This window comes from Mirounga angustirostris, unplaced genomic scaffold, assembly GCF_029215605.1.
Source record: "Mirounga angustirostris isolate CCGP_5_RB_7025 unplaced genomic scaffold, mMirAng1.0.hap1 SCAF_13, whole genome shotgun sequence".
Classification (NCBI taxonomy): Eukaryota; Metazoa; Chordata; class Mammalia; order Carnivora; family Phocidae; genus Mirounga; species Mirounga angustirostris.
The window spans coordinates 533,628-806,662 of record NW_026991721.1 but is presented as its reverse complement, the minus strand read 5'-3'; the positions used below and the strand labels follow the sequence as shown (position 1 = coordinate 806,662).

General features: G+C 58.8%; 14 protein-coding genes and 2 non-coding genes across 60 annotated transcripts; 7 read left to right on the top strand and 9 right to left on the bottom strand.

Annotated features, from left to right (window-relative positions):
* Positions 1-24,693: 24,693 nt before the first annotated feature.
* MUC6 (mucin 6, oligomeric mucus/gel-forming) lies at positions 24,694-43,452 on the top strand. The gene is made up of 35 exons (XM_064576417.1): positions 24,694-24,970; positions 27,838-27,900; positions 28,330-28,570; positions 28,639-28,765; positions 28,886-28,976; positions 29,059-29,168; positions 29,318-29,525; positions 29,719-29,841; positions 30,152-30,272; positions 30,400-30,538; positions 30,642-30,746; positions 30,866-30,938; positions 31,027-31,164; positions 31,376-31,537; positions 31,625-31,719; positions 31,807-31,939; positions 32,025-32,274; positions 32,361-32,413; positions 32,507-32,616; positions 33,061-33,212; positions 33,358-33,499; positions 33,583-33,693; positions 34,084-34,269; positions 34,347-34,586; positions 34,669-34,825; positions 34,925-35,065; positions 35,226-35,288; positions 35,742-35,774; positions 35,929-36,001; positions 36,622-36,849; positions 37,725-40,377; positions 40,869-41,023; positions 41,068-41,255; positions 42,834-42,936; positions 43,275-43,452. The coding sequence occupies exons 1-35, from the start codon at positions 24,694-24,696 to the stop codon at positions 43,450-43,452; spliced, it is 7,422 nt and encodes a 2,473-aa protein (XP_064432487.1).
* Positions 43,453-45,205: 1,753 nt separating this feature from the next.
* AP2A2 (adaptor related protein complex 2 subunit alpha 2) lies at positions 45,206-133,944 on the bottom strand. Of its 4 annotated transcripts, none has more exons than XM_064575974.1 (22): positions 133,735-133,944; positions 94,659-94,727; positions 79,802-79,944; positions 78,002-78,195; positions 75,527-75,656; positions 72,168-72,269; positions 67,950-68,058; positions 66,238-66,388; positions 64,768-64,936; positions 63,613-63,750; positions 60,258-60,440; positions 59,642-59,739; positions 58,911-59,142; positions 58,642-58,809; positions 53,510-53,670; positions 51,535-51,617; positions 49,381-49,470; positions 48,467-48,590; positions 46,489-46,605; positions 46,331-46,400; positions 46,066-46,200; positions 45,206-45,380 (listed from the first exon to the last, which is right to left on the bottom strand). In XM_064575974.1, the coding sequence occupies exons 1-22, from the start codon at positions 133,799-133,801 to the stop codon at positions 45,303-45,305; spliced, it is 2,811 nt and encodes a 936-aa protein (XP_064432044.1). In that variant the 5' UTR covers positions 133,802-133,944; the 3' UTR covers positions 45,206-45,302. The 4 variants fall into 4 exon arrangements, with proteins under 4 accessions (XP_064432044.1, XP_064432045.1, XP_064432047.1 ...); XM_064575975.1 differs by having other exon boundaries at positions 66,238-66,385; positions 133,735-133,943; XM_064575977.1 differs by lacking the exon at positions 133,735-133,944 and adding an exon at positions 84,677-84,836.
* On the bottom strand, positions 87,303-87,425 carry LOC123858142 (U6atac minor spliceosomal RNA). The gene has a single exon (XR_006794098.1). It is a non-coding gene; the product is annotated as a U6atac minor spliceosomal RNA (small nuclear RNA).
* Positions 133,945-142,960: 9,016 nt separating the features above from the next.
* Positions 142,961-172,167, top strand: CHID1 (chitinase domain containing 1). 9 transcript variants are annotated; one of them, XM_064575944.1, is made up of 14 exons: positions 142,961-143,065; positions 150,181-150,334; positions 150,863-151,012; positions 151,251-151,383; positions 152,044-152,088; positions 152,553-152,659; positions 153,014-153,075; positions 156,189-156,281; positions 160,756-160,857; positions 161,358-161,513; positions 168,793-168,940; positions 169,222-169,302; positions 169,564-169,606; positions 169,764-169,945. In XM_064575944.1, exons 2-14 carry the CDS (start codon positions 150,224-150,226, stop codon positions 169,892-169,894), a joined length of 1,362 nt encoding a protein of 453 aa, XP_064432014.1. In that variant the 5' UTR covers positions 142,961-143,065; positions 150,181-150,223; the 3' UTR covers positions 169,895-169,945. The 9 variants fall into 9 exon arrangements, 8 of the variants coding, with proteins under 8 accessions (XP_064432014.1, XP_064432016.1, XP_064432017.1 ...); XM_064575946.1 differs by having other exon boundaries at positions 169,222-169,327; XR_010406738.1 differs by lacking the exon at positions 168,793-168,940 and having other exon boundaries at positions 169,222-169,327.
* A 154-nt stretch (positions 172,168-172,321) lies between these two features.
* TSPAN4 (tetraspanin 4) lies at positions 172,322-194,378 on the bottom strand. 9 transcript variants are annotated; one of them, XM_064575969.1, is made up of 12 exons: positions 194,179-194,333; positions 189,599-189,722; positions 189,245-189,320; positions 188,927-189,026; positions 186,738-186,908; positions 185,678-185,757; positions 176,457-176,648; positions 175,000-175,074; positions 173,927-174,028; positions 173,687-173,818; positions 173,517-173,600; positions 172,322-172,778 (listed from the first exon to the last, which is right to left on the bottom strand). In XM_064575969.1, exons 6-12 carry the CDS (start codon positions 185,738-185,740, stop codon positions 172,710-172,712), a joined length of 717 nt encoding a protein of 238 aa, XP_064432039.1. In that variant the 5' UTR covers positions 185,741-185,757; positions 186,738-186,908; positions 188,927-189,026; positions 189,245-189,320; positions 189,599-189,722; positions 194,179-194,333; the 3' UTR covers positions 172,322-172,709. The 9 variants fall into 9 exon arrangements, with proteins under 9 accessions (XP_064432039.1, XP_064432036.1, XP_064432035.1 ...); XM_064575966.1 differs by lacking the exon at positions 186,738-186,908 and having other exon boundaries at positions 189,510-189,722; XM_064575965.1 differs by lacking the exon at positions 186,738-186,908.
* A 97-nt stretch (positions 194,379-194,475) lies between these two features.
* Positions 194,476-196,066, top strand: POLR2L (RNA polymerase II, I and III subunit L). Its single transcript, XM_045892980.3, has 2 exons — positions 194,476-194,634; positions 195,814-196,066. Exons 1-2 carry the CDS (start codon positions 194,540-194,542, stop codon positions 195,920-195,922), a joined length of 204 nt encoding a protein of 67 aa, XP_045748936.1. The 5' UTR covers positions 194,476-194,539; the 3' UTR covers positions 195,923-196,066.
* Positions 196,067-197,305: 1,239 nt separating this feature from the next.
* On the bottom strand, positions 197,306-201,460 carry CD151 (CD151 molecule (Raph blood group)). Of its 4 annotated transcripts, none has more exons than XM_064575962.1 (8): positions 201,093-201,459; positions 200,051-200,184; positions 199,715-199,906; positions 199,236-199,310; positions 198,675-198,779; positions 198,410-198,568; positions 198,172-198,258; positions 197,306-198,046 (listed from the first exon to the last, which is right to left on the bottom strand). In XM_064575962.1, the coding sequence occupies exons 2-8, from the start codon at positions 200,129-200,131 to the stop codon at positions 197,858-197,860; spliced, it is 888 nt and encodes a 295-aa protein (XP_064432032.1). In that variant the 5' UTR covers positions 200,132-200,184; positions 201,093-201,459; the 3' UTR covers positions 197,306-197,857. The 4 variants fall into 4 exon arrangements, with proteins under 4 accessions (XP_064432032.1, XP_064432031.1, XP_045748928.1 ...); XM_064575961.1 differs by having other exon boundaries at positions 200,051-200,138; positions 201,093-201,457; XM_045892972.3 differs by having other exon boundaries at positions 197,306-198,081; positions 200,051-200,138; positions 201,093-201,365.
* On the bottom strand, positions 201,164-209,736 carry CRACR2B (calcium release activated channel regulator 2B). Of its 11 annotated transcripts, XM_064575951.1 has the most exons (11): positions 206,574-207,246; positions 206,383-206,494; positions 205,773-205,947; positions 205,189-205,335; positions 204,971-205,061; positions 204,735-204,827; positions 204,354-204,520; positions 204,061-204,132; positions 202,898-203,811; positions 202,184-202,791; positions 201,164-201,371 (listed from the first exon to the last, which is right to left on the bottom strand). In XM_064575951.1, the coding sequence occupies exons 1-9, from the start codon at positions 206,925-206,927 to the stop codon at positions 203,637-203,639; spliced, it is 1,386 nt and encodes a 461-aa protein (XP_064432021.1). In that variant the 5' UTR covers positions 206,928-207,246; the 3' UTR covers positions 201,164-201,371; positions 202,184-202,791; positions 202,898-203,636. The 11 variants fall into 11 exon arrangements, with proteins under 11 accessions (XP_064432021.1, XP_064432020.1, XP_064432022.1 ...); XM_064575950.1 differs by having other exon boundaries at positions 202,184-203,811; XM_064575952.1 differs by having other exon boundaries at positions 201,164-201,329; positions 202,184-203,811.
* Positions 209,737-209,878: 142 nt separating this feature from the next.
* Positions 209,879-215,597, bottom strand: PNPLA2 (patatin like phospholipase domain containing 2). The gene is made up of 9 exons (XM_045892965.3): positions 215,287-215,597; positions 213,186-213,418; positions 213,037-213,102; positions 212,451-212,660; positions 212,192-212,252; positions 211,911-212,087; positions 211,034-211,166; positions 210,691-210,813; positions 209,879-210,599 (listed from the first exon to the last, which is right to left on the bottom strand). The coding sequence occupies exons 1-9, from the start codon at positions 215,471-215,473 to the stop codon at positions 210,329-210,331; spliced, it is 1,461 nt and encodes a 486-aa protein (XP_045748921.1). The 5' UTR covers positions 215,474-215,597; the 3' UTR covers positions 209,879-210,328.
* A 4,309-nt stretch (positions 215,598-219,906) lies between these two features.
* Positions 219,907-222,003, bottom strand: RPLP2 (ribosomal protein lateral stalk subunit P2). The gene is made up of 5 exons (XM_045892964.3): positions 221,779-222,003; positions 221,462-221,585; positions 220,959-221,007; positions 220,118-220,216; positions 219,907-220,034 (listed from the first exon to the last, which is right to left on the bottom strand). The coding sequence occupies exons 2-5, from the start codon at positions 221,582-221,584 to the stop codon at positions 219,958-219,960; spliced, it is 348 nt and encodes a 115-aa protein (XP_045748920.1). The 5' UTR covers position 221,585; positions 221,779-222,003; the 3' UTR covers positions 219,907-219,957.
* Positions 220,794-220,927, bottom strand: LOC123858126 (small nucleolar RNA SNORA52). Its single transcript, XR_006794082.1, has one exon. It is a non-coding gene; the product is annotated as a small nucleolar RNA SNORA52 (small nucleolar RNA).
* A 97-nt stretch (positions 222,004-222,100) lies between the features above and the next one.
* On the top strand, positions 222,101-234,163 carry PIDD1 (p53-induced death domain protein 1). Of its 8 annotated transcripts, XM_064575937.1 has the most exons (18): positions 222,158-224,500; positions 224,884-225,056; positions 225,144-225,486; positions 225,808-226,221; positions 226,539-226,748; positions 226,838-226,892; positions 227,061-227,262; positions 227,348-227,473; positions 227,600-227,779; positions 227,860-228,007; positions 228,126-228,261; positions 228,348-228,498; positions 228,602-228,725; positions 228,809-228,927; positions 229,006-229,119; positions 229,231-229,436; positions 229,690-229,819; positions 234,020-234,163. In XM_064575937.1, exons 3-18 carry the CDS (start codon positions 225,183-225,185, stop codon positions 234,161-234,163), a joined length of 2,763 nt encoding a protein of 920 aa, XP_064432007.1. In that variant the 5' UTR covers positions 222,158-224,500; positions 224,884-225,056; positions 225,144-225,182. The 8 variants fall into 8 exon arrangements, with proteins under 8 accessions (XP_064432009.1, XP_064432007.1, XP_054367725.2 ...); XM_064575939.1 differs by lacking the exon at positions 224,884-225,056 and having other exon boundaries at positions 222,101-222,487; XM_054511750.2 differs by lacking the exon at positions 224,884-225,056 and having other exon boundaries at positions 222,158-224,376.
* On the top strand, positions 234,043-238,655 carry SLC25A22 (solute carrier family 25 member 22). Of its 2 annotated transcripts, none has more exons than XM_054511749.2 (9): positions 234,043-234,183; positions 234,288-234,413; positions 234,625-234,680; positions 235,428-235,518; positions 236,040-236,158; positions 236,257-236,431; positions 236,516-236,670; positions 236,760-236,835; positions 236,984-238,655. In XM_054511749.2, exons 1-9 carry the CDS (start codon positions 234,164-234,166, stop codon positions 237,135-237,137), a joined length of 972 nt encoding a protein of 323 aa, XP_054367724.1. In that variant the 5' UTR covers positions 234,043-234,163; the 3' UTR covers positions 237,138-238,655. The 2 variants fall into 2 exon arrangements, with proteins under 2 accessions (XP_054367724.1, XP_064432030.1); XM_064575960.1 differs by having other exon boundaries at positions 236,236-236,431.
* A 343-nt stretch (positions 238,656-238,998) lies between these two features.
* CEND1 (cell cycle exit and neuronal differentiation 1) lies at positions 238,999-242,137 on the top strand. Of its 2 annotated transcripts, none has more exons than XM_045892524.2 (2): positions 238,999-239,121; positions 240,503-242,137. In XM_045892524.2, the coding sequence occupies exon 2, from the start codon at positions 240,601-240,603 to the stop codon at positions 241,045-241,047; it is 447 nt and encodes a 148-aa protein (XP_045748480.2). In that variant the 5' UTR covers positions 238,999-239,121; positions 240,503-240,600; the 3' UTR covers positions 241,048-242,137. The 2 variants fall into 2 exon arrangements, with proteins under 2 accessions (XP_045748480.2, XP_064432043.1); XM_064575973.1 differs by having other exon boundaries at positions 239,006-239,121; positions 240,578-242,137.
* Positions 242,138-250,207: 8,070 nt separating this feature from the next.
* Positions 250,208-257,496, top strand: GATD1 (glutamine amidotransferase class 1 domain containing 1). Of its 4 annotated transcripts, XM_045892958.3 has the most exons (8): positions 250,214-250,362; positions 252,187-252,263; positions 252,793-252,898; positions 253,483-253,590; positions 254,442-254,536; positions 255,236-255,329; positions 255,488-255,599; positions 255,691-257,496. In XM_045892958.3, exons 1-8 carry the CDS (start codon positions 250,299-250,301, stop codon positions 255,695-255,697), a joined length of 663 nt encoding a protein of 220 aa, XP_045748914.1. In that variant the 5' UTR covers positions 250,214-250,298; the 3' UTR covers positions 255,698-257,496. The 4 variants fall into 4 exon arrangements, with proteins under 4 accessions (XP_064432006.1, XP_045748914.1, XP_064432005.1 ...); XM_064575935.1 differs by lacking the exon at positions 255,236-255,329; XM_045892959.3 differs by lacking the exon at positions 255,691-257,496 and having other exon boundaries at positions 255,488-255,684.
* A 1,249-nt stretch (positions 257,497-258,745) lies between these two features.
* On the bottom strand, positions 258,746-267,963 carry TALDO1 (transaldolase 1). The gene is made up of 8 exons (XM_045892957.3): positions 267,803-267,963; positions 264,480-264,603; positions 262,979-263,086; positions 262,591-262,722; positions 259,912-260,087; positions 259,573-259,770; positions 259,188-259,333; positions 258,746-258,942 (listed from the first exon to the last, which is right to left on the bottom strand). Exons 1-8 carry the CDS (start codon positions 267,897-267,899, stop codon positions 258,910-258,912), a joined length of 1,014 nt encoding a protein of 337 aa, XP_045748913.2. The 5' UTR covers positions 267,900-267,963; the 3' UTR covers positions 258,746-258,909.
* Positions 267,964-273,035: the final 5,072 nt, after the last annotated feature.

Here is a 273,035-nt window from a genome sequence, read left to right as displayed (position 1 = left end):
CTGCTGCCTTCAGCTCAGGTCATGATCTCGGGGTCCACGTTGGGCTCCCTGCTTAGCGGGGAGCCTGCTTCTCCCTCTCCCTCTGCCCCTCCACCTGCTCGTGTCCTTCTGTCTCTCTCAAATAAATAAATAAAATCTTTAAAAAAAAAAAAAAAAACTTAAGAAGTAGAAGTGGTGGCGAGACCTGGCAGACACCCCCTCACCCAAGCGAGGGAGGTTAGCCCCTCCAGGAATCCCGCATCGCCACAGCCCGCACCCTCCGATATGGTGCACTAAGAGGGGCACCTCGCTTCTGCAAAACTTCCACTTGGTCATGAGAAAGCATCCAACAGACTGAAAGTGAGGGACATTTTACAAGATACCTGACCAGGGCTGTTCAGAAGTGTCAAGGTCAAAGACAAGGAAGGAACAAGGAGGTGCTGCCCAGCAGAGGAGAGGCGACCGGAAAAGGGCAGAGCAGGGAAGCGAGAGACGTCAGGGTGCAGCCCGCGGGTGGTCCATGGCAGAACCAATGTGAGGTGTGGGTCTGAGGGTGGTACCATTAGGGGAAGCTGGTGGAGGGCACATGCTTCTTCTCTGTGCTATTTTGGGGACTATTCTACAAGCCAAAAATTACTCCAAGATAAGGTTTGTGAAAACAAGCCTTTATTATTGCTGAGGGTCCCAGTCATCTGGCCTCAGTCCTGGTCTCACTGGATTCCATATATTTCCTCCCACTTCAGGGCCACAGTCTGACCCTCAGAAGTGAGGACCTGCTGCCCCAGCTGAGATGGCAGCTCCACGTCTCGCCTGGTGGCTCCCAGGCAGGAGAGACCACAGGGCCACTCCCAACCCGTGATTCGAACAGTCAGTCCCGTGTCCATGGGTGGGAGCGGCCCTCCCTTCGGAGCCAAGACCTCCAAGCTGGAACGAAGAGCCACATCCTAAGAGCAGGCGGCCAGGCGTAACAGTGGGCATGACCCCTGGACCCCGCGGACGTGGCTGCCCCGCACACAGCCCCCGCTGGGAGGGCGCCCACCCCCCCCAGCCAGTCCCCCAGCAGACACCATAGCTGAATCTTCATGGGCCGTCCTGCCTTGGTATCAGACCAGCGCTTACGGGCACCGTGTGGCTTGAAGTCCAGCCACCCTCACTGCTCCAAGATGAAAGCATCAGCAGGAAGCTGTGGGGGTGCGGGTCCCTGGCAGTGAAGGAGCTGCTGCTGGGTCTACGGATGCTGTGCTGACGGCAGCTCCGTGGGCAGGAAAAGCAAGTCCACGCCCAGGAAAACTGTGGGGTCCAGCTGCTGGCCCCCTGTGACCTGGCCATCTCTCTGCCAACTGCCGTGACATCCTGGGCGGGCACTCCCACGGGACACCAAGGGCTCTGTCCCCTTGCAGAGGCCCGTCCAGCCGCTCCTCCCCAGACCTCTTGGCCCCAGCCTCACGACCCTGTGTTCTAGGCCTGGGGACATTCAGCCAAATCCTCTTCAGTCACTCCGGGAATCAGTGCAGATCCAGACCTCTGGCCACGTTGCAGTCCCGCCAACTAGCCAAGCAAGGCCCATGCCAGAGCTCTGTCCTCGGGGACCAGCACCCCCAGAGTCAGCAGCCCCGACACACCCCCGCTGGCGCACTGGGCAGCCGCTCTGGGTGGGCCTCCAGGGGCTTCCCGCAGACTCACCCAGCAGAGCCTCCCCTCCGGCCCAGGGCTGCCCCAGCATCCCACACCCTGGGTGACGTTCTGACCCGTGGGGGAGGGTAACCAGAGGGCAAATCCTCCCCTCCCCCCAAACCAATGGACCATGAAGAAATGGTGCAGCGGTGGGGACAGCCCCCAGGGTGAGCGGCCCCCCACGCCCCCCGCCGACCTGCTCAGTACCACGTCTGCACTGCGCCCCCCACCCCCACCGTTTGAGCCCTGAAAGACAGCGAGCCTTCAGGTCTGTGTCTCAGACTCTGCTCTCTGGCAGCAAGCTTCCTGGGGACACATCTGACAGAGCCAACACCCCGGGGTCAGCCCGCACCCCAGCTCAGCCCCTGCGAACCAGGCCCCAGACCTCTGCCAACAGGCCACGGGTGTGGACAGAGCCGGTCTCCCCGGGCCTCCAGGAGCTGCTCCCTCGCTTCTCCTCCTCGGCCTGACCGAGCTCCACAGGGCCCCGCAGCCTGCCCGCAGCGTGGTGGGCCGCGGACCCCACTCGCAGGGCAGGAGGGCTCTGTCCCGTGCCAGGCCGCCCCACGGGGCCCGGGAGCGAGGCAGGACCTGCTCTCCAAAAGCAGAGCAGTGGTCTGCAGAAATGCCTGCCCCCGCCCCCCCAAACACCCAGGGCCCTAAGCTGTGACCCTCCCACAGAGCTGGGAGAAGCTGGCCAGAACGTCCTTGCCGGCCACGGAAACTTCCACCAAGTCGGAGAAACCTGAACCGGGACAGGTGTCTCAAATGGAGGCAAGTTCACACAGGGGATTGTTACTCGGTGTTGGAAGGCCGCGAGTACCGAGAGGGACCCCAGGTATTAGTAAAGGCAGGCTGTGAGCCCCGAGAACAGAAAGGGAGAGTGGGGTCACCAGGATCCAGGCGCTCAGACACGCAGGGCGCTTGGCCGCCGGAGCCGGTGTGTGCGGGACTGGAAGGGGCAGGAGGCCCACTGCCCCCGCCGACGACCCTCACACCCCCCCCAACGATCCCCCCCATGCTCCCCCACACCCCTCCCTCCACGCCGGCCCTTTGCCCCACTGATGCTCTCCCACGCGCCCCCCACGTCCTCCAACGCATCCCCCCCAGCCCCTCCCCCACTGCCCCAGCCAATGCCCACCCCCCACCCCAGGAAGCAGCTGGAAGCAGGTCTCCGGGGGCCCCACGGAGCGAGCGCAGAGCGGGGGCTGGGGGCTGAGCGGCAGAAAGAAGGCAGTCGCCCAGACACAGCTGTTTGGGGAAGGGGGGTCGTAGCCCCAGGTCTGTCCACCTTCCCCACACTCAGCACAGAGTCTGATCCCAGAGTCTCGGCCGCAGACCTGGGAATGCGGCTTCCCGGATCAACTCAGGAGGTACACGCTGAGGCTGCAGGTGGAGAGCGGTCGTGTCTCCTGCCACAGGTGTAGGAGAACCCGGATCAGGAGCATCCTCTGCACAGGGCACCTGGCCTCAGGACCTGGAGCGAGGCTGAGCTGCCATGGGGCCTCCACTCCGAGGGAATGGGGACGTGAGCAGGACCGTCCTCTGTCCTCCGCAGACTCCCGGGGGCACCAACCACCAGTTACAGCCCGCCCACATCAGCTGGGCAGCAGGGGACAGGCAGTGTCCCCTTCCTGCCACCTTGGCTCTCAGCCACGGTACGGACTGTCACCTTCTAGCGTGTTCGTTCCAGCAGATACTGCTGAAGACATCGGAGTCCAGAAGCTTCTCACCACCTCGCCAGCCTGGTGCCGAACAGAACTGGAGGGTGCTGCCGATCTGTGAGGGAGACGTGGGCTACTCACGCTTGTCCTAACGCCCTGCCGTGGTTCATGATGCCCCTCAAAGACATGTCCACCTGGAAACCTCGAGCGTGACTTTATTTGGAACAAGGGTCTGAAGGGCTGTGAGAGCAGACTATCCCGGATTTAGGGCGGGCCTAATGACGTGTCCTTACAAGAGACAGGAAGAGACACACAGAGACACAAGGAAGGCGGCCACGGGACCACGGCGGCAGAGGCTGGAGCCATGTGGCCACAAGCCCAGGACCACCAGAAGCTGGAGAGGCAGGACGGGTTCTCCCCGAGCCCGAACTGTGAGAGTCACTTTCTGCTGTTCCCAGCTCCGTGGTCCATGGAAACCTGCTTCCACGCGCCACTCTCTGTCTATTCAAAAAATAAAGGAAACAATTTTAAATTTTAAAATAATGTTCAGTAAGAATCTTTGATAACATGAGCAATGCTTATATGATAAAAATAAAAAGAAGACAACGCGTCAATTGTTGGGCTGACCTTTAGGGACGAGCGCTTCTCTGAGCAGGAGAGTGAAAGGGACCGTGATGAATGTCCCTGATAGAAACAAGCCCCTGGGCTGACTCCCCTGACGACTGGGGCCTGGGCTCAAGGCCCGCGGTGTGTGAGCGCAGGGGTGCGCTGCTCCCAGACGCCGCGAGCCTCTCCAGCTGACACCTGCGCTGGGCACTCAGGCCATGGGATGGCGGAGAAGGGAGCATCCAGGGGGTCAGGCCGGATTTAGGGGCGTGAATTCAGGCCCACTGAGCAGAGATTCTGCATCCCACGGTGTACGCAGGGTGGCGGGTTGGCTGAAACGCAGGCCAGGGAGACGGAAATGCCAGAGCCGCCCTGCCTTCTGCTGAGGGGAATCCAGGGGCGTAGGGAGACTAATGCCAGCGTGATCTTCCAGGGAAGGCTCTCGCCCACCCCAAGGGGCCCCGGACATGCCCATCTCACCGTGACCGAGGGGGGTCCCAGGCAGACTCTCAGGGCTCCACAGTCACTCTTCTCTGCAGGCACCTCTCGGGGAAACTGCAGCCTCTGACCTGGGAGCCCAAACCCTGTGAGAGAAATTGGATCCCGGGGGGTGGGGGCCCAGCGGCAGCACGTGGCCACCAAACGCAAGGCGGACGTGGTCCCCGGATGGACGGCAGAGTCCAGGCAGTAGGCAGCCCAGTCCAGCTCGCAGAGACCCGCAGGGACAGCTGGTGGATTGCGGCATTCCTAGCAGGGAATCGAGGGGATGCCCTGGGATCCACAGTCCATCTGTATGAGCAGACACACCCTAGGTCAAGTGAGCAAACATGCCCCCTGAACCCCGACAACAGAGACACGGCCCCCCGACCCCGGTCAACTCCGAGGCTCGAGCCAGTTCACGGACCCAGACCCTCGCTTAGAGGGAGGACCCCGGGCCCTGGGGTCACCATCTCCCCACCTTCCCCAAAGACCCGCAGCATTCAGCAGGGTGACTGCGCCTGAGCTTTCCAGCCTTCCGGCAAGGGCCGTGATGGCTCCCGCTAGTGGGGGGCTGAGCATTGTGGGGGCCTCAGGTCACAGACACAGGCGTGCCCTGTAGCCTGGCGGGTTTCTGTGTTCACCGTCAGGACGCCTCCCGCCGTCCCCCCCACGGGGCCTGGCTGAGTGCAGGCCAGTGAGGCTGAGCCATCAAACATTTCATGGCCATAAGAAAGTATGTTCTCAGCAAATGTTTCATGTTGAACTACGTCAGGAGGGCCTATGCGCCCCGGTGTCAGTGCGGGAGGACTCACAAGTCTGTTCCAGCCTCACCACACCCCAGCGAGGGCAGCATGACGGCCAGCCCGTCGTGGAGGAGCATCTCCGTGTCCAGGAGGACAGGTCCCCCCGGGCAGGGAGACCCTCGCCTGCCTCCCCCAGTCCGTGCAGCCCAGACAGTGTGCACCTCTGGTTCTGAGGAGCCCCGGGGGTCTTCAGCAAGGACACCCCCGCGGGTGGGGTGCCCGTGGGTGGCCGCTGGTCACCCCCGTCCTCCCAGCCCCTGGCCCTGCCCCTCACGTCACTTCTCGGCTCACTGCAAGGGCGAAAGCGGGTGGGCACTGCTCTCCCCGAGCCCAGGGGCCTCTGAGGGCAGACGCCGGGGAGCCCTGTGCCTCGGGACTCCGGTGCTCCCGAAGGCACATCTGTGGGATCAGGACGGGACTGCCAGGTTGCTGACAATGGGACCTCGGTGGGGGGGGTCCTTCACATTTCTGCGGTGGTCACGTCCCTCTGGCACACACGAATGCTTTATATTCAGAGAGGTTAATGTTGCTTAACAAAGAGAATCAGGTACAAGTCGTCCCTGAGAACGTCCCGAAGGGAAACCCTGTGCAGCACCACCTGGGGGCCCTCTGTCCACGTGTCCCCGCTCCCCTGATGGCGGCCTAGGACGGCGGTGGGCACCCCTCCAAACTCCTGCCACTGGGTCGGGGACTTCCAAGCGCCTCGCCAGGCAGCAGAGGGCAGGGCTGACGCAAGCACTACTCACAAAGCAAACATGGAAAGGAGCAGGCCAGCTCCGGCTTCACCCGAAGCCATAAACTCCTGCTTCCGGCCACCTTGGGCATCACCTAATACAATTAAACAGCACAATAACAAAAGAAGACCATAAAGTCGCAAATGTCAGCCCCAGGACCCACATCCGGTGTCCAGCCCACTGGGCTGGGGCCTGGGCCCCGGGTTCCGGCCACACAGGGAGACCTGGGCCCACATCCCAGCCAGATGTTCAGGCCTCAGTTCTGACTCTTAAGACACATGGACACCCTGGGCCTTCCAGGGGCAGGAGGCCGTGGGGTACCCCAATCCTGGGTCAGTGCCCCCAGGCGTGTGGCTCCTTCTGCCTCTGACCAGACAGAAGCCAGGGGTGGGGGCTCCCCAGGGAAGAGAAGGGCAGCAAGCATGTGTGCAGGAGCCGAGAAACCCAGGGTGGCCTGAAACCCACCTCTGGCTCCACGGCGTCCAGGCCAAGCCCCACGGCCTCTAAGAATGGACCTCAAGCCAGAAGACCCGTGCCTCACACCCACCAGGCTGCGCGTTACCAAAACAGAACAGAACAGAAAATGACAAGTGTTAGCAACGATGTGGGGAAACTAAACCCTCGTCCTCCATTGGTGGCAAGTAAAATGGGGAAGCTGCTCTGGAACGGGGCCGGGGGGGTGGCCTCGAACAATAAAACAGAGCTACCGTGGGATCCCGCAATCCCGCCGCTGGGTATTCACCCCGAGTGCGTGCAGCAGGGACACGAGTGGATGCATGCACACCCACGTTCACAGCCGCTGACACAGGGAAGCGGCCCAAGCGTCGTCGACGGACGAACGGATAAACGTGGTCCATCCACACACAGGACCGTCACTCAGCCTGAACACGGAGGGACACGCTGACACCTGCCAGAGCGTGGGTGGACCTGGGGGACGTGATGCTGAGTGAGATAGGCCAGACACAGAGGGCCAAGTACTGCAGGATTCCCCCCACATGAGGTCCTTAGAGTCTCCAGATTCACAGGGAACAGAGTGGACGGTGGGCGCCGGGGGAGGATGGGGTTGGTGACTCAGGGGGACAGAGAGTGGACGGTGGGCGCCGGGGGAGGACGGGGGTCAGTGACTCAGGGGGACAGAGAGTGGATGGTGGGCGCTGGGCACTGGGGTAGGGAGGGGGTCGGTGACTCGGGGACAGAGAGTGGACAGTGGGCGCCAGGGGAGGGATGGGGGTCGGTGACTCAGGGGGACAGAGTGGACAGTGGGCACCGGGGGAGGAGCTGGAGGTTAGTGTCTCAGGGGGACAGAGTCTCAGTTTGGGAAGATGGAAAGTTCTGGGGACAGGTGGTGGGGACGGCTGCACAACAGTGGGAATGTGCTTAGTGCCCCTGAGCTGTAGGCTTAGAGACGGTGAAGACGGTACATTTTATGTTCTGTGTATTTTACCAGGATTAAAAACTAAGAAGAATCTGGGAGTGGCCTCGCTGGGGGGCTCTGGCTCAGGGCCTGAGGCTGCATCATTTGCAGGCTTGGCTGGGGCTGAAGGAGTCACTCCGTACTGTCCTACCCGCGTGGCCGTGGCGGGAGGCCCCTGTGTGCAGCCGTGTGTGCCCCTCCAGGTGTGGCCTGCCCTTGTCTGCAGCCTCGGGCTGGGGCAGGTGAGACTTGCCTTAAAACCTGTTTTGCAGTTTAATTTAAACTTCCTGCCTAAAGACAGGCGCAGCGACCGTGAACAGCATTTGGGCAAATGCACACAGGTTGTAAAAGTGTAAATATGCTCATCAGAAGGATAAACTCCACGTTCAGAACAGCAATTATTTTTGGGAAGCAAGTGGAGATGTGACCGGGACGGTCACGGGACTTGATTTTATGGGTCGGAGGGCATGGATTTGGTTGTCCGCACAACTGCGCTTTACCTGTTCATTTTCCTCTCTTTTTTATTCATACATCTATTCCCACTCAGTTCCATTTCCTGCCACTGAATAACACCTCCTCGGCCTTTGTTATACGGGTTCTTGCAAAATGTGTATTGTTTCTGAATCTTGGTTTTTCCCTTTCCATCCATGTGCTTTATCCACACTCTGTGTGGCCCGTCTGGTTCTCTGTCTTCTTCACTCAGCACTTTCTCCTGCACACGCCCCCCTGCTCCCCACACCCACCAGGGGTGTCCTGCCTCCTCCCCATGGGCTCAGGGGAGGGTCCTGGGGACGAGCTCCAGAAGCAGGGCTGCGGGTGAGGGGACACGCTCCGTGGCGCCCTGTCCCCACCCGGGGCATTAGCCAGCTTCCTGCTTTTGCCATTCCAACACGCGAAACGTGGTTTCCCTCTGCCTTTCTCTGACAGCCGGGTTTGAACATCAGCTCCAGGCCTGGGTGGACCTGTGGTTCCCCTGAGACGCCCCATTTCCCACCAGGACTGGGGGCTCTGTCCTGTGTATCTGCAGGAATGCTCCTGTCCAGGCTACATCAATGGTTCTCAAACTGTGGACCCCAGGACACTCTTACACAGTTAAAAATTATGGAGGATCCCAAAGAACTTCTGTTGATGTGGGTTATGTCTCTCAATATTTACTGTATTAGAAAATACAACTATGACAAGTTAAAGACGTGAATTCATTCTCCTTTTAAAAAACTACAATGATATGGGGTGCCTGGGTGGCTCAGTCGGTTGAGCGTCTGCCTTCAGCTCAGGTCATGGTCTCAGGGTCCTGGGATCGAGCCCCGCATCGGGCTCCCTGCTCAGCAGGGAATTTGCTTCTCTTTCTCCCTCTGCCCCTCACCCTGCTTGTGCGCTCTCTCTCTCTCAAACAAATTTAAAAAATCTTCAAAATATATATAAAAATAACAATAATAGACCATGGCACAAAACCATCTACACCACACAGCTTTTCAGCTGCACACAAAGCCCAAAATGCTCTCGGACGATGAAGTGCTTCTTTAGGGAGTTTCCTGAGGCTGTTGCCCGAGACCTGTAGGTAGATCTAGCCCAACAGGTGCATGGATTCTCCAGAGTCACCTCCAACCCTCTATGTGCCCACCAATCCTGAAGGAATTTGCCCAATCCTAATCAAGCCTCCCACAACCCCACCTCAATCCAGACCCTAAAACTTCACAACAGCCCCCCCTTGCCTGCCCACCCCCTGGGACCCTGTTAAGCGTCAACATGTCACTTGGAGGCATTTTGAGGAGTCAGGAGTCAGCACAAAGAGTGTATTTTTTTCTTTTCTCTCTTTTTTTTTTAAGATTTATTTATTTGGGGCACCTGGGTGGCTCAGTCGTTAAGCGTCTGCCTTCGGCTCAGGTCGTGATCCCAGGGTCCTGGGATCGAGCCCCACATCGGGCTCCCTGCTCGGCGGGAAGCCTGCTTCTCCCTCTCCCGCTCCCCCTGCTTGTGTTCCCTCTCTCGCATTCTCTCTGTCAAATAAATAAATAAAATCTTTATTTATTTGAGAGAGAGAACGCACACAAGCGAGCATGAGCACGGGGAGGAGCAGAGGGAGAGAGAATCCCAAGCGGACTCCGAGCTGAGCACAGAGCCCGACGAGGGGCTGGACCTCACGACCCTGAGATCCTGACCTGAGCTGAAATCAAGAGTCGGTCGCTCAACCGACTGCGCCCACCCCCCAGGTGCCCCTAAATGACAGCTTCCTAAAGGCGAGCTGCCATCTGGGATGGGAATGTTCCCCACCAGCGCACACTCCGCATGGGTCACGGCAAAGCCGCTTGGTCCACCTTGCTCTATGAATGGATCCTTGGCCCGTTGTGATCTCTAAACGGCCTGCATTGGTCGTTGGGAAGACACCGGTCCAGAGAGTCCCACAGACCTTCAGCGTGAGGACACCGCATTCCCGGCATGGACTCTCACGCTGCCCGCCTTCACCGCGGCCAGCAGGAAGGCCTTCAGGCTGGGGAGCGGTCCCCCTCGCAGGGCGGGCTCCACACTCCTAGCTTGGAGGCTCGGACTCCCCATGGCAACAAAGACCCTGTTTTCCTTGAAGTGACAGGGATCCTCGCTCATTTCGGGGAGAAGGGCTGCCAAGATCCCAGGTCTGAGCACCCACAGCATGGCGGCCGGCGGGTCCCCCGAGGGGCCAGGGCGGCTCACACCGCTTCCTGGGGCGGCCTGGCCGGTCCGGCCTCCGCTCAGGCCGAGGCTGGATGAAGTGAGATTAGGGATGGTTGTTCACGGGGACTTCCGCGCCCGCCCCACGGAGTGTGTGGTGGGGAAGGGTCCTCGGCCAAGCCGCCAAGCCGGATCCTTGCAAAGGAGCCCACAGCCCCCACCCCGCCCCCTCCTCCACAGGGCAGCTTCTGCACCATGAGCCAGATGAAAAAGTCTTGTCATGAAGTGTGTCCAGAGCTCACAGGCCCCCAAAGGGCCTTAGGGGTCCTAAGGGAATCGTGGGCCGTGCTAGGGAGTGGCTGAGACAGTTTATCACATGAGACTATTATTAGAATCACCCTGGTGAATGTGGGCGCCTGGGTGGGGACGTGGACTGGGGGCAGCACTGGGGCCCAGCCCCTCCAGGGACCCCTCTCAAACCTAAAATAAATCACAGTGGTCAACTCTGCCTCAATGGGCCACCATCTTCCTCAACCCAAGAGGAGGCCAGGCCACAGAAAAGGTGAGCCACAGGCTCCGGCTCCCAGCTCGGGGCTAAGCCAGTAGCTGAGGGGACTCCACACATGCCCTGTCTTTCCTGGGCCCCAGTTTCCCTGCCTGGTCACCAGTGGCCTCTGCAGGCCTATGCCCCGCTGTTAGGAGAGGTGGGCTCCGTCTGCAGCCCCCGGGGCCAGGGGTCAGGGAGGGCCTGGCCTCCCACCGGCCCGCCTCCCGGGGGCCCAGCGAGGAGCCTGCCAGGGCTCAGGTAGGCACGCTCCTTCAAGGGCAAACAAGGTGCCAGTGGCCGGGAAGAGAGCTGACAGCTGGGGGCCAGGCTGCGGAGAGAGCTCGCCAGGGTCCGGTGTCCACACCACGGCCCCACCCTGTCCGTTTATGGCCAGGTCCTGTTGTGGGCACAGGTCCAGCGCCAACGCCCTTCCTCCTCCTGGCATCTTCCAGGAACCAGCCTCCGCTGCAAGGAGCAGGGATCTCCGGAGCCAGGAGGCCCCAGAGGAGCTTCTCATGCCCCAGACACGGAGGAAATGGGCAGCTGTCCCCTTGTCCGGATCCCAGAACCAGGCAGTGTCATGGGCAGTAGACGAGGATGAAGCGTCCCCAGCCCCCACTCAGCACAGCCCCCCCAGAGTCCAGGCCGCCCTCTGGCCCAGGGTGGACTTGCTGTGGGCATCCCCGATGTGGCCAGAGAGGGCTGGGGCTCAGAGCCTGCGTGTCTGACACTCACAATTGGGGCGCAGCCTCAGGGGGGACCCACCTGCCTCCCCTGAGCTCCCATGGACCCAACCAGCTGGGGCTGGGGGAGATAGATGTGCCGAGGGCCAGGAAAACTGGGGGGTCAGCCCGGAGCGGTCAGGGGGCTTCATGGAGAAAGGTTAGGCTAGGGCACAGGGCTGGGTCTGTGGGCCCAGGGTTTGGTCTGGGCCTTGGGGAGAAATTAGGGCAGGGGTGGGCTGGGTGAGGCATGAGAGAGGGGAGTTAGGGTCAGGGACCCGGGACCACATCAAGAGCACCGTGTCAGCCACCAGACAGGGCAGGACACGGTGCCCTGGGAGGGCCTTCCCTGGCCCTGCATCTGTCCCCCAGGCGGGGGGACACTGGCCACACCTAGCCCACCACTCCCTTCTCTGAGGGCCCAGGTGGCCCCACGTGGCCCTGCCCAGCCCCAGGTGCGCCCTGAGAGGCAGAGCCAGGGGAGCGGCCAGGCTGCCCTCTGATGGAACTCATCTCTCCAGACACAGATAAGGTTCCTAGGGTCATTTCCCCCAGGTCCAGCATGGGCTGGGGCAGTGGTCACACTCACTCAGCCCCCAACCCCACAGCAGCTCGACCAAGCGCCCTAGGAGGACACCAAACAGCTAGGGTAGCTGGAAGGGGGCAGGGGAGAAGGAGGAGCGGGGCCCAGGCATCCAGGGTTGGGGTGCCTGTTTCTGGGGTGTCTGGAGCCACAGATCCTCACTGGCCAGCCTGCTGTTTGCTCTGGGGCCTTCCACACTCGGCAGTCTCTGCATACAGCGGGTGCTCAATAAAAGCTCATAGTTGTTGATGGCGGAGGACGGTTCCTGTGTCCGTGTGGGTTGCTACTTCCTATCCCCATCTCTGCCCTGTGGTCAGCGAGAGGTCTTGGGGGGCAGGAGGGCAAGTTGCCAGGGGACAGCAGGGTCCTATGGGTGCAGGCCCCCATAGGCTGGGCTGCTAAGGACCTGGCAGTGGGCAGGGGTCACATCCCTATGGGGGCCGCTGTGGAGGGGTCTGCCCATGAGGAAACAGGCAGTGACTTCGGGGTCCCCAGACGGGCCACCTGGGAAACGGGGGCTTGGCTGGCTGGGAGTTTGGGGGCCTCGGGCCAGACATAGCCCTCAGCCACTGCCCCCAACAGCAGCCCCAACCACAGTGACTACCAAGATGACTGGGCCTGAGGGGCCAGCACGGGCCGGCTCCTGATGGGCATGACCTAATGTCACCCCCATCCCTGATGTGGCCGTGACCCCACCAGGGGCAGAGCTGGCCAGGCCACCAGGACGCCTCCCAGGACCAGGCAGGGTCTGCTGCCAGTGTTCCAAGTGGGGGCACAGAGCGGGGCGTCCCGTCCTGAGAAGCCTTGTGGGGAGAGTCTTCTCCCTGAGGCTGGGGGTGGCCGGGGGGAGCAGGCTCCATGGCCTGGGGTCAGGGGCCCACCACATTGGGCTGACGCGCCCACCAAGACCACTGACCTTGTCCTCGGCTCTGACAGCACAGAAACTGACCACTAGGGTGCTTTGGGGATACCAGGCAGTACCTCAGAATTTGGGGTCTGTGTGTAGTGACCTGGAGCCCCTAAGAAGCCAAGCGCGCTGGCTGGGGAGGCAGAGACCAGCTCCACCCCCCAAGTACCACCCCCCAAGTGCCACCCCCAGCTGAGCCACCCCCCCCCAAGACTTGCCAGGTGCTCAGTGAACAAGGCAGAGTCCCGGGCCAGACCCCAGGCCACACCTCACTCTGCAGAAACCCGGATCCCCAAGGGGCCGGCCTACGGGGTCCCAGCAGGAATGCAGGGCAGCCCCCCATGCTCTCTCTCGTGGGGGGCACAGGACGGTGGGCTTGGGGGCACCGATGCTTGTGGACATTTCCCAAGGGGCATGATCAGATCTGGGGGTAGGGGATGAGGCCCCAGGGAGGGGGAGAGGGGCAGCCTCTGGAGGTGAAGGGAAAGCAGAATTGCTTTGGGATGGTGGCGGGGAGGGTGTGTCAAGGGGGCCAGATGGTGCCCAATTTTGCAGAAAGATGCTGCGAAAGACCCCACCCCTGAGTCCTTGGGGATGGGGGTCCCCAAGGGGCTGGAGGCTAGGTGACCTTCCCTTTGACCTTCAGGAAACTGCTCCTACTTCCCAGGCCAGGGGCGTGCAAGTCACTGGGGTCCTCGTGGGCAGCAGGGGCGGGAAGTAGCTGTCCTGTGTCTGGGGCCTTGAACATTTCACAGGAGGAGAGGGCTTCGAGCCCCTCAGGTCAGGTGCAGCCACGGGCCTCCGCCCCCCGAAGCCACACCCAGGCCCTGCCAGGCCCGGAGGTCCCGGGATCCAGGTGCTCCCCTGCCCTCCCAGTGCACCTCGCTGTCTGTCCACCTGGGTTGTGCTCTGAGTGTCGGGGGCTCCGACAGCCTAACGTGCAGGGACCCGGGCCCCTGGCCACCCCCCCAGGTGCGTCCTGGGCAGTGCTGTGGCCACGGACCCCGCCTGAGCGGAGCTGGCTCCAGCCAGATCCCAGACCCAGGCCCAGCCAGTGTGGCCGCCCATGGAAGGTTCTGGAGGAGGGTGGCACACTAGGATGCTGATGTTCACCAGCAGGTGGCACCCAGCCCCCGCACTGTGGGGGGAGGTGTGTGTGTGTGTGTGTGTGTGTGTGTGTGTGTGTGTGTGTGTGACCATGTGAGCGAGCAGGCATGTGGGCCCCACATGCGTGTGTGCACATCGAGGCCAGAGTGCATGGGCACTTGGACACACGAGTGTGAGCAGCCTCGCTGCCCCTGGAGCCCCAGTCAGAGGACATCCCTCTGTGATCTGACTCCCTCTGTCTTTGTGCACTGTGGGCCCTGGGGAGCGTCTTCCACGGCTCCAGCCACCTGCAAGCCCAGCACGGGGACAGGCAGGTCTGCCACCTGCATGCAGGCTGGGTCTGTCACCTTTCTGTGCCTGGTCTGTCCCTGGGACAGTGGCCATCTTTCCCTCTGCTCAATGCACAGTGATGGTCACTTGAGCACAGGGAGGGCCACCCACCTCGAGCCCTGGGCAGCTCGGCCACAGTGAGCGAGGCTCGCGGAAATTCCTGAGATTCAGCCTGATAAGCAGCGAGAAGCGCCAGTCTGTGTCCCTCCCCAAGAGGGGGGCCCAAGCCCCACCCAGAGGCCCCGGGTCTCAACGTACCCCCCCAGGGGATGGTCAGGGCCCCTCCTGGGGAAGCCAGGGGCCGGATGAAGACAGAGGGGCCCATCCTGGCAGCGGGCCCCTGGGGCAGGGGACGCACGACCACTAGTCCTAAGGCCCATGAGGCTTGGGGCGTGCCCAGAGTTACCACCCAGCTGTGGGGTGGGAGGAGATGGGGCCCTGCCACACCATACCACCCTCAGGCAATGCAGCTGAGCAACTCGGGTTGCTCCCAGGAGGGCCCGTCCGGTGTCCGCACGCTGGGGGAGGGCATGGGGAGAGCTTCCGATGTCCCCATCGCCCTGAAGAAGGAGAAGCTGTGGCCAGGGAGGGCAGCCGGCCAGTGGTGGCCACCCCCGGGAGGGGCCGGGGCCCCACGAAGCAGGACCCAGAGCAGGGCCGGGGGCCAGGGTCCGGGACGCAGGGGTGGGGCATCCGCCTGTGGCCACGTGCACAGGCATGGAGGAAGCGGATGTGGCCTTTGACCAGCAGATTACAGAACTGGCCAGGTGGGAAGGTCAACAGAAAGCTCTCAAGGAGCAGCTGGTGGGGGCCTGCCTGTGCACGCAGCACGGGGTCGCCCGCCGGGGGTGGGGCTCGGTGGGGGTGCCGGAGGATGCCAGCCTCAGACACTCGGGGAGCAGAGCCCAGCACAGGGCGGGAAGTGCAGACTGCTGTGGTTAGTGGTCATGGCCACCCTTGTCTTGCAGAGTGTGAGGGCCCCGGTGAGGCCACGGGGGCCCGAGGGCTGGGGGCAGCAAGGCCCAGGCCCGAGGGCCCCACATTCATCTCAGCAGGAGGTGGGGGAGAGGGACTCATACCCTGGGTGGTCCCGTGGGAGGGCTGCCTGTGAGCAGCAGGCTCGGGAGGCCTGAGGTGTGGCTCAGGGCTGTCCACAGCGCAGACCCCTCCCAGGCAAGGCAGGGGCCTGCAGGTCCCCCAGCAACAGCCCACAGCGCCTCCGGAAATGGGCTTCTCCTTCTGTGACAACAGCCCACATGGAGGACGAGCACAGAGGCCCGTCCCACCCACTCCCCGAAAGATTAAAAGATGCACCACATAGCCCCAAAACAGAGTCTCCAAAGAGCAGAGGAATTCCTGCTGTGCCCCACGAGAAGACACCGAGCACAGAAATGTATGTCTGGTGTTGAGTCGTGCCCCCCAAATTCCTACGAGGAAGTCCTGACCCCCAGGACCTCAGAAAGGGACCTGATTTGGGAATAGATAGGGTCCTTGCAGGTGAGGTCATTAGGGTGGGCCCCTCATCCGATGTGACTGTGTCCTTACGAAAAGGCGAAACGAGTCGGACTGGCTCGCAGGGAGAGGCAGGGGGAGCAGGTGAGGACGGAGGTGCAGGTCGGGGGTGCAGCTAGAAGCCAGCGAGCCCCCAGAAGCCAGGACCACCAGCAGCTGGGGGAGGGATGCCGCAGCAGGAAGCAGGCCTGCCCACACCTGGATCCTGCCAGGTGCCAGGGCCGCCCCAGGGCAGTAACACGGCCCTCGAACAAGTGTGTTTATCTTCTCGAGACTTCTCTGCATTTTTCCACATTTTACTGAGTGTGTACCACGGTACAATTTTTTGTTATTTAAATTCCGTCTCATCAAGGACTCCCACCTCCGTCCCAGGAGAGGGGAGAGGCAGGGAGGGGACTGGGAGGAGCTCGGCTGCCACCCCAAAGCTGAGAACCGACGCGGGGTCAGGGAGGCCGGGGCCGTGGAGACGGCAGGAGGCCCCTCGGTCCCACTGGGCAGGGCCTGCGGTGAGGAAAGGGCTGCATGGGGGTGGGGGGCAGCAGGTGAGGGGGCGCCTGCCACCCGGCGATGCCGGAAAACCTCAGGATGGCGGCACAGTGGGTAGAGCGCTCTGCCAGGTCCCACCGGGGCTGAGCTACTCCAATCCCGCCTAACAGCTCCCGGGAGAAAGACCCAAGAGGACCAAACTGCTTCCAAGCCCCAGATTTGTAGGAAGACAAAAACCCACGGCCCCACAGGGCGAGATGGGCGCCGGCCCCTCGGACATCCAGCCAGAGGGCGGCAGGCAGGAAAGGAGCCAGACAGTTCGACCTGCGATCGGGAGAAAAGTCGGTCACTGGAGGCCAGCATGGCGGCGACGGCCGTGCAGGAGGGTTAACACGCGGGGCGTCGGCCTGGTCACTGTCCTGAACCCCGTGTGTTCAACAAGGCGCCGTGAGGATGGAACGTGCCGCACAGGGACTCAGAAGGTGTGAGGAAGTACAGACACCACGGCTGCAGAGACGGCGCGAGGGGCGTGAGCGGCAGGTCGGACCCCCGAGGACACCGGCCGGTCCACGGGGGGGCCCGCACACACGAGAGGGAGCCCGCGGGGCAGGCCGCCAACACGCCGCAGGAGCGGCGGGCAGGCTTCGCTCCGGGCCCGTGGACGCGTGAAGGAGACCAAGCCCCGACGAGTCGTCCCATCGCTCAAACGCAGGGAGAAGAGGAAATTCCGCACAGAAGCCAGGGTGGGAATGGGTTGTCTGAAGACGAACACGCACAACATGGCGGCCGACGATTTTGCCAGAAACCAGGCAAGTACGCCAAGAAAAAGCAGCTGCCATCCTGGGGAAATACCTCCAAAAACAAGGGCGGGAGGCCGCCAGGCCCCGGGGAGCTGACGCCCGACCTGGTGACGTCCGCACTCACGGACGGAGTCTTCAAGCGACAGCGGACGACCCCAGAGCAGTGCGGGCGGGGCGCGGGGTGGGGCGCGTGCGGGGAGGCTGCCCGCGGGGCGGTGGTGCCTGCCGAGGGCGGCTGGGGTACGGGGAAGACAAACGCCCCGCGCCCCACAGTGACCACCGGAGCCTCAGGACCAAGAGCGCCTTAGGCAGTGATTGCACTAAGGCCAACCGCGCGAAACCCCAGTGAGAAGGCACGGGGTCTCAGCCGGCATGCAACGGCGAGCGCCCCGCCCGCCGTCTGAACAAGCCCCCGGCAACTGGAAAGGCGCACGGGAGTCGTTCGAAGTAAAACAGAAAAAGGCGCGCAAACACATCGGAAGAAAGGCCACGTGACGACATGAACACCCACGTAGGTTTCGGAGCAAAGAATATCGCCAGGGATGAATAATGTCACTTCACAGGGATGAAGTCCAATTTCCCGGCCACAGCACTGAAGAAGCGGAGAAAAACCGGTAAATCGGACATCGTCAAGATTAGGAACATAAAGGCACGGGGCGCCCAGGTAGGGCAGTCAGTCGAGCGTCCACTCCTGGTTTCGGCTCAGGTCACGATCTTGCGGTCGTGGGATCGACCCCACGTCGGGCTCTGTGCTCAGCTTGGAGTTGGCTTCAGAGTCTCTCTCCCTCTCCTTCTCCCCTCCCACTCGTGCTCTCTCTCTCTCTCTCAAATAAATAAGTCTTTTAAAAAAGAGAGAGAGAGAGAACGTAAAGACGCGCCACACACTGGAAGAAAGATCTTTGCGAACCCTGTGTCGGGTGAAGGACCTGCATGCAGAACAGACCAAGAACTCTCAAAAGTGAATTGCAACCAAATCATCTGGTTTTAAAATGCGCAAAAGGTTTGAACCGACACTTGACACAGGATGGTAGACACGCACATGTGCGCAAGACGGCACCACACGCCTGTCAGGACGGTCCTGCCGCTCGCGCCCCGTGCTGGAGGAAGCGGAGGACGTGGGGATGCAAAGTGGCGCGGCCGCTCTGCGGGGACAGTTTGCTGGGTCCCGAAAAGTCAGCAGGACACCAGCCACACACTCCAGCCGCGCCACGCCCGGGCACCTTCCCCGGAGAAAGGGGAGCCCGCGCTCGCGGCCATGCGGTCGTGCGCACAGGACCCTGGCCGGCCCAGCCGTGGGGGAGCGCACAGGCAGCCGGGGGCACGGCCTGCCAGGAAGCGCGGCTCGGCAACGCAACGGAACAAAGTGTTGATCGGGCAGCAACATGGATGAATCCCCAACAATGTCAAAACACTGAATGAAATTTGCCAGATAAATCAGTCCATACGGCGTGATTCCACTTATGTGAAGGTCTAGAACATGCAAACAAGTCTGCGGTGACTGAGGGCAGTCTGTGTGCCACGATGCGGATGGGTCTCCAGAGGGCACGAGGCCCCTGGGGGCAGAGGAGGGGTCCTCTGGGGGCAGCTGTCCCGATGGTGGTGATGGTTTCAGGGGTATGTGTGTGGGTCAAAACCCATTAAACTGGACTCTTCAAATATGTGTGGGTTTTTGTGCATCAGTTACACCTGATAGAGCTGCTAGAAGCCAAACAAAAACAAAAATAACACCCCCCCAAAAAATCCTGCTTTTACCCACTGGGAGGAGGAGAAGAAAGACTCCACCCTGGGCCTCTGCCCCCACGCTTTCAGAAACTATTCCTAAACTCTGAGGATGCAGGACACCGGGACCCGGCTCTGAGCCCGGAAGAGGTGAAGAGCGAGGAGGGGCAGGGGCGTCAGGCCTCTGCCGTGGGGCCGGGAGCGGGGCCCACGCGAGGGGCTTGTGTCCTCCAGCTCGCCTCCAGCCACCTGTGCTCAGGTCGGGGGTAGGGCTGGGGCCCCTCAGCCCAGGAGCGGCCCACTCCTCTAAGCCCCAGCCGTGGGGGCTGCTTTAGCAGGGGGGGCCACAGGTACTTGCTTAGCAACCCCCACGGGGGGCCAGCATGACATCATGGCCACTGGGCAGCAGGTCCAGGCCCTGAGGCTCCCCTGAGCCGGCCCCTGGTGGGAGTGGCCCCAGAAATCCACCTGGTCCCATATGGCGTGTTCTGTTCTCCTTGAGCAGCCACAGAGAACCGGCCACTGTGAGCGGGGGAGCCCTGGCCCCTCCTTGTCCATCTGGAGGCCACAGCTGGTCAGTGCTGGCCTGCCCAGGACCCTGCAGACCCAGCCCTGCCCACCCTCGCCTGCTGCCTGCCAGTGCCTGAATCGCTGTCCCCCCTTTGTGCAGGGCCCCTCCCCTTCCCCCAACTCTTGGTCCTCAGTTTACCCATTTCTCCCAGCTCACTCTAGAGCCAGGCCCCCACCCTCTCACCAGCGTTCCCACACTGGTACAGTCACTCCCAGGCTTGGCGGGGCCTCTCCCTACCCTGGCCCCAGCTCCGGGCCTTGAGGGTCTGGCTGCCCCTCTTTTAGCCCACCTCCTCCAGGAAGCCTTCCTGGGCTGCTCAGGGCCCTCCCCAGTTCAGCGTGACTGACTCATGCTTCGCGGGGTCCTGCCAGGCCCCCCAAGCTGATTACCTCCCATACTGCCTGTTATGAACCACCTGTTTGTGACTCCCCCCCAAATTCATATGTTGAAGCTCTTACCCAAAGGGAGTGGAATTTGGAGGTGGGGACTTCGGGGGGCGATGGGGTCGTGAGGGTGGGGCCCCCATGATGGGATTCAGGCCCCTGTAAGAAGAGCACCGGAGCTCCTTCCTGTCCCTGTCCCCACGAGAGCGCACAGCAAGAAAGCCCCAGCTGCAGCCGGGAAGGGTTCTCACCACACCCTGCGTTGCCCCGTCTGGATACAGCCAGAACCGGACCCCCCCATGTGACCACCCCGAGGGGCTCACCTCCCATGTGCCCCTTCACCAGCATCAGGCTCCGGGGGCCGCCCCCATGGCCACCACCACCTGGCCACCTGCTCCCAGGGTCTCGCAGACGGCGGCCTGGGTCTCCCCACCCCGCAAACGCCCCTCACCGGCCACCCGCGGTGGAGAGCGAACACGACTCGGAAGACAGAGGCAGCCCAGATAACGCCCAGCCCGGCTTGTGGTGTGTTCCTCATCCTGCCTGCCATGGGAGCCCAAACCCCGAATCCTGCCTCACCAACCTTATCTGTTGGCTTTTCACTCAGCATCCGCTCCAATCAGGGCCCCAGCAGGGAGGGGCAGGGCGGCACTCAGCCAAGGCAGGGGCGCCGCAGGGGCCGAACGGGCTGGTGGCACATCACCGTAGCTGCTCCCAGCTGGCCCACAGCTGGAGGGACAGTGGATCCTGCCTCCCGGAGGGCTCAGGGGAATAAGCCAGTGGCCAACCGGGGAGAGCAGCACAGAGTCCCCAGACAGAGGGGAGGGGTGCTGGCTGGAGGTACTCTGGGGCTCAGAGGAGCCCTGGCCCCTGGAGGCATCAAGAGGCCCGGTGTGGGTGCCCCCCGCCGCTGCCTCAGCTGAACCCCCCCCAGTGGAAGGGGAGGGTTGGCCAGGCCTGTCCTGCGGGGCGTCTAGCCCCAGGCCTGCTCTCCCAGCCCTGTTGGCTCAAGCTGCCCTGGAACCACCCATGCTCCTCCTGCCAGGCCTCAGCACGGGGTCGGGCACCGAAAACGGACAGGGACAGAACGTCAGGAGACCAGGAGAGGCCACACAGTGAACACACCATCCTGTTCCACCAGGCCTGTGGCCCCCAGCCAGACGCTCAGGCTGTAGCTTCCCCTGCTGGGGGCTCCCTGACCTGCCCTCCAGGCCCAGGCACCTCCTACAGCCCAGATACGACATCTGTCCACCTGGTGGCCACACAACGGGGCCGTGGCCATCGGTCAGTGCTGGGGCTGCCCTGCAGGAGGCCAGGGCTGGGCGACACTCACCCCAAATCCAGGCCCAGGGGCAGGCAGAGGTTGAAAGTGCAGACGGAGCAGGGTCAGTTGTGGGGAGGACAGCAGGGTGGCCCCGGGACCACAGGAGAGGGGGCTAAGGGAGGAGGGGCAGGGTCTGGAGGGGTGGCCCTGGGGCCCCTTGCCTGTGGCACTGGGTCACTGGGTCTGGTGTTGCCCCCAGCAGCTCTGGGGTCTGGAAGGGCCAGCGAGAAGCAGGAACCAGCCCGGGAGGGGCCAGGAGGCCAGAGAGAAAGGCGGGTAAGGGAGGCTGGCGTGTGAGGGGAGAATCTGGAGGCCTAATAGGCCTGCTGGGGGGGTGTCGAGAACACTTGGGGGATGAGAGAAGGAGGGGCACTTGCTGGGATGGATGGTGGCCGGACTGCTGGGACCCCAGCTGCCCATGGGTCTTGGGGTGAAGGTGGGGCCGGGGTGGGCAGTGGCTCTCACGGCAGGCCTGAGGTCCTCGTCTGCGGGGCCCCTCCAGGCCCAGGGTCACCTGGTCTGCACCATCTGCCCAAGCGGCGGGTGCCCAGGGGCTGGGCCTGACCCTCAGGGGGAGCCGCAGGAGGGACTGGGCCAGGCCCCCAGCCCCTCGGTCTTGCCCCTGAGGCCAGAGGCCCGGAAGGCCCGCTCTGCGCCCGGCAGTGGGATGCCGTGTGGGCCGCACGGGCCGGTGCAGGCAGCCCTCTCAGCCTCCCGACGGCTCCGACGGGTAATGGAGGCTTGCCAGGCTGGGCACCGTTGCCCCAAAGGCAAATGCCGTCTCCCTTACTGAAATCTTTCCCTGACGCACCCCGAAGCCACCGTTTTTAGTCCTTTGATCTGACAGGGATTAGTGGGGCCAAGCCTCAGGGGGTGAAGGCCTACTGCCCCTTCCCCAAGGAGGTCACGCCTGACAGGCGGGGCCCAGAGGGGTGGGCCGACCCGTGTGCACTCTGGTGCCTCTGTACACCGGAGTCCAGCAAACCCAGGGTCTTGGGGGCTTCTGGCCTGGGACGAGCCCAGTCAGGAACTTTCTGGAAGCACCTGCCAGCAGCAAAGGCCAACGTCCTCATGCAGGCTCTCGGTCCAAGGGAAGGTCAGGTCAAGACTGCCTAGGGGCCAGCACCCACCCTCCCAGCTGAGCCCTGAAGCTGGAGCGGTGGGCCGGCCCCGTTGCCTACACACTGGGGCAGGGGCGGGGGCGGGCCCTCCTGAGCTCCCTGCATCATGGCCAGCCCGGGCCCAGCCATGCAGACAGAGGGCGAGGGCAGGGGGTCTGAGCCGGGCTTGAGGCTGGACAATCACCCATTTGTCCGGCCCGCGGTTCTGCCTCCCAGGACTAGCCAGCAGGAGGGGCCTTTATTGCCCACACGGCCGGGAACAATGGAGACACACACAGTCTTATCTCCCGCTGTTTGCTCAGCACACGCAAGGCTCCCGGGTCAGTGAAGAGAAACGCATTCTCCCTGGTTTGCTGCCAAACCTGCGTATGGAAAGGGACACGGGGCCCACCGCCCAGGAGCCCCCGCCACACCAGGAAGGAGCCGGGCCCGGGCGCAGGCAACGCTGCGAGGCCGAGGGCCGTTGGCTGAGTGCACACGCGGCGTGAACAGCCCGGAGGTGACAGGCGCTGGAATGCTCAGCAACATTTTCCAGGAAACTCAGAGTCGCACACGTACACACGTGCTCAGGCTTCTCTACTCCAGGCTGCACGGGCAGCCCTGTTCCAGTCCCCGTGACCCAACCTCTGCTGGGGCCACGCTGGAGTGCCTCAAGCTGCTGGGGGTGACACTGAGAACCCCAACATGGGGACCCCTTGTCTGCCACGAGCCCTGGCCCCTTCCCCAGGAGTGCGCACACGACCACAGTTTGGCTCCATCCGTCCCTGTCCCCTGGTCTGTCCTGAGGCACTGGCGCCCTCCAGGCCCCAGGACACATGGACACGTGGAGGACAGGAGGGGTCGAGGCACTGCTGGGAGACAGGACAGCACCCGATGTGCAGGGTGCTGAGTGGAGAGGTGGAAAGAGGGGTGGTCTGCAGGGAGTCAAGGAGGAGGCCGTGCCAAGGCCCTGTGGTCAGGTGCCTGCTGGGAGGGCAGCAGGCAGCCTTGTGGCTGGGTGGGACACCACTGGCCGGCAAAACAGTTGGGGGCCCAGCAAGGGTATGGGCAGAGAACAAGGCCTGGGGCTCCCCCAGCCCTGGCCGCAGGGGACACCAGGGGCACAGCCTCACCCACCCACCTCAGGAGGTGGCTTTAGTCGGTGGGAGAGGACCCCAGGCAGCCCAAGGACATTTTTCCAGCAGGGTCCTGGGCCTCTCTCCTCACACTGCTTGTTCCAAGGCCTGACGCGTCACCTCCCAACTGCCCCCTGCCTGGGCGCCCTCACCCACCCAGCACCCTGGCCAGGACTGAGGTTCAAGGAGGGCCTACCTCTGGCCCCTGTGGGACCCCGGCCCCCACCCATTATTCAGAGCTTCACAAGCCCCCCAGTGAGAGCGTGAGCTCTCCGAGGTCAGGAGAACCCTGCAGCGGCCCCATGGCGGAGCCTGGACAGAGACCCCCAAGCTGGGTGCACAGACTCCTTGCTGCAGTGACCCCAGCTGGGGAGGTTCCAGCGCAGGGCACCCAGGAGAGTGTCTGGGAACCACCCCCTCCCCGTCCACCTCTGCTTCTGAGTGAAGGAGGGAACAGGAGTGCCTATCACGCCCGGGGACGTCCCCTCCACATGGCGAGGGCCAGCTGCCCGCTGCGTGCAGTTCTCCGTTAAAACAATGTGGTATTAAAACTGAAGTTTATTCAAGGAAAACACAGGGCATCTACTGGTTTCTGCAGCTGGGGGTCTAGGGCAGGAGGCGGTCTGTGAGGCAGATGCAGCCCCCCAGCCCTGGGGGGTCCTCAGGGGCAGGTGGGGTTCCTGCACCCCAAGTCTCTGTGGAGCCAGAACCTCAGGAAAGGGGGAGCCCCCGGACCAGGGCCCCAGGCTCCCGCACAGGCTCCCACTTAGGACCAGCCTGCCCTGGAGAGTCACCAGACCCACACCTGTTCCCCAAATGCTAGAGGATCCCACAGGATCCGAAACACTCACACCTGCTGACCCTACCTCCCTGACCCTGACCCTCCCCGATCGTGACCCTCCTCCTGACCTTACCTTGACCATGACCTCGACCTTTGCTCTCATCCCGGGCCTCAGCCTCATGACACTGGCATGTGTCCCGCCCCACTCCCTGCTTCCGGAGATGCTGCCCCCCAGGAGCCATGTCCTTCTCCCAGGGCTGGTGCGCATGGCTCCGCTTCTCCACCGGGGAGGTCGGCACCCTGAGGCTGGCACACAGCCCCCACAGAGACGCCCTCCCAGACGGGACCCCCGCGGCCACTCCACCTCTGCTCCTGCGCCTACAAGCAGTTCGGAGCCCTGGGCGTCAGAAAACAGGCCTGGGGGCCTTTCTGGGTACAGCATGACCACTCTGGGCTGCCCCTTCCCCCCTAGCACTTTGGGCTCCCCCCACAGGGGCGGAGGGGTGCCCGGGGTCTCCCCCACATGCCCAGGACAAACGCCTCTCGGCCCCAAGCTGTGGCTGATGGTGCCCATGCAGATCCTCCAGAACCGCCCCCAGGACGGCCCCAGCCATCTCAGCCCAGAGCACACGCAGGTCACGTCTGCAGAGGGTCTGTGCCGGTCCCTGCCCGGAGGCCAGTGATAATGGGGCTGCTGTCCACCAAGGAGCTTTCCAAAGGCCAAGTCCTGATCAAACAGCGCCCAAGATCCTGTTTGGCCACCACTGCGCCCAGTGGGTGCGGCCAGGGCAGGACCTGCAGCCCCTACATAAGGCATCCAGGGCTGGCCACTCTGGGGGCGGAGCCGACACAGTCCCGAGGCGCGAGGGGCCGGGTCCAGCGGCGACCTCTCTTCTCCACCGTCATGCTCGGGCCTCAGCTGCTGCTGCTTCTCTCCTGTGGGGGGGCCCTGCTCGGCGCTGGTGAGTGGGGGCCCACTGGCCACACCGTGGGGGCAGACAGAAGCCCTCCGAGGGTCCCTTTTTGCCTCATCAACTGGCCACCAGGACACCGATGGATGAGAGGCCCCTCCCCGCCCTGTAGCCGTCCCACACTGGCCAAGGCCAGGGTCTCTGTCAGGGAGCCGGCTCGGAGCCCAGCTCAGCCCGTGCACAGGCCACCACTCACCCCTGCCCCGGGCACAGTGGCCAGGGAAGAAGGATGCCGGGCTTCATGGGACAGGGGGTCCTCAGGGACACAGGGTCTCCTCAACAATAGTGGGTACAGTGGGACACGGGCACGCTGGGCAGGACACTGCTGGGGGCTCTCCCCACTGGGCCCTGGGTCCTGGGAGGGCTGTAGGGTGTAGGGAGCAGGGCAGGGGCCTCGTGGGCTCTGGGCCTCAATTTCCCCATCTATGACAGTGGAGGAAACATCTCCCACTCATGTGGCTACCATACGGATTAAACAAAGGGGGCCAAAGGGAACACATGCTAGGGCCCAGGACCACCACCATTTTGCAGAGACTCGGAAGGGACCACCCCACCCTAGAGCCCACCCAGTCTTGCCCACCAAGCCCATGGAGCAGGGGTCCCCTCTGTCCTCCCCTTACCCCCAGCCCCCGGTCCCTTCTGCTAACCACCCCAGGCACCATGATGCCACAGGCTGAGGGCAGCCCCTGCACCCAAGCCTGGGAAGGGGCTAGCCCCAAGGGATCCCACGGTGGCCCAGAGAGAAACCCCTTCTCGCTGACGGCAGGCATCAAGCCCTCTGCATCTCCTCTATCTGCCGGAGAGCCCAGCAGGACGTGTCTCTTCTCTCTCCGTAATGCTTGGCCCACTGCCCGCTCCTCGGTGGCCCCACCCCCAGCCTTGACTCCCAAACCTGCTCCACAGCCTGGACCCAAGCACTAGGGGTGGGCTATGAACTCCTGAGCCTAGCGGGTCTCCCCTGGGCCCTCCCCACCCCTTCCCTCCCATGAAGCCTGTGGCTCTGAGCGCTCAGGACTTCTGCCCTGCTTGGGCCCATCCCCTCTGAGACCTGGACCCAGAATCAGGACAAGAAGGGAGGCACCTAGAAGCCAGCCGGGGTGGGATACGGGTATGGCGAGGGGCTGCAGCTTTGCTGAGCCGTGGGAGTGCTGCAGAGGGGGAGGGACAGGGCCTGGCCACATTTCTGCCAGCGCCCTTTGAGCACCGATTTGGTAATGGTGCAGGAGGAAGAGGCGGGCTCTGGCCTCCTGAACCAGAGGCTCAAAAAGCACAAGGTCAGACGCAGGAGCCTTGGGGTGCCTGGAACTTGAGGCAGGTGAGGGGCAGAGGCCCCTGAGCCAGGCTGGGGTGGCACCAGACGGGAAGGGGCAGGCAGGGTGCCCAAGTGTGCAGAAGGAAGAGCATGTGCCCCGGAGGCTCTCTGTCCAGTCCAGGGGCTGAGAAAGGCTGGACCCGGGGGGGACCAAGGCAAGCATCATTGCTTGTTCTGAGATTCCCAGTGGGAAGTACACACCATCCCTTGGCTGGCCCCTGAGCGCTGCCGGGGGGCGGGGGGGGGCGGCGGGCAGGGCAGGGGGGGGCGGGGCAGGGCGGGGGCCTGGCACTGTTCAGACAGCAAAGGACGGCCCCACCCGCCAGGGCTCCGTGAGGCTGGGTGACAAAGAAGAGTGGTGCAGTAGTCCCTGCAAGTGGGGACCAGGGAGTGACCCACCGGGGGCGGGCATTGGAGGCAACTGGAAGCGTCCTGGGGGCGGGTCGCGAGCTGAGGAGGGGCAGAGACAGGGACCCACATGGTAGGCACTGCGGAGGCAGGAGGCTCAGAACCAAGTGTCACTGGCCCACTGGAACAGGGGAGCAACACAGCCATCTGGGGACCCCTGGGCTGCCGGGCCACTGTCCCTGTTCCCTGGCATCACGCCGAGACCCATGAACACTGCTGAGCAGGGTGGGGGAGTGGGCAGGGTCAGGACCCCAAGAGCCACATGGGCTGCTGAACCAGGCGGGAGCCATGGCAGAATTGAGGGCTCCACAGGGTCTGGAGGATGGGAGCGCCGACCAGGGCAGGGGCCGGGAGGACTGTCTGGGAAGAAGGAAGCCGGAAAGCAACCACTTTCAGAGCCTGGTAGAGGAGAAGCCCACTGGGGAGCCTCAGACCTCACCCCTGGGAGCACAGGGGTGGGGTGCCGCCGGGACAGCTGCATGCCAACCCCAGCCCTGCGCTGTCAGGTGCCCGCACACCCTCCCCCAGGTCTCCCACCGCCTCCTGCTCAAAGCCCACCAGGCCCCTCCCAGCGCAGGGCCCCCCACCTACAATAAGCACCCCTGTGGTCCACATGAACCCCAGACCCACAGGAGCCCACCCAGGAGCCAGCACTGCCTGGATCCCGGCCTGTCAGGGTTGCCTGTTTGTCCTGCGGGGGCGGGGGGGGGTCCCCTTTTCAAACCCCAGAGAAGCCTGGAGCATGTGGGGGATGAGCAGGTACCGAGTGACGGGAGCCTGGCAGGCAGACCAGTGGGTGCTGCAGGCCCGGGGACCCCTGCCCCCACTCCGCCCAGAGGACCGGCAGACGGCCGCACACCTCTCGCCCTCCCCCCCAGGGGCCGCTCCAACCGTCCAGCATTGGCGACGGGCATCCCCTCACCCTCAGGCCCTGGCGTCCTGCCATTCCACATGCGCAGGGATCCCATGCAGACGTGACCGGCTAGTGCCCGAATGAGCAGCTGAACCGGGCTAGTCAGAGGGCCGTGAAGAGCCAGGCCCAGGCCTGACGGCCGGCGCCTCGCTCCAGGCCGACACACTGCCCACCGAGGGGGAAGGCGGGCGGCGCCATCACTGACCACAGTCCCCGTCCACACAGGTCTAAATGAAACCTCCTCTGTGCACCCAGGCCTCCGGAGGCTGCAGGACTCCCCACCCACAGGTGAGGGCCACAGGCAGCCTCCCGTCCTCCAGAGTCACCCAGAGCCCCTGTGCCACGGCCCTACCACAGAGTGGCCGTGGCCCGGGGTTTCCATGAGGGGGATCCAGCCCCGGGAAGACTTAGCCAGCCCCTCGCCCGGACGGGAAACAAGCCCGGGCTGCCAGGAGGGCTGGGGGCCCCGTGCAGGTCCTACAGACCCCAGCCGAGACAGGGGCTTGGGATGGGAGGCAGACCCAGCCCACAGCGGGGCTGGCACTGGGGGGGGGTGGGGGGCAGGGGCTCTTTCCTGCCCAACCCGGAAGCACCTGGAACCTGGGAGGCCAGCATGGGCTCCCCGGGGGCCCAGCTCATGGGGTCAGGACCCCCCAGGCCTGCCCCACCGACCAGGGCGGGCACAGGGTTCCAAGACTCTGCCCACTGCCTCCACAGCTCCAGACAAGGGTCAGTGCTCCACATGGGGGGCCGGCCACTTCTCCACTTTCGACGGCCATGTGTATGACTTCCCGGGAACCTGCAACTACGTCTTTGCAGCCATCTGCAAGGACGCACCGTCCACCTTCAGTGTCCAGCTACGGCGCGGGCCCAGCGGGAACATCTCCCGGCTCATTGTGGAGCTGGGGGCCTCTGTGGTCACCGTGCAGAAGGCAGTCATCTCCGTGAAGGATGTGGGGTAGGCCACGTGGCTGGGGTGGGAGGCTGGGGAGCCGGGGGGCGGCCCCTGACCACTCTGTCCCGCAGGGTCGTCAGCCTGCCCTACTCCAGCAACGGGCTCCAGATCACACCCTTTGGCCAGAGTGTGCAGCTGGTGGCCAAGCAGCTAGAGCTGGAGCTGGTGGTCATGTGGGGCCCGGGCAGTCACCTGCTGGTGAGGACGCTGGCGGCGGCGGCGGGCTGGGTGGTCCAAATCCAGCAGCCTGCCTGGGCTTTGTTGGTGGGCGAGGGTCCTGGGGCGCCCTGACGGCAGTGCCCACCTGCCCACCCACAGGTGCTCGTGGAGAAACGGCACATGGGCAAGCTGTGTGGTCTCTGTGGGGACTTCAATGGCAAGCAGACCGACGAGTTCCTGAGCGAGGAAGGTAGGAGGGGGCTGGGGCCCAGAGTCCCTGCAGCCCGGCCCCCACGGTGCTGACCCGACCCCACCCCACCCCACCCCCCCAGGCAAACTGCTGGAGCCGCACATGTACGCTGCCCTCCAGACGCTGGATGACCCCAGGGAGATCTGCACATACACGCCCGTCACCAGCCCCCAGGTCCCACAGGCAGAGCACGTACGTGGGGCCTTGGGAGCCCTTCAGCCACGGCGGGGGCTGGCCCCCGAGGTCTGACAGGGTCTCCGAGGCCAACAACGCCCCCAGGCTTCCGAGGCCGGTGTGGGGGGTGGCCCTGACCCCCGTGACCCGCGTGGTCCTCTGCCCAGGCCCAGACTTGCACCGAGCTGCTGACCCGGGTGGCCCCCGAGTGCAACGTGCCCAGAGAGCCATTCATGCTGAGCTGCCAGGCGGACATGGCCGAGTGTGTCCTGCCAGGCCAGTGGAACTGCAGCTGTGCCACGCTGTCCGAGTACTCGCGCCGGTGCCGTGTGGCTGGCCAGGCTGTCAGGAGCTGGCGCGGCCCTGGCCTCTGCTGTGAGTGCTGGGAAGGGCGGCAGGGAGGGCCAGGGCCCCAGGCACCGACCCCCAGGCTCCGACCCCGCCTCGTCTGTGAGCTGGAAGGGGACTGGGCGAAGGAGGGCGGGGCTGCGTCCTTGGCGGGGGCAGGGCAGGTGGCGGGGGCGCTGGAGCACCCCGGCCCCGTCACAGAGGCTGCATGTGCCTGCAGCTGTGGGCCCATGCCCGGCCAACCAGGTGTACCAGGAATGCGGCGAGCCCTGCATCAAGACCTGCTCCAACCCACAGCACACCTGCTCCAGCTTCTGCACCTTCGGCTGCTTCTGTCCCGAAGGTGAGGGCAACCGCTCCCCCCGGGGCCCCTCGAAACTCACCGGAGACCGAGGCTAGGCCACTACCTGACCCCAGCACAACAGAGCCAGGCCTGTCCCGCCCCAGGGAAGGGAAGGGCTTGCCCCCACCCCACGGGCCCTGCGGCGGGGCAGTGGGATGGTGTGGCTGCGGGTCCAAGAGATCGCTAGGAAGACGTGGGATCTGATCCAACCAGGAGCAGCACGTGGGTCTGAGCACACGGGCACAAAGGGCTGCCAGTGCGGGGGTGGTGGGGCATCTAGCCACAGGTCCAGGAAACCCGTCTCCCGCAGGGATGGTTCTTGATGATGTCTCCAAAAACCACACCTGCGTGCCCATCACCCAGTGCCCCTGTATGCTCAACGGGGTGGTCTACGCCCCCGGGGAGGTCGTGACAGCTGCCTGCCAGACCTGGTAAGTGCAGGGCAGCTTGCAAGGGCAGGTGGGCAGGATGGGGATGAGGGGGGACACAGGGGTCCTGGGGCAGCCCCAGTCTGGAGCGTCTGGGGGTGCCATCTGGGTGAGCCCTCCCCGCCTGCAGCCACTGCACCACGGGCCGCTGGACGTGCACAGAGCAGCCCTGCCCCCGGCACTGCTCCCTACAAGGCAGCTCCTTCGTCACCACGTTCGACGCCCGGCCCTACCGCTTCCATGGCGCCTGCACCTACACCCTCCTCCAGGTAGGACACGCCACTACCGGGGGGCCCGCCCCAAGGGGTGACCGCAGGGGGGGTCACAAGGACAACCCGCGGCCACCTGGGCTAAGCCTCACCCCCCTCCCAGAGCCCACAGCTCCCCGACGGGGGCTCCCTCGTGGCCTCATACGACAAGTCTGGGTACTCTCCCTCGGAGACGGCCCTAGCTGCCGTCATCTACATGTCCAGAGAGGTAAGACCACCCCGCCACGCGGATGCTGCACCCACCCCGCTGTGTCCCGCCGGGCCTGCAGGAGGGGAGGCCTCCCCCTGTTCCTGGCACCCCTGTGACTCGGGCCACCCTCCCTCTAGGACAAAATCGTGATTTCTCGGGACGAGGTCCTCACCAACAACGGGAACACCAAGTGGCTACCGTACAAGACTCGTATGTCCTCAGCCCCTGCCCGGCACCTAGGTCCTCACTGGGCCAGAGTCCCCAAGCAGGCTGCCTCCTGAGCCCCCTCTCCCCCCAGGCAACATCACAGTCTTCAGGCAGACGTCCACCCACCTCCAGATGACCACCACCTTCGGCCTGGAGCTCGTGATCCAGCTAGAGCCCGTGTTCCAGGTGTATGTCACTGTCGGGCCCCAGTTCAGAGGCCAGACCAGAGGTGAGCCCCTCCCTGTCCCTGCCCAGTGTGGCCACAGCAGAGAAAAGGCCCAAGAGAGCCCTGCACGTCCAGCACTCACGACCCCAGGCTGGCCCTCCTGGGGCTGGTGACAGCCTCGTGCCCCAGGCATGGTGACGGGAGGAGAGGGGCTTCAGAGCGCAGGGCAGGGCAGGAGCACAGGCTGGCCCCCCTCACGGCCCGGCTGGTACAGGGCTCTGTGGCACCTTCAATGGGGACACGACGGATGACTTCATGGCCAGCACGGGCATCGTGGAGGGCACCGCCTCGCTCTTCGTGGACTCCTGGCGGACGGGGAACTGCCCGGCCTCATTGGAGCGCGAGACAGACCCCTGCTCCATGAGCCAGCTCAACAGTGAGTGCCGGGCCCTGGGAGGTCTGTGGGTGGGCACGAGGCCCAGGCCGGGTGAGCGAGAGACCCATGCCTCCCCCGTCCCCCCAGAGGTGTGTGCAGAGACCCACTGCTCAGTGCTGGTGAGGGACGGCACAGTGTTCGAGAGGTGCCACGCCACGGTGAACCCCAGGCCCTTCTACAAGGTGGGCAGGGCCAGCAGGGACCCCAGGGGGCGGGCCCTGGGGGCCGGGGGGCACGGACGCCCAGCGAACAAGCCGTGTCCACCGCAGAGGTGCGTGTACCAGGCCTGCAACTATGAGGAGACCCTCCCACACGTGTGCGCCGCCCTGAGTGACTACGCCCGCACGTGCGCTGCCCACGGCATCCCGCTGAGGGGCTGGAGGAGCAGCGTGGACAACTGCAGTGCGTGCCGGCGGGCGCAAGCGGGGGGGGGGGGGGGGCAGAGGCACGCAGCATCCCCTGAGGGCCTGACCCAGTCCCCCCGCAGCCACCCCCTGCATGGGCAACCAGACGTTCGGCTATGACATCCGGGCCTGCGGCCGCACGTGCCTGTCACTGTCTGACCGCGCCGCCGAGTGCCATCCGAGTGCCGTGCCCGTGGACGGCTGCAACTGCCCCGAGGGCACCTACCTCAACCACAAGGCCCAGTGCGTGCGCAAGGCCCAGTGCCCCTGCCTCCTGGACAGCAGCAAGTACCTCCTGGCTGACCAGTCCGCCATGGTCCACGGCGTCATCTGGTGAGCACGGGGCTCCCGGGGCCGGCCCGCCCGGCCGGCAGCCCCCAGCCCGGACCCAGGGCGCTCACACAGCCTACCTCTTGCAGCCAGTGCGTCCACGGCAGGCTGCGCTGCCCGGGGCGCCCACAGATGCTCCTGGGTACGTAGCTGCACTGAGGCCGGCGGGCTGGGCTGCCCGGTGTGGCGGACCCTCCGAGCCCACCTCACCCCAGCTCTGCCCCCTTCCCTGCAGCAAACTGCTCGGCCCCCAAGACCTTCCAGGCCTGTGGCGAGTCCTCGGAGAACACATTTGGGGCGGCCTGTGCCCCCACATGTCAAATGCTGGCCACCGGCACCCCCTGCGTAAGGCTTGGAGGGGCAAGGGCACTCCGCAGAGGGCACTCGCCACCAGACAGCCACGCCCAGGGCCTCTCCCTGGACCGTGAGAGGGTTTTCACAAACCCCCCGGAGGGTAGGGCCACGCTGTCCATCTGTCCCTGTCACCTGTGATGAGGGTGGCCGGTGCCCAAAGGGGGCCGAGAGGCTCAGCAGTGGCTCTGGCGGCTGGAAGGTGGGGGTGCCTGTGGGGGGGGCCTCCCCGAGGACTGTGGGCCTGGGGGGGGGGCACAAGCTCAGGAGTGACACAGAAGCACCAGAACCTGCCTGGTGGCTTTGCTGAGGGGCCTGGAGCAGGGGCGGACACCGGGAACATACAGGGAGGAGTATCGGGTGTCTCCGAAGGGCCCGGGGCGATGGCAGCAGTAGGCGAAGCCACCCTCCCAGGGGCCACTGACCCTCTCCCTGCAGGTACCCACCAAGTGCGAGCCTGGCTGTGTCTGTGCCAAGGGGCTCTACGAGAACGCCCCCGGGCAGTGCGTACCCCCCGAGGAATGTCCGTGCGAGTTTGCGGGGGTCTCCTACCCCCGGGGCGCCCAGCTCCACACCGACTGTAAGACATGGTGAGCCACAGCCTGAGCCCGGAGCCCCGGCGGCCCACGGCTGTCCCTGGGGTGCCCCAGCAACCCCACCAAGGTCAGGGTCCAGTGGGAATGCACGTGTGGCGCGGTCCCCCTGAAGCCCCACGATGGCCCACCTCCCCCCCAGCACCTGCTCCAGGGGGAAATGGGTCTGCTGGCAGAGCACCCGCTGCTCATCCACCTGCACCCTCTACGGGGAGGGCCACGTGGTCACCTTCGACGGTCAGCGCTTCATGTTCGACGGCAGCTGTGGGTACATCCTGACCACGGTAAGGCCCCACCCTGGGCCGTGGGGCGTGGGGACCCCAGGGGCCAGCAGGCGGGCTCCTCCTCAGCGCCCGCGTCCCCACAGGACGGCTGCGGGGCCAACAACTCGCAGCCCACCTTCAAGGTCCTGACGGAGAACGTTGTGTGTGGCAAGTCAGGCGTCACCTGCTCCCGGGCCATCAAGATCTTCCTGGGGGTGAGTGGGTCGGGTAGGGTCTCCCCACACCTCAGCCCCCGGACCCCCACGTCCTGGCCTCCTGGTGCCCCCAGGCCCCCCGTCTGCATGGCGGGCAGCAGTGTCTCCTGGGGCTGGACAGCCGTGCGAAGGGAAGGGCTTCTCCCAGAAACCTGACCCTCGGCCCTTGGTGCAGTTTCCACCATGTTCTGGAACGTTCTGCCAAGGGCAGTTTCTAGAGGGCAGGCCCCCAGCGGAGAACAGCCCTGGGCAGGCACAGGCCCACACGCTCCCTTAACAGATGGGGTCCGCCCTGCCTCAGACAGCTTGGGCAGGGCACGCAGAGCCCACCGACGTCCAGCGGCTGCCAGGACGAGGGACAGGCAGCCGCGTGACAGCCCCGCCCCACAGGGCCTGTCCGTCGTGCTGGCGGACAGGAACTACACGGTCCGCGGGGAGGACCCCCATGTGCGCCTGCGGGTCAACACCGGGTCCCTGAACCTGGTGCTGGACGTCGCCATCGGCAACAGGTACAACATGACCCTCGTCTGGAACAAGCGCATGACTGTCTTCATCAGGATTACGCGTACCACCCAGGTACCGGGGCCGCCCCAAGGCCCAGGGCCATCCGCGGGGCAGGGGCAGCGCCCGGCCTGACGCCAGCCCCCCCACAGGATGCGCTGTGCGGCTTGTGTGGTAACTACAACGGGAACATGAAGGACGACTTTGAGACACGCAGCAACTACGTGGCATCCAGTGAGCTGGAATTCGTGAACTCGTGGAAGGACAGCCCGCTGTGCGGGGACACCAGCCTCGCGCTGGACCCCTGCAGCCTCAACACGTTCCGCCGCAGCTGGGCAGAGCGCAAGTGCAGCATCATCAACAGCCCCACCTTCGCCGCCTGCCACAGCCAGGTGGGCCCGCCCTCGGGGCCCGCGACCCGGCTCCCAGCGCAGCGCGGGCCGCGGGGCAGGCACTGAGGGCCCCTTCCCGCAGGTGTACCGCCTGCCCTACTACGAGGCCTGTGTGCAAGACGCGTGTGGCTGTGACACACGCGGGGACTGCGAGTGCCTCTGTGACGCGGTGGCCGCCTACGCCAAGGCCTGCCTGGACAAGGGCGTGTGCGTGGACTGGAGGACGCCGGACTTCTGCCGTGAGTGCCCGCCCAGGCCCACTCTCCGGGGCGGGCACGGGTGCGGGCTTGGGCCCCCGGCCCGCACGCCGAGGGCCTGACACGAGCCCCTTCTACCAGCCGTCTACTGTGACTTCTACAACACCCACGCGCAGGGGGACGGCGCATACCGGTACGGCCAGGAGGCCAACTGCACGTGGCACTACCAGCCGTGCCTCTGCCCTGAGCACCCACAGAGCCTCCCAGACACCAATACCGAAGGTACGGCCGAGAGAGCGCGGCCTGCAGGAGGGCGGGTCGGAGTCTGGGGGTGTGCCGGAGGGGGCCCTGCATCCAGGCTTCGGGCAGAGGCAGGGGACTGGGCGTGGACAGGCAGGGGAGAGGGGCCTCCCCGTCACCCTCTGTGCCACCCCCTCTCCAGGCTGCTACAACTGCTCCCAGCACGAGTACTTCGACCACAACACGGGGAGCTGCGTTCCTTGCGGTAAGCCCCGCACGCCGCCCAGGCCCCACGCCCCACACCCACCAGCCTCTGGCTGGAGCGGCCAGCCCCCACACAGACCTGAGGCCAGCCTCCCGGCAGACGCCCCACAGGACATGCCCTCGGGTGCGGAGACTCCCAGGGACCCAGGCAACCGGGGCCGGGGCAGCAGAAACAGGAAAGGCACCAGCCTCCCCTCTCTTCCCCTTCCCAATCATCAGCGGCCCCAGGGCAGACCCGACCCTGCCATCCCGCTGGGGTGTGTGGGCACAGAGCAGCAAGCCGCTGGGGATTCAGCACCAGCTCGCCTGGATCGCTGACTACGGTGGGATGGGACAGGGCAAGAGATGGGCACGGGGACCAGGAGCAGGCGCCCAGGCCCCTCTGTGGCGGCTCCGCCCCCCTGGGTCCTCAGCTGGGCGGGGGCAGCGCTCCTGACTGCCCCTCTCCTTGCAGTGTCGCCGCCCACCACGCCAAGGCCCACCACAGGTGACTACACACACTAGGTGCCAAGGTGAAGCAGGCCCACCGCCAGCTCTAGCCTGGCTCGGCAGGATGGCCCCTGGCCAGCCCAGGCTGTGTCTGCCGGGCACCTGGGTGCCCAGGGCCCTGGCCACCGACACTGCCGTCCCTGTGTCCCCAGCACCGGGTGTGGGCTGGGGCGGACACCGAGCCTGGGCTGCCCCTGGGGCCACTCTGCACGGAGGGAGCAGCAGGTACCGACCCCAGGAAGTCAGGGGGGAGGGGGCACACAGAGCCTGCCCCCAGCAGGCCCACCGCAACCGCCGCCCCGGGCAGCCCTGGACAACAGCAGGGCTGACAGGGAGCTCAGGGTGACGGACCGGGGCCCACACTGCCCCCGAGAGAACGTTCCACTGAGCTCCTTCGCAGACACAGAGTCCCCTGTGCTTGGGACTGGAGCTCGGTTTCCATGAAAGGCTTTTTCTGAGGATAACCTGTCACAGAATGTGACCATTCTTTGCTGCCTGATACTCCTGATAGAAAACACATAGGACGGGCCACCTCGAGGATCCCTGGGAGCCCGCCCCCCCCCCCCCACGCAGCAGAACCCCTTCCAGCTTCCCGGAAACCACGGGGGAATGAGACATTCACCCTGTTAGCAAGGGTGGGTGGACAGGGAGGCGGTGGCCCAGCAAGCATGGGGTCCCTGAAAACACCACTGTGGCCACTCAAGCCAGGGCCAGCCAGGGAGGCCAGGGGGTCGGCTGGGGGAAGGCACACGCCTCCCACGGGGTACAGCGGGGGCAGCGAGCTCAGATTCAGCGGGAAAGCGCGGAGGGCTCTGGAGGAATGTTCTGAGCACTGCTCCCTGCAGACTCACCGCGAACCCTCTCTGCCATCGCCACACGGGCCACTTCGGCACCAGCCCCAACGGCCACTCTCAAGTCCACGGCCACAGGACCCACAGCGACACAGGCCACAACGAACTCCACAGCATCCACACGCAGCTCAGCAGCACAATCCACAGCTCAGTCCACAGAGCACAGCACAGCATTACCACAGACCCCAGGAACTTCAGAAACGTATACAGGACCCCCACCAAGTAAGCACACCCCACATGACTGTCCCCAAAAAGGGGCAGAAGCACATATGCCTGGAACGCACCAAAGCTGTATGGGTCCATGTGGGGCTCCACGGGCCAAGCTGGTCCAAAAGGCAGGGGGCACCCCCAAAACCCAACCCCAAGCACACCGCACTAACTACACTCCATTCCACTTCTCCATGGCCATAGCAGGAGAGCACCCACCCACCACAAGCACCCCCGCCCCAAGTGACCACAGACCCAAGGACACGGCAACGCTCACAAGTACACCTACAGCACAGTCCCCACACCCTCGGAGCAGGCAACACGGCCCCCTTCTTCCCAGAGCAATCAGAAGAAACACACCTGAAGGCCAAAGGCAGGACCCACCAAACACAGAGCAAACACCTGACACTGGGGAGGGGAAAGGAGCCACAAAGAATCACAGGAAACTCCCCCGTAATCACTTCACGAGGCTAAGCTACAAAGGGGTAACAAGCACAGGGAAAGACAGCGGGGGGCAAAACAGACTACAGGGACAGGACACTCAGAAAACACTGGGACGTCCCCAGCAGGGACACTAAGAGGCCAGGGACGGGCAGGACACAGCACAGACAGAGCAGACAGGACGGGTTGTCCAGTGAGGATAATCACAAGCAAAAACATTGATTGGCACACACTGTTTCCACAGCGCCCACCACTCACCAAAGGACCCGCAACACCGATGTGACCGCAGACAATAAGCACACAGAACACGCTACACTCCCGGACACCAACATCAGCTACAAGACCGAGCCAACGACGACCACACGAGAGGCACCGACATCAAGCAACTCCCAAGGGCAACTACCCTCTCACTCCACGCCCACGGCAGCTGTCTCCACCACCGCCCACAGGACAGGTCCCGCCACGGGGACCTCCTTCCGCACGACCACCGCCTTGCCCAACCCATCGAGCCCCGAGTCCACCGTCTCCATGCACGTTGCCCCCTCTACCACGTCCTCCGTGACCCCCACTACCCACCGAGTCATCACCCCATCACAACCGGAGACCCCTTCTTCCCCCTCCACTGCCAGGCAAACGGGCCCCTCCTCTCCTCCTCCACATGGCCCCACCACAGGGACACAGCCCACGCACACGACCCCGCCACTCACTCGGACCACGCACACCCCTAGCTCGCTCAGCACAGCCAAAACCTCCACCTCCAGACAGTCTTACACTTCTGAACCCATCCATCACGAAACCTCAAGCGCCCCCACACCCTCCGTCTCCCACGAGCCACCTGCTACGGGGACCCTGACCTCCGTGACGCACACCGCCACGGCCACGGCCACCAGCAGCGAGCGACACACGCCGCTCACCTCTCACTCCACGTCCACGCCAGCTGTCTCCAGCACGGCCCACACGACAGGTCCCCCCATGGGGACCTCCTTCCGGACGACCACCGCCTTGCCCAACCCATCGCGCCCCGAGACCACCGTCTCCATGCACGTTGCCCCCTCTACCACGTCCTCCGTGACTCCTACCACCCACCGAGTCATCAGCCCATCACAACCAGAGACCCCTTCTTCCCCCTCCACTGCCAGGCAAACGGGCCCCTCCTCTCCTTCTCCACACGGCCCCACCACAGGGACACAGCCCAAGCACACGACCCCGCCACTCACTCGGACCACGCACACCCCTAGCTCGCTCAGCACAGCCAAAACCTCCACCTCCAGACAGTCTTACACTTCTGAACCCATCCATCACGAAACCTCAAGCGCCCCCACACCCTCCATCTCCCACGAGCCACCTGCTACGGGGACCCTGACCTCCGTGACGCACACCGCCACGGCCACGGCCACCAGCAGCGAGCGACACACGCCGCTCACCTCTCACTCCACGTCCACGCCAGCTGTCTCCAGCACGGCCCACACGACAGGTCCCCCCACGGGGACCTCCTTCCGCACGACCACTGCCTTGCCCAACCCATCGCGCCCCGAGTCCACCGTCTCCATGCACGTTGCCCCCTCAACCACGTCCTCCGTGACTCCCACTACCCACCGACTCATCACCCCATCACACCTGGGAACCCCTTCTTCCCCCTCCACTGCCAGGCACACAGGCCCCTCCTCTCCTTTTCCACACGGCCCCACCACAGGGACACAGCCCACGCACACGACCCCGCCACTCACTCGGACCACGCACACCCCTAGCTCGCTCAGCACAGCCAAAACCTCCACCTCCAGACAGTCTTACACTTCTGAACCCATCCATCACGAAAGCTCAAGCGCCCCCACACCCTCCATCTCCCCCGAGCCACCTGCTACGGGGACCCTGACCTCCAAGATGCACACCGCCACGGCCACCAGCAGCGAGCGACACACGCCGCTCACCTCTCACTCCACGTCCACGCCAGCTGTCTCCAGCACGGCCCACACGACAGGTCCCCCCACGGGGACCTCCTTCCGCACGACCACCGCCTTTCCCATTCCATCGCGCCCCGAGACCACTGTCTCCATGCACGTTGCCCCCTCGACCACGTCCTCCGTGACTCCCACTACCCACCGAGTCATCACCCCACCACAACCGGAGACCCCTTCTTCCCCCTCCACTGCCAGGCAAACGGGCCCCTCCTCTCCTCCTCCACATGGCCCCACCACAGGGACACAGCCCACGCACACGACCCCGCCACTCACTCGGACCACGCACACCCCTAGCTCGCTCAGCACAGCCAAAACCTCCACCTCCAGACAGTCTTACACTTCTGAACCCATCCATCACGAAACCTCAAGCGCCCCCACACCCTCCGTCTCCCACGAGCCACCTGCTACGGGGACCCTGACCTCCGTGACGCACACCGCCACGGCCACGGCCACCAGCAGCGAGCGACACACGCCGCTCACCTCTCACTCCACGTCCACGCCAGCTGTCTCCAGCACGGCCCACACGACAGGTCCCCCCATGGGGACCTCCTTCCGGACGACCACCGCCTTGCCCAACCCATCGCGCCCCGAGACCACCGTCTCCATGCACGTTGCCCCCTCTACCACGTCCTCCGTGACTCCTACCACCCACCGAGTCATCAGCCCATCACAACCAGAGACCCCTTCTTCCCCCTCCACTGCCAGGCAAACGGGCCCCTCCTCTCCTTCTCCACACGGCCCCACCACAGGGACAGAGCCCACGCACACGACCCCGCCACTCACTTGGACCACGCACACCCCTAGCTCGCTCAGCACAGCCAAAACCTCCACCTCCAGACAGTCTTACACTTCTGAACCCATCCATCACGAAACCTCAAGCGCCCCCACACCCTCCGTCTCCCACGAGCCACCTGCTACGGGGACCCTGACCTCCGTGACGCACACCGCCACGGCCACGGCCACCAGCAGCGAGCGACACACGCCGCTCACCTCTCACTCCACGTCCACGCCAGCTGTCTCCAGCACGGCCCACACGACAGGTCCCCCCACGGAGACCTCCTTCCGCACGACCACTGCCTTGCCCAACCCATCGCGCCCCGAGTCCACCGTCTCCATGCACGTTGCCCCCTCTACCACGTCCTCCGTGACTCCCACTACCAACCGACTCATCACCCCATCACACCTGGGAACCCCTTCTTCCCTCTCCACTGCCAGGCACACAGGCCCCTCCTCTCCTTCTCCACAGGTCACGAGCTCAAGTTCTGGCATTCACACCCTGACCTCCCTTGGCTTCCCAAGTACATCAAGTACAGCCTCCATTTCTTCCTTTGTTTCTTTCCCAGGCACCTCCACCTCCACCTTGTCCTCAGCCTCTTCTCTGCCCACCCAAAACTTTCCCCCCTCTAATTTGCCCACCAGGCCTCCTCTTCCTGGGACACCTGTCTCCCTGCCCAGCACCAGCATTCTTCCTTCTTTGCCCAGGACCACACCCAGCACCCCGATGTCCCACACTCTCTCTTCCCACTCTACCACCTCACAGTCTACGACTCTCACCACCCGAAACCCTACTTCCAGTCTCTTTTCCTCCACTGTGGGTGTGACAGCCATCCTGACTTCTCCAGTCACTAACCTCAGCACTGGACAATCTATTACCACTGGAGTGCCAACCACCGTGATCCTGGCCAGCTCGACCTCTGTCCATGGAAGCTCATCCCTTCGTGCCACAGGGACCTTGTCTACTGGGGCACCATCCATCTCCTCTCTGGTGACACCTTCGCCCAGCTCTCCAGGTAAGGGATATATCTCTAGCCCACCTTGCCGCCTTCGTGCACAGCATCCTTCAGCTGTGCATCTTTCTGGAGAGCCCGTGGCCTACTCCCACAGAGTCCCTGCCTTTCATTGTCCTCACACCGCCCGATGACTTCTGCGCTGTGCTGTTGCCTCTCAGCGCGTTCCCCACTCTGCCGGCCTCCCAGCCCAACATGCACACTGCTGACGGGGGCTCACTGGTCGTCATGCAGTGTGACCTGCTCTCTCCCCCATAAAGCCTTCGCTTCTCCTGAGGTCAGCAGGCAGCACGGCACGCTGTGCTCAGTCTTGAGGTCACACCCATCCCTCCGACCATCCCCATGTCCTTCTGGCATCTGAGAACGCCAACATTCCCAGCAGCAGGAAGGGACTGAGTCATGCCTCCCTCTTCTGTGTGTACCCCAAGTCCTTAGGACAGTTCTCTCAGCTTTCCTTGAGCTGCCTCCAGCCCCTCTCCCCACTCCTCTCTAAACACCTCTCTAATACACTCCAGTCTGGCCAAAAGGGGTGCCTGGCCTCCCCTGGGAGGCCCCCTTTTCCTCATCTGGGCCTGCATGCCTGCCCTGTACCTGGTTCACTCATGCCCTACCCCCACCTCACACCCCCTGCTATGGTCCCGGCCTCCTGTGGAGGCAACTCCCTCAGAAGCCCTCCAGGGCTGCCCCCTCACGAGCTCACAGGAGTTTAGGAGCGGCAGGGGTCCTGGGACTCAAGTATTCCCACCCTCCCTAAGGAAACAGAGAGAAAAGTGAAAGGCCAATAGGTACATGCCTCACCCCAGGAGACCACGGGTGGCAGGCAGGACTAGCAGCCAAGGCCCCCCCTATCCTCCAGAGACACCCCTCCCCGCCCTTCCAGGTGTTTGCTGCACAGTACCCCCAGGGTACTGTGGGTTCCCCTCACATGTCCCCTGCCATCCCCCAGGCAGGCCTGTCCACAGTAATGGATTTCCTCCGTGAGACAAGGACTGGGTGCAGGCTGTCCATGAGGAGGGGATGAGGGGTGAGGGGTGAGGGAGCAGAAGCAGGAGATGGGGTCGGAGGACAGCTGAGGGCAATGGGAGCCCCCACCTCCAGCAGACACATAGGGCAGGCAGGGCAGAAAGGTCAGACTGGGCGGTCTCTGCCCAGGAACATCTTAGCTTTTTCATTTAAGCTCCACATGGGCAGGTCCTAAGGCCAGTGCCGCTCTGCCTGTTGCCAGGGTGCCCAAGGCAGCTTGCCAGCAGGCCAGCATCTATGGCTGGGTCCACACCCTGCCCGTTGAAGAGCACAGACCCCTGCAGGGAGCTCCTGGGGTGCCTTCCGTCTCCTCCAGGGATATGCAGACCTTCCCCCATCCCTCTGGCAGGCTCTGGTCCCAGCAGACCAGAGACGCCCATGCCCATGGTGGGAGGGGCCTGAGAGTGGCCCACCAGGGCTCAGAATACCCTTGACCTGGGGGGACTCCCAGGGTATCCAGCTCTCAGGAGGAATACCCAAAATGAGAGCCCATCAGCCTTTGTTCCCATGCAGAGCTGTGAGGTCTGAGGTCAGCAGGGCTGGGACAAGGGGAGACCACCCGGGGCCGGGGCCCGAGTGCAGGGGTGGGAGCCCAGGGGAGACCCCACCACGAACAGGAAGGGATACTTGTCTCATATTAGCAATTGTGCAGCTTGCAACCTGCCCCTCCTTACTCAGCTGAACTGCATTCATCCCCACTTTATGTGTCCTGTCCCCAGGGTCAGGTCTGTGTCAGCCCTCCAACCATGCCCCGGAGCTGGCACCTAACCACACCTCTCTCATCTCCCAGGGGTCTGCGACGTGAAGGAGCTTGAGGAGGAGGTCACGTACCGAGGGTGCACTGCCAACGTGACAGTGACCCGCTGCGAGGGCTTCTGTCCCTCCTCGGCCAGGTGAGTGCTGGTCCCAAGCAGCCTCTAAACAGGGCTGGGCCCGGAGCTTGGAGCCTGCCCCATCCAAGAGCAGGTTCCTGGCCCCAGGCAGCATCCTACCCAGTCAGGTAGCCTTAGCCAGCACCCCACCTCCATCATGTCTGCAAAGGCAAAGGCAGACACTCCGCTGACTGCCTGAGAGCTGGGGAGGTCAGCAAGGGCCTGGAGGGGTGGGGCACGCCCCTGAGGGCCGGCCTGGGACTCAGTACCCACCCTTCGCTCTGGAGTGGTCCAGGAGACACAGGAGCACCCCTGGGCGGTGGCCCTGACCCACACTCCTGGCTCCGGCTTCTTTGCAGCTTCAACACCCACACGAATCAGGTGGACACCCACTGCAGCTGCTGCCACCCACTCAGCTCCTACCAGAAGCAGTTTGTGCTACCCTGCTCAGACCCTGAAGCGCAGGGCCAGCAGCTGGTGCTCACGCTACAGATGCTCAGCAGCTGTGCATGCAGCCCACAGCGCTGTGGGGACTAGGGGACACAGCCCCCCAGGTGTGAGGACAAAGCACCGTTCCCACACTACCCCCACCACTCCTCCCAACGCTGGCTTGCTGTGCCTGGCAGCCCCTCTCCTTCCATAAGGCACAGCCTCAAAGAGCCCTCGCACGTGGCTTACCAGGGCACCTGAAGGAAAGGGGGCTGCCAGGCAGGGACTGCAGGCCCTGGCCAAGCCCAGCAGGCTGGGGGGCGCCTGGGTGGCTCAGTCGTTAAGCGTCTGCCTTCGGCTCAGGTCATGATCCCAGGGTCCCGGGATCGAGTCCCGCGATCGAGTCCCGCATCGGGCTCCCTGCTCGGCGGGGAGTCTGCTTCTCCCTCTGACCTTCCCCCTTCTCATGCTCTCTCTCATTCTTTCTCTCAAATAAAAAAAATTAAAAAAAAAACCAGCATTGCTCAACGCACAGAGGCTGGCCCGTGAGCTCTGCCTGTGTTGTCTCCCACACACCTGGGGCATTTGTGAGCCCCCAAACCCACACCCACAGAGTGACAGGTACAGGACCCTGCGTGCTGGCCTCTGCAGTAACACCAGCACCCAGACTGTGACTCCCTCCAGTTACCTCCCCGAGACCCACACTGCAGCAAAGGGCTCCCTGTGCCCCTGGCCACTCCACAGGGCTCCCCCATGGCATGCCTCTGAGGAACCCAATTCCTCCTGATAAGCCAGGAGAACCCAGAGTAGACCCTGGCTCCCCCTGGGGCCACCCACCAACAGAACAGAGGCCCTGGCTCAGCTCTGCTCCTGCCCCGGCCACCTCAGGGTGCAGACGGGCGGCCAGGCAAGCAGCTCACAGTGACGGCACATGAGAGCCGAGGCCAAGACTAGCACACGGAGGCTGGGCTCCAGCTCACCCTCAGCATGGCTCTCGGCTCCCTGACCACACACAGAGCCCCTCCTCCACCCACACAAGGTCTCACACGTCCCTTCCAGAATCTGCTTTGCCGCCCACACGTAACCCTCTGGTCAAAAACAGGAACGAGTCCAAGGTGACTACGGTTACGGCGCACTTCTTGGAAGCCCAAAGATGAGTGAGGCTGGCCACACAGCCTCGAGGGCCAGCAGCAACCGCCCACCGCCGTGCCACAAACCCAAGGCCTCAGACACTCCAACGCTCAGCACTACCCATATGCCATTAACACCACAGTGCAGGGAAAAGGAATACAGAATTCAACCCAGTCAATACACATGGTCTTGTTGGTAGTCATGAAAAATGTTTCCAACTTCTAGATTTCAAACCGTGCCCCCGAGACTCCTCCAGTGGACGCTACAGCAAGCCGACGTGCATGGTGCTCCCGCACCCAGGGCCCTGCAGATGGCACCCAGGCCGCACACGCACACATCGCACCAGCCCAAGGGCCTTGTCACACATCTCCTGCACCTGGTGTCATCCACCACAGGAGCCAAATGGCCTAGTGAAGATCTCACCCACTACAGACAAGCTGCTCCTGCTTCTCTCAGAGAAGCAAAGATGAACTATCAGCAACAGAGCAGAAGCGTTTTGGTACCATTTCAAAAAAATCTGCCTTTTCAATCAAACTTGTCGTTTCCCTTTACTTGGGAGATCATGCACAGAACTGTCCTGACCTCTGTGAACACTGACCCGGGGCCCACACTCCCTTCTTCTGACCCGACTGCAGTGCAGGCTCAGCCTGTTGTTCTTAAACACAAACTGGTATCCCCATGCCGACCCAAAAGGGATCTGGTTTGGAGAAGCAAGGCTGAGAGACGCCTGTAGACAGGGCTGTTTATTTGCAGCACGGCAGTGAAGACAAATGACAGAGATGAAGAAAAATGCAACACACAGGAGCCTGATCCTCCATCCTCGTTGATCAAAACTGTTCTGACAGCAATTCACACAACCTCTGAGAGACGGTCTCTTTACTTGTGCGCAGCGTGAGTCGGTACATCTGCAACAGAACACGGCAGGTCAGTGGCCGCACGCAGGCTCAGGAGCCCTCAGCCGGCGGCCCCTCGAGCTCCCCTGCTCAGAGCTTCCCTGGAGGCACCGAGCCCCAGCATTTTACAAAGACTTACGCAAACACACTCTCAAGCAGCTAAAATACAGAAAATTTGACAGTAACTAGTGGCAGCCCGCGAGTGGAGTCGCTGGAACACTCGCGCACCACGGGCAGGGCACAGAGCTGGGGGCCACTCTGCAGCACGAGCAGGGCGCAGAGCCCGGGAGCCTGCACTTCCATCCCGGACGCTTCCCAAGTGAAGGGAAGACAGACGGCCGCACGAAGGTGAGCAGTGGCTCCACTCAACGGGCCGGGCACAGGGGTGCGTCCACAGGACTAGGTAAGCCAATCGTGCACGCGCACAACCACAAGGGTGAGGGCTGGAGCGCAGGGCCGGGCCGGACGGACGGCAGCCCCGTGGTGGCGGTCTCTACAGGAGGTCAAGACAGCCGGAGGGAGAGTGGACCCCAGGGAGCTTTCTGGAGTGACAGAAATGTTCTATGTATCAGCAGAATGGTGGAGGTTACACAGGGGACACGTCAGAACTCCTCAGACGACTCCACTTAGGACCCACATCACACCACAACCGGAACACAGCTCGGGCGTATACAGCTATCTCCTCAAGAAGTCTGACCTGGGCTTGTAGATTTGGCTCCAAACGCAGTAGGCATCCAATCTGGGTGGTTTTGGTGTGTATGATGCCAGCCCCCACGAAATTTGCAGGATTAGGATCAACGTCTTCAAGGAGCGCAGAACCAAACCCAATGATCTGTGTCACAGAGAGACAGGTGCAGAGGGCAGTGAGACCGGGGATGATGGAGGGAGAGCAACACAACTTGCCTCCCTCCAGAGCCCCGGGCAGCGTCCCAACCCTGGGAACACCCATCAACAGGCCTTACCTTGGCTTTGGTGATTTCTGTGTCCATTGGATGCTTTGCTTTGAAAATGTTCTGCACTTCCTGTTGGGGACTGGGAGGTAAAACCAACAGTCACCACACTGAGCCAGGTCAGCGTGGGAGGACCCGGCCCTGCCCCCACTCCACGTCCCATCACTCACCTGCTCAGCTGCTTCCAACGCTGAAAGAAATCCTGAGAAGCCATTTCTGTGGGCTGGAAAAATTTGTTGAGTGTGATAGGCAGCTTAACAGACACATTCTGAAAGGTTCCCCCATACCTACGAGCAACACAGAGACAGAGTGAGCAGAGCACATGAGCAGCCAAAAATTCAGAATCTCAACTACAGAACCAAATTCCTAGTTTGCAAATCAACGGGGCACAGGGAATGCCTGCTGCTGCGGAGGGTGGGAGGGGCGTGGGGAACAGAATGTTCTGGAAGGGTGGCAGACGAGGACCAACGAGCCAGGCGCTGCACCAGCCTGTGTGTGTGTCTGGGGGGCGCAGCTCCAGCCAGGCACTGCCAGGCCTGTTAGACCAACCTCGGGCTTCTACATCTCCTCATTTTTCCCCATAGCCCATTTCCTACAACTCTAAGTTGGTTTAAATTGTATGGGATTTTTCTTTTTTCTATGAAAAGAGACTAAAACAAGTGTTTGCCTACAGAATGCAACAAATATTTGCCTATTTCCCTATTCTACAAAGCACAAGATCTTCAGTTATCTGTGTTTTTAATGTTTGAAAACATCCTTTTCCAAAACTTTAACCTACAGAAGCCAGTTGTTCACATACACTCTCTCCCACTCACTGAAAAAGGACAGCCAGGAACCCAGTAGCAACACAAAACATATTTTAAAAAAAAATAAATAATCAGGGCACCTGGGTGGCTCAGTTGGTTAAACAACTGCCTTCAGCTCAGGTCATGATCCTGGAGTCCCGGGATCGAGTCCCGCATCGGACTCCCTGCTCAGCGGGGGTCTGCTTCTCCCTCTGATCCTCCCCCTCTCATGCTCTCTGTCTCCCATTCTCCCTCTCAGATAAATAAATTTAAAAAAAAAATCTTTAAAAAAAAATAATCAAGGTGGGGCGCCTGGGTGGCTCAGTCGGTTAAGCGTCTGCCTTCGGCTCAGGTCATGATCCCAGGGTCCTGGGATCGAGCCCCGCATCGGGCTCCCTGCTCGGCGGGAAGCCTGCTTCTACCTCTCCCACTCCCCCTGCTTGTGTTCCCTCTCTCGCTGTGTCTCTCTCTGTCGAATAAATAAAATCTTTAAAAAAATAATAAACAAATAAAAAATAAAACGCGGGGCACCTGGGGGACTCAGTGGGTTAAGAGTCCGACTTGATTTCACTCAGGTCCTGATCTCAGGGTCCGGGATGGAACCCCGTGTCGGGCTCTGGCTCATCGGGGAGTCTGCTTGAGATTCTCTCTCTGCCCCTCCCCCCACTCTCCCTCTCTCTCTAAAATAAATTAGTCTTAAAAAAGATAATGACCGGGTGCCTGGGTGGCTCAGTTGGTTGGGCAACTGCCTTCGGCTCAGGTCATGATCCTGAAGTCCCTGGATCGAGTCCCGCATCGGGCTCCCTGCTCAGCAGGGGGGTCTGCTTCCCCCTCTGCCCTCCCCCCTCTCATGTACTCGCTCTCTCTCATTCTCTCTCTCTCAAATAAATGGAATCTTTAAAAAAAAAAAAAAAGATAATGACCAAGCAGTATGTACGCTTGGAGGACACTGGGCAACAATGCACCCCCGGATGGGAGGGCCTGGGTGCCATCCACACAACGGCCCACACAGGGGCACACAGGACCCAGCTGGTCCCAGCCCCACAGCGCGGGCCCCCTAGTTCCCGTCTCTCAGCTAGAGAGCACAGGGCCTGAGCAACACAGCTCTGGCTCGCAGTGGCCTCCCGCAACCCTGCGCACACTGCCTCTCCCTCGTTTCCCAAACACCACGCACCTGACGTTGTAGCGCGCGCGGTGGGTGCCGCCACTCACCTGGACCACCCCTTCCGCCCTCACAACAGCCTCCGAAGGAAGCAGCGGAGGCTCATCGAGGACGAAGGCCTCACAGGGACCCGGCTGTGTGCGGGCACGACCCCGCAGCCCCAGGCCCCAGGCAAGAGCAGGCTGGTTAAGAGCTCCTCACCTGAACTGGATGTTGAGGACTGGCGCCTCCGTGAAGTCAGACGCACACTCTATGTTCACAACCTGTTGCACCTGGGCACCACCGTCCACGGTTGGGTCCACGGGCTTGGTCTGCAAGCTCAGATGTGCATGCGTCAAGGAGGCCGTGTCAACACTGGGGAACTGTGCCCAAGCCGAGCAAGCCCCAGAACGTTCTAGAATGGGGTCTGTGAGTCAGAGCTCACGCTGCTGATCTTGGAAGAGACCTCCAATACAGTTGATCCTATATACGTGTTATTTTTAATTACTGATTAGAAACGCCTGCCTTTAACAATCTATGTTCAACATTTACCTTAAAATTAAACAGGCCTGGCCTGTGGCAAGCAGGTTGCTGCTCTGCACGCCTCCTTCAGGGGAGGCGGCATCCTGGTCAGACGCACTGGGGTGTTCCCAAGCCTCCCTCGTTTGGTTGGCCCATCCTTGGGAGGAAGAGATCTGGATACCACAGCTGGCATCAGCTGGTCACGTTCTAACCACGTTCCTGGCACTTACTAGGGACCACGCTCCAGTGTGGACACAGCCGCTAGAGACGAGCACCGTGCGGCCCGAGCCCGCGCTCGCTCTGTCGGCAGCTGCTCGCTCAGGGAGACTCCCAGAGGAGACCAGAGCTCAGAGGGGCTTACACATCACGTGACAGAACAAAACAAGGGAAAACAAAAGGGAGTCCGAGGAACCAAACGGCTCAGCAGCGGATGCCTGCGTGCCAGTCTCCCGCGCGCCACCAGGAGCTCCCTCTAGACGCGAGACAGCAGCTCGAGGGCGCCGCAGCACCTGGAGCATCTGGCCCTTACGATAAAGAACAACTTCCTCAAAACCCTCCTCTAAACCCCAAATGCCTGTCTGCTGGGGACACAGAAGACACGAGACCAAGGATATTCGTCTGAAGGTCATCTGAACAGATCAGTGTTGGAGTGAAATTTAAGAACTGCGTGGACGTCTTATTTCCATAAAATATAAACATCCGACCTAGAAGGAAAAACACAATTTGTTTCATACACACCCTGAACCGGAATGTTAACAGTGAAAAATACAAGAGTCCCTGTCATCAGCTGAACTCCAGAGAGGGGCCGGGGCGGAACTCTGGCCGCGGGCAGACATGGGGTCACGGCTCCCCCTGCTGGGGGAGCTCCAGCTCTCCATCTAAGGCGCAGCCTTTCTTGGGACGGCGCCCTGCCGGAGACCTGGGACCAAGGACCTGGCCACCACCTCCAGGGAGGCCTGGCCAGACCTTCCTCACACACAGTGATGCCCCAGCAGCTCACGAGCTGGACGCTGGAGGCAAGGACGCCCCGATATCGTCACTTAACATCGCAACAGAAATCTTTATCTTTCTGAACATTTTTATTCCCTCTGAACTCAGAATGGAAAGTGAATTTCAAATACTCCGATGAGGACAAACTGCACCACCACCCCACTGACCCCCGAATGTGGGGGGACAGTCACGGCCCAGAGGACAAGGGATGCTGCACCACCCGCTCTCAGTACAGAGTCCCCTGGAGAAGGTTTCTGTTAATCCTCACAACATCCCTAAAACATCCCTGGAGGGCTGATGCGCTATTTCTCTCTGGCTGTCCACACGTGCACTTGTTGCCACACAAAAAACTCGGTCCTCACAAGGCTCAGAGATGACACCCAAGAGGGAGGTGGGCAGTCGTCCATCCACCAGCGCCCCCAGCAGCACCCCAACAGCCAGTGGACGGTTTTCTTTGGGCAGAGACTTAAAAGTCTATAAAAGTCACGGTAAAATACACAGAACATAAAATGTACCATCTTCACCGTCTCTAAGCCCACAGCTCAGGGGCACTAAGCACATTCCCACTGTTGTGCAGCCATCCCCACCATCCTTCTCCAAAAGTTTCCACCATCCCAAAGGGAAACTCTGTCCCCCTGAGATACCAACCCCATCCCTCCCCCACACCTATCGTTCACTCTCTGTCCCTTAGTCACCGACCCCCATCCCTCCCCCGGCCCCAGAGCCCACCGTCCACTCTCTGTCCCCCCGAGGCACCAACCCCCATCCCTCCCCCGGCCCCAGCACCCACCGTCCACTCTCTGTCCCCCTGAGTCACCGACCCCCACCCCTCCCCTGGCGCCCACTGTCCACTCTCTGTCCCCCTGAGTCACTGACCCCCATCCCTCTCCTGGTGCCCACCATCCACTCTCTGTCCCCGAGTCACCGACCCCCATCTCTCCCCCGGCCCCAGTGCCCACCGTCCACTCTCTGTCCCCCTGAGTCACCGACCCCTGCCCCTCCCCCGGCGCCCACCATCCACTCTGTTCCCTGTGAATCTGGAGACTCTAAGGACCTCATGTGGGGGGAATCCTGCAGTACTTGTCCCTCTGTGTCTGGCCTATCTCACTCAGCATCACGTCCCCCAGGTCCACCCACGCTCTGGCAGGTGTCAGCGTGTCCCTCCGTGTTCAGGCTGAGTGATGTGGTTTGGTGTGTGGATGGACCACGTTTATCCGCTCGTCCGTCGACGACGCTTGGGCTGCTTCCCTGTGTCGGCGGCTGTGAACGTGGGTGTGCAAGCATCCACTCGCGTCCCTGCTTTCGGTTCTCTGGGTCAATACCTAGAAGAGGAATCGCTGGAACACACGGTCACTCCATTTTCAGCTGTTTGAGAACCGCCACGCCGTTTTCCACGGCTGCTGCACCGGCTTCCTTTCCCGCCGAGTGTGCGGGAGGGTCCACCCTGCACGCGCTCCCACTCGCGGGGTTTCTGCCGTCGGTGGACAATAGCCGTCTTCAGGGCCGCAGGCGGGCCCTCGCCGTGGCTCTGATGTGCGTGTCCCTGACGAGCAAGGACGTGGGCATCTCCCCTGCTGGCTGGCCAGTTGTAGGTCTTCCCTGGGCAGACGTCGGCTCCAGTCCCCCGCCCACCTTTGAATCAGGTTGTTGTTTTACTGTTGAGATTAGGAGTTCTCTGTGTGTTCTGGAAACTAAGCCCTTACCAGATGCGCGACTTGCAAATATTTCCTGCCCCGAGTTTCTAAGTGAAGGCTCCGTTAAGTAACTGAAGCACATACCCAAATTCTGCCGGAAGTCGGACTTCAGCCCAATTTGAAGCAGCTGGTTCTCAAAGAGCACACCATTATTTTTACAGACGAACCTGGGGGAAGGGACAGCGTGTGAGTCCCTCAGAGCCACCCCATGAAAACATGAAGATTCACTTCGAAAAAGAGTCTAACAAACAAAAAGGCCAGAAAAACCTCTAACGGACTCAAAGTAAAGTTAAAGTAGAAAAGTACTGTAGAAACATCAGTAAAACGTGCCCACCAGAGACCCGGGGTGTGACCACACAGGACAGGGCGGGACGGTGCTCTGCCCTCCACGAAAGCGCTGATCCACGACTCAAACACGCACACGCCGGGGCCCACACACGCTCTCAGGCCGGACCTGACGCCGGGCGCTGGCCACAGCTCTGGGGGTGACCACCAGCATGGCAGCCGGGCCGCTGCAGGCGATGCCCAGCCCTCAGTGCAGGGTTAGTGTCTGCACCCCACGTGGGCCCAGGATGCGGCTCACTACATGGTGTCTACACTACACAGAATCGGAAGAAAATAAAATAACGTGTATTCAGTTTTGCTTGTACTCCTCTCTGAGAAGCTAAGTGTCCTGGCCTCCTCTACCACAAATCACCATTATGCGGTGAACTGGGACCAAAAGAAGGAGCGAGGGGCAGGGCAGGTGCGGCACAGTCACTGAGGAACACGAGCCGCCCCGCTCACTGGCCCCCTACTCTGGGGGCTCCCCATCTGCACAGGGAGGAGGAGGCACAGTCCAGAGTGGGCGGTGGGGCGGGCGGGCAGGAAGGGCACCGCCACGTGGAGCCCTCCATGACATCGGGGGGCAGCGAGAGACAGACGCTCCCTGGCAGCGCCCCTCTACCCCAGAATCTCCGAGTCCAGCTGTGCTGCCGGCCCGGAGAAGCTCAGAGCCAGCAGCAGCCCTGCCCCACCCGTTTGGTACGAAGGTGCCCCCGGGCGCCCCACGGAGGTTCAGGTGCTGCCGACGACGTGTGCACACGACCCCCAGCCCGCAGCACCGCCACAGCCGCCCTCACATGGAAGCAGCAGTGGCAGACAGAGCAGGAGGCACGGTTCGTCCACGGATGGCCAGGCCGTCCACCACGGGGCCCACTCCACGGAGCTGTGCTCCTCTCGGGCCCCAGGCTGCCCTCCCGCCTCGTCCAGCACCCCCATCTCAACACAACAGGCTCTCTGCCCAGTTCAAGCTGCTCACGCTGCACAGGAAGCCTCAGAAGGCAAAATGCAGCCCATCTGGTATGCACAACCTTCTTCCACAACACAACTGAGTGTGTGGTGCTTTTCAATCTCCAACTCAGCACTTCTAGAAGCCACAGACCATAACTCGCACCCGTCCAAACCCACCTCTCCTTATCACCTTCAACAAGCAACAGGAAGCAAGAATTCACACACAGTACGAACACCAAGAGACAGGAAAACTGCAAAACCGTAAGAATCCTGCTGCTGTCGTCACAACACCCAAGGACAAGGGGCCACTCTGTGAAGATGCTCCTCTCCGTCTGGCCGGCCTGCCCCCACACCCAGGCCAAGCCCTCCCACACCTCCCGGCCGGATTTAAGACCAGCAGAGACACGAGGGACAGAGAGCAGACAGAAAAAAGGTACGGAACAGTACAGCAAAAAAAGCAGGAAAGAAAACATGCTGGGAAGGGCAGTGTGACGTCCGCGTCCTGGAGACGGGGAAGAGGGGCCACGTGAAGGCTCACGGGAAGCAGGGCTCCATGCACAGCGGGGGTGGGGCAGTCCTGATGAGGTGACACAGGAAGCAGGGAAGATGGGGCTGGCGGAGGGGAGGATGGCACGCACCTCGGGACAGATAGACTGGGATAAAGCAGGAGGGTGCAACTGAGGAATGTGTCTTAACAGAAAGGGCAGGCTGGGCACCTGCCAGGCACATGCAGAGAGGGGATGATGCCGAGAGAGTCCCTGTCCTGAGGACACGAGAGACCAACTACCTGGCAAAGTTGTCTTCGGAGCCGGGAGCCAGTGGTGCGACCGCGGAGGGTGAGTCTGAGAACACATCCACGAGGAGCCCGCCGGAGGAGGGTGGGGGGCCCGCGGGGGCAGGGGGTGCAGCCCCCAGACCCAAGAGGTCTGCTGATGGAGAAGGCGTGGACTGGAAAACAGGGAAGGAGAGGGTCAGCGGGGAACCTTCAGGCACACCAAGGCCAAGCAAGTACCAGCACCTGCGCCACCTGCCCCCCACCCCCCCTCCCACGGCTCCTGCCAGGCTGTGCCCAGCAAGCATCCAGCACATGATGGGCGACTGCACCCCAGGGTCAGGCCTGAAGCCCACAGCTGGAGGATCAGTCACAATCTCACACGACTGGAAAAAGAGTTAACCTTTTTTTCATGAAGATTATCTGAATGGGAAAAAAAACTTCTGAAAACACTTTTGCCACAAAGGAGGCCAAAAAGAACTAAGACCTCACACGCCACGGTCAACCTTCCGAAGTGGGAGTGAGCCTGAGAGGTGAAGTCAGCAAGCAACTCAGGGCGCACTCTTGGTTTAACCATGTGTAAGCCTTACTGAGTCACAGAGGGAAAAAACAGATAAAAAACGTATACAACAGACATCTTTTTTTTAAATGATTTTTTGATCCTAGTAGGGCAAAAGACAAAGAATAAAGCCACGGGGGGACCACTCCCCCCCACAAAGCACACACCCAGCTGACATGCACACTCTGGCCCTGCACCTCGGGAGGCGAGCGGGCTCTGGTTACCCCTAGGGCGGTGCCGCCACAAGGGCAGAGATGAGACGCTCGGCCTTGAGGCTGGTCTTGAATGACTTTGAGTGTCCCACTGAACATTCGTGAAGGTACAAGTCAGTCTGGAATTATCTGAGACTACATCCTGATGCCATTTTACATTGCTGCATTCATATTTTGCTGGGTTTTAACATACACTCATCTTTTCAGGAACACAACTACCCTGTGAGCTGAAGGAGGCCAAGTACTTTCTTCCCCCAGCACGTGGGCATCCACCCTGGGCACTGGCCAGTCATACCGCTGGCAAGGCCTCTGACTGCCATAGGAATTCCATTCTGAGATAAAGGAGGCATCACAAAACATGTGCTCTGCAAGAGGGCGTGGGTCTGACGGGGCCAAGAACCCTGCTCTGCTGACGGCCCCTCCTTCCTCAAGGCTGGGGGGGCGGTGGTATACAGCGCATGGAGACCAACCCTGCAGGGCCCCCAGAGAAAGGATGGGGACCACAGAGGAGGTGTCAAGAGAAGGAATACCAGAAATTCCTGCAACATGAGCGAGGGTGTGGATGTGACCTCTCAAGGTGGCTCCTGGCCCTCACTGCACGGGACAGGGCTCCTGGGAGCACAACTCCTCGAAACTCTGCTTCCCTGTCACTGCAGGAGTCTGACCATCTGAGCACGGAATCAGGCAAGCAAGGTGTCTCCTGTAGCTGACACACCTACGGCCTAAGTGGGGATTGTCGCCCCCTGCCACCTATTGCAAGATCTTTACCACTGGCTCCTGAATAATGGTTCAAATGTTTGTTTGTTTGAAGATTTCTTTATCGGAAAGACAGAGAGGAACAGCGAGAAGGAGTCCCAAGCAGACTCCATGCCAAGGACAGAGCCCGACATGGAGCTCAATCCCAGGACCCTGAGATCATGACCTGAGCCAAAACCAAGTCAGACGCTTAACTGACTGAGCCACCCAGATGCCCCAATTCAAAAGTTTTTGTTTGTTTTTTAAGATTTTGCTTATTTATTTGAGAGAGAGAGCACAAGGCAGGGCAGTGGGACAGGGAGAAGCAGATTCCCCACCGAGCAGGGAGCCCAACCGACACAGGGCTCGATCCCAGGACCCTGACATCATGACCTGAGCTGAAGGCAGACACTTAACCGACCGAGCCACCCAGGCGCCCCCTTTATTTCTTAAAGAAAATCTTTTGTCCAGGGGCGCCTGGGTGGCTCGGTCGGTTAAGTGTCTGACTCTTCAATTTGGCTCAGGTCATGACCTCAGGGTTGTGAGATCGAGCCCCACGTCAGGCTCTGTGCTGGATGAGGAGCCTGATTGAGATTCTCTCTCTCCCTCTGCCCTACCCCACCCCCCACCAAGCACGTGAAGGCACATGCTCTCGCTCTCTCTCAAAAAAAATTTTTTTAAAGAAAACCTTTTGTCCAATTAAGTCAAATATGCACCCCCAAAATTACAACAGACAGAAGCAAGGCTGTTCTGTTGGGAGGACCCACCTGGACAACTGCTCACTCCCCAGATCCGCGGGGCAGGTCCCCAGACCCACTGCCTCTCTGCTGACTCCTCTTCCTTTCAGGACTCAAGGAGACCATCCCTGGGGAGTCTGCCCAACACCCATCAGACACGTTCCTTCTCCTCACCTTGACGGCAACAACAGCAGGAAGGAGAACAGCAAGAAGAGTCCCGCACGCCTACAGAGTGCATGTTGGCTCCAAACTCCGCTACTAGCCTAAAAGCCCCAGGAGCACTGGGATGTCTCCAAACACCCACCAAAGATGGCCCTGGCGCCACAAGAGATGCTTGCCATGCACGTGCACCATGCACAGACAAGCAGCCAGGAGGCACAGGGGCCGAGGCCCCAGGCCCACGGAAGGTGGACCCAAGGAGAGCAGCCTGTTACAAAGAAAACATTCTTCCAGCATCGTCTGTGACCCTGAGTAAGACATTCTGACCGATAGCACACCACAGTAAAACACACTGCTGTTTTTTGGGGCGCCTGGGTGGCTCCGTTGGTTAGGCGACTGCCTTCGGCTCAGGTCATGATCCTGGAGTCCCGGGATCGAGTCCCGCATCGGGCTCCCTGCTCGGCAGGGAGTCTGCTTCTCCCTCTGACCCTCCCCCCTCTCATGCTCTCTCATTCTCTCTCTCTCAAATAAATAAATAAAATCTTTAAAAAAAAAAAAAAACACACTGCTGTTTTCCACGTAAAATCCAGATATCTCAATGCCATTCTGAGGCAGGGCCTCCCCTCTGAGGTGGGAAGGAAGACTAGAGGAGACTTTCAACCCAGAGGGGCCCCTCCCCCCTTTTCTGCCCTGCTTCTCCCGCCCCCTTTGGAGGGGTCTCTGATCAGACCCCCGGCCGTCTGAGCACTGAGAGCAGATCACCACTCAAGTGATCATGATGCTATATCCGCAGCACTGCCAGTTCTCAGCTCAGAAGGGCCATCTGCTCACAACCACAAACATCTCCTCGCCAGGCACTTACAGTCAAGAAAAAACTCATAGCCTAAAGTTAAAACATTTGCCGAGTTAACCTGGAAGAGAGCCTCCCTCCTCCCCACCCCTGAGAACATGCCTTATCAACAACTTGTTAAATCTTATCACACCTGCCTTCTCAAAGTGGGGCTCACTGCTCACAACCGGCGTCAGAAAGGGGCCAACGGAGTCCCAAGGGCCACAGCCTGGATGTGGCTGGGCAAACCACACGTGGCCGGGCAAACCACACGTGGCCCAAGGCCTGGTACACATACATTTCTCAAGAAAAATCAAGAACCAAATAAGAAGAGACCAATGACAACCATCAGCAAAGATATTAATGCCCATTTCCGCTGCTCACGTCAGGGTACTCGGCAGGGGCTGCCCCCCGAGGCACAGACAGGCCATCCCAGTTTCTCCTGGAAGACAGCCCCCCGCTGCGTCACGCGAGTCCGAGTCCAGACGATGCCACAGGCAGACGAGCCACCACCCCCAGCACCATGGGAAGAACCTGGTGTAGCACAAAAACCAGTTCACGCACAAGCCTGCAGGCCCACTACCTCCTGGAATCAGGCCACTTCACAAATCCAATCAACAAAACCCTGGCACTAAGATGACCTTCGGGACCTCCTCACCAACAAGTGTCCGCGCTCCTGGGGTGGGGCAAGCCAGTCACTGCCTTCAAGACTCAAGTCCACTCTGTGCCCAGGGGATGGGTTCAGAGGCACGGAGCTTGAAAAGCCAGCCCTGCTAAATTACTCAGGGACAAAGGGATGATGACCACCTGGAGAAAAAGCATGTATTTATCATTCACTGCAAAATCAATTCATGAAATTTAGCTGCCAAAAACCACGGAGCAGGCATCAAAAGGAAACATGCCAGAAGGTCCAGACTAAAGAAGGCACCTCCAAATCAGGACTCAGGTGACACCTGTCGCAGTGGGGACCCCTAGTCAGGGGCCTGGGGAGGCCTGAATATAGGGCTCGTGGTAGGCCCGGCATCCTCGGTTCAGGGGCCAGACACACGGTCAGTGGGGACACACAAGCAGATCCCGCCGAGGAGCACCAGGGCTCAGACATAAGCACACTCTTGACAAGCAAAGGCCCTGGTCTCTGCATAGGGGCACACATCTGCTCTGACACTCCTCCTCACAAAGGCCAGCTGGTATTGCTAGTAGGTATTATTCATGTCACTGGATCAAGACCCCAGCGAAGAAAGAAAGCTCTCCAGGATCCCTCCCATAATGGACAAGCTGAAAGCCCACACTTCTGGGGAGCCAGTCCCAGCGCCCAGGTGGCAGCTACGTGGCAGGGCTGGTGTGCATGCTCTCACGAAAGTCCTACTCCAGTCAGGAAGAGACAAGAAACAAATACAACTCTCAGAACAACATCTCCCACCTGATAAACATCAAAGGACATGTTTTTGTTTATATGTGAATGTTCTCACCACGTCACACAAAAAAGGGAAGTTGATTCTGAACCAAGTCACTACCGAAAACCTCTAAGAACAGCATGAGGTACGTCGGTCTGCTCTAAACCAACAAGGAATAGCTGGACAGGCCTCCTACACAAGGCAGTCCCGCAAATGAAGTGAGTGACCGTGTCGTCTGAACCACAGGACAGAGAGGAACTGGGAGCGGACTCTGGACCCGAGACAGCAACCTGAAGGACGTTCTAGAAGACAGGGCCCAGGCGTCTGAAAACAGCTTCTGGAGGTCATAGGCAAAAGAAAGGTGAAGACCTGGACTTGGTCCCACTGCTACGTTCCTGGCACACACGGTCATACTTAACACAGAACTCTCCCGAACAGGCAAATGCTCTGCTGGCCCCGAATCTCAGAGACCAGGCAAGCCAGGAGCTTCTGCCAGCACACTGCCATCGGGAAGGGACCCACCGCGGCGCTGGCCGGGGCAGGCTCAGGGCCCCCGTTGACATCGGCGCTCCTCTCTCGCTTGGCCTCCTCCAGGTCTGTCACTGTATTTGGGCCCTTCTTCTTCTTGAGCTTGGCCAGGATGGAAGACTCACGCTCTGGAAATGGCGGCATCTCCTCCAGGACAGTTGCCTGGAGAAAGAGGCCCCGGGTCACCACAGCTCAAAGCCCCGTGGCTTCCAACCCCAAGACATGTGACAGCGCGGCAGGGGGACAGAGCCGCCAGGGCCTACCAGGATGTCAGTGCTGGCCACTGTGCTGAGCCTCAGGTACTCCACAGCCCGCTGCTGCAGCTCCACGTCCGCATTCTTCAGCTGGCTGTCACTGCGCAGCACGTCCTGAATGGTGGTCTTCACCTCCGGAAAGAGGTTCACAAACTTGATGTAGGTGGACAAGAGCAGCGCCCTGGTGGGGACGCTGCACAGATGGAACTTGGAGTGCAACAGGTTGAACTGGATCAGGGGGCTGCAGGGCACAGACAGGGCACTGGATCAGGGAGCCGCAGGGCACAGACAGGGCACTGGATCGGGGGGCCACAGGGCGCAGACAGGGCGCAGACAGGGCGCAGACAGGGTGGGGGCACGTCACCCCTCGTCCCCAACGCCCTGTGCGCGCCACCAGCCACCTATGCCTCTCACCGGCTCAGTGAGCAAGGGGCGGCTCTGGGAAAAGGACCCACACTAAGCCACAACCACTCCTGTAAAGCAGAAGAGTGTGCCGTCAGGCACGCACCTCCATCTCCGACTGAGCACAAACCTCCCCTCCAGTCAGCTAGAACCCCTGTTCTTGTACAGCTTGAAGGAAAATAAAAACAGTGACCCAGAGTGGAAGTGCTCTTGCTGTGGCCGTCCCAACGAGCCGTGAGGACACCTGCCACCCTACCCTCCCCCGACAGCTGAGAAGGGGGAGACCCAGAGCCAGCACCATGGTGCAGCGCTCACCCGACTCCCATGGGCTCTCTCACCTGGATCTCGGGTCCCCGGCTATCAAGTTTCCAAACTCCCCCAGGATGTAGCCACCCACTTTGACCAGGTTCTCATGGCACGCCGGGGCCTGAAGAGCCTGTAAGACAGTGAGCACCATGAGCCCGATGCACAGGGCCCCCAGCACAGGTCGAAGAGCTAAGACACATCTGCCGTCAGGGTAAAGTCGCTACATCGTGGTGATTCACCAAAACTAAGCACAACTCAGGAAGCTCTCCTGTGAGCTTCCAGCAGCTTCCGAGAGACCGTCCTGGCTTTCGAACCCACCCCTCCCTGCCCTTCCCGCCACTTCTGCAGGTATGTCAGTTGCAGGGGAGCCCCAGAGGCAGGGATGTGGCCAATCCCAGCCCTGGAACGAGAGCTGTGCTCTACTCGGGCTCCAGGTGGGGGCAGGTGCACATCAGCAACCTCCTGGGCGCACATGACCCTCGCCAACGGAGCCCGAGAACCGCACTACGGAGACCCTGCACATACTGGAGATTAGGCTCCACAGCGTGAGCTGGAACCTCCCAGACCAGCAGGTGGGGGACACAAGGGAGACCAGGAACACCCATCAGAGCCCCACGCTTTATCCAGAGGGGGGCATCTGGACCATACCTCGAACACCGTCTTGGCAGCATAGCCCTGCACGTCGTCCCGGTTGATGACAATCTGAATGACACGGTACCACACCTCTTCGCTCACATAGTCACCGGCAATCCGGATCAGGTTCAGGATGGTGTCCACGTACCACGTGTAGTCCACAGCATACTTCTCCGCCAAGATGGCGACCTTCAGCACCTGCAGGGGTGGATGCTCAGCGCAGGTGCTCCGGGCCCCACGGCACCAGCAGCAGCACCATGTGCTGCCCCGCATCAATTCCAGGGCTTCGGAAGGATCTACGCACGTGCCAAAGCTTGGGTGTGCAAGAAGCTTCCACCGAATTCTCAATGGAGCCCAGAAAGTTGAAGATTTGCAGACTTCACTGAGGAAAGCCAGACCTCCCTCCAGGAATAGACTCGGAGGGACACAGTCTAGGAAGACACACCGGAGGGCCGGGTCACGGCTGCAGGGGGGCACAGCAAGCCTCGTCCTGCACTGCCATCCGACTGCGGCCCAGGCAGCCCTGGCATGGGTCCTCCTCCCAGCAGCCCCATCCTCAGAGCGGCAGGGCTCCCTGGGTCTCCTCCTGATCTGGCCAGTCTTTCTCAACACTCTCCCCTCTACTCTTCATGGGAGACCCTACCCACTCATTTACCCCCACGCATTCCAGAGGGCTCTGTGGACCACACGCACTGCCCAGGGGCAACAGCACTGGGCTGTCCAAAAGCAGACCCTCGCTCCCTCCCCTCGTCACCTTCTTGGGGCACTGAGCCCCCTGAACAGCATCAGCTGTCGACACTAGACCCTGTTCTTTACGCAGCTGCCCACCCTCACAGCCCACCTTCCCACTCCTTCACCCTCCTGACTGTGCCCCCAGAGCCCCTGCTGTAGCCTGGACCACCACCCATCTGCTCTGCCCACCCTCCAGCATCCACAGCGACTCTCCATAGAGATCCCAGAGTGTCATTCCAAAACTCAGTGTCACTGCCCTTGGCTTAAAAACCTTTGAGCACAGAGCCTGCCCCAAAGCTGAGCACTCAGGGCCTCCCCCACCACCACGACACGGGCCAGCATCTTCACTGCCCCGCCACACACGCCCTGCTCCCACCATGCTAACCCGTCCCCCTGCACCCCATGACAATGCCTCCCAAGCTGCACCCAGCCCCTGCCAGGGTCCGGAGCTCTGCCTCCACCAATTCTCAGCCACACTATAAGCAAGTCTGCCATCCTGCCTAGGACCTGCCTTCCCTGCGGACAGAAAGGCCCCCTGTGAGCAGGGCACCCAGCACATCCAGGTGTGGATGCCAGGCAGCTAGCACAACCCCAGGGCACATCCTCGGACATGCCACACTGCCCAGACGGACGCACAGAGCACTGACCCGGAAACTCAGGTCAGTCGGTCTTACTCCTCGCTCAACTAAAGCTGACCGAGGAACTCATCATCTCCAAAGGGGTAAGCCAACATGGAGCTGGCTAACGTTCAAGACCTTAAAAGCCTGAACACGCCCCTTCCCTCTCTGCTCAGAACGCACCCGGCGGGGGGCGCCTGGGTGGCTCAGTCGGTTAAGCGTCTGCCTTTGGCTCAGGTCATGATCCCAGGGTCCTGGGATCGAGCCCCGCATCGGGCTCCCTGCTCAGCGGGAAGCCTGCTTCTCCCTCTCCCACTCCCCCTGCTTGTGTTCCTGCTCTCGCTGTGTCTCTCTCTGTCAAATACATAAAATCTTTAAAAAAAAAAAAAAAAAAAGAACGCACCCGGCAGTGATGAGAACCATGCCCCGGTGACTACGGTCCCCAGAGCGAGCCAGCCCCACCCACACAGGCGCCAAGCCCTAGCCCTGCCGCCTGACCGCACTCCAAACATGACCCCCACCCACCCCACGCTCCCCTGCACGTCTGTTTGTGGATCTTCCTCCCCACACTCTCCCGCACGTCTGTTCTTGGATCTCCACCCCACGCTCCCCTGCACGTCTGTTTGCGGATCTCCTCCCCATGCTCCCCTGCACGTCTGTTCTCGGATCTTCCTCCCCACGCTCCCCTGCACGTCTGTTCTCGTATCTTCCTCCCCACGCTCCCCTGCACATCTGTTCTCGGATCTCCTCCCCACGCTCCCCTGCATGTCTGTTCTCGGATCTTCCTCCCCACGCTCCCCTGCACGTCTGTTCTCGGATCTTCCTCCCCACGCTCCCCTGCACGTCTGTTCTCGGATCTCCTCCCCACGCTCCCCTGCACGTCTGTTCTCGGATCTTCCTCCCCACGCTCCCCTGCACGTCTGTTCTTGGATCTTCCTCCCCACGCTCCCTTGCACGTCCGTTCTCGGATCTTCCTCCCCACGCTCCCCTGAACGTCTGTTCTTGGATCTTCCTCCCTGTCCCTCCTGGCTCCCTGGATGCACCTGAGCCCTCTTTCCTGGCTGGGCATCAGTTCAGCTCCAGAAGCCTTCCTTGACCTTCTTCTTCAGGGGAGCCCTGCTCCTCACTAAAGCATGACCACACGGTAATTAAGACATGCCACTTAGCACTGAAGAGCCAGGACCTGCCCTAGCCCAGCCACGGGGGCCACAGCCATTCAATAAATGATCCCCTATAAATCTGAGTGTCCAACTGTATGCAGAGCCACCTATACCCAGAAGCTCCAAGCCTGTCATTTCCAAACCAAACGGCAGCCTAGGAGCAATCCTGAGAGTCACTCGTGGTGAGCTCTGATGCTGGACACCTGCTCCCCAGAGCTCCCCAGGAGGCCTCAGCCATACTTTGCTCCCCAGAACAACAAATAAGAAACACTTTTTCATAGGAGGGAGAGGCTGCAGGGTCACTGACCTTGGCAACTGACCTCTCCACACAGACTCACACTGAGCCCTCTGTGAATCACAACACACACTCGGGCCCCCCTATGTGCTGGCCTCGGGCTACCTGGAACCTGGTGCACCCCAATTCTGCATCACGATCAGCCTTTCCCCAGGTCAGTATGTGCAGGACTCTGACCAGGTGTTTGGTGTGTGCACCCACTTTGCTGATGACCTAACGTGAGGGCTGCCAGATGGGAAACGGTGGCCACGCTCAACGTTATCAGAGAGGAAGGAGTGCGTGCCCGGCACATAAGCAGTAATTCCAAGGTTCAAACTTGCAGACTTTTGCCCACAGGAATCTGAACTCGTGCTCACCTGAGTTGCAGAAGTATCTCACCGTGAGGGTCCCTATTCACACAGGCTGTTTAAAGTCATTCCCGAAAGACTGAAAGGCTCCACTGATGGGAAGCTAAGGTGAAGGAATCTCCCACCCAGAACTGAGCAGATTCCCAGGAAAGCACTGGAAAGAACCACACACACGAAGGAAAGGAAGACTGCTGGCGGCACAGCAGCCATCAGACTTACAATCTCTTCTCGGATGGAGTAGTCGGCCGTCTCCAGGTAGCTCAGCATCTCAGCCACAATCTGCTGGGCATTGCTGCGGTCACACATGGCATAGAGGAGGTCCACGGCCCGCTGCCGCACGCTCACGTCCCGCTCCGTCTGGGGGCACGAGGAACAGCTTGAAAAGCCATTCAAGCAGACCGTGGGCAGGGTGGCCGGGCCCCTGCGGCTCAGGCCCCCTACTCCGTCCCAACGCTCACTGAGAGCTCTCCCCACTCCCCATCTTGATCCAGGGACCCCTGACACACTCTGCTCATGCAGAGCCCCTCACTCCTACACTTGGGCCAGCAGCTCTGGACCACCCGGAATCAAGGTGAGTCCCTGGGGGTAGGTCAGAGGCCTCTCTACTGTGTGGTCACAGACTGGCACCTTCCACCTCACCTGGGAGCTTATCACAGTGCTGCTCTCAGGCCCCACCCCAGACCTGCTCCGTCAGCTTCTGCAATGCAATAAGACCCCAGCTGCTCCTCGACACAGGACAGCCTGGGAGGCACAGCTGAACCACCACACAACGGACAAAGGCAAGGGCAAGTCTTTATGACTTCTGGCAGTAACTGATAACAAACACCAAAACCAAGACCAGGAGAATCCAGAACACCAAAAAACTAAGCTGCCAGCCCTTGTGTGGCCTCTTATTCAAAACACACACCAAAAATGCTAAAACACAAAGGGACAGAGTCAGACCTGTTCTTAACTGTAAGCCTGGGCAGACCAAAGGGCTCTGTAGCGTCCCCACCCGCCTTCCGTTCTCTAGAGCACTTCATCTAGCAACCAGTAACACGGGGGATGCCGTGGTGTCCCACTGTGGGCGACCAGCCTGTTCTGGAGACTCACAAAGGCAGGTAACGGGAGCAAGTAACCTCAACTTGGCTCTTGCAACTCTGAAACTTTCTTTAAGAAAGGTGTATTTTCTTTTGCAAAGGGCTGGTTTTCTCAGAGACAAGGACAAAATATTGTATCTTTCTACCAAAAAAACTGTTTGCATTGATTCAAACATCTACCGTGACTCGGCTCTTGCAAAACAGGATGCTCAATACTGTGTGCTCTAAGCTGACCTCAGAGGCAGAGAGAAAACAGTCGCCCGGGGGTGCAAGCCCCAGAGGACAGAGCACTTGCCTTCAGAGCGTTGATGACTGTCTCGATGTGCGTCTTGACCGCCTCATGGGAGAACTCGGAGCTGGCCAGTGTGCACATGCTCTCCAGGGCCAGATAGCGCAGGTTGGTCTCCCGGTGCTGCAGGAACTGGCCCAGCTGGTTACAGGCGCGGACGAGGAGGTTTGGCTCACTGCACGGACAGGAGAGGCAGGGTAGGTGGGGGCTCCTCAGCACGCGCCTCACAGGTCAGCATGGCAGGTGGCCAGCACACTACTGAAGGGAGACCTTGGGGGCCCCCACAACAAAAGTCTTGAACCTAAACCCTGAGGCCAGTTTTGCATTTGCTCTGCTCGTTGCCACCTCATATGCAGAATTCCACCAACTCCAAAGAGCTGGTAACAACAGAGGCACCACCCCGAATGGAGCGCCTCCTGAGCCTCTGTGCCAAGCTCATAGAGGGAACACTCAGGACTCTCGCCAAGAGGCCAGAGAGGTCATCTCAGCCAGAGGCAGCAAGCCTTGGTGAATGGCTGAACAGCGGCCTCACCCAGGAGAAGACTCCTGAGAGCCATGCGCACGGACTCAGAGGCACAAGGTCAGTGAGTCCCAAAGCACCGCTTCCCAGAGAGTTCTGGCTACTCTGCTACTTACTCTTGACTTTGCCCTCATGATGCTGCTGCTCTTTAAATATCTTCTATAAAGACCACAGGGCTTCCTCTAACATCAAAACTTTTGTTTTTAACAGTTCCAACCCTGCTAACGTAGGACTCCCAGTAGGACTTTCTGTCCCAAGAAACTACGTTTGTGCAGAAACAATGAGGTGGAAGGCGGCTGGGAGAGGGTCCGCCACGCCTCCTGAGCCCCACACCACCTTGCATGGCGTGCAGCAGTCTGCAGTCATGGGGACCCAGGTGGCATTGCCCACAGCCCTGCCCGGGAGCCACACCATCGTGCTAATGGGAACTCTAAAGCAAGGCACCAGCTGCAAGGCCACAGGCAGGAAGTCAGACTACAGAAGCTGAGGAGAAAAGGCAAGGAAGCAAACCATTTGGCTGTCCACCATCTCCCTGTGCTCAACTCCCCATAAAGGCTTCAGACCAACACTGAGTGTGGCTTTGTGTCACAGGAAAGCTAACAGGCACCCACCCTCGTCCTTCCTGTAAGGTTATGGGAGAAGCCAGGCAGGATCGGGGTGCCCAGGAGGAACAGGAGAGGCCTTCAGGGAAAGGTAGGACCGCAGCGAACAAGTTCTGAGGCCAGAGAGAGCACAAAGTGCTGGAGGGGAGCCAAGAAAAGGGACCACACAGGGAGCCCACACCCATCTGAGGAGGGCAGAGGCACCGTGTCAGCATCGGGAACCGGGTAAGCACTCAACGACACCCAGCAGGCCTCACATCACAAGAAAGGGCACACGCACAGGTTTCAGAGGGGCGCGTCTTCCCTAAGGGGGAAAGGTCAAGGGAAGGAGAGCACCACCCACTGCTGACCCACCTATCGTGGTGAATGATCAGGCTGATTGCCTCAAAGAGCACGGCGTTCTTGGCGTTGGAATGCTGCACTTTTTTTGACTTTGGTGGTTCCTGGGCTTTGTTCAGAATGGTCTCCAGGCACTCGGTCAGGCGACCTCGCACTGCAGGGTCTTCTGGGCAAGACACACCACTGTCAGGCCGGGCTCCCCACACCCAGCTGCCCCTCCCAGCCGTACAGCCTCACAACCAGGGTTCCTGGTCTAACCGTGGAGCTACTTAAAATGAGAAGTTTTAATAGCTAGGGTAACTACCCATACATTTTAATGCAAGTAAGATGTACAACACTTTCGCTGCATTACAGATTACACAAATCAAGAGAAAATAAAATCTCAGAGACACAGACAAAAAACATAATATAAAAGTTTGAAAGACGGGGCAAAAGATCTTTTTCTCCACCTTCATTCCCAACAAATACAGAAAATGTTACCAAAACCAATAAAAAGAGAAGGAAGTTTTTAAAGTTCTAATCAAACCAGAAAAAAGAAATAATAGACAAAAAAGGAATAAGAAAGCAGTAAAAATATCAGAATATCATAAACAACTTGTCCACCAAAACCTCCAGCACCTCCGGGGCGTTGCAAACCCGGCCATTGGAGAGAGGAGCAGAACCCTGCTGACGAGTTCGGGAGGGGCACCAGCAGGGCCCCCGAGGAGCAGCCACCCAGGGCTTGAGCACAGAGGCCTGAGGTGAGGGGCCGGCCACAAGAAAACTGGAGCCTATGGCCTGAAAGGAGGGTCAGATGAGGAAACTCACACCCACAGGCGACCTCAGAGCGAAGAAGTGGGATGGCTGCCAGGCAGGGCCGGGCAGCCAGGGGCAGCAGAGGTGAGACAGTAAGGAACGAGGCCATCAGGGAGGCTGGGCCACTCCAGCTCAAGAGAAGGCTCTGCCACAGGTGTGCAGTTCATATTTTGGTACGAAAGATATTTAGTAGGAGAAAATTACTTGAACCGAACAAAGAAATACCTTGTACAAAATCCAGTTAGATTAAAATGTAAAGGCTACAACAACAAGCAATCTTTGCAGAGGGCAATTTGGAAGTTATCTATAAAAATCTTCATCTACAGGGCACCTGGGAGGCTCAGTCGTTAAGCATCTGCCTTCGGCTCAGGTCATGATCCCAGGGTCCTGGGATCGAGCCCCGTGTTGGGCTCCCTGCTCCCCAGGAAGCCTGCTTCTCCCTCTCCCAGCTGCTCGTGCTCTATCTCTCACTCTCTCTCTTTCTAATAAATAAATAAAACCTTTAAAAAAAATTTCATCTACATTCTTCAACTGACAAGTTCTATCTGGAGATACTTACCATATTAGTCAAATGTAACGTTTTGCAATAAAACATAAACAGAAAAATATCCCCAATGTGTACACTGTTACACAAATTATTAACAACTTAAGATACAAAGTTTATAAATGTTTCAAGTTTTCCTGAAAAAGATCGTTTCAAAAACCTGCACAGATCTGATACTATATAAAAGCAGAGATAATCCCAACTTGTAACAAAACTGTGAGTTCTGTACCAGCAGCTCTGGGAAAGCCAAGATGTGTGGCAGCATCATAAAGGATCCACAGAACAAGAACCAGCTCCAGGAAAGGACTTACAAAGATAACAAACAAACAACACAACCCTAAGACACTGAAGTAACCCGCTCAGAGAGGTCTCCGCTGCGCAACTGTACCTGGGGGTGGGTAGCACTGTAGCAGCCTCAGAAGTTTTACAGACAGCCAGGGAGCCGGGACAAAATAGTAGGTATAATCCTGAAGGTCTGTGGACGCAGACGTCACAATCTGTAAGACAACACAGATGCGGGCAGGTGTCCCTAAGAGAGGTCCTCAGTGTGGTCATCGGATCACACACTGAGAAACGGTTCTGTTCGATGAGCTAAGGATATTTAACAGGCTTCTCTCTAGTCTAGAGGTAAAGGAGTGCAGCGACGCCACGCTCACGGGCAAGCAGCCGCCCACTGTCACTGTCGGGAGCGGCCCCACATGCTCTTGCTCTGCAATGGCCACCCCATCCGGCAGGCACAAACCAGCCGATACCACTGACCTGAAACCGCTATGGAATTTGACAGCACCTGCACTGGGAACCCAATCTTTCCTTAGTGGACCAGGACGCAAATAAAACACAAAAGGGTGAGAACTCTGGTCCCCTCAGAAGGGAGAAGCTGGTGTTCTAGAAGAACCCAGCCCCGTATCCCCACAGCCCTCCAATGCCAACCCCTGCCATGAGCTCGCCGAGGCCAGAGAGCAAGCTTCCTTCATTCATGGTTCCATCTCCTTGGCCGTCAGGGTCCTCGGCAGGGCAGACCCTCCCTCCACCTTCCGAATACGTGACTGCCCCCTAAGACATTTCATTTCCACTAACACACAGCCCAGTGCCTTCCTCACCCCTTGTCAGGGAAGTCAGAGGAGCACCACCCTACAAAGCTTACAGGTATGACACTTCAGGTCATATGTAAGCATGTTTGGGAAGGTTTCACCCTGACCCCCGCCCTCGGCTGCAAGACAACAGCCCAGACCCAGGACATGGCCCCTCCTGCAGGAAGGTGAGCTCTGCGCTGGGGAAGGCACAGGCAGGATGAGCAGAGCAAACAGAGCCTACAGGCACATGGAGGAGGAAGCCAGGGAGCACTCTGCTTCGCAGGGCAGAATGCCCCAACGCAGGCTGTCGCATGCAGCTAAAGCCCCACTCAGAAACTCACAACTAAAAAAATGCACACATCTGAAACAAATACAAAAACAAAAGCAATGAAGAATTCACCCCAAAGATTTACAAAGGGACTAGCAAATTAACCCAAGAAAGTAAAGGAAATAAAACAAGGATAGGAACAGAAAGCAGCCAGGGAGAAAAAACACAACAGAGAGAGCCACCAAGTCAGAAGTTATCACGCTCGACAGGCTCATCAGGAAAGTGAAAAGGCACAAACACCCCACAGCAAGACCGAGAATGGGGGCAGCCCTACAGCCCGCACCCCCGCACCCCCACACCCCCCGCACACAGAGACATGTGAACATTCAGACAAATTAGCAAACGTCAGGAAAATGCAACTTAACCAAAACTGATGAAAGGACAGAAAATATAAAGACCCATAACTTATTAAATAAGTTGAACCCAAAATAAGAAACTGTTCCACAAAGAAACCCTACCTTCAAATAGCTTCACCAGTTAATTCATGATAAAAATGTTGGCCAAGATACAGAAAGGAATTTCCTTCATGTGACAAAGCAAACCAATGGCAACAAAACCAGCAAACTCTACTCGTCATGGTGAGACACTGAAGACTCCCCTCTGGGACGAAGAAGAAAACCCTCTCTCATAGTCCACACTGAGTGGAGGTCCGAGTGGGAGCCAGAAAGCAGGAAACACAGACAAATATGGGCTGGGAAAGAAAACTCATTGTCCACAGACATAATGGAGTACAAAGAAGATCTAACACAATCTACACATAAATTACTAAGATTAGTAAGTGAGGGGCGCCTGGGGGGCTCAGTCGGTGAAGCGTCTGCTTTCAGCTCAGGTCATGATCCCAGGGTCCTGAGGTCAAGTCCCGCATCGGGTTTTCTGCTCTGCGGGGAGCCTGCTTCTCCCTCTGCCGCTCCCCCTGCTTATGTGCTCTCTCCGACAAATAAATAAAATCTTTAAAAAAAATAGTATCAGTAAGTCAGTTTGTCAGAGTTGCCAACTCCAATATCAATGTACAAAATTCACTTGCACAAACCAATACATAGCGGTTATATTTTAAGACATCACTGATGGGACGCCTGGTGGCTCAGTCGGTTAAGTATCTGCCTTTGGCTCAGGTCATGATCTCAGGGTCCTGGGATGGAGTCCTGCATCAGGCTCCCTGCTCCGTGGGGAGCCTGCTTCTCTGTCTCCCTCAACCGCCCCCCATGCTTGCTCTCTCTCTAATAAATAAATAAAATCTTTTTTTAAAAAGATATAATTGAGAATAGCATTTTAAAAATAAACTGTATAAAAATAAATCTAACAACAAATAAAGGAACCTCTACTCAAAAAGTTACAAAACATGAGTGAGAAAAATTAAAGTAACTCTCCAAATAAATGGAGAGGGATACCATGGTCATGGATTCAAAGACTCAATACTGTCAAGATTTTAATTCTCTCAAAACTAACCTACAGTCCCAACAGGATTTTGGGGGTGGGGGAACAAGATCGAGGGCATGCTCCACTGGACTTCAAGTTCTAGTAACTAAGACAGTATACCAGGGTGCAAGATGAACAGCGACAGCGAGGAAGGGGGGCACAGACGCAGCTCAGTGGTTTATGGCCAAGGTGGCACTGTTGGTTGGGGAGGGAGGGGGGGGCAGGGAGGCTTTTTAGCAATGACACTGGGACAACTGGTATACACAGAAACCAGTCCCAGGGCGGCTTGTCAGCCTAAATGTGAAACCACAGAACAGGGAAAGACTCCACACACAGAGCACAAAAAGCTCTAGCCATAAAGGAAAGGTTTAGGGCACTAAAAGGGGGAATTTGTGATCACAGAAGACTTCACAAAGAGAGTGAAACGGCAAGTTACAAAGGAAGACAAGATTTTTTTAAACAGAGCAGACTGAAGCATACAAAGACGCCATTTTTGAAGACCAATAATGGTTAAGTGTGGGCAGTTTGGTTCAACCTACCATAACCAACAAAATGCTCATATCTAAAATAAAGAAATTTCTTCTACAAAACAACAAAAAGGTAACCATAGAAAAACAAGCAAAAGGCTTAACAGGCACTTCACAAAAGACATTCAAAAAAGCCACAAACATGCAAAGCTGCTCAACCTGGATGATAATCAAGAAAATGCAGATTTAAATCACAATGAGACACTACCATGCCCCCAGAATTGTTAACATCTAAAAGGCGAGGATGCGGGGCGCCTGGGTGGCTGTTGTTAAGCATCTGCCTTCGGCTCAGGTCATGATCCCAGGAAGCCCAATGCGGGGCTCGATCCCAGGGTCCTGGGATCGAGCCCCACATCGGGCTCCCTGCTCCGCGGGAAGCCTGCTTCTCCCCCTCCAACTTCCCCTGCTTGTGTTCCCTCTCTCGCTGTGTCTCTCTCTGTCAAGTAAATAAATAAAATCTTTAAAAACAATAAAAAATAAAAGGCCAAGATGCAGAGCAGCAGGGACTGCACGTGCTGGAGGGAAGGTCAGTCGGCTCAGCTGCCTGGAAGCGGCTCTGCACTGTCCCCTCAAGGTGAACCGCTGCCACCCCACGACCCAGTGACGCTGCCTCCAGGGACAGGCCCCCCAGCCATGCGCGTGCACACGCACGCCCACGCCCAAGCCAACAGACAGCCGAGCTGTTCACCGCCTCAGCGTTGGACAAGACTAGGGGGAAGTATGCTGTAGTGTATTCGTATAAGCTCTACACAGCGTCAAACACGAAGGAAAGGCACACAAAACAAATCCGCCACCTCCGCAACGTGGAGCACTACCAGTCAAACACAGAAGAACACACGCCGCCTGCAGGGTGCCCGTGCACGATGCAGGACGCAGCCAGAGCTAGCCGTCCGCTAGGACACGTGCTCAAGCAGCAAAGGAAAGTGAAGAGTGAGGCCACCCAAATGAGAACAGGGCTCCCTGCGGTGGGGGGCCCCGCCGGCACCCCCGTGCCCGACCTGCTGCGGTAGCTGAGCAGCTCTTAGGCGACACGACCTGGGCTGGGCTGCTTTACTCTGGGCACTTTCCCACACAGACAGGACGTCTCTCAACGGACAAAAACGTTGAAAGAAAACCCAACGAACTCCTAACCAAGACAAGTTCTCACTCCTGAATTTACAAACTGAGCCAAATATCTTGCATTCTAATAGCTAATATATTAATTAAATAAAATAACTAAGACGAAACGCACCCTGAGACCCGTTCCCCAACAACAGACTTACCCTGCTTAATCTGGAGACAGCCAGAGAGACGGAGGTCTTGAACTCCTCAGGGTTCTTCTGTGCCAAGGTGGTGATGAGGCTGGTGGCGGCGGTCACCACACCCTGAAGCAAACACACAATACACGCTGTGACTACAGCCAACATGCCTGATGCTGACTTCTCACCGTAAACTCATTTTCCAGATAAAATTCTCAACCGAGAGCAACAACCTGGAGCCCCTGGGCCATATTCACAACTACTGTGACTGGCCCATAGTGTCTTTAAAAGTTGAGACAGCACACATCTGTCGCTTCTCTTTGGAACTTCTCTCTGAGAACCTTCTCTCTGAGAACCAATGCTGGCACCCCAGATCATGCCTCCATGGAGGCCTGCACTGGGCAGCAGCAGCTCTGGCCGAGTCCCTACCTGCCCTACTGCCTTCCTCTGGGTCTGGCCCCCCGTCTGGCCCTGGGGTCAGCTGCAGTCCCTGCAGCACCTAATTTAAATCACTCCGTGTAGGGGCACCCAGCTGGCTTAGCCAGTAAAGCACGCAACTCTTGATCTCAGAGTTGTGAGTTTGTGCCCCATGCTGGGTATAGACATTACTTAAAAATAAAATCTTTAAAAAAAAAAGAAAAACATTCTGTATGGACCAGGGAGGGAGACATTACCTTTGGACTCACTTGAATCTTTACAATCCAAAAACGGGACCGTGGAAAACAGCAACTGAAAGAGCCCATTCTTTCCCTTCTTAAAAAAAGGTCCAAGCTCTATCTCTGCCACGCTGGTCCCTAAAGCACCCCAGGCCCTGGTGACACCCCTTCCCTGCAGAGCAGCCCCCATGCAGCGCCTCAGTGCACAGGGATCCCCCACGCAGCATGGGGACATCTTTGCTGTTGTCCCAGGACAACTAGGAGTCACTCCCACCAATTCCTGTCTCTTGAAGGAAGATACTGCTTAAGTAAAGTTCTCTCATAAATATGGAAGAGATAAAACAAAGGAACGATATTTATTGACAATGAAGATGCAAACAAAACTCAGGAAGCGACTTGGACCATTGTTTAACCCCTCTGGTCCTCTTCCACTTCGCTCCTGAGCAGATGGGAGAGGGGGGACCGTTTCTGCAGCTGCAAAGGTGCGATGAGAGTGAGCTCCCAGCCACAACTAGGCGGCTCCTTCAGCTTTCTAATGACAACCTGAAAGCTGCCTTCAACAAACGGATCTAACTGGCCTCGATGTCCGCTTCTCGGTGAACAAAACAAGTACCAACGTGTTTCCCTCCCAAGAGAGCTCTAACACACTCAGCATTTATAAACATGCAAATTCCACCTGGGTAGAGTCATTCAGCACGGCTCCTAAGCGTTTGGGGCTCGTCCTGGCCCACCGGGAGGATAGAACAAGCCTCCATATTCTGACGACAGTTGGCTGGGACTCTCGCTGGCTCCTGAGCACAGCTTCTCCCATCCTCTGCGTCCCTGCAGGAGTCTTCGTAGAAGGGCAGTGTGAGAAAACCACAGGAGAGCCCAAATGGCCCCGGTGCTGTCCCTCTGGCCACAGCTTACTGCCCTGCCCCACGCAGACCCCCAGGCTCTTCCCCTGCTCTCAGAACACAGTGCAAACAGGGGCTTGCTTGCTCTTCATGGCCAGCTGACACTCCTCCTGGGCATTCCTAACCCTGAGACAAAGAAAGCCAAATCTCAGGCCGTATAAAGGACAGCCGCCCAGAGAACAGAGAACACGCACCGAGAAGAGGAGAGATGGAAAAAGACAGGGTGACGGGCCTGGCGTTCCTGCGGTCCACCTGGGCCAGCCCCTCCTCCTTCTCCCCTCCGAGCTGCTGCGGCGGCCTCTGCAGCCAAGCAGGTGCCAGGCAGTGCGGCTGGCAAGGCACAGTCGTGCGCATCCAACTGTAAAAGCGAACCGCACCCCGGCCCACAGAACCCCTCGGTGTCAGAGGAGAGGCGCCCTCGCGCTACCACTCTGAGAAGTGCTGACTGTGAACACCTGTCAGCCACGCAGCTCGGGCCCCCTCGGCTGCCCCCGCTCTGAGCCTTCAGCACCTCCTGGCCCAAGTCTGGGTCTGCGAGAAGCCACTGAGTCCCTCTGAGCCCCGGTTTCCATAGGCGTAAAACTGAAAAGAGCCCTCCTGCCTCCCTGGGTCTGCCTGGTGGGCAACTCGTGGCCTCAAGCCTCACACCCTCCTGCACGGCTTCCTGATTCCACCGGCGGAGTCTGGGTTGCACTGAGCGGGACCCGAAAACGCGGCGTGCACTCCCAACACCGCCGCCCAGATGCGTCCCCCTCTCCCTACAACACGGCTGCACAGACCGGGCTCCACTCTGAGGAAGGGCTGCCCTACTTGGACACAAACATCCCAGGAAGCGTGGGCCACGACAACGTGGGAACAGACCAGGGGCTGCCACGGCACAGCAAGCGTGCCAACACAGCCACCAGCTCTCTCCTCTGAATCTGCATGCCACGATCATTTATTTTTAATTCATTGTTTTTTTGGAGAGGGAGAAGGAATGAGGGACAGAGGGAGAGAATCTCAAGCAGGCTCCCCACTGAGCATGAAGCCCGCTGCAGGGCTCAACCCCACAACCCTGAGATCATAACCTGAGCCAAAATCAAGAGTTGGACGCTCCACCGGCTGAAGGCACCCCTATTTTTAATTTAATTTTTAAGGTAGATTCCTCTCTAGGAAAAAACACAGCAACCAGCTGACATACTCATACCTAGATCTACTGAGCAGGAAAAATCTGTGTTGAATTTCAATTCTCTCATTTATACAATAGAATTCACGCAACCCAAAGCCACCGTGCCCAGCATCCGCTCCTACTTGACCCCACCTCTTGGTGTCACGTCCCTGCATGCCCCTTCCAATGTGGACAGCACCTGTGTCCCAGGTCTAACCACAACCACCAAGTCGCCTTACACCTCCTGTCCTTTTCTAGGACACAGGGAGGACAGTCAGGCCTGGCCTGTGCAGTGGCCACGCTGGAGCTTAGGTCAGGGTCACAGGATGCCCTCCTCAACACCCCAGGCAGACAAGCATACCATGTGGCGTGCCCTCCCTGGACAGGGTATTTCCAGAAGACACTGGTCTCTGTCTTATTTATCTGCGCAGCATGCAGAAGGCCCTTCCAATGACGAGTTCTGCAGTGGGCCAGAGGCCACGTCTGTGTTGTCCCGTCCCCAGGAAGGGGGGAGCTCCTCCCCCAGCCACAGAGGCCCCCAAGTGCTCACACGCTCAATGGGCTGAGCTGTGGAAGTCTCCCCACAGCCTCATAAGAAGCCACACTGAGCTGCTTTCACAATGGCGATTTCAGAAAATGGTTACTTGGTGTGGCGAGGGGGGACGCTAATCCAAAGGCATTTACCAAATGCTGGTCGTTGAGAAGGTGCACCACTCGGGACGTCCAGTCACCCATGGGGACAAGATCAGGAGACGTTCTGTACAAACGCAGCAAACACAGGGCGGCGCTCTGCTTCACACTGTCCATGGTGTCTCTGAAAGACAGACATTGGTGGTCACGCAAGAACTCAGCCGGCGCCCCACGTGGCCCCAACAAGCTGAGCATGGCCCCGGGCCTCACAGAGAATACCCCAGAGTAACCTGGAGACCAGGTGGCATGCCCACCTCCTGTGAGAGGTCTTGGTGTGGACCATGTCTGGACACTGATGGCTGGCTGCCCTAAAGACTTGCTTCGGACTCCACCTCAAAGACGATCGACAGCACAGAGTCCTGCTGGTAAGCCTCTCACCTCCAGAAGTGTCAGTTCTGGTGTTTTTCCCAACTGCTGAATATGACCTTGGCTATGCAAGATGGAGCATAGTCAACCAATGTTCCTCTCTGTTTGGATTACAGTGATTTTTTTTTCTTACAATTCACTTAATAACCACAGTCAAAACAGACAGTGTCAGAGCCTTGCAGTACCACAAAACTGCCCTGGTGATTCCCTCCCGCCCCCAAAGCGTGGCTGATTAGGAAAAGCAGGGCTCCTACACTGTGGAGCCCAGCGCCCCAGGAACGCAGCGAACACTGAGAAGCTAGGTCAGAACAATTGCAGGCACCCCAGGAGAGGGGCATTTGGAGAGTTTCCTGTTCAGGCTTGAGGGCAGACAATGTTCCCAATGCTCTGTTTATCCCTCCTCCCCCAGCCCCAGCTAAACTCTGCGGAGCAACCAAGAAACAACAGGCCCACCAAGGAGCAGGCCGGTGCAGGTCGTCTGAAAAGGAACAAGTCGGCGTTCTTAAAGCCGGGTCAGAACAGCAGGGGCTCTTGTTCCACACAGAGGGGAAGAGAGGAGTTTGGGGACTAGCTTTCCCATCTACCTCCCTGGTAGCTCTCGTATGCCTAAAGGAGTCCACCCAGCACGAGAAATCCCCAAGCCGCTCCAAAGAGAAATTACCTTAGTAAAAAATTCTGTTGGATGCTAATACCCCTGGGGAGCCACAGATAGCGTGCCCCTCTCTGGCAGCACACCCCGCAGGCCTCCTGGCACAACCGCGAGGGCTTCAACTAGCCAATGTGTTTCATGCTTGCGACGGCGCATCCCAACTAGCCCGGGGGAGCCTTCCCACCCCGCTGTTCCCACGGGCCTCCGACGCCCACCCGGGAAGAACATTCAAGGAGAGGGGAGACCAACATCCAGCATCCCTGAGGAGGCCAGGGAGGGCGCTGCCCACTCTGTTCCCGCTCTGTCTCGGGCCCAGGGCAGGCAGTACACAGACGTGTTCACTGGTGTGTGCCAGGAACGGGGAAGGGGCCAGGCAGCGGCCAGAGGGAGCAAAGAGGACCAGGGAAGGCCTTGCCAAACCTGCAGCAGCCCTAACGGAGGAGGAAAAGAGAGCGCCATCAGGCCCTGAGCCCACACCCTCCCGAGCCATCTTCCGGACGGACCCGAAGCCTCTTCCACCTTGGTGGCTTTGTTCTCAGGGTGCCCGCCGTGCCCTGCAGCCCCCATCGGCACACACGGAATGGCATCATCTCGGCCCCCCACTTGGTTCCTCAGCTCTGCAGCCCCTTCCAGTGCACGACCTGCTCCTGGCGCGCTGTCTGTGAGCCTTCCCCACTCACAGTCCTCTGGGGCCTCGCCTCCAGCCTGGCCTGTTTGCCCCCTGGCAGCACACGCCCCGGACACTCCTCTGGAGCTTGTGGGACCACAGCCCTTCTCATCACTCGTCTAGGCCAGGGCTCGCCCCCGAGGCACAGCCGACCCCTGGGGGGGGGGGGGGGGGCGCCCCATGCACTGCAGCATGTGGAGCAGCATCCCTGGCATCCACTCTCAGAGCACTGTGGCCTCGGTCTGCTCACTGCCGGTCCTGACAAAGTGCCCGGGACTAGCGCCCTTGTTGAGCCAGACATGTCACCAAGGTGTGGGCCTTGGGTTAGTTTCTCAACTTAGCAGAGTCCCAGAACACAAAGCAGGGCCCTGCCTCTGCCACACCCCATGGCACTGGACGGCCCAGCATGGTTTCAAACTCCTCAGAGCTGCCTGCTCAGCCCTGTGTCGCCTCTCTCCAAATTCAAGGGGCCGCTGGAGGTGGGTTTCTAAGAATCCTCAGGATTTGGGTGCTTGACCTTTTCCTCAGTAATGCTCCTGAGAAAGGGCAAGAAGGAGCCCTATGCCACACCACAGGACGACTGTGTCCCTTCTTCCACAGCCCTTCTTGGTTGGTTGTGGTTGGCAGGGTTCTTCCTTCATCTACTTTAAACCCCGGTGTTCCTGGGGGAGCAACGGTATGAGTGGACGTCCCCAGGCACCTAGACATACCGGTCTCCCACCACCTAAGACAGGCAGATGAACTCATCCGATAAATTCTCTACGCAAACTTCACACGAGAGACCTACCCAGCTACGAGGATTTTTGGAATCTCCCCAGCGAAGGCCTCGGCCATCTCGCGGCTGCCCACATTTGCAATGCAATGCAGGGCAAGACCCATGAAGGTGGGGTTCCGACTGGCCAGGTCGTTCTTGATGGCGTTGTTGATGAGTCGGATCAGCTCGCTGTTGGAGTTCACCAGCACAGAGATGAAGAGGTAGCCCTGGGTTCCAGAGAGACAAGAGGACAGACAGCTCACAACCACTGCAGCCAACATGGGACAGCAACGCACACACGTCCAGCCTTTGAGAAGCCTCCCGAGGCCTCCGGTCTGCCTGTGTCCTGCAGGACAAGTGAGGCCACTCTGATGAAAACACCAGTTCGGTGAAAGAAGCCAAGTGTCTGATTCCGGCTCCACCACGACACAGCCCTGTGGGACACACCTGAGAGGCACTTAGCCAGACGTCCCCCTGGTCCCCACCCCTGCCACCCGTCCCACCCACCTATCTGTGCTACCATGTGTGAGCATGCTGGACTCACTGCTGTCCCAAACAGGGTGAACCCTGACTGGAAGGCCCCAAGAAAGTGCGGTGAGTTCCAGAAACCCTGCGGACTGCAGCTTTACCCCTCTCTCCATCTGCCTCTGTGCCCTCAGCTTCCCCTCACCACTGGCTAAACTGCAGCCCTGCGACACCCCCCATCTGCACCCTCCCCAGGCAGGGGGACACAGTGGCCTTCCTGAGACTCATCTGATCCCTGGCCATGCAGGTGAACTCCTGTGTAGCTTCCTGTTGGTCTTGGGAGAAAGGCCCTGCCACACACCCACGCGCTCACCTCCATTCCAGACACTGCTGCCCCTTCAGCTCTGCACTCCCTGCACGTGCCCCTGGCGAGGTGCTACCTGCTCAGTCTGCCCTCATCCCCCAGTTAACTCCTCCTCATTCTGTGCCCACTCAGGATGCCCTCCCCAGGGGACCTTCCCTACTGGCCACAGTCTCCACTGGGTCCCAGAGGGCGCCATACACCTCCTTCCCTGGGCACCGGCCGCAGCTATAATTCTCTCTCTGTGGGGTGGACGATGCCATCTCCTCACTAGAAAAGAGCAGGGCCCACGTCTGCTTCTGGTCACTATGTCCCCAGGGGCCTCCCAGTGCACTGCTTGGTCCATGGCAGACACCCAAATTCTTACTGGGTAAATACCAATACTTTACAAAATTCCTGGGGGATCTAGGGTTTTTTGTTGTTTTTTTTTACTTGCTATAAGTTAAGTTTTTGGACAGAGAAAACTGTTACTTCACAACACTGCAGAAAACAGAAGTAACATTACTCCCAAGAGGCTACAGGGCTCAAGTTACAAAGCCTGAGAGGGCTCCAGGTGCCCAGGTACTAGCACCGTCTAGAAGGCGCCAGAAGCTGACAGCAAGGCCAGGGCACAGCCATCTGCAGCTCCAGCTCTTAAGCCATGAAGCTGTGGTGTCCTTGTCAGAAACAGAAAGTGGTACCAGAGGCCACCAAGGCAAGGGGTCTGGGCCAGTGCATTAGCCCAGGGCTGCAGGGAAGGAAACAGGCGTGTCCAAGACACCCATCACATCCAACCCGGGCTTCATGCAGCATCTGGCTAGACCCACAGCAAATTCCCAGCTGCGGGGAAGTTGTAAAGAAAGAGCAAGAAAAGAAATGGCCACCTTATCCGAAGAACCTTGCACAGGAAAAGAGCCCCTTCCATCGGCAGGACTGCTTCCCGGAGGAGAGGGAGGCCCTGGGGCCACCTCAGTTGTCTTCCATGCCAGCCCCGCCCTGAGCCCTCGACCCCCCTCGGTGACACTCACGATCTGCTTCTCTGTGTATCTGTTGGAGCTCAGCAGGTTCACGGCCTCCATGTGCCCAAAGTCAATGTCATGACCCAGGAGAAAGATGAAGAGCAACTTGCAGACGTATTTTTTTTTACTATAGCCATCAAGAGCCTTGTCACCTACAGAAAAGGTGGGTGAGGCGGGGAGAGCAGAGAAGTCATCAGCAGGAGTCAGACAACAGAAAGCGCGGGCTAGCCTGCCACAGAGAGGCAACCGCCCACCAGACACGTGGCACAGCTGTGCTGAGTGCAAGTGATGTTTCTAGACTGGGTGGTGCACATCAGAATCCAAAGGTTTGGCTTCCCTTCAAAAACAGAAACCAGAATCCCTGGCAGCAAGAGTTCTGCCCTCCCAAGACCGCCCTGCCAGGGCCCGGGAGCCAGCCCCAACTTACACCAGCAAGTCAATCTTTTTTTTCTTTTTTTTTTTTTAAGATTCTATTTATTTATTTGACACAGAGACAGAGATAGTGAGAGCAGGAACACAAGCAGGGGGAGTGGGAGAGGGAGAAGCAGGCTTCCCACCGAGCAGGGAGCCCGATGTGGGGCTCGGTCCCAGGACCCCGGGATCATGACCTGAGCCGAAGGCAGACGCCCACGGACTGAGCCCCCCAGTGCCCTCCACAGTCAGTCTTTTAAATAAGTTTATTAACAAAAGCAGATAAGTGGGCTCTAAACGATTCCCCTTTCACTTCAGTTTTAGGACAAATCACCCCCCACCCACAGAAATCACACACAAGAAGACAGGGGCGGGGCGCTTGGGTGGCTCAGTCAGTTGAGCGTCTGACTGTTGGTTTCGGCTCGGGTCGGGAACTCAGGAGGTTGTGATGGCAGGGTTGTGGGATCGAGCCTCGTGTCAGGCTCTGCACTCAGCGCAGTCTGCCTGTCCCTCTCCCTCTGCTGCTCCCCCCAACGCCCATGCTCGCTCTTACTCTCTCTCTAAAACAAATAAAATCTTAAAAAAAAAAAAAGGCCAGAGGGGCCCATGTCTTCAACCTAATCACAGCACGACCGAGCCCCTCACTAGAGATTGTGACAAGGTGGGTTCAAGACACATCACCGGCAGAATACAAAATGCTATTTTAAAAACGACCACCCTGCACCACCTAAGTAGAAGTTCTTACCTCACCTGACAAGGGTACAATATTCCTTCGAGTCAACCATTAGCAGACTACAGAGGTAACAACCAGAAAGACTGGTCATCTTACTGCGCTGGGTCTTCCAGTGACATTGCTGCCCCGTGTGGGACACAGGTGGGCCAAATGGGACTCAGGGGAAATGGGAAGGTAAGGACAGCAGTGGTCATCACTGGTGAGGGGTCGGGAGACTTGTACTCCCTGGATGAGCACTGGCTGACCCCAAAGGGTGGTCTAGAAGAAAGACCCCCGCCTAAGATTTCCTAGGATGACAATCCAATGTCAGCCAGCCAGCTGGTCACCTCGCCTGGAGAAGTTCTGAGAAACCCTCCCTCCTTTTCACCAACAAACTGACATATGACATATAATTTAATGACCAAACAACATAAAAAGAGGGGAGGCCTGGCTCCCTCCCCACCACCCCCCACTCACTCATCTGCTCCCTGCACCTGGGGAGCCCAGCTCTGTCACTTCCTGGTTGGAACACATCCCATCTGCGTGGGAGAGCGTATGTAGGCACGGGGCACGCAGCCCAGGGCAAACAGCAATGATCTCCATCTCCTCCCCACCCAGTCGTCCTTTAAGAACCAGCCTGGATTCCATCGCCTTCAGGAAGCCTCCTTTGACAACCAAGCCTGAAATACCACCCAGCCTCCTCTCACCTCCTGGAGACTGGTCCCTGCTACTCAGAGCACATCTTAAAGGAAAACTCAGCAGTGTCGGAAAAGGGAACACTAACAGCTCAGTCAGACTGAGCTCCGTGGAGACAGCCACGGAAGCACCTGGGGGCTCCTTCCCTGAAGCAGCCTGACCCCAGGACACTGGGTCCCTCTGCCAGCCCTCTGTGATGCTGGGAGACTTCCAGCAGGCACACATTTCAAGGCTGAGCCTATAAGAGAGTAAGGGCCATCACTAAGGCAAGAACAATCAGGCATCTCTCAGCCCTAAGGCAGCTGTGAGAGACGGTGATTGCCAATACCCAGAACGCGGTTTGGGGGACTCACAAGGTACTGCAGAGAACTGCAGACTAACCTGGGTCCCAGCCCAGAGGGGAGTCAATAGGCCACCCTGCCGGAAGCCAGGGCACCCAAAGGGGCTACATCTTGAGTGAGAGGATAGCAGAGGGAACCTGCGCCCCCGAAGGGCACCAGCAGGGAGACTTGTCTATTTGTGCCAACAGCTCAGTGCAATTGGGAAAGAAATGTCAGCCCCGAGGATACGGGGCCCACACTCTGCCTACACGCCTCCCCCAGGTGCCTTCCTCGTGCAGCCCCACCTGCTCCTAGGGGCTCCTCACCTGCTCAAGAGTGACCTGTGGGGAAGCCTTTCACTGATCGCCCCAGCCTTGGGGCCTGCCAGGGGGAGCCCGTGGAGGTTTGGCAGGCTTCCCCAAGCCTGGCTGCTGTGGGAAGCACTGTCACTTCCAGGATGCGTGCTGGAGTCTGGCTGCGGGGGTTCCTGCGGAGCTTCACATGGTCTGGGGTTAGGGCTGCGGAGTTCACAGTGACTCCACTGCTTTCTCTGGCAAGTTTCAAGCCACCAGCCTTCCCAGCAGCAGCCAGCTATAAGGGCTGCAGACTATGGGACCAGGTCACCTCCAGGCTCAAGAATGACCTCAGAGCACCCCCTGCCTCAGCTGACCCGGGGAAGGAGGGAGACGCCAGGGGTCCGAGTGTAGGAACCTACACCTTGGCCTCAGTGAGAGGCCTCGAAAACAAAAAGCTCTGCTTGTTCCACAGCCCAGATGCTTGTTTCTGTCAACAAAGTGTGCTTGCTGGCTCCGTGTGCATTCACACGGCCCCCTCACAAGTCAGACCCAAGCACAGACCCAAGCACGGAGTGTGCCAGAAACCCCCTCCATGTGTGTGAGAAGCCTCGCATCCTGACGGCCCTCCACAGAGCACTGCTGGGCCCGGCTCCTCGTTCTTCTCCCAAGTACAGAACTCGCTGGCGGAACACAGTGTCCTCGTGACAACGGTCAGTTCCCATGGCTCTTCCACGAATGGCCCCAGGCAGAACCCCTCTGCATACCTCTCCCTCATGGCTATCTCAGTAGAAAGCCATGAGAGGGACACGGCCACCAAAGGGGCCCTCCTGCAGTTTGGGGTGAGGACCCACGACAACCTCTAAGCCCCACCCTGCCCATAACCTGCACACAGCCCTCTCAGTATGACCCCAGTGCCCACGCCAGCATCCAGATTCCCTCTGCAGCCCCAGGCCACTCGCCTGCATGAGGAGAGTCACCACCCTCTGCGCTCCCGATAGCCTGTGCCTTGGCCGGGCCAAACCAGCTACCTTCTCTGCTCTCCAGGGAGTTGAGCTAGCCCCTTGTTCCAAGGAGGGGGCCTCCAAATCTGTTCTCCTGGGGGCTCGCCTTCACCCCAAGGGGCCACACTACCTCCCTGGGCCTTGCAGTCACCCTTAGCAGAGCTCAGGAGTTCCCCCACAGTGACCATCCGTCTAATCCACTGTGGTTCCACTCTCCTGACCAGACTGGACTGAGATGGTCCTCAAAATGTTGGTTTCAGCATGGGCTAGAATTGTGTTTTCATTCCAGTAATTTCAAAATGTGAAATCACACCTCTCCTGCCTGAAAGGGGGTGGCTCATGTCCCTCCCTTGCTGTGAAGATCAGAGTAGAGAGGAGGCAGGAAAGCAGGCCACACACACCACATCCTGACTGAGGATCAGGATCCAGTCTGCACCCCTGGGGCCCCCAAACTTCTCTACGGCCCCCTCTTCAGTGGGCTGATACAGAAATAAAGCAGGCCACCACACCTGGGGCTGAGCAGCACCTGAGACAAAGTGAGAGCACAACAGAGGCTCATGAGGACCATGTATCAATGGCTCTTAAGACACATGCCGATTCAAAGGTCATGATCCCAGGGTCCTGGGATCGAGTCCCACATCAGGCTCCCTCCTCGGGGGGGAAGCCTGCTTCCCCCTCTCCCACTCCCGCTGCTTGTGTTCCTGCTCTCGCTGTCTCTGTCTCTGTCAAATAAATAAATAAAATCTTTAAAAAAAAAAAAAAAAAAAGACATGCCGATTTCAGAACACAAACTGTGAAAAAAGCTCCAAGCTCCGCAGCAGAATGACTAAAACCTAGTATTTCTGTAACAATGTATTAAGCAGTAAGACACAAGACTGGAGAGTGAGTCAGTCGCCACTGCATCCAGGTGCACGGACAAACAACTCCCTCCTTCTCAAGTGCTGGGGCTGGAGGGAAGGAGGCAGGTGCCCCTGAGAGTCGCCTGCCATCGGGGTCAGAGCCAGGTCAGCCTGTGGACCTGCTGCTCCCTGGCACTTGCCCCTCCCGCCACACCCCAGCAGCGATTAACCTGGTAACACCCACTCAGTCACTCATGCTTCTCAAGGCCCATCCATCCTGTCTCTTTCAAAAGTGGTGATGGCCAAAATTCGTCCAAGATAAGCCCTCTTTAGGGACAGGGGAGACGCAGCCAGCCCAATGTCGGCAAGCTTTACTCACGACCCCAGCAGACCTCAGACTGACATGAATTTGTCATTTGTGCCTTAAGGACTGGACCCTTGTGCTGAACACAGACGTGGCGTGGGACACAGAAGATTCCAAACCCTCAGCCTCTATGGGGGGTCACGTGGGCAATCACATAAAGTAGGGATAGGGCACCTAGCCCACTAGGAGGTCTGAACATGGCCAGCCCGAGTCAGACCCTATCTTGCCCAGAAAGATGTCCTCACCTGACGAAGAAGATGCCAGCAAGAACCGGCAGAGTGCGGGCACAACCTTCTGTCACTAGGGCAACGCATCCAAGTCCCAGTAACCAGGTCCTTCCAGATGTTTCTGAGCTGTGATCCTTTTCCACCCTTTTTCTCACAGAGACTGGTGCTCAACAAGTATCTTGTTATGTTCAAAGAGGTAAAAAGAATAAGATACCAAGGATGGACATGGAATTTCCTCGCTTCTGCACCCTGACGATACACTTCCCTCGCCCCTCATGCCATCTGCCCACCTCCTCCGTAAACTGTCTTAGAAAGGCTCACACCAGAGAATCCACTCCTCCTCCCCCCGTCCCCGCAGACCCGAGGCGTTTTCTCTACTCTGTATGATGCTTACTGATTTTAGGGGCAAAAAAAAAGGGAGACGCAAATTAAAACCACAATGAGGTACCACCGCACACGCACCACAGTAACTAACCCTTACGAGATTAAGCATGCCAGGTGCGGGCGAGACTGGGGGGGAACCGGGACTGCTCACACACGGCAGGCAGGAGCACAACACGCACAGCCACTCTGGGAAGTGGCGTGGCGGCTTCCCGCAGGGTGAGTGCCAGGCGTGTGTGCCCGGGGAGTGCTCACCGCAGCTCCGCCCCTCACCGTCAAGCACTGGGCACCAGCAGAACGTCTGTCCCCGGGCCAGTACACGTGCCGTGCGGGAAGCCCGCCCGGAGGCCTGAGCACAGGCCTCGCAAGTACACCCTGGCTGCACCACGCTCAAGTGGAGTCCACAGCCGCGAGAGACCTCATACCCAGTTCCCTCCACGTGACTTCTCCAGAAACAGCAAAGCGACAGTGACAGAAAGCAGGCCTGTGGCTGCTGGGGACTGCGGAAGGTGGCTGAGAGCCAAGGGACACGAGAGAACATTTGTGGTGCTGGAAATGTTCTGTTCCGTCTGTGCTGACGGCTGCAAAAATGCATCTGCCAAAATTCAAAGTACACACTTAAGACGAGCAAATTTTACTGTGAGTGAATATCTCAGAAAGCCCATTTTTAATTTTTTTTTTTTAAGATTTTATTTATTTATTTGAGACAGAGAGAATGAGAGACAGAGAGCATGAGAGGGAGGAGGGTCAGAGGGAGAAGCAGACGCCCCGCCGAGCAGGGAGCCCGACGCGGGACTCGATCCCGGGACTCGATCCCGGGACTCCAGGATCATGACCTGAGCCGAAGGCAGTCGCTCAACCGACTGAGCCACCCAGGCGCCCAGAAAGCCCATTTTTAAAACATTACCATCAAATACACCAAGAAGAAAAGCACCGAAGGTGACAGCCTGGGCAAAGCACGGGCCGCTGGTGTGGCCAGCCCTGTCGGGAGCCGGCATTTGCCACACTCCTCACAGTGGGCTTTCACGCTTGCCCCGTAAAAACCTGTGGTTATTCAAGTCTTTCTACACCTACAATAACCCAAGTTCTTCATGGGAACTTCTTTGTTCACGTGTGCACCCCTAGAACTTAGGGGACACCCAGCGGTCATTCAAGTTAGCGTATACCGTCTGGTAAACTGCAGACAAGCAGAGATAAGCAATCATCGTGTCCTTGTAAACTCTAACACAGCAGCTGTTTTCCAACGGTTTCAAGACAGAGTGTGCGGGTTAATGTCATAAAAACCACCCCATTCCACCCCAAAACTCAGTGGCTTACATGACAAGCACCGACATCTTGCTAATGAGTCTCGGCAAGGCTGGCCTCCAGCCAGGAGCGGGATCAAGGCCTGCACAGGGTGCCTCTCCTTCTCTCTGCACAGCAGCACCCAAAGCATGTTCTTCTCATAGAGGTGATGGGAAGACCCCCAAGGGGCAAGTGGAAACGAGCTAGGTTTTAAAGGGCATGCAGACACTGTCTACATCCCACAGGCCACGTCACACGACCAAGCCCCGCACCTCTCCTCCAATGACAGGGCTCACCAGTGAAGCCATCGGCCTCCAGCTCTCTTGAAGACAAGGTCTGGGATTATAGATGCAACTTTCTAATGTTCTAGGACTGTAACATTTTATCACCTCTTGTCTGTTTGGTGTCAAGTATTTTACTTCCACGTGTATTTATAACTCCCCAAGACCATTTCCTGCACAACGATCGTGCACAGTTCTCTACATATCTACCACTCCTTCCCTTTTCTTCCGCACCTCTCACCTCTCCTCTGGGATTATTTGTTTCTGGCCTGAAGTACATCCTTTAGGATTCTGTGGGAAACTCGTAGGAAACTCCATTTTTGTCTGAAAAGTTCCATTTCAGCTTCATTCTTAGAAGACAGTCCTGCTGGGCACAGTTTCCAGCGGGTTGTTCAGCACGCTGCCCCCCCGCAGTCCACCGTGTGCCCTGCCAGGCTGCACCACAGCACACCCCCCGCCTGGCTACTCCCAGCACCGCCTGTCTCTGGACTTCTGTGTTCCCATGGTAACGTGTCTACGCGCACATTTCACTGCAGTTCAGTAAGTTTCATACATTTTTTTTTTTACGATACACAAATTTATTAAAATTTTGAAAATATTTAACCATTTACTGAGGTCAGAAAAATAAATTCCCAATATATAAAATCTAGAAAGGTAGAATTAGGCATTAGATTTCAAAGGATTTAGGAAAGAAAAAAAAAAAACCATGGTTAGATGCCACGAAGTAGGCGGCAATGCCTCACCCGTGTGCATGCTGTCAGGCCCGAGGGCCTCTTCCATCCTTGTCAAGGGGAGCACGGACCTTCTTCCCTTCCGCACACATGATTTCATGCGGTCTTCAAGCTGTCACATCCTCCCTCCTTTCCTCTGGGACACCAATTACACCTTTCAGACTTTTTCACCACACCCCTCTGTCTCACCCACTGCTGTGTCCTTTACCTGTCCCCCATCTGTGCTGTGTCCAGGACAGGTTTGGTTCTTACCTATCATTCAGAGCGCTGACCTCCCTGCAATTACGTGTGCTATCTGAAACCCAGAGTCCTGCATTCTGGTTACTGCAGGTCTCGGTTCTGGAATGTCCATCGGGTCCTATCTCACGATCTGCCATGTCACCTTTCACACCACAAGTCTCCTGCTCAAAATTTCAAAATTTCTTTAAAAATGGTAGACTTACTTCTTTCCTGCGACCTGATCTGTGATCTAGTCTCAGATTCTCTGCTGGTTCTGGCTCATGCCGTCCTGATGTGCATGGTCACTGTGACTGTATGCTGGACGCTGAGCGTGAGAAACCAGTTGTAGGAATCATGTGTACCTCCAATGATAGCGCCCGCATCCGGAGGGCTGTTCTCTTACCTGAAGCCAGGTGGGGCTTCTGTGGAGCACCCAGGTGTCCAAAGCCCCGCTGCACATCTGTGACAGTCCACTCCTGCCCTTAGGGCCTTGCCTTTGAAAGTCTCAGTGTAACGTGGAAGGGTCTCCACTTCTGGTGGGCTCTGGGCTTTGATCTTTCTCTAGGCCAGGGTTGCCCACCCTCGGCACTTTGACATCTGTTCTGTGCGTGGTAGGACGGTTAGTAGCCTCCCTGACCTCCACCCGCTAGATGGCAGCAGTGCACACCCCCCGGCTGTGACAAAGAGCATGGTCTCCAGATGTGGCCAATGTCCCCTGGACGGCAAAATCACACTGACAGGTAACCAGCCCTCTTGACTCTCACGGAGACCAAAATGTCTATGCTTCACAGCCCCTTCTTTGGGATTAGCAGATGCTCTTGAGGCACCAACAGCCCAGTGCTGTACTTGCTTATGTGGACACATACCTCCTCCTAGGGAGTCTCAGGAATCCTTTTTTCTTGTCACTCGATGAGACTTCCAAGATTTTTTTTGATATTGTGTCTCTTTCGGTTTTCAGTGGAAGGTGTGGCTGACGTCTGCACAGTCCAACATGGCAGCTTCTAGCCACACACGGCGGCTGAGCACCTGAAGTGTGGCTAGTCTGAACCGAGCGGGCTCTACATGTACAACCAGATTTCAAAGACTTGCATGGAAAAGATGTTAAGATACCTCTTTATAGAAAGAGGTATCTTTTTCTACTCACTACATGGTGCAGCATACTAGATTAAATAAAAATAGGTTTTTTAAAGTTTTGTTTTTTGTTTTTTGTTTTTTTAGTAATCTCTACACCCAACATGGGGCTCAAACACAACACCAAGATCAAGAGTCGCATGCTCTTGGTGACTAAGCCAGCCAGGCGCCCCTAAAATTAGTTTCATGTGCTTTTTACTTTTTTTAAATGTGGCTACTGGAAAACTTAGAATTATACACATTTCTGCATTAGTGACTTGCATTCTATTTCTCCCGGATGACACAGACCTGCACTATCTAATCTGCTGTAACTGAAGCAGCAGTCCCCCAGGGCGCACATTTCTGAGGACAAAGGGTAGGTCTTCTCTTCTCTGTTACTAGTCAGGGCATATACATACTCAATAATGCCACCTGGTTAACAGAGAAGAGGGAACCTCCTTCCCTATCCAGGACAGCTTAGCTTAGGCAGGCACGAAGACAGAAGAAACAAGAGAAGTCTTATTTGCCCTAAAACATTTACACAGAGAATCTGAAGATTTACCATCCGGAGGGCTATGAACTCTTTTTTTTTTAATTTATTATTTTTTTATTTTATTATGTTATGTTAATCACTATACATTATATCATTAGTTTTGTTTTGTTTTGTTTTTTAAGATTTTATTTATTTATTTGACAGAGAGAGACACAGCGAAAGAGGAAACACAAGCAGGGGGAGTGGGAGAGGGAGAAGCAGACTTCCCGCGGAGCAGGGAGCCGGATGCGGGGCTCAATCCCAGCACCCTGGGATCATGGTCTGAGCCAAAGGCAGATGCTTAACAACTGAGCCACCCAGGCGCCCCCATTAGTTTTTTATGTAGTGTTCCATGATTCATTGTTTGCATATAATAACACCCAGTGCTCCATTCAATACATGCCCTCTTTAATACCCATCACCAGGCTAACCCATCCCCCCATTCCCCTCCCCTCTAGAACCCTGTTTGTTTCTCAGAATCCATAGTCTCTCATGGTTCGTCTCCCCCTCCGATTCCCCCCGCTTCATTTTTCCCTTCCTACTTTTTTTTTTTTAACACCTAATGTATTATTTGTCTCAGAGGTACAGGTCTGTGATTCATCAGTCTTACACAATTCACAGCACTCACCATAGCACATACCCTCCCCAATGTCCATCACCCAGCCACCCCATCCCTCCCACCCCCCACCACTCCAGCAACCCTCAGTTTGTTTCCTGAGATTAAGAGTCTCTTATGGTTTGTCTCCCTCTCTGGTTTCATCTGGTTTCATTTTTTCCTCCCTTCCCCTATGATCCTCTGTCTTGTTTCTAAAATTCCTCATATCAGTGAGATCATAGATACTTGTCTTTCTCTGATTGACTTATTTCGCTTAGCGTAATGCCCTCTAGTTCCATCCACATTGTTGCAAATGGCAAGATGTTAATTTTTTTATGGCTGCATAATATTCCATTGTATATACATATACCACATCTTCTTTATCCATTCATCTGTTGATGGACATCTAGGCTCTTTCCATCGTTTGGCTATTGTGGACATTGCTGCTATAAACACTGGGGTGCATGTACCCCTTCGGATCACTACGTTTGTATCCTTGGGGTAAATACCCAGTAGTGCAATTGCTGGGTCGTAGGGTAGCTCTATTTTCAACTTTTTGAGGAATCTCCATACTGTTTTCCAGAGTGGCTACACCAGCTTGCATTCCCACCAACAGTGTAGGAGGGTTCCCCTTTCTCCGCATCCCCGCCAACATCTGTGGTTTCCTGACTTGTTAATTTTAGCCATTCTGACTGGTGTGAGGTGGTATCTCATTGAGGTTTTGACTTGGATTTCCCTGATGCCCAAAGCATGTTTTCGTAAGTCTGGTAGCCATTTGTATGTCTTCCTTGAAGAAATATCTTTTCATGCCTTCTGCCCATTTCTTGATTGGATTATTTGAGTATTGTTGTATTGTATTGTATTATTTGGGTATTGAGTTTGATAAGTTCTTTATAGATTTTGGATACTAGCCCTTTATCTGATATGTCATTTGCAAATATCTTCTCCCATTCTGTCGGTTGTCTTTTGGTTTTGTTGACTGTTTCCTTTGCTGTGCAAAAGCTTTTTATCTTGATGAAGTCCCCATAGTTCATTTTTGCCCTTGCTTCCATTGCCTTTGGCGATGTTTCTAGGAAGAAGTTGCTGTGGCCGAGGTCGAAGAGGTTGCTGCCTGTGTTCTCCCCAAGGATTTTGATGGATTCTTGTCTCACATTTAGGTCTTTCATCCATTTTGAGTCTATTTTTATGTGTGGTGTAAGGAAATGGTCCAGTTTCATTCTTCTGCATGTGGCTGTCCAATTTTCCCAACACCATTTATTGAAGAGACTTTTTTCCACTGGACATTCTTTCACACTTTATTGAAGATGAGTTGACCATAGAGTTGAGGGTCCATTTCTGGGCTCTCTATTCTGTTCCATTGATCTATGTGTCTGTTTTTGGCCAGTACCATACTGTCTTTTTTTTTTTTTTTTTTTTTTTTTGCAAGAGAGAGAATGAGAGACAGAGAGCATGAGAGGGAGGAGGGTCAGAGGGAGAAGCAGACTCCCTGCCGAGCAGGGAGCCCGATGTGGGACTCGATCCTGGGACTCCAGGATCATGACCTGAGCCGAAGGCAGTCGCCCAACCAACTGAGCCACCCAGGCGCCCAGTACCATACTGTCTTGATGATGACAGCTTTGTAATAGAGCTGGAAGTCCGGAACTGTGATGCCACCAGCTTTGCTTTTCTTTTTCAACATTCCTCTGGCTATTCGGGGTCTTCTCTGGTTCCATACAAATTTTAGGATTATTTGCTATGAACTCTTTTTTTTTTTTTTAAGATTTTATTTATTTATTCATGAGAGATAGAGAGAGAGAGAGAGAGAGGCAGAGGCAGAGGGAGAAGCAGGCTCCCCACGGAGCAGGGAGCCCGATGCGGAACTCGATCCCAGGACCCTGGGATCATGACCTGAGCTGAAGGCAGACGCTTAACCGACTGAGCCACCCAGGCGTCCCTGAACTCTTTTTTAATAACAACACAATTAACGCATATTAGGCACTCATTTTCTATGAAGCAATTTATACGCATTTCCATACATAAATATAATTAGTGTAGCAGACATGGACCGTCCCTTCAATTAAGGACTGGTGCTGCCGAGAGCATGGTTAGCTGGCAGGGTTAGCTTTGTCAGGGACTGCCTTCCTTGGCTTTGAGCCACAGGTGAGCAAGGGGTGGTACAAGGGCCCAGCCATTCCCACCCAACGCCAGATGCCTCTAACAGGCAATCTTCACCCCAAAGCTCCCTAAGGGCCAGCTTCTCCATGTGGCACCTCCTCTGCCTGCCTCTAGCCCTCTCCCTCCCTTCACTTCTCACTGGTGCTCCTCATAAATCCTCTATCCTCCAAGCCCATCTCAGGGTCTGCTTCACAGAGAACCCAGCCTGAGATGATCATCAACACCCCACTTCGCAGCTGAGCAAAGACCCACAGTAAGTAACTTGACAACGTAGCACAGCTAGTAAGCATCAGAGCAGGAATGCGTCTGCAGGTAGTCAGGGCAACCTTACTCTTAACCACCACATGATATTCCCTTTAAGAAACAATGAAAGTTATAAACCCCTCACCAGAGAAGATATACAGATGGCAAGTGAGCCACGAAAAGATGCTCCACATCACATGTCATCAGGGAAATGCACATTAAAACAACAGTAAGATCCCCCTCCTCTAAATAAATAAAATCTTTAAACCAGCAGTAAGCTCCCTCTGTGCACCTGCTGGAACGGCCCAAATCCAGAACACTGGCAGCACCAGATGCTGGTGAGCACGCGGAGCCGCAGGAACGCTCATTTTTGTGGCTGGAGGGGACACACGGGGGGCAGCCACTCTGGGCGACAAAACGCCACATACCGTCACCACACGATCCAGCAGTCATGCTCCCTGGTCTTTACCAAAGGAGCTGAAAGCTTATGTCCACCCAAAACCCGCCCCCCGGATGTTCACAGCAGCTTTTATTTATAGCTCTAGCCGCAACATTCATAACTGACCCAACTTGGAAGCAGCCAGGATGTCCTTCAGTAGGTGGATGGATAAACACACTGTGGCCCATCCAAACCCTGGCCTATGCATCTGTGACAAAAGAGAAAGGAGCCATGAAGCCATGGAAAGATAGGGAGGAACCTTAAAGGCATCTGACTGAGTGGAGGAAGTCGGTCTGAAAGGCTGCATCCTGTAGGATTCCAACTCTGTGACCTTCTGGAAAAGGCAAAACTACGGAGACTGTAAAAAAATGAGGGGCGGCCAGGGTTTGGGGGGAAGGAACGGATGAACAGGCAGAGCACAAAAGATTTTTAAGGCAGTGAAACTACTCTGCATGATATTATGACAGCGGATACATATCATCACACATTTGTCCAAAATCACAGAATGCACACCACCAAGAGTGACCCCTAATGTCAACTGTGGGCTTTGAGTGATAAAGACATGTCTAGGGGCGCCTGGGTGGCTCAGGTCCTGATCCCAGAGTCCTGGGATCAGGTTTCCTGCTCAGTGGAGAGTCTGCTTCTCCCTCTCCCTCTGCAGCTCACCCTGCTTCTGCTCGCTCTCTCTCTAATAAATAAATAAAATCTAAAAAAAAAGAAGACGACGTGTCCATGTAGGTTCATCAACTGTAACAAATGTACCACCCTGATGGGGATGTCAGTAATGAGGAGGCTGTGCATGTGTGGAGGCAGGGGTATATGGGAAATTTCTTTGTTTTCTCAATTTTGCTGTGAACCAAAAACTGCTCTAAAAAATAAAATCATAACAAAAACAAATTAAAAAAATCTAAGCAGTGAAAGTTATAGACCCCCCACAAAAAAAAATATATATATACATATATATATTCATATGTGTGTTTGTATATATATGAAAAAGCAAACCTTTTCACATATAATTTCAGAAGTTTCACAGACCTTCTAAACGATCCTTAGGTCTAGTTAAAAATATGAAAACATAATACTTTCCCTAGGGCTCAACAGAGAAATACCCAAATTCCACTAGTTTTTACATCACTTGATAACATAGGATATCCATTCTCAAGTCCTGAAAAACCATCCATTCCTAGAAATTCTGCCCTCCAGCCATCCCTACAGCTCCCTGGATTCAGTCCTAGCCCTTTCCTCCATTCACTGATTCCAGGCAACTTGAGCCACCTCGGGCTGCGCAGAGGCTTGAACCAGATCTCAAACCTGGAAAAAGTAAAGGCTTAAAACAAAGGCTCAAGACTGAAAACCTAAACTTGACAGTTCTTCAAAATGGGGGTGGTCAAGGAAAGTGGTGGTCTACCTGAGGCAGTCTACCTGAGTGGATTAGGTCATGTGGTACATTTCATTCACAAAGCCAAACACACTTCATCACGGGAAGTGCTTAATTACTTTGTGATACCTGAAACAAATAACAAGCAACCTCAGGCAGAGCATTTCTTTGAAATTCATACTTTGAACCAGCTCAGGGAAAAGGCCGGGTCCAGGGAGGGGCCACCCTACCTGGTTAATTCTACATGAGTTGTCAAAGTCAAGAGCAACCAATGGCTTGACTTTAAACACATTTTAGTTCTAGGGGCATCTGGGTGGCACAGTCAGTTGACCGTCTGACTCTTGATTTCGGCTCAGGTCATGATATCAGGGTCGTGGGACTGAGCCCTGCGTCAGGCTCCACACTTAGCAGGGAGTCTGCTTGAGATTCTCTCTCTCCCTCTCCTTCTGCCCCTCACACTTGCTCGCTCTCTCTCTCTCTCTCATAAATAAATAAAATCTTTAAACACATTTTAATTCTAACAGAGCCATGAGAGTAATTGTGCTCAGAACTCTGGTTTGAAGTGGAAAGAATTAAAATGGCATCAGAAGACTAGTCCCCGCTGTATAAAATTTACAAAAGCCCATTTCATGAAAAAGATGGAACACACTTACCTTTAAATTTTGATCTAATGTTTGCCAGTTCTTTGTTTATTCTCTTTATTTCTGCTTCTTTACTTTTGCCTAAAAAAGGAGAACACAAATGCATTCTTACTTTAACTGATTTCTGAGCAGACGCCTGTCCCCTCACAAGACCAACACATCAGAATCAAAGGCAGAACCACTGCTTTTAGGAGTCAAGGAAAGAAGCAATCTGCCAGCAGCCAAAACCAGTAGGGAGGTGGCTGGGACAGAAGCTGGGCCCTCACACAGGCCCCCCCAGGTCAAAACAGGTCAAGTCTGTAATCACCACACAGAAAAGCAGCCACTCTTAGAAAGGGAGGGGTCTACAATGCCATATTTAATCCTCTTTTGCCACAGTTTTGGAACTAAAAGCACTCAAAATACCTGCTAAACACTTTCCACAATAAATCATTATCAACTAACAGTTTACTCCTAAAATTGACTGTTACTGCCATGGATAATTTTTTAAAGTATAAAATTTTAACTATAATAGGCTTCTAATCTTCTTTCTCTATGAAATCACCGACCTACAAAATCTGATAAATCCACCTTTACCAAATGCGATGAGGTCTAGGAAGTTTTCTCCTTTACACGTAAAAGAGATGGAAGGTACATTATATACATGACAGTCAAACTTTCGCCACATGCTAGATTGCTAAATTAGACTTAATCCAACAAATATTTGTGTGCTAGAGCATGTCAGACGTGGAATGGGGATCGGACCATATTCAGTTTTACCCCACCTTGGCCAAGTGTGGAAACGAAGGCCTAGAGAGCATGGGAGACTTTCTAAGAGCTACACACCTTGACAAGTACAGTAAAAATATAAGAAATGATTCATCACACAGGGCACAGTGAGCTGTATATGAACACACATCTCTGTAAATTCCCATCACTTTGTGAAAGCAGGAACCAAGTTTACTATTAAGTGCCCTCTCCAGGCGAGCCCTTGCATTAGTGACTGTATTTGCAGTGGGAGGAAAGCCCCCCGCCCCCAGAACAGATGCCCAGACACAGGGCGCACCTATGTCCTCCTCCAGAAATGCTGCCCACATGCTCTGCCCTCCTTCGCCTCCCCTTGTAGAACTTATGTCACCTCCTCCAGCAAAGCAACCTCCCTCTCTCCAGGACTCTCCCAGAACATCATTTATCTTTTACTACTAACTTGCTAAAAAAATAGGGCCCTAGAAAGCCCCTGACAGAGCAGCTGGTGAGGACAGGGCCACGCAGCCTCACTCACCAGGCAACATTTAAGGTACCAAGACGTAGGTTAAAACAACACTTCCTGCCCTTAGGGAGTCACTGTTCCAGGCAGGGGTGGGGGCTGGAGACCTTTAACAGAACAAGCACAGCACAGTCAGCTCTGGGGAACGAGGGGTGCAGGCAGGCTGGGAGGGAGCATCCAAGCACCCTCACCAGCCCTGATGTCATGCAGGCCAGAGCCAGTCACAGTAGCTAAGATAAGGAGCAGCCAAAGGCTCCCTGAAGGGTAGGGAAAGGGAGGGGAAGGGGGCACTAGGTACTGCAGTGGGTTTTAATGGCCCAGGGTGGCAGGTCAAGGGCAAACTGTTTCTTAAGAAGTGTTATCTTTGCTCAAGTAGGCTTTTTGGACCTGGCTCAAGTGGCAAATGATATCTCGGTGGCCTTCTGCTTCACACCGACAAGGACTACAGGCAGCTTCACAACACAGCCCGGACTGAGTGCAGAAGACACAGCACTGCACACGTGCCCACGTGTGCCTGTGTTTGAGTGTGCACCCGTGTATGCGTGTGTGAGCATGGACGTGTACGTGTGTGCTCCTCACCAGGTGTACAGGAATCCATTTCTGTGCTGCTCTCTCTGCTATGGGCACTCGACTCCACCTACTCAAACCTTACAGGAAAAGAGACCCCGAGTGGCAGAAACCTACGCTGTGCAGTCAAAAGGGGTCAGATCTACAGCAGAGATAAGGAAAAGATTGGGAGGCAGTGGAAAGAAGCAGTAATGCTAAATGAGCTAAATCAGCTTTCATAAAACCCGCAGATATTACCCAAGATTGGAAAATCGCTAAATAAAACTAAAAGCACATAACGTTATAAAGTTATAAAGTAACCACCAGGAGAAACAGAAACAAATGCTGAAACCAATGCTCCATCTGTGCAACAAGACCAAGGGTGAGGCAAGAAGCTGTGGCCTTGTATCCAAAGTTTTTTTAAAGAGGCCAATTTACAACAAACACACAAAGACACATTTTTTTTTCAATCAGGGCAGGTGAGGGTTCTCCTGGAGGAGAGGCACGAGCATATGCAGAGAGTAGGCTTTGGAGGCTGTGAGGCTGGAATCCCAGAGCAGCCTCTGTTCCCTCTGCAACTAAGGGGAAGTTACTTTTCATCTCTGAGCACACTCCTTCAAAAGGAAAACCACCAAAAGCCATGGGACTTCATGCAATTCATCTGCATGAGAGAAGGTAGAGAGGAAAGTGGTATATCGGCCAGACCGGAGGACAGGAGAGCCCAAAGCAGACCCGGGTGAGCTCAGAAGGCTGAGTGTGAGGACCTGGGGGCTAGAGCAGCCTCCCACCAAGCAAAGCCCGTGGGCCTGCTCTGAGTCACACTGAGCAGGAGAGGAACAGTGGGACAGGGAAGGTCCACAGAAGCAGGACAGAGCCTGGGAACCTCTGGAAACAGTCACCAGGTAAAGACGGCAAAGGGAGGGGAGCGCTGTGCGACAGAAAAGCCACCCTGGACCGTGCCTCCACCAACAGCTCAGAAAACTAATTTCACATAAAAATAAGTAACAGGCAAGTACTGAAGTCAAATCCCACATAAGGAGACTACAAGAACAAAGGGAAACAGGAGCAGAACAATATCCCCACGAACAAAGTAAGTGCCTCAGGAAGACACCCCAACAGAAGAGATCAAAATCAGAGCCCTCTATCTCAAAATAAGTGGAGAGACATTAAGAAAAATACAGAAGACATCTAAAATTCAACTAGAAAAATTCAGATATTAGGTAACAGAAGTCAAGTAAATTAGAAATTTAAAAAAATCATTCCAGGGCGCCTGGGTGGCTCAGTTGGTTAAGCGACTGCCTCCGGCTCAGGTCATGATCCTGGAGTCCCGGGATCAAGTCCTGCATCGGGCTCCCTGCTCGGCGGGGAGTCTGCTTCGTCCTCTGACCCTATCCCCTCTCAGGTGTTCTCTCTCTCTCAAATAAATAAATAAAATTTAAAAAAATAATAATAATTCCAGAAATGAAGAATAACCTAGAAGGAATACAAGAACAAATAAACACAACAGAGGTCTTGACAGAAGCAGAAGATACAAGGAACATTATTTAAACCAAACAGAAACGAAGAATGAAATAAAGGATTCAAGAAAAATTAGCAAATATTGAAAACAGACAAAGATGGCCAGTAGGAGGAAGACCGCCAACTAAGCAGCAGAACAGACTGCAATGCGTCATTTGAAAAGACTTTTCCTGAAATTACCACACTTGTACCTGGGAATATTGACCCCAAATAACACAAACCAACACCTATTCTAATAAAAGTACTGGACTTCAAAGGAAAAAAAAAAATCCTTTGGACATCTAAGAAGAAAAGAGCAAGCAGCTTATACAAGAAGGAGAATCAGAAGATACCCTCAAATTCTGGCGTCGCTTCACAACAGAAGAAAAGGATGTGACATCTGAGCTCTGTGCAGAAAGGAAACGTGAGACCAGGACTTTCCATCCAGCACAATCAGCCCCTTGTGTGCCCGGCACAAACTTGAGCAACATGAGAACCCAAAGCGCCGTAAGCGTGCCCTAGGCCGCTTGTGGCACTCCACGTGAGTGAGCGGACAGCCCAAGTTTCTGGGGACATCAAAGGAACAGCACCCAAGTGCGGGTGAAGGAGAGCATGCAGGTATTGGCACACAGGCAGACAAAACCCAGGTGCGGCCAGGCGGGGCAGGAGAGGAGGCCGGGCCAGGTGTCCCCATTCACCACACTGACAGTGGCAGGCTCAGAGCCTGTCATGGGGTGCAACAGGGTAAAGGTCACAAGGGCTCGGGAGATAGCCTACCCAGTCACCCCCAGCGCCCCTGAGATTCCTGGTGTGGAGGAGGTTCAAGAGAAAACCCTGGCTGTCCCGAACTGAGCTGGAGTCCACAATGACCTCGTGAGACATTTTACGTGTATGGGTATCTCCTAGAGCTGTCCTCTGAGGAGGCTTAGAACAACGGCGTCTGGTAGCCATGAGCACCCCCACCCCCAGATCATGCTCTGGGAGCACCATTTCCCACCACAAGAAACCAGGCTTCCTGGTAAAACTGCTGGCTCCACGACTGGGCGAGGCCCATGACAAGCCTGGACTTCACAAGGACTATCAAAGACCACATACCACCAGGGCCATGTCAGGAACACTCAGCACCCAAATGAAGAGAGTCCATTAGCTAAAGGGGGGACAGCCTGAGCTTCAAAAAGGATAAAAAGTGCAGTGGTAAAAAATCACAAAAACATTTAAATCCGTGAGTTCAAATTGCACTTAAAAAAAAAAACAAAGCACCTAATTAGCCACCTTGAGAGGATATTAAGGAACAAGTTAAGTTGAAAACTGGGAAATAAAAGGAAAGAACCAAGCAGCTCTCCTGCCTCTTGCACATGAAGCATCCCCCTGGGTAGTCGCACAGGAAGGGAAGGGTCTCTTGACAAAAGCATCCCAACGCAGCGATGAGAAGGACTGAGGAGATCACCCTTGGGCGTCCTCCTGAAGGACTGGCTGGAATGGAGCCGGGAGGCGGGCAGCTGCTAGCACCACAAGCCCCCAGGGAACAGCACGGTGTCAGCTCTGTGGGATCTGGCCTCCGTCCCCAGCGGCCAGACAGCCAAGAACACAGCGGAACGCACCAGGACTTCCACAACTTACTGTCCCTTACATGTCCTGGGTCTTCAGCAGACTGTTGTGAGGAAAAGAAAGGAACACTGATTAAAAGATTAAAGCACAGGACATGTTTAGAAATGGGCAAGACCAAACCACAGCATTCAGGATGTGTCCTTGGGTGAGAAACCTGTAAAGGACGCAGAGCTCAACGATGGCAGTAGGTTTGGGGGAGGTGAAGGGGACAGGGCTGCCTGGCGACCAACACAGATGAAGGGGTCTGGACAGGATGAGTGGGGCTCCCTCTCGAGGGGAGGGACCGGTTAGGCCACGCAGGAACTCCTAGCAAGAGGGGAACTCACGAGACGGTGAGCAGACACACCTCAGTGGAAGGCCTGCTGCGGGAGCCTACAGGGGCTTAGGTTTAGGCTGGACTGCCAGAGTCACAAACTGGACTACAGCCCCAGGGCCCCATCTCATGGCAGAGATGCCACCATGGGGGCCAAGGAGCACCTGCCCTTACAACCTAAACCCACAGATGGAGCCCTTAATTTGACACGCTGCTTTGACTCTACTGAACAAGGCTATCCCTCAGCATTAACCCTGAAAATGTCAAAGGGGAATTCCACCTGCTGCACTGATAATCCATATACAGATTAACACATCCAAACCAACACGTATGTCCTAAATTTACCAAAATGCCCTGGTAGGAGGCCTCTTCCACAGTGCGCCATCAATTCACCATTCTCCATGAGGTGAGGATAATGCAGAGCAACCTGTCCACCGGGGTCTGTCAAGGGCTTTCCTGGCAAAGGCTAGTTCATGCTCACTCATAATATACTTCTCTCCAGGCAGAGGACCCCAGCAGCAACCAAGCCACCCCACACTGCTGGGAGCAAATCTAGCAAAAATCTTATCTTCTTATATGAAGCATTAGCTTTCAGGACAGGGAGAGGTTTACTGCCCACTCTGACTTCAGAAACCCATTTTGAAAGGGAAAATTTGTCAACAAGAGTAACTGGACTACAGTGATAAGCTTGACAGGGCTTGATCTTTGTTCCACAGGGAAGAGATCCTGGTCTTCGCCACCCTGTATTGTCTCTATCTAAAATGCAGCAGGCCGGTCAGCCACTGAGGATACTGAGCTTATAATAGGCAATCCCCACAGTGGACTTAGGAGCTCTGCTAGCTAATGAATAACCTGGACTAGCCCAAAACCATTGCCCAAAAACGAGCTACAATTTGTGCCCAGTAAGTAGCAAAGAATGCACTCTGTGCGGATAGGCTTTGATAAAAGCTCTTGGATTTTTAGAATTACCGACCCTGGTCATTCTTCCGGAATAACATGCTGGTTAATGATTTCTTCTTGTTTGCATGCTGAACTAATCAACTGACAGTATTAGTGTTCTGTGACCCTAAGTTTGGAAACAAACAGTACAGGAGCCTATCACAACTTATTATAAGATACTAAACCACTAAAATCTGAAGGTAGTAAGTATGAAATTTACAATAAAATTTGGTCTAAATAAGGAATTTTAGTCTGTGTATAAAATGATTTCACTAAGTAAACCTAAAGCCCAAAATTTACCAAACAAAAACCTATTTTTTTAAAGTTTATTTATTTTTAGTAATCTCTACAGCCAATGTGGGGCTCGAACTCACAACCCCAAGATCAAGAGTTACATGCTCTTCTGACTGAGCCAGCCAGGCATCCCCAAAAGCCCATTTTTGAAGGAAGATACTGCTGCTAAAATTCCACTGAAGGTGTCAGCACAGTGGTCCACAAAGTCTGCAATCAAGCCTGGACTGGAATGCTGTTCCATGTCTCAACAGCTATGTGACCTGAGGCCATCAACTTAACCTCTCTGTGCCTCAGTTTCTCCTTCATTAAATGGGAATACCATCCATCAAAGGGCTGTGATGAGGACCACACAAGATAACAAGCAAAAAGTGCACACAAAGCAGTGTGGCCACAGAAGGCTATAAGGATCGTCATCAGGGATATTCTCTACATTTTCTCTTTACTAATACATTGGAAGGGTGGGTCTCAGAACAGAAACCCTCAAAAACAACAAATTAGAAGAAAAGACGTCAAAGATCAAAAGTTGTTACGCCATAGAAGATAAAGTCACTCTTAACTCTGACAAATGTTAACTGGATTATCTTTTTTTTATTGAAGTGTAATTGACATACAATATTATGTTAGTTCCAGGTATACAACATAGTGATTCCACATTTATATACATTCAAATGTATACAGGTGGTGAGATCAAGCCCCACATCAGGCTCCACACTCCGTGGGGAGTCTGCTTGAGATTCTCTCCCTCTGTACCTCCCCCCCTCATGTGCTCTCTCTCTGTAAATCATTTTTCAAGAAGTTTTTTTTTTTTTAATCTATAAATCTAGCTGCCATCTGTCATCATACAAAGTGGTTACATATTATTAACAATGCATTACATCCCCATGTCTTATTTATTTTATAACTGCTACTCTGTACCTTTTAATCCCCTTCCCCTTTTTTGATCAAGCCCCAACCCCCTCCATGGCATCATTATGTTCTTGGTATTTTTCTTTTTTAAGATTTATTTGGGGGGCGCCTGGGTGGCTCAGTCGTTAAGCGTCTGCCTTCAGCTCAGGTCATGATCCCAGGGTCCTGGGATCGAGTCCCACATCGGGCTCCCTGCTCGGCGGGAAGCCCACTTCTCCCTCTCCCGCTCCCCCTGCTTGTGTTCCTGCTCTCGCTGTCTCTCTCTGTCAAATAAATAAATAAAATCTTTAAAAAAAAAGATTTATTTGGGAGCGAGAAAGCGCGCATGTGACCAGGGAGGAGGGGCAGAGGGAAAGGGAGAGAGAGACTCCCAAGCAGACTCCACGCTGAGAGCAGAGCCCAACTCGGGCTCAATCTTCGACCCTGAGATCAAGACCTGAGCTGAAATCAAGAGTCAGACGCTCAACCAACTGAGCAAACCAGGCACCTGACCAGTATGTTCTTGTATCTTTGAGTCTGTTTCTGTTTTGTCTTGTTTGTTTATTTGCCTGGTTTTTTAGATTCCACATTTAAGTGAAATCATATGGTATTTGTTTTCCTCTGACTTATTTCACTTAGCATAATACTCTCTAGGTCCATCCATGTTGATGAAGATGGTATGATTACATTTTTTTTTTTTTTTAGAGAGGGAGAGAGAGAATCTCAAGCAGACTCCCCACTGAGTGCAAAGCCCAACATGGGGCTCAATCTCAGGACCCTGAGGTCACGACTCAAACCAAAATCAAGTCAGATGTTTAACTGCCCCTTGTTCTTTTTTATAGTTGAATAATATTCCTGTGTGTATGTGTGTACATGTACATGACAAGTACATGTCAGTCATATCTTCTTTACCCATTCATCTATCAATAGACACTTAAGTTGCTTCCGTATCTTAGCTATTGTCAATAATGCTGCAATGAACAAAGGGGTGGAGGGATCTTTCGGAGTTAGTATTTTTGTTTTCTTCAGATAAATACCCAGAAGTGGAACTACAGAATCCTACGGTATATTAATTTTTTTTAAAGATTCGTCTATTTATTTTAGAGAGAGAGTGCATGTGCATGAGCGGGGAAAGGGACAGAGGCAGAGGGAGAGAGTCTTAAGAAGACCCTGCGCTGAGCACAGATCCCGACACAGGGCTCAATCTCAAGACCTGGACATCACAACCCAAGCCACAACCAAGAGTCAGATGCCCAATTGACTGTGCCACTCAGGCACCCCAGTATTTTAATTTTTTGAGGAACCACCACACTATTTCCATAGTGGTTACACCAACTTTCATTCCTACCAAACGAGCACGAGAGTTCCCTTTTCTCCACATCCTCACCAACACTTGTGATTTCTTATCTTTTTGATAGTAGCCATTCTGACAAGTGTGAGGTGATATCTCATTGTGGCTTTGATTTGTATTTCCCTGATGATGAGCGAACTTGAGCATCTTCTCATGCGTCTGTTGGCCATGGTATATCTTACAACTTTATTGTGACATAATTCATATATTGTACAATTCACTCATTTAAAGTATATAATTCAATGGCTTTTAATATAACACAGTTGTATATTAATCACCACAATCTAATTTTAGAGAATTTTCATCTCTCCAAAAAGAAACCCTATGCCCTTTAGCAGTCACTCACCAATGCCTCCCTCCTCCAGCCCCTGGCAATCACTAATCTACTACCTCTATACATTTCCCTCCTCTAAACATTTCAGAGAAATAAAATCTTTATGTCACCTTTTGTGATTGGCTTCTTTCGCTTAGTATGTTTTCAAGGTAGCATGAATCAGTATTCCAACTCTTTTTATTGCTGAATAATACTGCAATACAGTTGATCCTTGAAAAACATGGGTTTAAACTGTGCAGGTCCACTTATAAGTGAATTTTTTCAATAAATACAGTACAGTACTATAAATGTATTTTCCTTATGACTTTCTGAATAACACATTCTTTTCTCTAGCTTACTTTATCATAAGACTATTGTATATAGTGATAGTGGTGCCTGGGTGGCTCAGTCAGCTAAGCATCCAACTATTGATTTCAGCTCAGGTCATGATCTCCAGGTGGTAAGACGGAGCCCCACGGCAGGCTCCTCACTCAGCAGAGGGTCTGCTTGGGATTCTCTCTCTTTCCCCCTGCCCCTCCCCCTGCTCACACACATGCATGCACTCTAAAATAAATAATCTTAAAAAAAAAAAAAGAATATAGTATATAGCACATACAACACACAAAATATGTATTGACTGTTTATGTTACTGGTAAGGTTTCTAGTCAACAGTAGGCTATTAGTAAAAGTTTTTTTTCTTGGGAGGGGGGAGCAAAAGTTCCATGCAGCTTTTTGAATGCACAGCGGTCAGTGCACCTAACACCATGTTGTTCAAGGATCAACTGCATATGGATATACCATATTTTGCTGTTTATCACTTGATGGATTTTTGGGTTGTTTCTACTTTTGGCTACTATGAATAATGTTGCTATGAACACTGGTGTAATAGTTTTTGTGTGAACATGTTTTCATTTCTCTTGAGTGGACACCTAGGAGTAGAATTGCTAGATCATATAATTCTGTTTAACATTTTGAGGAACTAACAAGATGTTCTCCCAAAGGGCAGCACCATTTTATATCCCCACTAGAAAAGAATGAGGGTTCCAATTTCTCCATAACTTTGCCAACACTTGCTATGGTCCACCGTTTTTCCCCCCTATTTTTATTGTAACCCATCTTAATGAGTGTGAAGTGATATCTCACTGTGATTTTTGCATTTGCCTGATGGCTTTTAGTGTGCTTATTGGACATTCATATGACCTCTTTGGAAAAATGTATATTCAAATACTTTATCCATTTTTAATTGAACTGTCTTCTACTCAGCTCTTTATGTATTCTGGATACAAGCCTTTTATCAAATAAATGACTTTCAAATATTTTCTCTCATTCTTTGGTTGTCTTTTCACTTTTTTTTTTTTTTGGTTAAAGTTTATTTTTTTAGTATTTTATTTATTTATTTGAGAGAGAGAGAGAGCACAAGCAGGGGGAGAGGCAGGCAGAGGGAGAGGGAGAAGCAGGCTCCCAGCCGAGCAGGGAGCCCGACGTGGGGCCCAATCCTGGGATCATGACCCGAGGCGAAGGCATACGTTCAACGGACTGGGCCACCCAGGTGCCCCTAAAGTTTTATTTATTGAAGTCATCTCTATACCCAACATGGGCCTCAAACTCACAACCTCAAGATTAAGAGTCTTATGCTCCACTAACTGAGCCAGCCAGACACCCCTGTCTTTTCACTTTCCTGATAGCATTTTGAAGCATGAAAGTTCTTAATTTTGATTAAGTCTAATTTTTTTTGTCACTTATACTTCTGTCAATGTATCTGAGAAACCATTTCCCAAGGTCACAAAAATTTACTCCTATGTTTTCTTATTAAGAGTTCTACAGCTTTAAAAAAAAGAAGAAGAAGGTAGCGGGAGGGGAAGAATGAAGTGGGGGAAATTGGAGGGGTGGACGAACCATCAGAGACAATGGACTCTGGAAAACAAACTGAGGGTTCTAGAGGGGAGGGGGGTGGGAGGATGGGTTAGCCTGGTGGTGGGTATTGAGGAGGGAACATTCTGCATGGAGCACTGGGTGTTATGCACAAACAATGAATCATGGAACACTTCATCTAGAACTAATGATGTAATGTATGGGGATTAACATAAGAATAAAAAATATATATATACAAACCAAAAAAAAAAAAAAAGAGTTCTACAGCTTTAGCTTTTGCATTTAGGTTTATGATCCATTTGAGTTAATTTTTGTGTATGGTGTGAGGCAGGGGTTAATTTCATTTTTTTCTACCTGTGGATGTCCAGCTCTCCCAGCACCATTTGTTTAAAAGACTATTCTTGGGGCGCCTGGGTGGCTCAGTTGGTTAAGCCACTGCCTTCGGCTCAGGTCATGATCCTGGAGTCCCAGGATCGAGTCCCACATCGGGCTCCCTGCTCGGCAGGGAGTCTGCTTCTCCCTCTGACCCTCTTCCCTCTCATGCTCTCTGTCTCTCATTCTCTCTCTCTCAGATAATAAATAAAATCTTTAAAAAATAAAATAAAATAAAATAAAAGACTATTCTTTTCCCCCACCGAATTGTCTTGGCATTCTTGTCAAAAGTCAAATGACCAAAAATGTAAAGGTTTATTTCTGTATTCTCAATATTATTCCATTAATCTATATACCCATCCTTATACCATTAACAGCACTGTCTTGATTACTTTGTATTAAGTTTTGGAATAGGAAAGTGAATCCACCAACTTTGCTCATCTTTTCCAAGACTAATTTGACTACTATGAGTCCCTTGAATTTCTATGTCAATTTTAGAATCAGTTTATCTCAGGGAGGGAAAAAAAGGCACCCAGGATTTTTTTTATTGCATCAAATCCATAGGGTAATTGGGGATTATTGATATCTTAACAATATTGTCTTCCAAACCATAAACATGGGATGTCCTTCCATTTATTTAGGACTCCTTTACTCCCTTTCAACAATTGTTTGTAGTTAAGTGTATAAGCCTTACACTTCGTTAGAACTTATTCCTATGTATTTTATTTCAGGACTCAAACTCATAACCCCGAGATCAAGAGTCACATGCTCTACCGACTGAGCCAGTCAGGTGCCCCTGTATTTTATTCATTTTGATGCTATTATAAATAGAATAGTTTTCTTCATTGTTAGTGTAGAGAAATACAATTGATTTTTCTATATTGATTTTATATACTACAACCTTGCTCAACCCATTTATAATTGTAACAGTTTTCTAGTGGATTCCTTAGTATTTTCTATATACAAAATGATGTCAGCTATACATAGGGATTATTCTATTTCTTTCCAACCTGGATGCCTTTTATTCTTTTCTCTTTCGTCATTGCCCAGGCTACAATCTGCAGTATTAAACAGAAGGAGCAAACATCCTTGTCATGTTCTTAATCTTAGAAGGAAACATTCAGTCTCTCACCATTAAATTAGACCTTAGCTGTGGACTTTTCATAGATACCCTTTATCAAATCAAGAAGTTCCCTCATATTTCTAGTTTGTTGAGTATTTTAATCATAAAAGTGTACTGGGGGGACACCTGGGTGGCTCAGTTGATTAAGCGTCTGCCTTCGGCTCAGGTCATGATCCCAGGGTTAAAAAAATAAATAAATAAACTTAAAAAAAAATATTTTAACTTCTATATTCACAATGGATATTATACTGTAGTTTTCTTTCCTATAATGTGTTTGTCTGGTTTTATCAGGGTAGTAATTAGCTCAGAATGAGTTGGAGGGTATTCCTTCCTCTTCTATTTCTTTTTTTTTTTTTTAAGATTTTTTTTTTTTAATGATTTATTTGAGATAGAGCACAAGCAGGGGGAGCAGCAGAGGGAGAAGGAGAAGCAGACTCCCAGCTGAGGTGGGAGCCCAACATGGGACTTGATCCCAGGACTGTGGGATCATGACCCGAGCTAAAGGCAGACACTTAACTGACAGAGCACTCAGGTGCCCCTTCTATTTCTTTTCAAAGAGTGTGAAGGATCAGAACTGTTTATTTGAGTTTTGGGGAGAATTCACCAGTGAAGCCATCTGGGCCAGGATTTGTTCTTGTGGGAAATGTTTAAATTACTAACACAATTTCTTTACTTGTTATAAACCTATGCAGATTTTTTGTTACTTCAGTCAATTTCAGTTATTTGTGTCTTTCTACAAATTTCTCCATCTTATTTACCTAATTTTTGGTATACAATTATTCACAGCATTCCATTGTAATACTTTTTATTTCTGTAAAGTCAGTAGTAATGTCCCTTCTTTCACTCTTGATTTTAGTAATTTTGAGTCTTTTCTTTTTTTCTTGGTCAGTCTAGCTAAAGGTTTGTCACTTTTGTTGATCTTTTCAAAGAACCAATCTTTGATCTAATCTTTGTTATCTTCTTTTCTGCTTGCTTGGGGTTTTGTTTGCTTTTTTCTGGATTCTTAAAGTAAAATATTAGGTTAATGATTTGAGATCTTCTTTCTTAAATAGGTATTTACAGCTGTAAATTGCCCCCCAAGTCTGCTTTTATTGCATCCCTTACGTTTTAGTATATTGGGTTATTTTCATTAATCTTAAAGTACTTTTTTTAACCTCCCTTTGTTGAGGGAGGTCATCAAGAAGATGTGATCCCCACTTAACCCGTGAACTAGACGCAGGCAATCGGCAGATCCTCACCCCATCCCGTCCTTGGAATATGGGTTCCACTTGCCTTCTCCTCTCCCAAAAGCTGCCCGAGTACAAGTACACAGCCTCGAGAGAGCAAAGTGGTATTGAAACCATCTGGATGGTACATGTGATTGAATCCAGTTAAGGCCTCTATATAAACTTTTAAAGACTTGGTGAGCGGGGGCCACCTGGGTGGCTCAGTCATTAAGCGTCTGCCTTCGGCTCAGGTCATGATCCCAGGGTCCTGGGATCGAGCCCCACATCGGGCTCCCTGCTCCGCGGGGAGTCTGCTTCTCCCTCTCCCACTTCCCCTGCTTGTGTCCCCTCTCTCACTGTGTCTCTCTCTGTCAAATAAATAAATAAAATCTTAAAAAAAAAAGAAGAAGAAGACGACTTGGTGAGCAGACACAAAGATCTATTAGTCTTGCAGCCACTCAAGCCAAACCTCATATAAGTTGTTTTGCTTATTAAACCGCCACCTACCAATCTGGAGTGGCCTGCCTCTTCAGTCAGTCTCTCCCTGTCCTCCAAATACAGGGCCTCGTTTCAGACTACACCCAGGAAGCTCCCAAGGAGCTTACAAACCAACACCCTGTGTTTTCTTCTTTGACCCAGTGGTTATTTAGAAGGGTGTTTAATTCTCACATATTTGTGAATTTTCCAAATTTCCTTGTTACTGATTTCTTTTTTCTTTTTTTTTCTTTCAGATTTTATTTATTTATTTGAGGGAGAGAGAGAGAGAGAGAACACAAGCAGGGGGAGTGGGAGAGGGAGAAGCAGGCTTCCCACGGAGCAGGGAGCCCGATGCAGGGCTCGATCCCAGGACCCTGGGACCATGACCTGAGCCGAAGGCAGACGCTTAATGACTGAGCCACCCAGGCGCCCGTTACCGATTTCTAATTTCATCCCATTGTGGTTAGAGAACATATTTTGTATGATTTCAATCCCTTTAAATTTATTGAGGCTTTTTTTTATGATCTAATATACACTCTATTCTGAACAATGTTCCACGTACAATGGAGAAGAATGTGTGTATTCTGCTCTCGTTGGGTGGAAACAGTCTATAAATGTCTGTTAGGTCTGGTTGGTTTAGTGTTGAGTCTCCTATTCATTGCTAATCATGTCTAATTGTATATCTATTACTGAAAGTAGTGTACTGAAGTCTCCAACTACTATAATTGTCTATTTCTCCCCTTCAGTTCATCATGTATTTTGTTCTATGTATTTTGGGGCTCTGTTATTTGGTGTAGCTATATTTATATTCAATGTATCTTGAGAAATTCACCCTTTATCATTATAAAATGTTCTTCTAGGTCTCTAAATTTTTGTCTTAACGTCTACTTTGTCTGATCTTAGTATATCTCCTTCAGCTCTCTTCTGGTTACTACTTGCAAGGCACATTATTTTTCTTCCTTTTACTTGTTATCTTTTAATCTATAGTGTCTTTTCAAGACAGTGTATAGTTGGATTTTTTTTAAATCCATTCTGCCAATCTCTGGTTTTTTTTGTTTTGTTTTGTTTTAAGTAGGCTCAACACAGGGCTTGAACTCACAACCCTGAGATCAAGACCTGAGATGAGATCAAGAATCTGATACTCAGGGGCACCTGGGTGGCTCAGTTGTTAAGCGTCTGCCTTTGGCTCAGGTCATAATCCCAGGATCCTGGGATCGAGCCCCGCATCAGGCTCCCTGCTCAGCAAGAAGCCTGCTTCTCCCTCTCCCGCTCCCTCTGCTTGTGTTCCTTCTCTTGCTGTCTCTCTGTCAAATAAATAAATAAAATCCTTAAAAAAAAGAGACACTCAACCGACCCAGGTGCCCCCAATCTCTGCCTTTTAATTCAAGTGTTTAATCCGTTTACATCTAAATAATTACCGACAAGGTAGGATTCCTATCTGCCATTTTGCTATATTTTCTGTATATCTTGTACCTCTGTTCCTATAGTCTTCCATTACTGTCTTCTTTTGTTACATATTTTTTAGTGCACCACTTTAATTCCCTTGTTTCTTATTTTAGCTGGTTAGTAGTTGTACTTATTTTAGCTAGTTAGTAGTTGCCTAGAGATTTTAATTAACACCTTAACTTAAAACAATCCAGTCTGGATTAATATGAACTTAAATGTAATAGTATAGAGAAATTTTACTCCAATATATGTCGTGTGTTCTCTTCCCCCTCCTTTGTACTATTGTCATACAAATTACATCTTTATACATTATAAGCCCATCAGTATAGTTTTATTTAAATTGTATTTAAATTAATTAAGATTGTCTTATGCAGTTGTCTTTTAAACCAGATAAAAGACAAAACGGTTTGTTTTGTTTTGTTTTTAAAGATTTTATTTATTTGACAGAGAGAGACACAGCGAGAGAGGGAACACAAGCAGGGGGTGTGAGAGAGGGAGAAGCAGGCTTCCCTCAGAGCAGGGAGCCCGATGCTGGGCTAGATCCCAGGACCCTGGGACCATGACCTGAGCCGAAGGCAGACGCTTAACAACTGAGCCACCCAGGTGCCCCAAAAAGTTATTTTTTTAAAAAATACTATGCTTTTATACTTAGCTACACAGTTGTCTTTACCATTGCTCTTTATTTCTTCAGGCATTCTATAATTTAATGCCTCTCATTTCAGCCTGAAGCACTCCCTTTAGTATTTATTGTAGGGCAGGTCTGCAAACAACAAATTCCCCTCTCTCGTTTATTTAATAATATCTTAATTTCTCCATTTTTGAAGGATGCTTTTGCTGTATACACAATTCTTGGTTGACAATCTTTTTCTTTCAGCATTTTGTAGATATCAGCCCACTGTCTTCTGAGCTCCATGGTTTTAGATGAGAAGTGAGCTGTTAATCTTGAGGATCTCTCAAAAATGATAAGTCACTTTCCTCACTGCTTTCCAAGAGTATCCCTATGTCTTTGTCTTTCAACAGTTTGACTATGATTTGTCTAGATATTGATCTCCTTAGGTTTATCCTATTTGGAGGTCATCTTGGATATGCAGATTAATGTTTGTCACCAAATTCAGGGAGTTTATGTCTTCAAATAATCTTTGTGCACCTTTCTTCTATTCCTCTCTTCATGGGACTCTAATTATATATATATCAGTATGCTAGATGATGTCCCACAGATCTCTGAGGCTCTGTTTTTTTCTTTATTTTTTTTAAGATTTATTTATTTATTTGAGAGAGAGTGAGTGAGCGAGAGAGAACAGAGCGGGGAGGGGCTGAGGGAGAGGGAGAAGCAGACTCCACTGCTGAGCAGGGAGCCCGATGCAGGGCTTGATCCCAGGACCCCAGTATCATGACCTGAGCCGAAGGCAGACGCTTAACAGACTGAGCCACCCAGGCACCCCTGTTCATTTTTCTTTATTCTTTTTTTCTTCCTCTTCCTCAGATTGGATCTATATGTACCTTGATATCGATCTTAATTATCTTAACAAACCTAATCTCACATTCACTGATTCTTTCTTCTGCCAGCTCAAATCTGCTGCTAAGCCCCTCTAGTAAATTTCTCAGTTTAGTTATTATATTTTCAACTCCAGAGTTTCTATTTGGTTTGTTTGTTGTTGTTGTTGTTGTTTTAAAGATTTTATTTATTTGACAGAGAGAGACACAGCGAGAGAGGGAACACAAGCAGGGGGAGTGGGAGAGGGAGAAGCAGGTTCCCCACAGAGCAGGGAGCCCGATGCGGGACTCGATCCCAGGACTCTGGGATCATGACCTGAGCTGAAGGCAGTCGCTTAACCAACTGAGCCACCCAGGCGCCCCTGTTGTTGTTTTTTTAATAATTTCTACAGGTGAGACATCATTTTCGTGTTTTCCTTTAATTCTTTAGACACAGTTTAAGTTCTTGGAACAGATTTATAATAGCAGATTTGAAGTCCTTGTCTAATAAGTTCAACATCTGGACCCTTTCAAGGATAGCTTCTACTGACTACTTTTTTTCCTGTGTATAAATTATATTTTCCTTTTTCTTTGTACATCTCATAATTTTTTATTGAAAACTGGGCATTTTAGGTAATATAATGTGGCAACTCTGGAAATCAAAATGCCCCCCTCCCCAGGGACTGTTGTTGCTGTATGCTGTTATTGTTATTGTTGCATTTGTGTCTTTAGTGACTTTCCTGAACTAGTTCTGTAAAGTCTGTAATTCCTTAGAGTTTACAGCTACTAAAGTCTTTGCTCAGTTAACTTAGTGGTCAGTTCATGACTGGTCAGGGATTTCCTTAAGTGCCCTGAAAAAGTGTCCCAGATATTGCCAAGGAACTCTGTGTGTTGAAGCCTTTCAATACTTGGGCAGGTTATAACTCTGCCTTTGCCTTCACTTCCTATTTGCACAGGGATTCAAGATTAGCCAGAGGTGAGAGACTGGGGCCTTCTCAAGTCTTTCCCAGGCATACATACAATCCTGCACTCGTGCAGCCTTCCAGATCCACAGAAATCTGTCAGAGCTTTTCAAAGCCCCCTGATGGCATGTCATTCTTCACATCTTCCTTTTAAGATTTTGGCCAGACTCCTGTTTGCCCCCAGCTGTGATATTAAACAATTGTCACTATTTTCCACAACACACTAGGACAGGGCTTTTCCCACTGAACAAAGTCAAATAATGTTAAGTTCTGCAAATGGGGCTTTTCCAGAAAGCTGCAAGATTGGCCAAAGAGTAACAGTGCTCTAAGAACAGGACTTTTTGAGGAGCTCCAAACCTGATCTGTCCTCTCCAGTGGCTACAAGGCTGCTGGTTGTCACAGCTACATGGTTGTGAAGCTGATTATTTTCAACACCACTACAAATCATGGGAGAGGAGAATGAGAGCAGGTCAAGTTAGAGGTTCAACAGTTTTGCTGAATAAATCCTCCTGAGATTGTTTTAGCCTTTAGTTAATTTCCAGAGCTCTGACAAAATTGATTTTGACCATTTTTACCACTGTTTCCATTGCTGGTATGGAGGGGTGGATTTATGGAGGTTCTCATTCCACCACTCTGAGTAAATGGCAATTCCGCTATAGATTCAAAGCCACTACAGATAAAAGAGTACTTTACCATTCATGTCCTGTCAGTTCTGATTTCAATATCTCCAAAATCCACCCCACCTTTCCATTCCTACTCCCTTGATTCAGACCCTCACTATCTCCCAGACCAAAGCAATTAATCTTTTCCTGACTTTCCTGCCTCTAAGCCTAGTCTAAAATCCATCCTCTGTATTCAAAATTACTGTTCTACTAATAAAAAATAAGTTGCATAGTGTCATGTTCCTGCTTAAAATACATCAGTGGATCACGTCTTACTGAGGAGGTTCCCCATGATCTGGTTTCGGACTGTCTCTCCTACTTTGTTCTGCTGCCACAACCCCACCACCCACTAGACACTACTCATACTAAAAACCACCCACAACTCTGTGTGTCCTGCTGCCACTCATGCCTCTCTTCAGTGTGATGCATGGTGTTCCCCACTTTCCTGGATCATCTCCTTATACTGTGACCTTAGCAAGACCTGACCCAAGTATTACCTCTGTATTACCATGCCTGACCACTCTCTCCTAAGCTATCATCACTCATTTTCACTATCCATCTCACACCACTTAACACTATGCATTCAAGGGCTTGAGCAACTGTGAGGACAGAGACCATGTCTTATTATTCCCAGTGTTTAGTATGTAAAAACAAACAACAACAACAAAAGCCACAAAGCTCTACAAAGGCCCTACATACCACTTGTCTCCCCACCTCCATTACCACTCTGACCTAACCTCCTACTCCCTTCCTCTTGGCTTGCTTTATTGCAGCCACATAGGCCTCCTGTTTCTTCCATACACTGGTCATCTTCCCCCCATGAAAGCCTTTGTACTTGTTGTTCCCTCTGTCCAACATGTTGTCCCCACTTAATTTCTATATGGCCCAGTGCCTTCAGGCCTTGCTCACCCGTTACCTTCATAGCAAGACCAATCCTGGTCACCCTATTTGGAGTTGAAAACCCACAGCCCCATATTCCCCACCACCGTCTCTCCTTAATTTCTCTCTATTGTACTTATTGTCTTCCAACATAAGATATAATTTTCTTATTTTCCATCTCCATCTACCAGAATGTAAGTAAGCTCCATGTGAGCAGGCAGTGTTGTATGTTTTATTCACCAGTATAGCCTCAGAACCCAGGACAGTACTTGGAATTTAGTAAGTACTCAGTAGATGTTCAGTGAGGAATGCCTAGCATATAGTATGTGTTAATAACAGCATACATCTGAGTACTTATAATGTGCTAAACTGTCCCAAGAGCTTTTACACAATTGAGCTAAGAAAAAAATAACATTGGGGGTGCCTGGGTGACACAGTCGGTTAAGCATCCAGCTCTTGGTTTCGGCTCAGGTCAAGATCTCAGGGTCGTGAGCGCAGAAGGGAGTCTGCTTGAGATTCTCTCTCCCTCTCCCTCTGCCCCTCTCGCTCACTCACATTCTGTCTCTCTCTCTCTCTAAAATAAATAAATATACAGATACATACAGGTAGAATGAATGAATGAAAGAAAGAAAGAAAAAAGGAAAAAGAAAGAAAAAGGAAGGAAGGAAGGAAGAAAAAGAAAGAAAAAAGGAAAAAAGAAAAAGGAAGGAAGGAAGAAAAAGAAAGAAAGAAAGAAAAAAGGAAAAAGAAAAAGGAAGGAAGAAAAAGAAAGAATGAAAGAAAGAAAGAAAAAAGGAAAAAGAAAGGAAAAGGAAGGAAGGAAGAAAAAGAAAGAAAGAAAGAAAGAAAGAAAGAAAGAAAGAAAGAAAGAAAGAAAGAAAGAAGGAAAAAGAAAGAAAAAAGGAAAAAGAAAGAAAAAGGAAGGAAGGAAGGAAGAACGAACGAACGAACATTGATTAAGGACTAAGACTGCCACCAACAGAGGTGATGTTTTTGTCTCCAACAGAAAACTCTCCTTCCAGGTCCTCCCTCACCTCCATCCTATCGGCAAGTCTTCTCCATTTCTCACTCTCTCCATTGCCACCATCTTGTCTGGACTCTCACAACTTTCACCTTCCTCTCCTGGCCTCCTCCAACCTGTTTTCCACACAGAAGTCAGGGTACTCTTTTAAACATCTATGGATCTTTTACGTGATTTTCTTCAGCAGCTTCCGACACGATACCCAAGAGAAACTCAAACTCAGTGCCGGGGCCTCCCAAGCCCAGTATGTTCTGGCCTCCACCAGCAGGCTTTCCTTTCTGCTATTCTGCCTCTCACTCACTCTGCTCTAGCTGCACCGGTCTTTCAGGTCCTGAAGCAGCCCTTCGGCCCTCAGGAGGCTGGTCCCAGGTCAACTTCGGGACCCAACTCACATGTTGCTTCTTCAGAGAGGCCTTCCAGGAACACTCTACCTAAGTATTCTCTCTTAGGCTCCCCCATGATGAAGTATACTCTCAAAACTATTTCTATTTTTAAAGTCTGAGTTCAGAGTTCAAAGTAACTCTTTGGAAAATTCAAGTATCCAAACTCCTCTGGATTGAGTCATCATTACCAATAAGATAATCCACTGACTTCACCACAAAGAGAAGTTTTCATTTACTATATTCCATTACCAGCAAGAAACTGCCTCATTAACACATCATGTCTATGGAACAAAATCCTATTAGATGCCTATCTCCCTTGCTTTGATTTCTGGGTCTCAGAGCACCACAAACTAAACCTGTATATACTGTATCATTCTGTTTAATGGAGAACAAGATCCTCCCTGCTTGCCTGCTTCAGGTAAGAACCAGAAAAATGCCACAGAATCACACAGTCTCTTTAAATTCCACTTAGAGGGGCGCCTAGGTGGTTCAGTCGGTTAAGCATCTGCCTTCAGCTCAGGCCATGATCCTGGAGTCCTGGGATCGGGCTCCCCACTCAGCAGGGTAGTCTGCTTCTCCCTCTGCCCCTGCTTGTGTTCTTTCTCGCTCACTCGCTCTCTCTCAAATAAAGCAATAAAAATCTTATAAATAAATAAATAAATTCCACTTAAAAACACATCCAGGGATGCCTGGATGGCTCAGTGGGTTAAGTGTCTGCCTTTGGCTCAGGTCATGATCCCAGGGTCCTGGAATTGAGCCCCCCATCAGGCTCCCTGGTCAGCAGGGAGCCTGCTTCTCCCCTCCCTCTGCTGCTCCCCCTGCTTGTGCTCTCCCACTCTTGCTCTCTCTCAAATAAATAAAATCTTTAAAAAAAAAAAAAAAAAGCACATGCCAAACAAGCTTTATAGTAAGAACTATCTTCTAAAATTAGGGTTTTTTTAAGATTTCTTATTTAATTGATAGAGAGAATGAGAGAGCGAGCACAAGTAGGCAGAGCAGCAGGCAGAGGAAAAGGAGAAGCAGGCTCCCCGCTGAGCAGAAAGCCTGATGCGGGGCTCGATCCCAGGACCCTGGGATTACCACCCGAGCCAAAGGCAGACCCTTAGCTGACTGAGCCACCCAGGTGCCCCTAAAATTAGATTTAATAATAAAAGGTATTACTACTTCATTTGAGAATTAGAAAGTAAAAATACTAAAGTCAAATTATTATTTCCCAAGCTGTGGTTAATCCAAAGTATAAAAAAACAGCCATAAAGATCATGAAGGTCCATGTGTATAATATATAAAATTAGGGGGTGCCTGGGTGGCTCAGTCAGTTAAGCATTCAACTCTTGATCTCAGCTCAGGTCTCAATCTCAGAGTCGTGAGTTCAAGCCCCACGTTGGGCTCCACGCTGGGCATGAAGCCTACTTAAAAAATATATATATACACCCTCACACACACACAGAGAGATATATAAAATTAGTCCAAAACTTACTTAAAAGAAACAGACTGTATGGTAAGAGCAGTCACCACAATTTTGGATGGTGGAAAGAGATGATCAAGGGGTAACTACCCAGGCTAACAGAGCAAGTTGGAACACAGCTGCCTGCAAGAGGGAGAACTAGTAAAAACCAAACCTTCCCAGAGAACCTGAAAAGGCTTAGGAATTGGAAACATCAGGTGCCTCAGGAGGTGGACATCAGAGGCACCTTTCGGTCTCCAGCAGACCCTGCAGCCCGGCAACCCACCCCCACCCCCAGTCCCAGCAGAAAACTAGAGGTTTCCTCCCTGGAAAAGCAGGAACACAGAAGCTCTAGCCCTGGTGACACCAAGAATACTGGATTAAGGTGCCACACTAGGAAAAGCACAACTGAGTGACAGACTGATGGCGAAACACCCCCTCCCAGAATAATGGCAGATGGGCTTACAATACCCACCTACCTCACCAAGCAAGAGATGAGACTGAAGGGTCATGCTGGAAGAGACTGAAGAGACACCTGACACATAGGTTCCCCCAATGACAGAGACCCCTCATCCATCACCATGCAGGGAGGCCTCCCACCGAAGCTCTGACCATGCTGGCCAATGCTGGTACATGTGAGTGGAGAGACCTCAACCACCAGGCATCTGGGAAGGTCTCACAGCATGAGCCAGAAGCCAAAACAAACCTACAGAAAAGGAAATCAGAGCAAAGAGGCTATACAGAAGAGGAAACTCCAAAGCAATGCATATTCTTACACAGAGAAAATACAGCTTTAAGAACCACATACCACCAAAAAAGGAGCACTCAGACAATAAGAAAGGCCTCAAATTATAAAAGTACTAGCAGAAATTTTTAAAAAGGTCCAAAAAAAGGGCTAAAGGACAAAGTTGAAAGTCTCAGAAAATAAAACACCACAATGATAAAGAAATGGAAGATGAGAGATAAAAAGGTAAAAACCGTAAGCCAAGAGGTCCAAATTTCACCTATTAGAGGACCATTCAAAAAGGAGAAAGTGAGGGCACCTGGGTGGCTCAGTTGGTTGGGCGACTGCCTTCGGCTCAGGTCATGATCCTGGAGTCCCGGGATCGAGTCCCGCATCAGGCTCCCTGCTCCGCAGGGAGCCTGCTTCTCCCTCTGACCCTCCCCCCTCTCATGTGCTCTCTGTCTCTCTCATTCTCTCTGTCTCAGATAAATAAATAAAATCTTAAAAAAAAAAAAAAGGAGAAAGTGAAAGGAAATTATCAAAGAAATAAAACAAGAACACTTCCCCAAACCGAAAGGACATGAGTTTCCAGATTGAAAAAGGTCACCACGCGCCACATCCCTGGCACAGCATCTTAAAATTGCAGACCACTAGAAACTAAGAATACAGCCATGCCTTCAAAATTGAGGAAAAGTTAGTTTCAGCTAGAATTCTACCAGAGCCAAATTCTCAATTAAGTACAAAGGTAAAAAATACAAAAGAATTTTACTTGCTATACACTCTTACCGAGCACAAACGAGCACAAGCCCAGAGCGAGGACTCCAAAGAACAGAGGTCCAGCCAGAGACAAGACCCTCAGGACTATGCTGAAGGGAAGTTCCAGGAGGGCAGCATGAGCAAAAATAACCTGTCCAGACGCCAGCAGAACTGATCACTCCACGAAGGACATGCCCAACATGGAAAGAAGGGGCTGAGAGACACCTGCTGTGTCCAACCACCTGAAGGGGGATCTTACAGTCATGTTCAGAAGCTTAGGGCTGAAAGGCAAAAGGCGCATTAAAAAGTACAAAAGTACAGGACGCTGGGCCAGCTCAGTTGGTGGAGCACGTGACTCCTGATCTCGGGGTCGTAAGTTCGAGCCCCACACGGGGGTAGAGACTACTTAAAAATAAAACCTTTTAAAAAAAGTAAAAGTACAAAAGCACAAAGGCAATCATTAACACCAAAGACATTAAAAGCTGAACTACTGAGGTTCCTGGGTGGCTCCATTGGTTAAGCGTCTGCCTTCAGCTCAGGTCACGATCTCAGGGTCCTGGAATTGAGCCCCATGTCGGGCTCCCTGCTCAGTGGGGAGCCTGGTTCTCCCTCTCCCTCTGCTCCTCCCCTCCTGCTCATGCTCACACTCTCTCTCTCTAATAAATAAAATCTTTTTTAAAAAACTATTTTTTTTAAAAAAGAACTATTATTCTCAGCTGGGAATATTTTCAGATATTCTTTCAAATATTTAGTTAAATGCTACACATTAATTAAATAAAATATCGTGGCACGTTAAGAGAATGAGAGAAGGAAAGCTCAGGTAAATTAAATCCTCATCTTCCACAGTAAAAAGTCAATAAATCATAACTAATCACCCATAAATGGTATAACATGTGATTTAGTAATTACATATTTTAAAAGTAAATATGAGAAAAAAATGGCTGTAAAATGAAAATAACTGACTGAGGTTTAGAAATGGGGAGATGAGGCAGATGTCAAGTATTTTATAATTAACTTCTTAAACTACATTCTTGATTTTAACACTTTTGTAACTTTGTGAAACATTTAGGACAAGATTAGACAAGAAAATAACAAAAATGCACACAACTGGGAAGACTTGCCCAATTACTTACTATGACACTACCTCCTTCCCTGCCATGCTAGGATCACCACCGTTGGTGATGAATGTCCATGCACATGACCCCCACACAACCCTCTGGCCTTGACCTCAGCTCCTCGCATGATCTGGTCCCCGCCACAGCCACCCCTCCAATAGTCACCCTCCTATGCATGCTCCACTGCAGGTGTCCTACCAGCCCCAACCTTTCAGCCCAATCAGGTAAGCCAACTCTTCTGACGCCCATTAGCCACCCTGACCCCAGGACCTATGATTTCTTTCTCTTTCCCTCTCTCTGCCCCCCTTCCCCATCCTCACCCCCTCTCAGCCAGCTTCAATCCCATCACTAAGTCCTGACCCTGCTTCTCCGTCTGTGCCCTTGCCTGGCAAAATCCCTCCCTGCTGAATCCAATTCTTGGCCAACTGGCACCACACACAGCCTGGAGAGCTGAGTGTGCCTGGTGAAACCACACACCCAATCGCTGGGCTAGCCTGGCACGTGGAGCCCAGGGAGGTCCTGCTCCTCTTTCCTAAACCGCCACCTCACAGCTTCCCCTCTACCCCCACTAGCCCCTCCCTCACTCCCCTCACTGGCCACCAGTAAGCCCGCTCCCCCCTGACAGCACTCAAGCAATCACTCACACCACCTCGCCCTGCTCCTCAGCTTTTCTCCACGCCTCCACCTTTTCCCTGGCCCTTCTTTCTCTTTCCCAGCAGCCTACAAACATGCTCTACTTCCCCCACCACCCAGGAGTCCTTGCCTTCCTCACCTGGTTCAGAGCATCCTGAGAGCTCTGCCTGCTTCCCTGCCCTCCTCTTCCCAACACCACAATCTGTTAATTCTTCCCAAAGGTAAGCCCCTTCTCTGCTCACCGCCAACCCACCCCCCACTGGCTCCACCCATCGCTCAGGGTGAAAGGTAGAGCTCTCGGAAGAGCCTACAAGATCCCCATCATCTCCCTTGCCCCTTGCACCCAACTCCATGTCCCAGGCTCTCTCCCCAATTCTTAGTCCAGCCACACTGTCCACGAGCACTGCAGGGTATGCCTGACCCCCAGCTGCACTATCAAAACTGCAATTCCCTGTCCCTGCTTTGTCTCTCCTTGATGTAGGATGCAACGCACTCTGTACTAGACTTCTGTCTACCTTACTAGAATGTAAGCCACAGGAGGGTATTCGTGTCTGTTCTCTCACTGTGCAAAACTGGCACTGAGTGAACTGAAGAACAAATGAATTAAACCGCCGGAAGCCTGCTTCTCCCTCTCCCACTCACCCTGCTTGTGTTCCCTCTCTCACTGTCTCTCTCTGTCAAATAAATAAATAAAATCTTTAAAAAAAAAAATGAATTAAACTTAAAAAAAATTTTTTTTGACCCCCTGTGATAAGCAGAATACCACCACCACCCCCCCACCACTCCATCTGCAAAGATGCCCACATCGTAATACTAGGACCTTGTAGGATATCTTCCATGGCAAAAGGAACTCTGCAGATGTAATTAAGATAGGGGATATATCCTGGATCATGCAGATGGGCCCAATCTAATCACATGAGCCCTTAAAAGCAGAGAACTCTTTCTGCCTAGAAGCAAGAGATGAGCTGAGAAGTCAGAGAGATCCTATTCTGAGAGGGATCCATATTTTGAGAGGGATTCGTATTTTGAGAGGGATTCGCTGAAGGGGCCTCATGGGAGACTTGAGGAGGAATGTGGGCAGGCTCTAGGAGGTGAGCCAGCAAGGAAAGAGGACCTCAGCCCCACGCTACAAGGACTGATTGGAAGCAGCTTCACCACCAGAGTCTCCAGAAGGGACACCTTGATTTCAACCTTGTGAGACTCTAGGCAGAGGACCCTGCTGAGCCAGGCCGCTGCATGGCTTCTGTCTACAAACACGAGATAGCACAGGAGTGCCAGTCTAGGCTGCTAAATCTGTGTTAACTTGTCACAGCAGCAAGAGAGAGCTAACATGCCCTCTGCATCCTGCAGTCACCATCTCCTTTACCTCCTCTTTACAGAGGGTAAAGTCCTTGAGGGTTGACACTCACGTTTCCCAATTATTCTCCCTTAAACTACCCCAAGGTTCACTTCTGCTCAGCCCACTCAAGTGACCCACCAGACTACTTTCCCCTCACTGACCTGTGCTCTTCCCACCTGGACATGTCTCTCCCTGACTACTTCAGTTCTGCATGCCTGGAGCTCCAGCTATCTTCCTAGAGAGCTGGGCCAGCACTGTGCTTGGGGGAGAAGACCTGGAGCCAGGTAGCCTGCGTCTGAATCCCTGTTTTACCACTTCATAGGCAGTCACGTGGCCTTGGGCTCAGGGCCTCAGGTTCCTCATCTCTGAAACAGGGAAGACCAGAGTACCTACTGTAAAGGATTATCATGACAATCATATATGTAAATGAAGGTAGCGGGCTTGGAAGCATATAGGAGTGAGAGCTATGCTCTGATGATTTCCACTCACTTCCTCGGTGAGCTCCCAGTGTCATGGCTTTAAACGACACCTATAAGGAATGCCCCTGTATTTTTACCTCTAGCTCAGACCTCTTCTCTGAATTCCAGTCTTGGATATCCAACTGCAGATTCAACATCTCTCCCCAAAACCTAATGGTGATAAACAGGGACATGATTTACCTTCCCACCTCAGGCAACTAAAAACCTAGACAAAACAATAGTTTTCAGAAACTGGATAACAGACTATGGACAAGAGTGATCACTGAGAGACAGAAAACAAACAAGATGAGCCTTACCACTGCTCCAGCTTACTGCTTGGGGAGCGGACCCCACACAGAGCCCTAAGGTCTCCCTAAAGTGAGGAGACAGACCAAGGAGGCTAGAACGTGCGGGGCAGAACACTGGAATAGAGCCTGCAGCAGGGAGAGCAGAGTGCCAGAGAGCTGCAGAGGAGTCCTGGCATCTTGGTCTCATTACTGATCTGCCCAAGCAAGACAGGAAGCTGCTGAGGCTGTGGAAGAGCCACTGGAAAGAAGCCAGAGGGTAAACCATGGAAGGTAGCACAGGGCCAGCAAGCCAGAGGGAAACCTCATAAAACACAGGGCATGGAGCAGAGTTCTGAGAAGGAGCACTACCCCTCAAGAGTGGGGTGAAATCAGCCCCAGACTAAAGGCTGCTCTGGGCCCTCCTTGTAAGAATCAAATGGTTTCAGCTTCATCCAGAACAAAGCTCAAGGATATTTAAAAAAACACAACAATATTCAGGACTGACAAGGTGAAATTCACGATGTCTGGCATCCAATGCCTGAACCACCCAGGCGCCCCAAGAATTTAAGTTCTGAAAGTATAGGAATTTGGTCCATTTGGTTAACCACTGAATCCCCAGTGCCTAGAACAGAAAAATGCCTGGCACATAGCAGGCCCTCAACAGATTTCTCAAATGAACGAATAAATGAATTGTACAATTACATCAGAAAACAGAATCCAGGGGTGCCTGGTGGCTCAGTCGTTAAGTGTCTGCCTTCGGCTCAGGTCATGATCTCAGGATCCTGGGATCAAGCCCCGCATCGGGCTCACAGCTCCGCGGGGAGCCTGCTTCTCCCTCTCCCACTCCCCCTGCTTGTGTTCCCTCTCTCACTGTGTCTCTCTCTGGCAAATAAATAAATAAAATCTTAAAAAAAAAGGAAACAGAATCCAGAAAATTAAATAAATCTTGAAATATATACCTTCAAAATACACTTCACTCTTGGGGTTGCACCAAAAGTAGAGCAAAATAATAAGAACACTATGAAGAACTTTGTTTTCTTAACTACTTAATACTAAACAGATTTAAATTACATCTACAGCAAATGCTGCATTAGAGAATATCCATCAGACATCAGCACCCAACAGAAGAGCATCTCCTGTCCCTCTGTGACCAGCATCTGTGCAAGAGGCCCACACCTCCATCCCATGGATGACAATCTCAAAAAGGCCAGGCCTCAGGAACTGAACAACTTGGCACAAACGGACCCTCAGACAATCACCTTCCCACCTCCCTCTTCCTCCACATTCTCAGTATTTGGGAAATCTAGATGTACTACGTTATGGAAGGACAACTCTAATTGTGGTTAAATAATAAGGCAACAAAAGTTTTAAAAAGATAATTACACGAACAGAAGCTACAAGCCAATTAACTGAGATTGTGAGGAATGTGTCCTATGGAAGAAAGGCCTACTGAAGACTTGTGGATGGAAGCATGTTTCCACCACATCCCCTGGCACAGTCCAGCATGAACTCAATCACAGAGGACTCTGATTCTCATAGGCACAACAAGATTCAAACTCAAGCTCTGATCTAGTTGTGTTGTACCTGACATAAAAAAAAAACGGGGGGGAGGATGCCTGGGTGGCTCAGTCGGTTAAGCGTCTGCCTTCAGCTCAGGTCATGATCCTGGAGTCCCGGGGTCTAGCCCTGCTTCTCCCTCTCCTTCTGCTCCTCCCCCTGCTCGTGTGTGCGCTCTCTCTCTCTCTCTCACTCACTCTCCCTCTCAAATAAGTAAATAAAATCTTAAAAAAAAAAAAAAAAAGCACAGAAATGTATTTTTCAGTAGCGATAAATGCAGTCCAAAAGTGTTCCAAAACTGGGGTGCCTGGGTGGCTCAGTTGGTTAAGCATCTGCCTTTGGCTCGGATCGTGATCTCAGGGTCCTGGGATCGAGCCCCACATCGGACTCTCTGCTCAGTGGGGAGCCTGCTTCTCCCTCTGCCTGCTGCTCCCCCTGCTTGTGCTCGCTCTCCATCTCTCTCTGTCAAATAAATGAGTAAAATCTTAAAAAAATAAGTGTTCCAAAATACTCGTTTTCCTGCTATATTTTTTCTATCGGTTGAATAGTCTTCTAAAACAGCATCAGTTGAGTATCCTTTCTCAATGCTTTTTAAACTCTACTAGAAACATGTAATTGCTCTCCCAACCACATCACGTGAAGGCAGGCGGGCCACAAAAAAAGCAAAATGCAAATCCCAATACAGCACTGCCCACCCTAAGGAGCTCCAAGTGCTTTAGGTATACTAAATAACTAATCCTCATTACACTCTTGAGTTGCCACCAGAAGGGATTTTAAAAGCAAGGAAAACACCTTAGGATGCACAACAAAAACCAGGCAACACAACCTGGATGCTTATCTCCACACTTTTAGCTGTACAGACAACAAATCCTGGGGCACATGACAAGGTAAATGGGAAACATCCAGAATACAAGGGATACACAAAAGCACCACAGCTCTCACTGGGTTCAAATTTGGGGAAAAAGGAAGACTCCGGGGTGCCTGGGTGGCTCAGTCGGTTAGGCGTCTGCCTTCTGCTCAGGTCATGATCCCAGGGTCCTGCGATCGAGCCCCACATCGGGCTCCCTGCTCCACGGGAAGCCTGCTTCTCCCTCTCCCACTCCCCCTTCTTGTGTTCCCTCTCTTGCTATCTCTCTCTATCAAATAAATAAATAAAATCTTTAAAAATAAATAAATTAAATTTTTAAAAAGGAAGACTCCAGACTCTACAGAGCCACAATTTGCAAAGGTGAGAAAGAAAAGGAAACAGTATCAGAATCTGACCCAAACCTCCAGGCAGAAATGTTTGTTTCCCTAAAGGAACATACCCAGCAGAGTCATTCACTCAAGGCCCCATTTCCTGAGGCAGCAGGAAGCTGGGGGAGCTATTTGGGGCCAGAACCTGGCAAGGGAATGGGTCTCAGCCTCATTGCAAAGACCTTCCTCTCCTTGTGGGGCACATCACTGCCCTCTCCAACCTGCTGCACCCCCACTAACACAGATACAAACTCCAAGGGCCAGACCACAGGCCCCATCCCCCCACCTGATGTGCCTCCCACCTTCCCACCTGGTGGCTCCCAACTCCCACAGAATTTTCCTAACTCCGCTTCCCACACTCTCATTATTAGATGATTGTGGGCCACAGTCCTAATCCTCTTTGCCAGTAACAGTGAAGGAAAAAGAATGAAGAGCTGGCAGGAAGTGATGTGTGAAGGCAGGCAGGAACCAGAGTGTCACCACAAGTTTAAACTGCATCTTACGAGCAGTCACAACACTTTGGGCAAGGTTCGGACTCTCCTCTCCCTTTCTGGCACTGCGTACCCCTGCATCTCACCGTCCCCACACTCTTCTTGGTCTTCTTCCCAACTCAGTCACCAGGGCACTATTTTAAAACAAGGCCACTTCCTCCTTGCCTGCTATTTATCCCATGCACCGTGGTTAAACCCTTTTGGCCCTCTCCACCACAGAGTGCAAGAGCTAATCTTATCGCTCAGCCTCAGCTCCCACCTCTCTGTGGGAACTCCCACTTGAACCTATCTGCCCTGAACTTCTCATAAGCAAACGGCACATACAACTTTTCATAAAATTTCAACCATGTCAACAAAAGTCAGTTATTTTGAAAAAGGCCAATGCCAGAATCAGTAAATGCAGTTTTATAATCTAAATCTTAGACATCGCAAGACTTAGTGAAAACTGTTCATTTCTATTTTCTTAAGAGTATCATTCATGGGGGCGCCTGGGTGGCTCAGTTGGTTAAGCCACTGCCTTCGGCTCAGGTCATGATCCTGGAGTCCCGGGATCGAGTCCCACATCGGGCTCCCTGCTCGGCAGGGAGTCTGCTTCTCCCTCTGACCCTCCTCCCTCTCATGCTCTATCTCATTCTGTCTCTCAAATAAATAAATAAAATCTTTAAAAAAAAAAAAAAAAGTATCATTCATGGGTGCCTGGGTGGCTCAGTCATTAAGCGTCTGCCTTCAGCTCAGGTCATGATCCCAGGGTCCTGGGATCGAGCCCTGCATCGGGCTCCCTGCTCGGTGGGAAGCCTGCTTCTCCCTCTCCCACTCCCCCTGCTTGTGTTCCCTCTCTGGCTGTCTCTCCATCAACTAAATAAATAAAATCTTTAAAAGAAAAAAAAAAGAGTATCTTTCATTTTGTTAAGGTGAGGGCAAAATTTTTTTTTTTTTAAAGATTTTTTTTATTTATTTGACAGAGAGAGACATAGCGAGAGCAGGAACACAAGCAGGGGGAGTGGGAGAGGGAGAAGCAGGCTTCCTGCCGAGCAGGGAGCCCGATGTGGGACTCGATCCCAGGACCCTGGGATCATGACCTGAGCCGAAGGCAGACGCTTAACGACTGAGCCACCCAGGCGCCCAAGGTGAGGGCAAAATTATTTAATCTACTTCATACTGCTCTGGAAGATGACAGAAACCATCAACTTTCTAACTCTCAAACTTGTGGTTTCTTTTTTTTTTTTGAGATTTTATTTTTTTATTTGTAAGAGAGAGAGATCGCACAAGCAGGGGGAACAGCAGAGGGAGAGGGAGAAGCAGACTCCCCGCTGAGCCAGGAGCCCAACGTGGAACTCAATCCCAGGACCCCGAGATCATGACCTGAGCCAAAGGGAGAGGCTCAACCGACTGAGCCACCCAGGCGTCCCACCAAACTCGTGGTCTCAGTATCAAACCCCTGTGCTGACCAAAATGAAAAGAAGACAGCAGGGGTGTCATTCCTATGTATCTATCCGACATTCATTTCATCACACTGGATCCAGGGAGGGAATGGACCAGACACGCTTTAACAAAAAAAGAATATTCAACAAGGTCAAGGGTAAATATGAAACATTCCAAAGTCTGACTTAGAACTACCTTTTGTAGATGCCTGAGCACCTGGTGTTCCTCTAGTATTCCGTCTGCCCTCTAGGACCTCCCCACCTTGCTTTCAGGTCAAGGACTCATCTTGTCCACCTGACGACTGCTTATTCCCCTTATTCTGCATTCAAGAGTCCTGAATACAGGTGGTGCTCAATAAAGATAAATGCACTGGCAAGAACTCATCTCCCCATTTGTCTGCAAACTCTTCAGGGGGACCGGAACCACATGTTCTATTTCTCTGAACCCCACAAATTTCACATAACAGGCGCAGATGCCATCTCTTACCCAAAACCCGAGGCCCAATGTATCCCAGAATCCAGAACTGCTCAGACTTTAGGATGAAGCACAGCACACGGTCATTGTGTCCTGGAAGCACACACTTGCGAACACTCACGCAGGAGGGAGACCACACAGAGCTTCGTGGCTGTGCTTTTGCCAAATGAGTTCACCTAAGACTTACAAAAAAGACTTTTCGTTTTGGGAGTCTTAGAAGCTTTGAAATTTGAGCTAAGGGAAGATAGCCTCAGACCTGAGAAATTCCAAGGTGCTCAGAGCCCCACCGCCCACTCAGGAGCTCACACCAGAGAGCCACCTTCTCTGGGGGCACCATCACACTGGAATCCTCCCCTCTGCTCTGACTCTATTCGATTTTTTAAAAGCCAAGGAAATGCTATTTAATCTCACAAAGACAGCCTTTCCAATAATTCTGCAACTACAAAATCCTGACACATATTGTTGCCAAAACAACAGAGTAAAAATCATCTTAAGAGGAAAGAGAAGTAATGCTAAGTATCTGGCATGAGAATATACTTATCACCAGGACATTTCAACTTGTCATAAAAGAAACAGAGGGATACCCCCCCTCTTCAGAGGAGCCAGAAGGGAAACAGGGAAGAATACATAAGTATTTCCTCGAAGCAGTAACCACCAACCTTGGCAGAAAAATTCAACCTGGATCAAAGACTTCCTTCCTCCCCCAGCATGGTGGTTCGTCCCTCCTTTTACTCTCTGTCACACACTTCCTAAATCCGTTTCTAGAGAATATAAATTATGCAGAAGAGTGCAAAAGAAAATACGCAAGAAGAGCATTCTTTTTCAAAAAGTCAGCATTTTTTAAATGTCAAGACTAAAATGAACCTTAAATTTTTTAAAGAACTTTAAAAGTTAAAAAGCAGACTGACAAACTCTGATTCTGACCTTTATTATCACTCAGGAAAATCAAGTACCAACTTTATGTTTAATTTCCCACACTGACACTTAAGCTGAATTAAAATTTTATGTTGGTTCTCCACATCCAATTTATGACTCATAACAAATGGAATTTTATGAACAAATAAGTGTTTTAAACTTTAGTCATGCTAAAATATAATTCAAAGGGATGCCCAATTTCAACAAAGTTAACAAAACAGAAAGGACAAAGTTTGGTGACCAACACAATGAAGAGAGCACTGATACTTACTCTACTAGCTTATCACCACACCTGCAGCAAAACTGCATGCTTTCTCCAAGAACATGGGAAATTTGGTTTTTGCCAAATAGCTAATTACATCTCTCCACTTGTTTCCCTACATTTGAGTGAGTGCCTGAAGGGATTAAATAAAATGCCTCCAAGCATGATGAAAGTGCCCTAACCCATCTGCACAGCCCCAGCCCCCGCCACCTCGTGCATGGAGGAATAAATGGCAATTTCCTGCCCACTGGCAACATGACTGGTCTCTTAAGAATGAAGACCTAGGGGCGCCTGGGTGGCTCAGTCGGTTAAGCGTCTGCCTTCGGCTCAGGTCATGATCCCAGGGTCCTGGGATCGAGCCCCGCATCGGGCTCCTGCTCCGCGGGAAGCCTGCTTCTCCCTCTCCCACTCTCCCTGTTTGTGTTCCCTCTCTCACTGTGTCTCTCTCTGTCAAATAAATAAATAAAAATATTAAAAAAAAAAAAAAGAATGAAGACCTAGTACTTCTCTTTCATAGCAGTCTTGATTATTTTGCAGTCAATTCCGAGTCTGACATTTTCACCAGTGTTTTATATTCTCAACACCGTTGTAGCATTGACATGTCAATGGCAATGAATAAAGACGTGCATTAAGTTATATATGACTGCCAATAAAGCACATGTGTAAAAGGAAACAAAAGTTCCAAAATAAATGAATAGCAAATAACTATTATTTTCTCAATTTCAGCAGTTCTTTCATTCTCTTTAAACTCATCACTTGAGGGGTGCCTGGGTGCCTCAGTCAGTTGAGGGTCAGACTCTTGGTTTCGGCTCAGGTCATGATCTCAGGGTGGTGAGAACGAGCCCCACGTCGGGGCAGGGCGCTGGGTGTGGAGCCTGCTTGAGATTCTCTCTCTCCCCCTCCCCTCCGCCCCTCCTGCTTGTGTGTGCACGTGCATGCACACGAGCGCGTGTGTGCACGCTCTCTCTCTCAAATAAATAAATCTTAAAAAAAAAAATCCATCACTTGGATATGATAACAATCAATGCAACAGCCTGGATGGACCTCAAGGGGATTGTGCTGAGCGAGAAAAGCCAATCTCGACATACTGTACAATCCCATTCACACAACACCCTTGAGATGTTACATAGAGACGGGGGACAGACTAGTAACTGGGGGTGGGTAGGTGGGCTATAAGGGGTAATACAAGGGGGCTTTGTGACGATGGAACAGCTCTATATCTTGATTAATGTGGGGGTTACGCGAAGCTACACGTGATAAAAGTACAAAGACCTGCACACACGCACACACACCAGTGTTAGGTAAAACTGATAAAATGTGAATACGCCCTGTGGAATGTACCAACGTCAGTTTCCTGGTGTTGAAATTGTACTGTTATGCAAGAAATCCCCCTTTGAAGAGATGTGGTGAAGGGTGCTGGGACCTCCCCGTCCATTTCTCTGCAACTTCTTACTAATCTATATATCAAAACAAAGAATTATTTAAAAATTGGGACTAAATAAAAGGATTAGGATTTTTTAAACACCAATTTAAAAAAAGAAAGAAACAGTTCATTAGCTCTCACACACTGAACTCACATTAGCCAAATTCAGTGGCCCTGAGTTGAAGTTAATCAAAAAGAATCAAGTTAATTTTATGAGGCACTGAATTAGTTTGCTACCTGAGCCACAAAAGCTACAGGCTTGAGGAAGACCGCATGTCAGGAGCACCTTTTCAAATCCTGGAGCATATTCACTGTTGCCTATGCTAAGAGGAGCAATGTTGCCAGCCAGTCATCCGAAGTGAACAACTTACATGAGGTGCAAAGAGATGCAGAGCCCACTCTTGAAGGCCTTAAAGAGGGAAATTTAAGAAACTAGTTCACAAGGTAAAAGAGAGCTGCAATTTTTTTTTTTTTTAAAGATTTTATTTATTTATTTGAGAGAGAGAATGAGACAGAGAGCATGAGAGAGGGGAGGGTCAGAGGGAGAAGCAGACTCCCCGCCGAGCAGGGAGCCCGATGCGGGACTCGATCCCGGGACTCCGGGATCATGACCTGAGCCGAAGGCAGTCGCTTAACCCACTGAGCCACCCAGGTGCCCCAAGAGCTGCAATTTTAAAGCTGAAACAGACTTTAGTGATACTCTAGCTCAAAATCCACCCCTCTCCATCAGCTGAGAAACCTGAAGCTCAGTGGCCACTGGCTTTGGGTCGTGAAACAGGTGAGAGGCAGCCAGGGTCCAGACCCTTGCCAGCTCAGTGTCCTCTCTGCACAGAGCCTAGCTACATCCATCACACTCACAAAAAGAAACTTTAGGCACACAAAATCAGAAGTCGGCAGGGAAAAGGAGACGCAGGGACCCCTCTCCCTGCCCCATAGGGGTTAAGATCAGACCGGCTCTGGCCAGGGTTAGCTTTCCAACCCCAGCTGCAGCCACCGGCCCACACGTGCTTAGAACGTTAATTCCCTGCTGCTCCATGCACATCTTGGCTCCCTACCTGCAGTGCCCTTTAGACAAAATCATCTTCTATGAAGTCCTCTCTAGCTCACTCATCTATTCATTTACTGGGCACAGGTCTCATGCCAGACGCTGTGCAAGCAGTGGAGGAGTGGAGCAGTGACATGACAAACAAGACAGATGTGGTGCCCACAGGGGCTTACAGTGCAGTGAGGGCACGGTGCCACGAACCCACGACACTGCTCTGAAGGAGAAGCAAAGCACTATGACTGACAAAGGCAAGGGCACAGCGAGGCCGGAAAGGTGTTTCTGAGGAAGGGGACATAAAAAACAGAGACCTGTCCCCAAGAAGGACGAGGCACCCCTTCCTCCTTACGCTCCTTCAGGAAGGAGACTGTCCTTTTTGTTGGTCTAGAGCAGCGGCCCTCAACCAAAGAAAACTCTGCCCCATAGGACAATGTCTGGACATATTTTTTTGGTTGTCAGAATGGAGGCATCTCGTTGTAGAGGCCAGGGATGCTACTATCAACCACCACTGGACAGCTCTGCACGACAAATGACTGGCCCCACTCTCAACAGTGTGGGGGCGGAGAAAGCCTGCTCTACAGTCAGTCAACAGGTATCTGCCGAGTCCTCGGTATGTGGCAGGCACCTACCTTCCACTTGAACGCAGACCTAGCACAGCACACATGTCTAATATGCAGGTGACTGGCTGTCCAAGAAAATGGGTTTCGATCCCGATGTCCTTCTTGCCCACTGCATTTTTTCTCCCAAAATGGAAGGACTGACATCACTCCTAATTTAAGGCTGTTAACCCTTCGGCCAAGGGCTCCCCTGCAGTGCTAGCCCACAAACACTCAGCATTACAAGATGCATTCTAATTACGAGCGCTACTGCCTTGGAAATCACATTAAATAGCAAAGGAAGGAAAAGAAAAAGAATACTGCCTACTTGTAAAAGCTCCGATCTGAGAGGGTTACCACATGGATCTCTTGGTTTCTCGCACAGGAAGGAGAGGGACAGAAGATCTAAGCTTCCACAGTCTGGGGGAGAACCAGGCTGGCATCCGGGTCCTCCAGTCTAAGGAGGTGAGGGGTTCAGGGGGAGGCTCAACACAACAGCATCTACCAGCAGGTGAAATTACATTCTTCAAAATACACATTAAACCGGGGCGCCTGGGTGGCTCAGTCGGTTGAGCAACTGCCTTCGGCTCAGGTCATGATCCCGGAGTGCCGGGATCGAGTCCCGCATTGGGCTCCCTGCCCGGCAGGGAGTCTGCTTCTCCCGCTGACCCTCCCCCCTCTCATGCTCTCTCTGTCTCATTCTTTCTTTCTCAAATAAATAAATAAAATCTTAAAAAAAAAAAAAAAGAAAAGAAATCTTCAGTGTGGGGGTGCCTGGGTGGCTCAGTTGGTTAAGCGACTGCCTTCAGCTCAGGTCATGATCCTGGAGTCCAGGGATCGAGTCCCGCGTCGGGCTCCCTGCTCGGCAGGGAGTCTGCTTCTCCCTCTGACCCTCCTCCCTCTTGTGCTCTCTGTCTCCCATTCTCTCTCTCAAATAAATAAATAAAATCTTTAAAATATATATATATATACATTAAACCTAAGGTAATAAAAATCAGTCAACTATCTGGTGGATAACAAAAAAATAAATAAAACGCACCGGATGGGAAACTGGTTTTGTGTTCCATTTCTTCAATAAAATAAAAAGGACGCTCTCTGAACACCGGAGTCTCTCTACAGACCAAGCCAGATTTACTGGTGGACCCTCGCTGCCCCACCAGCCTCCCAGCCTGATCCCCTTCCGCTGTGGATTTTCTCCACTGCGAGGGGACACACGTGTCCCTGAGAACGCACGCAGCAGCCAGAGCGGTCACCCAAAGCCATCCCACCCTCTACCGCCCCGGTGTCTGGACTCCCTCGGGGAATGAGTCATTTTAAAGAGGGCGTAATAAGCCACCAGAACCCGGGCAGAGCTGTTCCCACCCCCAAAGTGAAAATCCATGCTATTTTGGAAAACGCTGGGTTAAATGCTCCATTACTAGAAAGACGAGCAGTGTGCTCGAGATGACATCATGCTGGGGGGGGCCTTCGCCGAACCCGGTCGACGATGCCACAGCCCCCCACGCGGGTGGAGAACACCGCCCGCCCTGCACCCCGCACCCCGCAACCCCTGTCCCACTGCTCCCTGACCCGCGGGCCCCAGTCAGAGCCCCCGAGCCTGCCTCCCAGAGGCCTGCGCCCTCCTCCCCCGCCCCATAGGTCCCTCGCACCCCTGCCCTGCGCCCCCGGACCCCCGCCCTCCGGGTCCGCACCCGGGACCCCGCCCCGCACCCCCACACCCCGAGCCTACGCCCCCGGACCCCCGCCCTCCGGGTCCCCAACCGGGACCCTCGCAGCCCCTGCCTGCGCGCTTGGCCCCCGCCCTCCGGGTCCGCGCCCGGGACCCCGCCCCGCACCCCCGCACCCTGAGCCTAAGCCCCCGAGACCCCCACCCCGCCCTCCGGCCTGCGCCCCGGACCCCCGCCCTCCCGGTCCGCGCCCGGGACCCCGCCCCGCACCCGCGCACCGCGGGCCTGCGCCCCGGACCCCCGCCCTCCCGGTCCGCCCCCGGACCCCCGCCCCGCACCCCCGCCCCTCGCAGGCTGGGTCCCGCGCCGCGGCCACTCACAGTTGCGGATGTCGGAGATGAAGACCGCCAGACCCCGCATCCCGTCCCCCTTCGACACAGCGGGCATCTTCGCGCCCCAGGGAGCGGCTGGGCGGGCGGGCCCGGAGGAGGAGCGGGGAGCGGGGAGCGGGTCGCCACCGCCTCGGCCGGAGCCGCCTCAGGCTCAGAGCGCCGCTCTCAGGGCCGCTGCCGCCGCGCGCGCGCGCACGCACGCACGCTCGCGCGCGCTGCGGCGGGCGGCGCGGGCACGAGCACGTCGAGCGCGGGGGCGTAGAGGCGGGCGCGGGAACGCCCCCTGCAGGCGGACAGGCGTGCCGGGCCGCTCCGGGAGCCCTGGGCTCGTCCCGGGACTCCCCAGTCGACCCCCACGGCGCTGACCCAGCCCAGGTTCTGGGGTAGCTTGCTGCCCGCCGTGGGGGGCCCTGAGGGCCTGCTCCGCATCACCCGCCTTCCAGAGCCACCAGCCCCTTCCTTTTTTTTTTTTTTTTTTTTTTATTTATTTATTCATGAGAGACAGAGAGAGAGAGAGAGAGAGAGGCAGAGGGAGAAGCAGGCTCCCCGCCGAGCAGGGAGCCCGATGCCGGGCTCGATCCCAGGACCCCGGGATCACGACCTGAGCCGAAGGCAGACGCTTAACGACTGAGCCACCCAGGCGCCCCACCAGCCCCTTCCTTAACAAAGGGGGGCACTGAGGCCTGAAGAGCAAGGACTGCTACCCCCACGTCATGACAGCACCGGCTGACTACAGGGCCCAGTCTACACTTGGATCCCTCAGTGCCCAACCAGGCCCTTTGCCATTCTGCCACCACCCACCTCTGCATCCTCCCCAGGGGTGAAAGGGGAGGACTGCCCCCATGGGTCAACCTCCAGCAGAGGCCTCTCCCCACCCCAGGGAGTCTGTTCTGAGAGCAGGTGGCCCTGCTGAGCTCGCCTTTGTGGAGCCATAGGGCTTTGAAAAGGAAGCTTCCTCCTTATGGGGAGATGGGAGTTATCTGCCCCCCCCACCTGGTACTAGCCCAGACCCACAAAAGAGACCTCTGTCCCACCCTGGCTCACTTCCTCCGGTCCCAGTGAGAGGTCAGGCCAGGCTGGACCCTGGCCAGGAGGAGGAAGGGGCGGGCCCCTCCCCCTCCCACAGACCGGGCACCCCACCCAGGCTCCGGGTCTCCACGACCTCCTGGGGGAAACCGGAACTGTGGAGACCGGAATCCTTACAAGGCAGCAATTTCACCATCTTCCCAGACCTTCCGAAGAGCTGGGCCAGCAGAGGGCTTCCTGGAGAAGGGGAGAGCCCCAGAGAACACATCCCCACACCTGGAGATAACCCTCCCATGGCCACGCCAGGGGACTCGGACCAAGCAGACCCTGACCCGCCCCCAGCAGCCACTCACAGAACAGGACAATGCCCAAAGGCTGCAGGGCCCATGTGGGGCACGGACAGAGTGGCAGCTCAGCCAAAGTGGAGGGTTTCTCTGAAGAGGGGCTTGGAGCTTGACCGACATCCCACCCCCTTTCAGTGCTGATTCTGGGCCTCCCAGGCCTCCTGGCATTCCCCCAAAGTATGTGTGTGTTTAGGGAGGGGGTCCCAGAGCCTGATGAGACACACAGGCAGCCATGAGAAAGACCCCACATTTCCTCCCAGCTCCCACACCTGCCAGACACACAAGCCCTCAGGTCATTATTACGATCAGACGTCAGGCCTGAGTCCACTCAGCCCTCCCTAACCATGGTCACTCCTCAGCAAGGGACAGTATACCTTTATGAGTATGAGGTGCTTGGAAACTTTCATTTCTTAAGTTGTGTGAATTGGACATCTGTCACATTTTAGCCACTTGTGGTCACAACTGTGTTTCCAAGGGCAAGGGTGGAGCTGAGAGTCTCTTACCAGCATCCGTGGCTACTGGGAAGTAAGGCCACAAGCCCACCACTGGCATCATGAAGGAGAAAACAAGAGCTGGGGAGCCCAGAGCCTGCAGCATGGCCACAGTGTCTGGGGGCATCCTGCACCATTAGCTGGCTGTCCTGACTCTCTCTCACACCCGAGTCTGCCCAGCCCTCCTGTCACTTTTGCAAGTGATGCTTCCCATAGTCCCTGGAGTGGGTTGCAGACAAGGACCCTTTCAGAAAATTGAGGTTGGTGGCCTGGTCCAGACGTGGCTAGAGGCCCTGAGCAGGGTGCAGGGACAGGGATGTGGCAGTCCTGGGCACCTGGTCACCAGAAATGACATGCTTGGGGAAGGCCGGGCTCTGGGAAGCAAGCATGTCCCCTGCCATGGACAACAGCTGAGCATGAGGAATTCAAGAACTCTGTGAAGGGCTGGTGTTTTGAATGAAACAGACCAACTGGAGAAGGGAAGTAATGGGCTCAAACTCCTGACTGCTCCTCTTGGGGTGGCAGGAAGCTGCCCGTGTCCAGGGAGCTTGTTTTTTACAGCCCTCAGACTGAGCCCAAAGCCACATGGCTGGATTTGGGTTGTGGCAAAACAACCACAGAAGTGGAATCTATAACCTCCCCAAATTTGTGGGAACACTGAAGTGCTGTGTGGCATGTGTAGGGTCCAGTAAATGGCATAAGCTGGGGACCCCTGCCCCTCCTTGCCAAAAGCCCCCCTGCCAGCCTCCAGGCCCCTCTCCCCACATTGGATGAAGTTGTCCCCGCCCTTGAAGACGCTGTAATGACATCCCTTGAAGGAGTTAATTTGTAAGAGAAAAGTCTGTTTCCCTCCAAGCCCCCTGGCCTGGCCCCATCGGCTGAAACCTGGGAGAGTCAGGTCCCCAACATAAAGCCACACTGCAATGGGGAAGGCTTAGCCACCAGGAGAATGGAGAACCACAGGAAGTTAGGTTTATGCCAGCAGAACTCTGCAGAACGTGTGTGGGATGAATTCTGAGAGAGTGGACCTGTCCCACGGGGCACCCAGTGATCTGGGTCAGCTGAGCCAGCGTGAGCAGCCAACAGCCTGAAAGCTGGACTCCAGGGGCCCATGTTAAAACAAGGTTGAGATGCCAGAAATTCCAGGATATGATGCAGAGAAAGGAATTCAGAGATTTCTTCTCTCCCAGTTCTAGAAGCTAGAAGTCAAGGTGTGGACACGGCTGGTGCCTCCTGAGGCTGTGGATGAGGATCAGGCCCAGGCCCCTCTTGGCTCGGAGATGGCTGTCTTCTCCCTGTGCCTTCTCACGAGGCCTTCCCTCTGTGCTCCTCTCTCTCTCTGTGTCCAAATTTCCCCTTTTCACAAGGACACCAGTCACACTGGATAAGGGGTCTGCCCTACACCGGTATGAACTCAATTAATTACATCTGCAGTGACCCAAGTAAGGTCACATTCTGAGGGACTCCAACGTGTGAACTTTTAGGAGACATGGTTCACCTTGGTAACGTTGAAACGTGAGCACATGTGGGGACAGGATTTTGAGTCTGTGCCCCCTTCTCTATCTTGGCTACTTGGAACATGGTTTTGATCACTGGAGCTCCATCTCAGACGGGGGAAATAGTCCTTCCACTCACCACTGCACCAGCCCGCAAACCTCCCGTGTTTATGCTACAGCTACCGTGACTGTGGGCTCTGTTGCATCCCGCCCGATCAAGATCCTAGTTAACACCTCTTCTCATGCCTGAGGGCTCGGTGTCCTTGAGGTTTCTGGGGCTACGGGGGCCTGAGGCGTGTCAAGATGCGCCCCCATCCTGCCCTGTGGCTTGTCTTCAAGACCACCTCGCATCCACTCCCCGGGGAGCTCAGAGGGGCTTAAGGAGCATTGTCATTCATCAGTAAACACCCACAGGAGCCATGCAGCTGGTGACACCAACCAGGGGAGGGGTGAAAGAGACATCCATGAAAATCCAGCTGTCTCCACAGGATGCTGCCAGATCAGGCTTCCTATTCACCCCCAGAGCAGGGATCCAAGAACCTCAATTTTCCTAAGTTCCCTGTTGAAAACCACACCCTTTGACTTTTTTTTTTTTCCTTTAAGATTTATTTATTTATTTTAGAGAGAGAGAGCATGCACAAGCAGGAGGGGCAGGGAGAGGGAGAGAGAATCTCAAGCAGCGCCCCCACCCCGATGAGCACAGAGCCTGACACGGGCTTGATCTCACGACCCTGAGATCATGACCTGAGCTGAAACCAAGAGTTGGATGCCCAACCAACTGAGCCACCCAGGCGTCCCCACCCTGTGACCTTAAAGGCCAGACCAACCATGCCAGCAGCCAGCCAGCAGTCCATCACCTCGTGGCATTGGGTGTTTTGTGGCAAGGGCTTCCACCCAGGCCAGCATTCACCCAGCAAGTGTGAGCTGATGGAATATATGTCCATGTTAAGATCGGCCTGGGAAAAATGGTGTCAGGAAAGAAGACATGCCCCCCAACGTCAGTTCGGGCCTTCCTGCGCTCTACGGCATCACGGTCCTGGGGCAGCTGTAACACATGACCACACACCGGAGGCTTAAAAACAAGAAAAATCGATTCTCTCCCAGTTGTAGAAGCCAGAAGGTGAAGATGAAGGGGTCAGCAGCGGGTTCCCCAGGAGGCTCTGGGGGAGATTCTGTCCTTGCTCTCTTCTAGCCGTTGGTGGCTGCCAGCATCCATGACTCAGGGCTCTGTAACCCCATTCTGTGCCTCTGTCATCTCGAGGTCTCCTCCCCTGTGTCTGTGTGTCTCAAATCTCCCTCTTTCCTCTTATGAGCATTCCCGTCATGGGATTTGGGGCTCACCCTAAATCCAAGATGATCTCATCCTAAGATCCTTAATCACATCTGCAGAGACCCTATTTCCAAGCAAGGTCACCTTCACAGGTGCTGGGCTTTGGGACATGGACAACCTTCTGGGGTCAACCATTTGCCCCACTACACCACCAAGAAATTCTGCCCGTCGGGTCTCATCACACACATCCTGCCTCTTCCTTTGGTACAGGGGTATTTTAAGGTTGGTTGTGGGATGATGAGAAGCACAAAACCTAGCCCCGATGCCACGAAGCACACAGCCCTATGCAGGGCCACCCACCCATCGCCGACACCTGTCTTGGGGCCTATCACTGGCCTTGCCTCTCACTGGACACCTACACACCAGACAGCACATGATACCCAGGTCACAGCCCTCACCCCGGCCAATGCCAGATGGGCTGGCAGGGGCTCACATGTGAGACACAGACAGAAAATCTGCTGTGCTGGCTCTGGAGCTAAATCTGAAAGCTTCCGCTGCACGTGAGTATGCCCCACTCCTTCCTTCTTGCTCTGGACTTTGCTTATTCCAGCACCCAGGGAGGATGTCTCCATCCGTGAGCAGGGGAGGGCTCAGCAGCAGGAAATCCTGACGCGTGTCCCTCTTCCTGGGCTTCCGGCCTCATAACTGGACTGTTTTGAGGTTCAGGAGTGGCATTACACAGTGATAGCGGCCTGAGCGCTGCCCTTGGGGCAACCGCTGGCTGAGGCCTCCCCCAGTTAAAATAGGACGAGTCACGGGTTGCCCCTGCTGGGAAGGGCCTTGTCTTGTGCTGACTTCGCCAACAAGGAGAGGCCCAGGGCCACTTGCGAAATGAGGACACCCCACCCTCACCCCACCCTCACCGCACCCCAGCAACACGCAAGCCTAGCCCCCAGAATTCCAACAGCCACCAGGCACCTCCAGCTACCAGGTGCAAGTGCTCTTGGGGTGTGTAATGAGCTCCCCATAGTTACTTAGATACACTTTTTTTTTTAAGTAATTTCTATGCCCGACATGGGGCTTGAACTCATGACCCTGAGTCAGCCAAACGCCTTACTTAGGGACACTTTTGAAGTTGTCCCAGAGGGGCAGCTTCAGGTTAGGGATGCGAGGCTGACCAAGTACACTTGGGGTGGGGTGCTCTGGCCCTGAGGGTGTCCCCAGAGCATGGGGGGGTCGTTCAGTTGGCAGCAGGAGGGCTTGTCCCTGCAGCCCCCCTTGCTCCACGTGGGCGTATACCTGCCCTCTTCTGTCCTCCCGTGCTCACTGCAGACAAGTAGGAGGACAGTGTGAGGGCCAGACCTGGGCTTGAAATTCAGAGCCTGAACTTCTGCCTGGGTACCCCACACCCAGCCCAGGTAGGATGGGCTGTCTCAACGGCAAGAGGGCCAGGAATGGGGCCTGGACACTGGGTTTAGGGACTGGGCAAGGGGGTTATACTCCAATTAACATTAAATTTAAATAATTAGGATTTGATTTATTGAAGTTACAAATTCAAGACTTAACTTTTTAACTTGTTAAGTTCAATTTCATGAACCTTGTTATTCCCTTTATAAGCCTAGCAGATTTATAATTATTTTTCAGGGACCTGTCAAAATATTTGGTCCTATCTACAAACTCAGTGCATTAAGCATTTTCAACATTTCGAACTAAATTTATAAATTCAATTCTCTTACTTCCTTTTTAGGTGGTTTGGCTTATCTGAATTGACAACTAAATTTTGGGTGCTTCAAGAATTCATGTATTCGGGGCGCCTGGGGGGCTCAGTCGTTGAGCGTCTGCCTTCGGCTCGGGTCGTGGTCCCAGGGTCCTGGGATTGAGTCCCGCGTCGGGCTCCCTGCTAGGCGGGGAGCCCGCTTCTCCCTCTGCCACTGCCTCTTTCTATCTCTCTCTCTGACTCTCATGAATAAATAAAACAACAACAACAACAACAACAAAATTAAAAAAAAAAAGAATTCATGTATTCGGGGTTCCTGGGTGTCTCAGTCAGTGAAGCCTCTGCCTTTGGCTCAGGTCATGATCCCAGGGTCCTGGGATCGAGCCCCACATCGGGCTCGCTGCTCAGCGGGGTGCCTGCTTCTCCCTCTCCCTCTGCCTGCCTCTCTGCCTACTTGGGCTCTCTCTCTCTCTCTCTCTCTCTCTCTGTCAAATAAATAAATACTTTTAAAAAAAGGATTCATGGGGCACCTGGGTGGCTCAGATGGTTAAGCGTCTGCCTTCGGCTCGGGTCATGATCCCGGGGTCCTGGGATCGAGCCCCACATCGGGCTCCCTGCTCAGTGGGAAGCCTGCTTCTCCCTCTCCCACTCCCCCTGCTTGTGTTCCCTCTTTCGCTGTGTCTCTCTCTGTCAAAAAATAAATAAAATCTTAAAAAAAAAAAAGATTCATATATTTGATAGGTTAAAATTTTGAATGTGGTGAACACCAAGTTGTCTCAAATGTTCCTGAAACATGAAATACCAAACGTGTTCAGATTTCACTTACTATGTAGGTGATAACACTCTGGTTTTGATTCTCTTAGACCATTCTATGCGTCACTCTAAACCTTACTGTGGCTGAAAGTTGTGTACCCATTTGAAGAAGTCAGTTTTCCATCCAGGTTCTAGGGCCTCTTGGCATCCACCAGCAGGGAGCCTGACACCCCAGAACCCTGCCCAGTGGAGGTCTTGCACTGTCCCTCCTTCCTGCCTGCTTTTGGGTTTCGGGCAATGCTGGCTCAGAGTGAACCCCAAGTGGACTTTGCCATTCTTCAGCTCTGAAGACCTCTGAACTCAACAGGAGTTCATTAATCACTGAATGATGACTGAAAGCCTTTCTCACTAGACCTTTGATATTGCTGGGGTCTCCTTGGCATTCCTAGGACTGAGCAGCTACCTGGGCCCCTAGCAGAGCTGACTGGGATCCTCTCCAGAGCTCTGCCTGACCTAGGGTCACTACCCCAGAAGTCAGTCCTCAGGGCTGAGCTGGGTGCCAGGAACGCAGAGCTGCCAGTGACAGTTGGCACATAATGTGCCTCAGCACACACAGCAGGCTCCAGCCCTCTCTGGGAAGACTGTGGAGGGTCAGCTGGCAGGAAATATGGGGAAGTTGGGGCGCCTGGGTGGCTCAGTCGTTAAGCGTCTGCCTTCGGCCCAGGTCATGATCCCAGGGTCCTGGGATCGAGCCCCGCATCGGGCTCCCTGCTCGGCAGGAAGCCTGCTTCTCCCTCTCCCGCTCCTCCTGCTTGTGTTCCCTCTTTCGCTGTGTCTCTCTCTGTCAAAAAATAAATAAAATCTTAAAAAAAAAAAAAAAAAAGGAAATATAGGGAAGAGAAAGAAGGAAACATGACTAGGAAGAGAGAGAACGAAGTTCAGTTCAGAAAGAAGCATCTCAAGCAGCAGAAATGGGGAAACAAGCCAGGCAGGGCGTCCTGGGGCTGGAGGGGCAGAGCTGGGGTGGGGACGGTTGTGTGGTTTTCTGCAGGAAAGATGGGTGGGTGGTCTCTGTCAGCTTGTATCCAGTGTAAAATGCCTTGTGATGAAAATCGCTGGCCAATTGTGTTCAGTCCCAGCGGTGCCCACTCCTCTTGCCTGCGCTGAGATGGAGGGGTTCTGTTTGCCTCTGAGGGGGGAGGTTCCAGCTTGTAAGAGCTGTAATTTGGTGCCACGGATCCTGGAGGCAGGACAGAGTCCAGGGTCTCGGCTACGCGGGGTTTTCGATGTCCAGGGGCCACACGGAAGCTGCCTGAGGCGGAGGACTGAACTGCGCTTACTCGGGTGCTGTGGGGGATGTCGGGGAGGGCCAGGGTGGAGGGTGGCCACCAGAGGGGAAGAAGGGGGGCCGGGAGAGGCGGCTCCCGATGGTCACCGTGTGGTCACCTCGCGGCACGGCTGGGGCGCCAGCCTCCCAGGGAGAGATACCCCCGCTCCCTTCCCCCGGCCCCTGCCCCGGCCCCGCCCCCGGCCCCTACCCTGGCCCTGTCCCCGGCCCCCAGTCCGGCACGAGAGCCTGCCCCTGTCCTGCCCCTGACCCCGCCCCCAGCCCCGCCTCACACCGGCCCCTGCCCCCGTCCGGCCCCGCCCCCCGCCCCTACCCTTGTCCCCTGTCCCGCACGGAGCCTGCCCCTGACCCCGCCCCCGGCCCCGCCTCACACCGGCCCCTGCCCCCGTCCTGCCCCGCCCCCGGCCCCTACCCTGACCTCTGTCCCCCGACCCCAGCCCCGCCTCACACGGGCCCCTGCCCCCGTCCTGCCCCGCCCCCGGCTTCGGCCCCGCCTCACACCGGCCCCTGCCCCCGTCCGGCCCCGCCCCCAGCCCCTACCCTTGTCCCCTGTCCCGCACGGAGCCTGCCCCTGACCCCGCCCCCGGCCCCGCCTCACACGGGCCCCTGCCCCCGTCCTGCCCCGCCCCCGGCCCCTACCCTGACCTCTGTCCCCCGACCCCAGCCCCGCCTCACACGGGCCCCTGCCCCCGTCCTGCCCCGCCCCCGGCTTCGGCCCCGCCTCACACGGGCCCCTGCCCCCGTCCGGCCCCGCCCCAGGCTCCGGCCCCGCCCCTGCCCCGGTCCAGGGTTCTGGGGCGGGACTTCCGGCGGCGCCTGCCGGCGTCTTCCGGCCGCGCGCGAGGGTGGTGCGGCCGGCCTCCGGGACTTGAAGGTGAGCCCCGCGGCGGCCGGCCGGGGTGGCGTCCGCGCCCCGCGCCCCGCGCCCCGCGCCCCGCGCCCCGGCTCGTGCTCTTCCTCCTCTTCGCACGGCCTCAGTTCCGCGCGGCAAGCTGGGCTCGCGGGAGGCGCGGCGCGAGGGGGCGCGGGTGGTGAGCGCGGGGGCGCGCGAGAGAGCGGGTGCGAGACGACGCGAGCGAAGGCGGTGGGTGCGCCCGGCACGCCCGGTGCGACTGCGGTGGGGTGGCGTGCGGGCCCGAGGGCTGGCCACCCTGTCCCCGGGGCCACGCCAGACTGTGGGGCGGGCGGCCCCGTGCTCGTTGGGCTGCCGAGGCTGGCTGCCGCTTCGTTCGGCCGTGCGCCTTGACAGCCGCAGGCCTCCCACGACGGCGGGGCGCTCGTCGGCGCCTCGCTTCGCACAGCGCGGGGGGCGGAACCAGACCCGTCGCTGTGCTGAGCTGGTGCGGCACGGGGGCCGCGCACTGCGGCTTCCTCCCTGGGCAGGATTCGCGCCCCTTGCCGAGCCCCAGGGCCTGACGGGCAGCCCGCGCCCGACGAAAGTCGCCAGGGCCGCGCGTCCCGCCTCTCCCGCTGCCTTTCCTCCCCAGAGCGCGCTCACCCCCACCCGGGAACGCAGTTGGTTCCAGGACCTGCGCTCCAAGGCGGGAGTGCCGGGACTGGCCGTCACACTGGCGCGGGAGCGGCCGAGCTGCGTGACCCGGGAAGCCGGCTCTTGGTGCAGCCGCGTGTTGGTGACACCCTCGGGGCACATCTGCTCGCGTTTCTCAAACTGCGTATTACTGAGTAGTGAGACCGACTGGATGGGCAGAAATCGATTCCTTTTTTTTTTAATTAAGTTTTATCCATTTAGAGAGAGCGAGGGAGCACACATGGGGGGAGGGCAGAGGGAAAGGGCAGACGCCCCACTGAGCACGGAGCCTCTATCTCACGACCCCGGCATCATGAGCCGAAAGCAAGACAGGGATGCTCAACCCACCGAGCCACCCAAGCGCCCCTAAAAATCGGTTTCTCAAAAATGGAATAGGAAAGGGCGCCTGGGTGGCTCAGTCGGTTGAGCGACTGCCTTCGGCTCAGGTCATGATCCTGGAGTCCCGGGATCGGGTCCTGCATCGGGCTCCCTGCTCGGCAGGGAGTCTGCTTCTCCCTCTGACCCTCCCCCCTCTCATGTGCTCTCTCTCATTCTCTCTCTCTCAAATAAAAATAAATAAAATCTTTAAAAAAAATAAATAAAATGTAGTTAAGGGCGCCTGGGTGGCTCAGTTGGTTAAGCGACTGCCTTCGGCTCAGGTCATGATCCCGGAGTCCCGGGATCGAGTCCCGCATCGGGCTCCCTGCTCAGCAGGGAGTCTGCTTCTCCCTCTGGCCCTCCCCCCTCTCATGCTCTCTCACTCTCTCTCTCTCTCAAATTAAAAAAAAAATGAAATAGGAAAATTGTCAGTGTATCAGAGCATGGTTCGCTCTGTTAGTGGCTTTCACTCAACACATACAGTGCATATGCACACGTGGCGCCTGCACACAGGTACTGGGCTATGACACACGCTAACTGTGGGTCTCAAAAAACATTTGAAAGTCACTGCTGTGACTTGCTGTCCTTTGGCCAACGCACTGCTGAAACAGTCCTCCCCGGAGCTTGGAGCCCCCGGAATAGTGGGGCTCTCAGTTGTTAGAGCAGATCGGAGACCCCTGCCTCCCCAGGTCCCTCTCGGTGACCACAGACATGAAGTGCTCACTACACCCCACACTCTGGGGGGGCTGTGCTGCCTGAAGGAGGTCATTGGTGTGTGTGGAAAAAAGGGACATGAGAGCAGGGGCTCTGCAGAGAGCACGATGGGAGAATTTGCCCTCAGGCCTCTGGTAGGATGTCCAGGCCCACGGTGCATAGCAGGGAGCCATGGGAGGTGCAGACAAGGGCCTTGCTGCTGCTCACGCGCCCCACATGTCACAGCAGCTCACACACTGTGTCCTCACCACCACATGTCCGGCCTTCGGTCTGGAAAGTTCATGGCCAGTCAGGGAGTGGCCCAGCACTCATGAGCAACCCTCTCATGATACCATCATGCCTCATCCCAGGGCTGGCCACTGGGCACAGTCAGTCAGGGGCAGTGCCCGTCCAGGCCTTGAGCTCAGTCTGGCTCTTTCCGTTGCTCTCTCCACTGTGTACAGAGCCTGGCAGGGTCCATCCCCCTTCCCCCAGATGAGCCCCATCTCTGCCCTTTCCCCTTCCTTCCCCATAGTGTGAAATCATAGGTCAGGGGGCGGGTGAGCCATAGGCAGAGGGTCTCTGCGGGGGTGGGCAGCAGGTGGGGCAGCAGGCCATGGACAGAGGGCGAGAAGCCTACTGGGGCACACCCCAGGCCGCTGTGGATTGCTTGAGGACCTCCCTCCCGCTTGGTTTCTCATACCTTCCATCCTGTGTGACCCAGACCTCCACCCTGGAGCTGAGGAGGAGACTGAGGTCATGGAGTGGACCCAGAGGGGCTGGGGTCAAAGGTGGGGGTGCCTGGCAGAGTGGGCCCTCTGTCCCACTCCATGTGGCTCCTGCCAGCAGGTGGGGTTGTCCCTGCATGCACAGCTGTCCTCTCGGCTCTGCAGCCCCTTGTGCAACCATGTTTGTTCAGGTGTCTTTCTGGCCTCCTGGTGGCCAGGCTTCCTAGAGTTAGCCCCTCATAGCCTGGCAGCCGCGATCTCAGCCTGCTCGTGTGAGTTCTGTGTCACCTGCCCTCTGCTGTGACTGAGAGAGCCCAAGTCAGAGCTGTGGTCACGAGATGGGAGGAGGCAGGGGCTGTTGTCCTTGATGATTCTGATGATGCCAGGAAGTGTCAGGAGAGGGGCTGCTGGGGAGGGGAGGGGGCGGAGGATGGCAATCTGGGCCTGGGTCTTTGTATCCCTCCCCATAGCCCCTTCAGAGTTGCCCTTGCAGCTGTGTCCCTTCTGTCCTCCCGTGAAGCTCTTGGGCCAGGCTTTTGTGCCTCCCTGCCTCGTGGGGAGGGACCTCCAGGGCTCCTCACCTGGGCTTTATTCTCCCATGGCCCCACACGGGTATGCTGTGGGAGTATCCGGGGCCTCAGTGTGCAGACTTGCTGCTCTGTGAAGGGAAGCAGCTGGAGAGGAGGGTTTTGGAGGAGCTCAAACCAGCTCCTGGCCAGGAGGTCAACAGGGTGGAGGGGATGGAGGGGTGAGCGCTGCGGAAGGCCGGACTCTGTCGGCACCTGACGGCGTACCCTGCCTGGCTGGGGCTCTGGTGACCCCATAGCCTGAGGAAAGGCCACATGCCTGCCTGCTGGGCAGGTGGCTAGGCTGGCTCCCCATGGCCTGTGCGGTCTCCTCTGGCTCTGTCACCAAATGGTTCCTAAGCTGGTCTGGAGGGGGCAGTCCACCGGGGCTGTGAGTCTGTGGACCAACACACTTGTACACCTTAAAGCCTCATTAAGGGCTACAGCCAGCCTGGGCCTGCTTGTTACTCAGCTGCCCTCAGAGTGAAAGACAAGGAGGCAGCATTGCTGGGGGAGGGGGGGGGAGCAGCAGAACCTAAAAGAGAACTGCAAGCTCATAAAAGTCCAGTGCAGGAAAGCCAGAAAGTATAGCTAAAGCCAAAAAGATACAGAATGATCAGCAGTCCAGATAGCCTCCTCATTTACTTTTTAGCGTCGCCCTTTCTGTACTTTTCTCTGTAGGTGTGTATGCACGCAGGAATTCTTAAATAAAGCTGGGATCCTTCTGCATGTGTGCACTTTGTCACATTTGCACCGACCAGTGCACTGTGAGCATTACAGTGCCTGTCCGTACGCCAGCATATGGAAATGTGTGTTATTCTGTTTAAACAGTGCTGTGATGAACCTCCTCATGCGTTCTCCACATAAGTGCAGAAGTCCCCCAAAGTGTAATTTGTGAAAGGAAACACGTGTTGGAAAGTATACTTATGACTAGATTGTCATCCAAAAGATTTTCGCAAACTGAATTCCCAGGAACAGCTCGCGAGAATTGTTGCTGTCCCAAGTCCACGCCGTTAGCATAGTACCCTGTAGTCCTCACCAACACTGTGTGTCTACTCCTTTAATTGCTAGTGAAGCTGAGGTGCTGTTTCTGGGGCTTAAGGCATCTCTGTGTATTCCAGAGGATCTCTGTGTATTCCAGGGCGCCTCTGTGTATTCCAGGGGATCTCTGTATATTCCAGGGCATCTCTGCCTATTCCAGGAGATCTCTGCATATTCCAGGGGATCTCTGCGTGTTCCAGGGCATTTCTGCGTATTCCAGGGCGCCTCTGTGTATTCCAGGGGATCTCTGTGTATTCCAGGGTGTCTCTGTGTATTCCAGGGGATCTCTGCATCTTCCAGGGTGTCTCTGAGTATTCCAGAAGATTTCTGCATATTCCAGGGCGTCTATGCCTATTCCAGGGGATCGCTGTGTATTCCGGAGGATCTCTGTGTATTCCAGGGGATCTCTGCTTTTTCCAGGGCATCTCTGTGTATTCCAGGGGATCTCTGTGTATTCCAGGGCGTCTCTGCCTATTCCAGGGGATCGCTGTGTATTCCAGGGTGTCTCTGCGTATTCCAGGGGATCTCTGTGTATTCCAGGGGAGCTCTGCGTATTCCAGGGCATCTCTGCGTATTCTAGGGGAGCTCTGCATATTCCAGGGTGCCTCTGCGTATTCCAGGGGATCTGTGTGTATTCCAGGGCGTCTCTGCCTATTCCAGGTGATCTCTGCGCATTCCAGGGTGTCTCTGCATATTCCAGGGGATCTCTGCATATTCCAAGGGATCTCTGCATATTCCAAGGCGTCTCTGCTTATTCCAGGGGATCTCTGCGCATTCCAGGGTGTCTCTGCATATTCCAGGGCATCTCTGCGTATTCCAAGGGATCTCTGCATATTCCAGGGCATCTCTGTATATTCCAGGTGATCTCTGCGTATTCCAGAGTATCTCTTTGTATTCCAGGGGATCTCTACATATTCCAGGGCGCCTCTGCGTGTTCCAGGACGTCTCTGTGTATTCCAGGGGATCTCTGCATATTCCAGGGGATCTCTATGTATTCCAGGGGATCTCTGTGTATTCCAGGGCGCCTCTGCGTATTCCAGGGCGTCTCTGTGTATTCCAGGGTGTTTCTGCCTATTCCAGGGGATCTCTGTGTATTCCAGGGGATCTCTGCGTATTCCAGGGTACCTCTGCGTATTCCAGGGGATCTCTGCGTATTCCAGGGCACCTCTACGTATTCCAGGGGATCTCTGCGTATTCCAGGGCATCTCTGAGTATTCCAGGGGATCTCTGCATATTCCAGGGCGTCTTTGCGTATTCCAGGCGATCTCTGTGTATTCCGGGGGATCTCTGTGTATTTCGGGGTGTCTCTGTGTACTCCAGGGCATGTCTGTGTATTATAGGCATCTCTGTATCTTGGGCGTGTATAACGTGGGGTACTTCTGCATTGTGGGATATCTCTATGTTACAATGTGTCTGTATTACACAGTATCTCTATTATGGGGTATCTGTATTATGGGGTATGCCTGGCTTTACAGGGTATCTGTGATAACATGTCTGTATGGGGCAGCTGTGTGTTAGGGAGTTTGGGGTTTTGTGTACTAAGGTATGACTACACCTCTTCATTTCCTATATTTTCGTAGTGGGGCATTTTTTATTGGAGCCTCTTATTCTTTTTTTTTTTTTTTTTTTTAAGATTTTATTTGACAGAGAGAGACACAGCGAGAGAGGGGACACAAGCAGGGGGAGCGGAGAGGGAGAAGCAGGCTTCCTGCCGAGCAGGGAGCCCGGTGCGGGGCTCGATCCCAGGACCCTGGGACCATGACCCGAGCCGAAGGCAGACGTTTAACGACTGAGCCACCCAGGCGCCCCTGGAGCCTCTTATTCTTGATTTGTAAAAGTTCTTTGCTTATTATGGATAGATAATGGGTAGGAATGCTTTGTGAAGTATGTTCTAATTTTTTTCTGGTTTATTATTTCTTTAAATTTGCTTTTTTGTTTCCTAAATGAAAGTGTCACTTTTTTTTTTTTTTTTTAAGATTTTATTTATTTAGGGGCACCTGGGTGGCTCAGTCGTTAAGCGTCTGCCTTCGGCTCGGGTCATGGTCCCAGGGTCCTGGGATCGAGCCCCGCATCGGGCTCCCTGCTCGGTGGAGAGCCTGCTTCTCCCTCTCCCACTCTCCCTGCTTGTGTTCCCTCTCTCGCTGTCTCTCTCTGTCAAATAAATAAAATCTTTAAAAAAAAAGATTTTATTTATTTATTTGACAGAGAGCACAAGCAGGGGGAACAACAGGTAGAGGGAGAGGTAGAATCGGGCTCCTTCCCCCCGCTCCCCGAGCAGGGAGCCCGATGCGGGGTTGGATCCCAGGACCCTGGGATCATGACCTGAGCCAAAGGCAGCCGCTTAACCAACTGAGCCACCCAGGTGCCCCTAAAGTTTGTGGGGTTTTTTAAAGATTTTATTAATTTATTTGAGAGAGAGAGCGTACAAGCGGGGGTGAGGGGCAGAGGGGGAGGGACAAGCAGACTCCCCACCGAGGAGAGAGTCCAACATGGGGCTCGATCCCAGGACCCCGAGACCATGACCTGAGCCGAAGGCAGATGCTTCACCAACTGAGCCACCCAGGCGCCCCTGAAGTGTCACGTTTCTATATAATGAATTCTGTTGGCCTGTTCTTCCCTAACTTCCACACTGCTGACGTACTTGGAAGGGCCTTCTCCGCCCTGAGTTTTCAGAAGCAGGCACCCATATTTTCTTCTAGGCCTTTCCGTGGCACTGCTGTTTTACACTTAAGCCCTCCAGTAGCCTGGATTTCTTTGGGTTGGTGGGGGGCAGCCACCGTTTCCCTAGATGGCACCCGTGGTCAGGGCAGCCCTGAGGCAGTGGGGAAGGCTTTCTGATCAGCAGCAGGGAGGCCCCTTTCTGGGCATCTGAGGAACGAGGGGCCCAGCAGTGCCGGAGGCTAGTCAGGCCACTAGGGCTGGCCCAGGGCAGGGCTCTGTCCTGGGGCCAGTGCCCAGGCAGTGCCATGAGGACCCAGGCCCTATGAGGTGCTCCATTTGGCAGAGGGGACACCCCACACTGCTGGTGGTCATGTGTGCTCTGCTCTCTCTACAGCCCCCTGGCCCCCGAGGTTGGACTGCACTGTGATACTCCCACCATGAGGACGCTGCTCAGCACGCTCTGGCTTGCTCTGGCCTGCAGCTCTGTTCATACTACTCTGTCAAAGTCAGATGCCAAAAAGGCCGCCTCGAAGACACTGCTGGAGAAGGTAGGGGTGTTCTGGGGGTTGGCCTCTTCCTGCCCCCTGGAGTCGCGTGCCGAGGCCTGTGATGCAGCGCTCTGTAAGCCGGGAGGCTGGGGCCTTGGCCTCCTCGGGCAGCTGGCCAGTATTGCCCGGGGCTTTGGCCAATGGCCTGAGAGGGAGCAGCTTCTGGAGAAGGGGCTGAGGGTGTGCCCACCCCCACTGGCCCAGATTTCGGCCCTCACACCGCCTCTGCTTCTTCCCATGGCCATACTCTTGTCCTGCCTTGCGGAGCTCTATGATCTTAGTGGTGGTCGAGTGGATCAGACAAGAGACATGCCTTTGCGCCATTTTTCTGGGACGGGAGAGTGAGTCCTCAGGGACTGTCAGCTCCTCAAGGGTGGACCTTTCCCTGTGGTCTCCGGTCAGCAGCACTGTGTTGATCCCATGACACAGTGCCTGGCTGATCAGAGCACTGTTGCTGTTCCTCGGGGTCCCATGTCCTGCCTGTGGACAGCAGGCCTTGACCATTTTGTCCTGTTGCTTTTATTTCAGACTCAGTTTTCAGAGAAGCCTGTCCAAGACCGGGGTCTGGTGGTGATGGACCTTCGGGCTGAGGATGTGGTTCTGGAGCATCGTAGCTACTGCTCAGCAAAGGCCCGGGAGAGGCACTTTGCTGGGGACGTCCTGGGCTACGTCACTCCAGTAAGCCAGGCCCTGGGGCAGATAGGGAGGTCCCGAGGGCAAGGTGGCCACTGGGGTCCTCACCTCCCAGGGTTGCTGCCGTGCAGGTACATGGGGAGAGAGGCCTCCCGAAGAAGTGACAGCCATCTCAAGGGTTTTCTGGGGGCTTGTCCCACGTGGCCCAGGTGGTCCTGTGGTGTCTCTAGGGCCCTCTGTCCACAGCTGCAAGTGCACTCATCTGTTCTCCATTTTCTGCCAGTGGAACAGCCATGGCTATGATGTTGCAAAGGTCTTCGGGAGCAAGTTCACGCACATCTCGCCCGTGTGGCTACAACTGAAGCGGCGGGGTCGGGAGATGTTCGAGGTCACAGGCCTTCACGACGTGGACCAAGGTTCTCACGTTGCTGCTCATCTGTGCTCGTCCTGAGGGCCCAGAAGGGTGTGAGTGCATGTCTGCATGTGTGTGAGTGTGAGGGTGTGACTCTATGTCTGGGAGTGTGTATGTGCACGAGGTGAGACTGTCTGGCATTGGCCCAAACCCTGTCCCTTTGGCAGTTTGTACACAGGGTCCAGGGAGGAGGTGTCCAGGAGGGCCTGGCTATCTTGGCAGCCACCTCCGTGAGCACGCATCCAAGTTCACAGAGCCTTCCCCCTTTGGGGTTTGGAGAGAGGGTGTGTTAGCTGATTGTGGTGTTCTGAGACCCAAAACCATCCCTCGATGCTGGGAGGGCATGTCAGAGGACACAGGCTGGGCAGCACTGGGACCTGGCCCTCAGGCACCCTTTAGCTCCAAGAAACAGTCCTAGCCGCCTTGGAGGCTACTTTTCTCTAGATGTGGCCAATGCCACCACTTTCTCCCCAGTGACCCAGAGGTCTGACCTGCCCTGGCTGCTCTGCAAGGGGAGGAAGAGAAGGAGGGGGCTGGACGCACAGATTCTCTCTTGCTGCCTCCCCTCTGCACGTCCATTGCAGGGGCCCCGGCATTTTCTTCCTTGGGGGTGGGCTGGGTCTTCATGTGTCCCTGCATCGACTGTCCTCTCCTTGTCCCACAGGGTGGTTGCGGGCAGTCAGGAAGCAGGCCAAGGGCTTACGTATTGGTAAGTCCACTGGGCCTGGACTGTCAGGGCACCCAGCCCTTAAGCCGCATGCTGTGAGATAGAGGCCCTGGCAGGGCCGGGCTGAGAGTGATGCCGGCCCTACCTGCCCAGTCCTGGAGCTCACAGGTGGCAAGGGTGCTCCCAAAGTACAGTGGGATTAGCAGGGGGTGGGGATTGGAGCAAGGGGACAGGTGACGGCTGAACAGGAGGAGCCCTGGTGGGTGGGGCCAGCTGGAGACCAATCAGGGTGGAAGACGGTCCGGCAGGAGCCAGGCGTGAGGAGCGGGCACCCAGAAACTTGGTGTGTGAGGGGGAAAGGGGTCGGCATTACCCAGCGCCCCTCCCTTACCAGGCCATGTGGGCGCTCAGCTATGTGGTCACTCTGCTGTGGTGGCGAAGGGCTGCCCTGAGGGTGGGGCCAAGTACAGAGGGGTCACAATCCCTGTGTGGGTCTATTCCCCAAGTGCCCCGACTCCTGTTTGAGGACTGGACTCATGAGGACTTCCGGAATGTCTTGGACAGCGAGGACGAGATAGAAGAGGTTGGCAAGACCATGGTCCAGGTGGCCAAGGTAAGGCCTGGCACTGCATGGGGTCAGCCCAGGCTGCCCTAGGCTCCCTCTTGACCACAGAGGTCCTCTGGGCTGGGAGGCTTCCCTTGGGCGATACCTGGCTGCCCACTGCCCTCCTGGCCCTTCAGGCCCCCAGGGGTTGGGGTTGGAGAGGCACACAAGTGGACAGGACACAAGAGGCCCAGCCCCCCTGCTCCTGGCTCCTCTGGGGACCTCCACACTGCGCCCTTCAAAGAGGGGCTTCGGGGCCTGCCATGACCTCACTGTGTGGGTGGCTGTGGCTGGCCCTCGGTAGCCTTCCCACCCACCCCTCTGGGCTCCTCGGACCCTCTCTGTCTGCCCTGTGCCTTTCAGAGCCAGCACTTTGACGGCTTCGTGGTGGAGGTCTGGAGCCAGCTGCTGAGCCAGAAGCACGTGTGAGTGGGCTCTGTGCTCTTCCTGTCCCCCTGGCGTCCTGGAGGAGGGTGGAGGAAGGACTGAGGGAGGGCCATCGTGGGGAGGGCCTTCTTCCCATGGTCTACACCCAGGGGCAGGGATGGCCCCGGAAGCAGCCGAGGGCCAGCGTCCGGCTCTGGCCGCACTGTTGCTTTGCCCGCCCGGACGCCTGCGTGGATGGTGAAGGGAGTGTGATAAGCATCCCCCAGGAGTGTGCTAGGGGGGACTGGCCCAGGTGGTGACGGCAGGGTCAGGCTTGGACGTGAGCAGGAGCCCCTCTGCTGAGAAGAGGTCCGCTGATGCCAGCCACCAAGTCATCTAGGACATGAGTCAGCCGCCCAGGCCTGCAGGCTCTGGGTGCTCCCCTCGTGGTGGCACCCACCCTGCCTGTGACCAGAGTGACCAGGCGGGGCGGGAGTGGCCATGTGTTGCCTGCAGCAACCACCACCTACTTCCATCAGGGACACGGGGGTCAGCCCCACAAAGGGCCGAGGGAGTCCCAAGCTGTGCTGCGCAGGGTGTCTTGGATGTTCGCGTGGCAGAGCGCTGGGGTAGCCCACGCGGTGCCGGGGGCAGCAGAAGCCGTCAGCCAGCCACCGCTGGCTCTGGAACCTCCCCTCCCTTTTCTGCTCGAAGCCTGAGTCCGTCCGTCCTCCCCCCGTGCCCCCGCTTCTCCATGCCTGCCTGCCCTAGCAGGGAGCACTGGGCTAGGGCTGCCCCCAGGGCGGCCCCCCTTCTGTCCTCCTGCAGCTGCAGGCCATTCTCTGCCCACTCAGAGGCGGTGTCCAAGTGCAGGTGGAAGGCATGCTGTTGGCTCTCATCTGTGCCTGGAGCCAGGCATGCCTGGGGGCTCCTTGCCCAGGGTTGGAGGGGCAGGCCTATCTGGGCAGCTGTGGTTCCCCCTGCACTTGGGCCCAAGCCCCTAGCCCTGGGAGGGCCATGAGGCCCAGTTTGGGCGGGGAGGATGGGTAGAGATAGTGCGAGCCAAGTTGAGGGGCTTCCTGTGTTTATCGGGAGCTAGCACAGGGCACCTGTGCCTGGGGTCCTGGCTCTCAGCCAAGAGACCCTCCTCACCTCTCCTCCCAGGCAACAGCCCTGACAAGGTGACTGTCCAGCACCTTCTGGAGGCGGAGCTGGAGACCTTCCACTGCACCTTCTCACCAGGCAGCTTCATTCTGCCCCGGCTTGCTGCAGGGGGTGGGCGCTTACCTGAGCCACAGCCAGGATATAGCAGGCCCATCCTGCTGCAGGGTGATGAGGGTGATGAGGGTGCGGCCAGCAGGGCAGTCGGGGGCCAGGTGGAGTGGGGTGGAGAGCAGCCAGGATGACAGATGGCTCTGGGCACATCGCCACCTGGGAGCCGTCTCCCAGGATGGAATGGGCCTGGTGGCAGCGAGGCACAACAAAAACATTTCACAAGGCCGTCCCCCCCGTCACCCTCACTGGGGCGTCTGACGAGGTGACCGAGGGCACTGTTCCTTCTCCAGAGGCCAGCCTGGAAAGGCCATTGTTGGCAGATGCTGTGGGGCACACAGCCTGCGTGGTGTGGGGGCACGGCGGCACAGCGTCGGCTTGACGCCCTGGACGCAGGCCCCCCGGGCCTCCCTCCCACAGAGGTCCTCTGGGGAGGAGCAGGTGGTCCGAGCAGTTGAAGCAGGCAGGGATGGTGCCCAGCTCCAGTGAGTAGCCCGGTCCCCTCCACACGTGCGCAGGGCACACAGGTGACCCCAGGTTCCCAGCTGGTGGGTGCTGCCCCAGGGGCACAAAACCACCCTTCCCTTCTCACAAAGACGCAGTCCTGGGGCCGTCCAGAAAGCCAGGACAGCCAGTGCCGGGCTGCAGACGCGACAGCTGTCGGCAGCAGGGAAAGGGGCGTGTGCTCTCCAAGGGCTTGACTGGAGCCCAGGCTGCCTCCTTGCAGGAGAGACTCCGCGCGCCAGGGCTCACTCCTGCCGAGCCGCGCTCCAGCAGTCAATACCCAGCCACCCTCCTCAAGGCATCCGGGGCCGCAGCCTTCCTCTGCACACTTGTGTGGAGGGGGGCCTGGAGGTGGGCACTGGCCCCATGCCCTGGCCATGCAAGGGCAGCCAGGACAGCCCTGCCATCCCCGCTGGTGAGAATCCCGTGCCTTAGCCCCTCTGATCTGCACTGTGCGTGAGGGGTGGATGCACTGGGCTCTGCAGACTGGGCCCAGGCCAGACTGAACACAGAGCGCAGCTTAGCCACCTGCGGGGCTCCTGGGCACCTGTCACTAGGTGGTCCTCGCTGCGTGGCATGAGGGGGATGGGGTGCCTGGAGCCGGCTTCGTCTCCATTCCACTGGTCGTACCTGCCACGCCTCTAGGGCCAGAGGAGTCCACGACTCCAGCTTCCTCTCTGTCCCCCACCTGGTGGCCCACTTCCTGTTGAGACATGCCCGTGCACAAGTGGGGAGTCCCGCCTGATGCCCACCCGCAGGTGTCCCTTCTGTGTGTCCCAGGGCGGAGGATGCCCCCCTGCCCTGCCTAGGACTGAGACAGACGGCTGTGTCTGGGTATCTTCCAGGCTGGGGGTGGCCACAGGAGGGGGCTGGGTAGTTGAGGCCAGTGCTTTGGGGTACCAGGCTGGGACTCCCCCACAGCACAAGGCCTGGTTGGTGGAGCTGTCCTCACTATTCTGGTCCTGGGGCATCTCTCAGGTGCTGTGTGGCACCCAGTAGGCCAGGTGGTGTTTCGTGGCCTGGGCTGACCCAGCCACCAGCAGGTCAGCATGCTGGGCACATGTGGGTCCTTCCCCACCCCCTGGGCAGGCTGTATGTCTGGGAGAGGCCAGAGGTGCTGGGGTGCTGCCCAGATGCCCCTTTGTTCCCCATGCCATTTTCGGTGACCCTGAGCGAGGAAGGACAGGGACCAGCCAAGTTCTGAGCAGGCCCAGTTTGGGTAGAGGGTGACCCCTGCAGGACTTGCTGGGCTGCCCTGGTGCTCAAGCGTTTGCACGGCGCAGGGCCACACTGGAGCCGTCCAGGGCACAAGGTGCCCATGAAGGGGCGCCTGCCCTGTAGTGGGTCTGGGTCAGGCCTCTCGACTTCCTGTTCTTGATCTCCTGGTTCTTTGCAGGGGCCTCATCCACATGCTCACCCACCTGGCTGAGGCCCTGCACCAGGCCCGGCTGCTGGCCATCCTGGTCATCCCACCGGCTGTCACCCCTGGGTAAGTTCCTTGCTCGCTGGGGGCGGGCAGCTCCGTCCCAGTCAGTAGCAACCCTGGGTGGGTAGACGCCGTGGGAGCTGGGGCTGGGGATCCATGTCAGCCACGGCGGCATGTCCTCGCACATCAGCAGCGGCAGGCTGCACCCTTCCAGCCGAGCGTTGGAAGATGTTAGGAGTTCCTCAGTTTGAGGGCCTGCATCTTTTAGACACTTCCACTCACTCTCAGGTGTAGCCCTGGAGCTTCACCACAACGCAGAGCTTTAGGGAATCCACACCTGCCGCATCTGTGGGAGGTTCGGGCTGTGTGGTCACACCCCCTCCTTCCCCGGCCTGGCTGCTCACCCTCCCCAGCCCAGTGAGGCAACCCTTCTGGAACCCAGGGCACAGGGAGGATGAGCAGCCCAGGCCCTAGTTGTTGGAGCTGTGTCCCCTCTGCCCAGGGTGTCACCCAGTGCCGGGCACCATGGATGCCCCAGATCTGTCGTGGGGACCAGGGGCAGACCCAAGGTCAGATAGCAGGGCTTTGTTGGGGAGGCGGCCACAGAGGTCTGAGTGGAACCAACTGGGGGCTTTGCTTGGCCTTTGCCAGCCCAGCCCCTTGGCCCACAGGTGCACGCTGGGCTCCCACCTGCTGCCCTGGGACGAAGCAACTGGCCCACCCTGTCGAGTGGCAGCAGGATGGGTGGGCCTCTGGGGCCTGTGATGTCCAGCTGTGTTCCCAGGCTGAGGGACTCACAGAAGCACCAGTTGGCCCATGGAGCCTGGCATGCCACCAGAGGCTATGGGCTGTGCTCCCACATGTCCTTTGCATTACCTGGGCATCAGCCTGCTATCTGAGTTTTCTCCCCATACTGTCAAGGTTCTCAGTCCACTGTGGGTGGGGAGGGTCCCACAGGCCAACACCTCCCTCCTGGAGCAGGGCAGGTGCTGCTCAACCCAGGAGGGAGCCCACCCAGAGCCCCACCTGTCTGTCCTTTATCCCACACATACGGATGTATGTGTGCACGTTGGTGAATGTATGTGGGGTGCACATGTGTCCTGAGGCTGGCTCCCAGGGCGGGGCCTCTCGTGGCTGCCTGAGGTTGGGGCTGGGACTGGGACTGGAAGAGGAGCTTTTCCTCTGGGAAGGCCAAGGCGCGGACCCTCTAGAGCCTGTGGGTTTGGCCACGGTGCTTGGCGCCCATTTCCTCCCAGTTTTTGTGGGTGGCTTGGGGACCAGGGGGTCCTTGGCCGGGTTGAGACCCTGTCATCCTTTGTGGTCAGGATCCATCTGTGGGATGGGTACAGGAGGTGCCCTCCGTGGAGGTAAGCTCCTCAGGGGCTGGGGGCATCTCCTCAGGCTGAGGGCTGGTGCTGTGCAGTCCCACAGCCAGAGGCAGGGCTGGGGCGCCCACCTGCAGCCCTCTGCACAGAGCCTAGCAGCTTCTGGCGCATGCGTAGGGCGGGGTGCAGAGGATATGCTGGAGAGTGTGGGAGGGTGCAGGGGCTGGACGCCCCTCAGGTCCACCCCCGGGCCTGGCCTGGAAGGGCAGGTGGACTGCGGTGGGGTGCATCTGTGCCCAGGGGTTCTTACCCCGAGCTCCTGGCACCTAGGCAGGACGTAGACGGCCCGCCCCTCACCCTGCAGCCACCAAGGGAGGATGCACCCTCCTCAGGCAGCTGAGGGGGATGTCCAGCAGGGGGACCATGGCCAGTGTGGTCAGGGCTGGGGGTGGGGGCTTCTGGGTGTGATGGGCTGTGGGCACGGCCGGGCCATGGGCCTGGGCTGTGCTGTCCCAGCTGTCCGCCCGCCCCGTGTTTCCCCCGAGGCTCTGGCTGGCGGTGCCCCACAGGAGCTCAGCTCACTGACAACATTGACCCCCCGACACACACTTGCTGACAGCTCGCCAACAGACAAGCCCGTAGATGGCTCTTGGCGTTTTCTGCAGCAGGGCGCAGTCGTGCTCCTCACTCACCGCGCCGCGGCTGGTGCGCAGGACAATAGCGTGCATGCGATGCCTTTTCTCTGCTGTGGGCCTGTGTCTGGGACTCCTGGCACAGGCAGCCATGCTGACCTTGAGCCCTGCCTCCAGTGGAGCGTGTACTCAGCTTCACACACAGATGGAGACACTAGCTCCAGGTGGAGGAGCCTGGGGTTGAGCCGGCCAGAGGCTGTCAGGGGCTTGGGCCACCAGGCCCGCGGGGAGCCGACGTGGGTGCCCTGATAGCGAGAGTATGGTCATGACACCTGCCTTGCACACGCTGTGGGGGCCGCCCTGTGGCTGGTGGCAGGGGCCAGTGGCCACGCACAGAGCCTGCACTGACCCCACGGGGGTTGGCCACGGGAGGGCTGGTCAGGGGTGGGACTTGGGGTTACCACCGATAGGTGGCCGGTCTTGGTGTCTGGGGGAAGATCGAGGGGTGCAGTGTCAGCTACAAGCATGTGGCCACGGGACTAGGGAGATGGGACAGGATCCTCTCTGGGGAAGAGACCAGTCGGCACCATGAGAGGTGGGGTCCCTAGCAGGTTGGGGTGACTGACAGTGGGGCTCAGCCCCAGACATGGCAGCCGGTCAGGGTGATGGACGAGGGAGGCGTCCACCATGTGGGAGTGAAGCAGGAGGGGTGAGGGTGGAGGTTTGGGAGTCCTGGGGAGGGCGGAAGCCTTGGAGGCATGCAGGCTGGCAGCGGTGGGGTCTCCGAGTAGAGGGGCCTGCGTGGCTGCCAGCCTTCTAGAAAGGAGGGCTGCCCATGGCTGGAGAGAAGGTGACTCAGCCAGAAGCATCTGGCAGACCAGGGCCATCCCAGCAGGAGGGGTGTGGGAGCCTGGCTTGTGGCAGGAGGCTGGTGCCCGTGTGGAGGATGGGCCCAGAAGAGCTGGATGCCCCAGGAAGGGTGTGGTGGGCATGGGAGGGTGGGACTGTAGGACAGACTTCACAAAGTGGAAACCACCTCTGACAGGGCAGCCCCTGAAATTCGCAGAGGAGGAGAGGCTCAAGGAGTCGTGCCTGACTTGAGCCTGCTCCAGACTACTCCAGCAACCCTCCCTAAACTGTGGACTTCTCAGGGCAGGGTATTAACGGAGAAGGGCCTCCCCGACCCCCGTGGCCCTCATCAGGAGTGTCTGCTCTGAGCACCAGCAGGCCCGGAGAAGGCAGGCCTTATGCCTCATGGAGTGGGTTTGCTAGTGGGCCTCCTGGGGACCTCCCCCAAGCTCATTTCCTGCTGCCCCATGCCTGCCGGAGTCCTGCCCCTGGCTAGCCTTTCCTTCACACCTGGTTCTGGCCCCTCCAGGACCCTGGGTGGGGTCCCCTCTCCCAGTTGAGTAGGAAGGTTTCTGGCACCAAATGCTCTGCGGAAACCACCAGGCACTGCAGGGACCAAGACATGGGACTAAGGGGTGTGCCCCCCCCCGCCCACTAGACCGCCTCACAGCCGCCCACACCCTGCCTCCCCTCCTGAGCCACTGAGTCCGGCAACGGCAGGCCTAGGTGTCTGGGTTCTTATGTGAATGTCCCACCTGGAGATGGGTGAGCCTTTGAAATGGGAAGCATTTTCCCAGAACCCACGTGCCCACTGTTCTTGTGCTTCCCCAGGGCTGAGGCCTGGAGGGTACGAGATGTGTTCGCAAGCCACCTGTGACCCATCTTCTTTCTGCTGGGGCCTGGCATCTTCCGGCCCACTCTGGGGGGCTTGTCCCCATCAGGGAGTATGGCTGTCCTGGCCCAGCAAAACATCTGCCCCCAGATGTGTCCCTGAGCACCCCGTTGTATCTGATGCTCCTCGTTGAGGCCATTGTCTGTTGGCACTGCTTATCTTCAGGTCTTGTTGGTGCCCCGTGTCTCTGCGGGCCCTGGGCCTGGCATCCTGCCTGCTCCCCCCAAAGGCAGCTGGAGAGGCTCTGCTCTGGGTTTGAGTGGGGCTGCCCTGAGACAGAGTATCTCAGGGTCACCTGGGTCCCATGGAATGGATGAATGTCTCTGAGGTCCCTGCAGTGGGACACACTTGCCCAGCGTTTCCAGGGTGCAGGCTGAGAAGAGGGGTCCTGTCTCTACTCACGATGTGGAGAGTCCCCCTGGGGATCTGGCAGTCTTAGGGGCTGCTGCAGGCAGAGCAGACAGGCTAGCAGACGGACTACCTGGGGGAATGGGGCCATCCCGGAGCTGGGCTGATCTCGCCCTCGGATGCATGGTGGGGAGGGCTGGGACACGGCGAGAAATGAGCCTTTGCTTGACCGCCAACACTGGGCTTGATCTGCCGGCCTTCTCGGAATGTGGCCCTGACTTAGCCGCGGGCTGTGCCCTGGAACCGAGTGACCAGTTACTTTCCAGGGAAAGTGACCTGCAGCCCTCCCAGAGTGGAGGGAGGGAGGGGCATGGTCTGGGCGCCCCACAGCCAGCTGGCTGGGTCCTCAGGTGGACTCGGGTGCCAGCCGGGGACGGGGCTGGCTGGGCTGTGAGAGACGGGTGGTGGTGGACGTGCGCATCTTGTTGCAGGACCGACCAGCTGGGCATGTTCACACACAAGGAGTTTGAGCAGCTGGCCCCCGTGCTGGACGGCCTCAGCCTCATGACCTACGACTACCCCACAGCACAGCAGTGAGTGTGGGCACCAAGGGCCCAGCGGGTTCCATGGCCTGGCACAGAAATGCTCGCCTCCTCTGGGGCCCGGACACTGGACAGGCAGGGGGCAAGGCCTGGTTTGCCACACTGCTGTCAGCTCTTGGCTCCAGGGACGTGGGGGCCTGGCCCACAGTTGCCCCTGCATTGGGCAGCCTTCACGTTTCCGGGGCGGTTGAGGGAGGGCAGAGGACCGCCCTTGTGGGAACACCGTCCTGGGGTGTCCATCTCTGCCAGCATAGTGGCCGCCGCCACTGCGCCCGCCGTGTTGCCAACGAGAAGGTGCCCCTGTGGGCGGGGTCACAGTGCTGCCCACTGCTGCCTCTGTCCACCGCAGAGGCCCGGGTCCAGCTAGAAGGCACCGCAGGAGGCCTGGGTCTGCTGCCCTCCCTTCCCCCTGCCACAGCCTGCGGTGCCCAGAGTGCGTGGCCTGAGGCCTCGGCCTGCTGCTGAAACCCACTGCTCCCTCACCCCCGCAGGCCTGGCCCCAATGCACCATTGTCCTGGGTTCGAGCCTGCGTCCAGGTCCTGGACCCCAAGTCCAAGTGGCGCAGCAAGATCCTCCTGGGCCTCAACCTCTACGGCATGGACTATGCAGCCTCCAGGGACGCACGTGAGCCTGTCATCGGGGCCAGGTGAGCCCAGGGCTCCCCACCATGCAGCGCGGCCCCCTGTGCTGTCCTGCGTCCCAGGCCCTCGTTGCTGGGGGTCTGTGAGTCTCCTGGAGGTGGAGGCTGAGAGCTGGGGAGGGGCCGGGCAGGGCTGAGCCTGTCAGGTTGGGGGGCGGGACAGGCCCTGAGGCTCCACCCCATCCACAGGCATGCGGACTGCCTTCCCAGCGCGAGTGGCACGGAAACTTCATTTGGCGTTGATTTTTTGAAAGATATTTTTGCTGAGTCTGTGATCCTGGCTTTTCCTGTGTCCATCTTCCTGCTGTGACCTGTCCGTTGGGGCAGTGCCTGGCCCAGTTTTGGTTCGGGCGTCCCCTCATGTGGTTTTCTGTATGTGTTTTGCACTTGGTTTTTGTTGAGCTTTTGGGACCCGTGTGTTTATACTTTCCATGAGATCTGGAACAATTTTGGCCAGTTTCTTTAAATGTTTTTTCTGTCCTTTTCTTTCTCTTCTCCTCCGGGCCCTCAAATACATGGGTCAGGTCGGTGGACTCATCCCCGCCCACTGATATTCGTGCCATTTTCTCTCTCGCTCAGTGTTCATTGGCTTCTTTGCCCGTGTCTCACATGCTGTCCCCTCCCCACCTTTCCCGCTTACATGTTGTGGGGCTCACGTCCAGAAGTTTGTGTCGGGTGTCCTCCTCCACATCTCCTGCTCTTCCCACACGTGGGCTTGGCTGCGACAGCTGCGCCCTGAGTCGGGCCCGTCCTGGGTCCGGTCATCTGGTCAGTCGGTGGCTCTCCTCCCGTGCTCCTGTCTGGAGGGAGCTCTGCAGAGCTCTGTGTGTCCTTTGTTCTCATCAGGAGCTGCTGTCCTTCCTTGGACAGCAGCTCACACCCCGGGACTGACCGAGGGGGATGTGACCCCCTTCCTAGGCTCGACCGTCCTCTCGTCTGGTTGGATGCCAGATGTTGTGAAGTTTGCCTTGTTGGGCGCTGGGTGTTTTGGCAATCCGGAATCTTCTCAGCCTTCAGTTGGGGTGTCTGGAGACCGTGTGAGCCAGCTGCTCTTCTGGAGAACTGTCCTTTCGGTGGAGGTTGGGTTCAGATGCTGTGACCTGCGTGCGCGCCTACTGCAGCCTGCCGTCTTTGCAGGGGCGGTCTCTGCGGGTCACCTGCAGGCCTGCCTCCGCCAGGGACACAGCGTGTCAGGCTAGGCAGGGGGGCTGAGTGCTGGGTGCCTGCCGCCGCCAGGCCTGTCCAGGCCTGTCCGTACCTGTCGTCCGTGGTGACCCCCTCCAGCTGTGCTGTGGTGGGGGGACGGAAGCTGCCTGGTTGGCCCTTGGCTGGACTAGAGGGTTCTGAGGCTGCTACCAGCCAGCTACCCAGAGGGGTGGGCGGCTTCCCTGTTCCCTCCAGGCCCCTCCTGCTCTGAGGGCTGGGCCTCCAGGACAAGGAAGAACGCCCATGAGGGGCCACAACCACCTCTCGCCTCGGCTGTCCTTGGGTTGGGCCCCTCTGTGGTGGGACATCAGGATCTGCCGTGCTCTGAGGTGGGGACGGGCAGGTGGCGGCCCCTCCAGGACCACATCCCGTGTCTGCACAGCCGATGCTGGCGTCTGGTGCAGGCCTGTGGTGCCCACCCCTTACCTGGCCCCTGGCACTGGGCACACACTGTGTCTCTGAACCAGGGCCTGCCCCTCTGCTGGGAAGTGGTGTGGACGTGGCATAGACAGCAGGAGCTGAGGCAGGGAGGCCAAGGAGTGGCTCCCCAGGTCCCGGGGGGCTGAGATGGTGCCTGGTCGGTTGCTGGGCGCTGCCCCATCTCCCTGCAGCAGACTGGGGTTCTCGGCACCCGGCCGCCCCATCCCTGAGAGCTCCCCCTTCCTGTTTCCCTGACCTTCTGGCCAGGGCTGTTCTGTGCTCCTCACGCGCTGCCCCTTCCCCACTGCAGCCCCTCTCTGACAGGATTGCTGAGAAATTTCTGGAAGTATTGCTGGTGCCCCTGTTCTGCCGCTGTCCCTGACCAGGTGCCCGGCTCAAGGAGACAGTGGGCAGAGCCGCGTCCAGAGCTTGGGCTCCCAGCACCAGCCCCCAGGCCTTTAGGGAGCCTCGCCATGTGTCTGCTGAGCGGTCAGCTGGGAGTAGGAGCATACTTGTGTAAGGCCAGAGGGCCCCAGTGCCCCCTACCTGCCTGCCTCTGCTCCAGCCTCAGGCTCTGCTGACCCGGGCCTGTGGGGGCCGGGAGGTGTTAGCCCTCCGGTGTTCAGGCAGCCTGCACTCCTTACAGACACTGAGGATGTGCACCGTCCCCCAGTCCCAGAGACTGGAAGCCAGGGTGCAGGCGTGGACAGAGCAGGGTCCCCCCGAGGCCTCTCTCCTGTGTGTGGACGGCCGTGCTCTCCCTGGGTCCTCACAGGGTCGTCCCTCCATGCGGGTCTGTGTCCTGATCCCCTCTTCCTGTAAGGACCCCAATCACACCGGATCAGGGCCCATGCCGGTGACCCCATGTTACCTCCAGCACCTCTGTAAAGGCCCCATCTCCAGATGTGGCCACATCCTGGGGTGCTGGGGGCCAGGACTCCAGCATAGGAATCTGGGGGACACAGTTCATCTCTGCCACCACCTCAAGGGTGGAGAGTTACTGTTCATACGCTCCATGTGGGCCCACGGCAGCACGTGGAGTGCGTCCTCAGGCTTGTTAGCCCCAGCCTGGCAGTGAACCCCGCACGCGCCCAGCCCGGGTCACACACCACACAGCCTCCACTGGCCGCCAGCATCTGGCCCCTGACTGTTGGAGGCGGGGAGACGGGGCCTCGATTACGACGGTGTGTGTGGGTATGCGTGCCCCCGCGCGCCACCTGTCCTCAGACGTGGGGGCTTCTGGCTGTCCCCCCATCCTCCCCACCCTCTTCTGAGGTGCCCCCCCCACAGGCTGCCGGCCTCCGCCTCCCCGCCAGCCGCGCCCCACTGAGAGCTGCGGGCGGGAGGCCCAGGAGGGGGGCAGCACGGCTGCGGCCTGCCTGAGGGCAGGGGTTGGCTGGAGAGTGGTGTGTGGGCCCAGGGCTATGGCTGTGTGTCAGGGGGGAGCGCTGGCCGCCCTGCCCAGTCAGGCTGGAGGAGGCCACCACCCGGTCCCCTGCCTCACCCTGGCGGGAGCAGGTGACACCTCAGCGGGGCCTCCCGTGGGTCGGAGCAGGCATGGTGCTGCAGCTCACGCACCTCAAGGGCATGTGGAGGCCTGCCCGGTGGGTGTGTCCTGCAGAGAGGGGCTGAGGGCCTTGGGCGGGGGTGGCAGGGCTGCGGCCGGCGGGCAGGGGTGGTAGGGCTGCGGCCGGCAGGCAGGGTCAGTGCTGCAGCCTAGAGGCACCAGGTGCTGACCGGCTTGAGGATTTTGAAGCAGGCGAGGGGTCACATCTGCTTCTGGGGAGGGCTGTGGCATAGGGCTGCCCCAGAGTCACCCCTACGCCAGGCCTCCTCCCGCCTCGCTGTAGAATGGGGCCAGGCCAGAGACTCTGTGGTCCTGGTGGTGGCTCCCGGCACCCTCCTCGTCCCCCACCTCATCGCCTCCTCATCCCCCATCCCCCCTCGTCCTCCCCTCATCCCCCATCATCGCCCCCCATCCTCCTTCTCATGTCCCCCCTCGTCCCCCCTCATCCCCCCCTCGTCCCCCCTCATCCCGCTCCTCATCCCCCCATCCCCCTCATTGTCGCCCTCTCCTCATCCCCTCCCCATCCCCCCTTGTCCCCCCTCATCCCTCTCCCCATCCCCCCTCACCCCTCCTCATCCCCCCTCGTCCCCCCTCGTCCCCCCTTGTCCCCCCCACCCCCGTCCCCTTCCTCGTCCCACCCCATCCTCCCCTCATCCCCCTCCTCATCCCCCCTCCTCCCCCCTCACCCCCGTCCCCTTCCTCATCCCCCCTCGTCCCCCCTCATCCCCCTCCTCATCCCCCCCTTGTCACCCTCTCCTCATCCCCCTCCTCGTCCCCCCCTCGTCCCCCCTCACCCTGTCCCCTTCCTTGTCCCCCCCGTCCCCCTCCTCATCCCCCCCTCGTCCCCCCTCATCCCCCTCCTCATCCCCCCCTTGTCGCCCTCTCCTCATCCCCTCCTCATCCCCCCTCGTTCCCCTCCTTGCCCCATCCCCCCCTCATCCTCCCCTCATCCCCCATCATCGCCCCCCATCCTCCTTCTCATCCCCCTCCTCGTCCCCCCTCGTCCCCCCTCACCCCATCCCCTTCCTCGTCCCCCCTTGTCCCCCTCATTGCCCCCCTTGTCCCCCCTCGCCCCCCCATCCCTCTCCCCATCCCCCCTCACCCCTCCTCATCCCCCCTCATCCCCCTCCTCGTCCCCCCGTCCCCCCTCGTCCTCCCACGTCCCCCGGGCGATCGCGGGCTGTGAGACAAAAGGGCCTGACAGCTCTGCTGTCATGCTTTGTGTGCCTGTGTGCAGGGGGACCAGGGTGGACGAGGGTGCCCTTAGCCCCCAGGGATGTTTGAGGAAAGGAGCGGGTGCCCCAGGGCGCCGCCCCTGGCTGGGCTTTCCCCTTCCCTGGCAGTCCCCCTCCAGATCCTGGTAGGCCGGGGGCCACACCCTCCACGGTGGGCAGGAGAGGCCGTGCCCCCAGCCATGGTGTGTGGTGCCCACCGTCCAGGGCTGGGGCACCTGGGGGGCTGGCTTCTGAGCCCTGTGAGGAGCCCCCGGGAGCCCTAGGAAGGGCTTCTGACTGGCCCAGTGGCAGGCTGCCGTTCCAGCGGGGGATCGGACGAGTCGTGGAGGGGCAGACAGGCGGCCCTCAGTGTGGTCGCTCCCCACAGGCCCCCACGCAGTCGGATTCACATTTAGGGAACCTTTGCCAAAAGCAGGGTCTCAAGCAGAGCACGGGTCCCGGCACAGCACCGTCCCTGGCGTTCGCGTCACAGTGAGCTAACCCTGTGGAGGGGCCCGTGGGGCTGATGGCGATCAGGAGGGACTTCTCCCCCCACGAGAGGACAGTTGATCCTAGGAAGGGGGTCACATCCCCCCCACAGTCCCGGGGTGCGAGCTGCTGTCCAGGGAAGGACAGCAGCTCCTGATGAGAACAAAGGACACACACAGAGCGGGGTAATGGGCGCTGGGCCATGCACCAGCATGAACCCCCAGTGTGGCCTGAGCACCCTCCCACACCTGGCATGAGCCCCCCGCACCAGAGTGCCTCCCCACCTCTGTAACACCAACAGGGAGGCACCCCTCAGGCCCTGAGAGGTCTCCCTCCACCTCTGGCCTGATTCTTCCAGGCAGTCCTCCTGGCCTGCAGAGGAGGCCTGACATGTGTGCCCCTCTCAGGGCCACATCTCTTTGATCCGTGAGCCAGACGGAGGAGCTCAGCAAGGTTCTAGATTGATGCCTTTGTTTGGGGGCGGGGAGCCTCCAGTCCAGCACCCTAGAAACGCAGTTCACCGGGATGCACACCTCGCCAGCCCCCCCAGGAACCTGCGGTGACGGACCCTGTTCCCCACGCAGCTGACGATGGGCCAGGCGTGGGGTGCTGGGGAGCCCCACAGTCACTCAGGCTCGCCAGCTTTCGCACTGACAGAAGCCCGGGCAGCCTGTTTCAGGGCCGTCTGCTGTCCCTGTCTTGGCCTCTGCGACGATGAGCCCCGGGCCCTTTGTGGCAGGCGTCCCTGGTCCCTTCCAGGGAGTGTGGGATCAGCCGCCTCACCATCTGCTCGGCCGCAGACAGAGCCAGGAGCCCATGGTGGGGGCAGGAGGCCAGCTCCCTCAGGCCTGGCACGTGGTCTCCTGGCCTTTGCTGGCCAGGCCTGGGTTCTGTGGCAGCCAAGGGGGCCTGGGGGGGCCGTGGTCTGCAGTGCCTGAGTTTCCCTCCCAACTTCCCAGTCTCTGTTGGCCATCCCTGGACAACACATGGACCTGTCGTGACCGTGGCCAGGCTCCTCTGTGTGGCCTGGTCAGTCTCCAACTCCAGGGATTCTGGACAGCTATGAAATTCCCCCAGGAGGTGGTGTGGGTCTAGGTGCTTATCTGTAGGGCCCCATGCCTTCAAAGTCCTGCTTCGCTGGCAAGCCAGGATGTTCCCCAGGGCCTGGCCTGGCCCCACAATACCCCAGCACCAACCCAGGTGGGCACCTGTTCTTCTGAACCTTTGGGGCCTGCAGCCCCCACCCTGCGGGGCCTTTCCTACCAGCGTCGCTATGTTGTGCCCCATCTCACTCCAGCAGGCCCTGGGCGGCCTCCCTGGGCTGCTTCTCGGGGCCTATTTCCTGTCCAGCTCTGTGCCTTTGTCCTCCTTTTGCTGGGTCCTACCTCCAAGCACCCTGCTCTTGTCTTGGTCCCGGGCCTCCTTGTGTGCCTGGCTTGGCTTTAGGGCATGCTTTGTCACGGCTCGGCTCTCCGCGTGCCTTCTGCTGTGGTTGTTGTGTCCTGCCCATGAAAGGTAGCCCTGGGAGGCCCCGCTGCCTGTGGGGGACAGGGGGGCCCTGCAGGCCAGGGTCCTCATGTCACCCGAGAAGCAACTGGCCCAGCACCCGCTGGACTCGTAGCGTGGGCCTACATCAGAGAGACCCTGCTCTGCCCACCCCCAGCCCAAGAAGACTGTCGCAGGGCCATCGGGGAAGCCGGGTCAGGGGGCCGCTCGAGGGGGCTATCGGTTGGCAGGGGGTGGGGTACAGTGGCTCTGGCTGCAGTAGGAACGGCAACAAGGAGAGGCCACTGGGCATGTGGGTCCCACCCTTTGTGTTTATCAGGCCCCAGGCCCCCTTGCCGGTGGGAGGTCAGGGGTATGGGCTGGCAGGGACCCCTCCCGAGGTTGGGGCAGCTCGGCAGCAGTCCAGCACGGGTGGCTTAGACTCGACCCAGCCCCTCGCGTGTCTCTCGTCTCGGGGTGGGGGTCCCAGCGTAGCGTGCAGGGAGATCTCAGGCCCCGCCACAGAAGGTGAGAAGCCACAGGCTAGTTTCCTTTGGAATGGGGGGGCCCCTGCGCTCCTCCCGCCCTCCTTGGGGTCCTCCCTGCCTGGCTGTGGTGGGTCCTGCACACACGCACCCTGATTCTGTCTGGTCTTCCTGGAACCCTCCAATCTGAGGCCTTGTCACTTCTGGGGGAAGGCGTCCTTCACACCCCACAAACTCAGCGTGCCCGAGCCCGCCGTGCAGGGGCGTTCTGTGCATTCAGTTGTGCGGCCAGCACCTCAAATTCCACACTTTCCTCACCCAAAACGAAGCCCTGGGCCCTCTGAGCAGCCCCCGCCCCCCCGGGTGACCGGTGACCGCTGAGCCACATGCTGTGAGTTTGCCTCTCCTGTGACGCTCAGCAGTCCCCGTGAGCGCCTGCTCTGCCCCAAACGCACGTGCCCTCACTCCGTCCACGTGGACCCTGGTGGGGCAGAGAGGACGCCGCAGAAGGCCCGGCCAGGACACCCAGCCTTGGTGCCGTCCCACGCTCCGCTGCGCAGCCCACAGGTGCCGCCAGGGACACTGCTCCAATCTCGGGGGCCATCTGTCAGCATCTCTGTCCTTCCCCGACCCCCGAGGGAGGACACGAGGCCCCCAGCCCACGTGGGCCCAGGGCTGAGGGTCCCAGCCCCGTCCTATGCTCCCCTCTCCAGGTGCACACGTGGCCCTCCCACAGCTGGGCATGCTGCGGGCACTGCCTACACCGGGGTGGCCCCCCGAGTCCCACTGCCCCTCCATGTGCTCGGGCGGTCTCGGGGACTCCGACATCCATGCCCGGCCTCCCACAGGTACATCCAGATGCTGAAGGACCACAGGCCCCGGATCGTGTGGGACAGCCAGGCAGCAGAGCATTTCTTCGAGTACAAGAAGTGAGTGTCCAGGAGGAGGCCCTAGGTGAGGGGTGTGCCTGCCCGGGCTGGCCAAGGGCCCCCGGGCCACCAGCTCGCGCACTGCCCCTGAGGGCTGGGCCAGCCCGAGGAGTGGGACCCATGGAGGGCCCTTTCCAAACGGTCGGAGACCTCTGCTGGAAGGGGAGGTGGGGCCGGCGTGCCCTTCCATTTGGGGGCAGGGGAGGGGTGCGGGAGAAGCAGAGGCTGGGAGGAGGCAGAAGGCCTCGTCGTGTTTTGCAGAAGCCGCGGTGGGAGGCACATGGTCTTCTACCCAACTCTGAAGGTATGTGTGGGCCGGCCTTGTTGCTGAGGGTGGGGGCAGCAGGTACAACCCCTCCCCACAAGGACCCTTGTCCTCAGTGAGGCCCTGCTGAGCAGTGTCGGCAGGGGGGCTGCCCGGGGGTGAGAGGTGGGGCTAACGCCTGCCCGTGGGCCCGCAGTCTGTGCAGGTGCGGCTGGAGCTGGCCCGGGAGCTGGGCGTCGGAGTGTCCATGTGGGAGCTGGGCCAGGGCCTGGACTACTTCTACGACCTGCTCTAGGCCTGGCTGCGAGCGGATGTGTGCTTTCCTGAGCGATGGAGTGACCAGTTCACATGTGAAATACAGACTCTTCTCTGTTTCCAGTCCAGTTTCTGCTGCGGTCCTCGAGGTGGCTGAGGGGTCCTGGGAGCCAGGCCTCCTCACCAGTGATGTGGGGTGGGGCCGTCCTGGCCAGGTTGCCCAGACGACGCAGGCCCCTCCCACCCAGCCCTCACTGCCACCAGGCCGGGTGGGGGCAGGACCGGGCTCTCTCCCCTCCCCTGTGGACCCCGGGGCTGTGCCGAGGGGCCTCGGCCTCTCCCTGCCCATGCTGGCCCGGCCTGCCCAGCGAGGGGGTGGGGGCCGCTGTACGAAGCCCGACTCAGAGAAGCTGTTCCTGTCCCGCAAAGGAACCCTGCGAGCCCGTGGGTGCCAGTGGGCCGGGCGGTTGGGTTCTGCCCACAGGCGTAGCCAGGCTCCCGGGATGAAACGTCAGGAGAGACCCTGGGACTGCCAGTAGCCAAAGACAGCTAGACCCCGCCCCCCAGGCCCTGGGCCAGAAGGGCTGCTGGCCCCTGCTCCCAGCCATTGAGCTCCATGGTCCTGCGGGCTGCGAGCAGCGGAGCCTCCTCGGTAAGCACGCCGGTCCGGGGCCTGGTGCTGTCCGCGGAGCCGGCCCCGACTCACTGCTCAGCTGCTGTGCGTGAGCCTGGGGCCCTGCCCAAAGCACTTGGGCTTCCACGCTGCAAGTCCTGGGGTGGAGGCCGTGCTCCCTGCTCTCCTGCTGTGGGACGTGAAGCAGGAAGGGCTCTGAGGGGCAGGGCCCGCCAGTGCCCTGTTGGAGTGGCCCCACGGAAGAACCCCGCTGTTGTGAGGGGGACAGGCCCTGCCAGCTACCCCCTCTCCCAAAGCCACAGACTTGCTCATGGGGCTGGGGGGCAGGACGGCCTGCTGGCGTGGGTGAGGAGTCTGGGCCTGAACAGAAGGAGGGAGAGGGGGTGTGGGGGTGGAGCGGAGCCGTCGCAAGAAGTCCACGTGTGCAGCCACCGTGGACGCGTGTGTGCATGCTCAGCACACGTGTGCACACGTGTTCGTGTGTATGCCTGTCTGCTTGTGGGTTGGCACGTGGGGCCACAGCATGGGGTTCGCCCGGCCCCACACCGGCCACCCTGGCAGTGGGCAGGAGCAGAGGGTGGAGCTGGAGGCACAGGCCGGCACGCCCCTTGTCCCAGCTTCAGAGGCCTGGGCAGGAAGGGAGCCAGGAGCCCTAGCACCAGGGCTGGGATGCTGGGCTCTAGTGTGTCTGGAAGTCACAGTATGGGTCAGTGTTAGATGGGGAGCCGGGCAGGTGACAGACGCTGGGTGTGCATGGGAAGGTGGGACCAGCAAAGGGGGTGGGGGCTGGGAGAGTGGTCCTGAGGTCTGACCCCCAGGGGCACCCACACTGAGAACGGTGAGCCTGGGAAGCAAGCAGAGGCAACAGGTGGGGGTCTGTACTGGAGGGCAGGGACCCTGGTGGACCGGGGCACAAAGGCCGCTCGAGGGCCATGGGGGAGGTTGAGTCAGGGCTGGAGTCTGAGGGGTCACATAGGAGGCTGTGGGCGGAAAGGGTCCCAGGTCTGCAAGCTGTTCCCATGGGTCCAGCGAGAGCTTGCATGTGGGGTACACAGGAGCAACCAGGCCTGGGGCAGGTCTGACTTTGGTCACATGCTTGGAGAGAAACACGAATGGGGGGCCCAGGTCCTCGCAGGCAGGCTCTGTGGACACTGGTAGGGGGTTACATGGGACTGCTTTGCTGGGTGTGCGACCGTTCCTGCCGGTTTTCCAGTTTGCTGCTCGTAGGTGAGGAACAGTTTGGTCTGGGGGCGTTAATCACGTGCCCTGAGATCACTAAGGGCAGTGATCTGGTAGTTTCCGTGGAGTGAGGACGGGAGGTGTCGGTGGGCTTGGGTGCACACTGGCAGTCTGGGTTGTGTCTGGGCCGTGGTCAGTGCTTGGCGGGGCATCCCCAGGTGGGCCGGAGAGAGGGCAACACCTTGGGGCTGGCAGGAAGGAGGGCTGGAAACTGAGGTTGGGGGCTCGTGAGGCTCCTGGGAGGGGCCCATCCTCCAGCCCGAAGCCCCAGACCCACGGCTTCCTCACCCCGTCAGCCCTATCTCAGGAGACCCCGGTGCTTGCGCCCCAGAGGTAGCCGCTCCACTCCTGACAGCCCATTTTATCTGCAGAATCCGTACAGATGAACAGTTCGGGGGCCAAGTTCACGGGGGGCAGGCAACGCCCTGGGGCTGCATGGAGGGCGTCGGAGGGCAGGGCCATCCTGAGACGCCTCTGCACTTCCTGTGTCTGATCTCACGGAGGCTGGGGGCTGGCCCCACGCGTGTGCGGGAGCCCCGCTGCAGGCACGGGGCACATGGTGGGGGCCCACGGCCATACAGGGTCTGTCTGGGCAGCCCCCCAGAGGCTCAGGGCAGCAACAGACACAGGTGGGGGCTGTCGCCCACGCGCTTTATTAAGATGCACCCAGAGCCCGCACTGGCTCCGCCGTGGAATGTGGACGGTGGGGCGACAGCCTCGCCTTGAGCACCAGGACCAGCGGTCGGCCCTTCACCCCCACCCCCACCTGCGAATGACCCCAGCCAGGGGAGCGCTGCTCTGGAGAGTACGTGGGTATGACAAGCTCCTCCCGCCCCCAGCCCTGCCTGCGTGGCCAGCACTTGGCGCCCTCCTCCAGCACGGTGTTCGCAGGGCTGGCTGAGGGTCCTGGGGGGGTGTCCAGGGTTGGTGCTGAATCCTGAGCAGGAGAGGCAGGTGGGGGCGTGGTCACCTCCCCCGTGGGCTGTGAGGCAGAGGTGGCAGGCAGCGGGCAGCCTACGCACAGTAGGTATCCGCCTTCACCACCTGACAGTACATGGTCATGGCGAAGGTCAGACCCAGGATCTGCGGGGACACGAGGGGGCTGGGCAGGACTGCTCCAGGAGACCACGAGCACAGAGGGGTCCTGCCCATGGACCCCACCCCACAGTTTCCTCCCTGGATGGCCTGTACCCCACTTCTCGGGAGGCCTCCCCCAACTGGCAGTTCAGGTCCAGCCCAGCCACGTCCCCCGAGCCTCGGCACGGGCACCCTGGGGACCCCTAGGGCTCGGCCCCCAGACCTGCCTTTCAGTGTGGCCACTGTGGTTCTGCTGGTGGCTTCAGGGCCCAGCGGCTCTGTGCCCCTCCCTCCCTGCCTGTCACCCAACTGGGACCACCTCTGACAGTGTCTGTGTGCACTGCTGCGACCCCCATCGACCTCTGTACCCCAGGAGCGGGGGCTGCCCTCCGACACACTGGCCTCGAGCTCCCCCACGGTGCCGACACGCAGGACTCCACGGGGGCTGGGAAGCCAGGATCGGGGGCACCAGGGCCTGGGCCGCCCACCCTCACTCTGCACCAAGCCATCCCGTGACCACCACCCACCACAGCTGCCAGGCGTGGGCCGCAGGAACAAGGCTGGCCTGCCTGTCCCTGGCCCGTCAGGTCGCCTCCCCGTGGAGTGGCCCCGGACCATCCCTCAAACCCCACCTCTCAGCCACATGGGCCTGAGGCGCTTCCACCGAGTGCCGGTGAGCTAGGCTGCTAGCTGGGGGCTGGGGCTGGTCCAGGGGGCTCCTGAGGCAGGCCCTGCCCAGCGTACCTGTATCAGCGCCGTGCACAGCCCGAAGATGCCCACAGCCAGAAGGTTCTCCTGGAGCCACATCTTCACGGTCTCGTAACACGGCTGGGGGAAGGGTGCACGTCACAGGGGCCACGAGGCCACCCCCTCCACCCCCGGGTCCCGGATGCGTCGGGAGGGTAGGTGCTCACCGCCTTCCACCAGGTGCCAGGTGCGTGAAGGCCACAGCCCTCGCTGAACTCCAGGCAGCAGGAGTCCGGCACGCGAGTGGCGTTATAGACTTCGAACCAGTCGGTGTAGTTGGAGACCCCGCAGCAGCGGAACTACAGACAGGCGCAGGGGCTGGGATGGTTGGGGAGCAGGCGGGTGGGGCCTGCCCCCCTACTCGGCACACCCGCATCCCCTCTGCCTCCGCACGCACACAGACTCACGTCGGTCTGGATGATGCTCCAGGCGTTGGTGAGGCCCACGTTGCCTGGGGTGCCATATAGGTGCAGGCCCTTCTTGAGGTCCCGCTGGGCATACCTGTCGATCTGCAAGTGTAGAGGGGTCGGCAGGGCCACCCCCACGGCCAGCTCCACCTCCCTCGTCCAGACCCCCGGCACCTTGTGCCCACTGTTTCCCTCCTTGGAGTCCCCTCCTCCCAGAAGCCCCCATCCCTGTGCCCAGGCCCAGGACTTGGCCCCTGCCTGTCCCCGCCCCTGGGCCCTCTGTGGTGCTGAACACCGCTGGCACTAGAGTCCGGCACCTCAGCTTCAGGTACAGAGACAGACGGACACGTACAGAAACACCGAGCGCGGTCTGTACATGCGGGTTGTGAGTACACGGCTCCGTCCGTCCGCTCGGGCCCAGAAGCTACGATGCCCCAGTGGCGAGGAGCACGCCGGCCCCCGGAACTCGGTTCCCCAGACCGTCCTCCAGTGAAGGAACCAGGGCTCCTGGAGAAAAGGCTGATTCCAGGGCTGGGGCAGGACACGCCCAGCTAGGTCTGGGGGGCGTCTAGCGCCAGAATGCACACCGAGGGGAGGATGCCAAAGGGACCCAGGAGCCAAGCAAGAGCTCCCAACGGGCAGAGGTGCGAAAATGTGAGCAAAATAAGGGACACGGGTCTAGGGTACAACTCAGAGTACAAAACACATGTAAATGAGCAGTCAGTAATGTAAGTAAGTAAATGGGGATGGGGGCTTTTCCCTGCCCAGCAGACACGCAGTCCAGGACAGTAAGGAGCTCAGCCAGAACACAGCACCGCACCCCTGCACCCCCACTTCTCGGAGGGCCAGAAACCTCCCAAACCTCCAGGCCCGGCCTCTGGTGGCTGCGGTTAAAGCCGGGTCTTCCAGTGAGTGGATGGCAGGGGCCACCGTCCACCCGCACAGAGCATGGGGCTGGTGACAACCATTCCCAGCCCTGCCCAAGGCCTTGTCACCACAGCACGGTGGCCGCCAGCCGGGTGGGGAGATCAGAGCCCCCACACCCGAAGCTGGGGAGGGCGGGGTGGCCGAACCTTGTCAGTGCAGGCGAAGAACAGGGTGGTGACGGTGGCCTCCAGCAGGAACACCAGGAGCAGCATCACAAAGAACTGCAGAGGAGACCTGGCCTTGGTGACTTGGCCGCCCCGACCCCCAGCTGCCCCCCAGCCCTCCGCGAACCTCGGACAGATGCCCCAGTGCTGCCGGGACGCACACCGGGTCTCCGGCCCCCAGAGAGCAGCGTACCACCCTCATGCCGCCCCACCTCCCGCGGACCCCTCCCTTCTCTGGAGGGGCTCTTCTCGCTCGACTGACCGCGGAGCACAAGCCTCACACCTGCCGGCACACGTGTGCTTTGTGCCCGTGTCCCCCTCCCTGTGGGCGGGGAGGAGGTCAGTCTGTGATGACCTTGAACCCTGGGGGTCACCGCCACCAGAGCACACCCACTCAGGAAAGACCACGGTGAGGGGACAGCCGCCAGGAGCCTGAGAAGCCCCACCCGACTGCACAAACTTTGCTGGGTGACAGCCTCCCACTCAAGCACCCCCAAAGGCACAGCCCCGACCCTGCCATAGAAGTCCCAGGCCAGTGGAGCAGCAGAGACGGCCTGTGTCCACCCCGCCTTTCCTGCAGACGTGAATGGGGCCCAGGCGGAGGGAGCGCGCCCTGTCCTCTCCTGAGGCCCCCATCTGGCCTTCCCTCAGTGCGGGCCCAGGATGCCCCCAGCAGGCCCCGGGCTCTGACTCCCGAGTCTCCCTGTGGGGACGGCCGGGGCTGGGCCCCGCACACACCCTGCAGCTTCCTTCCCCGGGGCAGCTGGGGACCCAGCCACACCCCCACCTGCTGCTCTGAGGGATCAGAGCCCCAGGCCCTGATGGGAGCATCTGGAATGTGCTGGACACCTGGGGAAGCTGCACGGACTGGGGGACATGCCCTCCGAGGCCCCACCCTGGGCAAGGGCTCCTCAGGCCGGATCAATTTGAAGGGGTGACTTAGGACTTGAAGCTGCTGGAGGCCTTTGCTAGACCTAGTAATAGGTGCAGAGCCTGACCCCGGGGATCCTTCCCCTTCTCAATTATCTGTGATTAACGTTCCTAAAGACGGGAACACATCCTGCCTGTAAATCTGTCTCCAAGGCAGAGGTGGGGACTGTGAGCCTCTCAACAGAGGGTCCTGGGACGGGAGCTGGGGAGGGGGTCCCAGGAAGGGTGTCGCAGAGCAAACAGGCCCGGTACCGGCTGGAGGGGCCCCACCTGGCACTCGTGTGGGGGGGTGATAAGACATGTGTCCTGTCAAGGGAGGCCTCCACTAAGCTCTGGGCAAGCAGCCCCCCGGCACCCAACCCCCCACAGCCCCAGCCTGGTCTGGAAGGCCCCAGCAAGGCCCCTTGGGGCTGCCACAGGCCATGGCCATGACCTGCTGGCCCTGCGGGGTCAGCACAGGTAGGGAGCAAAGGCCCCAGAGGTGAAGCCCACGTGCAGGGCGCACTCACGGTGAGCAAGAGGCACTTGTTCTCCTTGATGGCCCCGATGCAGCCCACGAAGCCGATGGCCATGACGAAGGTGCCGGTAACAATAAGCAGGTTGGCGGCCGACAGGGACGGGAAGGAGGACGACAGGGTGGCGAAGTTCCCCTGGGTGGCAGCCAGCCAGATGCCAACACCCAGGATGCCACAGCCTCCCAGCTGGGACCGCCGGGGTAGGGAGAGAGGGCAGTGAGGCCACCATCCACACATTCCAGACCACCCCAGAACAGACCCCTGTGGCCACCCAGAGTGGCATCCCATGGGCCCCGTGCACCCTCGCCCACCCTGCCAACCTCCACGGCCAGTCACCCCTCCTAGTCTTGTCCCAGCACCCAGCCGATTCCCCCACAGCCACAGTAATGGGGACCCCAAGGTCCACACCTATGGCCGTGGGGAGGATGTGGTCTGAGGACACTCTCCACTCGGGTCATGAATGGGGTGCCTGCCCCTGTCCCAGTGACATGGTGAGGCAGCCAGGGCAGGGGGCCCAGGGCCCCCCCAAACACCACCCCTTCAGGAAGCATCCCCTTCTCCCCCAGAGCCTGGCCTGCACCTACCCCACAGCCTCTCTGGACCTGAGAGTCAGGGAGATGACTCCTGGAGACCCTGCTGGACCACACGCTCCCCTCTTACTAAAAAAACCACCTTCCAGTGGGTGGCCACAATCCCCATGGGCCCCCCTGGTGTCCCCAGCTGTCCCCTTCTAAGCACAAGCCCCAGGGCACCCACCAAGCCCCAGCGTGGATGCCAGCACAGGACAGCGCAGAGAACCTCATCCCTGGCCCTTGCTGCCCTTCCCTCTCAAACACTGGAACTTTTACTGAATTTCATAGTTGTTCCTTATTACAAACACAATTAAAATGAGAGGAAGAAGGGCGAGAAGGCAAAGTGGTAAAGAACCCAGTGCGGGCCCGCGGCCTTGCCTGGTGAAGGGGACACCCAGCCTTGGGGGAGCAGGGATGGGCTAGGGCTCTGGGTGGTCTCAGGAATAAACAGGTGCAGGCTTGGGGCAACAAGCCCCACAAAAGCTGACCTGGTCCCCCAAAACCTGGGCTTCGGTGAGACCACTTGGCAACCAACACCTGCTGGGCCCTGGGGAAAGCCAGGCGGCTTTGGGGACCCCTCCCCACTCCTCACCATCTGGCCTGGCCCCCATGGCCTCAGCCCCCAGGGCTCTCCTGGGCACAACACCCAGCCCTTGGAGTGATCACCCTGCATGCCCAGGACAGGCTAGGTCACAGACTCCAGGGTAAACAGCATCCAGCCCTGCATCACCCCACAAAAGCTTCCTGAGCCTAGATGGCCAGACTCCCACCCCATTTCCCAGACCAGTAAACTGAGGCTGGGAAATGAGCCTCCCAACCCAGTCAGTCGAGCCAAGGGGAGCCAGGGCCATCCACACACAATGCCTCCCCAACAACTGGCCTGGTTCCCCAAGCCTGGCAGGGACCCCATGACTCAGCAGGCCCCACAGGCTCTAAGACCCTTGCCCAAGGAGGCCTCACCGGCCAGTCAACCTGGCCCTGGGATGGGGGTGGGGCCACCACTCGTTTCTCCATAACCCATTGGGGAGTGTGCACACCATGCATTAAACCAGGCTGGCAGGAGACTGCAATTATGGGGGTGGGGGGACGCAGCTCCCAACCCAAGAGCATTAGGGGCTACGGCTCCCGGGGTGTGGGCAGACACCAGGGGCTCTGGCCCAGGCCTACCAGCGTCTGGGATCCCTCTGGGCCTTGCCAAGGGCAGGAGAGTCCCCAGCTGAAATGCCCACCACCATCCAGTGGGGGTCCAGTCAGCCCAGGGTGAACATGTGGGTCGTCTCTGGCCCTCCTGCCCCTCTTTGCACCTTTCACAGAAACAAGAACTGCGGTCTAGAAGTTATAAACACCTCTTTTGAATGCTGCTGGCTCAGGGCAGGGTCCAGGAAGCTGGGGTCATCCTGCTTGCTTGAGCCCCTCCCCAGAGTAGGGTGGGGGTCTGCAGCTCAGGCAAGGGACAGGGAGGGGGCAAGGTACCAGGTTAGGGGGACCCTGCTGCAGGGTACTAACCACATGGCCCTGAAAGTTCCCAGAGGGCCCACCATGGACAGTGACAAAAGCCTCTGCCTGTGGCCTCCTGTGAGGCCATCTGCATGCAATGACCAAACCCAGGGCCATGATCAGGGGCCAGGGGGCCAGGGGAGGCTGCCCAGACGAGGCTCAGAGGTGGGAGGCCAGTGGGGGCATCCACCCGGAGGAGTGGCCTGAATTGCCTCTGGGCCCTGGGTGTGCACCCAGTGTGAGGAGCCAGCTGCCCAGCGCGGGTGGGGGAGGGGGAGACGACACAGGTGACGTCTTCACTGCAGAGCTGGGCTTGGGCACAGCCCCGGGGCAGTTATGGAGATGTGTGTGCACCCCCACCTGTGGGATGGAGGCAGGCCCCCCACCAATGGCACTGGCACTGTCCGAGGTGCTGACCCCAGGCGGGGTGGCCAGGGGGACATCCAGCGCCTCTGGGCACCCCACGCCCGCCTGTGGGAGGCACCACTCAACATCACGGGGCACAGAAGAGGCTGGGACAGGCTCTGGCTCATTCGATCTTCCCACCCAACCTGCAGATAAGAAACTGGGAGCCGGGGGGGTTTCTGGAGCTATGCCCCACCCCGTGTCCCCACAGTGTGCCCACTGCCTCTGGGATCTCCAAAGCCCCAGGGGAAGCTTGAAGCTGGGGCCGCCCAGTGGGGTGCTGTGCACAGAAGGGACACCGTGGCCGAGGACCCGGGTCAGGGAGGGCGTGAGGGTGGGCCACCTCCCTGTGGGGAGGGACACTGACCGGCTGCCATGCCCAGGCCTCACGCCAGCCTGTCCCCCACTGAACCACGCAGCCCCCACTCTGAGCCAATCATGTCTCCGAGCTGAGCCCCCAGGATGGGGCCTTGGTGGGTGGGGCCGTCTCCTGCGGCAGGTCCCTGAGCAAAGGAGACAATGACTCGTTCTTTACAACCTGACTGCCTGCCTCAAGGACGTCGGCAGACGGCTCCTGTCAGCAGGAAAATGAGCCCGTCTGAGCTCCCTTGTCCCATGGGGACACATGGAAGGGCATGGGGAGGACACAGGGAGCAAAGCGGCTGTGGGGGGTGGGGACCAGTCCAGGTTCCAGGGGACCGGGGACGGGGCTCCTCACCCCCAGCACTAAGTGGAAACGGATTTCCTTAATTAACTCTGTTCACGACGTCCCACCTCCACCCGGAGACGTCAGGAGAGACCCACGCTGGGACACACACACGGCCCGCTGCCATGGGCAGCCCTCGCCGGCACCATGTCGCACGGGCTCATGTCACAGACATGCTGCCCTATGGCTTGTCCTGCCCACAAGCCCCAAGGCCCTCCGTGTTCAAGCTTGTTTGCACAGACCAGTCACCAAAAACTCAGACACACACACTAACAGAATGCATGCACACAGTTAATAAAATTACCTGTAATTTTGAAAATGTTTCTGCGTATGCAGCTTTTAAAACATTTTGGCAGGAAAATTACAGCCTCCAAGTGCAGGAAAAAAACAAGGCCCGTTAGACTCAGACACAGAACATCAAACACAGCATAAGTGGGGCTGAGGTTCCTGGGAGGCCAGGACCCCACCCCAACCCCACGGCTGCCCAGCCCCGCTCTCTCACTGCCTGGGGCACTGGCTGGACTCTCCTCCCAGCCACACAAAAGCCCAGCTGGGTCCCAGGAGCAGACCCGCTGACCGCCTGAGAGAAGGGCCCAGCCCTCCCGTTGGGAACCCCCATCCCTGCCCTGCCATCATCTGTGGCCTCCCTGACCCCCTCCCGTGCATCTCGAGCATACGCCTTATCTTCTGTCCTCACCTGTCACCAGCCCCAGCCCAGTGCCTGGCTTGTGCCCGCCCCCATTCCTGCTGTCCTTTTTTCTTGTCTGTGCATTTTTCAATTTGGCCTAGGACTGAGGGTATAGGGACCACATGGTCTGAGATGCCACCCCCGCCCCCAGGCCCATGAAGGGGCAGGTATCAGGTGGCCCTCTGCCACTGCCCCTCCGGCCAGCAGATGGCGGGACAGCTGGCCACGTCCTTGGAACACAGTGGAGGGCTGGGTGCCTGCAGGGGCCAAGCCTGTGCCCAGAAGCCCCTCGCCTGGCAGCCAGCACAGCCTTGGGGTGGGGGCTGGGCATGGCGAGGTGTTTCTCCCCTCCCAGCCGAGAACAGCCACGAGGGGACCCCATCTATACACGTTCAGGAAGGGCAAAATGTGTCCGCCGTGCCAGAAACCAGGTCTGCCCCAAGGCAGGAGTCAGGGAGACTGAGCGAAGGGGCTTCAGGGACCTTCTGGGCCGACAGAAACGTTTCCTACCTTGACCGGATATGGTCACCTGGCCGTTCGCTGAAAATCTATGCAACTGCCTGCCGTTCATGTTCTTAAACGCCAGCAAGCCCCCACACCATCATCAGCCCCGTTCACTGACCCCCAAGGCTCGGACACAAGGAGACCAGCCCCAGCCCGTCAGGGAGACAGCCCCACTGACAGGACCCCCTGAAGCCAGTGTCCACGGGGAAGGGGTTGGGCAGGGAACAGAACAGGCCTGGCCGGCAGCTTCAGGAAGGTCCAAGTCCACCCTCAAGGGCGAGGAGGAGCTCACTGGACCACAAAGGGGCATCCAGGGGACAGATAAGAACCCTAGCAACAGGGGCACCTGCTGGCTCAGCCCGTGGACCATGAGACTGCTGGGGAGTCTCACCGGGGCCCCCTAACGGACCGCTGCCACCCCCAACCTATCGGGGAGCCACCCGCTCGGCCACACACACACCTGGTTCCAGCATCAGCGCTCTGCCTGCCATCCCCGCCGTGGATGGCGTGGGGGTCGCCGAGCCAGACCCAGAGACTGGTACTGCCACCACAGAGCCGACCAACATCCCCAGGCCCCGAATCCCCGTCTGTCCCATCAGCCAGCTGCTGGCCCCAAGGAGGAGAGTGTCCTGACCCTTGACCAGGGCAGCCAAGCACCCCCACCCCCAGCTCCCTGGTGCCCTCCAGACCCAATCCCATCACAGAATCTGCCTGCCCTCCCTCCACCCATCGCAAGGCAGCCCGCCCACCCCTACTTGCAGGCAGCAGGCCACCCCTGCTTTACCCTGCCGCAGAGAGAAACAAGCCTGGACACGGGGACGCGCCCAGCACCACCAGGAGGCCGCAGCCGAGAGCCACAGGGTCCGGGACGCTCACTGGCCCTGCCTTGTGACCTCCCAGCTGCAGGGAGGACTGAGGGGGGAGGTCATGGCCCCCAGCTCTACGGGGCCCTTTGCCACCATGTGTCCCCTCCTCCACCAGTCTCAGGGGCCTTGCCCAAGGGCCAGTGACAGCCACCCACTCAGGCCACCCACTCGGACATCATCTGCAGTTCATCAAAGGGGAAAATCCAGGCCCCCCTGAGGTACAGCTGGGGCAAGGGAGACGCCAGGAGACCCCAAGGGGGCAGGATTTACCCAAAGTCCTATGGAGGCCTGGGCAGCAGGAAAAGGCAGGCAGGGCTCCGACCCCCACCCCAGCCATGCAGAGGGACCCTGACCACAAGTGCAGGGAGAGGCAGCGCCGCGCGCAGCCCAGGGGCAGGAAGGGGGGTGGGGAGGGACACCTGCCAGGGGAGCAGCAGGAGGGGGCCCTCAGCTTGGCTGATCCGAATCTGGGAGGAGTCGGGCAGCTGGCCAAGGGGGAGACACAGAAGCACCCTGACCTTGCTAGGCTCAGCCCCGCCTCCTCCCAGGCCCCCCCCGGCCCCCCCCCCCGGGCCACCAAGACTGCCCCTGGGGGAGTCCTGAGCCCTCTGCCCCAGAGCAGGGGAAGGGCAGGAAGAGCACCTCCTTCCTCCTCACCCCCCCCGCCGACCCTGGGGTCTCCACCTCTGCCACCGTGGGGGCCTGAACAGCCCCAAACCCTCACCCCGCGCCTGGCATCACACGGTACACCCCACCTGTTCCCGGGTACTGAACGTGGATGGGGCTCCCGGGAGACACCCCCGGCCCCACCGTGGGGACCCTGGCCCTACATCTGTGCAGGCCTCAGAAAAGGGCCACTGTGTCCCTGCCGGAGCTGTGTGTCCCCAACAAAGGCCCCAGCTGCTGCGGGAAGGCAGGAGAGGCTATAAGGGTCAGTTGGCTCTGGACTCTGAGGGGCCCCGGCCACCAGCCCCTGTGTCCCTCTCCTCCTCCGGGTGGTGCCTGTGCCTTCCCAGCCCCCCGCCTCAGGTCACCCCAGCTCCAAGCCCTGGTGACAACACGTGGGCCTGTTTCCTTCACTGAGACAAGCCAGGGACTCAGCCCATCCACACAGGACCAGGCAGACCAACGCCAGGACAGACAGGTGATGACTCTTTCCCGCCCCACGAGGACCCACGGCTGGAGGCCTCAGCCCTGCCTTCCCAGACCCAAGCAGGAGCCCCCAGGGAAAACCCACCAAACGGGGCACATAAATAAGAGTCAATTATCTGCTGAGCCTGCCCTCCCCACTCCCTGCCTCCCCAGGCCCAGTCAGGAACCCTGGTCTTGGCCAGAGGCGCCCTAGGGGCAGGGAAGTGGGTGCAATGGGGACAGTATTGCTGGAGGAGCAAGGGGTCAATGAGAGGGCCTTGAGGGGTCCGCCTCCAGCAGAGTCGAAGCCCGGAGGTAAAGGGGGGCCAGGCAGGGCTTGGGGGACAGGAGAGCCAAGACAAGGGTGGGATGAAGTTAGAGAAGTCACAGCACCTTGACCTCTAAGCAGGTGTGAGGGCTGGTGCCCTCGGGACCCCTCACCTCCCTGCACCCCTCCCCCCATCTGCACCTGCAGCCTGGACTCCTGCCCCCCCCCACCAGGACCCCCCCGCATCCACTCCCTCTGGGAGCCACACCCGGGACAGGCATGGCTGCCCCACCAGACACAACTCCCCCCATCCCACCCCAGCTGCAGATGATGACCTCCCCACTTGCCAGGGCAAACGCTGGCCCAGCACCTGACCTGGCCTGGCCCTGTAGGGTGGGGTCAGAGGGACTGATGCAGGTGAGTGTCTTGAGGTCCAGCCCTCTGGGACTCCCCTCCCACAACCTCAGTCCTGAGCCTTACAGTCAGCTCCAGTGGGGAGACTAAGGCATGATGCTCAGGGGTCTCCCAGTGACAGTGGGAAATGGAGGGGGGGGCCAGCACCCCCAGGTAACAAAGGAGCTGGGGCCCCAGGGAAGGGTGCTCTAGCCTCTGCCCCAGCCTAGTTGGCACCTCCAACCGGGACTCAGCCTCCTGACCATTCCCACCACGCCTCGCGAGTGCTTCCTGTGGGCTGTGGGCAGGCCCGGGTGCCCCTCTCTGCCCTCCGGGTCTCAGACCCCAGCTGGGCACCATGCTGGGGCAGGGACGGGCCCAGGTCAGCAGCAGGGGGCCAGCTGGCTTCTCTGGAAAGTAGAATGTGGAATAAAAGGGAAATGGATTGTGCAGCCCAGGAGGAGCTCCCAAAGGGGTTTCTGATCCACCGCAGGGATGGCAGAGCGTGTCTGTCCTGCAGCTGCCACGGAAGCTCCTTCAGGCTTCACAGGGCAAAGACAGCTCAGCCTGGGGACCCTTGAGGGGTCGCCTCTCCTTCTGCCTGCAAGCAGCTGCCCAGACCACTGAGGAGGGCAGACAGGGAAGAAGCAAGTCTTGCCCACCTCCTGGGACCTGCCCCCCGCTGCCCCCCGCCACCCCAGGCGCTCCGCCACCTGCACCTCCACCGGTCAGGTCTGGCCACCCGCAGTGACATGCCCACTCCGCCAGCCACTCGGTGCCAACCACACTGGTGCCCACTGCAGCCGCTCCACATCCCCCACCAGAGAAGATGCCCACCCCTTCATGTGCTGGGCCCGGGCTCCAGCTGCCCCCCGCCCCTGCTCTGGCTCCTGGCCTCACGGTGCTTCACCCTGGGCCTGGGCCTCAGCCCTGCCAGGAGTCTCTTGTAGAGAACAAACTCTTGGGGTGACCGCCCCTAGCAGGAGACCCCTGGGATCACACCCCTCAGGCAGCCCAGGCTGGCTGCCCCTCCCGGGGCCCCCTGACTACCCCCACCACAAGCTGGGAAGAGAAAAGCACAGCCTAAGAAGGAAAGGACGAGCAGGATTCTGGGCATTTGGCCTTAACTGAACTGCATGCAAATGAGCATGCAAAGCACAGCCTCCTTGTGGGGTCCAGAGCCCAGGCCATACCCCCTCACTCCTAGTTGTGGAAGGAGGATTGGCTTGAGAATTAACGATGGAGCAGGGAGTGACCTTGGCATCCTCTCTCCACTGAGCCTCCCCTAGCCCAGCCAGGGGAACCCCAGCCTGGGCGGGCTTGTTCCGACCTGCTCCGGTGGGACAGCAGCCACAGCTGGGGCCTGCCATGCTCCCTGCAGGTCTGGGGCCAGGGCTGGGTGGCAATTCTGTCATCTCCATCATCCTCCCCACCCACCCACCCTCGTCTGGAGGACAAAGCGGCCACCTCTGACCCTGGACACACACATCCTGTCTGAGCAAACCCAACCCACCTCAGCAAAAGTTATGGGCGCCCCGCACCCCGACACACACGCGCGCGTGCACACACACGCACACGCACACACATTCGCACCATGTAGGAAGAAGAGCCAGTGGGGAGACCAGACACCTCCCCAGCACACCTGGTGGCCCAACATCCCGCTCAGTGTCAGGCCCAGCCAGAGAACTCACTGGTGCACACACACCCCCTCTCCCTTTCCGCAGGGCCTCCAGAGACTGGAGGGGACCACCTGGCCCCCGACAGCCCCTTGAGGACCACGATCCTTGGGCCTATAGGTCAGTCCACTTGGGGGGGGTCGGCTGCGCGGGGTGGGGGGCACCAGAGGCTCAGCGCACTGCCGGCCACGACCAGCATTCGAACCCCGGCGCAGGCGGGCGCAGGGCCTTGCCGCCCCATCGGGCGCGCAGGTGCGGGACACGGCCGGCCTCAGGAAGAGAGGGACGAGGACGCGGGGCAGCGGCCCCGAGGGCAGAGCCTCGGCCAGAGCCTCGCGGCACCGGAAACCCGCCCCACGGGCCCGGCCAGCCCTGGCCCGCAGCTGGGGCAGCGACCCTGGGCACACCCCCCCCCCCCGCCCGTCTACGTCCTGGTGTCTCGCCCTCCATCCCCGCTGGAGCAGCGACTCTAGGTTCGCCCCCCGGCCCCCGGCCCCGCCGCCACTCACCCAGAAGAGCAGGTTGAAGGCGAACATGAGGAACTTGACGCCCTGGAGGCAGCCGCGCGCCATGCTGCAGCGCTTCAGCTCTAGGAGGAAGATGAAGGAGAGATCCAGGTAGAAGACCACGTACTTGTTGCCCTTGGGCGACGTGTAGCGCGCCCGGGCCGCCTTGGGGCCGGGGTTGGCGTGCGGGCCGAAGAAGGGGCCGCCGTCCCCGCCGTCCCCGCCGTCCCCGGCGCCCGCGCGCCCGCGCAGACTGCTGTAGCGCCGGAAGGGGCCGCCGCGCGCGAAGCCCGGCTCCTTGCCCTCCGGCGACGGGCTGCGCCGGTACGTGGACTCGTCCGTGCTCGAGCGGCGCATCGCGCCAGGGCCGCCGCCGGGCTCAGCGCCCCGCGCCCACCGCCCCGCAACGCCGCATCCCGCCCCGGTCCCGGCCCCGCGGTGGCAGCCGGGCGCGCCGCTCCGCTCCGCCCCCCCCCGGCGGCGGCCCCGGACACCTGCCCGGTCCCCCGCGCCGCAGCCCCGGCCCCCGCCCCGCGCCCGCCCGCCAATCCGCGCCGGCCCCGCCCCCGAGGACCCCTCCCCTCCTCGCCGGCCCGGCCCCCGCCCCGCTCCCTCCGCCCCGCCAATCCGCGCCCGCCTCACCCGCGCACGCCTTCCCACTTCGCCGCACCGCCCTGCGGACCCCTCCCCTGCCCTCCCCTCCCAGCCGCGCAGCTCCGCAAATCCCACTGCTCCGCGGGCGCCGGCCAATCGCGGCCCCAGGGCGACGACCCGACCCCGCCCTGCCCCCGGCCGCTCCGCCCGCGCTGGCGCCCCTCGCTCTCGCCTTCCGCTGGCCCGGGAGGAAGATGCTCCCGAAGGGCAGGGGAAGCGTCGGACGGGGCCGGGGGCCTGGCGCCGAGGGCCAAGGCCCAGGCAGGTCTCAGCCCCCGGAACGAGGACCCCCCCCCAGCCTTCCGCCGCGGCCCCACTGCCCCCCGCCGGGCCTGGAGACCTCCGACCGCACTCGAGATGCAGAGCGCTATGCAAATGAAGGGTGACCCAGTTGCTTTCTGGTGATGACCTGGGGCGGCTTCGACTTGGGTTCCCCGCCCGGAGCTAGACAGCAACGTAGCCCAGAACACTCCCTGGGGTGCGCACTCTCCAGCAGCTTCTCCCACCTCCAGCCTGGGCGGGCGACTCCCGCTGGGACCCCGGAGCCCCCGCAGCTCACAGCTTGGATGGGAACAGGCCTCTGTCGGGACAGGAATCAGCCTAGGTTACCCACCCTGGGAGGAGGGCGGGGGCGGGGGTGGAGAAACCCTTCTGAAGGAGGAGAGGGGCTGCCCGAGAGGGGCTGGGGCAGGGAAGGGCAAGTGGGGAGGGTGCCTAGGAGGGTAGGTCACTCTGCAAGAAATGGGGAGGCTTTCAGACTCACAGGGAGGGGCCGGAACACACAAGAGGGCAGGGTGATCACTAGGCACCTGAAAACAGGCCCAGACCTCAACTCCCACGGCAGCTGGCTTGTTCACTGGGCCAGGGCGCGCTGACGCTCCCCTGGCCCTGCTTCTCCAGTTGAAGGGCCCGCTTCCCCAGCATGTGACAGTGCAGCCACACAGAACCCGGCACTGGTTTAATGCTCTTGAATTACTGGTAAGTTTTGAGGGGGCCTCCCATTTCATTCTGCACCAGCCTGTGCTAGAAGTCAGACCCTGCACCTCCCAGACACATCCAGCCACACTCACGTGCAGAGGGGAGAGAGCTGGGAGGGAGAGGAAGAGGGGAATGGGAAGGAGAGGGGAAGGCGGAGGGGGAGGCAGGGGTGCAGGGGAAAGGATACTGGCAAGGTGACAAATTGAGAGACTGAGTGGTGCGGGAGGCAGCAGGTCGGGGGGCGGGGGGGTGGTTGTGCAAGCAGGCTGAGCAGGACGGTCTGGAGGGCTGGGGGCCCAGCGAGGTCTGGCAGCCCTGCTGGGCCCTGAGGACCACCAGCATCAGCCCTCTGCCGCCCCCTGCAGGCCATTCCTAGACCAGCAGCTCAAGTCCTCAGAGCAGTGTCTGAATGCGGTCCCCCCCCCAGAGCAGAGCTGGCCCTGGCAGGGAGTGGGGACAGGAGAGTCCCAGAGGCCTTGCCCATGTCGCACGGCTGGCCAGCCTGGGGTTTCCCATGGCCCCCCTACCCTTTCCTCCCCCAAGTGTGCTCTGGTGTGTCTGGGCCCCAGGAAAGGGACACAACAGTGGCCCCGTGGAGAAGCAGGCAGCCGAGGGCCCCCACCCAGGCCCTGCAGAAACCTCTGCCCACAGCTCTGCTCGGGGAACAAGTGGCACCATCCAGACCCCAGCGCCCCCTTGGCCCAAGTCAGCCAGCTCCACAGCCAGTCCAAGGATGGACACTCAGGGATGTGCACATGTGAGAGCGTGGGCTCAGAGTGCAACTTGCAGCACATGTGGGCCAAGGGAGGATGCAGGCTGAGCAGGCCTCACCCCACCTCACCCCTGTGCCCCACCAGATACCACCCCCCTGTGCAGCACCCCTACAGGCCGGGGTCAGACACATTCAGGGAGGCACCACTGGGCCTCCAGGGACATAAATGAACCTGCTACCAGCTCATCAGCTTTGTCCTCCTCAAAGTGGGGGGGGGGGGGGGCAGAGGTGAGTAGGGAAGGGATGTTGAGAAGCAGGAGGCTGTCTCCCTTTGGCCTGGCTCCCAGGGCAGGGCCTCTGGGGATGAGGAAGCAGGTTGACCAAGGCTGGGAGGAGAGCAGACATGGGCAGGACTCCCCATGGAGCCCCCAGGCTCACCTCTCCACTCCATCATGCTGGAGTGGGGCAGGGAGGGGGGCAGAAGGGGAGTTGGCCTGGGTTCCCACCCTAGGCCCCAACACCCCCCAAATCATCCCATCTACAAAACCCTGCAGCCACCCACAGGTGAGCGGGAGAGTCTGATCTGAAATGAAATTGAAAAATTCATCCAAGGGTCCTGGGGCCAGCTGGAATGAGGACACAGGTGCATCAGAGCTGAGGCCAGGTGGGCGCCCTGTCAGATCAGGGACCCTGTCCCCAAAGTTCAACCTCTCCCTCACAGGAGTCCCCTTCCTCCAGCAGGTGGGGGCCCAAGGAGACATGTTCAGGAGATGGCATCCGAATGGCTCGGACCGTCTGTTGCAGGACCAGGCGAGCATCCAGCTGGCAAGGCCCCTGGGCCAGGAGTGGAAGAGCCCACGAGGCAGCACAGGTTGGCCCCACTGCTGCCCCACCAGACAGTGACATACCTGGGCTTGCCGCGGGAAAGAAGCCAGGCGGTGCTCGGTTCCCCTGAAGGTGAGCCAGCAGGTGGACCAATGGTCAGTGCAGCCAAGCCAGGCTGGAGCCCTGTGGAGGAAAGATGGGCACAATGGAGCCCACATGTACCCTCTGCGGGGCTCCCAGAGGCTGGGCAGGCACCTCGGGGATGAGGAACAGCCCTCCACTCAGGACCAGGTCCCTACAAGGGCTGGAGAGGGCAGCTGGGGGACTGGTAGGGGTGCACTGCCAGACTCAGGGGACCAGAACAGGGGCAGGGGGGGTTCAAATAGGGCTTTGCTCCCAACCTTGGGTCACTCGTCCGGAGATGCCCAGGGGGGGAGGCAGGTTTGCACACAGACACAGAGACAGCACGCGTGGGGTCTGTGCGTACAGAGAATATACGTGTTCAGGGCATGTAGTGGTCATGGCATGGTCCCCAGAGGTCCAGCCTTCGGTGTCCACTCCCCCCGAGATGCCCTGCAGCCCAGCCATTCCTGGGCTCCAAGCAGATAGATGCCCTGAGCCACCAACCTCACTCTCTCCCCACCGAGCTGGCTGGTGATGACTCACCAGGCCCCTTCCCCTGCCATCAGCATTCATGGGAGGATTCTGCGCTCCCCCACCAGCCAGGGGCTCTGAGGAGGGGACCCCAAGCTCACGGGCAGGGGGGTGTCTGAAGGCATCCCAGTCAGGCCCCCCACATCTCACTCCTCAGACCAGGTGCTCCTTGCAGCCCGGGGGTGGGGCAGGCAGTCTTCTCGGCAGCTCAAGGGCAGGAAGGGACTGCAGAGATTCAAAACATCACCATGGCAGGTGTCCACGCCCCACACACTCATCCTCTCATGGGTGCCCACTGCTGCCAGTCCACCCCGACCTACGTTTGGAGCTGGCGAGAGGCCAGTGAGCAGACGGAGTTCTGCAGGTGACCTCATACCTGTCCTCCCCAGAACCTCAGTGAGGAGAGGATGCACCTGGGAGCCCTCGGCAGTCCCTGTGCCCAAGGATGAAGCATCCAAGGAGGGGTTTCAGGCCCAGAAAGTAGCAAGGGCAGTGGGGGGAGGAGGAGGGTGGCAGTGGAAGGAACACACCTCATCCACTTTCCTTGATAAGCCCCCTCTCCAGGAGCTATGGAGCCCAAAGCCCACAGCAACATTCTAGAAGCTAAAAACCATGCATCATACCCCACCATGCCCCCACACCCCAAGACCTAGGCATCGGGGGGATGGGCCTCCCAGGCAGGGCCTAAAGGGCAGATCCACCAGCAGCCCCCAACCCCCTTGGGCCCCCCAAAATGAGGAAGTCCCATAGCCAACACCAAGCCAAGGCTGGAGGAGACCACTGCCCAGCCACACTCGCAGCCCTCACCCCCAAGGCAGCCCATGGACCCTCCATGAATGACCTCTAGCCCTCCCGGCCCCACAATGCTCCTCCGTGAGTCCAGAGCCTCCCACTCCCATCTAGGGCAGCCCAGACACAACCCTGCAGTTGGGGCAGGATGCAGGGACCAGACAGGACCACAGCTGGCTCCGTCTCTCACCCAGGCCCGGCCTCCTCCTCCAGGAAGCCTCCCTCCCCATTCTCTGTTCTGGGCTTCCTTTGAATGCAGGGTCTGACAAGCCTGCATCCCCCGGAATGGTACCTGCAGCAGGCAACAAGGACAGAGCTGAGGGAGAGCTCCAAGACAAGCACACCTACAGTCCTGGGCTGGGTCTTCTTGACTCTCCAGGGCTCTGGGGTGGCGAGCAGTTGGGGGACCCCAAGGGAGCAGAAGCCATGAGAAGGCCATGGGCACCTACCTGGCCAGACCAAGGTCCCACTCAAAGAGGAACCACCCCAAAAGCCGAAACAAAGATGGGAGGTTGCCAGTGGCGTGGCGTACCCAGCTGAGAGGCAGCAGGGGCCTGGCCTGGGGGCACACACCCCAGCGGGGGCAGATCAGCGGGTAGAGGAGAACACAGCCACCTACCCGGGGCCCCAGGCAGAGCGGGCTCTGAGGCAGCTCTGAGGAGCCAGGGAGGCCCTGCCAACGCAAACAGTCCTGTGGTGTCGGCCTTCCTGCTGCTGATCCAGCCCCGCAGGCCCAAGGCCCACCCAGGCCCCCACCGTTGGGGAGGGGCGCACACCCCCCCTCCCCCACAGAGCCAAGGCAAGGCCAGCTCCCCACAGCCAAACTGGAGCCTCCGGGGCTGGGAGACACCCACTCCAGGGGAGGGGTCCCCAGTCTCTCCTGGGCCCAGCAAGGCCAACCCCCACCTCAGGGTCTTCCCCCCACATCCCTGCTCCTCCTCCCCCTCCCCCTCCCCCTCAGGTATTTCTCTGCTGGAGGTGGCAGTGGAGAGGACACCATCAGGACCCCGAGGGGGCCGCCTTTCCACCCACCACGGGCCCTGGGAGCACCCTGCCTCAGGCACCCACAGAGTGTGCCCGCCCGCCTCCAGGCCACCAAGACCCCTATGGAGCACGGCCACATGGGGCCCAGGCTGCAGGGCCGGCAGGCAGCGCTGTTCCCAAATGCCCTGAGCCCAGGCTTGTCCACAGGGTGGCCAGGTGAGGGCCAGCGAGCCTCAAGCATGCCTGCAAACACCACCAGGCCAGGACTACTACTGGTACTGCAGGCAAGGAACCCCATCTGACCCTGGGAAGGCGTCTGAGCGTGTGTGTTCTGGGACCCCACCCCACCCTGCACATCTACCCAAAGCAAGACGGGCTAGGGGCCAAGCCTGCACAGCCAGGATCGGGACCCTCCAGCTGGGCAGCTTCTGGTTCTATCCACACGGTACAGATGGAGAAACTGATGCCAGGACCCACGGGCAGGGTCCGCTGACGCCCCGTATACAGGGCAATGCTCTGGGCCAGAGCATCTCAGCAGCAAAGTCTTGAACCGCTGAGCTCGCCTTGATCCCTGCCTGCCCTGCAGTGACCCTCTTCTGGCAGGAAACGTGGCTCACGGGTTCCCAACCACATGTGAGCACAGCCCTCCCTCCCTCCCTAAGCCTCCCGCCACTGGGGGCAGGATACCCCATTCTCGAAAAACTGGCACTCTCCCTCCCCGGAGGCCTGGGCCACATCTGTGCTGACACTGCACACAGAGAGGGGAAGCAAGGGCCCCCCCTTTCCTTGCAGGCAGGCGAGGCCCCCCCCGTCCCTACTCCCCACCAGTGCCCTGGGCCCCCATGTCTCCCTCCTGCCCACCCTGAGGAGAGCCAGGCCCAGGGCCCAACTACTCCCCCACAACACACACAGAGGGACACGGCCATCCAGGGCAGAGGCAGGGGGCAGGGCTGACCTCTGAGGCTCCCAGTGTCCCCCGGTCAGGGCTGAGCGAAGACAGGGTAGAGACAGAGAAGAGGACCAAACACCCCAAGGGGCCTCGGCGCACACCTGTGTTGAGAGCATGCACACAGGCTGCGGGGAGAGGGGGCAGCCGTGATGCTCCCCATGCCCTCTCCCTGGAAATCAGGGAGCAGAGGGAGGAGCCCGGGAAGAGGAGGCCACCACCCCCCCCAAATCTACACACAGCTCACAGAATTCCAGGAATGTCAACTTGGCTCTGGCCAGGATTAGGGAGGGAGGCTCATTCCCCTCACTCTTTCGGAGTAAACAACTGCTCTGGGCAGGAGCATGGGTGGGGCAGGCCCTGGGCCCCTCCTCCAGGAAGCCTTCCACCACCACCCCCAGCTCCCTAAGGCCCACCCGCTCACAGCCTGGATCCCCTCCCCTCCACTGGGTCCCTCACCTCCACCGTTGCCAGCAGCCTCTGCCGCTGAGCCTGGGTCTGACCCCAGGCCACTGTGACTCAAGGCCCCCTATCCTGTCCCTCTGTCCGGGGACAGGATGTGCGTCCAGCGGGGGGGGGGGGGGGGGCGGCGGCGGGAGGGGCAGCTGGGAAGGGAAGCAGCCTCACTCGTGGCTCTGCACGTGGCAGTGTGGGGGATGACAAATGCACTGGGCAGCCTGTCCGGGACCCAGGCAAAGGTGGGGGCACAAACTCCAGGCAACGGGCAGCTCTGGCCAGCCGCACCCAGGCCCCAGGGAACCCTCTGGCTCCCTCCCCCTCAGCTAAAGCCAGAATCTATCATCCACCTGAGAGGGCGGGTAACTGATGCCTGGGACTCAGCACAGGCCCCACTCACCCCCAGCAGAGATCCAGAGGCCCCAGGCCAGGGAACCTGACCAGGCCCCTCCCACCAACACCCTGCCTAAGTCACAGGTGCCACATCCCCCCCCACAGCCCAGAAATTTACCTCCTCCAGGGAGCCTTCCCTGCCTCTCACTGCACACTGATCTCCCCCCAGCCTCCAGCCCCGGGATCAAGTAGCTCACCTTACCCCATTTCCAGAGACACAGCCTCACCTTCCTTTAAATCCTCTGTGGCTCTTGCCCCATCACCTCTAGCCCTACCACCTGCTCTGGCCCTAGCACAAACTTGTGGCCTGGACCTGCCCCGCAGGTATGGCCTCCAGGCCTCCATCCAGGGGTTCCTTTGCCAGGATCAGTCCACTCCCTTACACACACTCGGGCTCTCTCCTGGTAAAATCGTGCTCTTCAAGGTTCAACTCAAAAGGCACCTCTTCCATGACGCCCTCCCTGACCACCCTCTCCAGCCTCCGCCCCTTTCTGAGTCCTCAGAGGCCGGACGCCCCCAGATCACGGGTACCCAGCACAGCCTGGCCCGGGGTGGGTGCAGACCCCGCCCGCACCCCCCCCAGACCCTTCCTCCGGAGGAAGGGAGGAGGGACGCGAGCCGAAGCGGATCGCTGGGGCGCTGCGGGGAGAGGACCTGCCGCTGAGCCCGCCGCGCCCTCCCGCCGTCGGGGCTGCAGATAACTGCCCGGCCGGGACCGACACCGTGCGAGCGCGCGGGCCGGGCCACGGCTGAGAACCGGACCGCCAAACTCAGCCCCAGAGATCCCCCCCGCCCCGGGCGCGCGAGGGCAGGGGCTCCAGGCGGGGAGAGCCTTCTCCCCGGCCGGGCCAGGAGGGGCGGCGGGGAGGCTCGTCCGTGGCCGCCCGCCCCCGCGGGCCCCCGCCGGCCGCCGGCCAGCGCCTCTGTAATCCCCGCCGCGGGTCGCCGCGCCCCCGGTCCCGGCCCCGCCACTTGTTGCGGCGGCTCGGCTCGGGGCTCCAACTCCGCGCCGGCTCGGCTCGGCTCGGCCCGGCCCCAGCCCGGCTCCGGGGCCCGGCTCGGCGGCTGCGGGGAGCGGGACCCCGGCGACATCCCCACCGGCGGGCGCGGTACCTGAGCGCAGTCCGCCCGCCGCGCAGCTGTCAGTCATGCGGACACGAGGAAGGCGAACCGCCGCCGTCGGGCCCTTTCGGTCCCGCTAGGACGCCGTAGGCCGGGACATACCAAAGCGGCGGACGGGGGGCGCCGCCTGCTCCGGCCGCGGCCGCGCGGGCCCCGGGACCCCCGGCCCGCGCGGAAGGAACCCGGCCCGGCGGGGAGCGCAAGGCGGCGGCACCGGGGCCGGCGGCGCTGGCTGGGGCGGCCGGGGGCGGGACGGGGCTCCCCCCCCGCGCCATGGACGCGCCCTGGGCGGGGCCGGCCGCGGCGGAAGCTCAGCGCGATCGGGCAGAGCGGGCGCCGCGCTGCTGCCGCCATGATCATCCCGGTCCGCTGCTTTACGTGCGGCAAGATCGTCGGCAACAAGTGGGAAGCCTACCTGGGACTGCTGCAAGCCGAGTACACCGAGGGGTGAGGCCCGCACCGGGCGGGGGTGGGGAGCCGGGGTCGAGGGGTCCTCGCCTGCGGGGGCGCGGGGCGACGTCTCGTTCGCGGGTCAGGGGTTGCGGGGCTCAGGGGCGGCGGTGGGGGCCCGGGGTAGAGGGGCCGCGATCCGTGGGGCGTGGGCGCAGGGGCAGAGGGCGAGGTCGGGGGCCGCGGTGTGCAGGTGGGCTCCTGCTGGGTGCGGGGGCGAGGGAACGGCGGGCCGGCTCTCGCGGCCCTGGCCAGGCGGCGGGCGCTCGTACCAGACTCCAGGTGACGCTGCAGGGGCTTCCCCCCGCCCCCCAGGCTCTCTGCCAACCCTCCTCTACTGACCTGCTCGCAGGAAAGCGTTGCCACCACCTCGCCCCGCCTTGCAGTTTAGGGAGAGGAGGGGAGTTGGGCGTCAAGCCCCAGTATCTTGGCACTTGTAGGTGTCCTTTGGGAAAGTCATGGCACCTGTCCACCTCAGTTAAGCGCTCTGCTTCCTCCCTGGCCACCTGCTCCCTAACCTCTCTCCGCTGTTAGACCCACCCCTGTCCCCCAAACCCTCTTGTCCTGTGGGACGTAGAACAAGCTTCCTGGCCACACAGCCGCCAGTAGCGGGTTGTTCTGGGGGCTTTTTTCCTGTCCCTGCCCCTCAGCACTGCAGTCACCACCAGGTTTGTCTGAATCTCTGTCCCCTCGCACAGGTGGACTCTGGGCCCCTGTGTGGACAGTCCCTTGTGCTGATCACATTTGAACCCTGGGCCTGGGGTGTTTGGGGGTGAATCGGGCAGAGGCCAGGGCTGGGCTGAGTGCTCATGCCAGGTCTTGATGAGTCTGTGAGAGTGACCAAGTGTGAGTGAACGGCTGGAAGCCTGCACAGGACACCTCCCCCCCCCCGCGCGAGATGCCCTGGGCAGGAACCAACCAACCTGGCCTCCTCTGTCCCAACTTGCCATCTCTGCACAACCGAGCAGTGCTGTGGGAATTTTCTGGAAGCCTTTAGGGGGACTGGGCTGGGTCCCAGGCACACTGACAACTCTAATTGGCTTGAGAAACCAGAGAGAGATGGCTTCCTGGAGAGACTTCCCTCCCTGACATGTGGCACGGGCATGCGGCGCAGGGCCCTCTGTCCCCCCAGGACTGCCTGGATGAACAGGGTGTGGTCTGCTCCTCTCACCACAGGGATGCCCTGGATGCGCTTGGCCTGAAGCGGTACTGTTGCCGCCGCATGCTGCTCGCACACGTGGACCTGATCGAGAAGCTGCTCAACTACGCACCTCTGGAGAAGTGACGTGTGGCGCCCGCCGCCCGCCGTGCTCACCCGGGGCGGTCGGCGCCTTGCCCCACTGCATCCTGCCCGCCGCCTGAGGGTGTGTCTCTGCTCTGGAAGGAACTGTCCAGTAAAGGTCTTTGTAGAACCATGAGCAGATCCTAACAGTTGGCCTGGCTTTGGGTGACTCCCTGCCTGCTGGTGTTTGTGTGTCCTGCCTCGTGCCTGAAGCTGCTTGGGGTGGACGTGGCTCTCGCTGCCCAGGGGGAGGGAGAGCCATCCAAGTGGCAGCCATTCAGCAGGGGTGGGGGGGTCTCCTTCTGGAGTGTGGGCTCTCACAGGTGCAGACAGCCAAGAGCGCTTGGGTTTGGGGCTCCGGGACCCTGGCACGCCCACCCCCAGGTCCTGGGTGCTCTGTAGGCCAAGCACAGAGATCCTCACATCCTCTCCCAGGATATCAAGAACCAGATTTTCTGGGCCCTGAATAGAATGCCTGCTGTGGTCTCGGCGGCCCGTCCTGAGGGTCTTACTGCCAGAAGCTTCGAGGCTCCAAGCTCAGCAGGCCCCTTCCCTTGGCCAAGTCCTTGTGGAGGGGGAGAGGCAGTGCCCAGCCTCCACAGCCAGCCCTGAGGCCCTCACAGTGGGTTGAGGGCGGCCCTGAGGAGGCTCTGCTGGGTGTCAGGGTTCGCCAAGCTCCCAGTGCCCTGGGCATTAGCATTGAGTCCCTTGGGCCTGCCCGAAGAGCTATCTGCCAGGGGCTTCTGTCCTCTTGCAGCTCAGGCTGAGGCTTCGAGCCAGCAGCTATCACCCTGGACGGGAGTCCGGCAAGCCCTGGTGCCCTCCAGCAGGCAGTAGGCAGGAGTGTGTGGTTAGGAGAGGGAGGCAACTTTCTTTGGCACCTTTTTCAGGGCAAACACTGCTGCCCGGACATGGGACATGGGGTCCTCTGAGGGCCAGTGAACAAACCTGCTGCGGGGGCAGGGGGAGGTAGGGTCTGCCCAGGGTATGGGTCCCGCAGAGCTTGGGCCTCTCATGTCGGGTCCGAGAGGCTGCCCCCCGCCTTCCCTAATGGCTACATGGGCCAGAAGGGCGTTTGGAAACAAGCAGGTCCAGGCCATTTGAGGTCTCCATTGCCTCTGGGAGGCTCGGGCCCTGCCACCACTTTTCTGTCCCAGAATGGGCAAGGTTTTTTGGCTTCTCAGCCCGCCTCAGTGTCCCTGTGACTGGCCTCCTCTCCCTGGAGTCCTGTCCATCCTTGGCTCACACGTGGCTGCCCTGGAGCACCAGGATGTGCTGTCCTGGCCCCTTGTCCTGGCACTAGGTGGGTGGTTCTGTCCACCCTGCTGGCAGGGGAAGGCCCTGAGGACCAGGACCCTGTCTCACTGACACAGCTAAGCTCACGTGTCTGTTCCACAAACATTTATTGAACGCCTATTACGTGGCACAAGCAGTTTTGGCATTTGTGATACAGCAGTGAATAAAACCCACAAGCCCCCCGCTTCTGGGAAGGGGACAGGACAAGAGCAAGTGAATTGCGGCCTTTCAGTGGGGAGAGTGGTGGGGAAGTCCCAGCAGGGCCTTAGGGCAGCCGGGGCGGGGGGGTGGGGGGGCAGCGGCACAGGACCCGCAGGACAGGGCTAGCTTGGCTTTCCCGGGAGTGGGCTGGGGGTCTTGGGGCCCGTGGCGGGCATATTCCCAGGCTCTGCCCCACCCAGCAGTGCCCCCCTCAGGCTTGCCCTGACCACCATGAGGGGGTGTGTCCGGGGGTCTGGGAGCACCCGACGGTGGGCCAGCCCCTCTGGCTGAGCGCAGGGAACACCCCGAGACCCGCCCCGCCCCCCCCCAGGCAGAAGTACTGCTTCCCTGCTGTGGGCGGGGGGGGGGGGGGGGTCTCAGGCCTTTGGTCTGCAGAGAAAGGCACTGGCAGCTCCCTCTGAGGGTAGGGGTCCCCAGAGGTCACGTGATGGCGTGGGGGGCGCACAGGGGCTTGAGAACAGCCCCTCCCTGGCAGAGTGGGGAGGGAGCAGCGTCCTGGGACCCCAGCTCCCCGGCCCTCAGTAGTGTCAGCTCGTAGTCAGGTGGCGTGAGGCTGCGGCCCGCGTGGGCACCGTCCGGCACGCTCAGTAGCGCTCCAGCTTCAGGCTCCTGTACAAGCAGCACGTGAAGATCATGCCGAAGACCTGGGGCACAGGGCAGCGTGAGCGCGGCACAGCGCCAGCCCCATGGCGTCCCCTGCACCCACCAGGGCCTGTCCCGCCCCATCCCCGCACCTGCACGCAGCCGATGCCCACGCCCACGGCCCCGATGATCCTCAGGTGCTCCTGGATGAAGGTCTCCAGCTTGGTGATGCAGCCGCCCTGGCAGGGTAGGGGTAGGGGCGCCGAAGGCGAGCGAGTCCAACCCCCTTGGGGTGTGACCACACCAGCCCCCACCCCCCCACCCCCGGGGCATCCTGGGCCCCTGGCTCCTCAGCCCCTCCCCAGGGAGCCCAGGCGCCTGCCGGCCTACCTCCACCTTGTAGATGTTGGAGGCGTGGTCCCGCTGCCCACAGCCCGGCACCAGGGTCTTGCAGCAGCTGTCGGGCACCACGCGGCCGCCGGCCTGGCCCGAGCGGATCCACTCGCTGTCCCGCCAGTCTTGGGAGTTGTTGCTGCCACAGCAGTGGAACTGCGGTAGGAACACGGCCCGGCTGAGCCCCCGTGGCAGGGACCCCCCCAGAGGTCCGGGGAGGCCCGTGGGGGTGTGCACACATCCCCACTGCGCCACCACCCACCTCCTGTTGCAGCTTGTCCACAGCACTGGTCACGCCCTCGTGGCCTGGCTGGTGGTACCGCTTGCTCATGGTGTCCTTCAGGTTCTCCTTGAGCTCGGTGTTCAGCTGGGGGTGAGGTGGTGACAGCTCCGGCTGCACAGTCTCAGACCCCCCCCCCCAGGTGGGACAGGTGGAGGCAGATGCAGATGGGGAAGAGGTTCAGGGAGGCCTCCAAGCAGCACTAGGGCCCGATGCTGGCTGGGGAGAGGGGACTGGGAGAGTCACCAGGTGGCCATGGACACGGTTGGGGACAGGGAGGGAGCTCCAGATCCCATGGACGCTTCCATCCCTGCTGTCAGTCCCCACAGTGACCCAGCCCCACCCCCAGGGCCTGATGGCCCAGTGGTCAGCTCTGGAGCATGGGGGGGTTGTGTCTGTGTGTGTGTGTGTGTATCCCTGTCTTCTTACACGGCACATCTGTGTGTATGTGTCCCTGCATGCGTGGACCTGTGTATCCCCACATGCACACGTCCATCTTACTGCATGTGTCCCTCCATGTTCCTGTCCGTCCAGGCCCCTCACCTGCTGGTAGTAGATGTAAGCCAGGATGCCAGCAATGATCTCCAGCAGAAAGATGATGAGGAGCAGGATGAAGTACTGGGGGTGGGCAGGGACCCAGTTAGGTGGGGCTGGACACAGACCTCCCTGTCCCGTGAGGACTCCTAGTGTCCAGGCACAACAGAGCAGAGCCCCCAGCCTCAGACCCCAAGTGGCCACAGAGGGCTCCAGGCAGCAGGTGGGTGCTGGCAGTCCCTGACGCTTTCCCTCGGAACTGCTGTCTTCCCTCAGTGCGCCCAGCTGGGATGTGGGGACTCGGGGCTGGACAAGTGGCCTGGGACCCCCCCCACCACAGTGAGTACAGCAGAGGCTGCAGTGTCACCCTTGAGCCCCAACAGTCCCTTCTTTCTCATCAGGGCCCCCCCAGCAGCCTGGTGGGGAGCCCCCCTCAGCTACACCCCGACTCCCACCCACCACCCCAGTGCCGGCCACGCCCTGCTAACCAAGCGCAGCAGGTTCCGCCTTTCCTTGAAGGTGGCACAGCAGCCCAGAACACCGGTCACCATGACGACAACTCCAGCCACCACCAGGATGTAGGCTGTGGCCAGGTAGGTGCCTGAGGCCAGCAAGCTGATGTAGTCACTCTTGAGGGCCAGCGTCCAGATACCCACTGCCATAACGGCCAGGCCAGCCAGCTGTGGGCAGTGCACCCTGGTCACCACCTCTGGCCCCAGGTCTGAGAGATGGGGCTGAGCTCCCAGGCCAAGGCTCCTTCAGGGACCAGGGAAGGGAGGGAGAAAACGCCGGTGGAGGCAGGGGGAGGGGCGCCCACTCCTCACCCAGAAGCAGCAGTTGAAGGTGAAGAGCAGGTACTTGAGGCAGACGGTTCCGCATGTCGCCTTCTCGTTGAACTCCCCCATCCTGGGGCTGAGAAGCGAGGGGATGTCAGAGAGCCCACACCACCAGGACCTGACTGGGAGGTCAGCCAGACACCAGTGGGGACAGTAAGAGGGGACACACATGCCCAGGCCGGCCCCTGGCTGAAGCCCAGCCAACTATCTGCCCCAAATGAAGGGCCCGGGAAGGTGTCCATAAGAACCAGGATGCTTCCTGGGAGAGCAATTCAGGAGCCTCATTCCCCTCTCCCCCCCGCCAGCCCCCGAAACCCACCCCACGCAGCCATGCTGGATGTTTACTGCCCACAGCCAAGCTGAAGGCCAGGCCCTGGAGGACTGAAGGGCCTGGCTTCCTTGACTAGAGCCCAGGACACAAGGGAGACATGGAGGACCCCAACCATTACCGGCTGACTCACCCCTGCTGGCAGCCAGGGTAGGAAGCCCCAGCAGGCACCTCAGGGTGAGCTCATGCAGGCCCCACCCCCCCCCACACACACACACACAACATTCCCGGGGCTCCACGTCACAGGCTGGCAGGGCCGCAGGCTGGCAGGAGCCTACCCGAGGCTGGAGGGGAGGAGGCCACTCAGACTGATCTGCCCCTTACTAGTGACGTGGCCTCAGGGAAGACCCTCAGGTTTTTGTTAAAGGGAAGGCCTGCCTTCCTCTTCACCAAGGTGGGAAGAATAGAGCAGAAACACATTCCCCAGACCTGGGGGGTACTTCCTCAGTTGGTCCTCATTAATGGAAAGGGGACAGCCCCCCCCCCCCCCCCCCCCCCGCAGCAAGACAAGAAGCTACAGGCTGTACTCCTCCCCAGTGGCACCCGGGGACACCCTGCCTGCTCTGCTGTGGGGTGTCTGCACTGGGGAGGGTGGGAGAGGGCCCTGGGGCACAAAGGGCAGCTGGACGCCCCAGGCCACGTTTCCAGACAGGCCCAGCACCACCCAGAGCTGAACTTTCACCCGCCCCACCCAGCACTCACCTGGCTGCTGGGGGCTACGGGTTCCTCCGTCAGACAGGTGTCCGGAAGTTCCCTAGGAGGCTCCGCTAGAAGGGCAGGGACGGGTTACAGGTCTGGCCCACGCTGGACAGGCAGGATCCTGTCACCCTTCCTTGTGGCCGCTCCTGGCAGCGGATCCGGAGCTGGGCTTCCAGAGTAGACAGCGTCAACTCCCAGCGGCAGGGAGGGGAGAGGCCAGGCCCGGTATTCTGGTCTGGGCTTGGGCGGGCAGGGCAGAAAACATTTCTGGACAGTGTGATCCTGGGAGGGGAGGGATCACTCACTCCTCCAGGCACCCCACCCTGGGCCTTCCTGCCAGACCCGCCCCTGTCCCTTACCCCACCACGCAGCAGTACCTGCAGCCCGGGCAGAAAAAAGACGCAGCCCCGTACCACGGGGCTGGGGGTATGGAAGCCCCACGCGCCCGCAGGCTGGCCCTGGGCCCGTGGAGAGGTCCCGGCCCCCGCGGCCCACGCGCGGACTACCGGCGGGGGAGGGGCCCCTCTTTCCGAGAGGCCTGGCGGATGTGAGCCCCCTGGGAAAGCGCCGGCCAGAAATAGTTCCTCCGGCCTGGGACAGAGCGGCCCCACCCCAGCCCCTGCAACTCAGCGGGGCCGTCGGCGGCCGGGGCAAGACCCGGGGCCCCGCACTCCGCTCCAGCCAGGCCCGGGGAGGCAGCCGCGCGTCACCGCGGTGAAGCCGCCGCCCCTGGCCGGGCGAGCCGACGGCGCGCCCACTTGCACCCAGGCGGAGGGAAGGGCACCAATGTCCAGAGACAATGACGAAGGTGCTCAGATGGGGCCGAAGGGGCCGCCAGGCCTGCGCGAAGACCCAGGAGGCGCCTAGCCCCCGCCCCGGGGGCCCCTCCGCCCACCCGGCTCCCCGGCGTCCGGCTCCCTCCGGAGAGGGCCGGCGCGCGCGCTGCTGCCGGGTCGGCGGACCGGGCCTCCAGGCCCTCCCGGCCCTCCCGGCCCTGCCTCCTGGCGCCTGCAGCCGGGCCTCGCGGTCCGGGCCGCGCAGGGCCCCGGCACACCCGGCCCCTCCCGGCCCGCCTGGCCAGGCGGCGGACTCACCGGCCACGCGTCCGAGTCCCGCCGGGCGGCGACGGGGGCGGGGGCGGGGGGGCGGGGGCGGGGGCGGCTCGGAGCGCTGAGACTGCACGGCGGGCTCGGGGCCTGCGAGGGCGACGCGCTCCGCCTACGATCCGCAGGCCCCGCCCACGGCGGCGGGCGCGGGGCAGGTCCGAACAGTGCGCCGCACGCAACGGCGGCGCGGCGGGCGCCTCAGCCGGCGCTGGGCTGGGGGTCCGCCCGGGACTGCGCAGGCGGGCGTGCTGCAGCCCGCGGGCGCCCGTAGCCCAGCCAAGGACTTACACCCTCGGAGACGGAGGAGCTGGGCTGGGGGCGGTGGGGGTGGCGACGGCGGCCAGCCCGGCCAGGGCTCCGGACTGTGTCCAAGACCCGGCCCTTCTCCAGGCCCAGCCCCGGTTCTGGTTCTCTCCTCGAAACCCAGGGACCACCGGAGGCTGCAGGGTCGGCAGAACAGATGCTGGCCTTGGGGGAGGATCTGGAGGTGTGATCAGATGCAAGAGTGGGGTCTCTTTGGGTGCACTATGGAGGACAGCCTGGAGCGGAGGCCTGGGGTCCCTGCCAGAGACAGTTCAGTCTGGAAGGCATCGGTCCTGGGAGGGGTGGAAAGGAGTGAGGGAAACAGGGCAGAGCCTGCTGACCTGGGAGACTGGGAAACCGACAGTGGGAGTGAGGAGGGGGAGGGGACTCCCAACCCACCAGGCTCATGCCCAGACCCAGGCAGGGTTGGTCAGAATCTGCAGTCATTTGGAATAGTTCTCCATGGACAGTGGGCAGCACTCGTCCCCAGCTCCTTGCCCAGGGTTCATGATTCTGGCCAACAGCTCCCAGCTTCCCAGGGAGGGTGGAGGGAGGGGCGTGAGCAGTGGCTGCAGACCCTTTTGGAGGTCCCACTCAGGGCGGGCTGGTTTGGGGAGGGGGTGGTCAACTGAGGCCAGGAGCAGGCTCCCTAGTGAGACAATGGGCCTCAGTTCCCTTGTTCCCACAGAGGGGCCCCTTGGGGCTTCAGCTTTAATGGACAGCGAGGTCTTGAAGGCGTGACCAGAGACATGCGGGGACATCTGCAGCCCCAGCACCACAGGGCCCTGCATCTGTGCTACACACTTGCCTTGAGTGTACCATGGACACCCCATGTGTGTAGTGTGGCTCCCGCCCACATAGGCCAAGGAGGTCACAGTGCAGTCGTGGACTTTATTAGGAGGAGGGCGTTTTTCTGCTGGTCAGAGATGGGTTTGATGGGATGGGGACAGCATGAGGACCAGCAGGGAGGCACAGGAGACTGACCAGTCCTAAGTTAGTTCCTTCATATCTGCATGCAGGCAGGTCAGACAGTCCACTAAATAGAGCCCACATCCTGGATGGGCAGCCCCTAGCCACGACGCACCACCTTCAAGGGGCAGCTTCTCCGAGTAACGCCCAGGGAGTCTCTTGGGGATGGTCAGCGGGCACTGGGAAGGTGGCCAGAGCCACGTCTCGGAGGGCGAGCCCAGCTGCAGCAGCAGCAACAGGTGGGCCCCGGCAAGCGCGCCACGGCCAGAGCTTTCCTTCGACCACTGCCCAGCCACTTGGCCTCACAGGCGTCCCTCTGGTCCCGTAGCCGCGTGTTCAGCTCCCTAGGAAAGGGGAGTCCACCACCCTAAGAGGTCTCAAGAGGCAGCATTCCTGGGTGGGGAATACGGGCTCTGCTCTCCCTCAGACCAGAAGAGGGGTGTCTGGCTGGGGCTGCCGCATGAGGGATGGAGGAGAGACACGAGGAAGGACTTCCTCCAAGTGGGATGAGGCAGTGGTCAGGAATGTCGGGAGCTAGGAGCTCCCGAGCTGTGCCAAGCCCCTTCCCTCGTGGGGCCTGAGCCAGACCGCACCTGAGGAGCTCCAGTTGTCGCAGGAGGCTGAGCTTCTCTTTTTGCATGTTCCTCGAGACTGTGGCCACCTCTCTGCAGGAGGGAGGAGGTGACCGGGATGCAGGGAGGCTCGTCGGGGCGTCCCACGGCCCTAGCCTACGCAGACCCTGAGGGCGGGGCTGGGACATGGGATGGGGATGGAAGTGGCCCAGACCTGAGCCCCAAAAGCGATCCGGTCCTGCCTCGCCCGCCAGCCCGACCCCCTCCCCGGGCCCGCCCCTGAAGGTTTGCCTCCTCCCTGCTCCCCCAGGCACCGTAGGGTTTGCTCCCGGCGGCCCTGCACATCGCCCTTCAGTCTCCGGAGCTGCTCCTGCGCCCCCTCCAGCTGAGTTCTCAGCGCCTCGTTGGCTAGCCACAGCTGGGCGCTCTGCGCCTGCGCCTCCCGCTGCTCGCTGGCCCGGGTCTGCAGCTGCTGTTCCAACTGGGGAGTGAGGGGGGGATCAAAGCTGGGAAGGATCCCTCCACCTCTTCTTCGGGGTGCTGCGTTTACCCCTGACTCCCAGCGGTTCCAGGGCCGGGGGCACTGAGGTCCAGGGGACCTCAAGCACACCGGGGAGTGTGTGGGTGACGGTGGGGACAGGGCCCTGGGCTCGGCGGGTCCCACCCCTCCCCGGCAGGGGCAGGCGGCCACTCACCTCCCGCTGTCGCAGGCCCGCGCGCTCCAGTTCCTGCTCGCGGCTCTGCAGCTCCAGCTCCAGGAGGCCTCTGCCCTCCTCCCGGGGGAGGTCCTGGGATTCGCGGAGAGCTCCTGAGCCTCAGCGGGCGGTGGAGGGGCAGGGGCCAGGGTGGGGGGTGCGGGTGGAACGGAGTCAGGGAGACACGTGCGTCTGGGATCGGGCTGCGCGGGGTGGGACTGGGGCGTCGGGCCCACCTGACTCCGCAGACGCTGGCGCTGCTCGCGAAGCCGCTGCTCCATCTCCTCGTACAGACACCGCACCTCCCTCTCGTGCTCGCTCTCCCGCCTTCAGGGGGCAGGGGGTGAGGCAGCTGCTTTGAGCCGGCCGGCACTACAGACCCCAGCCCTGCCTCTACTGCTTCCCGAAGTCCAGCCACCTGGGCCCCAGGCCCCGCCCTGGTCCCCGCCCTCACCGCCGCAGCGCCTGCTCCAGGCTGTCCCGCTCTCGGGCCGCCTCCTCCAGGCAGGCCGACGCGCGCATCAGAATGTCCTCGAAGGAGCCCAGCAGCTCGGGTCGCTCGCGCTGCAGCCGGGTCCAGAGCGTCCGCACCGCTGGCTGCCTGCAGGGGGAGGGCAGGGGCTGAAACTGAAACGGGGGCTCCCCGACCCCATCCCGAAGGGTGAGCCCTCTGGAGACTTGCAGCCCTGGATAGCCCAGCCGCGTTTGCTGCATGCGGGGTACCCCTCTTGTGGGTGCTTCTGCCCCTGCCTGAGGTCGGTGTGTACGGGTCTTGTGGGGCAGCGAGGTGTATACACACAGGGCTGTGCCCAGCGCCTGCCCTTCTTCCCACAGCCTTGTCGGCTGCCCCCTGAAATGCAAATTCTGCGGGAAATCACGCTCAGCCCCTCCCAGGTGTCACAGCTGACAGAGACCGACTGGGCCAGTCCCAGCATAGGGACCCTGAACTGGGACAGACACGCGGGCGACAAGGACAGGCAGCGTGCAAAGGGGAGATAGTAGAGGAGGGAACTGGGAGCCGCCTCAGCACCAACTCACTCGCCGAGGGCTGGGGCCACCCCCAGCTGCTCCAGCACTTCGCAGAATCTCTCCTCCTCCTCTTCCTCCAGGGAGTCCTCAGTGCCTTGCACATCTGACCAGCCTGACTCAAAGGTTTCCTCTGGAGCCTGGGAGGGCAGTGCACCCTGGGCTGACTCCACCCCCACAAACTTCCCTGTGGGCATGGGAAGGTGAGATTACCAAGGCTGTGGGTTAGTACCCCGCTCGGCCACCACTCACCCCCCCGCCGCCCCACACACACATCCTGTCCTTATTCTGAGCCCAGTTTCCTGTTTTTCTTCCTTATTCTGGCCTGATTCTTGGTTTAGGAATGGGAGATAACACCCACCCAGGGCCAGAGTGGAGCAAGCCTGGCTCCCATCCCACCGGGGTTTGGCACGGAAGGGAGGGGGTCATGGAGCAGGAGGGTCAGCTGCACACCTCTGGTGACATCTGGTGCCTGTGTGTATTGATACCAGTCCGAGCTCCGCAGGGAGGCCATGGCGAGGCACAGGCCGCCCTGTGTGTTGGGTGTGGGCCCCACATGTGCCGGTGGAGGGTCTCTGCGCAGCGGGGTGGGGGGGAGGGGGGCCTCGGGGACTCAGCTCACCCAGGCCGAGGCAGAACTCCCAGGCGGTGAGGAAGCCTGTGTGGGCCTGATCCAGGCTTTCGAACACAGCCTCTAGCTGTTCAGGTGTGAGGGGCAGGTCGCTCTGCAGACCCTAGCCAGGCAAGGATGGCAGGGCTGAGCTGCCAAGGTCGGCCCCTGGCTGGGGCAGCCTCCTGGGACTGGGGATTCACCTGCAGGTCATGCCGAGTGATGAAGCCCTTGGCGTCCTTGTCACAGAGCAGAAACAATTCCTGGGCCTGCTCTAGCATCTCTGCCCTTGGCCTCCCGGCGCTCCCCTCCTCCACTTCCTTCTCCTCCTGGGCCTCCCCAGCACCGGGCTTCCCAGGCCTGGCCATGGGAGCGGGGGTCTCTGCCATGATGCGCTGTGAAGTCAGGGAACAGTCAGGGCCAAAGCAAAGCTCAAGAGAGATGAGAGGGGGAGAGAAGGGAAGGTGGAGTGGCCATGGGTGGGGACTAAGCTTGTAGGGAGCCGTGAGTGCACAGAGGGGCCATCTTGCACCAGGTGGGAAGCCGGGAGAAGGCATGGCAGAGGTCCAGAGAGGAGTGTAGCTGGGGGCAGGACAGTCACTTGGGGGTAGTGCTGCAGGCAAGGGGTGTCATGGATGCAAGTGAAGCAGGCTCCAGGCCTGTGGGCTGTGGGGGCTGCCCAGGGAGCTAGAGGCTGTGGCTTAGAGGGCAGCCAGTGCAGGAGGAGAGGAGCTGGGGGAGGGCAACCTGGGGGCGGGGGGTGGGGGGAGGCAGCTACAGAAAACCTCTGATGGAAAATAAGGAGGTGGGGGCTCCTGGCAGCTGAGGGGAGAAAGCTTGGGTGAGGGACTGGCCAGCGGAGGGGAGGAGCTGAACAGGTCCTAAAGCTGGACACCTGGAGACCTGGCTGACCGGGCGGGCCAGCGGGAGCGTTCAGCCAATCCTGGCTAAGTCTTTAGCCCCTGAGTCTGGGCCTCAGAAGTCCTGGCCTCCAGCCGGCTGGCCGACGACTTAAGCTCCTCCCCTTCTGCCGCAGCCCCTCCCACCGGGCCCCTGGCCCCAAGGGTTGCAGATGCAGGGTTTCAGCCTGGGACGCCGATGCCTTCCATGGCCCTTGTCAAGAACACGCCAGGTTCTAGGCTTGATGGCCCTTCCCCCAAGCAATAGGCACTTGTGGTCCGCCAGACTCGCCCCCTCCAGTTCGCGGAAACTTCGCGGGGCCTCCCTCCCCGCGGGGCGCCCCGCCCCTAATCAGAGCCACCTGTCGTTCCCACAACGCCCTGGTCCCGGATTTCCCAAAGCTAACCCCCAGTGTGGCGACATTTCCCCCAACCTGGGGGATTCTGGGATCCTCTCCTCTCAGTCCAGGACCTTGATTTTCTCTCCCGCCCATATTATATTCCTGGGGCGGCGCGGCGGGGTGTCGGGGCGCAATCTCCAAAGAGTGCAGGTCTGAGGAAAGGCGGGAGGAGGGGACTGGGGGGCTCAGGACGTCTCCCCCTCGCGCCGTCGCCTCGCCCCGGCGGGTGCCCCCACCCCACCCCCCGCGGCTCGTGGGCTCCCGGGACTGGAGGTCCATCCCAGCCGGAAGCTGTGCGGTGCCGGGCCGGGGAAGCGGGGAAGAAGGGCCGGCCGGGCCCGCGAGCCGTTGCGCCCACCGCCGCTCCGCTCCCCAGAGCCCCGGCGTCCCCGCCCGCCAGACGCGAGGGTCGGCGCGCCCCGCGGCCACCGGGGACGGGGCGCGGCGGCGGGACCCCCGAGGCGCTTACCTGCGAGCCGCCCCCCGCACCTGCTGCGCGGCCCGCAGCTCGTCTGGAAAGGCGGCGGCGCGCGGGGGGCGCGGGCCCGGAGCGGCTCCCGCTGCCGTGCAGGAACTGAGACCCCGGCGTGGGCCGGGCCCGGGCGGAGCCGCCGCCGCTACCGTCCCAGTGTCTCCGCCTCTCGGCGCTGCCCGGGAGGCCCGGCTCTCGCCGCACACCTCGCCCGGCCCCCGCTGTCCCGACTGCGCGGAGCTCACGGCCGGGCGGAGATGCCCCCGCTGGCCTGGGGACCCTTCCCGAGCAGGGCTAAGGCGAGGAGGGTGGGGCTGTCCTGAAGATCCGGATTTAAGGCGCCAAAAAGTGTGTGCAGGACCAAGCCAGGCAGGAGACAGACCAAAATATCTTCAATGGTTATCTCTCGGAGTGGGGGGCACTTAACTTTCTTGCCTATGCTTTCCCAGTTTTCGTCTTTCCCGTGGTTAAACAATTAGCTCGTAATATATTACAAAATGGTATTTCAATCAGCGGCATGATAGCTGTGCAAGTGTGGGAGCGAGTGAGTTGGGGTGGGGGCAGAAGGAGGCCCTCTCCTCCACAGCCTGCCCCCAAGCTCTCCTTTTGAGGCACAGCCCTGACTTGGGTTCCCTTTGCAGGAGCACTGGGAGAAGGTGCCGGGTGGGGCTGGCATGGGACCTTCCTGCTGGGGAGAGAAAACCCATTCTCTTGCCAAAGGTCCCCCTCCCTAGCCCCAGCCCAGCCCCTGTACCCACCTGGAGGGTGGTTGGGGGTCTGGAAGCCTCTGCTTCTCCAGGAGCCTGGGATCCTGCTGAACTAGAACAGGTTGGGCCTACAGGACAGGACCTTGAGAGCCAGAGGGGGACGGCTCCTGGCACAGACACGTGGGGACCTGCTGAGCCGGCTCTCCCAGTCCTGCAGTCCCACCGTTATTGTTGGCTGGGGGCTGCCACCACCTCCATAGCTGCCTGATACCTTGGTCAGGACTAAGGGCTCTGGACAGCCAGCCAGCCACCCAGCTCGCTCCAGCGCCCCTCACGCATGGGCCCTTTTGGTCACCAAGAAGGGCTGCATCCCCTCAGACTGTCCAGATCAGAGGACGTTTTCAGGAAACTATGTCTCCCACGGAACAAGGTCCAGCCTCCTCGGGGTCAGACCTCACCCAGCCTGACATTCCATACTCCTCCTATATATTGGCAGGAGACTGGGTACCCCAGGAGACTGGTGGGGAAGGGGGCAGGGGATCGAGAAGGTGTGTATGCTGGCCAGTGAGGTTTGCCAAGGGGGGAGGCCCAGCGCCTTGCGCCAAATGCCCAAAGTAGAACAGGCCCCGTGTCTCCCAGGTCCTCGGTGCTCAGCTGCGGAACCCCACCCTCCATAGCCATCCAACCCTGAGATCAGCCCCACACCACCTGCGTCACCATTGAGTGGAAATGAAGACGCCACCTTTTGTAAACATTTCTTAGTTTTTATTTAGCAGGGATCTTGGTCCCAATATTTCCGCTGGCCCTTGGAAAGCTGTGCCTAAGGGCCAGCCAGCAGACCTCAGGACGAAGTGGGGCAAACGTATGGGCCCCAGCCAGAGAAGTGCGCTAGAACCCAGGAGGCCCACAAGGGCCTTTAGGGGAAGGCCGCAGGCCTGGCTGGCAGGACCGAAGGCCGGGCTCAAGGAGCACAGGGCCCCTGAAAGCCTGACCCGAAGGAGAGACATTGGCCAAGGAGTCACACACGAGTGAAGGAGGCAGGGACTGAGCCCGGGCATTTATTCCATCTGCTTTGGTGAAAATAAATAATTCTTCACATATGTTCTTCAGCAAAACATGACAAATGAGGAGGGAGGAGCAGGTGCAAAGTTCTCAGGGGTAATACTGCACTGACTTGGGGGCCCCAGGAGGTGCAGCCCTGCCCTCCTCCCCAGTTCTGGGGTGGGGCCTGAGGGGGAGACTGAGGCACAGGGGCAGCACGTGAGTGGTTGGTGGAGGGGGTTGACAGCAAGTCCCCTTCTAGCAGCTGTGAGGGGCCCCCTCTCCTTACTGCTGCAGGAGTAATGGAGAGAGGCCCGGGAGTGGGGTGGGGGGGCCTCAGCCCGCCCCAGGGCCCCACCTCACAGGGCAGGGAAGCTGGGGGGCCCAGCCCTCAGCACTGGGGCCCCAGGGGGCTGGGGAAGGGTGGAGCAAGGGCGCTCAGCAAGGGGGCACGGTGGGTGAGAGCTGAGGGGGCGTGGGGGCAGGGCTGGCGGGAGTGCGCATGCGCAGGGCATCCGGCGGGAAGGCCACGTTGGTGCAGAGAAGGCCCAGGAGCAGCTGGCGCTGGCGTTCCTCCCACTTGGCCAGCACATCCCCTAGCGACAGGCTGTTGCGCATCCAGCTGGGCAGCGCCTGGCTGTAGGCCGTACAGGACAGCGACACAGAGGGCAGCGACTGCGTGCGGCGTAGCTCCATCTGCTCTGACAGCCTGCAGGGGGAGGGATGGAGGGCCAGAGGGCTTCCGTGGATGCCACTGAGGCTCCGGGCCCTGAGCAGACACAACAGGGAGGGGGGCTCACCTGGAGGGCAGGTGGCTGCCCAGCTTCCTCTTGGCTCGCATCACCAGGTACTGGCAGATGCTACCCGTCTGCTCCTTCATCCACCGGATGTCCTCAGGGACGTCAGGCAGCCACTCCAGCAAGCTGGGGGGACGGGAGGCATGGCCTCAGGGTCTACGGCTCGGCCCTCACACCCATGCCCGCTCTACCCCTGCCTGCGCCCCAGCTTCTGGAAGCCTCGACACGGCATCTCTACAGCCTCCCCCAACCAGTGGCCTTTTCCCCCTAGGGCGTCCATCACTCATGGATGACCCCAAAGTTCAGTCCGCCGTGCTCCCTGCCCCAAACCCCCTACTCCCCTCACCGAATGGTGAAGGACACCGCACTCTCCAGTGGCAGAGTGTAGGGCACCATCATGGCTGTGGCCAGACGCACAGGCAACATGTTGGAGAAGGTGGTCAGCAGGTCCTTGGGCTCTATGCAGGCCTCCAGCAGGGCTGGGGGTGGGACGCAGGAGGGAAGCTGACCGCCAGCTGGGGAGGCCAGGATCTCTCTGCTCCTCGGCTTTCCCCCCGCAGCCAGGAGCCCCCACCCCCCCCACCCCGCCTCCACACACCCTCATTCCCCCCACAGCCAGGAGCCCCCGCCCCCCACCCCGCCTCCACCCCCATTCCCCCTCCAGCCAGGAGCCCCTAGCCCCGACTCGGCCTCCACACACCCTCATTCCCCCCCAGCCAGGAGCCCCCACCCCCCCACCCCGCCTCCACACACCCTCATTTCCACACACCCTTATTCGCCCCTCACCCCACCTCCACCCTCATTTCCCCTCCAGCCAGGAGCCCCTACCCCCCGACTCGGCCTCCACACACCCTCATTCCCCCCAAGCCAGGAGGCCCCGCCCCCACCCCGCCTCCACCCTCATTCCCCACCCCCAGCCAGGAGCCCCCACCCCCCCACCCCGCCTCCACCCTCATTCCCCACCCCCAGCCAGGAGCCCCCGCCCCCCACCCCGCCTCCACCCTCATTCCCCACCCCCAGCCAGGAGCCCCCACCCCCCCACCCCGCCTCCACCCTCATTCCCCACCCCCAGCCAGGAGCCCCCACCCCCCCACCCCGCCTCCACCCTCATTCCCCACCCCCAGCCAGGAGCCCCCACCCCCCCACCCCGCCTCCACCCTCATTCCCCACCCCCAGCCAGGAGCCCCCCCCCCCCCCCCCCCCCCCCCCCCGCCTCCACACACCCTCATTGAGCCGCGAAGGCAGATGCTCCAGGATGCGATCCTCCAGGGGTGGCGGCAAGTGGCCGTCCCCTGGGGCCTTCCCTGTGGCCGCCTGGGCATCCTCCACATCCTCGTCCTTGGGGGGAGGTGGGTGTGCAGGGGGCAGCGCCAGCAGAGGGTTGGGCCGGTTCAGGAGGCCTGGGTGGGGACCCCCAGACGGGTGATCAGCTCTGCAGCCCGGACGACAGTGCAGAGCCACCATCCCACCCCGCCCACAGCCGCTCCTGGGGGCACCCACGCACCGTTGCGCCTCAGAAAACGCAGGCCGTCCCTATAGCCCTGTTTGCACATCTCTCGCAGCACCTGCGGCAGCGGGGTGGTAAATTAGAGCAGGCGGCCACACGAGCCCTGTCCTGCCCCCGAGAGGCCCTGGCATCCCTGCCACCCCTCCCCTCCACCAAGCTAGCTTGGATCCAGGCTGGACAGGTGGCCCCAGTGGAGAGGCCCTGCAGGCCCCCGCCTGCCAGGCACAGGGCTCCCCGGGGGCTCCAGCAGACTCACCGTGGGCTCGGGCGGGAACAAGGCCTTGGACAAGCGGTACAAATTGCGCAGGTTGAACTGGATGCTGGTGTTGGTGACCCGGAGCTCATGGATGTTGGTGGAGCTGTCCTGCGGGCAGATGTCACTCTCCCCCGAAAAGGGGGACACGGTGATAGTGTTCTTGAGCTCGTAGAGTGGCAGGTTGTCTGAGATGCCACCATCAACATAGCGCTGTGGCCGGGACACATGGTTACACAGGGAGGGGCCTGAGGACCAAGCTGGCTAGCCCACTGGGCCACCTTGGGCCCCACCCAGTGGCTACTTCCTTTGTGCCTTTCACCCACTGGGCACTGGGCACGGGCCACAGGCCTGCCTGGCCGCTGGGCCGATGGCTAGACCATGGGGGCGGGGTGGAGACAGCCACAGGAAGTATGTGTCTCCAGGGGGACTGCCTGCTGTTGAGCAACTCGGGGGAAGTGAGGCAACAGGCAGCGCAAGGGGTCGGGGGGGCGGGCACCAACGGCCTTCCTCTTCCCCACTGCCGTGTCCCACTGCTCACACACTGGCCAACTCTTATCACCCAGGAAATGTGCCAGGGGATACTTACTACGCCCTGGAGGGAGGGAGGGATGAGGCCACAGTACACAGGGATGAAGGTGCTGCAGACATTGGCCTGTGGGGCAGGGACAGGGAGGGGTGGTGAGCAGAGGCCTGGAGTTCATAGTACACCCCCAATGCAGCCCCACCAGGGCCCACCTGGATGAGCTCATCCTTGGACTTGAAGTGGGATATAATGACGTTCTCGCCATCAGAGACACGGGTCAGGGAGATGCCCAGGCGCCCATTGGCACACTCATGGCTGTCAGCAGGCAGGGTCTTCAGCAGGCAACCACGGATAATCTTTACCAGGTTGAAGGAGGGGTGCAGTGGACCCAGGAACCGCTTCCGGGCTTCCTTAGACACCTCGATGATGTTGGCACCTGCCTCGCCTAGGTCAGAAGGGCCAAGGGTCAGGGGCCAGCGCTCCTGGCTTAGCACACCCCCCATGGTTCCACACCCAGAGTCCCACAGCACACAGACTCGTGGCATCTCCATCTACCCTGGAGAATTCCCAGTATCCAGCACGGGGCCTGGCCCACAACTGCGACTTCTGCTACCTGCCCCTGGACACACAGAGGCAGGCCACCACCCGGGGAGGGCTGACAGCTGCGGCCAAGGCCTGCCCTCTGCCTGGTATTTCCCAACTGCTTGGCCCGATCCATGCGTCATTAGGCCTGGCCTGGCGTGGCCCCCAGCCTGGGAAGAGGGGAAGGCAGAGGTTCAACCCTGACCAGTCTTAGCCTTCACCCACTTGGCCAGATCCAGATCCAGGGAGCCCAGCACAGGCCTGTGGGCATGAGGCTGGAAAGAGTGGGGTCCCACCACCCCTGAGAAAGCATGATCGTGACCCACTGCAGCCAAGACCAAGTTCCTGCCAAGCAAGACTCTTCCTGGGAGCCTATGGGCACTGGCCTCACACAAAGACAGGAGCAGGGGCCCTGGAGTGGTCACAGAGTGGGAGGGCCTTGGGGAGGAGCTGCAGATCACATGGTCCTAGTCAGAAGTGGGGCCAGAACCTGCCATGCTGTGGGGACTGCAGTTGCCCAAGACCACTCCTGAAAAGAGGCTTCGTGGGGGTGGGAAGAGGAGGTCCTGTGGGAGCCAGGTGTGTCCTGAGGCCAGCAGGCAGGTCTGAGAGACACAATGGCCTGAAGGCTTCCAAGGGAGGGAGGGGCAGGGCCACAGAGGTGAACCCCCAGGTCCCAAGGATGGAGAGTTGTGCTCCTTCCACCCCACCTCCCTCAGGGCAAAGGTCATGGGAAAGGGGCAGGGAAGAACCCTGGACAGGCTCCTGCTGGGCTTGGCATTTGAGAACTGATGACCCTTCTGTCACCTTGGCTGCCCTAGTAGGTTGGGGGCTGGGCACCATTCCCAGGACTCCCTAAGTACTCAGTGTGCCGTAAACAGCACTTGCAAGCGCCCTGCCGGAAGTGTGTGTGAGTGGAGAAGTCCATCCCAATACACACAGACCTCTGCAATGCCGCCCACGGGGCTGGAAGTTTCAGAAGCACCTCCCACCCCAGGGAGTGGGCAAAATACGTTGGCCACAACTGGGGACCCATCCACAGACTGACCCATAAATATCTAGGGGCGGATGCAAATCACGCCCACAGTGGGTGATGTGCGGGGGGGAGGGGAAGGGGGGGAGGGGAGGGCTTGCCACGCCCGGGCCTGAGCTTCCAGATGCCCTGGGAGGCACCAGGCCACAGTGCCCAAATGCTCTTAAGAGGCCACCCTCATACAGGACCCCGGGGACACGGCAGCCTGGAACAGCGCAGCCCCAGGACACGGTGACCGCTGGCATCCAGTCCACTGCCGGGCTACGGGGGTGGTGAGGCCTCTCCCCCAACTCTCACGGTCCCGCCCGCGAGTTACTTTCTCTTCCCCATGAAATACGTCCGCTGCACCTGCCAGACCCTCCAGCCTTTGCGCCCTGAGCCTCGGCGCCAGAGGTGCGCATGGCCGCACCCCAATCCCGGGGCGCCTCGGAGCAAAACAAACCAGGCCCCGCCCCGGGGCCTGCTCCCGGGATCGGAGCTTCGGTGGGGGTCCTGGGCGCGGGCAGAGACCCCCTCCCCACCGCACGGCGGCCCTGCCAGCTTCCCCTTGCGGAGGGACTGGGTGGGGGGCCGCTCTACGCTCCCGAAGAGCATCCGCCCGGCCTCCGTTCACCGAGGCAGCGGCCCCCCGTCCGGCCTCCGCTTGCCCAGGCAGGCTCCGGTGACCAGCGCCGTGACCCCCTCCCGGCCCCGCTCACCCAGGCAGGCTCCGGTGACCAGCGCCGTGGCCGTGAGCGCCCCGGCCGAGGCGCCGTAGATGTGCGTGGCGTTGGCCACCAGGAAGGGCGCGTGCTCGCGGAGGCAGGAGGCCACGCCGATGTGGTAGACGCCGAGGAAGCCGCAGCCCGCGAACGAGATGTTCCACGTCGCCTCCTTGGGGAACATCGCTGCGGCCCGCCGGGCTCCGGGGCTCGCTGCGCACCGCGCGCTCCCGCTCGCTCTGGGGCCGCGGTCGGCCCCGCGGTCGCTCCAGCTCTAGGTCTCCGCCGGCAGAGGCGGAGACGCTGCGCTAGATCGCGGCGGCGGCGGCGGTGTTTTTAGTGGGGGTGGGCAGGGGCGGGGCCGGCACGCGCGGCCCAATCGGAGCGCGCCGGGAACGGCCGCGCCCTCCGGGGGCCCTGGAGCCCCGCCCCCGGCCCCGATCCCCAAGGCCGGGCCTCCGGGGGGAGCGCGAGGGAACACACGGTAGCAGGGGCGTGGGGAGGGGCGAGCTCGGGCCTGGGACGCACGGAGTCTGGGGCCCTGAGAGCCTCGTATCAATCTGGATACTTGCGAGGGAAGGGCCACTGGTGTCTGGGCAGTCACCGGCCCGTTCCTCTGGGGTCCGCCTCCAACACCCACTCGGGACACTGAGGAGCTCGCTCCAGGGCAGGGACCCCCCCCCAGGACCCACTGAGTCACCCACAGACTGACCCATAAATATCTAGGGGCGGATGCAAATCACACTCAACTTGCAGAGCTAACACTGGTGCGGTAGACCCCAACCTGACCTCAGGCCCCAGCTGCCCGCCGCCGCGGCCCCTCCATAGCTGGGCACTAACCTGGGTTTACTTCGTCCGACCTGGGCTCTTCAGGCTGTGGGGTCTACTTGGGTATGACTCCCGCCCCGCCCCGCCCCCGCTAATTGCCCCAGCAGGTGGAGCACTCCAGTGATGTCACCCTCCCGCCCCTTTTCCGCATTTTTCTCCTGGGCTGTAGGGCAGGCGTTGGCTGGCTTGCTTCCAGGAGCCGGCCCTGAGCCTCACCCCACCTCCCAAACAAGGAGCTGGTCTGTGCTGGGGTGGTGGGATGCCTCTGTCTCCCCAGGAGCACCCACTCCCCAGGCAAGAGCTCAGCTCAAGACCCAGCTGGTGCCAGGACTGGAGGTCTGGGCTGTGGCTTGGGATCGCCCGCCACCCAGGCCCAGGCTGAGAAGCCAGAGCAGGGCTACCCCCTCGGGACAGGCCATCTGGGTCATGATGTCCATCCCTCAGCCTCTGTGCCGTGAGCCACCCATACTTGGCACTGACAGTGTGCCTGGCAGAGGGGCCAGCACAAGATAGAGCAGTTGAGCAAGGTCAACCCAGACGGAGCCCTAATTGGGGGGTAGAGGTGGGGAGACATTGTTTATATAAGCTCAAAAAGAGAACTGAGACAGGATGGAGTGTGTGGGCAGTTAACCCAGGAAGGACACAGGGCTGCCCAGGCTGTGCCACGCACAAAGGCACTGGTGGGGAGGGGAGCCCAGGCCTGGGTACTGGGAAAGAGGAAAGCAGGGGTTATCTAACTAAATTTGACCTACACATAAGTGTTGTATAGTTTGAGAGTACAGATCTGTTGCCTCTTTGGTTAGGTTTATTCCTAGGTATCTTGCGGTTTTTGGTACAATTGTAAATGGGATTGATTCCTTAATCTCTCTTTTTTCTGTCTCATTGTTGGTGTATAGAAATGTAACTGATGCTTATAGCAGCAATGTCCACAATAGCCAAACTATGGAAAGAGCCCAAATGTCCATGGACAGATGAATGGATAAAGAAGACGTGGTTCATATATACACGATGGAATACTACTCAGCCAGCAAAAAAAAAAAAGAAAGAAATCTTCCCATTTACGACGTGGATGGAAGTAGAGGGTTTTATGTTAAGCCAAAGAATTCAATCAGGGAAAGACAGTTATCATATTATCTCACTCATCTGTGGAATTTAAGAAATGAAACAAAGGAGCATAGGGGAAGGAAGGGAAAAATAAAACAAAGTGAAATCAGAGAGGGAGACAACCATAAGAGACTTTCTTTTTAGATTTTATTTATTTGATAGAGAGAGACGGTGAGAGAGGGAACACAAGCAGGGGAAGCTGGAGAGGGAGAAGCAGGCTCCCCCTGAGCAGGGAGCTGGAGGCAGGGCTGGATCCCAGGACGCTGGGATCATGACCTGAGCCAAAGGCAGACATTTAACGACTGACGTATCCAGGCGCCGACCCCCCCCCCCCCCCCGCAAGAGACTCTTAACTCTGGGAAACAAACTGAGGGTTGTTGGAGGGGAGGAGGATAGGGGGATGGAGTAACTGTGAAATTAAGAAGGACAAGTGATGTAATGAGCACTGGGTGTTATATGCAACTGATGAATCACTGAACTCTATCTCTGAGACTAACAACATGCTATGTTAATTAATTGAATTTTATTTTTTAAAAAAGATTTTATTTGAGACACAGAGCGTGAATGGTGGGGAGGGGCAGAGGGAGAGGGAGAAGCAAGCTTCCCACGGAGCAGGGAGCCGGAGGGCAGGGCTCGATCCCAGAACTCTGGGATCACGACCTGAGCCGAAGGCAGATGCTTCACCGACTGAGCCACCCAGTTGCCCTTAATTAATTTGATTGAATTTAAATAAAATAAAATTTAAAAAACAGAAACAAAATAAAAATAATTAAATCTCAAAAAAACCCTAAAATTTCATAAACAACTAGAAAAATAAATTTGACCTAGACAAACTTGACCTTTTGTTGTACATGGGGATCTTATCCCCCAAGTGCTTTGGATGGATGTATAGAGCAGAGAGTATGGCCCCATCAGGATGATCAGGGCCCCTACTGACTGAGCCCCTGGGGATGCTGCCGGAAGCAGCAGGGGCAGGTGTGGTACTGTGCGGATGAAGCACTCTCAAGGCTGGCCCTTGAAAGTCCAGGGGTTCACCAGGGTGACCACCAAGAGGGGAGCTGGGTGGTGCAGGCTGAGCCAGGGACTTAAAAAGGTCCTCCCCTGACCTGCTCCAAGAAGCCAGGGTCCGGGCCCTTCCTGGTTCTGAGGGACTGGGGCCTTGAAGGGTGGCACTGCCCCAGTGCAGGGAGACCTCTACCCCCATTTCCACACCAGGGTTGAGCTGTTTTGGGTACATATCACTCCCTCCAGGCCCCTGGGAATGTCTGCTCTGGAGCCAGGAACACAACAGCACTTCCAGGAACCCTGGCTCGGGGTGGAAGGTGGGCCTCCCCCTCCTCCCAGCCAGCGTAGATGAGAAGCCCTGGTGTTTGCTGTGTAATCATTCTGGCGGGTGTCATGCTCCCATGGTGTCCTCTGACTACACGGGGCCCTTCACTTCAGGGTCCAAGGTCTGCCCATGGAATCTGGGTCCTCTCCTCTGGGGAGCCCTCTAGCTGAACCTGGAGCCATGTCCCCTTACCACCTGTGTCCTTGGGCGTCCACAATCCGCCTCTCTCCCAACCCCCACTCCCACTTGCCCCTTGCAGCAGATGCTGCTGGGAACCTTGCAATGATGCTCACTTCTTCCTTTGGGCCCATGTTCCAGCCGCCAGAGGGTAACCGGAGGGGTCTTAGGCCTTCTTTCCCACATCCCACGCACACTCCTACCCTGCGGACCCCCTTCTCCAGGTCTTGACTTTCTACCTGAGGAAGGCCCTCCACCCCCCAGCTGTCCCTTGCTACACTCATTCTGTGCTCTTTCCCTGCAGAACTACAGCGCACCGATGGCAGCTCCTTCTTCAGAGCTGTAGCCTGGCTGCACACACCACAGCCTGTTGCTGACCCAGAGCCTTCACAGGGGGAAGACGAGCATCTAGTAAGTGGGCTGGCACTGGTGGGCGGAGGACCCAAGGCCCAGGATGGCGGTGGGAGGAACTCTGCCTCCTGCCCCCCATTCCAGCCAGAGCTTGGCAGGAGAGGCACAGGCAGGCCCACCCCAAGGGGACTTCGTGGTCACATGACCCAACATCACTACCTACAAGCCACTTCCACACTTGCCCAGGTCATCAATAGCTGGGGTAACTCGAAGGACCTATGGGACCGAGTTGCTCGAAGATTAAAGCAGAGTTTGAATGTGAACTGCACCCAACTCTGCAGGGAAACTCAGGATCCCACATGCACCAGGCACCACCACCCCTCTCTCCTTTTGTGAAACTGAAGAATGCTACCAGTCTCAGGGCAACTGCTGGCCTCTGCCAGCCAGAGCCACCTCAGGGTAGTGGAGACCACCCACTGCTGCTTTTTAAGTTTTCCTGTGTGTCCCCCTGAAAACTTCACTGTGGGAAGGCCCCTGCAGTCCTCAGAAGCCAGGACTGTGCCCAAGAAGGCTAACGCCCCCTCCTGAGCCTACTCATGGCTTGACCACACCCAAGATCCACAGGAGATGTCCCCCCTCCCAGGTACCCATTTCTGCACCAGATCCCCAGCTTTTTGGGGAGCTCCTCCTGCCTGGGAACTCCACCTCACCAGGAAGGGCTCTGGTTTCTCCCAGAATGAAGGCCCGCCCACCCAACGTGGGATGGGGCCCCCACACCTGCCCTGTGCCAAGGCCACACTCTTACAAAACGCTCACAAGCCACTTCATAGATACATAAAAAGGGTTTTATTTGCCAGCAGGTGGGGGTGAGCAGGAACCTAATCGAACAAGCCGAATCCCATGTCATCGTCTGACTCCTCGGACTCCTCCTTCTTCTCGTCTTTCTTTTCCTCTGCTGTAGAGAGAAAGGGGGCAGTGAGCAAGGCCCACAGTGCAAGACACACTCCCAGCGGAGACCCCGCCCCAGCCTCCACTTACCAGCAGCGGGGGCAGCGCCAGCAGCAGGAGCTGCAGACCCTGGGGCGGCAGACACGGCGACAGCCCCACCAGCAGGCACGCTGGCCAGCTTGCCAATACCTACGGCAATCAGGGAAAATGAGACCAGAGCAGGTGCTCAGCCTGAAGGCTGCCTCAGAGACAGTCTGCCCGATGTACGGAAGCCCATAGCCAAGTGCCAGAGTCACCGGCTCCTCTGTGCTCTCGGATGGGCGGCTCTGCCTGTGCCCCCCCCACACACCCAGGCTTCCTCAAGTTCCCTATCGGGAAACTTGGCTTCTAGGAATCCCGCCCCAAGAAACTGAGCCACAGCACCCCACCACGTTTACACCCCGGCAAGGACCGAGTCTGCTGGCCAGGTCCAGGTCCTCATCAGTGAGCTCAGACAGGGCTGTCTGCTGAGCGGGCTTTGCCTCACTGAGCCCACAGGGACAGAACAGTCGTCCCAATGGTACGATTTCCAAACGCTTCCCGCCAGCTCCAGCCTTGTCATCAGAAAACCACCTGCCCAGTAAAGGGGGGCAGGGACCTGCGGTCATCCTGGGCAGTCCCCGTCTGTGCTCCCGAGCCCCTCACCGAGAGCACATGGTGAGCGGTGTTTACAAAATCCGGGTTCCCCTGTGAGAGCTCCAGCCCCGCCCTGCTGCCCCACCACCCGGCCTGTCCAGAAGCATCCTTGGCACAAGCTCACTGAAGCCTGCCCGCTTCTCTGGGTGAGGCTTCTGGAGTGCTCTGGTCCACAAGCGAAACCTGGCAGGCCACAGGCTGACCAGCAGGCATTAGGATGGACCCGAGAACGAAAACCCCCTGCACACAATCTCACCCTGCGCAATGACGTCTTCGATATTTTTTCCGTTGAGCTCACTGATGACCTAGAACAACCAGAAGCACCAATTACCAAAGACTCCCCAACGCGCCCCTGCCTTAACTTCTCCAACCGGGGCAGGGCGCGCTGCGGGAGCGAGCGGTGAGAAGACGCCCCAGAGCCTCCGGGCCTGCCCGTCCAGCCCAGCAGCAGCCATCCACACGTGGCTTCCCCGAAGACTCGCTCCAAGGGGGAACCGGCGCGCCCCTAAGACTCCCGAGACAAGACAGCCAAGTATTTCGGCTTAAATCCCACCACGCGGAAGACTGTCACTAAGGAAGGCGCGCTTCTCTGGAAACGCTCCTAGGAAGTCTCGGCGGCGCCGCAACCTTCCCGTCCCTGGCCCCGAGGCAGGCTGGAACTCCGCCTCACGCCCACCCGCCCTGCGGCTGCGCCGGGACCCCCGCGCACACGCGCGCACATCCAGCTACACCTTCGCCCGAGCGCGGCGGGACGGCTACCTTGTTGAGCCGGTCGTCATCCGCCTCGATGCCCACGCTGTCCAGGATCTTCTTGATGTCCTTGGCGCTGGGGGAGGCATTGCCCCCGAGGGCGGCCAGCAGGTAGGAGGCGACGTAGCGCATCCTGAGGCGGGAGGAGAGCACAGGCGGCCTTACCCAGAGGCCTCCCGCCCCGGCCCCGGCCGCGCGCGCTCCGGCCCGGCGCCTCCCGCCAAGCCCGGCAGGCGCCCGCCCGCCCCCCGCGGCCCCCCGCGGCCCCCCGCGGCCCCCCGCGGCCCCGCAGGCCGGCCCGCGCCGCGGCCCCGCCGCCCACTCACTCGGCGGCGGAGGAGCCTCACGCGTGCGACCTCGGCGGCGTCGGGGACGGAAAGGAAGGCGGCGACGTGGGGGGCGGGGGTAATCCGCTACCCAGAAGTCCCCGGGACCCGCGCGCCGGGCGGCGCGGGCGCCTCCGAGTGACGTCACGCGGCGCCCAGGCCGCGGAGACGAGAGCCTCCGAGCCGCGGTGTCCTGCGGCCGCAGGCTGCGGCGAACTCCAAGTCCCAGGATGCACTGCTGCCGGAAGTGCGGGAGCGCCGCCTGCGCGGGTGCACGTGGCCGGCCCTCCCCGTTCGCTGCTCGGGGCGGGGGGTTTCCGGGCCTCAGGGACCGTGGGCCGCGGTGAGGTGCAGAGCCGAGCGGCTTGGGCTTGGTGGCTGCGCCCCTCCGGGGCCGCGTGGGCTCCGAACTGCCCTCCGCGCCCACGTGGACGTCAGCACGCGCCACGCGTTCATGCTCGGTGCCCGGGAGCCTGCCGCAGGTTGGCGCGCAGAGAGGGAGCCGGCGCGGCCCTGCTGCTCCGCAACATAGGTTTTAGAACGAGGACGCACGGGAGTAAATAAACGAAGCAATCCCGGGCCGACGTACGCCCGAAGGGATGAGCCGGCCCTGAGATCTGGGGCGAGCACCAGGCAGAAGGGTCGGAAGCAGGGGCCCCGCGGTGGCTGGAGATGGGTCCAGAAGCAGCCTGGGCTGTCACTACCAAGTGTATGTAGTTCATCGAGCACGGGTGTATTCGTGCAAACCACACCATTCCTGGGGGTGTCGTCGCTGTCATTACCCCCGTTTTATGGAGGAGGTGGGGCGCAGAGAGGTTTCCTTGCTCAAGGTCTCACACTTGGGGTAAAGTGGAAACCCTCCTGGCAAGGGCGGGATGTAATTGCAATACACAGGGAAGTGGCATGTTGTGATGATTGTTTTCAGAGTTAATACATGAGATTTACCGTCCAACCATACAATTCAGTGGCATTGGGTGCCTTCTCATGACACAGCCATCACCAGCCTCTATCTCGACTGCTTTCCATCTTCCGAAGTTGGATTCCATACCTGTTTTTTTTTTTTTTTAAAGATTTTATTTATTTATTTGAGACAGAGAGAATGAGAGAGAGAGAGCACATGAGAGGGGGGACGGTCAGAGGCAGCAGCAGACTCCCTGCCGAGCAGGGAGCCCGATGCGGGACTCGATCCAGGGACTCCAGGATCATGACCTGAGCCGAAGGCAGTCGCTTAACCAACTGAGCCACCCAGGCGCCCGGATTCCATACCTGTTAAATAACTCCCTATTCCCTCCTCCAGCCCCCGGCACCCACCATTTTAATTTTTGTCTCAATGGAATTTGACTACTCTGGGGGCTTCACCGTGGAAGCATACAGTATTTGTCCTTTAGGATCTGACTTATTTAGCATAATGTTCTCAAGTTTCGTTCACACTGTGGCGTGTGTCAGAATTTCGTTCACTTTTAAAGCTGAGTAATATTCGGGGCGTCTGGGTGGCTCAGTCCTTAAGCGTCTGCCCTCGGCTCAGGTCATGATCCCAGGGTCCTGGGATCGAGCCCCGCATCGGGCTCCCTGCTCCGCGGGGAGTCTGCTTCTCTCTCTCCCACTCCCCCTGCTTGTGTTCCCTCTCTCGCTGTGTCTCTCTCTGGCAAATAAATAAATAAAATCTTTTAAATAAAAATAAAGCTGAGTAACATTCTTGTGATTTTTTTTTCTTTTTTTAAGTCCTGGCAGCTACTTAGAAACGGGAGGTGGGACAGGAGTTGCGGAAAATGGAGCCTGGCCGAACTGCCCATCCTGGTGGGAGGGCTGGTGGCAGCAGGGGAGCTGGAGGAAGAGGGTGTGCATGAATTGATTTGGGGCAGACTGGGTGAATGAGCACAGATGGGGTAGGTTCTCTTAAGAGTCAGACCTAGTTTGAGGTTCTTGGCTTTGGCACTTACCAGTAGTTAAGTGACCTCGGGCAAACTGATCTGACAGAGCCTCCTTTTCCTTCCCTGTGAGATGCAAAGATTGAAGGAGGCAACGTGTGGGGAAGCCCACTGCTGGGGCTCTTGGACCAAAGTGATTGCCGGTAAAGCAAGATCACAGGAGCTGGGACCAGGTTTCCAGAGGAGGCCCAGGAAGGCTTCCGGGAGAAGGAGGCCCTTGAGGCTGGCCGGGGAATGGTACATCTAGTGCTCTGGCTTCTGGCAAGAGGCGGATGTGAGGCGGCAGCTGCGATCAGCCCCCAAAGCCCTCCTCCGTCCCGAGATTGCACCAGCTCACTTTAAGGGGGCCAGAACGCACAGCTCCAGAGTAGGGCGGGCCCGAGGGCCAGGAATCTCCGAAAGGGCGGGTTTTGCAGCGCGCGACGCGGGCCTTCCCAGCGGGAGAGGCCGGACTGAGGCAGACTAACAGGAAGCCGAGTGCAGCTGGCTGGCGGCTGGCGGCTGCCGGTTGGGGTCCGCGGCCGCATCGCCAGGGCTGCGGGGAGGGGAGGGACCCGGAGGCCTTCGCCGGCGGTCCCAGCCCCGAGCAAGGGGCGTGCTGACTGGGCGGGACCCGAGGCCTGGCCCTCTCGGGAACGCGCCGGCGGACGGCGCCCAGCCTCGAGCGCAGGTACGCGCAGGGCGCGGGCGGGCGGCGGGGACGGCGAGGTTGGGGGGCCTCTCCCGGCCAGGACCAGCCCCCAAGCCGTCGGAGCCCGGAATGTGCAGACCACTGCCCTCATCAGCAGACCTAGGTGCGAACAGGAAGCGTGAGCGAACCCTCCTCCAGTGGTCAGGAAGTGGGGTCCCATCTCCAGGACCCCAGGCCCCCCCAGCTCACACTCCAGCTCTCCCTGCCCCCCCCCCATTCATTTATCTGACACATACGGGCACAATCACCCCTTTCCTTGCCGGGGCCACTGCCCCCACGTGGTAGATAAGAGTCCTCGACCTCTGGTCAAAGCTGGTGGGTGTGAAGGTTGGTGGTCGGGCTGGACCCAAAACTCTTATACCCAGAGGGGGCAGGGAGGGGGGTGGGCAGCCAGGATGACCTGACAGCTCTAGGAGTCTCTTGTTCAAATTTCCACAAGTGGGACATGAAGACTCATTTCTCCCTCCTCCCCCTGCCCCCCATCAGGTTCCCCAGGCTCCTCTGCACACAGGTCTCCCTGCTTGCTGCCTTTCCAGTCCTGAGGTTCTCATTCCCCAGCCCTATTTCAACTATGATCTGTTCAGCTGAGGCTTTGGGCTCTGTGGATCAGCTGGCCTGGCTCAAGGACTGCCCCCAAGCCAGAATCCCCATTGCCCTGAGTAGGAGGGCCCATCCCCACTCCCTTCCACTCCTCCCCCTGACTCTGCAGCCTCCCTGGGCCCTGCCTGAGCAGGCCTGTTTGGCAGGCTGGGACATGTCTGGACCCCGAGGACAGCCGGTGGGCGATGGCTGCAGAGGTGGAGGGGCTGGAGCCCGAGGCAGCTGCTACAGAAGATGCTGCGGGAGATGCTGCGGATGCTGTGGATGCGGAGCCTGGGGACCCCCCTCTCCTGGTTGGGAACCGGTTGAACCTGGACCTGTACCCTCGGGGCTGCCACCGGCTGCTGAATCTGTGTGCCCAGCGGCCCCCTCAGCTGCTGGAAGTGGAGTTCTTGCGGCTGAGTGGCCACGAGGACCCTCGGCTGCTGGAGGCTACCCTGGCCCAGGTGCCGTGCAGCCTGCAGCACCTTCGCTCCCTGGTCCTCAGAGGTGAGTCCCACCTCGTCCCAGCCCTGTCCCAACCCTGCCCCCCACAAGGTGAAGCTGGCTGAGCCCTGGCTCCTGGAGGCTGCAGCTGCCCACTGGGGTCTCCCAGCAGACCCCAGTGTAGGTATTCTTCCTGGGGCAGATCATGGGTGATGGCTATCAGCTGAGATGAGCCTGCAGTATCTGTCCCTGTCCCCCCTGCATCTGCTGGTGTCTCCGTCTGTCCCTCTCTGGGTGGGGTTGGGGTAGCGGTCTGTGCCTCTGCACTGAGCTGGGCCCTGGGATTCTGGCTCTGAGGGCCACATCTGCTTTCCCCCTTTCTAGGCAGACAACATCGGGACGTGCTGGGTGCCTGCTCCCGGGGCTCCCTGACCACACTGCCAGCTGGCCTGAGTGGCCTGGCCCGCTTGGCCCACCTAGATCTGAGCTTCAATAGCCTGGAGACACTGCCGGCCTGCATCCCACAGATGCGTGGCCTGAGCAGCCTCCTGCTGTCTTACAACAGCCTTTCAGAGCTGCCTGAGGCCCTCGGAGCCCTTCCCTCCCTCACCTTCCTCTCTGTGAGCCACAACGGCTTGCAGACGCTCCCTACAGCGCTGGGATCCCTATCCACCCTGCAGCGCCTTGATCTCTCAGAGAATCTTCTGGACACCCTGCCCCCTGAGATTGGAGGCCTGAGCAGCCTCACCGAGCTCAATCTGGCTTGCAACCGGCTGCAGGGCCTCCCGACCTCCCTTGGTGAGTAGGACTCGTGCCCCTCATGGCTCCCTGGGCCTGACAGGGAGTGCCCTTCAGCTGCTGCCTGGTTTCTGCTGTCTTGTCCTCCACGGGGGGCCCCTGCACACACAGGCTTGGCCCATCTTGGAGCCTTCACTCCTCCTGGGTGGCCCTTGCTTGCCTTCCCTTCCCTGGCTTTCAAGGCTCCCTGCACAGATTTCTCAAGCTCCCCGAGTCTGGCCATCTGCTTGGCCCTAGCGTGAGTATCCTGTCCTGCCCAGGGCTGGGTGTGGCCCTGAGTGGTCCTCTGCTGGCGCTAAGCTGGCACCTGCCCGCAGTGGGGCTACGGTCCTTGCGGTTCCTTGTTTTGCACAGCAACCTCCTGACCTCAGTGCCTGCCGGCCTAGCCCACCTCCCGCTGCTCACCCGACTGGATCTGAGGGACAACCAGCTCCGGGACGTGCCCCTCGAGCTACTGGACGCCCCCTTTGTGCGCCTTCGGGGGAACCCCCTGGGCAAGGTTCTACCTGCCTCCCACAGTCCCCCAGGTAGGCTTGTTGCTAGGAAGAGTCAGGCCACAGACAGGCCAGGATGCAGGTTCCATAGGTGTCCTAACAGCTTGCCTGTTCCGCCACAGAGACGCCCGTGACCCCCGAAATGCCCAGACTGTTCCTGAATTCAGATTTGGACAGGTGTGTGTGGGGAGGGGGATGGGGCTGAAGATGCATGTCTCTACGCTGTCGCTCTGTCCATGATGAACACAGTGTTCATACCCCAGGGGTCTTCTGGAGTTTCCCGGGGGTCCCCGATCCAGCCACACCCCTTCTATTGTCTGACCTGATGCCCACCCTCTCCTGCAGCTTCCTTGTGACTCCCCAAGGCTGCTCAGTGACCCTGGCCTGTGGGGTCCGCCTGCAGTTCCCTGCTGGGGCCACCTCTAGCCCTGTCAACATCCAGTATCGACTCTGGCTGCCGGAGCCACACCTCGTCCCCTTGGGTCCCCATGACTCCCTGCTCAGTGGGGTCCTGGAGCTGCAGCCCCACGGGGTGGCCTTCCGGCAGGCATGGCCAGGGCGAGTCGGGGTGGGGGGCAGGGGAGGAGGGCCCAGGCATGGGACCCAGTGCTCACACCACCCTTGCCTGGCAGGAGGTGGGCCTGTGGCTACTCTTTGTGCCCCCCCGGGCCCGGCGTTGCCGTGAGGTGGTGGTCAGGACCCTGAGTGATGACAGCTGGAGTGACCTGGAGACTTACCTGGAAGAAGAGGCACCCAAGGTGAGAGCCCCCTAGGCCTTCCTGGGAAGGAGCACTAGGGAGGGGCTCCCTCCAGCCCCTGGTCAGCCCTGCCTGGTGGCTCTGACCTAATCCTGACTCCCCTCTGACCCCACCCCCCATGTCCAGAGGCTCTGGGCTCACTGCCAGGTGCCCCACTTCTCGTGGTTCCTCGTGGTTTCACGTCCTGTGTCCAACACCTGCCTGGTGCCACCGCAGGGGACGTTGCTGTACTCCTCAGGACATCCTGGGGTCAAGGTCACATTCCCCCCTGGGGCCACCAATGAGCCTCGTCACGTCCGCATGCAGGTGCAGGCAGGGCAGCCACTGTGAGTGGTGGGTGGTGCCTCGATGCAAAGGTGAGTGTTCCAGGCGCCCGTTTGCCCCAGGTGGTGCACGTGGGCAGCAGAGAGCTTCGAGCCCTGCTGGAGGAGCCTGAGGCGGCGGCGAGCCCCCTGCTGTGCCTCTCCCAGAGTGGCCCCCCCAGCTTCCTCCGGCCTGTCACTGTGCAGCTGCCTCTGCCCCCTGGTGTCACAGGTGAGAGGTGGCCAGGTGGCCTAGCTGAACTCATGGCCACTGGGTGGAAGGGGCCGTGCTCTCGGCAGGGGAGCCCCTACCAGGGACACCTCAGCCTGCGGCCCCCTCGCATCACCAGGCCTGAGTCTGGATCGCGCTTGTCTTCACCTGCTGTACCGGACCCCTCCTGAAGTAGCCTGGGATGACATCACAGCTCAGGTGGCACTGGAGATCACCCACCTGTACGCTCGCTTCCAGGTCACACACTTCTCTTGGTCAGTGCCCCCAGCCCCAGCTTCCTCAGTCCTCTCCCCCAGCGAGCCTGTCTGGGCAGCCCCCACTCACCCCCAGGCCCTCCCAGGTACTGGCTCTGGTACACCACCAAGACCTGCGTGGAGGGCCTGGCTCGGAAGGCCTGGGAGCGCCTGCGACTGCACAGGGTGAATCTCATTGCCCTGCAGAGGCGCCGAGACCCCGAGCAGGTTCTGCTCCAGTGCTTGCCCGGCAACAAGGTGGGTGCGGACTCCAGAGGTCTGGAAGGGCTGTGTCGGGAGGGCAGAGGGCCTGCATGGGGGTGCAGGGCATTGAGCTTGAAGCCAGTGGGTCCCCCCCCAGGTGGATGCCACCCTGCGGCGGCTGCTGGACCGGTACCGAGGCCCTGAGCCCTCTGACACGGTGGAGATGTTCGAGGGCGAAAAATTCTTTGCTGCCTTTGAGAGGGGTATTGACGTGGATGCTGGTATGCCCCCCCTGCCCCGCCCCTAGAGACAGGATGCTGGGGTCCATTCCCCAGGCTCCCTGCTGAGCCCATCCCACCCCCAGACCGCCCGGACTGCGTGGCGGGCAGGATCTGCTTTGTGTTTTACTCACACTTGAAGAACATGAAGGAGGTGTATGTGACCACCGCCCTGGACCGGCAGGCTCAGGCTGTGAGGGGTCAGGTGGGTCAGCGGGGTAGGTTGCCCCAGGCTGCCTGGGCAGAGGCCAGAACACTGAGCCCCATCTCACCCCAACACTAGGTGTCCTTCTACCGGGGAGCAGTGCCCGAGGAGGTACCTGAGGAGGCAGAGGCTGCCCGGCAGAGGAAGGGCACAGACTCCCTCTGGATGGCCACTCTGCCCATCAAGCTGCCGGTGTGGCTGGGGTGGGGGGCAGCGTGTGTGAAGGGGGCAGGGGTGGCACAGAAGCCCGGGGCTGGTCAGGGAGCAGAGGGTAGGGCTCACTGCACCCCTTCCTCCTCACAGAGACTACGGGGGTCCCAGGGGCCAGAGCAGGGGCAGGGGACCAGCCTCTCCCTGGCCCCTCTGACCCTGGGTGATGCCGAGACTGGCTTCCTGACCCAGAGCAACCTGCAGAATGTGGCTGGGCGCCTGGGCCCTGACTGGCCAGCCGTGGCCCTGCACCTGGGCATGCCCTACCGTGAGCTGCAGCGCATCCGACATGAGTTCCGGTGAGTTCCTTTGGGCATCCTGATGCTGGCTCTGGACCAGCCTCAGGCCTGGGTCCTGGCTGCCAGGAGAGCTTTTTATGAGGCTGGGTGAAGTCCAGGGTGAGTGGGGACAGGGCAAACAGGCAGGAAAGGGAGGGTCTGGCCACACCTCACCCAGGGAGCAGGGAATCCACCCGAGGAGGGTGAGCAGAACCTTGGGTGTGATGGCTGGGCCTCTCTATCACCATTCTCCTTCTCCCCCACCCCCACCCAGGGACGACCTGGATGGCCAGATCCGTCATATGCTCTTCTCCTGGGCTGAGCGCCAGGCCGGGCAGCCAGGGGCTGTGGGGCTCCTAGTGCAGGCCTTGGAGCAGAGCGACCGGCTGGATGTCGCTGAAGAGGTGAGGGCTGTCTTGGAGCTCGGCCGCCAGAAGTACAAGGACAGCATCCAGCGCACAAGCCTGGCCCCCAGGGGCCTTGCCCCACCTGAGCCTTCAGCATCACAGTCCCCAGAGTCTGCCCAGGCCTAGACCCCACTGACTTTGGGCGGGCCGCTGATGGACCCTGGCCAATGGTCAGAGGCCCCCATTTTCAAGCTTTCCCTGTGTATGGGGACAGTGACCTCCCATGTGTAACAAATATGTCCTGTTTTGGCTGCTTCTCAGAGCTGTTTATTTGTTGGGTGGAGGAGTGGGTGGAAGGCAAGGGGTGGCCTGAGGTCAGAGGCCTGGGCGCTGCTGGGAGGGGACCTTGTGTAAAGACTTCACTACCCGCCCCGTCGACACCCCCCTTGCTCCTGCTTCCTCCCATGTGCCCAGGAGGGAGAGGAGCTCCAGCTACAAAGTAACTGTGCAGCACCAATGGATACAAAGTCACCTGTGTGCGGGATTGTGCATCCCCCAAGTTGGTGGGCAGGTGCTTGGCCAGATGAGTCCCCTCCCAGCGCCCACTGTGCGACCACGGACCGCTCCTGCCCTGGGACACCCTCTTCCCAGCATTCCTTGCCACCCGTTGGCCCGCCGGGGCTAATCCCTGGGTCCATGGCCCATGTAGGGCCGGGAGGCCCAGAGACCAAAGAAGGGCTTTTTGGGGACCGGCGGCTGTGGCCACGCGGGCGCAGTGGCCGCGGCGGCCGGGAGGGGGAGCCGGAGCCCGCTTGCCGAGGGCCGGGGGCAGGGGGCGGAGCGCGCTCAGCGCCGAGCGGACGCGCCTCCGCGCCGAGGAGCAGCCGGGCGCGCGGCACGGCGGGGAGGCGAGCGCGGCGGCGGCGGCGGCGGCGGCGGCAGCGCAGCGCGCGGTGAGTGCCTGCGCGGCCTCTCCCTTCCGCTGCGCCCACCCGACTGCGGCCCGACTGCGGGGCCCAGGGGCGCCGAGGCGGCCGGGGGAGGTGACGGCTGCCCCGACGAGGCGGCTCCGGGGAGGGGGGTTGCGCGGGTCGGCGGATGCTCCGACCGGCTGCCGTCTGGGTGTGGGAGGCCGTGCTCGACCCCGGGCGGTGCCGGGCGCGCTCCCCGCGCACACGTGTCCCCACGGGGTGGGAAGCTGGGGCCAGAGCCCCAGAAGCGGAGGCCGGGCTGCGGGGGGCGCACACGTGGGACCCCGCCGGACTTGTGTGGACACGTGCGTGGCTGGAGTCGCCATCGCCTCCCGGGGGCGGCGTGACCGTCTGGGTCCCGTCTGGATCCCCTCCAGAGGGACAAGGGTCCTGAGCCGGCCTCCGAGCTGGAGCCCGCAGCCCCCACCCCCGGCCTCCTTTGTTCGTGGGCTGGGTCCCCTCCGACAGGGTAGAAAGCGCCCCCCGCCCCAGGGGGAAGGGACGCGGGGAGATTGAATGGGCAGCCAGAGGCCAGTGCCACACTCTGATCTTCACCCCCATCGGCTTCCGTCGGGGGTGGGGGAGGGGAAGCTCAGCGGCTTCATTTGTGGGAGATTTTACCCCTGGGAGGGTCTGGAAGTAGCAGCATTATTCTGTGGCTGATGTCTGTGGGCAGCGCTGTCCACTGCCTGCCTTCCTCCTTAGTTTACCTGGCTGCAGACGTGGAGACAGGGGGACGGTGAGGGCTGACAGGCCCCGGCCTCAGGCCTGGCCAGGGTTGCTGGGTTTCTGTGGCAACACGAGGTGCCTGGGGAAGTTGTTCCACAGATGTCTCTTAAGCAGGGGTGAGAACCACAGAGTCAGGACCGACAGAGGGGGGGTTCTGGGTCCCGTGGACCCCTTGCCAGTCTCCCCAGGCAGAGCCCCTTCATTCTCACTGCTGTCAGGCCAGCGACCCTCTTCCCTGCTCCATCCTGCAGCCTGAAGCACGTACTGTGAGACCCCAGACTCACTGTCTCCCTCAGGCGTGGCATCCCTGAGCCTGCCTCTCTTCCTGGCACAACTGCTCCCCTCCTCACCTTAGACACTCTGTTTGACTTCCGGGACCCCCATCACCCAGTGTCCCTTAACCCTGGACGGGAGGTGGGGTCTGGTGATGCTCAAGGAGGCAGGGTTTACTCAGCCCCCCAGAGGGCAGGAGTAGGCTGCAGAGAGACTGCAGTGAGAATATAGACCCTGCCCCTGACAGCCTGGGGCAGCAGAGAGCTGGCCGTAGCTGGTCTACACCTGGAGGTGGGTGGGGTGGGGGTGGGGAGGGAAAACTCAGGTTGAAGTTCAGAGGTCAGACTTTTATCTGCAGGCTAGGGCATGGGGAAGCAGATGCTGGGGACAGAGGCCCAGGGCATGTGTGTCGGGGACCCCTTGGCCGGGCAGAGGGCTCTGGGAGTGCTCGTTTCCTGTGCCCTCTGGACCTGCCAGGTGAGCAGTCCTGTGGGTGGCAGCCAGAGGCCTCTTGAGACCTAGCCAACACTTCCCTGCCCCTCCCTTTTTAAAAGATTTTATTTATTTATTTGAGAGGAGAGAGAGAGAGAGTGCGCGCGCGCGCAGGAGCAGGGGGAGGGGCAGAGGAAGAAGCAGACTCCCCGCTGAGCAGGGAGCTGGATGCCCTCGATCCCAGGACCCTGGGATCATGACCTGAGTCGAAGGCAGACGCTTAACCACCTGAGCCCCCCCCCCCAGGCGCCCCAGTCCTGGCCTAGGGTGAGGTTCCCATGAAATGCGTCTTCATCCAATAGACACACAGGTCTCACGAATAGGAGTGGGCACAGACCCATCTCCACTCCCACGGGACCAGATTGTCCACACAGAGGCCCACAGGGGGCCTGGGCACAGAGAGCGCCCCATCCACTGGGTCCCAGAGCCCTAGACAGATCCAGCCTGCAGGCTGCAGACAGGAACCCACGGGGCAGTCGGGGTCGTGGTGGCCACGGGCTGGGGTTCCTGTGGATGGCTGGTCAGGCTTGGCTGGGTCAGCCTGAGTCAGGCCCACTGCCCTGTGTGCTGATCGTGTCCGAAGCTGGGCCCTGCCTCTCAGAAGCTGTCACGCCCCCTCCCATCCCACAGCAGCTGAGAGCCAACTTGCCCAAAGTGAAAGAGAAAGTCGCCCCCCCCCCCAGGCCGGCCCCGCCCCGCCCGGCGGCCAATCCCGGCAGCGGGCACCTCCCTTGGCCCCTGGATCTCCTCGGTGAGCCCGGTGGGCTGTAGTCCTGGAGGTGCACCTGAGGGTGAGCGGGACTGGGGGCTGCGGAGGTGGTGGGGCTGGAGGGGCAGGGGACACAGGGACAGATGGCCCGGGAAAGCTGAGGTGAAGGTCACCGGTCCTCAGAGGGACCAGGGGTGTGAGCCAGCCTTGTGACCCTGGGTGACAGTGCTGTGGGTGAGAGCCCACGACAGCTGGCCTCGAGGGGGCCCAGGCAAGAGGCGGGAGAAGGCTCCAGGGCTCTGGGGGGCCCCCGACAGGAGGCTCTGGAGGCCGGCTCTGCCCTGTCTCTAGTGAGAGGGGCCCTGTCTCCCCCAACCCCCAGAGTGAATGCGTGAACCATCCCAGGGAGCCTCAGTCAGCTGTCCCCTTCTCAGCTGCCCCCCACCCCATGCCCCAAACTCCCCCGAAGCTTCCAGAGGACCTGGTCTGTGTGTGTGTGTGTGTCTGTCTGTCTGTCTGTCTGGGAGTGAGATTCCTGGAAAGGGTGGATGGGAGGGTGGGTGCAGGGCTGGGTGTGGGTGAGCATGGAGCTTCTCCAGGGGGAGGGGCTGTCTGGGGTCCATGGGGGGGGCTGCACCTGGCGCGGCAGCATCTACCTGGGTAGCTGTGAGCTGAGCCCAGGTTGGGGGGTGCTCCTCAGCCCCTCCAGCCTCCATCCTGAGGGGGCAGGCGCCAGCTGTGGCTGCCCGAGGATGAAGGGGTCACCGCAGTCCAGGGTTGAGATGCCTGGCTGGCAGACTCACTGCCCCAGAGGCGCCTGGCCCTTTAAAGGCAGAGGGCGCTCCTCGGCCCGTTCAGTGTGCACGTGAGTGTGTGTGAGCGTGAGCGAGGCCAGCAGGGGAGAACGCACCGGTGCGGGGGCGGGGGCGCCTTGAGGGGAGACTGGGTGGCCCTAGGGATGGGTGAGGGGCTTGGTGCTCTTGCGTGAGACCTGGGGAGGGGGTTTTGGGGGCAAGATTATTTCTCTGGTGTGCCTCTGAGTGGTCTGTTCCTCCCTCCCCTGATTCCTGTACCCTTTTCTAGAACAGAAGCCGTGGTTTTGAAATTCCCCGGAAAGTGGAGGACCGCCCCTTCCCCCTCTGTCCCACCCACGCTGCGCTGCCTCCGTCCTCCACCTTCTGGGCTGGCATCCACCTCTCCGGCTCCCACCTGGGTGCGCTCAGTTAAATGGCTGATAAGCAGATCAGGTCAGAATGCAACCCTGCCTTTGCTCTTGGCCCCACCCCACCCCATGTGTGGTCCTGACCTGTGGCCTAGGAGGCCACTCCTGACACTCTCTCTGCTCCCACAGTCTGCCAGCCAAGCTCATCAATGGCGGCATCGCTGGGCTGATCGGGGTCACCTGCGTGTTCCCCATCGACCTGGCCAAGACGAGGCTGCAGAACCAGCAGAATGGCCAGCGCATGTACACCAGCATGTGAGCATGCCCGGTGGGGGCCGTGGGCATGGAGCCATGTGAGGGGGGGCCAGGCTAAGGCTCAGACTCAGGCCCTGTTCCTGCATCCCCCAGCCTGATTGACAAGAGGGGAAACAGGTCAGGGCTGGTCTGGGGAAGTTCCTGTCTGGGTTAGGGCTGGAGCCATTGCTGGCCCCCTGGCTCACCCTTCCCGCCCCCCCCTTGGCTGCAGGTCTGACTGCCTCATCAAGACCATCCGCTCAGAGGGCTACTTTGGCATGTACCGCGGTGAGGCTGGGGATGGGGCCCGTGTGGGTGGCACCCTTCTACAGTCTCAGAGGGGTCCTGCTGTCACGGCTGGGAGGCAGGTGGCAAGGCCAGGCAGGGCGGCCTGCTGGGGCCTGGTGTGTATGTGTGGACATGGCCCGTGGGACCCGGGTGTTGGGTGAGCAGCACAGGGTGGGCTCTCCGGGGAGGGGCCGTTCTCAGCGGCCCTCCCAGGGCATCAGCCCCATCCCCCGCTCGCTGCCACTGCCCGCATGGCAGGGCACTCTGTCCTTACCGTGCAGGTTGCAGCCTTCTCCCCTGCTTTCCAGGGCAGGTGGGACTCCATCTGTGCTGGGAGGCGGGAGGGCGTGGGGCACTACCGCAAAGCCGCTTAGGGGACAATCCCCAAGCCTGGCTTTGCCCAGACACTGTGCGGCGGGACCCCCCCACTCTCGCTCACCCTGGGCCTGTGTCCTCCACCCAGTGCCCGCCCCCCAGCGGAAGCACCTTCTGTCTTCCAGGGGAGGTGTTCCTCAGGGAGGCGGGAATGGGTAGATCATGCAGGGAGGGTGAGCGGGGCGCCTGGAGGAGGCCCTGCCCTGTCCTTGCCTGGTTCTGCCCCGCCTGGCACCAATGTGGGTGAGAGGGCAGGAGGAGGAGCCAAGGAGTGGCTGGGGTGGGGCTCAGGGAGCCGGGAGGCCAGTGCTGGCTGAGAGCTTCCCCAGCCCAGGCCACCGACTTGCCTGTGCTCCCCACTGTGCCCCACAGGAGCTGCTGTGAACCTGACCCTTGTCACCCCGGAGAAGGCCATCAAGCTGGCCGCTAACGACTTCTTCCGCTATCAGCTCTCCAAGGACGGGTGAGGGGGTGAGGGGCTGCCGGCCAAGGCTGTGAGGGGGAGGGGTCTGTGCCTCCCGACAAAGGACAGAAGCCCTGCCCCTCACCTCCTCCCTGCCTCCTGCACGGGGGAGGGACGCAGATGCCAGTCAGCTGTGCTTTGGCCCCGGCGGTCCTGGCCCCCAGCCAGTGTGCACCACTCCTGTAGGGTGGGATCTGGGGGGGCACTGACCAGCTTCCCCCTGTCACCTGAGGGTGGGGCTGAGAAGCTTGGCCCTTTGGTTACTTGAGACCTCAGCATCTCCACTGCTATTTGCTTGAGAATGGCCCTTCCACCTTCCCCGGCCCTGCTCGTGGGGCCGTCTGGCTGTTGGGCTCGGTGCTCATTGCTGGAGGGCCTGAAGGGGTATCTGAGGCTGGCAGGTGCTATACCCCTCCAGAGCCGCATCTGCCTCTGCCACTCCCCACCCCCCCGCCGCCCCCACACGCCCAGGGCCGCAGAGGCTTCTGCATCGCACCATGGCCCTTACTCCCTCTCTCCAGGCAGAAGCTGACCCTGCTTCAGGAGATGCAGGCCGGCTGTGGGGCCGGCACCTGCCAGGTGATTGTGACCACCCCCATGGAGATGCTGAAGATCCAGCTTCAGGACGCAGGCCGCATTGGTGAGGGCATGGGGAGACAGAGGGCGAGCCCCAGCCCCTGCCCAGGTGGGAGGTACTAGGAGAGAGAGAGCCAGCAGGCCCATTCCTTCTCTCCCCAGCTGCCCAGAAGAAGTTACTGGATGCCCAGGCCCAGCTGTCAGCCCAGGGCGGCGCTCAGCCCTCCATGGAGGCTCCGGCTGCTCCCCGGCCCACAGCTACCCAGCTGACCCGGGACCTGCTTCGGAGCCGGGGCATCGCCGGCCTCTACAAGGGACTGGGGGCCACATTGCTCAGGTGGGAGTGACGGTGAGGGTGGGAGGAGGGAGGCCTGCGCACCGCACACCTCTAGGTCACCAGTGTCCCTCCCTCCCCCCACAGGGACGTCCCCTTCTCCATTGTGTACTTCCCCCTCTTTGCCAACCTGAACCAGCTGGGCTGTCCCTCATCCGGGGAGAAGTCTCCTTTCTATGTGTCATTTCTGGCTGGCTGTGTGGCTGGGAGTGCGGCCGCCGTGGCCGTCAACCCCTGTGATGGTCAGTGCCTGGGACTGAGGCGGGGGGTAGGGGGGGCGGTGCGGGTGTAGGTGGGCTGGGCCCCATGCTGACCTGCACACCCCCTGCAGTGGTGAAGACAAGACTTCAGTCGCTGCAGCGTGGTGTCAACGAGGACACCTACACGGGGTTCCTGGACTGTGCCAGGTGGGATGGCCCCACGGGGGTGGGGTGGGGGGTGGGCCACCAGTGGCCCTGACCACCCTACACGGGGTTCCTGGACTGTGCCAGGTGGAAAGGCCCATGGGGATGGGGGGGCAGGCCAGCAGCGGCCCTGACCACCTTCTCCCCACAGGAAGATCCTGAGGCACGAGGGCCCTGCGGCCTTCCTGAAGGGCGCCTACTGCCGTGCCCTGGTCATTGCCCCGCTGTTCGGCATCGCTCAAGTGGTCTACTTCCTGGGCATCGCTGAGACCCTGCTGGAGCTGCTACAGCGACCCCAGCACTGAGCCCGGCGGCCACCTGCGCCCTCCAACCGAGTGGGACCAGAGTGGGGCCGGAGCCAGGTGGCCCGCCCAGGACTGAGCAAGAGAAAGTCTCTCCCCACCCTTCCCACACGGGTGGGGGGAAGCAGAGGAAGGGATGAAGGGTCCACATGGGTGGTGCACACAGAGGCCCCTTAGGGGTCCTGCTTGCACGACCACTGGGATCAATGTCTTATTTATGTAGAAAACGCAGAAAATCTTTACATTCCTGGAGCCAGCCCCCCGCCACAGCTCCGCCCCGGCCTGAATACCCCCAGGGCAGAGCTGGTCTCTGGGCTGGGGCCCGCAGGCCAGGGCTGGGCAAGCGGGACCCTACCCTCCAGTCTACCAGCTCTTGTCCCCGAGGCTTGGTCCCTAGTCTACAAAGGGGACCCCGCACAAACCTATTTATTAACTTGCGGAGCACAAGTGCTCTGTCCATCCCTGTGTCCATCCGTCCAGCCTGTCCCTGCCACTGCCCTTCTCGCCTTGGTCAGGACTCCACTTTGCCCCCCCAGCCAGCCTTGCAGGAGGATTGGGGTCTCCTGCCCCCCATGTTGAGCCAGGGGTCCCAGGCAGGGGGTCACACTGAGTTCTGACTCCCAGGGCAAGCCCCCCCCCCCCCCCCACTCCACTGTGGGACCCAGCATCCCTCCTGGTAGGTCTCTCTACCCCACTCCAGGCTGGGGCCTGCAGCGTGTGAGGTCTGTGTGCATGTGCAAACGTTCTGGGGAGCAGGTTGTGTCCACCAGCCCTCCACTGGCCTGCCCCTCAGAGACAGGGCTGGGGGCGGTTGGGGTGAGGGGTTGCTGGCCTTACCCACATGGCCAGGTAATGTATGTGTGTGTGTGCCGTGTATGCCCTATAGGCTCCCTTCTGACCCCATTCAGGAATTTATTTACCCAGTCTGGTTCTTGCTGCACCTCAGCAGATCCCCTCTTCTGAGACACCCCCCCCCCCCGCCCCGGGTCCAGGATTGGCCAGTGGGGAGGGCAGGCATGAGGACCAGTATGGAGCCTGGGGGTACTTGCTCTATTTCCAGGGTCAGGACCTGCTCCCTCAGTCCTCCCAGGGCCCACCCTACTCTCCGGGCGTCTGCATTAGGCCCCTGACCACACTCCATAAGCTCTGCCCTCCCGGGACCGCCCTCCTACATTGATGTTGTGAATTGAGGCAGGCCTGCCTGCCCTGCCCCTCCCCTCCCCTCCCCGCCCTGCCCTGCCCCAGGCCACGTGATTGTGTTGGTGATTGATCCTGATGTGCTGGTGCTGTGTACCCCACCTGGGCTCCCTCCTCCGAGGCCCCTCCTGGTGACACTACCTGGGGCTCAGGCCGGGGCCCCCCAGGTCACGGCTGTCCCCGGGAGCTGCCCTCTCCCACCACCTCTGTACCTTGGAAGCTGCTGCTGCTTACAGAATTATATTTTTTCTTTTCAAGAGTTTTAAGAAGTTGTAACTTTTTGTGTCTTGTCTTGTGAGAAGATAAATAAATATTCTAAGTAGATACTTTCTCTCTGAAATCTGTTAGGGTTGGGGGAGGGGGAAGGGAGCCTCTCTTTTTGGAACCGGCCCGCCTCCCCCTGCAGACCTACCTCGGTCCACCCCCCCGCCGGTCGGCACAAGGCCTGGGAGGAGGGCCTGGGCTACGGGCCTCCCGGCCCCGCGCTGGCGGGACTGGAGGTGCGGGAAAGGCAGCCCCCTTTCTTCCCTGACGGCAAGCCGCCCTTGGGGTCCCCAGAGCGCCCCGCCAGCCGGGGGCGCCGGGGCGGCCGACAGGAGGCGGAGCCGGTGGTGATGTGGCCCCGCCTCCTCGGCTTGCGGCGCCGAGAACAGTGCATTGTGGGAAACTCCCAGTCGCCGCCGCCGCCGCCGCCGCCGCCGCCGCCGCCGCCGCCGCCGCCGCCGCCGCCGCCCGCCCTGGTCCCGCGGACAGCGCACAGCGCCGAGGGGGGAGCGCCGGGAGCAGCAACGTAAGACAGCGGGGCCTCCGGGGCCTGGGGCCCGGGGGGTGACGGGGCGGCCCCGCGGGGCGAGTGGGCAGCTCCCGCCTTGAAGGTCACTGGGGGCGCAGGCTGGGCACCTGGCTCTCTCCACCCCTGCGGCTCCTGGGAGGGGGAGGGGACACTGGCTGACGTCAGTATGAACCAAAAATAACGGGGTATTGCGGGGGAGGAGACCACCTGCCCTTTGCAAACTTGACGCCCAGCGGCTGGGTACCCATCCAGAAAACCAGGGGTTGAGGGGCTGCTGGGACCCCCGGGAAGTGGGGCAGCAGCTAGGCTGCTCATTGGGACACCCCCATTATACTATGACCTACAGGTGACCTTCAGGTGTGGCTCGTGTGCCTGGCCTAGGTGGAAAACCTGGGCCGCTGCTTCCCACATGGACTCCCTCCCCCTGGGGGGGCTGTTTCTAATCCTCTCGGAGAAGAGGCAGACGGGGTATCTAGGTCTTTGGGGAGAGATGGCTCAGGCCCAGCCCAGTAACCCCAGTACCCAACAACTCAAACATTGAGGATCTGGGCCAAGCTTTTCCTATAGTCTGGAGGCCCCATCCTCTGCCCTGGTCCAGGTTTGAGGATGCTGAGGTTGAGGACATGGCTTGTGTCCACCCCAGGCTCACACCAGGGACCCCCCCCTACAAACACACACACTGCCCTTGCCCCAGAGGCAGGCACAGCCCCAGACTCAGGAAGGACTCCCTGCCCTTGAACTGGAGCAGGGGAAGCTGGTCTTGGGGGTGGGTACCGGGAGCTGGGGAGGGGCAGATGGCTTGCCAGGAGGCACAGGGCCTGTCACTGCCTGCCTGACTGGCTTCTCCAGCCCCCCGGGGAAACACCTCAGGTGTGCTGTACCCCAGTTCTGGCAGCCTTGGGCCCATTCCCACCCCACTGACACCGGAGAGTCCAGACTCTGGGTTCCTGCCCTTCCCCCTCTCCCACTTGGACCCAGTCCTCCCAAGAAGGTACACAGTTGGTTCTGCCCAGGCACACCCCCCATTGACCATATATCCTCCTCGGGACTGGGTGGGCTCTCACTTCCCCATCAGGGCCTCCCTACCCCGGCCCGATGGAGATAGCACATGTATGGGCAGGACCATTGTGCAGACGGCTTGTCTCATCCTGCACCCCCAGTTTGTTCAGGGCCAACACGCTCTGCCTGTGTGGTTGGAGGGGCTTCTCAGAGAGCAGTGGGGGACAGCTGGAGAGCAAGCCCTGGAAGAAGAACATCCTGAGTGGGGTCTCGGGGGGGGGGTCCAGAGAATTGGGCAGGATCTCTATGAGGACAAGATGGTAGGGGCTGAACAGGAGGGCTGAGTCTCTTGCCACAGCCTCACTGTGTCTCTCTCCAGGCCTAGATAATGCCCAGGGGTGAGCTGTCCTGAGCCGCTGAGTTCCAACTGCCTGTCTGTCCACGCACACCCCAGGTAGCCTGCCAGCACTGCCCACCATGGAGTCCAGGGGGAAGGCAACCAGCAGCCCCAAGCCCGACACGAAGGCTCCGCAGGCGGCTGCTGAGGCCAGAGCCCCGCCAGCTGTGGATGGGAAAGCCCCCTCAGCTAAGCCTGGGAAGAAGGAGGCCCAAGCAGAGAAGCAAGAGTCCCCAGCGGCCCCCACCCCAACTGCCAAGAAGACCGCGGCCAAAGCAGACCCTACCCTTCTCAATAACCACAGCAACCTGAAGCTGGCCCCCGCAGCCCCCAGCAGCCCCGAGGCCACCCCTGAGCCCAAGGGCCCTGGGGATGGGGCTGAGGAGGATGACGCCCCCAGCGGGGGTCCCGGGGGCCAAGGCCCTTGCCCCTTTGAGAACTTGACCCCCCTGCTGGTGGCTGGGGGTGTGGCCATGGCAGCCGTAGCCCTAATTCTTGGTGTGGCCTTCCTGGCCCGGAAAAAATGATGGCTGGTGCCCAGGTGGGGGCATAGCCACTTCCTGTACAGATCTCAGGAGCCTAGTGCATGCCGAGCTCACATACAGCTATCCATAGTCCATACGTGCGCACCATATACACATATACCCCCATACACGCAGAAGGACAGACACGGACAGGCCCCCCAGCCATGGAAACCAAGCCCGCACACTGGTGCCCAGCACTTACCCCTCCCAGGCTCCAGCATGGGGCAGTGGGAGGAGTGGACCTTGAGTGTGGCCCACCCGCCTACAAGCAGGTGGACGTGTGCCAGCCGGTCCCGAGAGGCCCCAGTGGTCCCAAGCACTTCCTGGCAGCAGAGTCTGGATGAGTCCCCAGGGCTGGGTAGGGGTCCGGGATGGGCTCCCACAAGGGCCCAGCCCTTGTGGGGACATTAAAAGGTATGGCTGTTTCACTCTCCCCATTTCTGCTCTTTGTTTGTAGCTGGGCAGGGTTGGGGGGCCCATCTGGGTAGGGCCGGGCAGTGGGCTGACCCGAACCAAGCCTTCACAGTGGCAGCTGAGCTTCCGTGCCACCTTTGCCCACCATCTGCACCCTGGCTGGGTGGACAGACAGCCCAAAGGCTGGTCTGGGACGGGGCTCCCACCATTCACCCTCTAACTTTGCCCCAGGGGAGCCACTGAGGCTGGGGCCACCTCACTTCCTGCCCTGACTCCTCCTCGTCCTGCAGCAACTGTCCTTGGGGCATCTGAGAGCCTGGCAGGGAGGCCCGGGTTGGGGGGGACCTCGAGGATCTGCCCAGTGGCTGTGCTTGTCCCGCCCCTGGAGACAGCCCCTCCCACCTCACCCAGCGTCCTTTGATTCTAACAAGCGTATAAATGCAATAACACAGAGTAGAGCTGCTTGGTGGGTAACCATCACCCACGTCCACTGCCCCGTTGTGCTTGCAGGGAGCCTGTGGGTGCAGCCCCCCATCGGCACATCGGATCCCAGCTTGGCCCATGGCACAGTGGCAGTGGGCAGGCTCTGGAGGGTGGCCATGGGCACTGACACGCCCTTGCCTGGAACCCTGGGCCTGAGCTGAGGCTGAGTCTGAAATAAACTCTGTTGTCTAACGGCTGGGCTGGTGTCCTCACCTACCTGGGGGGGAGGGGGGAAGGCAAGGGCTTCCCAGCGGGTTGTGGGGGGTGGTCACGTAGCCACACCACCAGGCTTTCCAGGGAGGAATAGGGAGCTTCAGGTGCCACTGGCCCCCCACCTCCTGCCACCCCCATGCCTTTGATCCTGGGCCCTGCCCCATCCCAGACAGCCACACTCAGGCCTTGCTGTCGGCCCTGGCCCTCGATGGACTCCCACCCCTAGGCCTGGGCTGCCAGCCGCAGTGCTCAGGGCAGGGCTGGGACTGGAGCGGTAAGGGCATGGGAGGGGGATGGGGGTCCTCGCTCTGATGTCTGAGACCAGAGGGTGTCTTTCTCCACCACTGTCTGCAGTGAGCTCCCCATCTGTGCGGGGCACAGAGGAGACCGGGAAGATGGGCTTTCCTCCTCTTGCCACCCCACTGCCCACAGCTCCCTGAGCCCACTCTGGCCAGATGACCCAACTGGTCGGGCCTGCCTGCGCCTCCAGCTGTGGGCAAGGCTGTAGGGGCAGGGTCTGGGGGAGCAAGGCCCTGCTGGACCCAGAAGCACTCCTGGGAGCTTTGTCACCCTGGGCCCCTCCTGCCCCCACCCTCTTGGAGCTGACATGTTGGGGGGCATGCCCTTCCCTTCTTTTCCTGGTACCCACCCTCCCAGAGTGGCACGCCTGGTCCCTGTACCCGCATATCAGGCCCAGGCAAGTCCCGAGAACTTCTTTGGAAGTTCAAAACAGACCTGACATCCTCGCCCAGGCACGCCCCTCCTCCGAGTCCTGGAACCTCCTCCTGACCCCCCCCACACCACCAGCTCCTCAGAGTCCTTGAGCCACCTGGCCAGAGCCGGCCACACAGGGTGGGGGGCTGTGGAGCAGGGCAGACGCAGGCCAGAGGTCCAGCCTCCAGCCCCCTGCCCCGCAGGGGCCAGGGCAGCCGCCCTTTGGCTGTGCGGTCCCCTCTCCCCCTTTCTCCATTCTGTGGCTTGCACCGTGAGCACGAGCTCTGTCATCTTCAACCAGAAGTCCAGAGCTTGGCCCCTCAACATGGGTACTCCACCCGAAGTCGCCCCTCGTGTTCGTCATTTCACAGGACACTGAGCTTGTTTCCAAATAGAGCAGTGATGAAAATCCTTGTAATTCGCCCGGTGCCTGGTGTCTCTGGGGTGGGATGTGTGTGTGTATCGCATGCATATCTTTCTTTTGTTTTATTGTGGTAAAATACACATAACATAAAATTTACCATCTTAGCTATATCAAATGCACAGTTCAGGGCCACTAAGCACATTCATGATGTGCAGCCGCCCTTACCAATGGTTTCCAGAACTTTCCAACCTCCCAAATGGAAACTGTCCCTGTGAGACACTGACCCCCATCCCTCCCCCGGCCCCGGCGCCCACCGTCCACTCTCTGTCCCCCTGAGACACCGACCCCCACCCCTCCCCCGGCACCCACCGTCCACTCTCTGTCCCCCTGAGTCACCGACCCCTGCCCCTCCCCTGGCGCCCACCGTCCACTCTGTTCCCTGTGAATCTGGAGACTCTAAGGACCTCATGCGGGGGGAATCCTGCAGTACTTGTCCCTCTGTGTCTGGCCTATCTCACTCAGCATCACGTCCCCCAGGTCCATCCACGCTCTGGCAGGTGTCAGCGTGTCCCTCCGTGTTCAGGCTGAGTGACGGTCCGGTGTGTGGATGGACCACGTTTATCCGCTCGTCCGTCGACGACACTTGGGCTGTTTCCACCTTTCCGCTGCTGTGAGTTAACACTGCTGTGAATGGGGATGCGCACATGTCTCTTCAAGACCCTGCAGTCTCTTCTCTTGGGTACACTCCGGCAGCTGGATTGCTGGGCCGCACGGTGGGGGCATCTTAAACCCGGCTGCTCCGGCTGGAGCCCGGGGGTTGGCCGTGAGGGCACTGCTCCCCTCACCGTGGTGACACAGGGCAGGGTGAAACACTAGATTTTGCTAGTCCAACTGAGGCAAACTGGCCTCTTCTGGTTGTTTCTCTTTGCACGGATCTAATGTACTTCTCTTCACAAAGTTCTTGGCCATTTGGGTCTTGCCTTCTGTGATTTTTCCTGTTGGTGCTATTTGTCCATTTTTCTATTGGATGGAATGCCTTCTTCTCATTTATTTGGAGGACTTCTCTACATGTTTTGCCTACCGAGCCTTTGCCGAACTGCAAACATCTTTGCTCAGTGGCTGGCTTCCCTTTTGCTCTGTCTCCTGAGCACAGAAGTTCTAAAGTCTGAGTTTATCACACGTAACTCCCGTTCCCCTTACCATATACACTTTGGGATCTCGGTTAGGAGGACGGATACTCTTCCTTATTTCAGGCTAATATTCTTGGCATTTGCTCATGTTTAGTAAATGTCATGTTTCAATCTATCAGTGGACCTTAGGTTTTGTGCATGGAGTGAGCTGGAGATCCAATGTGACTTCTTTTCCATCAGCAGATCCGATGGAGCACAGGATGAGGATGGTCCCTGCGAGCCTGAGGCTGCTGCCTCGCCTCTCACTTCTCAGCCCAGCCAGGCCTGTTCTGAGCCTGGGTCAGCTAACACCACTACCTGTCCGTGTAGCTTTGTGGTAGCCCTTGGCGATGATCTCCTGTTTCTTTATTTCTAATTTCACACACACACTCAGCTCCTGGAATCCCCTCCCTGGGACTGTAAGACTAGGTTAGCTGAGGTCCCTGGGCCCCATGTGGGGTTCTGATGCTCAGCTTCTGTCTCATTGTGTCCCTAAACTTGAGTAATGTAGGGACCTTTCCAAAATGAAGCAAACTCTTAGGGATGTCCAGGGCTGGGTTTTTTTTTTGGTTTTGTTTTGTTTTGTTTTGTTTTGAGACAGAGAATCAAAGATAGTGACAGGGAGCATGAGGGAGATGAGCGAGCACAAGCAGGGAGGAGCAGGGGGAGTGGGAGAGGGAGAAGCAGGATTCCCGCTGAGCAGGGAGCCCGATGCGGGGCTCGATCCCAGGACCCTGGGACCATGACCTGAGCCGAAGGCAGACGCTTCACGGACTGAGCCACCCAGGAGTCCCCCAGGGCCGGTTTAAATTATTGTTATTACAGAACTACTTTTAAGGTCTTAAAAAATACCAGCTATAAAAAGTATTCAGTGTATAAAAAGTACATACAACAGGGGTGCCTGGTTGGCTCAGCTGGTAGAGCACATGACTTGATCTTTGTAAGTTGTAAGTTCAAGCCCTGTGTTGGGTGTAGAGATTACTTTAAAAATCTTTTTTAAAAAAGTATGTACTATAAATCTAAATCCAACTTTCCAGGCCATCAGGAAAACAGGAAAACGCAGGTGGGAGCATCATCTCTTGGGACAGTGGTGTCCACCGGCGGAGCACTGTCAGAGGAAGACCCTGCCGCCCTGGGGCACCACGGGGACTCCCCAGAGACCTGGGCTCTCAGCCTTCGTACCAGTACCTTAGGTCTTCCTATCGCCAGCCCACACCACATTGTGCTCCGGTGGGCTTCGTAGGGCCCGGGTGGCTAGGTTATAAGGATGCAGAAGATGTGTGCATGGGGGGGCCCACTTTGTTTTTCTCTCTAGCACCCCTTCCCTCCCCCAAGAGTGGGCAACTCCTCTTTGGGGACTCCCATCCTAGAATGTATTCTTGGCATGACCAGGGAGAAGAGCTGGCCACTGTCTCCGGACCCTGTCCTCCTCCCCAGAGATGGACATGGGGCTAAGTGGGGTCCTCTACAACCTTTCTTCCTTCCCTGGGGCAGAGTGATCAATACCCCACAGAAGGCATGGGTGACAGGCAACTCTGCTCCCGAGCCTCACCCCAGCCGCTGCGGGTCAGTCCTCCCTGACTCCTGGTCTTCAGCCCCCCCCAGCCCCAGCCCCAGCCCTGCGGCTCCCTGACCTCACACCTGGTCCCCGGGCCAGACAGGCAGAGGCTCCCTGTGTCCCAGTGGCTGGCCCTGGTGCGCCCGGACCTCTCTGTCCAGTGTCTCTGGTGCAGGGAGGGCTGCTGAGGACTGTCAGAGGGGTGGTGAACAGAGTGTCCACCACCCACCAGCCTCAGCACAAGGGACAACTGTCCTAGCAGGAGAGCAGCTCACCTCCTGTGCTGTTGCAGAGGGTGTTACGCTGGCATCACTGGGACCCCTCCCTGCCATAGGGAAGAAGGGCCGTCGCCCCCCACCCGGCACAGTGGTACCGGAGGTTTGAGGGGAACCCCCTTCAGGCACTCCTCCGGATCCTCCCATCTACCCATGCATCCCTGTCCTAATATCCTGGGCAGCGTGCAGCCCACCCCCCTGTCGCGTCACCCCACTCCAGGCCACCAAACTGCCTGCCCACTTGGCTGACATCTTCGGCCCACACCCTGCCAGCCTGGGAGGGACATGGAAGCAGTAGCTCCCACCCTCTCAACTACTGCCAGTGTCCCACGTGATGAAGGCGAAGGGACCCTGTGCTCCCAGCCCACTGCCCTGGCCTCAGCAGCCCATGCCCTTAGGGGCGGCCACTCTCTGCTGTCCGGTTCAGGGTCTGCATGACTCACAAGTGCTTGGGGTTTAAGTCTCCAGATCCCACCCAGCCCGGCCTCAGCCAAAGAAGAGCCTGAAGCCTGAGCCCTGCTAGGAGGAGGGATGCATCTGGGGCCCAGGACATGGGTCACCTGGCCAGCGGCCCTGAGAGCCCAGTCCCAAGTCTCCTGTCTGAGGTCCATGCAGTGATCAGGCTGCCCTAATGGGGTGGGGGACACTCAGGGAAGCTCTGTGAGTTTAGGAGGTCCTCAGAAAGGGAGTGCCTTTCTTCTTCTTTTTTTAAAATTTATTATTTATTTATTTGTTTGTTTATTTGTTTGTTTATTTATTTATTTATTTATTTATTTATTTATTTATTTATTTATTTAACAGAGATAGAGAAAGAGCACAAGTAGGCAGAGTGGCAGACAGAGGGCGAGGGAGAAGCAGGCCTCCCACTGAGCAGGGAGCCCAATGTGGGGCTCGACCCCAGGACCCTGGGATCATGACCTGAGCCGAAGGCAGCCGCTTAACCAACTGAGCCACCCAGGCGCCCCAGGGAGTGCCTTTCTGAGGGCAAATGGTGCCTCTGGTGCCCATGGGCTTTGAAGGACAGTTAGGAGTTTGCCAGACAAAGAAGAGCTCCCGTGTTTCAGAGGGAGAAGTAGCAAGCCAGGGAACGGCTCAGGCACACTCTGGAAAGGAAGGAAGCAAGGGAGCCTGGGGGTCCTGAGGCTTTGGTCAGCCCGCCTACTGGAAAGGCCCCCAGAAATGCCCCCCGCCCATCCATCCTTGCTCCATCTGGAGCAATTTCCAGAGAGAGGAATGAAACAGTGAAACCTTCTGATTGGTGCATGACAACATGTCATGGGACCCCCTGCACCTCATGTTTCAGGGTCCCTGAACAAAGGCAAAACCCCAGGTTCAAGGGCATCACTCCACGGCAGCAGAGCCCCTATGCCCGGTCCCAAGCCCCCTCCCCCAACCTTCCCTCCCCCACCCAGGCAGTCACTATTGGATGATGAGGCACCTGAACAGCTTGTAGATGATGCCCTAGAACTCCACGCCCATGAGTCCCACATCAGGACCTCAGCTGTGACTCTGACAAGGGCCTAGGGAGGGCCTGGGGATGGGGTTACTCCCACCACAGGGCTTGAAGTGGGAGACTCTTCTCCCCCAGACCTGGATCCTTCCCGGGAGACAGTCATCAGACATGGGCCACTGGCTGCAGACCCCTCTGTCCCCTGAGGCTCTTCTGTGCTCTGCCCTGGGAGGAAGAGCTAACTGCCAGTTGATCCCCCTGCAGCAGCCCCAATCATGCCCAAGGCAGGGCCTGAGTAGCATCCCCCTTCTCACCTGCTGGGCGTGAGGGAGTATAAGGGGCACTGGAATGCGAACCCACTCAGGAAGAGGGTAGAGGGCAACAGACCACAACCTCATCTGGGGGGTACCCCCACTAAGGGCTAACCCCAGTCACCATGACAGGGCCTCTGGCATCATCTTGTTCAAGTCCTCACTGTCCACAGGGGCACACACAGAGAGGCAGGCCACTGCCAGACCCAGACTAAGGCCCCAAATCACCACACCTGCCCCTGTGCAGGCTGCCCACCCCGACTCCAAATGCCACGAGGGATCCTTCCAGGCTTGCCTGTGCCAGGAGCCACTGACCCGCCCACACACACTGGCCTGGACACATGCAGGATTATGTGCACAAGGAGACCTGGGCTAGAGGGTCTGCTTCTGCTCAGGCAGGTGGGTCCATCCAGCAGGCGTCCTGCAAGGACCCAAGCGTACAGTGGGGTGCATACCACCTGTGGGCACACACGCATCAGCCTCGATGCACAGCGCCGCAGCCAGGCTACCTCGTCTATCCTCTTAGTGACAGAGAAGACCAGCGTGGCTTAATGAGGTCTGTGATGCAGGAGGAGGTAGGCGTTAGGGCTGCCCTGGGGTGGTGTAGGGGGCACTGGGCCAGCAGGAGGATCCCATGGCCCTCGCTGCAGCCTGGCATCTCCAGCCCCTGGTCCCACAAATGTGCATGTGCGGGGCCTGCCCTACACCCAGAAAACTCTTCCTGTGGCTAGGCCTAGCCTATGGTCTGACCTTGGGCCTGTGGGCCTCCGTCCAAAGTCCCCCACCCGTCCACATGGCTCCTGTCCCCTGTCCTGAGGCCCTGCCCATGCCAGGAGCCCCTAGCTCCTGCTTCGCTCATGACGGGAGGGCCCTGCCGAGGTTGAGGGTCGCACGCAGGTAGTCAGGAGCTGTGGGAGCGTGGGGCCTCATCGGCAGAGGACAGGGACAGTGGTTGTGGAGGCAGGCATGCCCAGGAGAGGCACCTTGGCCTCGCCCCGACCACTTTGGTGTTTCTTACCCATGACACAGTTTTCCCTAGTCAGACCAGAGGCTGGCAGGACCTTGAGGGAACCCTACTGCTTGCCCTTCCTCCCTGGAAGCAGGGGGTCCTGGAAGGTGGCCTGTGGGGGCCAAGGGCAGGGACTGTCCCTCTTCACCACCAGCTTGTGCCCAAGGCCCTCTCCCGGCCTCCCTTCTCTCTTGCCCAGGCCTTAGAGGGCACTGACAGTCTGCAGATGACCCACATGTCTACCCACCTGACTGCCTCCCACACAATCAATGGAAACACCGCTCCAAGTGCAGCTCGGCCCAACAGCACCCAGAATCACCTCAGGAAGTGACACCCATATTCTTCCAGGGACTCAGCTGAGCCCCCATGACCCTGGATGCCTCTGTCTCCCCACAACCACCCTGGTGAGGCAGAACCTATCCCTCCTGCCCCCGCATGGTGCAGACACCTGCAGACCCCTCCCTGGTCTCGGGGCTCCCACCCCTGTGCGCCCAAGGACCAACCGCTGCAGGCCCGCCCTCTCTGCCCCAGGGGAGTGTCCTCCTTAAAGTTTTTTCCTCCTTGGATGTGCTCCCCAATTTCCCCTCTGAGCTCGCACCCCTCCCACCTCCTCGCCCTCTTAGCTGGCCCATTCCACTGCTCTTCTCACTCACTAACAAACTGCTGGCACCTTCTATGCATCCATGTTCGGAGCCCCCACCCCCAGGACATGAGTCCCACTGGGCAGGGGGACTCAGTGATCAAGGGTTAAATGTCCCAATCCACGAGGCAGGGACCATCATCCACGGGAAGGGACACTTGCACGCTGAGGGGAGGCCCTTAACTACAGGGATGGACGTCCATCCACAGGGAGGGACCCACGTCCACGGGACGGGGACCCTCGTCCAGGGCAGGAGTCCTCTCTCCTGGGTCACGCTCCTGTCCCAAGGGACGAGGAAAAGGGGAAGGCACCGTGTTCCTGACTGCGACCAGGGGCCGGGCCAGGGGTCTGCTCAGGGATGCTGAGGCGCCAGGCTGGGGAAGCCGGCCCGCGCTCTCTCCCGTGGCCCTGGGGCCAAGCTCCGAGCCCCGCCTGCACGACCCCCAGCCCCCCGGCACCGCCCCCGGCACCGCCCACCGAGGGGGCCGGGCCGGCAGGGCGGGAGGAGAGAGGGCGCACACGCGCGGCGACGCTCGCGGCCCCGCCTCCAGACGCCGCGGCACGTGACCGGCGTTTCCTGGCCGCGCGCGCGCGCGCGCACACACACGCACCATACTTGGCGCACGCGCAGGCCGCGCCGGCCTGGTGGAGCCCATGGCGTCCGAGCGACTGTCGAGCCGGCCCGCCTGCCTCCTCGTGGCCAGCGGCGCCGCAGAGGGTGAGGCTCGCGAGGACCGCTGGCGTCCAGCGGCGCCGGCGGGCGGGCCCGCCGGCCCCGAGCGGTCCGCTCTCGCGGCGCTTCGGGGAAGCCGGCGGAAGCCCCTCTTTGGAAAGGGAGCGCTGCCGGTGTCCCTGGCCTGGCCCGGCTCCCCAGGCCACGCCGGAGCGCGGGGGCCCTGGCCTACTGCAGGGGGACCCGGAGCCCGGCGTTTCTGCGGGAGGAGAGCGGGTCCGGGGTGGCGCCCGCAGCTGCCGCCTCGCGGGCGTGAGCTGCTGGAGTGTGGGGGCCCCCGTGCGTCACGTGCCGGGGCTTGCTGTCCTGGACGGGCAGGCTAGGGTGTGGTGAGGGGCGGTGGGCTTTCCGAGGAGCTGCGGGGGACGGCGGCGGGTGGGACCACGGGCCTTGGCGGGCAGGTGGGCCGGCAGGTGGGCCGTGAGCCTGTGGCCAGGCGCTGAGGGGCTGGAGAAGGGGCTGTCCTGGGGGCGGAGGTGTGCAGAGGCAGAGAACCCCTCAGTCCTGCCGTGCGCGGTACCAGGTGCGGTTGGCGTGGGGCTCCCGCAGGGCAGCACGGCTGGTGGTGGGGTCTGCCGTTACTGGGCAGACCTCGCTCAGGGCCAGTGCGGAAGGGATGAGCAGACGAGCTGGAAGGCTCCTGACTGCCCTGAGCACTTTCCAGGTCCTCTCCTGTGCTTTCTTTTGTCAGAGGGAAGTGATGAGGCCGAGGTCACATGGTGGGGAACCCGCGGTTGGGTCCTGGGGTCTGGTTCTGGAGCCTGGGCTCCTTCTTGAACTCTGGCCTCCCAAGTGGACAAGGGAGGGAGGATTGCAGGTGGAGGAGTCACTGTGTGCCGAGCCCCAGGGGCCCTAAGCGCTGTGCCCAGTGTGAGGTGGAAGGAGCCATCAGGAGCGGGGCTCAGTCCTGGAGAGGCGGGCTGGGGTTACCAGAGGTGGCTGGTTGGAGTGGGGTAAGGGTGAAGAGGGGTTGACTGGCGTGGCTGTGCCCTGGGGAGGGGACACAGCTCTGAAAAGGCCACTAGGGCAGTGTAGGCAAGAGGGGGCCCTCCAGAGACCTTCGAGGAGGGGTGAAGCCGTTTTCAAGGAACTGAAGGCAGAATCAGACAAAGTCTGGGGATGATTTGTGGGTGCTGTCTTTGCTCAATGCACGCAGTCTGTGCAAGTAATACTCATTAACACGTGAGGGTGAATAAAGATGAAGATGAGGTTTAGGGATTGGGTCCAGGATTAACATAAAGGTGGAGGGATGCACACCGAGCCCATTTAGAAGCAGATATCCCTGGTGGGGCCACAGCCCCCAACACCTAGGAATCTTTTGGACTGGAAATGGGCAGAAGAGGGCTGTGAGCAGCACTGGGGATGGGGGCAGGGTCCAGGAGCCTTGTGAGCAGAGGCCAAGTGTCCTAAATTGAGGATGAGGGTGGGCCAGCTCGTGGGGGTGGGGGGGTGGGTCGGAATGCACCCATGTTCTTGCTGACACTTTCCACAGCCCCACAACTGTGGCCTCTCCCTGGCTGAGTGCTGGGGGTGGGGGGGTTGGCTCGGTCACTGGTGGTTCAGTGAGTGGTTGGGGGGACCTTGCACTTGGGTTTGCCTTCTGGAGAGGCTTTTAGTGGCCAGCCTGGGTAGAGAGCCCGTCCTGCGGGGAGTGGGGCCTGTGGGCTGGGGCTGCTGCCCCAGGTCGGTGAGGTGGGCCTTGGGTGGGGGCAGACTCCAGGCTGAGACAGGGACACTTGTGCCCTGCAGCCCCTCTTCCTGCCCACAGAGCCCAGTAGTGGCCTTTTTAGAGCTGTGTTCACCTTGCAGGTGTGTCTGCCCAGTCCTTCCTCCACTGTTTCTCGCTGGCCAGCGCCACCTTCAACCTGCAGGTGGCCACCCCTGGGGTGAGTCAGCCAGACCCATGGGGTCTGTACCTGTTTGGAGGCAAGGCTTGGAAGAGTGCTGTCACTCCCTGGGAGGAGGAGGGAGCCTGAGGCTGGTGTGACCCCAAGAGAGGTGGCAGGGCTGAGGGTTAGGTCCTTGGTGGCATCATCAAGCTCTGGTCCCTGTTTCCTGGGCTCTGGCCCCACCTGTGGCAAGGGAGACCTCTCGTCATGGGTCAGCACCTGCATATAGGAGCAAGGGTGGCACAGACCTTCCACCAGGAGTTCTCTTCTCTGGCGTGGCACCTGGGGGTCATGGCAGCGATGGGTTACATGTTGGTCCCTTTGCTTGTGTTGTCATCCCCAAGGGGACAGTAGCTCCACTTTATAGGTGGGGGACTGAGGCCCACAGGGGGCAGCTGGGGGTGGGTTGTGGCACAGCTGGGTGAGGGGGCTGGGCTGTGCCCGAGCTCTTGTCAGCATTTCAAGCCCCCGTGAGCCAGCAGAGGGGTGTCCGCCCCTGGCCTGCAGACTCTGGGTCCTCTTACAGGGGAAGACCATGGACTTCGTGGACGTGAACGAGAGCAATGCTCGCTGGGTGCAGGATTTCCGCCTCAAGGCATATGCCAACCCTGCCAAGCTGGAGTCCATTGATGGTGAGGGGCCCAGGGTGCTGAGACCTTGGGGCTTTGGGTTGTGGCGATTCCAGGTGGGTTTGTGGCCTCCAAAGCGCTCTCTTCTGCTTCTGATGCACTCAGGGCTTGCCACGAAGTGCTGTGACTATCCAGGGCAGCGTCCAGTCCTGAATCCTGGGCCCAGAGTTCTCTGTCTAGGGGAGAGAGGTGGGGGCGCCTGGGTGGCTCATTCATTAAGTGTCTGCCTTCGGCTCAGGTCATGGTCCCAGGGTCCTGGGATCGAGCCCCGCGTCGGGCTCCCTGCTCAGCGGGAGTCTGCTTCTCCCTCTCCCACTTCCCCTACTTGTGTTCCTGCTCTCGCTATCTCTCTCTGTCAAATAAATAAATAAAATCTTTAAAAAAAGGTAAAAAAATAAATAGGGGAGAGAGGTGGCTGCACAGGGAGACACGGAAAAGGCAGGGATGGCTTCTGGGTCTCGGGAGCCTTAGCCCGTGTGGGGAGAAATGACAAATGATGGCGTGTGGCGCCACCGCCACCGTCTCCTGGGGGGCTGGCCCCAGCCAGCGACCTTGCTGTGACTGACCTGCCTGTGATCTCCCCGTAGGTGCCAGGTACCACGCCCTCCTGATTCCCAGCTGTCCTGGGGCGCTGGCCGACTTGGCCAGCAGTGGCTCCCTGGCCCGCATCCTCCAGCATTTTCGCTCAGAGAGCAGTAAGTGACCCGTGGGACTGGGGTGTGGATAGGGGCTTTGTAGGTTCATGAGAAATGGGGCTCGACCAGCAGCCAGGAGAGGCCAGAGGGGATGTTTCAGGGGCCAGACAGGGCAGATATGAAGAGCCTCTGATTTGGGCCCTGGAGGGCACGGGTGCACACATTCGAGGTGGGGCGCCCCTCAGGTCGCTACCCTGGGTACGCTCTGCCCGCCTTCCATGGGGGCTGGTGGCTGCCCACCCCCCAACTTCCTCTGAGGTGGGCGGGCAACGTGCTGGCTTGTTCTTCGTGGGCTTCAGGGTTTGAGGCCAGCAGGGGCCGTGGAGATGTGGCGTGCTGCCCGGGCCTGACTTTGGGCTGTGCCGGGCACGTTGGCGGGATGGGGACAAGATGCTCATTAGGGACCAACGGACAGAAACCCGGGGGCTCCACACAGTGTCTTTTGTTAGTGGGAACAGGGCCTCCGTTTCCAGCACGGTCTGGACAGAGAGTCATTGTTCCCGGCCGCCGCCGCCACCGTGGGAATGGTAGGGCAGTGGAAGGACGGGGAGCGACGGGAGGGTGTCCCAGGCAGGCGGCACGCGTGCTGGTGCAGGCCGTGTGCTGGGACGTTTGCAGCACTGCAGGCCACGCCACGGTCTGTGGGGGCGGCACGCTCCAGGGCTTGGTCACTGGGCCTGCCGCAGCCTCGTGACTGCTTGTGCCTGTGTTTCGGCCGCCAAAACTTTGCAACGGCTGTGAGCCTCGTCCTGGAGCTGACCGTGTGCGGGGGAGCTCTGAGGCGGGAGGTGGCGGGAGAGGGGCAGGGGCCCCGGAGGCGTCCAGGGCCTCAGCCCTGCCTGTGCTTCCAGAGCCCATCTGCGCGGTGGGCCATGGCGTCGCCGCCCTGTGCTGTGCCACCAACGAGGACCGATCCTGGGTCTTCCAAGGTTACAGCGTCACGGGGGTGAGTGTCATGCAGGGGAGGGTCCCAGGCTGTAGACAGGCGTCAGAGACCTGCGATGTGCTTGAAAGCTCAGGGAGTGTCCCCTCTGGCAGGGGTGACGGTCACTTGCCCAGACCAGGATCATGGAGAATGCCGGCCCCAGGCCAACAGTTGTGCTCTCCCCTCCCCTCCCCTGCTGACATCCAGGATGGCCCCCAAGGCCCGGCCCGTGCTCTGGATGTGGGGAGGGAAGCACTGGGGGGGCTCTTGGTGGGGTAGGAGGCAACATCGTGGTCCCTGGGAAGGAGCTGGGGTCGGGTTGAGACGTGACTTTTGTGCGTGTCATGTGCACGACACCCTTCGGGGCCAGGAAGGTTGGATGCAGGGCCTGGAGTTGGGGAGAGGGCCTAGCTGGATAGGGGGCCGGAGGGAGGGTCTAAACTGCGAGGACTTGGGGCTGCATGGGGCCAGCCTGGCGGGTGGTGCAGGGGGCAGGTTGGGGGTGGGGAGGAGAGCCTCAGGGGCACGACCTCAGTGTGGCTGTAGCCACACCACCCCCCTCCTGGGACTCTGTGCCTTGCTCTTCTGCCCATCGCCCACTGGGGGTCTCGGCCCTGAGGCCACCTGCCGGGCTCGCTCACTGGCCCTGATGCCAGGGGAGGGGCGACCGTGGAGGCCATGGTGCCCTGACGTGGGGGCGGGAACCCCTGTCCCCCACAGCCCTCCGTGTATGAGCTCGTCAGGGCGCCTGGCTTTGCCCGCCTGCCCCTCATCGTGGAGGACTTTGTGAAGGACGCGGGCGCCAGCTTCAGTGGTGAGCGGGGGGTGGGGGACCCGGCCAGGGGCTGCAGCTCAGACCCAGACAGGCTGCCTAGGGCTCTGGGGGTCCCTGGGAGGGAATGGGGGCTGGTTGTCAGGGCGTGCCTGGCCCGTGACCCCATCTGAGGCCCGCACCCTCGGGACCTCCCGCAGCCAGTGAGCCCGACGCCGTGCACGTGGTGCTGGACCGCCACCTTGTCACAGGCCAGAACGCCGGCTCCACCGTCCCAGCCATGCACAGCCTGCTCTTTCTCTGCGGCAGCCGGTGAGGAGCCGTGGACGGGGTGGCGGGCGGGATGTGGGCTGCTGACCAGCCCTTTGCGGGAGCCTGGGCCTTGACCTGACCCGTCCTGCAGGAAGTGAGATGGCTTCCCGCCCGCCAGTGGACGCCGCCGCCTCCAGACCGCCCAGGCGTCCCTGGAGATGGCTGGATTCCCCAGGCGTCCAGGGGCCCCGTCTCCGTGACAGCCCTGGAGAGTGACTTTCAGACACCCCAACCTGACCCGGTGGGATTGTTGGAGGCCCCCGAGAATCAGCCCTGCAGAGTGTCCCCTCTGGCGGAGGGGTCGACCTCCCAACCCCCAGGCCATTTGCTCTCCTTGGGACACAGCTGGGGGGCTCAGGGCCATCAGGTGGTCGCTGAGAATTCCACGTGAGCTTAGCACGGAGAGCTGGTCCGAGTGAGTCGGCCAGGGGGGTCCTGGTGTGGGTCTTGGCCCCCGTGGTCTTCCCGCGCACTGCCGGCTGGCCCCTCCCCTCTGCCTGTCCCTGGCCACCCAGGCTGAGCCTCTCTGGCGGCACCAGGATCCCATTTTGTGCGTTGAGGACTGCCCAGGCCTCTGTGCTGCCCCCCATTCCTCTGGGTGTGGGGGGAGCCGTGGTCCGGCAGGCTGGAGCTGGCTCAGCACTTTCCACTTGCCCAAGGCAGGGGCGGGGGGGCAGGGGGGGCGCGGCTTGTGGTGGACGCAAGCTCCCAGCCCCCAGACCGGCACCAGACCTTCCGGTGCTGAAGGAGCTGCCCTAATTTTAATCCTTGTTTGGTGTGTGGTTTCGAGTGTGATGGTGACACCACGTGAGGCCATCGCTTCTGATGTTGAGAGAGACGCGTTTAATCGGGTCTTCAGGAAGCCGCGCTGCTCACCCATGGCCCTGCCTGCGTGGCCTGTGGGTTTGTAGCTGCTCCAGGGCTTTCGAGGTAGACGTGACCAAAGCACAGACCCTACTGGGCAAGAGGCCTGGGGAGCAACCACCCTGGGGCTACATGTGGGGTGCCGGTCGGTCCCCACCACCCAGGCCCCGACAGGCCTGTGCTGGGGATGCTCCTTCCTGGCACGGCCAGATCACCCTCTGGTCTCGGGGGCCAGCCTGGGCCGTGGCCCTTGGATGGGGCCTCCGGGAGCTGGGCAGTTCCTCTTGTGGGTCCCACCTTTGCTTGTTTCCCGCCCAGACTTGGCTTGTCTGGCTCTGCTGTATCCAATCCCTCAGAACAGAGGAGGAGGAAGGAGGCGAGGCACCCCCCGAGTCCCAGGTCGCTTCCGCCACCATAGAGTGTGCGGAGATGCTCCCACCCTCTCCTCTGTTGGATGTTTTCTGGGGGGGACTGTATCAGGAGCTCCTGACGCCATGGCCAGGCTGGCCAGCTCCATCGAGAGGCCTGGGTCCTACTCTGTGCCTCAGTTATCGCCACAGGGTGATCGACGTCTCTGGACAAAAGCTTTTTTAAAGATCACGCCTTCTGGGCTCCATCTGTGTGATCTGCGAAGAGCTAATAACACTTGCCGAGATCGGCCAGACTACTCCTGGGTTCCACATCAGGGTGTGGGGCGGGCACCCCACACAGCCCTGTGCCCTGGGTGGCCGCGGCGGCTCGCTCCTGGCTTTGCCGGGTGCGGGGTGCAGGGCTGGGGCAGCCTCCAGGCTTAGAGAGGGTGCAGACACCCCAGGCTGGCTGCTGTTCTGGGATGTCCCCACGTGCCGTCCGCCCACCAGAAATAACTGACAGCCCCACAGAAGTGACGCCCGAATGTCGCGGCATCACCCACAGTAACAAACGCTTTAAGCAAATTGTAGTTCCCCTGGTGTTCTTTACCAGACAATGCTAATGTCCATGTGGCGGAACGTGATTTGGCCAGGAAAAGGAATAAAGTCCTGATAACATTGCACAGACTGAATCTTGACTGCGTCCTGCAAAGAAGCCAGACCTCAAGAGTGTGTGTGAGTCCATTTACATGAAATAGCCAGAAAATCCAGTAGAAGTAGTCAAGGGGCAGGGGGTGAAAATGAACAGGACGCCTCCTTTCAGGGTGATGAGAATGTTCTAAGGCTAGGGGGTCGGGGCGCCCGGCCGGCTCAGTCGGCGAGCACGCAACTCCGCCTTGGGGTGGATTTGTGCCCCACGTGGGGTGTAGAGACTGCTTCAGACGGTAACATCTTTACACCCAACAGCCAGTCTCTGTGGTCTGCAGGTCTCTGTTAAAATCCACAGCTTGTACATGTGAGTGGGTGGGTGGGCTTGATGTGTTTTAGCTGCGTCCAGTCACATGCGTGCACACATCCTGGGGTGCAGTCTGTTGACCAGCTGGCCGCCACCTGCCCGTCCGCCGAGGGCTGGGACACAGCCAGACGGGCGCAAGGCCCTGCCCAGCACTCGGACACCCAGCTGCCTCCTGCACACCCTAGGGGGGCGCTCTCAGCATAGGCTGGACCTGCTGGGGCCAGGCTTGTGCGCCCTCCGTGGGTCCTCTCCCCAGGGCCCGGCACTGTGTGTGCTGTGCTGTTCCTGCCCTTGGGGAGGTGGCCAAGGGGGCTGCTCCAGAACCAGCCGCCAGCCTGGGTGCTCTGACCCCGACACAGGATGCTCCTGGCATCCCTGCAGAAAGCTGTGCAGAGCAGTCCCTTAGTGGTACCCAGGGCAGTGTCTGACCAGGCCTGGCCCTGCCACCTGTCTCTGCCTGCAGACCTGAGGTGGCCGCCCCGGCCTCCTCCATCCCTGCAGGCTGTGCCTGTTCTGCTCTGTTCCAAGAACAGGCTGGTCCTGGGGGTTGGGGGGTGGGAGTGGGCGGGGCTACCCCAGGGACAGCCGTGGCTGCCCCCACCAAGCCCTTCCCCCTGCAGCAGGTCACGAGCAGAAGCTGCTCCAGAGCCCGTGCACACCAAACCGTCCCCACAAGGTGGCACCACTGCTCCACACAGGAGCTGAGCACCAGGGCGGCCTGGCTGGAGCCCCTGGGACCCCCTGCCCACTACCAAAGTCCAAGGCCTCCCAGGCTCCGGGCTTGCTGCCCAGCAGAGGCTCATGGCTGAGGTGCGGGACCGTCCCTGGCTGTGTCACCCCAGCTGGAGCCACGTTGGAGCCAAAGCCTGGGGCAGCTGGTGCCGAGGGGAAAGGGACTGGAGCCAGAAAAAGCAATGTAGCACAAGAAAAGTGACTGCTTTAATTACTTAGGCAAAATTTTACATAGAATCTATGATCCATCCCTGCCCCAATTGGTAAAAAATGCAAAATTCATCACATGGCATGTGCAGTCAGCCCCAACTCAGAGGGCACAGGTCTGTGGTCCGGCTCAGGCATGGTGCTATTTTCCGTTCTCGGTGCTGAACATGCGATCCTAGAAGGGAGAGCGTGAGAGATGCCAGGAAACTTGCCCACTTGCCCCGCACCCCTGCCTCCTGCGCAGGAAGGGGTAAGGCCCATGGTCGGGGCTGCCACGGACGGGGAGTCATGGCCTCCTTACAAGGGTGCCCACCAGCGGCTGGCCCGGAACCTGTGGGGCAGAGTCCAGGCGGCCAGGGGAGCCGACACCCCCAGTCCCCCAGAACCTTCCAGCTCCGCCCCCGAGCCTGGGGCACTCACCATCAGCATCCGCTCGAGCTTCACAGCATCCACAGCAAACTTCCGGATCCCGTCCGAGAGCTTCTCCACGGCCATCTGGTCCTCGTTGTGCAGCCAGCGGAAGGCCTTTTCATCCAGGTGAATCTTCTCCAGGTTGCTGGCCTGGGCTGGGGAGGACAGGCACTGGGGCCTCCCACAGCCGCCCTTCCCCCGCCTGCAGCCCCGCCCATCCCACCCCCTTGGGGTTGGTGCTGCCGGGCATCTCTTCTCCGCAGGGCCCCAGCGGGGCTCCCGCGATGGGCGGGACCCAGGCTGCCTCAGGCCAGTCCATCGCCTATGCCCTCGGAGAGCAGGGTGAAGGCGAGCAGGGTGAAGGCGGCCGCAAGCCAAGGGCCAGAGGGCTTACCTGCCTTGACCGACAGCACAGGGGCCAGCTTGCTGTTGTCCTTGAGCAGCTCCCCCAGGAGCTTGGGCGAGATGGTGAGGAAGTCGCAGCCTGCCAGCGCTTTGATCTCGCCGGTGTTGCGGAAGGAGGCGCCCATGACGATGGTCTTGTAGTCAAACTTCTTGTAATAGTTGTAGATCTTGGTGACGCTCTTCACTCCTGGGGCGACACGCTGCGTTCCTGAACGGCCTCCAGGACGCCGACAGCGGTGCCCGCCCACAGCACGGCCCAGAGCTGCCACCGCTGTGTCCCCTCCACCCAGCAGAGCCCCTCACCCCGTTCCTTCAACGGGCTACTCACCAGGGTCCTCCAGGGGCTCGTAGGATTTCTTGTCTGTGTTGGCCACATGCCAGTCGAGGATGCGCCCCACAAAGGGGGAGATGAGTGTCACTCCGGCCTCGGCGCAGGCCACGGCCTGGGCGAAGGAGAAGAGCAGCGTCATGTTGCAGTGGATGCCGTGCCGCTCCTCCAGCTCCCTGGGGGGACAGGGCAGGCTGAGCAAGGCCGGGCCTGTGGGTCCACAGGCGGCATGGGCGCTCCCGTGGGCACAGCCAGACAGCGCCCCCGTTCGGTGGGGAAGCTGCTCAGGAGTGCCTCCCCACAGCCGGGCCGCCCCCCCCCCCCCCCCCCCCCCACAGCACAGGCGCAACGCTCACCAGGGGGCCCTCTGCCCGGTGGGCTACGGTGACCGGAATTTTCTCCATCAAACCCACGTTTACAAACAGGGACAACGGCAAGAGAGGCCCCCCGAGAGCCACAGTGGGTCTCCCTGGCCCGGAGACGGGCACCCGCACCTGGGCCCCTGGCTCACCGCAGAGCTTGCCGGGGCCGGAGACCGCGGAGTCCCCGCTGACCGCAGTGCCGCCCTGCCCTCTGTCCCACCCGCACCTGCAGCCCCCCGCCCGCCCCCCAGTCCACCGGACATCCTGGGGTTGAGCCCTGAGGGGAGGGCAGTGCCCACACAGTCACGTGCCGGGGAGTGGGCCGTGACGGCTGAGCCTGTGCTCAGGCCCCTCTGGCCGTGTTTCTCCCCCCGGGACAGCTTCAGAGGGGCCTGTGGCCTGTGCCACCCGGCGGTGTTCACAAAGTGTGGCTGCAGAGAACGAGGCCTCGGAGGCGGCGGTGGCACTGGCCCGGGAGCCCTGCAGGGGCCAGCCTCTCCCAGGGCCTGCGTGCCCGGTGTAGGTGCCCGCAGCTCCGGCTGGCCCGTGGGAGGCCTCGACGAGACCCAGCAGCTGTGCTGGTCTGACCTGCCTGGCGAAACGCCGTGCATTTTCGGAAGCGGCGAATGGGGCGCTCCGGGAAGGTGACTTTACCAAAAGCGTGAGACGGAAGACAGACTGGGGAAAACAGCCTAGGAGGGGAGATTCACCCAGGACAAGACCGTCCGTCCACCTTCAGCACCGGGATGTCGTGAGACAAAGCTGCGCAAGCCGTGAGACGGATCTGGCCGCGAGCAACCCCTGCAGAGAGCTTAGAGCTCATCTGGAAGCAGCCAGCCCTGCGCCGCCGTGACTCCCGCCGTGAGCTCCTGCGACCCCGGGCGCCGCTTAGCCACGCCGCCAAGCAGGGACGTGTCCCCAGCCACCCTTCCCGCCCCACTCCACCTCGCAGGCCGAAGCACGCTCGTGTTGACCCTGCTGCAGGGACGTTTGCAGCCTTATGAAACTGTGTGGCCACGGCCCCGGGAGCTGCTCGGACATGCTCCGCCCGCTCTGATCTGGACCTCAGTTTAGCAGCGTGAGTGACCACGGGCGCCGATGCCTGAGACCTTGGCATTTGCAGCCTCCTCTAAGTTTCTGTTTTATCGGCAGTTTCTCTTGAGCTTGGCTGCGCTACTCTGATTTGCCCGCTCAAGGACTTAGGAGATTGTTGCTGGTGTGACCAGCTGCCAGAGGGCTCTGGGGAAAGGGCGCTGGTGAGCGGGACCGGCTGACTTGGTGTCAGGAATAATTTCTAGAAGTCTCAGAACATTTTTCCAATCACTACTGACAAAAATAAAAACTGGGCGCCTGGGTGGCTCAGTTGGTTAAGCGACTGCCTTCGGCTCAGGTCATGATCCTGGAGTCCCTGGATCGAGTCCCGCATCGGGCTCCCTGCTCGGCAGGGGGGTCTGCTTCCCCCTCTGCCCTCCCCTCTCTCATGCTCTCTCTCTCAAATAAATAAATAAAATCTTTTAAAAAAAATAATTAAAAAAATAAATAAATAAAAATAAAAACTATCTGAGTAAACGGAAAAGGGAAGAAGGGCTGCAGACGGCACCGGTGGGAACTGCGGGCTGCCCATGGAGCGGCCCAGCACGGAGGGACTGTTCCACGCAGCAGCCCCCCTCCCACGGAGGTGCCATGGGAGAGAACACGTGTGTCCGAACCCGTGCACGAATGTGCACAGCAGCACTACTCGTGACGGCCCCGAAGGCGGAAATAACCATGTGTCCACGGAACAGTGAGTGGACACACAAAGTGTGGTGTGGACCCACTGGAACATTAGCCTTAGCAGGGATGCAGCCCTGAACGCGCCACCACGTGAGGGAAGCCAGACACAAAAGGCCCCATGTCAGGAGATCCTACTGACGTGAAAGAAGCAGACCAGCAAAGCCAGAGAAACAGAAGGTGGATGAGTGGCTGCAGGTGCTAAGTGGGCCAAGTGAACAGACGGTCCGAGCACGTGTGAGGAGACGCCCTCGCCAACCGCTGTCCAGGTGTCAGTGGTCTCTGGGCAAGAACACACGGAGGAAGTCTCCGGTCTCTCCCGCTCCGCACGTTTGGTTCAACAGGCTGGTTTTTATAACTGATACAGACGGGGGACGGGAGACTGGGGATCCCCCAGAGGCCTGGTTTTTCTCTGGATAGTGGTGACCTGGCCCCCCACGCTGACCCTCTCTGGACTGAGGGTCGAACGTGCCCACAGCTGCGCAGCCCCCAGCCCCGGAATGGAAGCAGAGCCCCCACCAGACCCCTTCTCACAGGGGATCCTTACTTTCCAGCCTGAATTCCTTCCCAGGTGGATGAGAGCTTTATAAGGATCCGGTCCTTGCTGATCCCGGCTTCCTTGTAGAGTTCGATGAGACGCCGGGCTCGGGCCACCATGGCGTCCTTGTCAAAGGACAACCTGTGTGAACAAGAGGCCCCTTGCCGAGCAGTCCGCCTCGGAAGCCCACCAAAGAGGAGCGAGTGGGCACCTGCGGCCTGCTCTGCCCCGCCGTGGGGAGCAGCTTGGAAGCCCATCTCACTCACGGTCACATTCCTCCCCGGCATTTACACAGAAACTCAGGCTGAACTCGAATCGCGGAGCAGGGGGCACAGGCACCATCTCCGGACCAGAGAGTTGCTTCTGCCCCTTGACCCCAAGGACCCTGAGTCCTTACCTGGCATCCACTTCTGTGGATACACGGCCTGGAATCTTCTTTAATATTTCTGTTCCAAACAACACAAAAAGTTTATCGATAGCATTTTTAACCTGTTCCTCTTGCGACCTGAAATTCAAGGGAAAAAAATTAGGTCAAAAGCTTTTAGGTTTAAGTGCACAGGATTCTACAAAACAAATTCTCTCATTCCTTTGCAGCAAATTCCTTTCCCTTCATCTTCTTTTTTTCCCTACTTGTGGTAAAATACACACAGCATAAAATTCATCATTTTAACCATGTCTAGGTGCACAGCTCGGGGGCATTAGGTATGTTTACACCGTGCAGCCATCCCCACCATCCGTCTCTGGAACTTTTCATCATTCCAAATTGAATCCCTCTATCTTATGGCACTAGACAAAAATAATCCTTTCAATCTCTCTGAAGTTGCCTGGGCAGGCGAGTGAAGTGCACCGTGGTATTCCAAAATGGCCCACTGCCCAGGGCTCCTCACTAGCCCAACGCACATGGGACGATCTCCAGCCCGCCCATCATGGGCGAGGACCCGCGGGGCAGCTGGACGGGGGACAGCACCAAGGCCTTGCCGATGCAACGAGGTGCAAGGGCAAGCCTCTGGAGAAGGGAAAGGCAGTTGGCTGCAACGGGCTGTGTGGTGGAGGGCAGGGTGGACTCAGGACTCGGCAAGCACCGCACTCCCGCACGCGGCCTGTGCCTTGGTTCCTGCAGGTACCCGCCCAGCGGGGCACTATCACCCCCATGGAGATGGAAAGTGCCATCAGGGAAAGGGCGAGGAAAGCCAGCCTGCGCTTGCCTGGGGGAGGAGCAGGCACGGACTGTGAATGGGCACCAGGGAACATTCTAGACTGGATTGCGGTGACAGCTGCACCACTGAAAAAATTTACCAGAACAAACTGAACTGAGCACTTAGCGAATCTTCCTGCAGCAAAGCTGTTACAAGACGATAAAACGACAGAGAGCAGGTCAGTGCCTGCCAGGGCCGGGACACTCACCACCCTAAAGGGGGCAAGGGGACTTTGGGGTGCTGCACTTTAACTGGGGTGGTGTTTGTAGGGAGTACACGGTCCTGTAAACAATTCATTGAACTGGACACTTACTACGGTGGCAGTTTACTACATGTAAATAACACTTTGATAAAGTTGATAAAAATAAACATAAAGAGGGGCGCCTGGGTGGCTCAGTCGGTTAAGCGACTGTCTTCCGCTGGGGTCATGATCCTGGAGTCCCGGGATGGAGTCCCGCATCGGGCTCCCTGCTCGGTGGGGGGTCTGCTTCTCCTCCCTCTGACCCTCCTCCCTCTCCAGCTGTCTCTCGTTCTCTCTCTCTCAAATAAATAAATAAAATCTTTAAAAATAAATAAATAAACATAAAGAAACCCAGCTTTCTTTCCTTGAGTCTAAGACATCCAAGAACTAAAATGCCGTTAAGGAGGTAACAGCCGGGGGCCAGTGTGGCCGACTGCGCCCCCCCCCCCCCGCCAGCTCACCCGCCCAGCCGCCGGCCGTAAGCAATGGCCTCCTCCACCAGCTCCTGGTAGGCTGGCATCTGCGCCGCAGCCAGCATCAGGGAAGGGTTGGTGGTGGCATCCTGGGGCTTGTACTCTTCGATGGCTAGGCAGAGAATTTTGGACAGCAGGAGAGTGAGTGGAGTGCTCCTCTGCCACGGAAGAGCCCCTCTAAGCCCCACGCCCACCAGCCGAGGCCAGCGTGTTTTCCAGCCGGGGAGCGGGGGCACTTCACCGCATCTCCCTGTCCCAGAGGCTGTCTGCACAACACAGGTGCTACCAAGATGGGACCAGAGATCCGAGGTGCCCCTGTAGGAGCTGACTTTCCCACTGTGGGGCGAGGCAGGCAGCGGGCACAGCCGGAGGGCACTTCCTGCGGCCAAACTAGCACGGGCAGGCGCCTGGCGCCCAGGCCAGCGACAGTGAGGGCACGCGGCTGCACCCACGCACGGCCTTCTTCCTTCCCGCACCACGTCAGCTCTTAGTAACAAGCCGGCAATGACAGGAAACCCGCGGAGCCCAACCTGCAGGCTCGCCGACCAGAGGCTGAGCCAGCCCACGGCCACGCACCCTCACAAACACATCTGCTCCAGACCATTAGCGGGCTCAGTAAATCCATTTGGCAGACTCGTGCTTTCAAAGGATGCTTTGATGACAAAACTACAGAGATGGAGAACCGACTGGCGGCTGCCGAGAACAGGGAGGGGGGCGGCTGTCCGGCGCACAAGGGGCCGAATCTGTTCATGTTGTGAAACCACTGCGGGGAATGCCGTGCCCCACCCCCACTCAGGCTTGCATGGTGAACGGGGCCAGGCCTGCAGCCTCTTTATAGGGTCGTGCTGGTGCCAACCTCACACCACGGTCACAGAGCGTATCGCCACTGGGGGACAGCAGGTGAAGGATGCATGGGACTCGACAGGCTAATTTGGCCACTTCCTGTGAGTCTATATTTCAAAGTAATAACTTAAGAGAAAGTGCTCCTGGGGCCCCTGGGTGGCTCTGTCGGTTAAGCATCCGACTCTTGGTTTTGGCTCAGGTCATGATCTCAGGGTCACGGGATCAAGCCCTGGATCAGGCTCCACGCTCGGCAGGGAGTCTGTCTGCTCAGAGAGTCTCTCTCCCTCTGCCCCTCCCCACTTCCCACTCTGTCTCTCTAAAATAAATAAATAAATAAATATTTTTAAAAATGATTTATTTATTTATTTTAGATGGGGGGGCAGAGGGAGAGAGACTCTCAAGCAGACTCCCTGCTGAGTGTGGAGGCTGATGCGAGGCTCATCTCACCACCCTGAGATCATGACCTGAGCTGAAATCAAGCGCCCACCAATTAACCGACTGAGCCACCCAGGTGCCTCTCAGCTCAGGTCTTGATCTCAGGGTCAGGAGTTCAGGCCTCATGTTGGACTCCACACCGGGCATGGAGCCTGTAAGAAAGACAGAAAGAGAGGAAGAGAGGAAGAGAAAAAGGAAGGGAGGGAGGGAGGAAAAAAGGAAGGAAGAAAATGTTCTGGACTGGTATTTTTGCAGGCTCAAATCTCATGGAGGGATGTACTGAATAGTGCCTTTTATTACATAAAATTAGGCCTTGACAAGGTTGACTTCTGACAAACTTAAAAACAAAAGTAATACTCAGCTGGGGTCAACAGATGGGCTTTAGGGTCCAGGGACCCTTAAATTGAATGTGAAACTGCAGGGGGCGGGGGCACTGTTCTGGGGAGGGTATCCATGGCTTTGATTATATTTTCACAGCAGCCTAGGACCCACCCCCCAGCCCCTGCCAAAGGTAAGAAACTTCAGTTCATAAAATGACCACAAAACCAAATGCTGGATTTGCAACTATGCCATGTTTATGGGTATACATCATTAACTACTGTATTCTTACAAAGTTGCGAATATTCATTAAAATGAAAAATGTCAGCACATGGATTTAGATATTTCTAGGAAGGGAAAAAGAACAAGTGTTCCCCCAAGGCTCCTCTCCAGGGAGAGCCACAGGAAGCAATACAGACCAAGGCTCTGGCAAAGAAGCAAAGAGGGAAAATGATTCTAAGTGTTAAGAAGGGGAAACAGAGGGGCGCCTGGGTGGCTCAGCTGGTGAAGCGTCTGCCTTGGGCTCCGGTCCTGAACCCAGGGTCCCGGGATCGAGCCCTGCATCAGGCTCTCTGCTCCTCGGGGAGCCTGCTTCTCCCTCTGCCGCTCCCCCTGCTTGTGTTCCCTCTCTCGCTGTCTCTCTCTGTCAAATAAATAAATAAAGTCTTAAAAAAAAAGAAAAGAGGAAGTGGAAACAGGCACAGAAAAGGTGCGGCCACGTTTCCAGCACACTCTATCCTACTTAGGTCAGTGCCCAGAGGTCTGATGAAAGGGCACGGGAGCAGGAGCTCCCCCAGAGCCAGCCCACGGGGGGACGTCTGACAGCCTACAGGCCGGACCGACGGTGATCGGGTAAGCCGCCGAAAGTGGGTGTTCGCTCTCCTCCGCTCAGCTAGATAAACAATCCTCTTACTCAGCGTTACCAAAGAGAACTAATAAAGCCTGTTTCTCAAGCCGCCGTGAGAAAGCAGAAAAGAAAGGAAGTCAGTTCTACAGTGCTCATTTCGGTGCAGCCTTTCACGGTTTTCCTGAAAATCTTGTTTGTTCACAGCAGAGCAGGGCGGGGGCCCGTTCAGGCTGGGCACTCTCAGGACCGACGGATGATCCTTCCCCACTTCTCTCCCACCAGCACAACGCAAACCCAGCAACGGCAGGTCCCCGGTACCGGAACTTCGCTTTCCTCCGTGCACTGCGTTCTGCCCGCGGGCTCCGCGGCCCCGCCTTGGGCCGCCGGGCTGCCCCGAGCAGGGTGCAAAGTATGTGCAACAGGAGATTACAAAAGCCGGCCTGTCATTTCTGGTCTTTCTGGGCCCAGAACTAACTCGAGTTCCTGCTCAGGAGTCACCATCTGCCAAGTGGTCTGGGCCGAAATTCGCTCCAGCTCCACCTCGAACCTCCTCCTCGGCGCAAAAGCCCTGCAAGCTTCCCAGGACCCACTGACGCTGGAGGCTCCCCCCAGGGCTTTCCAACAGCTCGGAGGGAGCCCCGTGCCCTCACCCCTGCCCCCTTCCCCAGCCCCTGCGCCCCCTCCTCACCTCCGGGCATGGGCCCGCGCCCCCTCAGGACTCCCGATGCCCCCCCCCGGGCCCGCGCCCCCCCGGGCCCCCTCCCCGGTGCCCGCCCCGGGCCCCGCCGGCTCTCAACGTCCACGAACATGCGCCCCCAGCACGGCCAGTCGGCGCGCGTCCCGGAGCTCGGGGCCCCGCGCGCCTCACCGCGGAAGTCGCCCGTGTCGGCCACCACGGTGGTGAACTGCTTGAGCTGGTCCAGCGCGCTCTCCATCCTCTGCCGCTTCACGGGGGAGCCCGACATGGCGAAGCGGAGACCGAGCGCGGCGGCCCACAATGCCCCGGGGGCACCTGCATGCCAGCCAATCCGGGAGCGGCGCGGAGGGCGGGGCCGACGGCGCGTCCGCCACAGGGCGCCGCCCCGCCCCGAGACCACGCCCAGGTTCGGGGGCAGTACCGCCGGGAGACCGCGGCCGGGCATCCGTGCTCCTCTCTCCCTCGAGCCCTGCATCCTTAGAGCGGTGTCCCCTCCTCATCGCCAGCTGTGCCCCCCGAGGGATGCGCTCCCGGAGCTATGTGCCCCCCAAACGGCGTGCCCGCCTCCAATGATGCACTTCCCGGAGCGATGCGCCCCTGAGCGGTGTGTCCCCCGGAGTGATTGGACCCTGGCGTGATGCTCCCCATCCCCCCCACCCCGGGCGTCAGAGCTCCCACGGGGCGCCCCATTGAGAAAGGGACAGGCGGGCTAGGTAGGGAGAGAGAGATAGGGGGCTCCGAGGTCAGTCTCAAAGAAATCCCCAAATTTGAGGTTGTAAGGAAACCAGAGATAAGGGAACACTCCAGACCACCCTGCCCTAGGTGTCTGAGAGGGGAATCTTATTTATGACAGTCTCCTGTGATCAACAGAAAATAACCAGACCTTAAAAAGGAATAAGCCATTAAAGATATTATCAGTAGGGGCGCCTGGGGGGCTCAGTCGTCAAGCGTCTGCCTTCCTCTCAGGTCATGGTCCCGGGGTCCTGGGATCGAGCCCCGCATCGGGCTCCCTGCCGAGCGAGGAGCCTGCTTCTCCCTCTCCCGCTCCCCCTGCTTGTGTTCCCTCTCTCCCTGTGTCTCTCGCTGTCAAATAAATAAATAAAATCTTTAAAAAAAAAGTGCACTTCCTTTAGAAAAAAAAAAAAAAAACTCAGATCATCACCCTATACTTGCAGTCGTCATGGGATGCCCTCCTAGGGGTACCTGGGGCCTCACTTCACACAGATAATGGGCTGGGGCCATTCTGTGGGTCACACAGCTCCCTGGAGGGGCAGGCTATGCTGGGCCTGGATCAGCTCAGTCCCTGCCCCAGAAAAGGCAGCAATGTCCCTGGCAGGAGGCTGAGAGCAAGGAGGTGGCATTGCAGAGATGACGAAGGCGTGTTAGCTTGCCTGCAGCCCACTTCATGATCCCGGGGCATTTGTATGCCTCAGGAGAGGGAGGACCCCTAGAACCCAGAAGGACCCGTAAGTCACCATACCACCACATGGATGAGGGCCCAGTGTTTGAGGGGCAGAGGTGTAGGGGTGAAGCCAAAGCCTCAGGGTTATAGGAGGAGAGGGTGAGGAGGGGAGAAGATCTGGATGCCTGCTGGCCAGCTCTGACCCCATCCAGGCGGGCTGGGGTGGGGGCCCGGGGCCCAGCGTCTGTGCCTCAGCCTGTCCTGGCTCAGCTCCTTCCCAGGACACTCCTAATCCCTGACCCTGGAGGCCCAGGCAGTGGAAGGCAAGGATGACGCCCAGGGCCCTCTTGCATGGGCTGCAGGGTACCCCTAGGAACCTTGGTGGCACTTCCACCCACGTGCCGGGTACAATGGGCGCTGGGGACAGGTCCGGCTGGGTCAGTGAGCAAGCGGCTGCCCTGGGGCGGTCCAGCTTCACCGCAGTCCTCGGAAGCAGTGAATGACCGCGGCCATACAGCCTGGCGTTCCTGGAGGGGCTGGACTCCTGCTCCCACCAGACCAAGACAGTCCAATGGCCTGGCTGGGCCTGCAGAACCATCCACAGGGAACCAGGCAAAGAAGGCAAAGAGAGAGTGACAGGAAACAAGATCAATGGCCAAATACCAGGAGCGGTGGGCGGGCTGCCCACGAGCAGTTGCAGAACAGAGCTCCAGGCGTGTGACACGGCACCTCACGCGGAGTGTCCCCAAATCCCTTCTTTCAACAGCAGCTGAGCTCCTCCTGGGTGCCGAGAAGGAACACACGTGGCTGACCTGGGGGTGGGGACAAGGAAGCCCCATGGGGCAGAGGTCATCGGCCTGGGAAGAGTGGGGGTGGGCCTCAGGGAGGCCTCGCTGAGAAGCTGGCCTTTGAGCAAAAGGCTCCAGGGTCTGGAGGAGAGCCAGGCAGGGCACTGCAGACCATCCAGCCCTTGCTGGGGACTTCAGTCGAGCTGGCAGAGCTTGGACACAGGGTGGGGGGAGGGACGCCGTAGGACTTAGGGTTTAAAGGGTCTCTCTGGGCCTTGTGTTGTGTCAGACTGAGGGAGCAAGGGAGCAAGGGTGCAAGCCGGAGGTGGTGAGGGTGGGCAGGGACAGTGACCAGAGCGCGGCCCGAGAGGCTGCAAGCAGTGTTGGATCTGCTGAGGAGCTGGCTGTAGGGGAGGGGGCAAGTCAGGGGTGGGGGGCAGGGGGACCCTCTGGCTTAGGGTACCTTGGTGCCCAGAGCTGAGCAGCAGGGGGTGAGAGGTCTCAAGCTCAGGTCTGGGGTTAGCCTGGAGAGGCACTGGGCGTGGGAGGATAGGAAGTCAGGGCAGTAGGGGAAGGAGCTGCCCAAGGCGGGGAGAGCCAGACACCCTGGGGGTGGGGAGGAGGAGCTCCAGGGCCTCCTGGCAGGGCCTCACTGCTGACCCACCGCAGGCAGTGCAGGGTGGAAGGGAGGAGGGAGGAGGCGTGGAGTCAGTGCACACTCAGTGCTTTGGGGGGTGTTACAGGGAAGGGAGCTCGGCTGGTGGCCCCCCCCGAGAAATGAGGGCATTATGGCTGGTCACAGGAGAGGAGCGGGGCCTGCGTAGCCTGGGGCCTGGGTGGACGAGGGCTGGGATCCTGGGCCCTCAAGCAGGCGTGGCTTTTGTCACCAGGCAGGACGGACAGCAGACCTGGGCACAGAGGGGGCACATGGGGCTCTATGTGCTCTATGACCCTTCACTGCTTTGGAGACTGAGAGGGCAGTGGGGGGACAATGGGGGAGGAGGGATGGGGGCCATGTGGCTCAGCCAGGGCGGCCCCCGGTCCCTCCAGCTTCTCTGGGCAGGTGTGGCAAGGTGGAGGCTAGATTTGACCAAGACGGGGCTTGGCCAGGGCAACGTGAGGAGACAGCAGGGGCACTGCGGTGGCGAAGGGGGCTGAGCTGGGGGAGGAGGGGACCGGGTTGAGCAGTGGCTGGGGGTGGGGCTGAGTCAGGCTAGGACGGGTGAGACCGGCCCAGGCAGGCGATTTAGACAACCACTCTCATTGGCAACAGTGTGAGGAACAAAGGCAAAAGAAATAGAGAAAGAAAAATTAAACTTCCTCATAACTTATAGCCCACTGACAAGGCCTTGAGACAGGCGGGGTGCCCTTCCTCCAGGAACTCAGCTGCCTCTGTGAATCATTTGCTAAGGGCAAAAGGCAATCTTAGCCTGACATTAGCCTGACCTCCAGGATCCTGTAAGTCTTTTTTTTTTTTAAGTGGGCTCCACACCCAGCGTGGATCCCGACATGGGGCCTGAACTCAACAACACTAGGATCATGACCTGAGCCAAAACCAAGAGTCATATGCTTAACCGACTGAGCCACCGAGGCGCCCCAAGTCTTTCTTAATGTATGAAAATTCTTTTATGTCTGCCCAACCCCCCCAAGATACATGTTGGCAATCATCCTCCAAACATATGGCTCACTGTGTGCATCTGAAGGGTCTCATGACTAAGGCTTTACTAGACAGTAGTAAATGACCCCTTGGGGTCCTGGAAACCTTGCTTCCAAATTCCTTAGAGACTTACAGTGTCCCTAACCCCCTCCCAACTCCCAAGTAGATAATCAGTGCCCCCTCACAACCCCAGAGCAGCTCTTTCTGCCCACGGGTCCTGTCCCCCTGCTTTAGTAAAACCACCTTTTTTTTTTTTTAAAGATTTTATTTATTTATTTGACAGAGAGAGAGAGGGGGAACACAAGCAGGAGGAGTGGGAGAGGGAGAAGCAGGCTTCCCGCGGAGCAGGGAGCCCGATGCGGGGCTCGATCCCAGGACCCCGGGATCATGACCTGAGCCAAAGGCAGACGCTTAACCGACTGAGCCGCCCAGGCACCCCAAACCACCTTTTTTTTGCACCAAAGACGTCTCAAGAATTCTTTCTTGACCGTTGGCTCCTGGACCCCAACCCTTCACATCAGTAGTAATAACAGAAGAGAACCCTCCTACGAGTTACCTATGGCTGCTTGAGAAATTACCCCAGAACAGCATGGCTTAAAACAGCAGACATTCCCCACCGTTCCGTTCCTGTAGGTCAAAATCCAGAAGCACTGTGATTCTTGGATGTGACACCAAAGGCGCTGACCCAATTGGACAAGTGCACGTTGGCTTTTCTGTCCGTGGCCGTGGGGATGGCAGGACAGGGCCTGTGTGCTAACAGGCCACCCAGCGTTTCACAGCAGTGACCAGAGGGCAGCACAGGCCAGTCAAGCAGGTGGCAGGTGGCGCGGGCGGGCGCAGCGAGGCATGGCCTCCCCAGGGCGGCACCCCTGCTCAGGGCTCTGCTCTTGCCCCTCAAAGCTCTGCCAAGCAGAGGCTGCTGGGCTGGGAGCCGTCCGTGAGCGTCCCCGGGGTGCGCTGCTGGCTGGCGGGGGCGAGAGCTTGGGGCAGAAGAGCGTGCTCACGCCCCCGAGGGTGGCCCCGGGCGGGTGTAGGAAATCACAGGCCACTCATCTCAGGGGAGCGAACTCCAAGCTTCCTCCCTGGCTCGGGAAGGGGATTTGCGGACAGAAGCTTGTGGGAGGAGTGCATCCCCGTAAACCCGCCTGGGGGAAGACCTGCTTTTATAGCCCTGGAGGCTGGGCCTGATAGGGGGAGAGGATCAGGAAGAGAGTTTCAGAACCCTGACGTTATTATGCCCCGAGGACGTACTTAAGGTGTGTTTGTGACGTGGGAAACAAATAAAATTAAATGTCCTTGTAACCTGCAGCCCATTGACATATACCTGAGACAGGCAGCTTATAACATTCCTCCGAGGTGTCAGTTTTCTTTAACAAACCAAAGTCCTTTGGGAACATCCTTCCTCTTTACTTCTCCCAACCCCAAGGTAGAGAATCACTTACTCCTCGTAATCCCAGGGCAGCAGGGGCAGTAGCTCCTCCTGCCCAAGGGCCTGTCCCCGCGCTTTAATAAAACCTCCGTTTTGCACCGAAGACGACTCAAGAATTCTTTCCCGGC

Coding starts and splice junctions, on each gene's coding strand:
- CHID1 (XM_064575942.1), top strand. CDS start 150,224: ATGAGGACGCTGCTCAGCACGCTCTGGCTTGCTCTGGCCTGCAGCTCT. Junction 151,013..151,250: donor TCCTGGGCTACGTCACTCCA/GTAAGCCAGGCC, acceptor ATTTTCTGCCAG/TGGAACAGCCATGGCTATGA. Junction 156,282..160,755: donor CCACCGGCTGTCACCCCTGG/GTAAGTTCCTTG, acceptor ATCTTGTTGCAG/GACCGACCAGCTGGGCATGT.
- POLR2L (XM_045892980.3), top strand. CDS start 194,540: ATGATCATCCCGGTCCGCTGCTTTACGTGCGGCAAGATCGTCGGCAAC. Junction 194,635..195,813: donor CAAGCCGAGTACACCGAGGG/GTGAGGCCCGCA, acceptor CTCTCACCACAG/GGATGCCCTGGATGCGCTTG.
- PNPLA2 (XM_045892965.3), bottom strand. CDS start 215,473: ATGTTCCCCAAGGAGGCGACGTGGAACATCTCGTTCGCGGGCTGCGGC. Junction 212,661..213,036: donor CTCCCTCCCTCCAGGGCGTA/GTAAGTATCCCC, acceptor TCCCGGCCACAG/CGCTATGTTGATGGTGGCAT. Junction 212,088..212,191: donor GCGTTTTCTGAGGCGCAACG/GTGCGTGGGTGC, acceptor GTCCCCACCCAG/GCCTCCTGAACCGGCCCAAC.
- AP2A2 (XM_064575974.1), bottom strand. CDS start 133,801: ATGCCCGCTGTGTCGAAGGGGGACGGGATGCGGGGTCTGGCGGTCTTC. Junction 64,937..66,237: donor CTGATCATTCACCACGATAG/GTGGGTCAGCAG, acceptor CTGTCCGTGCAG/TGAGCCAAACCTCCTCGTCC. Junction 48,591..49,380: donor TTCAGATGACCTTCAGACGA/ATATCCTTGGTC, acceptor TGACGCATGCAC/ATCTGAGCTTGCAGACCAAG.
- CEND1 (XM_045892524.2), top strand. CDS start 240,601: ATGGAGTCCAGGGGGAAGGCAACCAGCAGCCCCAAGCCCGACACGAAG.
- CRACR2B (XM_064575949.1), bottom strand. CDS start 206,927: ATGCCTTCTCCCGGCTTCCCACCTGGTGCAAGATGGCCCCTCTGTGCA. Junction 206,495..206,573: donor TCACTCGGCATGACCTGCAG/GTGAATCCCCAG, acceptor TTGCCTGGCTAG/GGTCTGCAGAGCGACCTGCC. Junction 204,521..204,734: donor CGGGCCTGCGACAGCGGGAG/GTGAGTGGCCGC, acceptor CTCACTCCCCAG/TTGGAACAGCAGCTGCAGAC.
- SLC25A22 (XM_064575960.1), top strand. CDS start 234,164: ATGGCTGATAAGCAGATCAG. Junction 234,184..234,287: donor ATGGCTGATAAGCAGATCAG/GTCAGAATGCAA, acceptor CTGCTCCCACAG/TCTGCCAGCCAAGCTCATCA. Junction 236,836..236,983: donor GGGTTCCTGGACTGTGCCAG/GTGGGATGGCCC, acceptor TTCTCCCCACAG/GAAGATCCTGAGGCACGAGG.
- GATD1 (XM_064575935.1), top strand. CDS start 250,299: ATGGCGTCCGAGCGACTGTCGAGCCGGCCCGCCTGCCTCCTCGTGGCC. Junction 252,264..252,792: donor TGCAGGTGGCCACCCCTGGG/GTGAGTCAGCCA, acceptor GTCCTCTTACAG/GGGAAGACCATGGACTTCGT. Junction 255,600..255,690: donor CTCTTTCTCTGCGGCAGCCG/GTGAGGAGCCGT, acceptor CCCGTCCTGCAG/GAAGTGAGATGGCTTCCCGC.
- MUC6 (XM_064576417.1), top strand. CDS start 24,694: ATGGGGCTGCTGTCCACCAAGGAGCTTTCCAAAGGCCAAGTCCTGATC. Junction 30,273..30,399: donor ACAGCTGCCTGCCAGACCTG/GTAAGTGCAGGG, acceptor CCCCGCCTGCAG/CCACTGCACCACGGGCCGCT. Junction 41,024..41,067: donor ACCTTCGCCCAGCTCTCCAG/GTAAGGGATATA, acceptor CTTCGTGCACAG/CATCCTTCAGCTGTGCATCT.
- CD151 (XM_064575962.1), bottom strand. CDS start 200,131: ATGGGGGAGTTCAACGAGAAGGCGACATGCGGAACCGTCTGCCTCAAG. Junction 199,311..199,714: donor GGCGGAACCTGCTGCGCTTG/GTTAGCAGGGCG, acceptor GCCCACCCCCAG/TACTTCATCCTGCTCCTCAT. Junction 198,569..198,674: donor TGGACAAGCTGCAACAGGAG/GTGGGTGGTGGC, acceptor TTCCTACCGCAG/TTCCACTGCTGTGGCAGCAA.
- PIDD1 (XM_064575939.1), top strand. CDS start 225,183: ATGGCTGCAGAGGTGGAGGGGCTGGAGCCCGAGGCAGCTGCTACAGAA. Junction 228,262..228,347: donor CAGGTCACACACTTCTCTTG/GTCAGTGCCCCC, acceptor AGGCCCTCCCAG/GTACTGGCTCTGGTACACCA. Junction 229,820..234,019: donor GGCTGGATGTCGCTGAAGAG/GTGAGGGCTGTC, acceptor ACCCTTTTCTAG/AACAGAAGCCGTGGTTTTGA.
- TSPAN4 (XM_064575967.1), bottom strand. CDS start 185,740: ATGGCGCGCGGCTGCCTCCAGGGCGTCAAGTTCCTCATGTTCGCCTTC. Junction 176,649..185,677: donor CCTTCAACCTGCTCTTCTGG/GTGAGTGGCGGC, acceptor CGGCGGTCCCAG/CTGGGAGGCTGTGGCATCCT. Junction 174,029..174,999: donor TCTTCGCCTGCACTGACAAG/GTTCGGCCACCC, acceptor CTACACTTGCAG/ATCGACAGGTATGCCCAGCG.
- RPLP2 (XM_045892964.3), bottom strand. CDS start 221,584: ATGCGCTACGTCGCCTCCTACCTGCTGGCCGCCCTCGGGGGCAATGCC. Junction 221,008..221,461: donor ATGACGACCGGCTCAACAAG/GTAGCCGTCCCG, acceptor TGGTTGTTCTAG/GTCATCAGTGAGCTCAACGG. Junction 220,035..220,117: donor TGGCGCTGCCCCCGCTGCTG/GTAAGTGGAGGC, acceptor TTCTCTCTACAG/CAGAGGAAAAGAAAGACGAG.
- TALDO1 (XM_045892957.3), bottom strand. CDS start 267,899: ATGTCGGGCTCCCCCGTGAAGCGGCAGAGGATGGAGAGCGCGCTGGAC. Junction 263,087..264,479: donor TACGGCCGGCGGCTGGGCGG/GTGAGCTGGCGG, acceptor CTTGAATTTCAG/GTCGCAAGAGGAACAGGTTA. Junction 259,334..259,572: donor TGTGCTGTCGGTCAAGGCAG/GTAAGCCCTCTG, acceptor TGTCCTCCCCAG/CCCAGGCCAGCAACCTGGAG.